We start from the raw sequence: 247,085 nt of genomic DNA, 5'->3' as shown, positions 1-247,085 counted from the left end.
GGGTGTTGTCCAGGATACTTAGCAGATATATTGCTGGTACAAGTGGAAAATGATCTGAGCACTTTAGTAAGCCATTTGGCAGTGCATGGTGAAGCTAAACTTATGCCTTCCCGGTGACTCAGTAATTTCGCTCTTAGCTATAAATCACAGAAATGAGCACACACATCTACCCAAAGACACGCACAACACTGTTCAGATCAGCTTATTCTTAACACCCAAATGTCCACCAACAGAAGAATAGGTAAATCAATTGTGGTACATTCATATAACACATATATATTTACTACACGATTCCAGTTACATGACTTTCTGGAACAGGGAAAGCTTATCTGTGCTGGTTACTTTTAAGGAGGTATTGACTGGAAGAGGGAACTTTCTGGAGTGCTGAAACTGTTCTCTTGGTTTGGGTAGTGTTTACAAGGTAGTGTTCATTTGTGAAACTTCATCAACTCATACCCTTGAAATTCATGCACTTCACTGTTTGTATAATTTTTGTTTTTAAAGTTAAAAAATTTTTTTACAGCTACCTGCCCCCCACTCACAAAAGCTCCTTCTTTTCCCTTTATGTGTGACAAATATTTTATTTTAAACGAAATCTTAGTACAGAACCTGTGCTGTTTTATGAATTTCCAAATGTTCAATCCCTGGGTCAGGAAGATTCCCCTGGAGGAGAGCATGGCAACCTACTCCAGTATTCTTGCCTGGGAAATCCCATGGACAGAGGAGCCTGGTCAGATATAGTACATAGGGTTGCAAAGAGTTGGACAGAACTGAACAAATCTCTGTATGTCTCTCTCTGTGGCTTATATAAGGTCTACTTACAATTTACGTATATATCAACCTGTGCATTGGGTCAAATGTAACAAATGACTCAAGAAAACTTGGTTACTCACAATTAGTAGATAATTGAGGGGATATTAGAGGCCTCCAATTATCAGACATAGGGTCAGGCTCTAAGTCTCCCTCCAAGAATCTCATGCTCAGGTGATCTCTTATATATCTGTTATATAATGGCAGGTCTCAGACAAGTCATATATTAAAAAATCTATTAGCAGGAAGACAAAAAAAACAGTCCTACAACCTATTCCCAAAGCTCAGAGACACACTGGATTTCTGGCTTTTAGGCATTCTGACATACATCTTACACACACAAAAAAACATAAAGGTCTAGCACAAGCCAAGCAGTCTCAGAGTGGGGCTCTTGGCCTGGAGCTTTGATTTATTAGAGTATTCTGCCACGTAGTGACAGATCTGTTGCCTAACTCAGATCTAAAATCTAGCAATCTACATTTTTGTGTCAATCTAGCAAAGATATATCTGCCTTTTAAAAATTTTTGATTAAATGGTAAATCCATTCTAGGAGGCCACCAGGGTTGGTTTCGCACTCTATGCTCTTAGGGACTTCAGTTCAGTTCAGTCGCTCAGTCATGTCTGACTTTGCGACCCCATGAACCACAGCACGCCAGGCCTCCCTGTCCATTATCAGCTCCCAGAGTTACCCAAACTTATGTCCATTGAGTCAGTGATGCCATCCAACCATCTCATCCTCTGTCGTCCCCTTTTCCTCCCACCCTCAATCTTTGCCAGCATCAGGGTCTTTTCAAATGAGTCAGCTCTTCGTATCAGGTGGCCAAAGTATTGGAGTTTCAGCTTCAACATCAGTCCTTCCAATGAACACCCAGGACTGATCTCCTTTAGGGTGGACTGGTTGGATCTCCTTGCAGTCCTAGGGACTCTCAAGAGTCTTCTCCAACACCACAGTTCAAAAGCATCAATTCTTTGGTGCTCAGCTTTCTTTATAGTCCAACTCCCACATCCATACATGACTACTGGAAAAACAATAGCCTTGACTAGACAGACCTTTGTGGACAAAGTAATGTCTCTGCTTTTTAATATGCTGTCTAGGTTGGTCATAACTTTCCTTCCAAGGAGTAAGCATCTTTTAATTTCATGGCTGCAGTCACCATCTGCAGTGATTTTGGAGCCCCCCAAAATAAAGTCTGACACTGTTTCCCCATCTATTTGCCATGAAGTGATGGGACCAGATGCCATGATCTGAGTTTTCTGAATGCTGTGCTTATTCTAGTTCATGTGTATGCTTCTCTTACTTTATCCAATATCCCAAAAGTTGGAATGCTAGAAGGTTCAGTCTTGGGCTCTTATGTTCACTGTCAATACTCTCTCTAGGAGAACTCATCTAATGTCATGACTTTAAATGTTTTCTTTATGTTAATAACTCCAAAATTTGTATCTCCAACCTTGCCTTCTCTCCTAAGTTTCAAACTCATCTATCAGCTTTCCACTTGACACCTCTACCTGGATGGCTAACAAATATTTCAAACTAAATGCCTAACTAAGCTAGAATAATGCCATTATCCTAGACTAATTGTTCTCAGTATTGGAGAAAAGGAAGGGGAAAAGCAATAACCATCTCTTAGTGTTTAGAAATGTAGAGGGATTTTTCATTGCCACAATGGCTAGGGGTGCTACTTATATTTCTTCTAAAAATTTTTTTTCTACTTAGCATGTTTGTGAATTTCATCAGTGTTAATGCATGCAGTTTGGTTTATGTGTTTTCATTACTGTGTAGTTTATTAGTTCATTGTTTAATTACACCACAATTTAGTTGCCCATTCTTTTTTTGGTGGATCTTTAGTGTATTTCCAGTTCTTTGCATTTATATATCATACACCTATGAATATTCTTGACCATACCTTCTTAAGCACATATGTAAAAATTTCCCTAGAATACACTTTTAGGAGTAGACTTTGGGGGCATCAACTATGCATATCATAAACTTTAGCACATATCATTACCAAGTTACTCTCTAGAATATTTTTACTAAGTCGACACTCAAAAAGATGGTCTTTAATATACTATCCTACACAGTTATGGTATGAGAGAAATGGATATCAGCATGAGAGAGTCTTTTTGGTTCTTCATCTAAAAAAACACTTTCCTCGTGTGCAGCCGGGAATCCATTTTCCCTGAAGGGTGGTAGCTGCATAGAGCTTGGCCCCTAGAAGAGAGAGACAAGGAAGAAGAAAGGGAGCGTAAAGGACCAGGGGCCTGATGGGAATAATAAATATATCTTCTGCAATGAGTGTGGTTTCTGGTAGTAGGCTGTATCTGTAGTTTACCCATACATTGTGGGGGCATAAAGGAGCAGGGACATTTGTTCAGGTGTCACTGTCTCTAGGCAGAGTCTGGGTCTTCTTTTTATTCCCATTGCCAAGCTCCATACCAGGACATTAGTAGGCATGGAGTAAACAATATTCAGAACCACTGAGTGGGGCTACCCTGACATGCATATGATTTGTCCTATTAAATACTTATATTCTAACTTGATCAAAAAGTGAATTGTTTTTATTTTGTCTGGCACAAAGTAGAGACTTGATAAATATTTGTTGAGTGGATAAAAGTGAACATGATTAATCTGAATTTAAATTACCTCAGCATAACTCAATTTTTTTCCGTTGGCTTGATGTAATGTCTGGATTCAATCTATAACTGAAATTTTTTTTTCCCCAGATAAATTAATTTGATCTATTTTGGAACTGCCAAAAAACTCTGAACTCACTTAACAGACTATTTCACCAGACGTTTTAAATTTTCAAGAAAACGCTGGAAAGATGTGCTTTACCACAAGAAAAAAATCCTTTAAGTGACTAAAATTATTGTGCAAAAAATATACTAATAGAAAGGGGCTCTTGGGAATTCCCTGGCAGTCCAGTGGTTAGGGTGCTGGACTTTCACTACTGAGGAACCAAGTTCAATCCCTGGTTGGGGAACTAAGGTCCCACAGTCTTTGCAGCTGGTTCCAAAAAAAGGCGCTCTAATAGATCTTCCCTGGTGGTTTAGACGGTAAAGCGTCTGCCTACAATGCAGGAGACCTGGGTTCAATCCCTGGGACCTGGGTTCAATCCCTGGGTCAGGAAGATATCCTGGAGAAGGAAATGGCAACCCACTCCAGGATTCTTGCCTGGAAAATCCCATGGATGAAAGAACCTGGTTAGGCTACAGTCCATGGGGTCGCAAAGAGTCGGACACGACTGAATGACTTCATTCAATAGAGCAGTAGGTTTCTGCACTATTATCGATGGCATTTCGGTCTCTTAAAAAGACGTTTTTTGTTTTAGATTAATATATGCTGCTCCTATTATTATATGCCAGGCACAGTTCCCGACAGAAGGTATATGTTGTACCATGTTTTATACTCACGACAGCTATATAAAGTGTAAGATAGTTATCACTGGCCCCATTTTATATATGAAGGATAGAGAGGTTGAGTAACTTTCCCAAAGTCACACAACCTGTAAACTGGAGAGTTACTATTTGACCGCAGGCAGTCTGATTTCAAGAGTTCCAGCTCCTAACTTTCTACTGTATTTTTTTTTCTCAACTTTAAGATTCCATGAATTTTTCACTTAAAAAGTGAAATGTTTTACTTGTCATTTAAAAAAAATGGGTTAACTATTACGGATAATCAAAACAATTTTTTTTTAAAGTACAGAAAAAAGTCAACCACTTCATGTGAATGGAGAGCCCAAGGAAGGGCTGGAAATACAAATGCTGTCCAGAAATACTTAAAAATAAATATTTATCCTAGCCCTTCCAAAGTGCTACTGAACATTGTAACCCAATCTCACCGAAACAAGGCGCAGGACTTCTCAGACCTTGGGCGCTTGCAGCCGAGGCGCATGCTCACAGGGCGGAGCCGGCTCGGGTGCGCCGGAAGCCCCGCCCACTTTGACCGCAAGGGTTGCCGGGACGGCCCCCATCTTCTTTACGCGCCGTGGGCAAGCCGGCGTCTTAGAGGAGTGCAGACGCTGCTGGTGACCCTGTGGCGCGTCTCTGTGGGGCCAGGAACTGAAAGGTGAGCAACTCTAGGTGGCTAAGGAGAAGAAAGTACAAAAGGGTCTGTTTTGCGTGTTGCGCGACGGCGCGTCCCTTTCATTGCTGCCTCACGCTGGGTGCGTCCGCTCCTCGCCTTCCTCGCGTTCCGGGCGAGCGCCGCGTGGGCCGCAGCCGGTCGTGGCAAGCTGCGCTGGGGGCTAAGGGACGCGGGCCGCTGCGAGGTGGGGAGCCGATCCTGCGTTCTTCGCGGGAGCTAGGATATCCTCGCACGTGGCTGGGGCCCAGGCGACCAATTGGTTGCTTTGGGATGGACTGTGGCGGATTATTTGGACGCAGGCTCCCTGCATTCCCCACTGCGTCTTTAAGGTTTCGTATTTTCTGTCGCCGAAAGCGAATGTTTGGTTGGGCTGTATAAGATTCTGGGGAGGTTGATGTGGGTTAAACGCAGAAGGGTTTCTTGGATCATACGAGACAGACTGGGGTCAGGGAATCGGGGCCGCAGATGCTCTCCTGGCGTCACTCTCTTGGGTTTTAACGGTCATTATTCACTCACATTAGGGCTTCTGAACGAAATTGAAAAACGTGGGTAATATTTCAGTTGTACATTCTAAGAGTGTATCTCATGAAACGAAGTTCCAGTTTTGAGTAGCCCAAAGAAGTGTTACAGGGACTAAATAGTTCTTTTATTTCACCTTTTTTTTTTTATAGAAGGCTCTGGAGTACAGTAGGGCTTCCCTGGTGTCTCAGTGGTAAAGAACTCGCCTGCCAGTGCAGGAGACGCTGGTTCGATCCCTGAGTCTGGAAGATCCCCTGGACAAGGAAATAGAAACCCACTCCAGTATTCTTGCCTGGGAATTTCCGTGGACAGAGGAGCCTGGTAGGCTGCAGTCCATGGGATCGCAAAAGAGTCGGACACGACTAAGCGACTAATCAACAACAGATCACGGTAATAACTTAGGAATTGTGGTGGAAAAACCACTGGGTAAGATTGACCAAATTTTGTCAGTAAGGTGTTGCACCATAGGAGAGCTTCCAGTGTGCATCCATGTTATTGCATAGTAATTACAAGTTATGAAGGGTTGCCTCCAAGAAGTGGATCACTAGAGTTAACCAATGGCAGATAGCCTTGATGAATTCTTATAAATATACTTTTATACAGTGTGTTTTGATGGCTTAATGGAGTACTAGAAGCAAATAATTTGAAGTCAGGAGACTGTTAGTCCTAGCAAACCAACTTCACAGACTTATGATTTTCTTGCAATGTTATTGTGAAGGATGTGAAACGGGAATGTGGCTGTTAGGTTAACCAGTGTTAGTAGGCATGTGTATGTGCATGCTCAGTCAGCTTCAGTCATGTCCGACTCTGCGACCCTATGGACAGTAGCCCAGAAAGCTGTTCTGTCCATGGGATTCTCTAGGCAAGAATACTGCAGTGGGTTGCCATGCCCTCCAGGGTTTCTTCCCCACCCAGGGATGGAACCCATCTCTGTCTTCTGCATTGGTTGGCGGGTTCTTTACCACTAGTGCTGCCTGAGAAGCCCAAATAGTAGGCATACTCCAGTTTAATGTTCTTTTAGTGTTCTCAGGTTCTCAAATGATCGTTTTCATATATTAATATTAGCATTTATTTAACGCTGTGTAACATTTTTAAAATTTTGTTTCACCCAAAAGTTTCTATAACATAATCTTGTTTTTGGTAAATCAACTGTGGCTGATTTTAAGAAATTCAGCTCACACCAAACAAGACTGAGATCCATGATATTGACAACTGATACGCTATACATGGAGTTTTTTCCCTCAGCTTTCTGGATCAGCTAAATGAAGATGACCCACTCACTTTGTTATAGAGGATAGAACAATGGCTGAAAGAAGTGAGGATCGTTGATAGTTTTTCGTCACTTATTTCAAAATTTTTCTTTTGTTGAAATTAGAAAATTGAGTAGAGAAATTGAACCTGTGAAATTGGTTTTTATTTAGGAAAATAGAGGGATATTGATAATTAAAACATTCTTTTAAATGTCTTGAGTTCTGTGTAAAAGGTAAATAACTTTTATGCCAATTTGTAAATTTTTGCAGAGAGCCAAAATGGCTGAAAATGGTGATAATGAAAAAATGGCTGCTCTGGAGGCCAAAATCTGTCATCAAATTGAGGTATGATTCTTGTGGTATTACAATGTGAAAACAGATTCTTTAAGAGGACATTTAGGACCTTAAAACAAAAAGCATTTAATTTTGATATACTGACCTATCGAACATTTTGGTTTGTTTTTGATTCTGGTGTTAAGGTAGATGTACAGTAGTGTACAGTTATATTGGTGGAGCCAGTTTCTAAAACCCAAGGACAAAGACATTTCAAAAGGTAACACTATAGACCAGCATAACTTTACTTCTTTACTGCTTTTGTTTCCTGGTCTATAAAATGAGGATAGAATTAGTACCCTCATAAGATGGTTGTGAGGTTTACAGTAGTTCATAAAATGTTAAACATTTTGGAATAATGCATAGCACATAGAAGGATAATTAAAAAATTCTTTGTGAAATACCTTCCCTGTTAAAAAGCACTGTATTCTTGAAGGTCCTGATAGTTTTTCTGCTCAATTAGGTCTTCTCAGTCATCGTAACTTTTAAGTGTCTGTTCTCAAAGTTCTCTTAAACTTTTTTTTAATTTAGGTATTGTAAAAAGTTGCACTTCTCTGTTATTTTAAATTTCCTGTGTTACAACTTTTTTTTTACTAATTTCTTTATAATTGTGAAGAAAAATTATAAATTATTCCATGTTCAGTATTTGGAATAATACAAAAATGTATGTGGAAAAGGTCAATAATGTCCCTTCCAACAACCTACCCCTTCTCAAATCTCATGCTGTTGAGGTAGTCAAGGTTAAAAGACTGATGACCCTTTGACACATTGGTCAGTACTCACGATAACATAATTTTTTTTCCCTTTCCCTCCCACCAAAAATAGGATGCATTTTGGGGTAGTAGTTTCATATCATCAATAATTTATACCATTTACTATTTGATATGTAGGACATTTCCAATTTTTTAACTGTAATAGTTCTGTGATGAGTATCTTTATAAATAAATACTATTAAACATGTTTACTGATTTCTGCCTCAAGGGTATGCACGATTTTTCTTAATAACTTGATATTTAATATCAAATTAATATCTGGTTAATATCTCTACCTGCATGACCATTTTTCTGTGTTCAAGCCAATACTAGGTATTCTTATTTTTAGAATTTTTGGCAAATTTGTTAGGTGAAAATGTTTTTCATTGCTTTCAATTATACATTTTGATAAACTTTTTGTATCTAAATATTGAACACAGAATAATTTGTAATTTTTCTTCACAATTGTAAAGAAACTAGAAAAGTTGTAACAGGGAATTTAAAATAACACTGGAAATTTAATAAACTTTTAGATTTTTCTAATTTAAAAAAAATTAGAGTGATTAACAAGTTTATTCCATTTTTTATAACAATCTCTTCTTTCCACACTGAAATGAGGCTTTTCATTTATTAAATCCTTAAATTTGTTTTAAGGATTTCTATTATATCTGCTAATTACATTGTTTCAATAGTCATTTTTAGTTTTAATTTGTACTATAAGTATTTTATTAAAGTGTATTTAAGGGAAAATGTTTATTGCCAGTTAACTTTTGACACATATTGCTACTTTTAAAGACTAGAATTTGGTGATGTAATGGTAATTTTTAAAACTCCACGATTAGAGTTGATATTCTACAGTGCTCTGCAGTATATTGTAATTATCTTGCAGTATTATTTTGGAGACTTCAATTTGCCACGGGACAAATTTTTAAAGGAACAGATCAAACTGGATGAAGGCTGGGTACCTTTGGAGATAATGATAAAGTTTAATAGGTAAAAACATTTTTAAGTTATTAGATTTTCTGTTAACAGCAAGGGCTTTTCCTAAATCTTACAATGCTTTTATATGTATTCGTTCAGGTTAAACCGTTTAACGACAGACTTTAATGTAATAGTAGAGGCCCTGAGCAAATCAAAGGCAGAACTCATGGAAATAAGTGAAGATAAAACTAAAATTAGAAGATCTCCAAGCAAACCTCTCCCTGAAGTGACTGATGAGTATAAAAATGACGTAAAAAACAGATCTGTTTATATTGTAAGTGGGCCTTTAATTGTGTCTTAAAAGTTATTTAGAAATAACATAGATTCTTATTGGATAAGAATAAGGACTCAGGAATCATAGCTTCACCACTTGCTGTATATTCCTGGGCAATGTTCTTAACCTTTCTAAGCCTTATCTTCCTACGTGGGGATAATATTTTTTACCTTATAGAACTGTTGTTAGAATTAAATGAAAAAAAAAACAAAACATATAACATTGGACAAAATCTTTGACGTACTGTAAGCACCCAGTGCATATCAGCTGTTATTTATCAACAGTTAAACTTGATAGCTATTTTAACATTAATTTTTAAGTAGATTTTTTTATACTGCAAAAATTAAGACATACAAAAGTAGACTGAATATATAATGTACCATTATCCAACAGTTATTAACGTGATTAATATTGCTTTATCTTTGCCCTACCTAGATTATTTTGAAGTGGATCCCAGATAAACGGGTCACTTCTATTGCACTGGTCAATACAGCTTTTAACTAGAGCTATTAAACATTTAAGAGACAGAAAGATAATATGTATATCCTGGCTTCATTTCAAGACACAGTAAATCAGAATTTCTGAGACATTGTTTCCTTGAGCTGCCATTTGTGTGTTTCTTCTTTTGGTAGAAAGGCTTCCCGACAGATGCAGCTCTTGATGACATAAAAGAATGGTTAGAAGATAAAGGTCAAGTACTAAATATTCAGATGAGAAGAACCTTGCACAAAGCATTTAAGGTATGCTTGTATGTTGTTACTTTTTCTGGTTGAAAATAACTGGTATGTAACTTTAAAAAATTCTTTTTCTTCCTTTTTTCAAAGGGTTCAATATTTGCTGTATTTGATAGTATTGAATCAGCTAAAAAGTTTGTTGAGACCCCTGGCCAGAAGTACAAAGACACAGACCTGTTAATACTTTTCAAGTAAGTCTGTTTGCTGACTTTTTTGAGGGGAGGGCACTTAGTTATCTAGAATTGAAACACTGGGATAAGACAGACCAGTATTTTTAGTATCCTTAGGCATTCTTTGAGAAATACTTAAGTTCTTTCAGTGGTACTATTAGTCCTTTGACTGTAAGGAAGGGTTTATTAGGAGCTTTTCACTGCTAGCAGTGAATAAACAAGGTTAAGTTTCAGTACTTGTTTTGTATGTGAAACTTATAATTAGGCTTGATGGTAAAATCTGAGCTTTTGGTGTGGTTAGAGAATAGATCACCATACAATTATTATCTATTTATATTTCTCATAGTCTATATGCCTGTGTGTTCATACAGTACAGAGGATTAATAAATAGAGATTTGAATCACATTCTTGTGTATCTCTCTTTGTGTCTAAAAACTAGCACAGACTGGACATTTTCATGATAAAGTGAATTGCAGGCCCATAATCTACTTCTGCATTGTACAGTCTTCTAAATAGGATAAACCTGACGGACCTAGAGATGCATAGTGATAAATCATGCTCTCAGTGTTATACTGAAAGCATTGAATTATTTACTTTAAAAGGGTGAATTTTATGGCATGTGAATTGTTAGTCACGCTGTTATTTTAAAAATAAGAGTAACTTCCTTATTGTATTTTGAATTTATAGGTAATTGTGTTGGTAGAAAATGTAACATTTATTCTTATGGGATATCTTATTCACTTTAACTGTCAGTCTTTGAAAGTTCTCATGAACTTAGCCTTTACATTTTTTGTCCTTAGGGAAGATTATTTCACCAAAAAAAATGAAGAAAGAAAGCAAAATAAAATGGAAGCTAAATTACGAGCTAAACAGTAAGTATGTTGAGCTAATCACATTTTAGTTCCTTAAAGCTTTGACAAAGGTTATTGGTTCTGGGATGTGAAGCTGATGATGAGCTCTGAAATATGAGTAGCAATAGACCTTTCTTCTGCTAATGAAATATTGAGGTCCTAAGCTGCCTTGATAAACCTAGGGCCACATTCTGTTGCACTCTAGCATCAGACAGTCAGAAAACCCAAGGACTGGCTTTTGTTACTAAGTAGTAACATGATTAGTAATCATGATTAAGGTTAACTTTATCAGGGTTTAATTTTCTTATGCATAAAGTAGATGGAAATGGTCTAATGATATTTTTATTTGTAGAGAGCAAGAAGAAAAACAAAAGCTAGCAGAAAATGCTGAAATGGTAAGTATATATTACTAGTCTCTTAAGAAATCTGTAATTCAAAGTTAGAATAAAAAGCTCTGGAGACTTTTTAAAGAAAATAATGTAAGCAAGTCTGCAGTTGTCAATGCACTGAAGTACTAGCCAAATATTGCCTAATATTACTACTTATCCAGAGCAATAAGATTTACATAATAACTAGTGATTACTTGCTGGAGAGGTTAAAATAAGTTAAAATCAGAAGCCATGTAGAATAAAGGATGATAAAAGAAAACACACCAACTACTTAAACTACTTCAAAACAGCATTTTAGCTTCTGGTTGTTCCTTATATATGTAGAGAGTGGTACATGCCATTTCTGGTTTGTGGTTGCTTTTCAGTTCAGTTGCTCAGTCGTGTCCGACTCTTTGCGACCCCATGAATCACAGCACGCCAGGCCTCCCTGTCCATCACCAACTTCTGGAGTTCACTCAGACTCACGTCCATCGAGTTGGTGATGCCATCCAGCCATCTCATCCTCTGTCGTCCCCTTCTCCTGCCCTCAATCCCTCCCAGCATCAGTCTTTTCCAATGAGTCAGCTCTTCACATGAGGTGGCCAAAGTACTAGAGTTTCAGCTTTAGCATGAGTCCTTCCAAAGAACACCCAGGGCTAATCTCCTTTAGAATGGACTGGTTGGATCTCCTTGCAGTCCAAGGGACTCTCAAGAGTCTTTTCCAACACCACAGTTCAAAAGCATCAATTCTTCGGCGCTCAGCTTTCTTCACAGTCCAACTCTCACATCCATACATGACCGCTGGAAAAACCATAGCCTTGACTAGACGGACCTTTTTGGCAAAGTAATGTCTTTTCAATATGCTACCTAGGTTGGTCATCACTTTTCTTCCAAGGAGTAAGCATCTTTTAATTTCATGGCTGCAGTCACCATCTGCAGTGATTTTGGAGCCCCCCAAAATAAAGTCTGACACCGTTTCCACTGTTTTCCCATCTATTTCCCATGAAGTGATGGGACCAGATGCCATGGTCTTTGTTTTCTGAATGTTGAGCTTTAAGCCAACTTTTTCACTCTTCTCTTTCACTTCCATCAAGAGGCCTTTTAGTTCCTCTTCACTTTCTGCGATAAGGGTGGTGTCATCTGCATATCTGAGGTTATTGATATTTCTCCCTGCAATCTTGATTCCAGCTTGTTTTTAAGAAACTTTATATTGCCTTGTATATTTTTACAGAAATCTCTAGAAGAAAAGATTGGCTGCTTGCTGAAATTTTCAGGAGACTTAGATGATCAGACGTGTAGAGAAGATTTGCACACCCTTTTCTCAAATCATGGTGAAATAAAATGGATACACTTTGTCAGAGGCGCCAAAGAGGTTTGGAAATATTCATATGTTTTTTACCAATCAATTTAAAAAACCCGTAGAAACTTTTATCTTAAGATGACATTAAAGAAGAAAGCAATTGTTTTATTACTGTTGTAACTGGACATAATGTCTGATTGATATTTTTGAGATTGTGTTGTGAATAACTATTGGAAATTACTGACGGCAAGTTTTTTAATAACTTCCTTCCTGATGTCCAATGTTCAGTAGAATTCCCTGGCTTTTGTTTTCTGTCTTTGGTGTAGGGAATAATTCTATTTAAAGAAAAAGCTAAGGAAGCACTGGATAAAGCAAAAGAGGCCAATAATGGTAACCTACAACTAAGGAACAAAGAAGTCACCTGGGAAGTACTAGAAGGAGATGTGGAAAAAGAAGCACTGAAAAAAATAATAGAAGATCAACAAGAATCTCTAAACAAATGGAAGTCAAAAGGTCATTAGTTCTGATTTTCTTTTACAATTTAACTCATTTACTTGGTTAAAAATTTATAATTGCTGTTAAAAGACATTGACAAGTGCTCGCTTCGGCAGCACATATACTAAAATTGGAACGATACAGAGAAGATTAGCATGGCCCCTGCGCAAGGATGACACGCAAATTCGTGAAGCGTTCCATATTTAAAAAAAAAAAAAATACATTGACAAGAGATTTAAAAGATTGATGATTTCTTAATTATGTCTCTACAGGTCGAAGATTTAAAGGAAAAGGAAAGGGAAATAAAGCTGCCCAGGCTGGGTCTGCTAAAGGAAAAGTACAGTTTCAGGGCAAGAAAACGAAATTTGATAGTGATGATGAACGTGATGAAAATGGTGCATCTCGTAAGTTTTTCTAATCCTTTGGTACTCTGATGAAAAATTATTTGGGCGAGAACAGCAGTGTGGTTTTGTTTAAGTGATATTCTCAGATTGTGATTGATCCTGGTTATGATGTTGTTACATATGGAAAACAAAAATACTTGGAAGCTAAATTTAGAGAGCAGGTCTGTACTAAAGGAAAAGCCTTTCCTCATTAGTGTAGGGAAGTTATTGCTAATCTTTTTAAACAAAATTATTTTTGATAATTATGCTCAAGATTAATGCTTTCAGTGCCCTTAATGAAAATTTTTATTGTATAGGAGCAGTAAAAAGAGCAAGAGAAGAAACAGACAAAGAACCTCCATCAAAACAACAGAAAACAGAAAATGGTGCCGGAGACCAGTAGTTTAATAAACAAATTTTTTATTCATTTAAATTAGATTTTAAGCTGCTTTTGTCTTTGGAGGCTGTTAAAAAGAAAACCGAATTAGATCCACTTCGATGTCTACCTGTAAGAAAAGAAGATTTTTTTGTTGTTGTTGTTGAACTTGTCTTTTGTTATCGAAATACGTTTTTTAATGTGCAGTTCTGTTTGTGTTCTTTCGGATTATTCAACTATCAAAAGAAACATTCTTCCATTAAGTTGCCTTTGTAATATGAGAATGTATTAGTACAAAGTAATAAAATGTATACTGCATAAAAATAAACTAAGTTTATTTTTTTTTAATTTACCAGCATATTGGCTGTTGTGATTATAGGCCCATTCTGTTTTAGTTAAATATTTATCTTCTATGCTGGCTTTCTGTATTTACTCAAGCAACTTGATAACATTAGAAATAATTATTGTGAAGTTTTTCAGTACTGAATGTGGATAAACCAGAATCAAGAGACTTACTGATTTTTTTTTATGAAACTTGTATGATGCTGGCAGGTCGTATCGCAGCTCTATAAAACAAAAGCCACCTAAGGATGAAAATTGTACTTCCACACATTTACCACCCTTGACTTAAATATGGTAGTACCTTCCTATTTGTAATTTCCTAAATAATCTATAGCTACCAATTTCGTAATAATCATGATTATCTTTCAGGTTTGGATTTTAGTAACGGTAGTAAGTAGCTAATTATCTTCCTACTAAGCACTCTCTAAATCACAGCTCTCAAATTTTAATGTGCAAACAAATCACCTTCAAATCTAATCCTGTTCAAATGCAGATTGTAATTCAGTTTGTCTGGGTGGAGCCTGAATCCTGCAAGTCTGACAAGCTCCCAAGGGATGTCAAGGCCGATGGTCCATACTTGACAACCACACTTGGAGTAGCAAGGCCCTGGCTTGGTATACTACTATTGGAACTCTTCTAAGGTCTCCATGTTGCATATTATATCTTAAACTAATAAGGAATGGCAGTACTGAATAGGAATACAGAAGGTGACAGTTCTAGTTATGTTGTTAAATCCAATCCAAAAAAAAAAAATTCCCCCTTATTGTATACTCTTATTTCAGACTTTTCAGAATTAATTGGGTTAGAGTCAGCTTCTAGTTATATGCTTTTCCCATTTTGATGTCTGTGAGTATTATTATGCAATTTACTAATAAAAATGTATCGAACATGATTTACATAGTGTGGATGATTATATTCTGTTCCCCACTAAAAGAAAAAGCTTCATGTTATTTGACTCCAGGAACAATTAGAAAATTGAAATAGAAAAGTAATTCAAGCATAGTCTGGTGGTATGTTTCAGGAATGGACTTCAAACGAAGACTTGACAAACTTTTAAGCCCAAGCTCTTAGATCACTTAAAAGTTCTCAGTAAAATGCATACATTGGGATAATCTTGAGCAAACACTGATACCCTCCCTTTACTCCATTTACAACCCATTACCAAACATAGATAATTATGGTTGAGATTTGTTTTGTGAGAAACTTAAAAATCGTCTTACCTGCAATAATATCTATCTTGACCTTCCACTCTGCAGCTTTCTTTTGAATATGCTGAACATAAACATGTTAATGTGAGTTGGTCTTAAAACAGTTTTCAAAAAATTGCTTCTTACTAATACTTGATTGTAAGTTTTCAAGCTTTTAAAGTTTCATTAGAATTTAGACCTTTAAAATTTTTTTCAACTGGATGGATAATATTTTAGTAAGAAGCCAAGCCGTTTAATAATCTTAACTATATAATTCAAGTAATAAAACTGTTACTTCAGAGTCCTTTGATGGACTTTGATGTGCATAAAAATATTAAAGATAAATACACAGCTCTCCCAGAAACCAGCAGAGATCTGTCCGTGGGCAATTCAGTGGCAGTATGGTATAGAGGTTAAGGACAGTTTCTGGAATCAGACACCCTGCATTTGAACTAAAGCTCTGTTAGCTGTGTAACTCTGAGAAAATTATGCTTTCTGTACCTCAGGTCCCTCATCTGTTAAATGAAGATAGTAATGGTATCTCATCAGATGGTTGTAGACTGAAAAGTGCTTTGAACTGTGGTGGCACACAAAACAAGTACTAAATGCTGGTTTTAGCTATTTAAATTTCCCTAAATTTAAGGTTCACATATTTAACTATGAGCCAAGAACTTAAGTTCTTATAATGCCTAATGAAAGATAAGGCAACAACTTTTAGAGTCATCTAGCTTATTGGAGTCACTGTGATGATATATAAGGTTCTGTCTGAGCCTGCAAAGAACAAATACTTGGCTTCCAGTGGAAGTTTTCAGTAAATTGTATAAGTCTGCCAGGACATGGCTTTTCTATCAAATTTTCTATCAAAAAGTTGTATCAAATGCACCTATATTATGAATAGAGGGCCAAGTACTTAAGAGAGACAAGGGTCTATAGTTAAGGGGTCTGTCTGAAATAAGCTTCAATGATAATGATACTAGTTACAATAGAATACTTAAGCAAAATTATCACAAGGCTTATAGCAGATATATCTACAGCATAATCTAAGGATGTTTAATACTAGAAGTTCATCATCACACCTCCTTCACAATATGCACAACACACACCAGATTAATTTCTCAAACTATTTAGTTACTCTGCTAATGGAAATACTTCTGCATTGCCAAAATATAAAACTGTATTTAAGTAAATATTTGCCTCAGTTCAGTTCACTCAGTCATGTCCAACTCTTCATGACCTGATGGACTGCAGCACGCCAGGGTTCCCTGTCCACATGTTCACATGTCCCAGAGATACTTGCTTAAAATTCTATTAAAGCAGCCAAGACAATGCTGATACTGCTGCCTCCTGGTGGTGGAACATGGCAATACCAAACAATGAAGACAGGCATTCCCTGGTAATGTGACTAGGAATTTATTCAAGTTATTAGACTTTGCTGCTTAGTTGCACTCTTTATTGGCATATTTTACTTGGTTTTCATGAACTATGTATGAGTAATATAAGACCTATGCCAGGCTGTGCAGAAGAATCCACAGCAGGCCTGACTGCTTATCCTTGGAAGGTCTACATATTAGTCACCTTTGGTTGGAGTATGGGAACTTAGATTTTTGAGAGTTTTCACTGCCCATTCCTTAATAACAGCGGCTTACTGTACTTAAACTCTTTATGCTGAATACCTGTTTTGCTTCTGGGAGTCTGGGATTTGGGTATATGCCAGGCAAGGGGGAGCATATGTGATCAGTCCCCAGTAAAAACCCTTGGCACCAGGTCTCCAGTGACCTTTCCCTGGTTAACAACATTTCACGTGCCTTGTCACAAAAATTCTTTGCCGGAAAAATTAAGTGCATCCCATATGACTCCACTTCGAGAGAACTCTGGAAGCTTGCACCTAGTTTCTCCTGGACTGTGACCTATACCAACCAACCAACCAAGTTGCTCAGTCATGTCTGATTCTTTGCAACCCCATGGACTGTAGCCTACCAGGCTCCGCCGTCCATGGGATTTTCCAGGCAATAGTACTGGAGTGGGTTGCCATTTCCTTCTCCAAGGGATCTTCCCGACCCAGGGATTGAACCTGCATCTCCCGCATTGTAGACAGATGCTTTACCATCTGAGCCACCCCTTTTTGCTGATTTTGCTCTGTAACTTTTAGCTGTAATAAATCACAGTCATGAGTATGACTATATGCTCAGTCCTGTTAGACTTCCCTGTGAATCATCAAACCTGAGGATGGTCTTGGGGACCTCCTCAATACAGGCTTTTTAGATATCAATAATTACTGCTGTTTGGTCTCACTGGGGATTTATTTACCAGTAAAGTTTTTCCAGTGGTCATGTATGGATGAGAGTTGGACTGTGAAGAAAGCTGAGTGCTGAAGAATTGATGCTTTTGAAGTGTGGTGTTGGAGAAGACTTGAGAGTCCCTTGGACTACAAGGAGATCCAACCAGTCCATTCTGAAGGAGATCAGCCCTGGGTGTTCTTTGGAAGGAATAATGCTAAAGCTCAAACTCCAGTACTTTGGCCACCTCATGCGAAGAGCTGACTCATTGGAAAAGACTCTGATGCTGGGAGGGATTGGGGGCAGGAGGAAAAGGGGATGACAGAGGATGAGATGGCTGGAGGGCATCACCAACTTGATGGACGTGAGTCTGAGTGAACTCCAGGAGATGGTGATGGACAGAGAGGCCTGGCATGCTGCGATTCATGGGGTCGCAGAGTTGGACATGACTGAGCGACTGAACTGAACTGAACTGAAAGTTATATTGTGTTCTGCTGCTTACCTAAATGTATCACTACTAATTGTTTAGCAGTATTCAGGCGTACCTCAGAGATATTACAGGCTTGGTAACAGACCAAAATAATAAAGTGAATATCACAAGACTAAGTAACCTGAATGCTTGTTTCCCATGCATATAAAAGTTCTGTTTCCACTATACTGTAGGCTTTTAAGTGTGCAATAGCATTATGTCTTTAAAAAGTACTTTTTTGGGGGCTGGAACTCACAGCATGTGGGACCTTAGTTACCCAACCATGGATCAAACTATGCCCCCTGAAGTGGAAGCACAGATTCTTAACCACTGGACCACCAGGGAAGTCCCCCAAAAGTATATATTTTAATTAAAAACTACTTTATTGCTAAACCAGAGAAGGCAATGGCACCCCACTCCAGTTCTCTTGCCTGGAAAATCCCATGGACAGAGGAGCCTGGTAGGCTGCAGTCCATGGGGTCGTGAAGAGTTGGACACGACTGAACGACTTCACTTTCACTTTTCACTTTCATGCATTGGAGAAGGAAATGGCAACCCACTCCAGTGTTCTTGCCTGGAGAATCCCAGGGACGGCGGAGCCTGGTGGGCTGCAGTCTATGGGGTCGCAGAGTCGGACACGACTGAAGCGACTTAGTAGTAGTAGTAGTTATTGCTAAACAATGCCAAAAACAACTATAACAGTAATATCAAAGAGCACCAACACCCAACAAATACAATAAAAAAGTTTGAAATATTGCAAGAATGACAGTAAAACGAGGTATGCCTATATATATTTTTAGCTATGTGCTGCTGCTAAATTGCTTCAGTCGTGTCAGACTCTGTGCAACCCCATAGATGGCAGCCCACCAGGCTCCCCTGTCCCTGGCATTCTCCAGACAAGAACACTGGAGTGGGTTGCCATTTCCTTCTCCAATGCATGAAAGTGAAAAGTGAAAGTGAAGTCACTCAGTCGTGTCTGACCCTCAGGGACCCCATGGACTGCAGCCTACCAGGCTCCTCCATCCATGGGATTTTCCAGGCAAGAGTACTGGAGTGGGGTGCCATTGCCTTCTTGCGGGGAGCTGCCCGTGAGAACGGGGTCCTTTGTCCGAAGGACACAGCTCTGGGAGCTGCCTCAGTCCTTGAGGGTTTGCTTGCAAACATAGCTCTCTGTCCCGCCACCCCAGAGATTAGGCGCTTATTTACTGCAGGCACCTGGAGTTCTGTGCAAACTTCTCACGCACAGAGAAATGTTATCTGGTGTAAGAAATAATAACAGGGAGCCATTCCCATGCTCTCAAGATTTCTTGTGACTGTTTGTAAGATGTATAGGCTAACCAAGAAAAAATGTCAACTTTCTTGTCTTTCTCACGCTTTTCTGTATAAATATGAGATGTTGAATAAAGTTGGTGTCAGACTGCGTCCCTTCGTGGTGACGTGTCTGAACCTCTAGACCCCATCTTTGTAGTCTCTTGCTTTAGTTTCTTTCTTAGCCCCGCCGTGCACGTTCTCGGGACCTGATCGACTTTGCCGGCTGGCTCCGGCACCTTCTCCCTTTTAGCTATGCGATTTTATGTATTTTAAAGATTATTAGATTACCATATAGTCATAATTTGTTTCCAACTGAATTCCAGTACACTGTATTTATACAAATATTTTTCCTACAAAATCTTAAAATCTCTTAATACATATATCACTTAAAAATAACCACTAACATAGCAATTGCCATACACTATTCTAAGTGCTTTGTAAACATTAACTCATTTAATCCTCACATCAACCCTACAAAGTATAAAGTACTCTTAGTTCCTTATGCTGTAAGAGTATAGGTAAGTACAGTGTAAGTGATGAAAGTGAACTCGAATGAACTCAAAATGAACCTTGACCAAGAGAAGACAGCTGTGAAGCAGCAGATTTGAACCTACCTAGGTAGTCTGGCTCTACAGTCTGTGTTCTTGATCACTGTGTTAAACTAACACTAAAAAACTGTGCCACCCCATCCCCAGTTTTCTAGAATATGTCTTATGCACCTTCATGTGTCATGTGTTGACAATAAAAAATAATGGAAGAAATGGGTTCTGAACTCAGCTTAGTTTAGCTTCCCAGTCTCAGTGTTCTTAAAAACCAGGCTGTCCTTGCCTCTCTTAAGTACACTAGGCCATACAGAGACACTGGGATTACAGGCATCAACCAGGACTTACCCAAGCAAACCAGGAGATATTGTAACCACAGTTACACCATACTTCTCTATTCCTGAATTATATAATCTCTTTCCTGTTAATTCCTGCCTGGACAAATCTTTGACAAATAAAGCTACTCATAAATGCTAGTTAAGGAGAAAATTCAGTTTCTAAGTGCCAGATGTTTAAAAATTTCAGGAGAATTAGATATCTTGGTATTTAGTACTGATAGTAAATCCTTCAAACACTGTCATGAATTTAAAAATAATGACACAGAATATTTTGATGATTTGAACTTACTTCTCTAGTTGAGGATTTGTGTAAAGAATATACTGCGGTTCTTGCCATTTCCAAAGCAGTCTTCAGAAATGCCATATCTGTCCCTGTTAAAAGTAGAAAAAATTGTTATCAAAATAGAAGATTAAAGGAATACTAGGGATTTGGAAACATTTTTTTTTGAACTCCAAAACAGCTGTTTCAGGTATACCTGTGGCGGATTCATTTCGATATTTGGCAAAACTAATACAATATTGTAAAGTTTAAAAATAAAATAAAATTAAAAAAAAAGTAGCTGTTTCAAATTCTTTCTGTAACAAGACAGGGTACAAATATCTAAGATGTCTAAATATCTTTTAAGGTTGATGGAATAAAATCAGAATTATACTGTCTCATTTAAATGAGGCTAAAGTAAAAATTTTAATATATTCCAAATTAACAATTTTCAAAGAGGGCAGAAGAGAACAGGTAAAGTAGTAATCAGAATGGTGGGGGCAGGTGGAGGGAGGGCTTTTAAAACTATGTATATCTTTTCCTCTTGTTACTCACTCCCTACCCTCCTTGCCCACAAAACAGATAAAATAAATAGCCACAGTAAGTCATTGTTACTGAAATCTTTGAATGTTGAGGCACTAAAAAGAGGTTTTAAAAGTATAAAACACTTTATAGGAAATCTTCAAAAGAGTTGGGTAAATCATTCTAGAAATCAGATGAAGAATAAATAATAAGTGAATAAATTTGTTCACTTAGCACAAATTTATGAAAACAAAGATTGAAAAATTCTCTAATCATGCATTAAACAAACTGAGATTGAAATTATAATAATTATACAGGTAAGAGACTGGTTTATTTAATGAACAGTGACAAAGTCACTTACCCAAACAATCCAAAGAGAAAATGGTTTTTAAAACGCTTTTTAACAAAGATACCAGCACAGCTGATTCTTATTACTAACCTTTATTATTTTTGGTCCCAAAGGGAGGATTCATAATTACTGTATCAAATGATTTGGACATTCTGTTAGATAATGAGCATACATCACATTGAACCACGTCTACATTTGTTAACTCAAACTCTTCTACATTCCTATTAAATATTTCCAGTGCATCTTCATCTATGTCAAATCCAACACACAACCTATAAATATAAAACACAAAGTAAATACTTATAGCTCCTAAATCAAAACAACAAAACCAAAACCATGCACCATTTTAACCCAACTGGCCAAGTGACAGTGAGTGATGCCTTTCAACAGCATGATTTCCCAAACTGTCAGGGGTTGGAAACTCAGGTTCATATAAAATATAGGCTTCTAATTGCTGCTGTTACCATTTTTTTTTTTAAGTTTGTTTTGACGTTCTGCCCATTCAAAATGTACTCAGTATTGGATTCTTCTCATCATGTACTGTAGAGTCTCATAAATATAATTCAGTTGATTTTATTTACTCTTATTAAAACTACCCCATACTAAAATAGAAATATAGTGGATCACATACCCTGCTCCTAGCATTGCAGTTCCAATGCTAAGCACTCCACAGCCACATCCTAGATCTGCAACCACTTTATTTTCAATGTCATCATATGTATTATGGATTGTATAGAGCATACATGCTGAAAGATCAAAAAATATATTAAAAAGTAGGCAAGTGGATGACCAAAATCCAATTTGTGCAAATGACCCTTTGTAAAACAATTTCTCCTCTTGCATTATTAAGCTCTCCCCCAAATTCGTGTTCCAGGTTTAAAAATAATAACGTATAATTAAATTTTCTTCACACAAATCCTCAACTGGAGAAGAAAGTTCAAGTCGTCATAATATTCTGTGTTATTAAGCTAGAATAGGAAAGGAAAAGACCTACATCCACAATATAGCCTTTAGACACAAATATTCACACACATATACTTATGATCTACAGAAACAATATCTACTAATGAAACCTGATAAGAGAACTATTGAGGAGCAGAACAGAGGCTGCTAGGATGGGAAAGGGATCTTTTAAATACATGAAAGTGGGGAATATATGGAGGTTAAGCATGAATAATATCCACTGATACCTCCCTGCCTATCTCTGAACCTACCAAAGGTTGCTGGCCATCACTGATGCCCCAGGATCCAGAGGTTTTATCAGAACACACAATTACAGGGATGTCAACTGTGCTGTTGATGACTGCTGCAGGTGTTAATGTCTTTGGAGATAGTATCTCAAAGAACTAGCACATCTATGTGTGTGTTACACACTGGGTTTGAAACAACTGATTGTTATCTGGGGGAAAAAAAAACCACAACGATTCCACTACAGCCAGAAGACATTAAAAAAATCATTATCTACAATGGGAAAACTGGTCTTACCCCAGACACAATTTTGTGCAACTTTTTATTGGAATTATGACAATATGCTGGAGTGAAGTGCGGGTACACACGTTTTTTCCCCTGACTTTCTTTAGCAGCTTAGAAACAGAACTATGTCGAAGTTAAGGGGATTCCTCCCTGCTGGTGTTTCCAGCAACTTAATCTTCCAAAGACTCGCTCAATGACTTTGGTAATATGTTTATTAAATATAATGGTTTTTCCTGTGTTCTTTTATTTCCAGTACCAATCCTTCTTCTTAAGCAACAGTGCTGATTCTCAGATCATTTGTTAAAACTGAAATACATCTGCATTTTTAATATTGCACCTATGCGGAATTTGTTAAAACTCAAGTCTTTCTACTACCAACTTTAGTATTCATTTATAGGGCAGAGTATAGCGCGTAGGACTCCTTGCACTGGCAAATTTGTTGCACTAGGAAATTGATCCTAATTTAGCAAATATTTACTGAGCTCCTAAGTAGTATAAGGAACTCTAGACACTGGGACTTGTGTGAACAAAACCAGCACATTTTTGCCTTCAGGGAGTTAACTGTGTAATGAGATTAACAAACACTTTAAAAAGATGTCTAACAGTATTAAGCGGTATGCAGAAAACCACACGGTAAAACAGTGTGTCCTGTGTGTGGGATGTTTTCAGCTGCAGTGTCAAGGAAGTCCTCTCCCACGCAACGTGAAATCTTAGAACGAAATTTCTCTAGACATTCTTGTATCCAAATAACTGTCATTTTCGTTATAAGAAAGAGTAGACAGGACTAACCCGCAAAACAAGGGCGGGATCAGCAGCCGCCCTACCTGCAATGTGCGGCCTGGTAGGATACTGTTCTAGAAGGACCTTGGGCTTTTCGAATCCATCCACTTGTTGCAGGCGACTCTCTAGTTCCTTAAGCTTTAATTTCTTCATTTTTAAAAAAGTGTGCGCAGGGTTTAAAGGCGCTGGATCTGTAAAGAAACCTACTTCACCTGCATCTCCTCACCAACCCCTATCCCCCGTATCTTTTTCAGCGCCGCTGGCTGAGGGCCAAGCTGAGGACATCCAGCCCAGGAGGTTCCCGCTCTTCTCCTAGCGCCAGCGACGGGTGGAGTCCGGGGCCAGGCTTCAACCCGCCTACAAGGTATCCCGCACGGTTACTCGACTGGAGTCGCCAAGGGATCCACACGCCACGTTCCTGCACTTCCAGAAGCTGCTCCTGCCTCTGCCCGGGCCGGAAGGGCCGCCACGCACGCGCACACGCGTCCGCCCCTCCTGCGGCCCCGCGCCGAGCTGCAACAGCGGCCTCGCGCACGGGTTCCGCCTTCTCCGGAGCGCCACCGCCGCCGCCAAGTCGGCGGAGGCCGCGCCACAAGGAGTGCCCGGCTCCTTCTCGCAGCCTAGGGGCCGGCCGCAGCTGTCTCTCGAGTGGTCATTACCCTGTAGTTTTTCCTTGAGTACCGTCAGGCCCTTAAAGGAGGAGGGGAGAAAGAGGATGAAGGTGATGGTGAAAGTCTCTCACTTTGTTTTAGCGCCCACGGTGGCCCTTTCTGCTTCCTGTGTCCCAAGCCCCCGCTCAAAAAGTAGCAACCTCCACTCACCTTTTCTTTCTTTGCCAGTCTCTTGTCCTCCTTTGTTTCCCTCTTTTTAGGTCAACTGTGTCACTTACTTCAGCTCTCACAGGGTGGTGATGTCAGAGAAGTCCAAACAAGAGAGGATTTAGATTAAGGAATGGGAAGTGGTGTCAACTGCTGGAAAGAAATTAGGCTTTCATGGGGTAGGAGCAGAAGCCAGTTTGTAGTGGATTAGGGACTAAAGTTAAGGAAGTAGGAAGAATACATAGGAACAGTTTTTAAGAAAAGTGGCTGCAAGAAGAGTGAGAATGGTTGATGTTTAGTTAGGTTGCGGGAAGCTTTTTATTTTTTAAATGATGGGAGTATTCGTGAACATATCTAAATTCAGAGTAGGAGTAGTTGAAAGCCAGGGGTTCAAAATGCAAGAACAAGGATATTGGATGGAGTCAGGATCCTGAGAGGGAAGCATACAGTGCTTAAGTGAAAAGTTTGCCCTTAGTTTGGGGAGTGGACCCTTCTTTTTATTTTCAATGGAAGAAAAAAAAAGGTCGTGGAGGCATGCAGATGAAGTAGAGAGAGTGGTGTCTGAGGTTGCTACTTAATATGAAAAATAGAATTCGAAGTTATCTGTTATGAGGATTAAATGAGTCAAGTTCTTAGCGGTAAAGGTAGTGCATAAGTTCCTGTCACATAACAAAGGCCTAATAAATATTTGTTGATGGTGGTATCTGTTGAGAGAGAGGAGATAGAGTAAGCAGTTTGAGCTAAATAGATGATCCAGATAGCCAGAAACCAGGAAGAACAGTCGTGTCCTACTCTTTTACGACCCTATGGACGGTAGCCCGCCAGGCTTCTCTGTCCATGAGATTCTCCAGGCAAGAATACTGGAGTGGGTTGCCATTTTCTTCTCCAGGAGATCTTCTGGACCTAGGGATTGAACCAGAGTCTCTTGTTTCCTTCATTGGCAGGAGGGTTTTTTACCTCTAGTGCCAGCTGAGATACTTCTTGTTGTTGTTCTATTTTTAAAAACTGAATTTAAAATTTTATTTTGAGGTAATTGTAGATTCATATATAATCATGAAAAACAGCACATGGAGATACTGTGTATCTTTTACTGTTTCCCCTTACAGTAACAGTTTGCAAAACTGCAAAAGTAGGTAGTCAGGAAACACCTGGAGTAACAGGCAAATTTGGCCTTGGAATACGGAATGAAGCAGGGCAAAGGCTAATAGAGTTTTGCCAAGAGAACGGACTGGTCATAGCAAACACCCTCTTCCAACAACACAAGAGAAGACTCTACACATGCATCACCAGATGGTCAACACCAAAATCAGATTGATTATATTCTTTGCAACCAAAGATGGAGAAGCTCTATATAGTCAACAAAAACAAGACCGGGAGCTGACTGTGGCTCAGATCATGAACTCCTTATTGCCAAATTCAGACTTAAATTGAAGAAAGTAGGGAAAACCACTAGACCATTCAGGTATGACCTAAATCAAATCCCTTATGATTATACAGTAGAAGTGAGAAATAGATTTAAGGGACTAGATCTGATAGATAGAGTGCCTGATGAACTATGGACGGAGATTCGTGACATTGTACAGGAGACAGGGATCAAGACCATCCCCATGGAAAAGAAATGCAAAAAAGCAAAATGGCTGTCTGGGGAGGCCTTACAAATAGCTGTGAAAAGAAGAGAAGTGAAAAGGAAAGGAGAAAAGGAAAGATACAAGCATCTGAATGCAGAGTTCCAAAGAATAGCAAGAAGAGATAAGAAAGCCTTCCTCAGTGATCAATGCAAAGAAATAGAGGAAAACAACAGACTGGGAAAGACTAGAGATCTCTTCCAGAAAATTAGAGATACCAAGGGAACATTTCATGCAAAGATGGGCTCAATAAAGGACAGAAATGGTATGGACCTAACAGAAGCAGAAGATATTAAGAGGTGGCAAGAATACACAGAAGAACTGTACAAAAAAGATCTTAATGACCAAGATAATCATGATGGTATGATCACTGACCTAGAGCCAGACATCCTGGAATGTGAAGTCAAGTGGGCCTTAGAAAGCATCACTATGAACAAAGCTAGTGGAGGTGATGGAATTCCAGCTGAGCTATTTCAAATCCTGAAAGATGATGCTGTGAAAGTGCTGCACTCAATATGCCAGCAAATTTGGAAAACTCAGCAGTGGCCACAGGACTGGAAAAGGTCAGTTTTCATTCCAATCCCACCGAAAGGCAATGCCAAAGAATGCTCAAACTACTGCACAATTGCACTCATCTCACATGCTAGTAAAGTAATGCTCAAAATTCTCCAAGCCAGGCTTAAGCAATACGTGAACGATGAACTTCCAGATGTTCAAGCTGGTTTTAGAAAAGGCAGAGGAACCAGAGATGAAATTGCCAACATCCACTGGATCATGGAAAAAGCAAGAGAGTTCCAGAAAAACATCTATTTCTGCTTTATTGACTATGCCAAAGCCTTTGACTGTGTGGATCACAATAAACTGTGGAAAATCCTGAAAGAGATGGGAATACCAGACCACCTGACCTGCCTCTTGAGAAACCTGTCAGGAAGCAATAGTTAGAACTGGACGTGGAACAATAGACTGGTTCCAAATTAGAAAAGGAGTCCTTCAAGGCTGTATATTGTCACCCTGCTTATTTAACTTCTATGCAGAGTACATCATGAGAAACGCTGGGCTGGAAGAAGCACAAGCTGGAATCAAGATTGCCGGGAGAAATATCAATAACCTCAGACATACAGATGACACCACCCTTATGGCAGAAAGTGAAGAGGAACTAAAAAGCATCTTGATGAAAGTGAAAGAGGAGAGTGAAAAAGTTGGCTTAAAGCTTAACATTCAGAAAACTAAGATCATGGCATCCGGTCCCATCACTTCATGGCAAATAGATGGGGAAACAGTGGAAACAGTGTCAGACTTTATTTTTTTGGGGGCTCCAAAATCACTGCAGATGGTGATTGCAGCCATGAAGTTAAAAGACGCTTACTCCTTGGAAGGAAAGTTATGACCAGCCTAGATAGCATATTCAAAAGCAGAGACGTTAGTTTGCCAGCAAAGGTCCATCTAGTCAAGGCTATGGTTTTTCCAGTGGTCATGTATGGATGTGAGAGTTGGACTGTGAAGAAAGCTGAGCACCGAAGAATTGATGCTTTTGAAGTGTGGTGTTGGAGAAGACTCTTTAGAGTCCCTTGGGCTGCAAGGAGATCCAACTAGTCCATTCTAAAGAAGATCAGTCCTGGGTGTTCATTGGAAGGAATGATGCTAAAGCTGAAACTCCAATACTTTGGCCACCTCATATGAAGAGTTGACTCATTGGAAAAGACTCTGATACTGAGAGGGATTGAGGGCGGGAGGAGAAGGGGGCGACAGAGGATGAGATGGCTGGATGGCATCACTGACTGGATGGACGTGAGTTTGAGTGAATTCCGGGAGTTGGTGATGGACAGGGAGGCCTGATGTGCTGTGGTTCGTGGGGTCCCAAAGAGTCGGACATGACTGAGGGACTGAACTGAACTGAACTGAGTACAGTATCACAACCAGGATTGACAGATACAGTCAAGACAGCATTTCCATGATTTCCAAAGTCCTTCCTGTTTCTCTTTTGTAGCCATACCCACTTCATTCCAGTCCCCACTAGTTTTTAACCCTTAGCAACTATTAATCTGTTTTCCATTTTTAGAATCTTGTCATTTCAAGAATTTTATGTAAATGGAGGTATAGATATACAGAATTTTGAGAATGGCTTTTTAGAATTTAGCATAATTTTCTGGAGATCTTTCTAAGTTGTGTGTATCAGTAGTTTGTACCTTTTTGCTGCTATGGTATGGATGTACCAATTTGTTTAAATGTTCGTTCATTGAAGAACATCTCAGTTGCCTCAAGTTTTCATTTATTACAAGTAAAATTGTAGAAACTTGTGTACAGAATCTCATGAACAGAGGAGCTTGGTGGGCTACAGTCCATAGCATTGCAAAGAGTTGGATGTGACTGAAGGTACTGAACACACACACATCGTGTTTAGTAAGAAGCTTAACCCCCTTCCCTAGGAATGTCCATTTGCTTCTGCACCATTTGTTTAAAAGCCTGTACTTTCTCCGGTATTATTTTTGCACCTTTATGAAAATTCAATTGAATGTATTTGTGTGGGTCAATTTCTGGATTTTCCTCATCTGTTCCATTGTTTTATGTGTCCATACATCCTCTAGTACCATGCAGTCCTGATTACTGAAGCTGTACAATGCACCTTGAAATTGGGTAGGCCAGTTCCTCCCACTTTATTCTTTTTATAAATTATTTTAGCTATTCTGTTTCCTTTGCCATTTCATATAGATTTTAGAGTAATATTGTCTATATTACAGAAAATGTTGGCTATTAAGCATAATATTAGCTATGTATATTCTTTTCCCTATAGATTGTTATATAATATTGAGTATAATTCCCTGTGCTCTACAGTAGGTCCTTGTTGGTTATCTATTTCATACATAGTAGTATATATATATGTTAATCCCAACCTTCTAATTTATCTCTCCTCCTTCCCCCTTTCCTCTTTGGTAACCGTAACTTTGTTTTCTGTGTCTGGGGGTGTCTTTCTGTTTTGGAAATAAGTTCATTTGTTGTTGTGTATAGTTTGTCACAATTTTTTTTTTTTTTACAGCTGCTAGTTCAGCTTACGACATTGCATATATGCTCTTTCCTTGAGACTACAAATATTTCAGTATACAATAAAAGTACTTTATGTGAAATCACTAAGTCATTGAGAATTTTAAGGTGTATCCTCATGGATCAAAATGTAATAAAATTAATGTTTTTTTGCTGCTTCATTGAGACCATTTTAGAGGGAATTGAGGTGATGGTTTTTCCAGTAGTCATGTATGGATGTGAGAGTTGGACTGTGAAGAAAGCTGAGCACTGAAGAATTGATGCTTTTGAACTGTGGTGTTGAAGAAGACTCTTGAGAGTCCCTTGGACTGCAAGGAGATCCAACCAGTCCACTCTGAAGGAGGTCAGTCCTGGGTGTTCATTGGAAGGACTGAAGTTGAAGCTGAAACTCCAATACTTTGGCCACCTGATTGGGATTAATATATATATATATACTACTATGTATGAAATAGATAACCAACAAGGACTGTATAGCACAGGGAATTACACTCAATATTATATAACAATCTATAGGTGATGCAAAGAGCTTCATTTGAAAAGACCCTGATGCTGGGAAAGATTGAAGGTGGGAGGAGAAGGGGATAACAGAGGATGAGATGGTTGGATGGCATCACCGACTCGATGGACTTGAGTCTGAGTGAACTCCGGGAGTTGGTGACGGACAGGGAGGCCTGGTGTGCTGCGATTCATGGGGTCACAAAGAGTCGGATACGACTGAGCAACTGAACTGAACTGCTTCCAATATTTCTAATATTAGAAAGTATATTTCCTAATATTTCAATTTAAGTGAATTCATAATCACATTTAACCTTCAAATCTGGAATGTTCCTTTTTCAGTGCTGAGAATCCATTTCAGTTCAGTCGCTCAGGTGTGTCCAACACTTTGCGACCCTATGAATCACAGCATGTCAGGCCTCCCTGTCCATCACCAACTCCCAGACTTTACCCAAACTCACGTCCATCGAGTCAGTGATGCCATCCAGCCATCTCATCCTCTGTCGTCCCCTTCTCCTCCCACCTTCAATCTTTCCCAGCATAGGGTCTTTTCCATGAGTCAACTCTTTGCATGAGGTGGCCAAAGTATTGGAGTTTCAGCTTCAACTTCAGTCCTTCCAATGAACACCCAGGACTGATCTCCTTTAGGATGGACTGGTTGGATCTCCTTGCAGCCCAAGGGACTCTCAAGAGTCTTCTCCAACACCACAGTTCAAAAGCATCAATTCTTTGGCACTCAGCTTTCTTCACAGTCCAACTCTCACATCCATACGTGACTACTGGAAAAACCATAGTCTTGACTAGATGGACCTTTGTTGGCAAAGTAATGTCTCTGGTTTTGAATATGCTGTCTAGGTTGGTCATAACTTTCCTTCCAGGGAGTAAGCGTCTTTTAATTTCATGGCTCCAATCACCATCTGCAGTGATTTTGGAGTCCCAAAGATAAAGTCTGACACTGTTTCCACTGTTAGCCCATCTATCCCATGAAGTGATGGGACCAGATGCTATGATCTTAGTTTTCTGAATGTTGAGGTTTAAGCCAACTTTGTCACTCTCCTCTTTCACTTTCACAAGAGGTTCTTTAGTTCCTCTTCACTTTCTGCTATAAGGGTGGTGTCATCTGCATATCTGAGGTTATTGATATTTCTCCCGGCAATCTTGATCCCAACTTGTGCTTCTTCCAGTCCAGCGTTTCTCATGATGCACTCTGCATAGAAGTTAAATAAGCAGGGTGACAATATACAACCTTGACGTAATCCTTTTCGTATTTGGAGCCAGTCTGTTGTTCCATGTCCCGTTCTAACTGTTGCTTCCTGACCTGCGTATAGGTTTCTCAAGAGGCAGGTCAGGTGGTCTGGTATTCCCATCTCTTGAAGAATTTTCCACAGTTTATTGTGATCCACACAGTCAAAGGCTTTGGCATAGTCAATAAAGCAGAAATAGATGTTTTTCTGGAACTCTCTTGCTTTTTCCATGATCCAGCAGATGTTGGCAATTTGATCTCTGGTTCCTTTGACTTTTCTAAAACCAGCTTGAACATCTGGAAGTTCATCGTTCACGTATTGCTAAAGCCTGGCTTGGAGAATTTTGAGCATTGCTTTGCTAGCGTGTGAGATGAGTGCAATTGTGCGGTAGTTTGAGCATTCTTTGGCATTGCCTTTCTTTGGGATTGGAATGAAAACTGACCTTTTCCAGTCCTGTGGCCACTGCTGAGTTTTCCAAATTTGAAGATCCATTTACTTATTCATAAATTATTAAGTGCAAAATATATGTCTCCCTTACAAGTGGTACTAATTTTTAAAAAATTGTTGACATGTAACATATATAGTTGAAAGACACTTACTCCTTGGAAGGAAAGTTATGACCAACCTAGACAGCATATTAAAAAGCAGAGACATTAGTTTGCCAGGAAAAATCTGTCTAGTCAAGGCTTTGGTTTTTCCAGTAGTCATGTATGGATGTGAGAGTTGGACTGTGAAGAAAGCTGAGTGCCAAAGAATTGATGCTTTTGAACTGTGGTGTTGGAAAAGACTTGAGAGTCCCTTGGACTGCAAGGAGATCCAACCAGTCCATCCTAAAGGAGATCAGTCCTGGGTGTTCATTGGAAGGACTGATGCTGAGGCTGAAACTCCAATATTTTGGCCACCTCATGCAAAGAGTTGATTCATTGGAAAAGACCCTCATATTGGGAGGGATTGGGGGCAGGAGGAGAAGGGGACGACAGAGGATGAGATGGCTGGATGGCATCACCAGCTCGATGCACATGAGTTTGGGTGAACTCATGGAGTTGGTGATAGACAGGGAGGCCTGGCGTGCTGTGATTCATTGGGTCACAAAGAGTTGGACACAACTGAGTGACTGAACCGAACATATATAGGCACAAATTATAAATGAACAGCTCACTGAACAAGTGAATACAGTGAACAAATCTGTTTAACCACCATCAAGATTAGAAAGGAAGAGATAGAATACTATCAACACCTGGAAAGCATCCTGCTTAGGCTCTCCTCCAATCAATCCCCTGCCCTCCTGTCCAAAAGTAATAATTCTCCTGACTTTTAAATCCATAGATTAATTTTACTATTTTTCTTTTACTTTATACAAGTATAATCATATCCACTATGTCATATTTATTTTGCTCAACAGCGTATATGCAAGTTTCATCCATGTCTGCTCATTTTCATTATTGCATGCAGGCTGAGTGCTAAGTCCCTTCAGTCGTGTTCGACTCTTCGTGACCCCATGAACTGTAGCCCACCAGTCTCCTCTGTCCATGGGATTTCCCAGGCAAGAATACTGGTGTAGGTTGCCATTTCCTTCTCCAGGGAATCTTCCTGATCCTGCATCCAATCCAAGTCTCCTGCATTGGCAGGCAGATTCTTTACTGCTGAGCCATCTGGGAAGCCATTATATGAATATATTATATTTATTTTACTTTAAAGAGCATTTAGTTTGTTTCCATTTTTAGAATTAAGATATAGTTCACACAAAATGTGCAAATCTTGTGTATAGTTTGATGAAATGTGAATAATATACAATGTAAACAATACCCCAATTAAGATATAGTTCCACTCATCCCAGTAATTTCCCTTCTGATCCTACCAATTACTGCCAGCCCACAGGCAACCACTGTTTTGATTTTGATCATCATAGGTTACTTTTGCCCGTTGTAAGACTTCATATAAATTGAATCATGCAAACATACTTTCTTTTGTTTTGTTTCACTTAGCATTAAGTTTTTGAGCTTCATACCTGATGTACATCAATCATTTCATCATTGAGTAGTATTGTACTGCATGAAATATACTACAATTTGTTTATGCATTTATTTATTTATTTTAGCCACTCTCTGTAGCATACAGGATCTTAGTTCCCTGACCAGGGTTCATACTCACATCCCTGTATTGGGAGTGAACCACCAGGGAAGTCCAGTATTTATACATTCATTGTTGATGTGCATTTGAATGAATAACATTACTATGAGTATTCTTGCATAGGTTTCTTCTGGATATGTATGTTTTTGTTTCTCTTAAGTGTAATTTTTGGATCATAGAGTAGATGTTTGTTTAACTTTATAAGAAACTGTGGAACTTTTTTCCCAAAGTCACTGAAGCATTTTGTACTCCTGCTGATGCTAGTTGATAGTTCTAGGTGCTCCACATCCTCACCCTTCTTAGTCTTTTAAATTGTAGCCATCCTGTTGAATGTATAGTAGTACACTTAATATGGTTTTAATTAGCAGTTCTCTGATTATTAATTTCACAAGTTTATTTGCCATTTGGGTATCTTCCTTTATGAAATGTGTATTGAAGTCTCTCGTTCAATTTTCTATTGGGATGATTCATTTCCTTTTTGATTGGTAGGAATTCAGTATATAGCCTAGAGGCACATCCTTTTTGGGTCAGACATGTTGCAAATATTGTCTCCTACTCTTTAGCTTGCCTTATTACTCTTAGTAGTCTCATTTTAATAACAGCTTTCTTGAGATGTAATTCACATGCCATATAATTCACCAATTTCAAGTGTACAGTTCTGTGGTTTTTGTTATATTATGCTATTACTTTTTAAAAATTATGCTAAGATACATATAACAATTTGCCATTTTAACCATTTTTTAGGGTAAAAATCAGTGGTAATAATTATGTTCATGATGTTCTTTAACCATCCATTTCCAATTTTTTTTTAATCATCCCAAACAGAAAATTCTAACTCTTAACAGTATCTTTAAAGAACAGAAAGTTAAAATTTTGTAACTCATTTTTTTCAGTCTTCTCTTTTGCTGTTAATACTTTTTGTGTCCATTACAAATGTTTTCTCATGTCAAGATCAGAAATAATAATTATAGCAACAGTAATAATGTATTTGTAGATTAGATAACAGTTCATAATACGCTTCCATCGGTCTATAAACTCTGTGGCAGGAGCACTGTGTTCTGTGTGAATGGTGCCCCCTGGAGTTGTGTCATGCCAGGCCATGCCATGGACCATGTCTGTTTTGTTCACAGTACTGTCCTCAACTCTTGCAGAGAGCAACTGGTAGTGTCTCAACAGATATGTGTTGAATATTTTGTTGCATGAATAATGCAATGAATTTGTTGCATGGGTGAAAATCTTACAGTCTTTAGTAGAGGTGCATGGAAGGAAACTTTTCTTTGTTTAAAAAAAGAGGAGGAGGGAATTAGGACAACTTGTAAAGGTAGTAAGTGAAGTGAAGTTGCTCAGTCGTGTCTGACTCTTTGTGACCCCATGGACTGTAGCCTACCAGGCTTCTCCGTCCATGGGATTTTCCAGGCAAGAATGCTGGAGTGAGTTGCCATTTCCTTCTCCAGGAGATCCTCCCGACCCAGGGATTGAACCCAGGTCTGTAATGGTAGTAAATAATAATAAAAAAGATCACAGAGAGTTGATAAGCATTTATAACCTTGGAAAGACCTGTCTGTAGAGGAGCTAATATAGGTCAAACCCTTTATGTACTGTCATTCTTTTTTCCCCAAAATATTTCTAAAGGATGAGTTGAGAAACTTGTTAAAAATGGCCTTATTTCAATACTAAGCAAATGAGAGAATCACAGTTACCTACAGTTGCAAAGTCTTCAAGGACTCAGTTTTGAAGGAAGAAAGGGACGAAGGGAGAGAGGAGAGGAAGGGGGGTAGAGTGGGTGAAAGAGGAGAAGGGAGAGACAGGCACATGTAGGAACAATGAATGGATGCTCTCCCAGGGTTCTTTTTTATGTCTTGAAAGCTATGAAATGAAGAGTATCATTGCTATTTATAAAATGGGGATAATGATAATTACTTCTCAGGGTTGTCATGAATCTTAAACGTGATCAGCTGGCAGAATTCCTCGTACATAGTTGGCACAGTGTTTCTTATGGTGTGAATTTCAATAATTGTCATTAAAGCTGGTGAACTTGCTGTGCATATATAGAGAAAGTTTGGTGTGTATTAAGATGCTAGGCAGAAATATAGCAGTTAATACAGTTGTAGGTATCTTGTACGTTTTAATTTCCCAGCAGGTATCTCCTCCTCTTACTTCTGGTGATAAGGGTGGCTTCAGCCTTGAGTGGGCCATGAGTTCTTTCCCAGGGTTTTAAGTGGATCTGGCAAAGAAGAGACCCTTTTTCTCTGTTGTGAGGTTGTGGAGATGTGACCTAGAGCTGGGGACAATGGAGCTAATGCTCACTGAAGCAAATGTGGAGATGCATCCAAATTCACTTTTCCCTTCCCTCCATTGTTTATATGATTTAATATGATGCTTTTTTTGGCTTAAGCTAATTCAAGTTTTTGTCTCTTGAAACCAAGAGAGTCTGGACAAATATGCAAATAACTTTGGAGGGCATTCCCTGGCAGGCCTGTGGTTAGGAGTCTGTGCTTCTACTGCAGGCAGTATGGGTTCTACCCCTGATCAGGGAACTAATATCTCGCATGTAGTGAGGCCAACAAACAAACAACAACAACAAGAACAAAAACCAACTTTGAGAGCCTACATTGATTTAAATTCTCTTTCAAGGGTCCCTAATTTTGGAAGCAACTGTTATTTGTTATTTATAGCCTTTACCTTATGTGTGTGTGGTTTATTTTGATTTGAAAAGCCAGTTTAGAAATATCATAAGATTCTTATTTGCACAAATTAAGATGGGATATATAAATACACATAGTTTTTAAGATATTATTTTGTGGCTTTTTGTAATGCAGTATGTTGCATTTTTATTCAATGTCTTCTGTAGAGTAACAGCATGATTCAATGTAATCTCATAAGGTATAGCCTTTAAATGTATTTAAATGAGCACAGAGTTTTCAGCTGAATTTCAATTGGCTTTCCCTCAAGGAAATATGATAGTTGTAGGAATTTCTCATGACACAGCACAGTGACTTGAGAGGTAATTTAGAAGAGTTTTTATTTTACACTAATGAGTTGAATAGCAAAGAATAGCAAGAAGAGATAAGAAAGCCTTCCTCAGTGATCAATGCAAAGAAATGGAGGAAAACAACAGAATGGGAAAGACTAGAGATCTCTTCAAGAAAATTAGAGATACCAAGGGAACATTTCATGCAAAGATGGGCTCAATAAAGAACAGAAATGGTATGGACCTAACAGAAGCAGAAGATATTAAGAAGAGGTGGCAAGAATACACAGAGGAACTGTACAAAAAAGATCTTCATGACCAAGATAATCACGATGGTGTGATCACTGACCTAGAGCCAGATATCCTGGAATGTGAAGTCAAGTGGGCCTTAGAAAGCATCACTACGAACAAAGCTAGTGGAGGTGATGGAATTCCATTTGAGCTATTTCAAATCCTGAAAGATGATGCTGTGAAAGTGCTGCACTCAATATGCCAGCAAATTTGGAAAACTTAGCAGTGGCCACAGGTCTGGAAAAGGTCAGTTTTCATTTCAATCCCAAAGAAAGGCAATGCCAAAGAATGCTCAAACTACCGCACAATTGCACTCATCTCACATGCTAGTAAAGTAATGCTCAAAATTCTCCAAGCCAGGCTTAAGCAATACGTGAACTGTGAACTTCCAGATGTTCAAGCTGGTTTTAGAAAAGGCAGAGGAACCAGAGATGAAATTGCCAACATCCACTGGATCATGGAAAAAGCAAGAGAGTTCCAGAACATCTATTTCTGCTTTATTGACTATGCCAAAGCCTTTGACTGTGTGGATCACAATAAACTGTGGAAAATCCTGAAAGAGATGGGAATACCAGACCACCTGACCTGCCTCTTGAGAAGCCTATATGCAGGTCAGGAAGCAACAGTTAGAATTGGACATGGAACAACAGACTGGTTCCAAATAGGAAAAGGAGTACATCAAGGTTGTATATTGTCACCCTGCTTATTTAACTTCTATGCAGAGTGCATCATGAGAAACCTGGACTGGAAGAAGCACAAGTTGGAATCAAGATTGCCGGGAGAAATATCAATAACCTCAGATATGCAGATGACACCACCTTTATGGCAGAAAGTGAAGAGGAACTAAAGAGCCTTTTGATGAAAGTGAAAGAGGAGAGTGAAAAAGTTGGCTTAAAGCTCAAGATTCAGAAAACTAAGATCATGGCATCTGGTCCCATCACTTCATGGCAAATAGATGAGGAAATAATGGAAACAGTGAGAGATACTATTTTGGGGGGCTCCAAAATGACTGCAGATGGTGACTGCAGCAATGAAATTAAAAGACACTTGCTCCTTGGAAGAAAAGTTATGACCAACCTAGATAGCATATTGAAAAGCAGAGACATTACTTTGCCAACAAAGGTCCATCTAGTCAAGGCTATGGTTTTTCCAGTGGTCATGTATGGATGTGAGAGTTGGACTGTGAAGAAAGCTGAGCACCGAAGAATTGATGCTTTTGAAGTGTGGTGTTGAAGAAGACTCTTGAGAGTCCCTTGGACTGCAAGGAGATCCAACCAGTCCATTCTGAAGGAGATCAGCCCTGGGATTTCTTTGGAAAGAATGATGCTGAAGCTGAAACTCCAGTACTTTGGCCACCTCATGTGAAGAGTTGACTCATTGGAAAAGACTCTGATGCTGGGAGGGATTGGGGGCAGGAGGAGAAGGGGACGACAGAGAATGCTGGATGGCATCACCGACTCGATGGACGTGAGTCTGAGTGAACTCCGGGAGTTGGTGATGGACAGGGAGGCCTGGCGTGCTGTGATTCATGGGGTTGCAAAGAGTTGGACACGACTGAGCGACTGAACTGAACTGAACTAAATGAGTTGAAAGAGAAAAATGGCAAACTTTCTGGATCCAAACAATCCAAACCCCAGACATCCTAGGAGAGGCAAAGATTTGAGAGCCTGTCACATTGATTTTGAAAGCTAAAGCAGCAATATAGTTTCCACCTGGACAGAAATTTTATTATTCATCTCAAATAAGAAGTAATATTAATTATATTATGAACTTTTATTGACGTATGATTTCATACCATAAAATCTACCTACTTTTAGAGTAGAAATAAATGATTTTTAGGAAATTCACATAGCTGTGCAACCATCAACATAATCCATCTTTAAAACATTCCTGTCATCCTACAAAGTTATCTTATGTTAACTTGTAATCACTCCGTTTTCTTAACTCCCAGCTTAAGACAACTGTTAGTCTATCTTGTGTCTCTATAAATGTACATTTCTGGACAGTTCAAATAAATGGGACAATACAGTACATATTTTTTGTGTGTCTGATTTCTTTCATTGACATAAGATTTTTGAAATTCATCCAGTATTGTAGCATGCACTTCGTTTCTTTGTATCGTTAAATAGTAACCATTATACAAAAATGTCACATTTGGTTTATCCATTTACAAATTGATAGAGCCTTGGATCTCTTTCAGGTTTTTTTTTTTCTTTCTTTCCAACTGTGAATAATACTGCTGTGAGTATTCATCTACAAGTTTTTGTTTGGATATATTTTAAATTCTCTTGGGTAGATTCCTAGAAGTGGAACTGTAGAGTTCTGTGGTAAAGTTATGTTTAACACTGTAAGTACATAACTGCCAAACTGTTTTCCCAAGAAGGTGTACCATTTTACATTCCCATCAGTGTTGTATGAGGAGTCCTATTTTTCTATATCCTTGTCAACATTTGTTATTGTCTCTCTTTCTGATTATTGCCAATTAGTGAGTGTGTGTAGTAATATCTCATAATTTTGACTTGCATTTTCTTAATGAATAATGATGCTTAGAACCTTTTATATGTCTATTTTTAATGTCTATATTTTTTATATGTTACATATATTTTTATATGTCTGTAATCCCATAACAAATAAATTCAAGGGATTATATCTGATTGTCCACTTATATATTTTCTTTGGTAAAATGTCTGTTCACCTTTTTAGCCCATTTTTCACTTGGGTTATTTCTATTTTTGTTATTACTAGTTATTCTTAATGGTTCTTTGATGTTGAACATATCTGCTATCCTCACAAAGTAGGTGGGAAATCTGGCAAATGTCCAGCTTTCTGTATATGCATGGCAATGTCTATATAACTAAAATAGGGGGTGATATTTAAACTTTTTTTCATTTGTTTTTGTTACAGAAAAAAAGGAGGCACTGATGACAAGTTCTGGAATTTTGTAGAAATTTCGCAGAGCATGTGGAGACCACTGAGGCATGAAAAGGCTTCATTTGCCAGCATGCATCATCATGGTCAAGCAGAACAGGTACCTTTGTTATTCTCCACAGGCAAGCCATCCTGGAGAAATACCAGCACACTTCCTCTACTGCCAGAAACCAAAAACACTGATTAGTGAATAGACACTAGTTCTACCTTCATTTGAAATGTTTTTGGATTTTATTTGGTTTACAATTTGGTGATTCATAAAGGGAATTATTGAATTATTTGTCACTGTTAAATGATTGTAAAACTGCTTTATTAATGTAGAGTCTGGTCCAGACGTGTGAAATAGTATGTTTTTGTTATGTGAGATTCATTTATATCTCTGTTTATGAATTGGAAATACTCATTCTACTTCTTTGGATTGCTTCTCCTAGAGTTTTATTCACTCTTGGTTGTCCTTTGTTATATATTTCTAAATTACTTTTAATAATACATCCAGTTCTCTGGAGATGAGCTATGGAAACTTAATAAGCTGTAGTTTTTTGTTCTGGAAGGACTGTTAATGACAATCTCTTTTAAGATTCAGATTTTGCTTGATAGGACAGTGTAGTTTCTGGAGATTTTGATACCTTGGGTCTGGGGTAGAGCCTGGGAATATATTTTGTGGGTAAGAACTTCAGGTGAGTCTTAGGATCAGGAAAGTTTAGGAAGCATTGATATGATAGATAAAGTAGGACTTTGGATTCAGATGAACTTGGTTTCTAGTCATATTTAATTGCCGGTTGTGTGTTTTTGGGACACATAAACTACCTCTGTAAGTTTAATTTCTTTATAGGATTATTGAGTTAGTTAAAATAAATAACATACATAAAGAATGGGGCACAATAATTATGCAACAAGTTATCTATTCTAATTATATTCTGTTTAATGACAATCAGATCAGATCAGATCAGTCGCTCAGTCGTGTCCGACTCTTTGCAACCCCGTGAATCGCAGCACGCCAGGCCTCCCTGTCCATCACCAACTCCCGGAGTTCACTCAGACTCACGTCCATCGAGTCAGTGATGCCATCCAGCCATCTCATCCTCTGTTGTCTCCTCCTCTTGCCCCCAATCCCTCCCAGCATCAGAGTCTTTTCCAATGAGTCAACTTCGCATGAGATGGCCAAAGTACTGGAGTTTCAGCTTTAGCATCATTCCTTCCAAAGAACACCCAGGGCTGATCTCCTTCAGAATGGACTGGTTGGATCTCCTTGCAGTCCAAGGGACTCTCAAGAGTCTTCTCCAACACCACACTTCAAAAGCATCAATTCTTCGGCGCTCAGCCTTCTTCACAGTCCAACTGTCACCAGCCAAATATTTGCACACTTATGGACAATGATGAAGACTCATTCTTTGCCCTCAAAAAACTTACCAATTAGTAGTGCGGTGGGGATGAGGTTTTTTTTTACAGTGAAAAGCAATGTTATATCATCAAATAAGTTCAAAACCATTTTCTTTGGAAGAAGGGAAATGAAACAGGCAGACATTGCTAGGAGTGTAGGGTGATTTTATGGGGTGGAGCTGGGTGGCACTAGGAGCAATCCAGGGCAGGGGCAGGAAATAAGAAAGCATCTTTCAGAAAACACTGAAGAGTCCCATTGGTTTCTTTCAAAGAGCAGAATTAGAGTAGCACCAGGAGATAATGATAGAAAGACAGGTTGGAGGTGGACTTTAACAGAAGATTCAAGTAGTGTTTGACTTTTGCTTCCACTAAAGATTTTGAACAGGAGAGATAGTAAGAATATATCCTAGACCTCTAAAAAATGTATTAGAAATTTAAACTGATAATAGTGTGAAGGTAGGAATTCATTCGGGGAGGAGGGGAGTTAGTTTTTTTTTTCAGTAATAATAGTAATTCAATAGTAATTAAGGGTTTGATAACAGTGGAAATCTGTATCTCAAAACGAAATAAAGATGCCTAAAATACACCTGTAAGATGCTGTCTTTTATAGTTCAGGTAAATAAAGGGAAAAAAGGTCCATATTAAAGGTTTTCCATATTACTCATATCAAATTTTTTAAAAATTCGTGTCCCTTCTTTTAGTGGCTTTCAACTACAAGAGAGCCAAAAGGTTGAAGAAAGAAACAAGAGGACTGTCCCAGACTAGAGGGTCGGGAAGCCGGCAACCTAACGGGAGGGGGCGTGTGCATGGGCGGGGATGCAGGCGGAGGTGCGCGGCAGCCCCGGGGTATCGCGAGAGTTGGGCGGACCGAGCAATCGCAGCAGTCAATTCCCCCACCCTCCCGGGAGGAGCCGCCGGCCCTGGACTCTCCAAATTCTGAGCTCTCATCATGGCGGCGGCGGCCGCTGCGGCCGTCGGGGGGCCGCAGCCACCCCAAGCCGAGGTGCCTGCTCCCGGGCTGGCCCTGGACAAAGCAGCCACCGCCGCGCACCTGAAAGCGGCCCTCAGCCGGCCGGACAACCGGGCAGGTGCTGAGGAGCTGCAGGCGCTGCTGGAGCGGGTGCTGAGCGCCGAGCGGCCGCTGGCAGCGGCTGCGGACGGCGAGGAGGCGGCGGCGGCCGGCGGCGGGGGCGGTCCGGGGGCGGCCGAGGAGGAGGCTCTGGAGTGGTGTAAGTGCCTTCTGGCGGGCGGCGGAGGCTACGACGAGTTCTGCGCGGCGGTACGGGCCTACGACCCCGCGGCGCTATGCGGCCTGGTCTGGACTGCCAACTTCGTGGCCTACCGCTGCCGGACGTGCGGCATCTCCCCCTGCATGTCGCTTTGCGCCGAGTGCTTCCACCAGGGTGACCACACCGGACACGACTTCAACATGTTCCGTAGCCAGGCCGGGGGTGCCTGCGACTGCGGAGACAGCAACGTGATGCGGGAGAGTGGGTGAGTGGAGTCTTTCCCGGGGGCGGGGGACACCGCGGGATTGTCCAGGCCGAGTCTGAAGAGGCCTCGGGGAGGGGAAGCTCAGAGCCGACTCCGAGCTGTCAGGAGAAAGAAGTGGGGGAAGGTGCAGCCACATGGGGATGGAAGTGACTGAGCTGTCAGCGGTGAAAAGGGGATGGGGAGGAGGGGAGAGCGGAGAGCGTATTTAGAGAACGAGGCTGGGAATTTCGGGGAAGCCGGGGCGAACGAGTGATTGCGAGAAAAGAGCCAGTGCCTAGAGTAGGAGCGGAGAGAAGAGGAAAGGATACTTGGGAAATCTGGTGTCGAGCTGTCAATTGTGTACTTGCTGGGGAAGGCTTTAAAGCCTCTCGTTTCTTGGGAAGAAACTGATGATGTGATTTGGATTATTTGGGAGAGCGATGATAATGGGGACTAAATTGGGTCGCGGGATGATGAGAGTGGGGGAAGTGGTCTTGCAGCTGCAGAGGAGGACAGCTTGTGGAAAGGGACTTCTGAACTGTCAGTGTGTCAGTGTGAGGGAAGGAGCTCCTGAGCTGATGGGGGTTGAGGGAGGAGGGAAGGGGAGGGGCCTGAATGAAAAGTGACTGTTGAGCTGTCAGTGGAGTATTTGGTGTGCTGGAATGACAGCTAGAATTGAGCTACTGAGCGAGCAGTCAGTTATAGAATACCCTCCATACCAGAACAAGCAAAACACTGAGCGAATTAGGAATCAAGTCCTAGGTCTTCTCTAGTTAAAAGGGCACTTTATTCATGGACTAATACGCGAACCTCTATCTAAAAGGAAACACTCAACAGATGCTTTTTCGATAGGAATGTTGTACCAGGATGTTGGGATTTGCCAAAAGACATTTCAGAGATTGCAGGGAGTTAAAGAGTTGGTACATGTTGTGTCTTGGCTTGGGATATGATGTCTAGGGAAGTCCTGTGAGAAGAAAAAAGCTTAGTCAAAGAGAGCTTTTTGGTTGGGTAGTATCTGAAAGAATGTTAGCAAATCCAGTTATTCAAGTTTTTCGATTTTCAGGTCTTATAATTAATGATAGAGTATTAGAAATGGTCTCTGTTTTCCTTGGAGTAGGTTACTGTTACCTGTAGGTTACTGTTACTGCAAAATGTTTGTATCTATTAGGTACATACATGACCTATGTCTTAAGCAGCTTATGCAAGAGTAGAAAATGGTAAGTTCCTTAAATAGTCTGGGAGTTAGAGGAGGCTTCTGTGCAGAGGGAGTAAGAAAAAGCTTCAGAAAGGAGCTTGCTAATAATGATAATACTTGTAATTCTGCTGCTGCTGACAACGACAATAGTAATAATTGCAGCTAACATTTGCTAACTTTAGAGTGTATGCCTGACACTTAAAAATACTTTCAAGATTGATAATTAAATAGGTAAAATTTTTTTAGCTAAAAAGCAAAAAAATAAAAATATACACAATTTAAAGTTTCCCTCTCATCCTGTCTCCTGTCTGTCCAGTTTCTTTCCACTGTTTTTAGTTTCTCTTAGTGTGAAAACAAGAGTGAATATATATTTTGATTTTTCAGTCTCTTTATATCATATACATTAGTCTATGCATTTGCATTTTTCACTTAAGAGGTCTGTCAGTAAATCAGTGTACTCTGTTAAAAAAATCTGCATAGTGTTTCATGTCATAAATTTGCTATTCTTAGTCATAACTTTTGATGGACATATTGGTTCCAATATGAAATTACAAGCTGATATACCTTCTTTTCACACCTGTGCAAGAATATCAATGGGATAAATAAAGTGAAATTTCCAGATTGCCCCCCCATAAGACTTAGTAGTAAGCAGAGCACGTGACTGTTCTACAACAGCCTCATCAACAGAGTGCTATTAAAATTTTGAATTTTTATCCACCTGTTTGGAAAATAATGATCAAATATTAAAACCTGCTTTACGTGATTAGCTCATTTAATCAATAACTCCAAGACTGTTACTCATTATCCCCATTGTACAGAAGAGGAAAGTGGGGCGCAGGGTTTAAGACACTTGCTCAGGATTATACAAGTAGTTGGCTATGCATCTTGATGCCAGAGCCTGACAGCTTCACCATTCTCTCTATTGCCTTTACAAATAACATTCTTATTGGTACTTCCATTTGTTACTATGTTCCTTTTTTTTTTAATATGCCATTCTTAGTTAGGCCTTTTTTTCTTTTTCTTTTTAAAATCTTACCTGTTAAAAACATTTAAGAGGGATTTCAAAACAGAGGAATTAGAACAGTGCCTTATTGATCCTTAGACATTTTTACTTCTTAGTCAATGTTAACATTTAAGAAACCCGCAGAGTACGTGAAAGTAGGAGATAATATTCTTTCCTGAATTTTAGAACCAAATGGCATAATTAATTATCAGGTTCATTTGGATGAGATGCATATCTGATATCTCATTGTGATGCTTCATTGTGGGAGCAGAAATATCTCAGTGAGTTTCTTTCAAGGTACTTGTACAGTTTTAGGGCATCTGGGCTGTAGCCGGTCCATATCTTAATCTCATAGCATTTGCCTTCACTGACATCTTGCAGATTCTTATTTTTCCCCTAATCAGGCAAGCCTCCCTTTATCAGATGATACATGCCTGCGTGCTCAGTCGCTTCAGTTGTGTCTGACTCTTTGTGACCCTATGGACTGTAGCCCACCAGGCTCCTCTGTCCATGGGGTTCTCCAGGCAAGAATATTGGATTGGGTTGTCCTGTTCTTCTCCAGGACGTCTATAGTACTTAAATAATTATTGTCTGTCTAAAATGCATAGCTATTGTCTGTACATGCCAGCAGTTGCCATGCTGTTTCACGATGGGCAAGAGTGAACAATAAACAATATTATGGCCATGTGATTATTCTGAAATTTTTACAACTCTTTGGGTTGGACAGGATAATTCTTCTGGGCTACGTACCTAATTACTGCTTTGAGAGACACAGGATGTTAGCCAGTGGTGCAGGTTGAAAGGCTGCCTCTGGAATCTTTTTAGAACTGGGAATCATTAAAAAATCCCTGGTGGGCAAAGCTGGACTACCCTCACATGGGTGGAATGTAACTTTTCTCAAGCTTTTGATGTTTCTTAAAACCTTTTTGGTTGCTAAAGATCGAAGATGTGTTGATTTTAGTGTTGTTTGTTATTTTAATTGTCATAGAAGTTTGTATATCCTATTCAGCAAATTTTAAAGGAAGGATTCTATTGTTCTCTGTATCTTGTTCTTAATAAAAGAGAAGAAACCCTGCTGTGCCTTAATCCTTTCCCCAAGTGTCTGACTGTTTTGGGTAGGATGTTGTATGATTGGAGATGGGAAGAATCAAATATTTGGTCCATCACAACCTGTATTACTGTTTAATTTTCAGATTTATAATTACAGAAATATGCAAGGAGGATTCAGTTTTCTTTGATTAGTAGTAATAAATGTGGCGTATTAACAGGTATACAAATCAAAGGAAGAAAACAGCTGAGAACTCATTTGTAGTAAGAGATTACAAAGCCTATAGAAACTGTGTATTAGTCATTGTGTGTTTGGACTTCCCTGGTGGTCCAGTGGTTAAGACTCAATGCTTCCAAATGCTAGAGGTGTGAGTTTAATCCCTGGTCAGGGAACTAAGATTCCGAGCTTTGCAGCATGTCCAAAAATAAATAAATAAAAATAAATTTAAGTAAAAATTTAAAAGATAAATTTTAAGAATAGTAATGGAAAATATAAAATAATGTTTGACTGGTTTGGGGTTCTGATGTTACAAACCAGAAATTGGAATTTTAAACATTTAGTTTTCAAATTTTGATGCAGAGGATGACCGTTTTCATATTCTATTCTGCATTACAGATTTTTTTTTGCTACCTTCCTTATTTTCCCTCACAGATTCTAAACTCTTTAAAAATTAGAAAATTCGTCTTGCTATTATTAATCAAAGGCTCTTGTACTTGCTTATTAGGTAGATAGTATGTGTTGAATTAAACTGGATAAACTAGTGACTGTTTTACCTTAAAATTTACCCTGAAGTCACATTGCTTTAGTTATTCAGGAGGTGGCATGGATTATTAAATCCAAAGCATCTTTTTTTTTTTTTTTTTAGGAGAAGAAATTTTATTTTCAAGGATTTGTGCAACAGTGGTGAATAAAATATTTTATTTCAGCTATAAAAAGCTGACTTCATTCTACCCTGGCATACAGGGTTTATGGTGTGCCAGTTTGAATCTGAGGCAGTACTACTATCTCCATTCTTCTACCCCTAACAGACTCTGTTAAAGGAACAACTTCCTACGATTTTCATTCAAAAATATGACATACCAACCAAAGCATCTTTTTTCGGTGTACTTCAGGAATTGTTATTATTTTTCAATTTCAAAAGTAATACTTACTGGTTATAACATAAAAATAGGTGGATAAAGTAAAAAGTAAAGTTTCCTCTTTTCTCCATCCCACTTCTCAGTGAGAGATTTCCCTTTCTTTTGAGCTTAATTTTAACTAAATTATAACTTAAATTATAATTTAACTTATAACTAAAAAGATTTTAGTTATAATTTATTCAGCGTTTCTAGATGTTTTGTTGTGGGAAGTTTTTAGGTTATTTGGTGTGTGGCAGTGCTAGAAATACTTTGGCCACCTGATGCAAAGAGCTGACTCATTTGAAAAGACCGTGATGCTGGGAAAGATTGAGGGCAGAGGAGAAGGGGCGACAGCGGATGAGATGGTAGGATGGCATGACCCAACTCAGTGGACATGGATTTGGTTAGACTCCGGCAGTTGATGATGGACAGGGAGGCCTGGTGTGTGGTTCATGGGGTCGCAAAGAGTCGGACATGACCGAGTAACTGAACTGAACTGAGTGCTAGAAATTGAAGCCGTAGATGTCTGGTTGAATAGTGTTACACTCTCTGTACCTTTCTTTTCCCCCTGAACATACTTATTGAGACTGTCTCTTATTAGTACATGGAGAACAATTTGATTTTCTGTTTAAATTGTATTCTATTGCATTTTGATATTTTTGTATTTTACTGTAATTTATTCAGTCAGTTCACTACTGATAGACATGTAAATTAAGTCTTAGGCTTAATATAAGCGTAACTGAAGTCAGTATTCTTGTATACACGTCTTTGTGTGTGTGTGTGAGTATATGTGTGAAGATAAACTCCCTGAAGTAATATCTTGGTTAATGGAGATGTGCATTTTAAACTTTTGATAGCTCCCTCCAAAGAAATTAATTTACACTCTTACCAATAATGTATAAAAGAGCATGTATCCCAACATCTTGGCCAGTGTATATAGTGTTAGCAGTTTTTCTGATCTTTGTTAATCTGATAAGTGAGAAATGATATCTTTTTCATCTGTTATCCCTTCCCCCACTCCCCTTTCCTCCCAGACTGGAGTATTTTGAAGCAAATCTCAGGTATCTTATAATTCAACTTATAAATATTTATGTATTTCAGTAAAGAGATATGAACCCTTAAAAATAAAATAGAACCCAAATGTCCATTGACAGATGAATGGATAAACAAAATGTGGTATATTCAGCCTTTACAAGGAATGACATTCAGACATGAGCTACAATATGGATGAACCTTGAAAATCTTAACGCTAAATGAATAAACCTGATGTAAAAACACAAATATTGTATGATCCTATTTATATGAAGTTCTTGCAATCGTTTAATTACCAAGAGAGAAAGTAGAATGGTGGTTGCCAGGGGCTTGGCAAGATGGAAGTGAGGACTTGTTTAATGGGTAGAGTTTCAGTTTGGGAAGATAAAAATGTTCTTGAGTTGTATGGTGGTAATGGTTGCATAACAATGTGAATATCCTTAATACCACTTAAAATGGTTAAAATGATAAATTTTATGTGTATTTTATCACAAAGGATTGTAGTACTGTTACCACAATTATAGTACCTAAAATATTCATAGTTATTTTTTGATATCTTCAACTATCCAGTGAGTGTTCAGATTTTCCCACTTGTCTCATAAATGATTTCTTAGGGTTGATTTAGGATTAGGATGCACAGTTCTACTATTGTACTTGGTTTTCATTTCTCTGAAGAATCTTAATTTATACTTTTTTCCACTCCTCCTCTTTTTTCCTTCTTTCAATGTATTAGTTGAAGAAATCAACGTTCTGGGATTTAATGATTGCAGCTCTGTGATATTTAACTTGTTCCTCTGCCCACTATTTCCTGTAAACTGGTAGTTGGATCTAGAGTCTTGATCAAATTTTAGGTTCTGTTTTTGGGGAGGTGGTGCAAGAAAACTTAATAATGGTGTCTTATACTTCCTGTTGAATTGTAGCAGGAGTCACAGAATATCTCCTTGTCCCTTCTTTAGTAAATGCTAGGTTGATCAGTGCGTTCAGGTTTGTCAGCCCAGTCCATACGTTGTAAAGTTCCATATCATGTCAAAGATTTTTGCAGCTATTGACTATCACTGTCTAGACCCATTATTTCATTACGGGCTGCAAAATGGTGATACTCTAATTGTATTATCCTTTCATATATTACTGAGTTCTTTCTAGAATACTCAAAGTTTCAAGGATCAGCTATACTTACTTATATCTGTATCTCTAGACATGTTTTACAGAGATCTTCTACTGAGGGGTGTACTGTCGTCAAACAAACTTGGGAAATACTACATGTTGTATATTCTTGGCTATCTGCAATGTATAACATTAAAAAAAAATCCTGTAGTAAAGAAATCTGTAAATTTGAACAATCACAGTTTCATTGATTAAATCTAGGAAGCTATTATTTTTGAGTCATACCAGTTTGGAAAATTTTGTCCACTTGACTACCCTTCCATTACCTTAATGTCAGCATGTCTAAAACTGAATCAGCTATATATATCTCTCCAAAAAAGATCTTCCTTTTCTTTCTTTCTGTTTAAATTAGTTTAATTTCCCCTCCTCGTCAGAAATCCTAGCTATTAGTGGCTTAAACTTTGAAGCATTTATTGTTTTGCATCTTGGGACTAGTTCAGTGTTACAGGGACACAGGCTTTTTATAAACTTTTGTTTCATCACTCAGTTTGTTTATATTTTGTCTTTGTTGTCTCATGGCTGGGGAAAAACGGAGGAATGGATTTTGGGTAGATATCTAACAGTGTCTGCTTGTATCATTATTGATTCTTTCCTTTTCTTCTCCTCACATGCTTGATACTAAGACCTGTTCTTTTGTTTTCTCTTAGATTTGTTCTTTTCATTCTCTGCTGTTACCTTAGGCCAAGCCTTCATGACGTAATAATCTATTCCATGATAATTACTATTTTCCTGCCTGTAATAATTTCACAGTTCAGTCTGACCTTCACTCATATAAAATTCTGCTTCACATATGTCACAACTTTGCTTAAAATAACTTCTCATATTTTATAGGCTAATGTCTGAAGCCTTTAGCCTGGCATCAGTGTTTTCCACAACATGGCCTCTAGGTACATTGCCAACTGTACGTCTCCATTGCAGTAGGATCCTCTCTGTTACTTTTTTAAAAATTTTAGTTCACTGTTTGTATTCCTGTCCTTGAAGTCTCAGTTGTATCCTGTGCTGCAGAGTCCGGTTGCAAGTTTTATTTTTACTGTCAAGCTCATGTGTAAGGGCAGCACTCCTATAGCATGTGTACAGTGTGAGACCATACTGCAGGATTTGATTTTCTGAATTACAGGTTTTTTTTTTTTTTCATTTTTAGTTTCTATCCCTACAGATAGCAAACTTTCAATAAAAATTTTATAATGAGGACCTTGCCATATATATCTCTTTTATTTGTGTTTTCTTTGCTCATATTCAAAGTTTTATTTATGTATTTACATGGATTTCTTGTGACATTTTCTTCCCTGTGAATCTGGAATTTTCTCCATAGCAGTATCCATCTAACTCAAGTCACACATTCAAACAGGAGCACAACATTCCTCCTGTACTGAGAGCTTGAAGGAAGAAGAGTTAAAGAAATCTTTGTTCTCTGTTCTGTGTTCATTGTACTTTTTGTCATTGCTAATTTACTAGAAATAATGTAGACAGATTCTGCTTAGTGGAGAAGATTCTACTTGAGCTGAGTGTAATTTCTAGTCATCTTTATTGTTATGAGTTTAACTACAACAGCATTGTGGAAGTCTGGTTAAATTGTAAATTTTTTCTAATTTGTATTTCATGTTAAAGTCTAAAACTATTTTCAACTCTGAAACATTTTCAATATATATCAAAGTATAAAAATATAACAAGTACTTTTGTACTCACCATTAAGATTAATAGAGGTCAACTTTGTTATAGTTGCCTTTTTTCAGTCAAAAAACTGAAGGTCATGCTCTTCTCCCTATATCTTTTCCTCCCTAAGAATCACCATTCTCCTGAAATTCCTGTGTCATATGCATGCATGTTTTACTTTTATATTTATTCAATATGTTTTACATTTGCTTAAATGTACTACATTTAAACTGTATATGTGTGTATAATTCTTTTAGTATGGAAAATTTACATGAATTATTTTATATTAATCCTTCTGCATCTTGCCTTTTTCATTTACCATGTTGCTAAAATAGACTAGTTCATTAATTTCTAATTACTATTATACATTCTATAGTATGCTTAAACCATGGTTGCTTATCTATTTCTTTGCTGAGGGGACAGTTAGATGCTTTACATTTTTCATTGTTTCCAAAAGGGCTTCAGTGAACATCTTTGTATGTATCTCCTTGTGTAGATATACCAGAATTTTTTTTAGGCCAGAGTCTGAGAAGAGGGATTGCTGGATCATAGGGTGTGCATTCTTCAGCACACCTTACTAGATAGCTGAGAATTGATTTCCATTGTTTTATCCAATTTACTTCCAATTACTCTTCCACCAGGAAATTGAGTTCCCGTTTTTCTGTTTATCAAGAGTTGCTGATATATTAAAAAAATAAAGAGTATATTTGAAAAATTTTGCCAATCTGTTGGTTATAAGCAAGCATGTTTTCACATGTTTTTAGGTCATTTAATTTCTTCTTTTGTGAACTGCAGGCTTTTCTCTAGCTGTGGAGAGCAGGGGCCTAGTTACGGTGTGTGAACTTCTCATCGTGGTGGCTTCTCTTGTTACTGAGCACGGATGGGCCCGCACAGCAGCAAGGACCCAGCACAGCTGAAAATAAATAAATAAATAAAATAAAATACAGTTACTATCAATTAGATTAAAAAAGAAAAGAAAATCTATAGGCATTTTTTAAAACAAAGGTAAAGAGGATTGCTTTAAAATACACAAATAATACAGACTAGAGTGGACATTTGTGTGGTTTTCTATTTTAAATATAACAGTGTGTTCCTGTTAGTCCCAAACTCCCAAAATGTACCCCCCCCCCCCACCCTGTCCCCCACTCTGGTAACCACAGGTTCATTCTCTAAGTCTGTGAATTTATTTTCCTTTTGTTAACAAGTTCATCTGTATTATTTTTCGTTTTCAGTTTGCACAGATAAGTGATATCATATGATATTTGTCTGTCTCTGTCTGACTGACGTCACTTAGTATGATAATGTCCAGGTCCATCTGCGTTGCTGCTGATGGCATTATTTCACTGTTTTCAGTGGCTGAGTAATACTCCATTGTGTGTGCCACATCTTCTTTATCTATTCGTTTGTCAATGGACATTTAGGTTACTTTCATGTCTTGACCACTGTAAATATCTGGCACCATTTATTAAACAATCATTTTTTTCTTCATTGATCTTACTGCCACTATATGACAGCTCTTGTATCAGTTTCCTGTATATGTCTTAAACTCTTGTATTGATATGTCTCTTGTAACAATATCATATGTTTTAATTATTACAACATTAGAATAAATCTCAATATGGTAAGATTTCCCTTATTGTTCTTCAAAAGAATTTTGGCTCTACTTGGTCTCAACTTTTTCATTTCAATATCAGGGTCATCTTGTCAAGTTCTGTGGAAAATTCTGTTAGTTATTTATTGGAATCACATTACATTTTAGGGCACTGCAGAAGGAGGCTCTTACAAGGATATTCATTATACTATTTGTAATAGGAAAAAAATAGACACAATGAGATTAGTAAACTGTGGTTTAATCATGCAGTGGAATTCTTTTCAGTAGAAAACACACTTTGTTAAAAGTAGTATTAAATCTGCCTAACCATGAGAGTAATCCAAATTGTTGTTTCTGTAAGTAAAGTATTCCTCCATAAATTGTGTAGCTTTTGTTATATTTATTCCTGGATAATTTATTTTTGTTTCTACTATAGATAATATCATTTTAAAAATTGCTTTTTCCAATTTCTTTTTTAATGCTTTTTCCTAATATTTTGTATTATAAAAGTATTCAAATGCTATTAATTTTTAAATATTGATCAAACCATCTTTGAAGTCTCTTCTAATAGCTAATCTGTGAATTACAATAATCTGTGTGTATATATATAAAATGTATTTAAGATTTCTTTATTTTTTGTGTGTGGTGGGTCTTCGTTGCTGCACATGGGCTTTCTCTAGCTGTGGTGAGTGGGGCTTCCCTGCAGTGGTGGGCTCCTTACTGCAGGGCTCCTCTGGCCGAGCACCGGCTCTAGGTGCGCACAGGTTTCAGTAGTTGCAGCTCCTGGACTCTGGAGTGGGATCAGTGGTGGTGGCACACAGGCTTAGTTGCTCCGTGGCACGTGGGATCTTCTCAGACCAGGGGTTGAACAGGTGTCCTTTGCATTGTAAAACGGATTCTTAACCACTGGACCACCAGGGAAGCCCCTCGAATAATATTTTAACTGCGTTGAGACTTTTAGTTGACATTTGTTTTCCCTTACACTTTGAATATACTTTTCTGTTGTCTTCTGGTCTCTGTTGCTGAGAGGTTATATTCCATCTGGTTGTTCTTTTGTAATCAATCTGCCTTTTTAATTGGTTGCTTTTAAGGTTTATTTTTTGGTAATCTGTAGTTTCACTGTGATGTGTCTATTTGTCGGGCTGGTTCTAGATGAGGATTTGTGCCTCATCAGTTCTGAAAATTCTCGACCATCACCTCCTTGAATTTTGAGTCTCTACTATCTTTATTTTCTGCTTTGGACACCATGTTATGGTATTTGTTGGATCTTCTCATTCTGTCTCCTAAAGAGAGCTCACTCACTTTCTATCCAGTAATCTTTTTTTTTTTCCCCTGAATTGAGGGTAATTTCCTCAGATCTATCTTCTTGGTAATTCCTTCTTCAGTTCTATGTGATCTGCTGTCCAGTGTGTCTATTAAGTTTTTAATTTGAATGAATGGAAATTTCATTTCTAGAAAAATCTTTAAGGAAAATTTTACAGAGAATTTGAGTTTTATCATTGGTCCAGTGTCGATTTTAAAAATTAATTTTTAGTTTGGGGGTTCCAAAGCCGCAAGAATAATATAAATCCCAGACTTGGCATGAAGCCTAGATTTGTGGTTTTGACTTCTTAAGGGAATTTTAAATCTTACCCATTGCTCAGGTAGAGATAATTCTGCTTGTAGGTGATTTTATTGGGAGAGTGGGGACAATTTAATGGAATATATTCTTTAAAGAATCTCGGGAAAATCTAACCTATGATAATGGAAAGAATTCCTGGAATGCTGGTTGGCATGAATATATTACTATATTTCTGATTTATTCACTACGATATTTTCATTATCACAAAACTCCAGTTAGCTTATCAGTCATCTCTGAAGAACCCTCATATTTTGACAGGGGACCTTTGATGTTGGTCTTGCTAATTTTCACTTTAGAATTTGTGAGAACATACCAGACTGTAAGGATGTGTTTTGGTTGCTCTTCCCAACGTTTTTTGTCTTTTTGGCCTTTGGTAAATCATTTAATTTTCCTAGGCTGTAGTTTTTATCACATGTAAAATAGGGATGGTAGACAGATCAAAACCTGCCTACTTCAATTTTTTTCTTTTAAACTAAATGTGACACTAAACACATAAAATAGAATGGTATTATTCCAATTGATTGCCCAGGACTATGAAACATTGGCGTGCTGTAATAATACTCTATTATGTTAGTGCTCTTATAGATAGAACTGTTAAGCATACCCTTTTATCAAACTGTTGGATTGGAATGCTTGACCAAGGCAGTTGCATATGATTTTGAGGGCATGTTTTTGGAATAGCTTGAATAAAGAATAATTGGCTCAGTGGTAAAGAGTCTGCCTACCAATGCCGGAGACTCAAGAGCCATGGATGGGTTCTATCCCTGTGTTGGTAAGATTCCCTGGAGAAGAAAATGGCAACCCTCTCCAGTATTCTTGTCTGGGAAATCCTGGGGACAAAGAGGAGCCTGGCAGGCTACAGTCTATGGGGTCCCAAAAAGTCAGACTCGACTTAGTGACTAAACAACAACGATAGCAATAAGTTGCACAATTTAAAGTACAATAAGTTTTCACATCAATTTTTTTATATGTACGCACACACATACCTGTAAAACTGTGATCTCAATCAGGATAGTAAACATAGCAACTGCCTGCAAGGTAATGCCTTCCTTCTGCCTTTTTCTGTGCCCCTTCCCTCAGCAACCACTGATCTAGCAACATTCTGTTGCTATAGATTAATTTCCTTTTCTAGAGCTTTATATAAGTGGAATGTGTGTGTGTGTGTGTGTGTGTATCTTGTGATGTTAAACCATATTTATAAGTATAAAAGATCATTCACCAATAATACTCATATGGTGGCTTTAAAAATTTTTTTCCCAAAACCTAATTCAGGGCACCATTTTTATTTAAAAATGAAAAAATTAAAAAAAAGTTATTTCATTTTTTGGACCCCTTCAAATAACTTTATTCATACAAACATCATTTAATTTACAAAGCCTCAGCAGGGCACCATTTTTAGATGGCCATTAGGAAAACAGCAATGCATAGAAATTGTAGCCTTTCTCAGTGATAACTTCACCATTTTATTTTTACCTTTTAACCTTGAATTATTCAAAAGCTGATACATTATTGCTTCAGTTATAGGAGAAAAACAGCTATTCTTTCCCCCTTTTCATTATTTTCTTACTTTGATTTCATGTTTATCAGAGCATCCAAAACACTCATTCTCTCTATTGTTAATTCAGCTTATAAGGCATCCTCAAAGACAGGGTAGATTAAGTCATCCTGGCATGGAAATATGTATATACATATATTTGATCTGGTGTTCTACACTCAGCATAACCATTTTAGGTTCATTCATCTTGTTGTATGTCACTAGTTCATTCTTTTATTGCTCAGTAGTATTTGACCATCAGGGTATGACACAATTTGTCTATCTGTTAATCTGTCAATGAACATTTGAGTAGTTTCCAGTTTTTGACTATTACAAATATAGCTGTTATGAAATATTCATATTCAAGTCTTTGTGTGAATATTAACCAGTTTTTATATGGATACTTCCCTTTGGTAAATACCTAGGTGTGTTATGAGTGAATCATATGATAGATGTGTGTTTAACTTAAAAAATTTTTTTAACATTTTTATTGTGGTTTTTTATGTATATATATAAAATAAACTTTGACATTTCAATTATTTAAAGTGTATAATTCAGTGGCATTAATTACATGATGTGTAGCTTTTAAAGAAACTTTCAAAATGTTTTCCTATGTGGGTATTCCATTCTGCATTCCTACCAGCAGTATGTGAGTTCCAATTCTTCTGCATCCTTGCAAATGATTGCTGTGGTTAGTCTTTTTAATTTTAGCTGTTCTAATAGTTGTGCATCACTATGAACAAAGCTAGTGGAGGTGATGGAATTCCAGTTGAGTTATTTCACATCCTAAAAGATGATGCTGTGAAAGTGCTGTAGTCAATATGTCAGCAAATTTGCAAAACTCAGCAGTGGCCACAGGACTGGAAAAGGTCAGTTTTCATTCCAGTCCCAAAGAAAGGCAATGCCAAAGAATGCTCAGACTACTGCACAATTGCACTCATCTCACATGCTAGTAAAGTAATGCTCTTCTTCAAGCCAGGCTACAGCACTACGTGAACCATGAACTTCCAGATGTTCAAGCTGGTTTTAGAAAAGGCAGAGGAACCAGAGATCAAATTGCCAACATCGGCTGGATCATCAAAAAAGCAAGAGAGTTCCAGAAAAACATCTATTTCTGCTTTATTGACTATGCCAAAGCCTTTGACTGTGTGGATCACAATAAACTGTGGAAAATTCTGAAAGAGATGGGAATACCAGACTACCTGACCTGCCTCTTGAGAAACTTATATGCAGATCAGGAAGCAACAGTTAGAACTGGACATGGAACAACAGACTGGTTCCAAATATGGAAAGGAGTATGTCAAGGCTGTATATTGTCACCCTGCTTATTTAACTTATATGCAGAGTACATCATGAGAAACGCTGGGCTGGAAGAAACACAAGCTGGAATCAAGATTGCTGGGAGAAATATCAGTAACCTCAGATATGCAGATGACACCACCCTTATGGCAGAAAGTGAAGAGGAACTAAAAAGCCTCTTGATGAAAGTGAAAGAGGAGAGTGAAAAAGTTGGCCTAAAGCTCGACATTCAGAAAACTAAGATCATGGCATCTGGTCCCATCACTTCATGGCAAATAGATGGGGAAACAGTGGAAACAGTGTCAGACTTTATTTTTTTGGGCTCCAAAATCACTGCAGATGGTGATTGCTGCCATGAAATTAAAAGACACTTACTCTTTGGAAGGAAAGTTATGACCAACCTAGATAGCATATTCAAAAGCAGAGACATTAGTTTGCCAAGAAAGGTCCGTCTAGTCAAGGCTATGGTTTTTCCAGTGGTCATGTATGGATGTGAGAGTTGGACTGTGAAGAAAGCTGAGCGCCGAAGAATTGATGCTTTTGAAGTGTGGTGTTGGAGAAGACTCTTGAGAGTCCCTTGGACTGCAAGGAGATCCAACCAGTCTATTCTGAAGGAGATCAGCCCTGGGATTTCTTTGGAAGGAATGATGCTAAAGCTGAAACTCTAATACTTGGGCCACCTCATGTGAAGAGTTGACTCATTGGAAAAGACTCTGATGCTGGAAGGGATTGGGGGCAGGAGGAGAAGGGGACGACAAAGGATGAGATGGCTGAGTGGCATCACCGACTTGATGGGCGTGAATTTGAGTGAACTCCAGGAGTTGGTGATGGACAGAGAAGCCTGGCGTGCTGCGATTCATGGTGTCGCGAAGAGTTGGACACGACTGAGCGACTGAACTAAGTTCTGGTAGTTCCTTATCTATTGTGGATATAAACCCTTTATCAGATACATGATTTAAAAATATTTTTTCCTGGTTTGTGGCTTTGTTGTTTAGTCACTAAGTCATGTCTGACTCTCATATCTATATTTATGAGTCTCCTAAGTGGACTTTTCCCCCTTTATAAAGGGACTTAGTTTCTTTGAAATCTGCATGAATTTGTGTGTGTTATTTGTGTATATATATATGCACACATATATATGTGTGTGTGTGTGTGTGTGTTTGTGGAGGAGAGAGTAAGGAAGAAAGAAAAAGAGAAATCTATTAAATGTGGTCAGAAGATCCCCTGAGATATAGTTTATTTTTTAAACAATAATAGAAAACCTATAAGATAGGTGTTCTTTATCTCTGAAATTATTAACTTAATGTGTTATAGTTTTGTTAATTATATTTCTCATCAGGTATTCAATTATCCATCTTGCAATTTGGTACTCTGAGAGAAAAGTTTATTTTGGTTTGTATAAAACTGAAATTTAACACTGACAGTTAAGGTTAAAAAGAAGGAAGTGATGCCATGGCTTAGATTTATTTGAAGTAATACTGAGTATTACTCAGTATTATGAGTATCTGTATCAGTAAGTCTTAGATTTTTTTATGTTATCAAATTTGCATACACAGGAACTTATATGTAAAGTGTATATATATAATATAAATAATTTTAATGGGAACATTCATGTGGCACTATCTTCATTAAGATATAGATCTTTAAGTATTGATAAATATTTTATATTACTGTAATTTTAATAGAAAATGAATTCAAGTTAGTATGAAATTAAGGTGATGAATTTTTTTTTTTTTAAGACTAAAAAAGGCTATAGAGAGTTATTAGGATATTAGGCATTGAGATTAGGAACAGGTTAGAGAGGATTAGCCTTAATCCTGATATTAAAATACTATATATAATAGATTCTTAAACCAATATAATTTCTTATTGTCATTTGATTAGAAGGACCATGAAGCCTGGTTTTTCCTCTCTAGCTTTATTGAGGTATAATTGACAAATAAAATTATATAAATTTAAAGTATATAACATGACAATTTGATACATGTATATATTACAAAATGATTATCACAATAAGGTTAGTTAACACATTCATCACCTCATAACCTTTTTTCGTGTGTTAAGAACTTTTAAGAACTACTTTCTTAGAACATTTCAAGTATATAATACAGTAATGTTAACTGTAGTCACCATGCTATGCATTAGATCCCCAGAACTTATTTATCTTATAAGTGGAAGTTTGTACCCCGTGACCAACAATCCGTTTCCCCCATACCAAACCCCTGACAACTACCGTTCTACTCTCTGTTTCTGAGTTCAGCTTTTTTAGATTCCACTTACAAGTGAGATCACACAGTATTTATCTTTCTCTGACTTATCTTCCTTAGCATAAAGCCCTCTAAGTTCATCCATATTTTCACAAATGGCAGGACTTCCCTCTTTTTATGGCAGAATAACTTTTCCCATTATATATAAATGTATATGTATATGTATGTGTGTATATGTATCTGTCTCACATTGTTTTTGTCTGTCATCTGTTGGCTGACACTTGTTTCCATGTCTTTGCTGTTGTGATAATGGTACGGTAAACATGGGGTGCAGATATCTCTCTGAGATAGTGACTTAATTTCCTTCAGATATATCCAGAAGTGAGGATTGCTGGATCATATGCTGCTGCTGCTAAGTTGCTTCAGTCGTGTCTGACTCTGTGCGACCCCATAGACGGTAACCCATCAGGCTTCCCCGTCCCTGGGATTCTCCAGGCAAGAACACTGGAGTGGGTTGCCATTTCCTTCTCCAGTGCATGAAAGTGAAAAGTGAAAGCGAAGTTGCTCAGTCGTGTCCGACTCTTAGCGACCCCATGGACTGCAGCCTACCAGGCTCCTCTGTCCATGGGATTTTCCAGGCAAGAGTACTGGAGTGGGGTGCCATTGCCTTCTCCGATCATATGCTAGTTCTGTTTTTAATTTTTGAGAAACCTCATACTGTTTTCCATAATGCTGTAACAGTTTACATTTCTGCCAGTGAATGAGTCCTCTTTTCTTCACATCTGTTTTAACGCTACTTCTCTCTTGTCTTTTTGATAAAAGTCATCCTAACAGATGTGAGGTGATAATCTCATTCTGGTTTTGATTTACAGTTCCCTCATGATTAGTGTCAAACCAGTTAGTCCTAAGGGAAATCAGTCCTGAATATTCACATTGGAAGGACTGATGCTGAAACTCCAATCCTTTGGCCACCTGATGCGAAGAACTGACTCACTGGAAAAGACCTTGATGCTGGGAAAGATTGAAGGCAGGAGGAGAAAGGGATGACAGAGGATGAGATTGTTGGATGGCATCACTGACTCGATGGACATGAGTTTGAACAAGTTTTGGGCATTGGTGATGGACAGGGAAGCCTGGTGTGCTGCAGTCCATGGGGTTGCAAAGAGTTGGACACGACTGAGCGACGGAACTGAGTAATTAATGATGTTTAGCACCTTTTAATGTACCTGTTTGTATGCCATCTTTGGAAAAACATGTATTCAAGTCCTCTGCTCATTTTAAAGTCAGAATTATTATCTGTTTTTTTGCTATTTAATTGTATGAGTTCTTTATATATTTTGAATATTAACCTTTAATTTGGTTTGCAAGTATTTTCTTCCATTCCTTATGTTGCCTTTTTGTTTTGTTGATTACTTTCTTTGCTGTGCAGAAGAAACTTTTTACTTTGAGATAGTTCCACTTGTTTGTTTTTGTTGCTATATTTTTGGTTTCATATAAAAAAAAATCATTTCCAAAGCCAATGTCAAGAAGTCCCCCCCCTCAAAGTTTATGATGGCCTACATTTAAGGGTATATAATTTATTTTGAGTTAATTTTTGTGAGTGTCTGCGTTAGGCATCCAGTTTTATTCCTTTGCATGTGAATATCCAGTTTTCCCAGCACCATTTATTGAAGAAATTATCCTTTACCCCTTTGTGTTCTTGGCTCCTGTGTCAGATTTTAGTTGACCAATATGCGTGAGTTTGTTTCTGGAGTTTCTGTTCTGTTTTATTGATCCATGTGTCTGTTTCTATGTCAGTATCATTCTGTTTTGATTACTATAACTGTATAGCACAGTTTGAAATCAGGAAGTGAGATGCCTCCACCTGCCTTTTTTTCTCAAGATTACTTTGGCTATTTGGAATCTTTTGTTGTTCTGAATGAATTTTAGGATTGTATTTCTGTGAAAAATGCCTTTGGAATTTTGATGAGGATTGCATTGAATCTGTAGATTGCTTTGGGTAGTATGGATGTTTTACTATTAATTTTCATCCATGAACTTGGAATATGTATTTATTTGAATTTTCTTCAGTTTCTTTCATTAGTATTTTGTAGCTTTTAGCACACAACTCTTTCATGTCCTTTGTTAAATTTATTCCTGTCTATTTTTTTATTGTTTTTGATGCTATTGTAAATGAGATTTCTTTCTTCATTTCTCTTTCAGGTAGTTTACTGTTAGTGGATAAAAATGCAGTTGATTTTTGTATGTCGATTTGTATCCAGTAACTAGTAGTAGTAGTTTTAACAGTTTTATTTTGGTGTAGTCTTTAGAGTTTTCTAAATATAATGGCATGTCATCTGTGTACAGAGTTTGTTTTATATCTTTCTGATTTGGACACCTTTCATTTCTTCCTGTTGTGCAGTTGCTCTCGTTAAGACTTCCAGTGCTATGTTGAATAGAAGTAATGAGACTGAGTATTCTTGTTCTTGGTCTCAGAGGAGGAACTTTCAGCTTTTCACTATTCAGTATTATGTTTCTGGACTTGTCATTTATGGCCTTATTTATGTTGAGGTGCATTCCAACTGTACCCAGTTTGTTGAGAATTTTTATCAATGTTTACTGAATTTCGTCAGATGCTGTTTTTGCATCTGTTGAGATTATCATGAATTTAATCCTTCATTTGTTAATGTGGTATATCACATTGACTGTTTTGTGTATATTGAATCATCCGTACATCCCAAGGATAAATCTCACTTGATTCTGGTGTCTAATCTTGTGGTGTACTGTTGAACTTGGTTTGCTAGCATTTTTTTGAGAATTTTTGCATTGCTATTAGGGTAATGCCTCATAAAATGAATTTGGAAGCATTCTTTCCTTAAATACTTGTAAGAATTTGAGAAGGATTGATATTAATTCTTCTTTAACTGGTTGGTAGAATTTGGTAAGAGAATCTTAATCTCTTCTGCTTTTGTTAGGTCCTTACCATTTCTGTCCTTCGTTGTGCTCGTCTTTGCTTGAAATGTTCCTTGGTATCTCCAGTTTACTTGAAGAGGTCTTGTCTTTCTCATTTTATTGTTTTCCTCTATTTCTTTGTCTTGTTCACTTAATGCTTTCTTATCTCTCCTTTCTATTCTCTGGAACTCTGCATTCAGTTGGGCATATCTTTCTCTTTTTCCCTTGCCTTTTTCTTCTCTTCTATTCTCAGCTATGTGTAAAGCCTCCTCAGACAACCGTTTTGCCTTCTTGCATGTCTTTTTCTTTGGGATAGTTTTGGTCACTGCCTTCTGTACAGTGTTACAAACCTGCATCCATAGTTACTCAGGCACTCTGTTTACCAGATCTAATCCCTTGAATCTATTCATAACCTCCTCTGTATAATCATAAGGGATTCAATTTAGATCATACCCAAATGATCTAGTGGTTTTCTCTACTTTCTTCAATTTAAGCCTGAAGTTTGCAATAAGGAGCTTATGATCTGAGCCACAGTCAGCTCCAGGTCTTGTTTTTGCTGACTATATAGATCTTCCCTGCAAAGAATATAATCAATCTGATTTTGATATTTTCCATCTGGTTAATAGTTACTAAAATTATGGTTATTTTTAATACACTCATTTTTTGAACTTTCATATGAGTTGAAAGTGATTTACACACCACTTTTGCAATATTAGAGAATATGACTTTGACTATATATTTACCTTAACTGGTGAATTTTACACATTTATAGGTTTTTTAGGTTATTAGCATCTTTTCATTCCAGTTTAAGAATTCCTTTTAGCATTTTTTTTGTAAGTTACATCTACTGATGATCTCCTTCAGGTTTTGTCTGTGTGTTTGGGAATATCTTTATCTCTCTTTAAATTCTGAAGGCAGTTTTGCTGGGCATAGTTTCTTGGTTGGCAGTTTTTTCTCTCAGTATTTTGAATATCTCACTCTACTTTTTCCTGGCTTGTGAGATTTCTGTTGAGAAATCCCCTTGCAGAAATGGGAACTCCTTTATGTGATGATTCACTTTTCTGTTGCAGCTTTCAGATTTCTCTCTTTGTCTTTGGGTAACTTAATTATAATGTGTCTCGATGTAGCCCTTTTTGGGCTTAACCTATTTAGGAGCTTTAGGTTCTCATGAATCTGAATGTCCATCTATTTCCCCAGCTTGGAAAGTTTTCAGCCATTGTATCTTTAAACTTTTGATCCCCTTCTCTCTCTCCTCTTTTTGTGATTCCCATAATCCATATATTTGTTCTTTGAATGTTGTCCCATTCCTCCTTTTGACTTTCTTCATTAGTTCTCATTTCTTTTTGCACTTCTGACTGGGTAATTTCAGGTGACTTTTCTTCAACTTCACTGATTTCTTTTGCTTCATTGAAGTCTTCTGTTGAAGTTTTGTCTTAATTTTTTTTAGTTCAGTCATATTGTTCAGCTCTAGGATTTCTGTTTATTTTAAAAAGTGGTTTCCACGTGTTTATTTGGTTGTGTCAGGTGTTAGTTGCAGCACGTGGGATCTTCGTTGCGTCATGCAGGATCTTTCATTGCAGCACACAGACTCTCTAGTTGTGGCACGTGGGCTCAGTAGGTGTCACATGTGTGGGCTCTCTGTCTGTGGGGCATGGGCAGTGGAGAATGTGGGTTTAGTAGTTATAGCACACAGGCTTAGTTGCTCTGTGGCATGTGGGATCTTGGTTTCTGGACCAGGGATCAAACTTATGTTATCTGCATTGCAAAGAAGATTCTTCACCATTGGACCATCAGTTATGGTTTCCATATCTTTTTTTTTTTAAGACTTCTTTCTTTCTTTCTTTTTATTTTTGGTTGCCCTGAGTTTGTTGTGCACAGACTTTCTCTAGTTGTAGTGAGTAGGGGCTACTCTTTCTTGGGGTGCACTGGCTCCTCATTGCCATGGCTTCTCTTGTGGCGGAACGTGGGCTCTGGGCATGTGGGCTTCAGTAGTTGTGGCTCATGGGCTCCTGCATGCTGGCTCAGTAGTTGTGGTGCACAGGCTTAGTTGTCCTGTGGCATGTGGGATCTTCCTGGACCAGGGATTGAACCCATGACCCCTGCAGGTAGATTCTTTACGTTTGGTCCACAGGGATGCCTTCCGTATCTTTTTGAACTCATTTTATTCATGTATTTCTCCTCTGTTTTCACGTAATTGTTTATTTGTATTTTCTATAGTTCACAAAACTTCTTTAAGAGTATTATTTTGAATTTCTTATCATTCAGTTCATAGATCTCCGTTTCTTCAGGGTCCATTATTGGAGCTTTATTAATTTCCTTCAGTGGCATCAGATTTATTTGATTTCTTTGTGATCCTTCTGTCCTTGTGTTGGCATCTGTGCATTTGAGGACGTGGTCTCCGCCTCTAGTCAACCCAGTTTGGGATTCTGGATGGGCCGATTGGTAGTGTATACTAGCAGGCAGCATTTGCTTTCAGCATGTCTAGTGAGGTAGGACCGCAGTCCTTACTTTGAGGTTGGGAGGGGCCTGCTGGTTCGGTCCTGTGGTTGGATGAATTTACTAGCTAGGCTCCCTGGGTGGGTGGGGCTGCTGGCTGGGATTCACGGTCTAGCCAGGATCACTGTCTGGGCTCCATAATTGCTTCTAGTTGGGCAGGGTCACAGACTGTTCCCTGGCTGGAAGGTGCAACTGTTTGGTCACTGATTAGGTAGGGTCACAGGCTGGATTGTTAATCACCCCTGATTAAGTGGGTCCCAAGGCTGTGCTCCCTGGCCAGTTGCCAGTCTAGACTTCCTGTTGGATCAGACTTTTTGAATTAGCCCTGCTTTTGATATTCTCTTTGTTTCTTAAAACCATTGAAAGCTAAGGGAATTACAGTATTTTATTATTTTGGCTGGCTTACATCTTCCAGTTTATCTCTTTTACTTGGACAGCATACGAGAATTCTTTTAACTGTGGTTTGAGAAAATGTCTTCACAGGTATGGTGGATAAGAGCTCCAGATTAGAAATTAGACTGTCCTGATTCTAACCTGTGGATTACTGGGTCAAATGGTTGTGTGTTTATACCTTTAATAGTCCTCATATATGGTGTGTTACTTCACACCTTTCCCAACAGTACAGTGAGGATGTCTGTCGCTTTACCACCTGACCAGGGCAGTATATTATCAAATATTTGGTCTTTGCAAATACTATAAGTTTGAAAAAATTGTCCCAGTGTAGTTTTATTTCTTTTTTGGTCCATGTGTTATTTACAGGTGTGTTATTTAATTTCCAGATTTGGGGGACTTTTTTAGATATGTCTGTTACTGATTTCTAGTTTAATGTGTGGCCCGAGAGCATACTTTACATGGTATAAGTTTAAAATGCTTCAATTCCACATAGTTGGTAGGACCCATATATTCTTTTTTGATATTTTCTGCTTGTCAGTATTGCCATGAGTCTTTGGTCTGGACTAATTTCAGTGCTGGCAGTAAGCCTGGCTCCATTGTGTGTTCAGGGAATCATGTCTTAATGAGGGTGTGTAGTAGTCTCACTGCTGTAACATGTTACCACAGACTAGGGGGCTTAGATAACAGAAATTTATTTCTTGAGGCTGGATCAAGATGCTGGCAGGTTTGGGTTTGATTTCACCTGAAGCCTCTCTCTTTGGCTTGCAGATGCCCGCTTTCTCTCTGTGTCTTCATATGGTTTTTCTTCTGTGTACCTGTATTACTGGTGTCTCTTTTTCTTCTTATAAGGACACCAGTCTTATTGGACTAGGGCCCCACCCTATGACTTCATTTAACTTTAATTACCTAGCCAAAGGTCCTATTTCCAAATACAGTCACACTGGAAATTAAGCCTTCAATGTATGAATGTTAGGTGACCTCATTTCAGTTCATAACAGAAGGGGCATGGAGAGTGGGTATATGCATTAGAAATATATGTCTTGTGCTAATTCTGTGCAATGTAGTCAATGTATATGTTGATAAATATACATGATTATTTAAAAATACTATCTGATGTTTAAGTTGGTTTCTGTGATCTGTTGGATCATAGGAAAAGCAAGAGAGTTCCAGAAAAACATCTATTTCTGCTTTATTGACTATGCCAAAGCCTTTGACTGTGTGGATCACAACAAACTGGAAAATTCTGAAAGAGATGGGAATACCAGACCACCTTACCTGCCTCCTGAAAAATCTGTATATAAGTCAAGAAACAACAGTTAGAACCGGACATGGAACAATGGACTGGTTCCAAATTGGGAAAGGAGTACGTCAGGGCTGTCTATTGTCACCCTGTTTATTTAACTTCTATGCAGAGTACATTGTGAGAAATGCTGGGCTGGATGAAGCATAAGCTGGAATCAAGACTGCCGGGAGAAATATCAATAACCACAGATATGCAGATGAAACCACCCTTATGGCAGAAAGCAAAGAAGAACTAAAAAGTGTCTTGATGAAAGTGAAAGAGGAGAGTGAAAAGACTGGCTTAAAACTCAACATTCAAAAAAGTAAGATCATGGCATCCAGTCCCATTACTTCTTGGCAAATAGATGGGGAAGCAGTGGAAACAATGGGAGACTTGATGTCCTTGGGCTCCAAAATCACTGTGGACAGTGACTGAAGGCATGAAATTAAAAGACACTTGCTCCTTGGAAGAAAAGTTATGACCAACTTAGACAGCATATTAAAAAGCAGAGACATTACTTTGCCGAGAAAGGTCCGTTTAGTCAAAGCTATGGTTTTTCCAGTAGTCATTCATATATAAATATGAGAGTTGAACCTCAAAGAACGCTGAGCGCTGAAGAATTGATGCTTTTGAACTGTGGTATTGGAGAAGACTCTTGAGAGTCCCTTGGACTGCAAGGAGATTAAGTCAGACAATCCTAAAGGAAATCAGTCCTGAATATTCATTGAAAGGACTGGTGTTGAAGCTGAAACTCCAGTACTTGGGCCACCTGTTGCAAGCAGCCGACTCATTGGAAAAGACTCTGATGCTGGGAAAGATTGAAGGCAGGAGGAAAAGGGGACAACAGAGGATGAAATGGTTGGATGGTATCACCGACTCAATGGACATGAGTTGAGCAAGTTCTGGGAGTTGGTGAAGGACAGGGAAGCCTGGTGTGCTGCAGTCTATGGGGTCGCAAAGAGTCGGACACGACTGAGTGCCTGAACTGAACTGAAGTTGGTTATATAATTCTGTGAGTTAATAATATCCATTTGCTTCTTAAAAATCTAAAAAGAAATTTTTGAGACACATTTTATGAGCGGTGAGATGAATGTCCAGCTGCTGTAGGGTGTAGTGTTCTGTTAGGTGTAATTGATTGATAGTATTTTAATAGTTATCTACTGCTCTGTAAGAAATCACTTATAAACTGAGCAGTTTAAAATGACAAACATTTATTATCTTATACTTTTTGTGTACTGAGGATTCTGAAGTGGCCTAGGTGTGTGGTTATGGCATTGTATGTATAGTATCTCTCAAGAGGTTGTAGTTAAGATTGTGACTAGGGTTATAGTCTTCTGAAGGCTTCTTGGGACTGAAGGGTCTACTTCCAAGATGAGTCACTCACATGCCTGTTGATGGGAGGGTAGGTTTTTCAAAATATGGGCTTATCATAGGACTGCTTGTAAAATTTAATTAATTTTATAATGACAATGAATTCTCCTAGACTTTGTCTGAAAAGTTTTTATTTCTCAGTTTTGAAAGTTATTTTATGTTAAGAATTCTGGATTTGCAGGGCTATTTTGTTTTAGCACTTTAAATGTGTCTGTCCATTGTGTTCTAGATTCTGTGATTTCTGATGAAAAGTCTGCTTTTATATACTGGTTGCTTTGTGAGTTCTTAGATCTGTAATATTATGATTTTCAATACATTTGGAAAAAATTTGACCATTCTTCACATATTTGTTCTGTTTCTCTTTCTTCTCTTTTTGGGATTCCAGTGTAAGGCAATATTGCTTGTTTTTAATCCCACTCCTCACTGAGATGCTCTTTTTTCTCAGTCTTCATGAATTATTTTGCATAATTTCTTATTGCTTTGCCAGTAAATTATTAATCTTCTCTTTCTAGTGTCTAATATACTATTATCCCATCAGGTGTATTTCTTTGCTACTAACGTTATTTTTCATCTGTAGAAGTTTGATATGGGTCTTATTTATTATCATGGTGTAAGATTTTAGGAGATGCTGTTTCCTGCCCCTAAACTGTCTGGTTATTCAATTATCTCAATACCATTTCTCTGAGTGAGCCAAGTTTTTCTCATAGATTTGAAATCTACCTATGTCATGAATTAAATTCCACATATATTTGATTCCGGAGAAGGCAGTGGCAACCCACTCCAGTACTCTTGCCTGGAAAATCCCATGGACGGAGGAGCCTGGTAGGCTGCAGTACATGGGGTTGCTGAGGGTCGGACACGACTGAGCGACTTCACTTTCACTTTTCACTTTCATGCATTGGAGAAGGAAATGGCAACCCACTCCAGTGTTCTTGCCTGGAGAATCCCAGGGACAGGGGAGCCTGGTGGGCTGCTGTCTATGGGGTCGCACAGAGTTGGACACGATTGAAGCAACTTAGCAGCAGCAGCATATTTGATCCATTTTGGGAGTCACAGTAATTAATATGCCCATTGATAATATCTTTTCATGTGCCAGTGCTGCATTGTTTTCTTTCTGCCTTCAGGCATTCAATTTATAATTTATTTGCTATCTTAAAAGTTAAATATGTGTACATCTTTAATTTTACCTTCAAATCTTCTAATCTTATATGCCTTCTTTAAGTAAATTAGAACTTTTTTGTTGCTCAGGCACTCAGTCCTGTCCGATTCTGTGACCCCATGGAATGCAGCATGCCAGGCTTCCCTGTCCTTCACTATCTCCTGGAGCTTGTTCAAACTCATGTCCATTGAGTCAGTGATGTCATCCAACCATCTCATCCTCTGTCGTCCCCTTCTCCTCCTGCCTTCAGTCTTTCCCAGTCTCAGGGTCTTTTCCACTGAGTCAGCTCTTCACATCAGGTGGCCAGAGTATTGGAGCTTCAGCTTGCATCAGTCCTTCCAATGAATATTTAGGGTTGATTTCGTTTAGGATTGACTGATTTGATCTCCTTTCAGTACAAGGGGCTGTCAAGAGTCTTCTCTAGCATCAGTTCTTTGGTGCTCAGCGTTTTTTATTGTCCAGCTCTCACATCTGTACATGACTCCCAGAAAAACCATAGCCTTGACTAGATGGACCTTTGTTGGCAAAGTAATGTCTCTGCTTTTTAATAGCTGTCTAGGTTGGTCATAACTTTTCTTTAAAGGAGCGTCTTTTAGTTGCATGCCTTCAGTCACTGTCCACAGTGGAGTCCAACAAAATAAAGTCTCTCACTGTTTTCCATTGTTTCCCCATCTATTTGCCGTGAAGTTATGGGACTGGATGCCATGATCTTAGTTTTCTGAATGTTGAGCTTTAAGTCAACTTTTTCACTCTCCTCTTTCACTTTCATCAAGAGGCTCTTTAGTTCTTCTTTGCTTTCTGCCATAAGGGTGGTGTCATCTGCATATCTGAGGTTATTGATATTTTTCCCGATAATTTTTTTTTTAATTTAATTTTTAATTTTTTAAAGTTTATTTTTTATTGAAGGATAATTGCTTTACTGATACCAGTAATCTTGATTCTGGCTTATGCTTCATCCAGCCAAGCATTTCATATGATGTACTCTGCTTATTTATAAATTAAATAAGCAGGGTGACAATATACAACCTTGATGTATTTCTTTCCCAATTAGAACTTATAATTTTCATTAATCTTTTGCTTTTTTAGTACTTTAGGCCCCAGTAAATAATATTAAACCTATCTAGATGGAATTTAAAATGTTTCCTTTTATTTCTTAACTATTCATGTAATGTAACAGTTTTAGACATGAGGTTAATCTGTTCTTTACTGAAGCCACGCCTGTGAAAGATGTAGAAATATAGAGATACAAGATACGAACGCATATAGGTGAATTTCTGTCCCAACTCTCTCTTTGTTTATTTTATAGTTTACTTAATTGCATTTATCATTAATGTCTACTCTCTAGAATGTAAACTGCCTAAAGGCTGGACAGCAACACTGTTTGGATTATTCTAACCTTAAAATAAATTAGTACCTGATAAAACTACTCTACTCTCATTACATTTGTTTTACAGAAGATTCTTAGCTTTTAATTTTCCATTGGAACTTTAGAATCACCTTGTTTATTCTTTATTGATATTTTTACTGAGGTCATATTATGTATGTAGATTTGTTGCATACCATATATATCTTTATGATATGACTTTTGTGATCTTCAGGAATCTTTTAGCAGTTTTATTAGATAGGTCATTTAGTGTTTCTGTTATTTCGCGATCTGTAAAATGAAATTATTTCAGGGGCTTTTAATTTGGGATGCATGTCTTTCTAGGGATCTCTATAAATTGTCATTGTTTAGTTGCTAAGTTTAGTTGCTAAGTTGTGTCTCTATTTTGTGACCCCATTTATTGTAGCCTGCCAGGCTACTCTGTCTATGTGATTTTCCAGGCAAGAATACTGGAGTGGGTTGCTGTTTCCTTCTCTAGGAGATATTCCCTCCTTCTCTAGGAGATAGTCCCGGTCCAGGAATTCAGTCTGGCATCTCCTGCATTGTCAGGCGGATTCTTTACCACTGAGCTACCAAGAAAGCCCTCTCTATGAATTACCTTAGATTATATGTGAAATTATTCTTTGTATGTGATTTGTGCTGAGTTAGGAATGTAATGTACATGCCACAGTCTAATTTTTAGGGAGCTTATCTCAGATGCTTTTCTAATTTTTGAAATATGTGGTTGAGTTATTTGAGCTGGCTTCTCTTTGGCCTTCTTCCCCCCAGCCAAATCTTAGTAATTTGCAAATGGATGACCAAAATCCTCTGGTCCTTTTCCTTTCTTGCCATCCTATCCCTTTCCCTCTTGTCCTGTTCTGCCCCCTCTCTTTTTTTCAGCATATAGGAACTCTGTTTTCAGTCATTTAAATTTGGTATTAGGGGAATCAGACGGAGGGTTTCTGGGATGCTGATAATATTTTGTTGCTTGATCTGATTGCTGCTAGCATGAATGTGTTCAGTTAGTGATACTTCATTGAGCTGAACACTTTGCTTTTGGGCAATTTTCTGTCAGTTCAATGAAGATTTTTTAAAAAGTTGAGGTAAAATAAAATTTGGAGATGCTATTTTATCAACTGTTTCCACAGTTCTATTTGACTATCCTATTTATTGCCATAACATCCTGCTTCACTAAGAAATATTTAACCTTTTTACTCATTCAGAACTGTTGGGTTCCTTGAAGAAAAAAATCTGTGACCTGTGAATTGCAAATGCAAACACATTACTTCCTGCCATTTTTCCTTTGGAGCCATACCGATTGTCTAAAAGCCCTCTCTCTATTCACCTGGGGAGAGATCTTTAGAACCTGATTGTATGTAGTCTCATTTGTCATACCTCTTGACAATACGCCCAACCCACAGAGCTTTGTATGCCTAGCCTAGCTCCTTCATTTCATTTGGTCTGTAGCCCAGATGTCAAGTCTTCAGAAAGGCCTTCCCTGACAAACCCAATTTAAAGGTGCCTAATGGACCCGTTCTATAAATCAGGCTGTGGTATTATTTTGTAGAGCTTATTTTTCATATTAATTTGTTTTTCTATCCTCTGCCTCAACCTGCTTCTCCCCTCGAAAGAAAGTTAGCTGCATGAGAGCAAGGCCTCTATTCCTAAGGCGTAAGTGCCAGGCATATAGTGGTTCTTAAAAACATGTTTGAAAACTGGAATTATTAAATGAATTCTGTTTTTTCTTTAATTGGATGCCCTTGAAATGATTTTTGGAATTCTACTATTAGATTAAATCTTTGTTTCACCAAACCTTTATTGAGCACTTGCTGTGTAATATGTAAGATGCTTTAGTTCCCCATATTATTTCTCAGACTAAAATGCAAAAACCAATTTTGTTTGTCAATCTCATAGTGTCTTATTGGAGAAGGAAATGGCAACCCACTCTAGTATTCTTGCCTGGAGAATTCCGTGGACCGAGGAGCCTGGTGGGCTACCGTCCATGGGGTTGCAAAGTCGGACACGACTGAAGTGACTTAGCACACACTCATAGTATCTTATAGTTATTTTTGTAACCTCAGTTTCCAAGTTGCTTAGACCATTCTTGCTGTTCCTTCACCTTTGTTCCAGGTTGAAATGTTATTCCTCAATTGACACTGACCTGACCTGCCTATTGAGAAACCTGTATGCAGGTCAGGAAGCAACAGTTAGAACTGGACATGGAACAACAGACTGGTTCCAAATAGGAAAAGGAGTACGTCAAGGCTGTATATTGTCACCTTGCTTATTTAACTTCTATGCAGAGTGCATCATGAGAAACGCTGGGCTGGAAGAAGCACAAGCTGGGATCAAGATTGCCGGGAGAAATATCAATAACCTCAGATACATAGATGACACCACCCTTATGGCAGAAAGCGAAGAAGAACTAAAGAGCCTCTTGATGAAAGTGAAAGAGGAGAGTGAAAAAGTTGGCTTAAAGCTCAACATTCAGAAAACGAAGATCATGGCATCTGGTCCCATAACTTCATAGCAGATAGATGGGGAAACAGTGGAAACAGTGGCTGACTTTATTTTCCTGGGCTCCAAAATCACTGCAGATGGTGATTGTAGCAATGAAATTAAAAGATGCTTACTCCTTGGAAGGAAAGTTATGACCAACCTAGACAGCATATTAAAAAGCAGAGACATTACTTTGCCAACAAAGGTCCATCCAGGCAAGGCTGTGGTTTTTCCAGTGGTCATGTATGGATGTGAGATTTGGACTGAAGAAAGCTGAGCGCCAAAGAATTGATGCTTTTGAGCTGTGGTGTTGGAGAAGACTCTTGAGAGTCCGTTGGACTGCAAGGAGATCCAACCAGTCCATTCTAAAGGAGATCAGTCCTGGGTATTCTTTGGAAGGACTGATGTTGAAGCTGAAACTGCAATTCTTGGGCCACCAGATGCAAAGAGCTGACTCATTTGAAAAGACCCTGATGCTGGGAGGGATTGGGGGCAGGAGGAGAAGGGGCCGACAGAGGATGAGATGGTTGGCTGGCATTACCGACTCAATGAACATGGGTTTGGGGGAACTCTTGGAGTTGGTGATGTACAGGGAGGCCTGGCGTGCTGCGATTCATGGGTTCGCAAAGAGTCGGACACGACTGAGGGACTGAACTGAACTGAAGTGTTCTTCACTGTCTGTTCAGTAGCTCTTTTGAATTACTTTCTTTTGTAAACAGAAAGCTTTCTGTTTATACATTCATGCTTATAAGCACTTCAGTTAAATTATATTAAGTTTAGGGGAGAATTTTAAGTTTCTTTGATTTTACTTAGATTTTGTGTACCCCATCTGAAAGAAGTTCTTAAGTTCCTGCTGCTGCTAAGTCACTTAAGTCGTGTCCGACTCCGTGCGACCCCATAGACGGCAGCCCACCAGGCTGCTCTGTCCCTGGGATTCTCCAGGCAAGAACACTGGAGTGGGTTGCCATTTCCTTCTCCAATGGATGAAAGTGAAAAGTGAAAGTGAAGTTGCTCAGTCGTGTCTGACCCTTAGCGACCCCATGGACTGCAGCCTACCAGGCTCCTCCGTCCATGGGATTTTCCAGGCAAGAGTACTGGAGTGGGGTGCCATTGCTTTCCCCGTCTTAAGTTCCTATTTCCCTTTAAATAAAGATTTAGACTTTTAGGTGTAATGAACAGTGAAAGTGAAAAGTGAAAGTTGCTCAGCCCTGTCTGACTCTGCGACCCTACGGACTATCCGGTCCATGAAATTCTCCAGGCCAGAGTACTGGACCAAGTAGCCATTCCCTTCTCCAGGGATCTTCCCAACCCAGGGATTGAACCCAGGTCTCCCATATTGCAGGAGGATTCTTTACCAGCTGTGCTACCAGGGAAGCCCTTAGGGTGTAACTTAATTTTTTTTTCCCAACTTTTTTCATTCTATGATAAATATGGAAATGATATTTGGATGGGAAACAAAAGCAGCTGAGGAGGCTGTTCAGACCCTGCCTACCTATCTGTGTGAGGACTGAGGTAGTCTACCTGTCTCTACACTATAATCTGTTGGCCTGATGTTTTTAAGCTCTGCTTTAAGGGTAGATAAACTTAAGTAGTATGTGAACACTTTGTTTTATTTTTGTATGTTTGTGTATTTTTTTTCTTAAGAAAGAGTTATAACTTTCATTAGATTCTGAAAAGGGTCTATTAGCCAAAAAAGGTTAAGAATGAATGTTCAAATTGTGGAACTAAAGCCAAATGAATGACATAACTTATTGTTCATTTTGGGGGTAGGTTTTTTCCTTTTGATTATACAGTTATACATATATTTATCTTACAGAATTTAAACATTGTAGGTACAATTAATGTAGACAGTAAAAGTATGCTGTATCCCATTTTCAGTTAATTTCTACCAAGTTTGGTGTACATTTCTCTAAGTATTTTTCTTCCTACAGATGTCATTTTCTTTTCTATTCTTTTTCCAAAATTTTATTTATAAAAGAGGTTATTATATATATATGTACATATATATGTATGGTATGCAATTCTTTTCTCACTTATTTTAGATATAATTCCACTTCAGTACTTGTTGATCTGCCTCATTCTTTATAACAAATTCAGTGTTTTTTATTGATCTACAAAATTTTGGTTAATCTTTATTCTATTACATGAGTAATTCCTAACTTTTTTGCATTGCAAACTGTGGTACAGTGAATATATCTGTAGATATATTTTTGCAAATTTAGAATTATTTCTATCTAATTACAAGAAAGAGAGATGCTCAGCTAAAGTTATGAATACCTAAAGTGTTAATGCTGTGCTGTGCTTATTTGTTACTCATTTGTTGCTCATTTGTGTCTCTTTGCCACCCATAGAATGTAGTTTGCCAGTCTCCTCTGTCCATGGGATTCTGCAGGCAAGATTATTGGAGTGGGTTGACATGCTCTCCTCCAGGGGACCATCCCAACCCAGGGCTTGAACCCAGGTCTCCTGCATTGCAGGCAGATTCTTTACCTTCTGAGCCACCAGGGAAGCCTAAAGTATTAATTGCTATTGCTATTGCTAAGTCACTTCAGTCGTGTCTGACTCTGTGCGACCCCATAGACGGCAGCCCACCAGGCTCCCCGGTCCCTGGGATTCTCCAGGCAAGAACACTGGAGTGGGTTGCCATTTCCTTCTCCAGTGCATGAAAGTGAAAAGTGAAAGTGAAGTTGCTCAGTTGTGTCTGACCCTCAACGACCCCATGGACTGCAGCCTTCCAGGCTCTTCTGTCCATGGGATTTTCCAGGCAAGAGTACTGGAGTGGGATGCCATTGCCTTCTATTGTTAAAATGTCATCCAAAACTGGATCTATTTACCCTTCCACGTGTATGATAACAAATTTCTGAACATGCTTTCCAACGAGTTAATAAAGTGAATTTTCCCTAATCTGCAAGATGAAAAAACATTTTTATGTTATCAAAAATTTCAACCATACACAAAGTTAAAGATAGAACTTTGAACCTCCATAACCCATCATTGGAGAAGGCAATGGCACCCCACTCCAGTGTTCTTGCCTGGAGAATCCCAGGGACGGAGGAGCCTGATGGGCTGCTGTCTATGGGGTGGCACAGAGTCGGACACGACTGAAGCGACTTAGCAGCAGCAGCAGCAGCAGCAGCAACCCATCATTGGACTCAATGTTTATCAAGATTTTTGACTCGTTTGCCTCCTTTGCCTTTTTTCTGTTTGCCAAAGTGTTTTGAAACAAATCCCAAACATATTTGATCACCCCCCAGTATGCTTCAGTATTCATCTTTTAAAAAATGCATTTTCTTTCTTAAAAAATTTTTTTAGCCTTTTAGTGGAGAAAATTTCATACAGGTCTAAAAGCAGTGAGTGTCACTTAATTGATACAATATTTTATTAGGAAAAAACTCCTTTGGTGATGTTTTGTTAAGGACCAATTAAAACTACATTCTTTTTTCTTGATGTCTTAAAAATCTGAAAGTGGTGGTACTTTATTGGCTTTGACATTGGCCCACATTCTGCTTAATAAGTATAATATAACAAAACCCCTTATCAGTCTCCCAGTTTCTACAGTTAACAGCTCAAGCTGGGCTTTGTATACTCCTACTTATTTTCCTTTACACAATCAAATTATTTTGAAGCTAATCTCATACATTGTAGCATTTTATTCATAAACATTTATATAGAGGTATGTAAAAGATAGGACTGTTCTATTCAGTGATAACCACAATGCTGTTGTCATACCTAAACAAAGTCAATTCCTTATTACTGTTAAATATCCATCAACATTTACTTACATAACCACAATGCCATTTATGTTACCTAATAAAATTATTTAACAAACTAGTACTCAGTTCTTAATTGGACTTCTGTTTTCTAAAAAATGCCTTTTTCAAGTTGGTTTAGGTTAGAATCCGTTCACATGTTACATTTGGCTACTGGGCCTTTCACGCTCTTTAACTGGTGCTCCTTCTACCTCCTTTTCCTCTCAGCCACTGACAGGTTGCTGTGATCAGTTGCAGTGGAGTCAGTTGTCCTATATAATGTTCTACTTTCATGATTTTTCTATTTGCTTTCTTATGGTGTCATTTAACTTATTTCTTTATCTCTTAGCTCTAGAGACTTCACTACTTAGCTCTAGTGTCATTTAGGTTTAACTTGTTTGGTAAAAACTCTTTGTAAATGGCACTGTGTACTTCAGAAGCATCACAGCATCTGATTTTTTTTTTCCTCTCCTGTGGTGATACTAAGATTGATATGGATGTAACAGTCTGTTCTCTAAGTGGTAAATTTTTCTTTAAGCCTTTCTTTAATGACTCCATTCCATGGGTCAATTATTTTATAGGTATCACAAAATGGAGATTTTCTAATTGCTCATTTTTTGTTTTAATAAACTTAATTCATTTGATTACTGCAGAACTTGAACATCTTTTCATATGTTTGTTGGTCATTCACTTTTGTGAATTGCCCATGACCTTGGATGATTTTTTTATGAATTACTTTCTTTTTAACCCATTTTTCAAGAGTTTAAAGATCATAGATATTAATCTTGTATATGTTATAAATGTTTTTTCCAGTTTGTAATTGTTTTCTGCATAGAAACTTTTAATTTGTGTAGCCAATTTTTATCTTTCTTCTATGACTTTTGTTTTTAAATCTTACTTTGACTTTTGTTCTTTGAGATAATATAAGTGATAGTTTATTTTCTTTCCGGTAAATTTTTTTCCTGCTTGATTTTTCATCTATGTGGAATATAGTTTGTATATGGTATAAGATAAGGATCAAATTTATTTCCTGCATGTAATCAATTAGTCCTTTAGCAATTTATTGAAAATCTTCTACCCCCCCACATTAATTGACTTAGGCATTACATAGTCTGTTTCTGGAATCCATTGTGGTTTATTGATAACATAATATCACAGATTTTATTTTGTTTTTATTAAAAAATTCTTTTATTGGAGTATAGTTAACAGCAAAGTGAATCAGTTATATATATATGCATATATCCACTCTTTTTGATTCTTTTCTCATATGGGTCAATATAGAGACATTACACATATTTTAAATTATATTGGATTTGTCCTATGTTTTAAAGTGTAGGTCACTGTCATTAATCATTTTGTAAGACGTTTTACTTATTTTCTTTCACACATATGATTTTCCATTTGAACTTTAGAATTAGTTTGTGATTAGTCCCATTGAAATTTAAATCTAATGTCATTGCGTTTGGTGGGAGAGACTTTTTTTTTTTTTTTTAAGGTTTTTCCATTTGGGAATGTGGTTTTTCTCTATTCAGATTTTTTATGTTTTTCAGCTAAAATAGTTTCTCCATCTGTTGTAATAAGTTTCTTTCTAGGTATGTTTTATGTTTAGTGTGTTTATTTTGTGTTTGGTCACAAAATAGCTTATTTATGACTACTCAGATTATAAATATAGTTTACTTCAGTTTTGCTCAAATGTACCAGTCATACTTTAAAATTAGTGTAAGATCAGAAGAAATGTGCATACTTAAGTGTATATACTTTTCAAATAAACTTTAAGTATTTGTATCACTTATCTACTCATTAATGCAATAAGTTCAAAATAGTTAAGGAATGAAAAATGCAAGTTTTTAAAATAATTCCAAGTTTATAATTCCCAAGTTTGGGAAATAATCAATTTGTATTTAATGATTTATAAAGAGTGAAAGTAATAAATTAATCCTTGAAACTAATAAATTGCAGTTAAAATGTATCAAGTCAGTAACAAGATTTACTTTTTGTATTCTAGTTGAAATGTAACTGGTATGATGTTTTATTAGGAAGAAATCTTCCTCAGTGCCAATTTTTATTTAAAGACCAGTTAAAACTATATTCTTTTAACTTTGTGCCTTAAAATCATAAAAAGAGTAATACGTTCCTTTTGATATTGGCCCACATTCTTTTTATGGATATTGTAAATAGAATTAATATATTCTTAGCAGATTTGACAGCACCATTAATTTTTTTTTCTTTTTCCTATTACAGGTTTTGCAAAAGGCATCAAATTAAATCAAGTTCAAATATTCCTTGTGTCCCCAAAGACTTACTGATGATGTCTGAATTTGTTCTTCCAAGATTTATTTTTTGTCTTATTCAGTATTTAAGAGAAGGCTATAATGAACCAGGTATGTTTAATCCACTTTTTGTTAGTACTCTTTTTAAGTTCTTAATTAACAAAGTTTAGCACTAACAATGAGGTGAATTTTTTCAGATACCTTTTTTTTTGGCTTAATGTTTTTTATGTGATAACTATGATATACTAAATAAAAGCACACTAAATATCAATTATATGACTTCATAGATACCTTGTAGTAGGCAGAATGTGGCAATCTCTTTTGCTCGGTTGTAAATGTCTCTGATCAAACTTATTTGGCCTTCTGGAGAAGAGGAAATAATTATTTTATGGGATTGAAGTGATTTAATTTGTGATTATATTGTGATAGAGCAGAATTAAGAAGTCCTGAAAGTGTTTGACTTTAACTTAGATTTTTAGGAGATAAACTATTTCACCAATCTCTTTCCCTCCTCCTTTTTTGTAGAGGTATATATATTTATTCCCCTCTGTATATAACAACTTAGGGAACAAATTGCTTATTCCCATATTGTTGGTAGAATGTATATCTGTGAGCATCCTGATTGTATTGAAAAGAGAAAAGAAACATGCAAATTACCAATATTATTCTTACTTTTTAAGATGTAGTCACAATCTTGATTAATATGCTTTAGTTAAATGTCTCGATTTAGATATCATTTATTAAAGTTCTTAATCTGACATTGTGAATTACAGGTATCAATTAGTGGTATGAACCAAACATTAACTTTTTATGATGTCTTTTGCCTTTCTAGAGATACTTGCATTTTTATCATTTAAAGGACTCCATTTGCATTACTTTTAGAGCTTTTAGATTATTTAATACTGTAAGTAATCTTAAATCCAATTTGAAACTATGGCACACATGTTTATCTTCTCTCTTGCATCTAGAAGTGTGAAGAATTATAGTATCGTCAGCATTTCTAAAACTATTATGTTATTTGCATTGTGAGCAAATGCTTATAGTTCCTCACTTCTACATTTTAAGCAGAATATACAGTCTTTTGTCAAATACTTCTGGTATGCATTAAAATAGAGAAAGGAATATTGTTTTGATTTAGTCCCAAACCGCTTTCTCTTTGGAATGAAGGAACTGGAGACCAGCAGGGTTATTGAAATTTCTTTCCATTTTATTTCACATATGTTAGTTAACAGATTTTTTTGGATATTCACATTTTATGCTGCAAGTGTCCTATTTTAGAAAAATAATAGGTAGAAATCACATTATGCAAATCTTAAAGCTTACCATTAGTTTAATCAAAGAGTAATTAATATGAGTGTATATTATATTTATATTTTCCTTGGTGACACTTAGCAGTTACAAGAGGTGGATGACATGGGTACATAGCTTTGATAATTATGTTACCATTACCCGAAAACATAAAGGAATGAATGGAAGCACTTTTTTTGTTTTAAGATGAATTTTGTGAACTTAGGTTCATGAAGTTTTCCTCTCTGTATTACTGCTTGTACTCAGCATTAATTTCTTATGTCTGTGCAAAAGTAAACTACTGCATTCATTTGTGTATAGATCACTGTTTGAAATTAAAGAGAAAAAAAAAAGATAAAAGAGAGTACTTGAAATCATCTAATGTGAGATAATGGAAGCTGAGATAATTTCATGGTTGGATAGTTACCTGGAGTTCTATTTTCCATTTCACCCTACCATCCTTTCTGTCAGAGCCTGTGTTAGAGCCCCTGGAAATAAAAAACAAATGTTAATTAAATTTCTACTAATAAGTCATTGGGGAGAACAGAAAGAAGAATAATACACAGTATGGTTTTCCACTGAGAAAGTAAGGTTTTTGGCTTGGATTCCATGACTCAGAGTTATCTGGAATTTTATTCACAGATTATCTTTTAACTAGGTTGAGGGTTCCTTGGGGTTAGGAACTACGTCTTACTTAGTTTTGCTTCTCAGTGCTGGTCATAAAGTAGATACTCGATAAATGTTTAAAGAACTTGATGTCTCCTTTTTTGGGCACAGAAGCCCCCTGTTAGCTCCCTTATATGCATTCTTCTTTTAACCAGTTATGATTAAGCTCTAAATCTCTCTCTTCATGTCTTTCTTTTAGACCTCAGTTTTTCTAAGATATCTTTTTTTTCTTTTCCTCTTAACTATTTTTTTTAAGTTGCTAGATTTCTAGATTTCTTCTCTTCCCCTCTTACCAGCGTATCTTGCCTGGTATTTTAAAATTGTTTTAGTAAAAACATTCATATTTTTCTAATTAGTTGCTTTGACCTTTAGCTAACATGAGTCTGTATTTTTGGAATATGATAAAGGATGGGTTATTTGCTACACAGATTTTAATTTAGAACTGACATATTTTTGTCCTAATATTCTTATACTATCTGAATATATTTGATTTCTGTCTTGTTTTGTTTTAGAGAGTAATCTTAACTTTTTCTTGAACTCTGTTCATCTAATTTTGAGATGGTCTTTTGATTACATGTATATATCTGTTAAGTACAGAACCCTAAGTTGAATGCATTTTACACAGATTAAGTGATTAATACTTTGTGAGTGAGTGAGTGAGAAAGTCTCTTAGTCATTTCTAACTCTTTGTGACCCCATGGACTGTGGCCCACCAGGCTCCTCTCTCCATGGAATTCTTTAGGCAAGAATACTGGAGTAGGTTGCCATTTCCTTCTCTAGGGGATCTTCCTGACCCAGGGATTGAACCCATGTCTCCTGCATTGTAGACAGATTCTCTACTGTCTGAGCTACTTGGGACATCTAGTACCTTATGAAGTCATCTCTTTTCTCCATCAGTCTTTTCTTAGAGGACTGAATTCCTAAACAAGTCTGCCCTAGCTAGGTGCTGAGTAGGTGCCTGCTTTCTGAAGAGTTCTTAAATTAACTTTTTGATTATAAAATGCTGTTATCTAAGTTACTGTGTTTTTAAGGGAATAAAATATTATTCTTAGCAAAATATTTTAAAGAAAATTGATTGCTTTTTTTTTTTTTTTTTTTAGCAGCTGATGTTCCATCAGAGAAAGACCTTAATAAAGTCCTTCAGCTTTTGGAACCTCAAATTTCCTTTTTAGAAGATCTAACTAAAATGGGAGGAGCAATGCGATCTGTTCTTACTCAGGTTTTAACAAACCAACAAAACTACAAAGATCTGACTTCTGGTGAGTAAAATTTCAAAGGGAAGAAAGTTAAAATTTACTTACATTATTATAATAATGAAAAATTATGTATTTTAAAACTTAAAATGTAGATTATTTTAGTAGAATGCTAAAGCTAAAAGTTATTAAGAATACTTCTTATATTATGGATAAAGAAACTGAACCCCAGAAAAATTAAATGACCAATTCAAGACATCACAATTAACTGATTTTGGGGTTGGGACTAGAACCCAGACTTCCCAAGTTTGGTGTGACATATTTGTAATTATACTTTACCTCCCTTTCTCCAAACAATAACAGCCATCATTCTTGTGTCTTCATGTTCGGTATCCCTAAACTTTTGTGTGGGATTTTATAGTGATGTAGAAAAACCCCGGAGTTTATAGTGATGTAGAATTTAAATTATGAAACTTAAAGTTGTTAAATATGTTTGTACTGTAATATAAAATAGTTTTTACATCTTGGTAACTTAGCTCAAATTTGTCGTTTGGTAAATATATCAATTATTTTAAAACCTTATGAATATTTTAAATAATGTTCTTTGTGCTTTTAAATAATGTTCTTTATGAACAGCATGTTTTGAAAATTGAAATTTATCTTCCTTCTTTAGAGTGGTGAAGTTTTTATGTGTATTGTTAATTACATGTTATTTATAGATAGTCTCATCTGATTGGCTTTGGGCTATATATTAGAGCTTGGGTGGGAAAGGTACATAGTAAACCAAATATTCCTATCCCTGCCCTTACAAAACTTATGGTCTAGTGAGGGGAGGTGACATTAACAAAACCTCCATACCAAAAAATTGCTAGCCCTTATGTCATAACATAAAACTGGAAAAAAAATGTGAGGCAGTTGTTTTCAGACATTAGACAACAGGAAACACAAGACTGTAAACCTTTGAGAGAAACAAAAAGCAAGAGGTGGGCCTCACAATTCTCTGAATCTCTCTCTGGGGAAAACTTTCTGACTAACGGGGAGGGCTGGCATTGAAGCAGAGTGTGGTGGTCCAGCTGAGTTAAGGGGGCAGAGGTCACAGTTTAGGGCAGCTGAAGCAGTTGGAGCCTGTGGAATCTTTGGTGCAAAATAGCAAAAATTTGTGGGTCAGATGTATGAGGAACCTGAAAGTGCTTGGCTGAGAACTGAGATACACATATACAGGATGAGACTACCTAAGACTTACTAAAGAGGGCTGTGGGGTTAATGGCAGATAGTGAAGATAAATATAATAGAGATAATGGAAATTAGGCAGTGTTGGGAGACACTGGAGTATCAGCTCAACCGAACTGGAGAGACCTTATTAATAAGCTAGGCATCAAGTTGACACACCAGAAGGCCATATACCTTAGAGTAAGTTCTACTCCAGGTCAGTCTTAATGAAGCCTAGAACCCTGACAGAGTTTGGAGATTATTCCTGCCAATTTACAGGGCTTTTAAAGAATCTTGAAAGTGAAAGTGTGAGTTGTTCTGTTGTGTCCGACTCTTTGTGACCTCATGGACTGTAGTCTGCCAGACTACTCTGTCTATGGAATTTTCCAGGCAAGAATACTTGGGAAAGAAAGGGATTGGGTTGCCATTCCCTTCTCCAGAGAATCTTCTCAACCCAGGGATCAAACCCGGGTCTCCTGCATTATAGGCAGATTTTTTACCATCTGAGCTACCAGGGAAGCCCAAAGAATCTTGGGCTTTCCATAAATTTGCCCCTTCAGTTCAGTTCAGTCCAGTCCAGTCACTCAGTCATGTCCGATTCTTTGCGACCCTATGGACTGCAGCACTTCAGGCTTCCCTGTCCATCACCAACTCCTGGATCCTACTCAAACTCATGTCCATCACTTCGGTTTTGCCATCCAACCATCTCATCCTCTGTCGTCCCGTTCTCCTCCTACCTTCAGTCTTTCCCAGCATCAGAGCCTTTTCCAGTGAGTCAGTTCTTCTCATCAGGTGGCCAAAGTATTGGAGTTTCAACTTCAACATTAGTTCTTCCAATAAATATTCAGGACTGATTTCCTTTAGGATGGACTGGTTTGATCTTTTTGCAGTCCAAGGGATTTTCAAGAATCTTCTCCAACACCACATTTCAAAAGCATTAGTTCTCCGGTGCTCAGTATTCTTTATAGTCCAACTCTCATTCCGTACATGACTACTGGAAGAACCATAGCTTTGACTAGATGGGCCTTTGTTGGTAAAGTAATGTCTCTGCTTTTTAATATGCTGTCTAGGTTGGTCATAGCTTTTCTTCCAAGGAGCAAAGCATCTTTTAATTTCATGGCTGCAATCACCATCTGCAGTGATTTTGGAGCCCTCCAAAATAAAGTCTGTCACTGTTTCCACTGTTTCTCCATCTATTTGCCATGAATTGATGGGACTGGATGCCACGATCTTAGTTTTCTGAATGTTGAGTTTTAAGCCAACTTTTCCACTCTTCTCTTTCACTTTCATTGGGAGGCTCTTTAGTTCTTCTTCACTTTCTGCCATAAGGGTGGTTTCATCTGCATATCTGAGGTTATTGATATTTCTCCTGGCAATCTTGATTTCAGCTTGTGCTTCATCCAGGCTGGCATTTTGCATGATATACTCTGCATATAAGTTAAATAAGCAGGATGACAGTATATAGCCTTGACGTACTCTTTTCCTGATTTGGAACCAATCTGTTGTTCCATGTCCAGTTCTAACTGTTGCTTCTTGACCTGCATGCAGATTTCTCAGGAGGCAAGTAAGGTGGTCTGGTATTCCCATCTCTTTAAGAATTTTCCACAGTTTGTTTTGATCCACACAGCCAAAGGCTTTGGCATAATCAGTAAAACAAAAGTAGATGTTTTTCTGGAACTCTTTTGCTTTTTTAATGATCTTGGCAATTTGATCTCTGGTTCCTCTGCCTTTTCTAAATCCAGCTTGACTATCTGGAAGTTCTCGGTTCATGTACTGTTGAAGCCTGGCTTTATGAGTTTTGAGCATTACTTTGCTAGCGTGTGAGATGAGTGTAATTGTGCAGTAGTTTGAGCATTCTTTGACATTACCTGTCTTAAGGATTGGAATGAAAACTGACCTTTTCCAGTCCTGTGGCCACTGCTGAGTTTTCCAAATTTGCTAGCATACTGAGTGTAGCACTTTCACAGCATCATCTTTAAGGGTTTGAAATAGCTCAACTGGAATTCCATCACCTCCACTAGCTTTGTTCATAGTGATGCTTCCTAAGGCCCACTTGACTTCACATTCCAGGATGTCTGGCTCTAGGGGAGTGATCACACCATTGTGGTTATCTGGGTCATGAAAATCTTTTTTGTATGGTTCTTCTGTGTATTCTTGCCACCTCTTCTTAATATCTTCTGCTTCTGTTAGGTCCATGCCATTTCTGTCCTTTATTGTGCTCATCTTTGCATGAAATGTTCCATAGGTTATCTCTAATTTTCTTGAAGAGATCTCTAGTTTTTTTCCATTCTATTGTTTTCCTCTACTTCTTTGCATTGATCACTGAGGAAGGCTTTCTTATCTCTCCTTGCTGTTGTTTGGAACTCTGCATTCAAATGGGTATATCTTTCCTTTTCTCCTTTGCCTTTCTCTTCTCTTATCAGCTCTTTGTAAAGCCTCATCAGACAACCTTTTTGCCTTTTTGCATTTCTTTTTCTTGGGGATGGTCTTGATTGCTGCCTCCTGTACAGTGTCACGAACCTCCGTCCATAGTTCTTCAGGCACTCTGTCTCTCAGATCTAATCTGTTGAATCTGTTTGTTACTTCCACTGTATAATAGTAAGAGATTTGCCCCTTACAAACTAAAACTGAGTCTTCAGAAATTCTATGTGATCAAGCTGTAAGTCTTGCAGAATTAAAATTAACACTCTTCAAAGGAAGATAGCAGAACCCAGAATCTTTGATAATGTGTCATCAGAATGTCCAATATACAATAAAAACTGTTAGACATACAAAAAAATAAGAAATTGTGCAGTGTAACTAAGAAAAAGGACACTAATAGAAATTGACCTTGAAGTGGCCTAGATGTTGGATTTAGTAGATAAAGAGATTAAAAAACTATTACATATATGTTCAAGAAGTTAAAGGAAAATATGTTCAACTTAATTAAGAAATAATTAAAGGAAAGTTTGTGTTCTTTTGGCCACACTGCATGGGATGCGGAATCTTAGTTCCATGACCAGAGAGTGAACCTGCACCCCCTGCAGTGGAAGCAGGGATTCGTAACCACTGGACCACTAGGGAAGTCTCTGAAATATATTTTGTTAATTAAAAGTATTGCAAAAATTTCATTTATTGTTACTGAGATAAACACATGATTTTTATTATTCAGAAGATATTTAGTCATTTCTTATGTAGGACCCTTGAAGTCCTTTATTTTTTATAAACTGTGGTTGTTTTTAATTTTGGACTTGAATTGAAGGATAGATGTATTCCTGTCTAATCTGTGCTGAAAGTTTTATTTTCATTTTTGTTTTTTTTTTTAAATTAGACCAGAGATTGGGCAGAGATTTAAATAAACAAAGCTATTCTAAGTATTGAGAGTAGCAGAGAGAGGAAATTGAGGAAAGCTCAGCAAATATTAAACAAACTCATTTACTATATATTTTTATAATCAGAGAGATTGAAACCTTAAAGATGTATAGTCTCCGTGTGTGTGTGTGTGTGTGTGTATGTTTGCTTAGTCACTCAATTGTGTCTTGACTCTTTGTCACCCTATAGACAGTAGCCCGCCAGGCTTCTCAAATTAAGAGGTGGCAAATGACATGGTAACTTGGCTTTCAGAAAATAATTTTTTCTTTTAAAGAACTTTTAAATGTCAGTATTTTTCTTTTATTATTCTTCTATTCTCCATAATATATTAGGAATCAAAATAGAAGACAAACTTGGCATTAATATGATCAAATGCTAAGTGAAATGTCTAGGATTGTTAATTCTAGAACCTAAACTTCTCAAAATTTTGGAATAAATTTGTTTTAAGTGATACTTCTGTACAAGTTATGCTTTTAATTACTTCAGTGTCATTATAAAAACATTTTATGCTTGGCAAAACAGAAATTAAGAATAGTCTCAGTTATAATATTTGAAAATTCCACTCTTTTTCCCTAGGAAGCCTTTCCAAAAACTTTGCTTTGGGTCTGGTTGCATGGTATTATAAGAGCACAGATTGTGAAACCAAATGGTGAAGTCTACTGCAGATTTGTCACTTAACCATATTATCTGCCTTTCTGTACAATAAAAGTTCCTTGAAGATAGGAATCATGTTTTATCAATCTTTGAACCCCCTGTGTTTTGTATATAATCTCTGGCGTCTTTAAGATGCTCAATTGCTTACTGGATTTCATTATTTGCCATAAACATGCTGTACATTATTAATGCCAAACATGAGCACAGAAATGTCTGATAGCTATTTTATATTATTCATTCTAGGGTTTCCCCTCCAATTAGAATAGTCATCTATTTTATATGTGTATACATTATTTATTGAGGTGGCTGTATTTATGTTTTGAATGGAATATTTTTTTTTCTGATTTTTAAATGTACTTTAAATATTAGGTCTTGGAGAAAATGCTTGTGCAAGGAAAAGTCATGAAAAATACCTTATAGCTTTGAAGAGCTCTGGACTTACATATCCTGAGGATAAACTTGTATACGGTATACAAGAGCCATCTGCTGGCGCTAGCACTCTGGCAGTTCAAGGTTTGTTTAAATATTTAATTTGAACAATGGTAACTTTTCTGTATTAAAACAAGAAACCCCTCAAGCTTTACTCATTGAAAAAATTTAAGCGCTGTGTCATTCTTTGTAAGGAAAGTAATAAAAGTAGTAAAAATTTGTAAGCAAGAAAGGATAGATTAGTCAAAGAAGATACTTTGTTTTTCTTCAAAGGGATTCAGTTAGTTTATCAAAGGTTCTAGTTTGAACTCATGAAAAATATAGCACTTGCTATTTAGGAGTTGCCCAAAACTTTAGTAGTTCAATATTTTAGTAAACCATGGTTTAAAAAGAAAAGAAAGCAATCCTTCTGAAACATTATTTGTGAATATTAAATCTGTGTTTTCACTGGAGGTTTCCTGTTGAAATATAAACTGATTGGGCCCAGATTTAAAGATAAATGTTAAATTCCGCCAAGATAACTATTAGAATGAGTTGTCTTAACAAAACTTTAGCTTTTGATATTGTTATGTTTTAAAGTAATTTTAAGGTTAAAGCAATATGTAACAGTTATGAAGGGAAACTTTTTTCTCCTGTCCAAAGGTTTTGCAAGTGCAGCAGGAACATTGGGACAACTAGATTCTTCAGATGAGGTGAGTTAACATTTGAAACATTTAAAAAGTAGTATTTAAAAGTTTTAGAACTACCATACAAATTTGTGGATATTTTGTAGTTGAAATTCTTCATTTTGTAGACATGGACACTGAAGCCCAGAGTGGAATAACTTAGTCAAGGTCACAGCATTACTTAGTGACAGGATGAGGACTGCAGCTAGATTTTTACTTCTTATTTGTAAATTCATTTCTATTTTTATAGTTTAGAAATGAGAGCTAGAAAGGCATAGATATTTCTCCTATGAAAATATCCTCAGATTTATCCAAAAATTAGCTAAGTCTAGAATAATTTGCTAGAAGAATATGAAATGTGCTTCTTTTCTAATCTCATAATAAAGTTATATCTTCTATCTCAAGAGTTATTAAAAAAAGCAAAGTACTGAGAAATAGACTGTCAGTTTGAAATGTCAATTTTTATAGTTTATTAATAATATTTCTAATAAATTACATATAACATTCCTGTAGTTTGTTAGTATGTGATTTATAAAGAAAAATTCCTTTTTGATCTATATTTGTTTATAATCTTGGTTTTTATAAAACTTAATTTTCATATGTTTATTAATTTATACATTTAATGTTGGACATTTTAAAAACTAAATTGTTTTTAAGCATTTACATTTTTTTCCTTTGAAAAAACCCATTTTGATGTGGTAATGTCATATGAACTAAGCCAAATATCCTTCGTTTGAAAGCACGATTTCTTTTATGGATATGTTACAATTGATCTGATGCCTTATAATTTAAAGTTTTTAGTAGCATATTTCCCCTGTAAGAAGGCTTCCACAAAATGTAGTATTTTGTGGAATCTCATTTAATTAACAATTAACAGGAACTTGTTAATTTTCAACAAACTGGAATAGCCAGAGGTGCCTTAATTGTACATAAGTACATTGTAGCAACACCGTATTTTATGGTAGGGTGCTGGAAGGAGATCCTTCTGTGTGAGTGTGCACCCAGGGTTGGGGGGTGGTGCTTTTGAATTTCTTCTAGAAGTAACTTTGTGAGGGGTATCAGAGGATTTGAAATAGGGCCTTTCTTTGTTCATTACCATTGCTTTTACTCTGTTCTTCTTTAGGCCCTCTCTGTGTTCCTTCTGTTCATTTCTCTTGGATTCTTTGTTTCAGCAACTTCTATGTGTAATATAATTTATATAATCATTTACTCCTTAATTATGATTATATTTCAGTAAATACTTGTTGATGGTGACAACTTCAAAATACTTCATTTTAGTTTGCATTCTCATAAAATGCTATTTTTGTGATAGTAGCTGAGACCACCTAGAGTTTGTGAAGTATACTTAATATTTATATTTAAAGACAGTAAGATTTTTTGATCTTTAAATTGTATTTTATAATTAAACTCTTAGTTTATTTAAAAGTACTTTTTAACTAGCAATAAAACCTATGACCCAACAGTCCCGCTACTGGGCATATACCCTGAGAAAACCATAATTCAGAAAGACACATGCATCTCAATATTCACAGCAGCGCTATTTGCAATTGCCAGGACATGGAAATGACCTAGATGCCCATCGACTCATCAATGGATAAAGAAGTTGTGGTACATGTATACAATGGACTATTACTTAGCCATAAAAGGGATGAGTGTGAGTCAGTTGAACTGAGGGGGATGAACATAGATCCTGTTATACAAAATGGAGTAAGTCAGAAAGAGGGAAAACAAATATAGTATATGAACACATATATGGAATTTAGAAAAATGGTACTGATGATCCTGTTTGTAGGGCAGGAATAGAGATGCAGACAGAGAGAATGGACTTGTGGACGCAGCAGGGGAAGGAGAGGGAGGGATGAATGGAGAGAGTAGCACTGACATATATATACTACCATTTAGTAAAACAGATAAGCTGCTGTATGACACAGGGAGCCCAGCCCGGGGCTCTGCGATCACCTAGTGGGGTGGCATGTGACTGGGGTGGGAGGGGTATATATATGTGTGTATATACACTTAACGGCTGATTCACTTTGTGTGGCAGAAACCAACACAACATTGTAAAACAGTTACCCTCCAATTAAAAAAACAGTACTTTTTATACTTTATGTATTTATCATATTCTTTAAATGGGATGAAAATGGGGTCATTTGGACATCTGAAAACTTAAGAATTTGAAGTAGAGTTTTTCAGCTGGATATAAGTTGAAGGGATACCCACTTTGGTTTTTCTTTAAAAGGAACTTGAGCTTTTCTTAGACAGATCTGAGTTTGAATATTGCCTCATAGTATCGCAATGCTTTCTGCCAGGTTTTAAGCTTCTTAATATGAATTTTCTCATGAAAAAATGGTGATTATTCTAGTGTTAGGATTAAAGGGAATAACATATGTATTACCGCTCATGAACCAGATACAAATTACACTCTTGATAAATGTTTTTTGTCCTAGTGCTTTGTATGTAGAAGGTATTGAAATACTGAAATTTTCAGCTACCATGGGTCATATGATAGACATTTTTGCTTGTCTTTCCAGAGAAAATAAGTTTATTAAAGCATGGATTAAGAGTAATGAAGTTTATCTTTAAACTTTTAAATTGAAAGTTTACTCAAATATTATACACTGTGGTTGTTTTACCAGTATTCTGAAATATGAATAAGCTACAGTTTATCCAGTAATTTTTATAATTTCCAATTTTTTATTATAAGATACAGTGCTTGTATTTCTTTTCGAACAGTTAACTCTCTAAGATACGGAATTGCTTGACTACAGGGTGAAAAGTAAAAGTGTTAGTTGTTCAGTTGTGTCTGACTCTTTGGGACTCCATGGACTGTAGTCTGCCAGGTTCCTCTGTCTGTGGGATTTTCCAGGCAAGAATACTGGAGTGTATTGCTTTTTCCAGGGATCTTCCTGACCTGGAGATCAAACCTGGGTCTCTTCCATCTCCTGCATTGGGAGGCAGATTCTTTACCACTAGTGGCATCTGGAAAGCTCCAGACTATAGGGTTGCTGCTGCTGTTAAGTCACTTCAGTCATGTCCAACTCTGTGCGACCCCATAGACAGCAGCCCATCAGGGTCCACCGTCCCTGGGATTTTCCAGACAAGAACACTGGAGCGGGTTGCCATTTCCTTCTCCAGTGCATGAAAGTGAAAAGTGAAAGTGAAATCCATGGGATTTTCCAGGCAAGAGTACTGGAGTGGGGTGCCATTACCTTCTCCAGACTATAGGGTAGGCATATCTTAAATTGTATTAGGTTATATTTTTCTGTTAAAAAAAGGCACACACACTTATTTAAGATGACAAGTATGGAAAACTACAAAGATAAGACCATTACCCAGGGCCAGACATAGAAAGGTTTTAGTGATAGGAAATTTTCTATTTTAAGACTGCAATCATAATTTTTTTAATCAAAAAATTTCATATATGTTTTATTGACTTACATACTAACAAAGTCAAATCTTGAGCTAGAAATAGAAAAGTTGTGTAATATAACAAGACAAAAATGAGAATCAGAAGGAGGCAATTTGAAGGTTTAAAAAATTATGAATTCTGGAGCATTCCTCTTGCCTAACTTTCTTATAGATGAGGAAGCTGAATTTCAAATAATAAACTGATCCACTGGACAAGTGAATTCCATCTTGTCAGTAGTAGAGTTGCAAATGGATGCTAGGTCTCCTCTCTGCTGGTCTAGAGTTTTTAGTGTAAGGTGGATAAACCCAACCGTTCTTACTATTTCTGTGCAGCAAATTTGTCTTAAACTTTGTTGCTTACAATTACCATTTTTTGTTTTGCTAACAATTTTATGACTCAGAAATTTGGGAATGGCAGCTGGGCAGTTCTCACTTAGGTTATCTCACGAGATTCCTGTTATTTGTTGGCTGAGAAACTGCAGTCATCTGAAGGGTCAGCTGAATTGGAGATATAAGATGCTTGGACGGGGCTACCAGTTGATGCTGGCTCTGCACAGGGAGCTCACCCTGCTGGAGACCATCCAGCAGGGTGGTCTCAAGTTGTTGGGCTTCTCATATAGTTGTGGCTTTTCCCAATGTGAGTAACTCAAGAGCAGCAGCTGTGGAGCCTTTTCTGTGTTAGTCTTGGAATTTTACATACTATTACTTCTACTGCATTCTGTTCCTTATGAGTTGCTAAGGTGGGTTCAATGCAGAAGGAGGTAAATTCCACCTCTCAGAAGGTAGGGATGTCAAAGAATTTATAAACATGTTTCAAAATTTCCACAACCAGGATGTGAAATTTGCCATTCTTTTTCCTGGATTCTCTTGGTAGCCTAGAAATGACTGGTGATTATAGCTAAATACAATACAGTAATTGATTATGTATTTTCCTGTCTATTTAAGTAGTACTTGTCTGTTGGGAAAAACTATAACATGATAATGAAATACCACTTTAGCCAGAAATGGCAACTGTAGTGTTTTAAAGAAGATCAAAGTTTTCTTTAGTATAATAGTTATATTACTACATCTCAAGAGAATGAAAGCTTATATTTAAAGTTATGAGAGTTTTAAAAGAATTGATCTTTACCTTGGTAGAATGAAAAGGGACATATTAAAATTTTACTAGGATTCATTGCAGCTTAAGGAACAGAATATAGTTTTGAATCTGATTAAAATGGAAGCTAACATTATCATAACTTTTCTGCTAATCTCTACTTGGGATCTCTATTGTGCTTTTATTTCTTAATGATAAACATTATTTTATTAGGACCAGTGATTTGGATGGAAAAAGCTTCCTTTTGTGCCTAGGTAATTATAAATAATAAGTAAGTTAATTGAGTTTTAATGTGATATATTTAGAGGGAAAATATAAGAATTTCCACCCTCTTTCTTTCTTTTTTTTCCACCCTCTTTCTTAAAAACTTTATTGTAGTATATTGCTTTACAATTTTATATTATTTTCTGCTGTACAGCAAAGTGAGTCAGCCATGTGTATATGTTATCCCCTCTTTTGGGGATTTACTTCCCATTTAAGGCACCACAGAGCGTTAAGTAGAGTTCCCTGTGCTGTACAACGTGTGCTCAGTTGCTCAGTCATGTCTGACTCTTTGCAACCCCATGGAATGCAGCTTTCCAGGCTTTTGGAAATTTCCAGGCCATGAAATTCTCCAGGCAAGAATACTGGAGTGGGTTCCCATTTCCTACTCCAGGGGATCTTCCCGACCTAGAGATCAAATCCATGTCTCTTGCATTGTAGGCAGATTGTTTGTCTATTGTGCCACCTGCAAAGCCTAATGATGTTTGAAAAAACTGATTTAAAACTATTTTAAATTTGTGTTATAGTTCTTTTCAAAGCATTTTTACATATATAAATGATGAAAATGCAAGCAGTAATTTAATAAGGATGGAATAAATAAAGGAGAAAGTAGATGAAAGGATAAGGAGATGGAAAATGTTAATAGAAGTGTACCAGAATTGATGCTTTTTAACTGTGGTGTTAGAGAAGACTCTTGAGAGTCTCTTGGACTGCAATGAGATCCAATCAGTCCATTCTAAAGGAGATCAGTCCTGAATATTCATTGGAAGAACTGTTGCTGAAGCTGAAACTCCAATACTTTGGCCACCTGATATTCTGAAGAACTGACTCATTAGAAAAGTCCCTGATTCTGGGAAAGATTGAAGGCTGGAGGAAAAGGGGACGATGGAGGATAAGATGGTTAGATGGCATCACCAAATCAATGGACATGAGTTTGAGCAAGTTCTGGGAGTTGCTGATGGAAAGGGAAGCCTGGTGTGCTGCAGTCCATGGGGTCACAGAGTCAGACATGACTGAGTCACTGAACTGAACTGAGATACAGATGTTCTTGAACAAATATCTATTTTATGCCATTTAAAAATTTCGTTAAAGCTTTTAAAGCCATATTGCATTTTATTTTGCAACTGCAGTCACAAATTATATGTTTGCTTTTAGCATTTATATTTGAAATTTAGTGAAGAGCTGAATATGGCTTAAGGATTGGAATTTCTGCACCCTTACTCTACAGGCCCATAGGGTTATTGAACAAACCCCTTTTGTGATTTCATTCTTACAATTTAGCGAAGTGTATGAAAAAGGAGACAGGATGAGAAGAGGGCAATGACATCTCAAAAACTGCTATAGAGAGGGAGTTATAACAATTAAGAAAATGTTGTAAGTTAGAATTGGAAGAGATCCTAGGCGTAGTCTAATTCTGCCAATTTGAAAAATGAAGAAACAAGTTTGAAGCTCTTTAACAGCAGCAAGATTTTTCCTGTTTAAAGATTTACTTGATGAGCATACTGCTGTCTACTTAATTTTATTCATACAAGTTGTGTCAGATATTTGTCCCTGCTGTCCCTAGAGTAACAGAACATTATGTACTCAGCAGGGCTATTTATACACATGACATTCTTCATACTACTACTTCTTACTTTTTTTTTTTTTTGGTGTGTGTAGCTAATATGTAATAGGAGTTTAAAATGTTCTTTGTCTTGAATGAAGCTGAAATAAAATAGAAACACATTTTAACTTTATGAAGTACTTTAAAATGTGAATTTATGTTTATTCATTTTTTGTTTAGATTTGTTCAGTCATCAGATAATTCAGTTCAAAAGAAAATTATCTCCAGTATTATATGTACATGGATGTAATAGAGAGTTTCTTAGAGAAACTAGGACTGTTTAAATCAAGATAACTTTTCAAGGAAAGATTATTTTCACTGAGGCTATTACCATAAGCAGTGTCCATTTATCTATGTGTATTTACCAGATCATTAATCTTTGTGACTTTGATACATTCTAGCTGTTAATACTAATTTAATAAATAAATAAACACATTTTTCCCCCTGTGTAACCATAAAATTTGAATGTCCATTGTTGAAAAATTGACAAATAGAAAAAAGAAAACACTTACCTCCAGCTGTGCTCTCCAGAGATTACCACTATTTATTAATTTGTTTGTTTGCCTCTAGTCTTCTGTATTTCATATTCTTACATAAGAGAAATGATCACTTAACAAAGTAAGTTACTATGTACTTTGTTTGATAGCTCTAATTATTAGGAATCTCTTCTTAATACCATGTTAAATATTATAATTTTCCCACCTTTCTTCTTGTTTCTCCCTATGGAAACATTTTAATTTTACTTCATTAGGTACCCCTTTAACTTTTTAGCTTTAGTTACACAGTATTCTCTGGTATTCATAGCTCTTTCACCTGTTCATTCCTTTTTAAAATTATGATCTGATTTTGGTACAGAGTCACAAGGATAGCTTATCGTGAAGCATGTTATGGCTTCCTTTAGGCCTAAGGTTTTTTGTTAGCATTTTAGCAGCAGTGCTAAACTGCGGTAGAAGCTCCAGTGGTCAAATGAAACACTCAGGTCCCTCACTCACTTACCCCTTCAGATTTACAGCTGACAAGTTTGAGAGCTCCCTCTCTGCTTTGTATTTGTAAAATTGATTTAAAGCAAACAGTATCATGTTACAGTGGCTTACATAAATGTTTTCATTTTATTCTAGTTTCCCAAGATCTCCTTTGGATTTTATTTTTATAATCTGCTGTGTTAAATGTTTTAGCCTTGTGTATTTTGTATTAACATTGAATATTGTTTTAACCAACTGTGAATTTAAACTTGACTTCTTTTTATGGAGCTCATATTTTTTCATCTGTCCAGTAAATCCATCAAAGAAAGAAAGGTTAATTTGGGTTGAAAAACTACCTGTAAATTTTGCAGGCTAGGAGTTTGAATCTGTTTTCTGGGGAGTTGGCAGGGGGCAAGGTGGGGTAAAGGTCTTCTCTGATATTGGACATAGATATCAAACTCAGCTAGGAAGGGAGTCTCCCTGTGTGGGAAACACACATGCAGTGTTGTCTACTTCTCTACTCAGGAACCTAGTTAACAGTTTCTGAGAGTGTTTCTGAGAGCTGTATGAATGCTGTCTCAGTTGAGGTTGTTTATTTCCTCTCTTGTTCACTGGACCCATTATTTTCCCCCAGGGTTCTATACTGTTTTCTCGTGGATAAAAGGGGAAGAACTCTAACTCTCCATCTTGAGTTTGGGGTGGGGTCTTGTTGTCATGATAACTAAATTGTTTTCGTTTTCCTTAATGCCTGAATGTCCCAGCACTGGAAGTTATTCCTGTTTGTTGAAACTTTTGTTCTTGGTATTTGCCTGGTGGTCCAGTAGTTAAGACGCCATGCTTCCACAGCACGGGCGGGTATTCCATCACTGGTTGGCGAACTAAGATCCTACATGCTTCGAGGAGCGGCCCAAAAAAATAGAACTTGAAATAGATACACACTCATCCATTATCTTGAGTAGATTGTTGTATTTAGGATTGAAAATCATAATTAGTATTAAAAACATTCATTAGCTTAAAGCTATAATTCATTGTCATCATTGAATAAATAGAAAATTAATATTAGCAAAAAGATGATGAAATTACCTATTACTCTATCACTTAGAGGTGACTTACTCTAATCATATATATTCTAACAGATTTTATATATGGTATATTTTAGAGATTCCATGCTATATATGCTATTCTGTAACCTGCTTTCCTTACTAATGGTAGTTTTAAACATCTGTAACAAAGAGTATATTTTAACATATTTTATTTGTGTGTGGTATCACTACTTAAATGGTTTCATACTCCATATGCTATCCTTCATAACATGCTTTTTTTTTTTTTCTAATTTATAGTAATAGTTTTTGAACATTTACCTGGTCATAATGAATATGGAACTCTAGTCTTGCTTTTCTTTAAAGAGTATATTTGTGGTATAATTTATTTCCCTAATTCCCTGCTCTGCTGTTGGAAACCAAAGGTTTTTTTTTTGCCATTATAAATAACATTGTGATGAGTGTTATGCAGATAGTCCCTATTCACTTGTCTGATTATTTCTTTAAGATAAATTCTTAGAACTGGAATTTCTGTTCCAGTGATAGATAAACTTAAACGACTTTCCATATGTGTATTGACAAATTGCCATTCAGAAAAATGGTTCTGTTATGTACTCTCTCAAGTGTAGTACAAGACTACCCGTTATCCCACCTGTTTAAATGGAGGTAGACTCCCTTCCTAGCTGAGTTTGCTATCTATGATGATGTCAGGCTAATCTTTGTTTCTAGACTTTTGTCTTTGTGCCTTCTTGGAATGACTTTCCTCTCCCTAGCTTGACTAATTTTACTTGTCCTTTAAAGTGTAAGTTTGGAAAATTTTTAAAACTTTGTATTGTCATGGCCATTGCTTGACCAAGGATACACTTTTCATAGGAAGTTTTTATTTGAAATTATGAAATAATCCTAACCTGGAATATAATATTAAAAGTTTTTTTTTTTGTCTTCTGCCAGGAGAACAGTTTCATAAATGACTATTAGCTAAAATCTCAAATTTTACAATCTTCTGGGTCTTGTGGCATGGTTTACATTCGTATATCTGTCTTTTATGGCTCCAAATTTCATACTGGCTGAGTTTCTCTTTGGACAAGGTGAGGGTGGCAAAGAAAGAGGGAGTATAGTTTGTTTGACTGTCACTATTGCTGCCGAGTAGATGACCATAGAGGCCTGGCTTTGGTGGGGCTTAACAGAGGGCATATAGAAGTGCTTAGTAAATGCTGAATGACTGAGCTATGAAGTATCTTTCAGAACCTCCAGACTGGTCTTTAGGGCTGATGCTGGACTTGTCAGAAACTTGCAGTTAAGTCTTGGTATGTAGGCCAAGAATACTACAACCAGTGGGTTGAGCCATAGCATAAAGCTGAGGCTTTTCTGCTTTGGAGGTTTGATTTAATTGAGAAAGTGTCTGGGAGTTTGTACCATGGTTCTATCCTGCCATCAGCATAATTGGTTAGCATAACAGACAGTATGCCAAATACTACCACACATAGCTTTATAAAACTAGTTGGCTCATACATGTTTGGAAAATAGGAAAAAGATGTCAGTATAACATGGAAGTTTTGGTTTCCTATGCAATCTTTCCTGAACTGTGCAATAGTTCAGGAGATCTGGGATAATGGGGTACAGTCATGTCCTTTTTCTGGAGAGAAACACACCCTCATCTGCAAAGGGAACAGGAACCTTTTCAGCAACATTTGAAGAAAATTAGAACTGAACACCTGCACCCATGGCTTCCTGCTTTAGAGGCACATTCCTAGCTTCACTACTAGCAGGCTGCTTCCTTTGCTCCTCTTCCCTTTATGTTGTCTCAGTCAGCTAGCTTCCCACTCTGTTGTGGTGGTATGTTGTTAACATCCCATGAGACATGCTCAAATCACTCCAAGATGTTTGCCTGGGCATCCAAATGATCTCCCCAGGTACCAGTTATTGCTTTTGTTATTTCTTTGGTTATACACTTTCTTGGTTACAGAATAGGTTGTGAATGGTCTGTCCCTCACTCTTCTATTCCCTATAAGCCTTGTTATTTTTAATGTGAGGATTTTTTTTCAGGAATGGATATATCACATGTGAGCAGAAATACATATATTTTCTTCTTGGATTTTTTTTCCTAGTGAAAGTGAAAGTGAAGTCACTCAGTCATGTCCGACTCTTTGTGACCCCATGGACTGTAGCCTACCAGGCTCCTCAGTCCATGGAATTTTCCAGGCAAGAGTACTAGAGTGGGTTGCCATTTCCTTCTCCAGGGATCTTCCCAACCCAGAGATCAAACCCCAGTCTCCCGCATTGCGGGCAGATGCTTTACCATCTGAGCCACATAATAATTTGTTTTATTAACATTTTTTTGACCATCAACTCCAGCTTCTAACATGCTGTGCTTATTTTTCAGAACTTGATCTCTTGAACTCATTTGTTTGTATTAGACTCTTCAAAACTTTTCTGCTATTCATTGCTTTAACCCCCTTCTCCTTTTCCTCTTCCTTCCTGTGCTAATCTTTTCCCTCCTCCCCTTTAGCTTCTTTGTGCATTTAATATTTTGTTTATAAGTTAGGAAGACTTTTATTTTGGGATTTTGGGGCATTTGAGAGTCTTTCATTAGAGGCACAGATTAAGTTTAAGAACTCTTGCATTTTAATCCTAAGAATTTTCATGATATATTTAATTATAATGCTAATTTTAAATTTAATTTTAAATTAAAAGTTATCAGTATTAAAATACATTTTATTATAGCAAATACATGAGTAAAATTATTGATTAATAATATGTAAGCACACCTGTATTTTATATTTAATATAATTTATGAGCATATTTAAATTTACATAAAACATATAAATTCATGACTAGGACTACAGATAATGCTAATTTTGTTTTTCTCCAGGAGGATCAGGATGGGAGTCAAGGTCTGGGCAAGAGAAAGAGGGTCAAACTAAGCAGTAACACCAAAGGTATTTATATTTTGTTTTTTTTTTCTTGTGTTAAAAAATGCTTAATTACTAAGAGCACTTGGTTGGGTGGCCATCAAAGCTCTTTGAAGAGAGAGTTATGTTATTAGATGTGTTCAATATGGAGAAAGAGTTGTTAGGGGATGATTGTGGGAGACCTCAATAGCAAGCGAAACCCTTACTGTTGGAATTTTTATTGATAGTTTTCTTCATAAAATGAGCGATATTATATTTGAGCCAGAAAAATAGTCTTTTCATTGAATCTTTTAATTTGGATCCAGCGTTTTTGGTATAAAGCTTAAATTTGATTTGTATCTTTTTGTAATCCGGGGTATGCAATTTCTAGAATGAAAAAGGATGAGCAGCATGGAAGTGGTGTGGATATGTATCAGAAAAAGTAACAAGAGTGAAAGAAAATGAGAATGAATGGCACTTAACAAATATTAAGGGCTCAGTAAGGACTCAATATATATTGATGCAAAGGAGAAGTAGATATGCCTGTAGTGAGGGAATAGATTAGTAATATTTATCGAACTTTTGTACATGCTAGACATAGTGCTAATCACAGCATGTGCATTCTGTCATTTAATTCTCACAGTAACCATATGTAGTAGGTTTTATTGTTACTACTGTTTTATGAATGAGGAATGAAGGCATGTTAGGCATAACAGCTAATGAGAGGTAGGTCTTTAATTCAAATTCCAGAGTTTAAATGCTTTATCACTATATTTTCTTGACCCTCCCTAAAAGCTTTTCAAGAGTACTTGTTATTAGTTGGTAGCCTGTGCTCCATTTTTGAAATGGATTTCTAAATCTTAGCATAGTCTTATTTTCTGGGTTAGTATGATCTGTTAGAAAGTCTTCAGAGGTTAAAATATTTTCATGAAAAGATTCTTTTTTCTACTGCCAAGTGTGTCTTTTGGAAAGTTTAAGACTGCTTGGAAAGGTGGAGCAAGCAGACAGTTTTCGTTGAGGCTCATTTTGTAAGTCTGTTCTTAGTTACTCACGTTGCTGCATTCAACTTATGGACTGTTAGCAGAGGGCATGAAATTTGATTTGCTGTCCAGGACTCACGCCTGCAACATGTTCCCCTTTTTCTTAGCCCTGCAGAAAATCTGTAATGCCTGAAAGAAATTAGAAACCCATTTGGCTACCTGGCTCTTTGACTTAACCAGAATTATGCATGTGCTTACCTGAGTCCTTGAGATACATCTGAGTTGGAGGAGATTGTTAGGCATATACTTGAGTTTAAGCTTCAGGGATGTTCAGAAAATACCTCAGAAAACAATGTTAAGAGGTAATTGTTTTCCTTCAGCCTGGTCAGACTCTGGCTTAAGACATTTTTTATGCAGACTTCATGTTGAAGTTTCTTTTATACCTGAATTTTTTTGCATTTGAGATAGATTGTTGTCTCTTCCTTCCTTTACTGTAAGAAGTAGTAAAGAGATTTAAGACTTGATTAGTTATCATGTTTGGTTTGAGTATGTACATTGAAGAAATGGCTTTTTCAGTTAGTAGAAACTCTTTTCAAGAAGTGATTGTTGCTTTTGAAAATGTCTGAAGTCCAGAGTGGTTTAGTTTTTGTAAGAATTTGATTCAACAGTTTGAAAGCGAGCTGAAAATAAAATATGTAATGATGGACAAGAGGAGAGGCACTGTGCTAACACATCACTGCCTATTTCAAAAGTTCAGTTTTAAGGATGAAAAAGCTTAGGCCTAGAGGACTTCAGCTAACATGGCCAAGATGAGCTGGTGAGTTGCAGAGCCTGGACTCTGCTGCCTAAATTAAAAGCTATCATTCATTTATACCACATACTAATTCAGAAATTTTGTTTTACAATTTTGCTTGAAGTGGTTTTAGGTGTTGTGAAGCTCATGATAGTTTAATCAAGATTTTAAAGGTAATAATCATACGTAACTAATGAAAGCGTTTCTAACCAGATTTCTATAACATAACATATATAACACATAGCACATGCTTTAAATATCTTGGGAAACTGGTGTATTTTAAGAATAACAGTGAAGACATTGTGGTTCACCCCCCACCCCCACTTTTATGTCTGAAGATAGAAAAATTGGATTGTACATAACAGCAGCTATTTTCATTTTAATAGAAGGCACAGCTTTTCTGGGGTATTCGATTATTTTATTTATTAAAACAAAGTTAATATATCTTCAATTTTTAATGCTTGATATACAATTATGGTAGCTTCAGGCTTTTCTTTGGCTAATACAAACTTGCAGAGAGTTATAAGTATGAATTTAAGAATAAATACTACTAGTTTAAAAAAAAGAATACTACTAGTTTTGTTCAGCTTTGTAATTATTTTCAGAAGCACTTACCTGGCAGGGGTATTTTTTTGGTAGTCCGTGAAATTCTCAGTCATGTTGGTACCAAGTGAATTTTGAGAATTAAATTGGCTTCAGCAATCTGTGCTGTAAGTTATATTCTGATTTTTAATTATAATCCTTTTATTCCTGTCACCTAATTCATTTGGCCCCTAATTTTGTTACTTTTTGACTTTGAATCTGTCAGTGTGACCTTTGAATATATTTTACCTCATTTCTTGCAAAACTGGTCATTTCTCTTTTAAATCATTGCTATATCCTGGAAGTGGCAGGAGGAAGAGATTTCTGTTTTACAAGTAGAAAATTGTGTGATTTGAAAAATAAAGAATTTTTATTTCCAAATAAGAGCTGTATATTATAATTGTATTTCTATTTTTAGTCCTTCTGCATATGGCTTATACTGAAGGCTCCACTGAAACGGAGTTAGATGGGGGGATTAGCAGATATTTTTGTCTCTGTATAGTTTAAATTATAGTGTTTCTAGATTAATGAAGTTGTTATTCTGAAAATAGTGGTTGTTAATTATTAATGGAAAATTGGATTAAGGTTATATCTGATTTAAGTCTTATTAAACTCAGTGTTTTATGAAAAAATCAAGAGAGTGATTAAATACTGAGGTTACTCTTTTAGACTCATTACCTGAGGAGATAATGATGTTACTGTTTAGTCACTAAGTTGTGTCTGGCTTTTTTGCCACCCCCTGGACTGTAGCCCATCAGGCTCCTCTGTCTATGGGGTTTTCCAGGTAAGAATACTGGAGTGGGTTGCCACTTCCTCCTCCAGAGGATCTTCCTGACCCTGGGATCAAACTTGCCTCTCTTGAGTCTCCTGCATTGGCAGGAGGTTCTTTACCACTGAGCCACCTATGATATGAACGTATTACTCAATAATAGAAGAACTGTAGCACGGGGATAGGATTGGGATAGGGTTAATTAAAAATTCTGCAAGATTACCCTGGAAGACTACTTGACATGTAATTAGTTAGGGCTATACCTGAGTATTTTGATTCATGTGATACTGGTTTTTCAGATCTCTCCTCTAACTCTAGTTCTTGCTTAAGCACTGAACCAGTCCATAGTTGACACTTAATGCCCTTATATAGAGTTGATGATTCAGAGCAGTATCACAGGATAGTTTGCTCTAGTAAAGATTAATAGAATTTTCTAGTTCATTTTGAGGGGTAAAAGAGAACTAAAGTATTAAAAACATTCAATTCAACTTTGCTGTACACCTTGAAACTAACACAGCATTGGTAATCAAATATACTCCAGTGTAAAATTAAAAAAAATTCAGTTCCTCATGTACCAGTTGAGACCTTTCTGTTGATTCAGCAAGGCAAGGAGGCAGAGATAAGCGGGAAAGAGCCTAACCCTCAAGAAGTGGCACTTGGCTTTAGAAATAGGCTTTCCAGGAGATAATTCATTCCCCCTTCGAATACCTTTTAATTCAAAACAGACATCCATTTCCTGTTTCCTCTATGTATGAAGAGGGCATCTTGAGTCCAGTGCAAGTAAACATAGCTAACATTCTATATGTTTCCTGGTATGTTCCTACCAGAAGAGAGTAGATGCTTTTGTATATTAGAGTAAGCAGTGCACTAATGATTATTTTCTCTAGTGAAGTTAACATTTCATTTATGAAGGATAATTTTAAAGAAATAGATAAATTATCCTATAAAGACTTTTCAAAACAAAATTGGAGTTAGTCCTTAGTAGTATGTTTTTAGTTTAAAATTACTACTATTTAAATTATGTGCCATGAATATTGTTCTTGTAAGATAATTATTTTAAATCATAGTAGAAGTTTTAGATAAAGGGCTTATGCTTCAGTTCAGTCAGTCAGTCGTGTCTGACTCTTTGTGACCCCATGGACTGCAGCACTCCAGGCGTCCCTGTCCATCACCAACTCCTGGACCTTGCTCAAACTCATGTCCATCGAGTCGGTGATGCCATCCAACTTTCTCATCCTCTGTCATCCCCTTCTCCTCCTGCCTTCAATCTTTCCCAGTATCAGGGTCTTTTCAAATGAGTCAGCTCTTCGCATCAGGTGGCCAAAGTATTGGAGCTTCAGCTTCAGCATCAGTTCTTCCAATGAATATTCTAAAGGACTGATTTCCTTTAGGATTGACTGGTTGGATCTCCTTGCAGTCCAAGGGACTCTCAAGAGTCTTCTCCAACACCACAGTTCAAAAGCATCAATTCTTCGGCTCTCAGCTTTCTTTATGGTCCAACTCTCATATCCATACATGACTACTGGAAAAACCGTAGCTTTGACTAGATGGACCTTTGTTGGCAAAGTAATATCTCTGCTTTTTAATATGCTGTCTAGGTTGGTCTTAGCTTTTCTTCCAAGGAGCAAGTGTCTTTTAATTTCATGGCTGCAGTCACCATCTGCAGTCATTTTGGAGCCCAAGAAAAAAAAAGTCTGTCACTGTTTCCATTGTTTCCCCATCTATTTGCCATTAAGTGATGGGACCGGATGCCATGATCTTAGTTTTTGAATGTTGATTTTTAACCCAGCTTTTTCACTTTCTTCTCTTTCACTTTCATCAAGAGGCTCTTGTTCCTATTCATTTTCTGCCATAAAGGTGGTGTCATCTGCATATCTGAGGTTATTGATATTTCTGCCAGCTTGTGCTTCATCCAGCCTGGCATATTTGATTCCAGCTTGTGCTTCATCCAGCCTGGCATTTTGCATGATGTACTCTGCATATAAGTTAAAATAGCAGGGTGACAATATACAGCTTTGACATACTCCTTTCGCAATTTGGAACCAGTTCATTGTTTTATGTCTGGTTCTTATGTTTAAGGACAAGTAATTATTTTTCTAGTAACTACTTTATGTTGAATTATAAGGACTAAGTAAGTATTTTATTGTACTGTGGATATTATAGAAACAACTTGATATTGTTAGTATTATCATTTCAATTATTGAAAGGATAGCCTTGATTTTTAGGCATATTCAGATGTTTGAGGTTGCTGGGTTGTTATAGTAAGGTTTAAATGAGATGAGCAACTTAAATCATTAGGGTGATAAATTTTATTTTTCTTATGTAGATCAATCCATAATGGATGTTTTGAAACATAAAAGTTTCTTAGAAGAGCTATTGTTTTGGACAATAAAGTATGAATTTCCGCAGAAGATGGTGACTTTCTTACTCAACATGCTTCCAGATCAAGAGTATAAGGTATTTACATTTTTTCCTTCTTTTCTGAACTTTGGTCACCTTTCTTTGCCTTGTCAACATTAAATCTTTTTGATGTATTTCTCAGCTCAGTTGCCAAAAGAGGGCCTACATAAAGCACAGTATTTTAGATCTGAATCAAAGCACTTTTACAGAGTGGGATCCTTAGGGTTACCGTTCTGCATGAGACTTGGTCCAGAGAAATTGCTGGGGAACAAACAAAAGCACAATTACACAAATAAATATGTAGTTAAAAATTATAGTAAATTCTCTAAAGGAGAAAGATGCAACATGCTTTGAGAAAATGTTTAATGGGGACAACTGAATTTAGATTGTGAGATTCAGCATGGGAAAAGCACAGAGTTAGTAGCTTCTGGCCATAACTGTTAAGACACAATAGTATTGACTCATGTACACATGTAGATGAGTGAAGTCTCTAGTCTCAGAGGGTGTGGACCCACCAGTTACTCTTGTATGGTTATGGCAAAGTTATACAGCCTTGTATCTGAAAAGACAGTGAATCATGGGTTAGCTCTTCTTATGGTTTAAAAAGTAAAGCCTCTTTAGGAGTGACACTTTAATAATGCTGTTTTGTGTGTTTATGTCTCCTTAAGAAAATAATAGATGAAGTGTATATGGTACACAAAAAAGAAAACTTAAATATTGGTTGGCTTTCAGATCAAATAGGAAAAAATATCATTACTTTTGGAGTAGTCACATTGACTCACTTATTGTTTAGTTGTGTAAACAACTCGATGATTTTCAAATGAGACTTCAGATTTTATTGCTAAAGTAGTTAGCACAGGACAAAGACATACTTTGACATTAGTGAATTGATACCTTTGTGCAAAGTGAAGATTTGTGTTTTTAAACCATCTTTGTAATTGCTTTAAAACATTAATAATTTAAAATGCATATTGAATATTTTTTTAGCTATCAAACTATTTTGCAGATTTTCAAAAAAGGGACAAATTTACATTTGTACAGTGACTACCGTCATTGAAATTACTTTTCCAATTGTCTTGGACATTGTCATAAGCTAATCATAGCTTAGCTTTATAAATTTTATACTTTATAATTTATACTTTTTACTTTATACCATTTTATACTTTAAAATGCTAATAATATAATACGTTGAAAATGTGCCAGCAAAATTAAACTGTGTTTTTTTCTTCCTGTTTAAAACATTTTACAGGTTGCTTTTACAAAAACTTTTGTTCAGCATTATGCTTTCATTATGAAGACACTGAAGAAAAGTCATGAATCGGACACTATGTCTAACAGAATTGTGCATATTAGTGTTCAGTTGTTCAGCAATGAAGAGCTAGCCAGACAGGTAACAGAAGAATGTCAGCTGCTGGATATTATGGTCACTGTGCTGTTATACATGATGGAAAGTTGCCTTATTAAAAGTGAGCTACAAGGTAAACTCAGAATTATTTTCACTGGTTTTATAAGTACACTTTGCATAACTAGCCTTAAAAACTCTTTTTATGCTTAAAAGTAGTTTTTAAAAATATTATAAAATAATACATATTTGTTAAAGCTTGAAAAATTTTAGCAAAATTTAAAGAAAAAACTTTAAATACAGTTCTGTTATTCACAAATAACTTGTTAACATCTTGAGATGTTTCATTTCTTTTTGTGAGCTGAGTATTTTTATAGATAAGAATATGTGCTTTAAAATATTCTGTCAAGTATACACATTAAGAACATGATTTTTAATGATTGCAGATAGTAATATCATATGACTTTACTGTAACTTATTTAACCATTTTCTTATTAGGTATATTTCTATTTTTGCAGTCATGAATTTATTATTGTCAGCTTTAGACATTTTATATGTATATACTTTTATAATTTAAAAGTTGAAGTAAATCTTGCCTTTTATATGTTCCTTTAGTGTGATCTGTAATTTTCTTCCTTTATGCCTTTTCATATTGCCATAACATTTCTAGGAATTCCTCCCATTCTTATTTCTTTGTGGTCTTTCATCTTGACTTTACCTTCTCATAATAATTTATATTATTTGAGTATTTGCTATGTACTAGGCACTGTGTTAATATTATTTATACATTGTTTCAATTAAATTTCTGAACAACTCTCTGTGTATGCTCAGTCTTTCAGTCGTGTCCAACTCTGTGACCCCATGGACTGCATTCTGCCAGGCTCCTCTGTCCATGGGATTTTCCAGGCAATATACTGGAGTGGGTTGCCATTTCCTATTCCAGGAACAGCTCTCTAGATTGGTGTTATTATTTTTTCCACTTGAAAGATGAGTAAATTGAGGCTTAGAGAAATTGAGTCATTTGTTGTAGAATATATAGTTAGTAGATGACAGAACCAAGAAGGACTTTGTATCTCCTGATGTCAGAATCTTTGTTCTTAGTCACAGTATAGCCTGGCCAATTTTAATAGGACTTTGTCTTCACTTGTCGGCACTTGGAGCTAAATTTAAAAAATAATAACAAACAATGCATCAAATTTAATCTTAGGACCTTTCCATTCTCTGTGAATGGGAGATCTTACGCTTGAAACCTGCCTTCTACTGTTGTCTCCTTTTGCATACCAACTCCTGTTTTCTCTTTATACTGAAAGTCTGCCTATTCTCAGGTGCAGTACCATAGCCTGAAAATTTGTATAGGGATCAGTGCAGGCATGGTGCCTTCTATGTAATAATAACTACTACTAATAATGATAGCTCCCATCTTTTGAGCACTCACTGTATACCATGGTTTCTTTCCAAGTGCTTTAATAGGTTTTATCTAATTTAACCATCAGCAATTCTGGGGAGTAGATACTGTTTTTTCCATTTTATAGGTGGGGCAACGATGAGGCAACTGTGGCTTACGAGTTGAGAAGTCAGTGATCTATGGTTTAGCTGTGAGTGTAAGTCTAGGTGTCTGACTTCAAAACTCATACTCCGCCTCACTATGTACAATAACTCTGACTTCCCATTGTAAGTATAATGGGAGAATAATATATTATTTACATAAAGCAGTATACTTGCTTACCTTTTTAATGGAAATATTAAAAACTGCTTTGCATTATTTTTCTATCTTTGTGTAGGATGCCCTTTTCTTTATTAGATACTTAGCTGTGTATATTCAGTTCAGTTCGGTCGCTCAGTTGTGTCCAACTCTTTGCAACCCCATGGACTGCAGCACGCCAGCTCCCTGTCCATTAGCTGTGTATATTACTCTTTTTCTTTTTTGAAGTAGTATCTGTCATCATTGAACTGTATCAATGATATTTTTATACATAGAATTATATAATTAGAAAAGGACTTTTCACAAATATAGCATTTTTAATTTATAAACTGACAAACTTGGAAAAATGAACAGTATCTACTCTTTTCGAAAGAATTGAACCTTTTTTCTTGACTAAGTGGTTTAGCTATGCTTATTATGTACGGCTTGCGTCTTAGAGAAGAATGTTTGGGAAGAGGCTGTATATGAGTCTGCCTCCATTTCTTTTTCTAGCCAGCTTTCCTGAGAGAGCTTTTGTATTTGTTTCCTTAACTTTTAGTCACTCGTTAACCCACCTCCATTAGTGTTTGTTTCCGTTGTTCTGTTGCTTCTCCAGAATTGTCCAGGACTCCATTAGCCACATGTCCTACTTTTCCTAGAACTGCTCCAGGTTATGCCTATTATTTTGACATTAATTTTAATACAGTCTTTTTTACTCTCAAAAGTGTTCCAGTTTATAAAATTAATTATATGGTCACCCTTTCTATGACTACATGATAAGGCAGCTAGTGATAAAATGCTGGACCTTATCTTGCTTGATTTTCATTAGCATTTCACACTGTTGATTCTCTGTTGTTTGTGTGGTGTGAAATTATTTTCTGCTTATTCTGTCAATGTTGGTGTTTCTTGGCACTTGGTCTTGCTATCTCTGTGTTTTTTACTTTTCCCGTATTTTCTGAAATTGTATTACGTAGTCTTCATTGCTTTCTATGTATACTTTCTTCTATTAGTCTGTCCTGAAAATTCTTATGCAGATTGAATATTCCAAAAGCTAAATAGCTACAAGTAGCATTGCTAAGATCTTTAAATATAAATGTATTTTTTCTAGCAACAAACTACATAATTTCTAAGCCAAGTCTAACACTATCTTTAGCTCCAATGCTGTTTTTGTTTCCTCTTTCTAAAGTATGTAACATTTCATGGTACATATTTACTGGTTTTCTAAGAACACCATATGTTTTTCTTGTTTTTACATGAAGAGTATTGGAATGAGCTTTAAATATATTGAATTAGCTAGAGATATTACCCAAGTTCTCTATGCTTTTTAGTTTGTAACAGCCTCTGTCTAGCTTTTGTATGCATTGTCATTAGACAGTGTTTGAAAATTTTGTCTATACTGTTAGTAAATGTAGGAGCTGATACAATGAGTATTCACATGGCCACAGCAATAACTGAAGATTAAAAGGAAAAAGCCTCTAGTAGTACTTGACCCCTTCCTTATACTTTTACTTTCTTATACTTTTCCATATCCCTGAAATTTTACAGTTTGTCCTGTGAAATTGTCTGTGTAGAATGGAACTTTAAACCGTGTGTTGCATAACTGTAGTAATGTCTGTAGTTGCTCATAATGCCAGATTGATCATCCTTCCTGAATATTATATTATTTATTGAACTATATTCTTTGGATGTCCGCAGGCACCTCACACACACAATGTCAACACCAAAAACTCATTCTCTGTCTATGAAGTTCTGCTTCTTTCCTATTACCTGTGTGTGTGTGTCTATAAGTTTGTGTGTGTTAGTGCTCAGGTTGCTGTTTTGGCACCACACTAACCATCTACAGAGCTGCCCAACCTAAAACCTAGGAGTCAGTTTTGACTTCTTACTCTTTGTAGATATAGTGACCATCACCAGGTCTGTCATTTAAATCCTTTAAATATATTAGAATAACCAGTTCTTTTCATCTCTGCTCTTTATGCCAGTACCGTAGTTCAAGCCATTGCCATCTCTAGGCCTTATATTACTAGTCATCAGCACTCTTCTATAATCACTCTCCACACTAAACATCTATTCATGTCCTCTCTTGCTTAAAACCCCCTCTGTGGCTTGCCATTCTCGTCTCATGAACTGCAAACTGCTAAGGCTGATTTATAAGGCCATCTAGACTCACTGGTGCCACTTAACCTCTGCATTCTTTGTCCAGTAGTTCCAATCTTTTTTATACGGCTTCCTCTACCTAGAATACCTTTTCCTCCTCATGTCTAGTTTGTTTGGCTAATCACAATTTCTACATCATTCTGTAGAATGATGTATAATCTCAGTATAAACATCATTTCATCAGGAAACTCTTTTTCCTAAATTGTAGACCAGCTTTATTTGTTCTTAGAACTTCTTGTACTCTTTCTCTTACAGCCCTACCATGCTGTATCTTCTTATATTAATCTCAGCAGAGAAAGAGACTGTATAAAATCTTGATTTACTTTCCACTTTATTTTCAGAGCTTACTAGAATGCTGGACTCTTGGTAGGAACTCAGTAAATATTTGTTGCTGAGTGACTGCAAGGAGATCCAACCAGTCCATTCTAAAGATCAGTCCTGGGTGTTCTTTGGAAGGAATGATGCTGAAGCTGAAACTCCAGTCCTTTGGCCACCTCATGCGAAGAATTGACACTCTGATGCTGGGAGGGATTGGGGGCAGGAGGAGAAGGGGATGACAGAGGATGAGATGGCTGGATGGCATCACTGACTCGATGGACGTGAGTCTGAGTGAACTCCGGGAGTTGGTGATGGACAGGGAGGCCTGGTGTGCTGCGATTCATGGGGTCGCAAAGAGTCAGACACGACTGAGTGACTGAACTGAATATCATCTAACACCGAATCACTGCTGTCCCTGTATCTATATTTGGAAAAGTATCAGTTGGATAAAAATAGAAGTTCTAGTCATTTTGTTTCATTATAGATTCCAAGGTATTTTTCACAAGGACAGTAGTGTATTTAAAGCAGTGTCAGGAAAATAGTGATTTTGATTAATTGTATTTTGCTTGTTCATCCTCTGATTTCAATTAAACAGTGATTCTCAATGTTTATAAAAGTTAAAAAAATCTCGGCATCCCTAAGCACTGTCCCATCAAAATCAACTGCTCACTCACTCATAATGGCTGTAGCTGTCAGAGAACATTTCCAAATCTTCAGTTCAGTCGCTCAGTCGTGTCCGATTCTTTGTGATCCCATGAACTGCAGCATGCCAGGCCTCCCTGTCCATCACCAACTCCTGGAGTTTACTCAAACTCATGTCCATTGAGTCGGTGGTGCCCTCCAGCCGTCTCATCCTCCATCGTCCCCTTCTCTTTCAGCCCTCAATCTTTTCCAGCATCAGGGTCTTTTCAAATGAGTCAGCTCTTCGCATGAGGTGGCCAAAGTACTGGAGTTTCAGCTTCAACATTAGTCCTTCCAAAGAACACCCAGGACTGATCTCCTTTAGGATGGATGAGTTGGATCTCCTTGCAGTCCAGGGGACTCTCAAGAGTCTTCTCCATCACCACAATTCAAAAGCATCAATTCTTTGGCGCTCAGCTTTCTTTATAGTCCAACTCTCATATCCATACATGACCACTGGAAAAACCATAGCCTTGACTAGACGGACCTTTGTTGGCAAAGTAATGTCTCTGCTTTTTAATATGCTGTCTAGGTTGGTTATAACTTTCCTTCCAAGGAGTAAGCGTCTTTTAATTTCATGGCTGCAGTCACCATCTGCAGTGATTTTGGAGCCCCCCAAAATAAAGTCTGTCACTGTTTCCAAATCTTAGGTGTAGGTAATTTGTAAAACCTCCCTTATCTCCATTTCCTCATTCAGCTATACCCTCTATCATTCTATTGTGGGTCCTGTTTCATATGTTGTTAAGTTTGAGTTCGGTAAAATAATTTCACGGAATGAAACCTAAATTTAATTTATAGAAATATGGAGTCCAGTAGAAGCCCTCTTCACTGATGAGTTTGACAATAGGGTGGTTAGTTAGAAAGTTGATTAGAGTGAGGAATTGTTTAAAAATGATACATAGATATCTGAAACAGAGGATTTTAACTTAAATCATAAGAATGGTTGTTTGTTCTCCAGTTTTTTCATTTTGGGCAAAGCATTTGTAAGTTATTGTATTCTTTACTGGAATTCTCTTTTATCCTTCTTGTATATACTACATTTGTAAAGCAGAACCTGTGATTTCCATTTTCAGTTTCTTTAAAGTAGAATAAGAACATAAAAATTTTTATGAAACAGTCTGAGTTTTGAAAGTCTTCTGTACTCTTATGATTTTTCTCCTCCAAGATTTTCTTAAGCACTTTTATTGTCTTTCAAAAGCTTATGATCCAGCTTTTATAATAGCTCTATTTATGCATTCGCGTTTTATCAGATTATATACTTGTGATTTAAATTTTATGATTATAATACAAAGAACAATTAGTATGAACAGAAACAAAACAGACTCTGGATAAGCATATACCTTGGGTCTTGTGTAGTCTGGAATAGGCTCAACTTTGAGCATTCTTTGTATTATGGGTATTAATGTGTTTTACAGTAGGAACGGGGGGCTTGTTTGTCCAGTGAATCAGTTAAGGTGGAATAGGGAAATAGGTCAAGAGAGCTAATACATACATGCTATAACTTCTAATAGTAAAGATTTTATACAAGCCTAATCCTCCCCATCGCTTCCTTCCAATGATGTGTTTAAACTTTGAGGCTTTTTTTTTTTTTTAAGGCTTAAGAAGTTTATGTATGTATTTTATAGTTTCATAACTCAATATTGTGTAATATGTTTGACAGGTAGTAATAATAATTGTAATGATGTGCTAAGTGTTATGTTAATGTTTCATTTAATTGCCTTAATATATGTGTTTTTTCCCCATTTTTATAGGTGAGGAAATTGATTCAGAGTTATGTAATATACCTGAAGCCATATAGGTATTAAATGTCAGGTTGGGGTTTGACTTTAGGTGACTCTGATTCTAAAATATATAATCTTTATCATTGATAATCAGGCTATTTTTTTTAAGCTGATTTTTTTTGGGTGTATGTGTTTGTGTCTGTTTTAGATGAAGAAAATAGTTTACACGTTGTAGTGAATTGTGGAGAAGCATTGCTGAAGAATAACACTTATTGGCCTCTTGTCAGTGATTTTATTAATATCCTTTCTCATCAAAGTGTGGCTAAGAGATTTTTGGAGGACCATGGTTTGTTAGTGACATGGATGAACTTTGTATCTTTCTTTCAAGGTATGAATTTCAGTTTTTTTCTTATTTATTTATTTTTAGTTTGCAAAATTACTAATAGTAAACTATCAGACACTAATTAAAAGATAATAAATAGCACATCATTCAGTTACACGTGAAATGTCTCATTTTAATTGATATTTGTAAGTATTAATAAAGTGCTCATGAAACATATCAGAGTTATGAAAAAAGTCAAACTATTATATAGGAAATAGCAGTGTAATTTTAAAAAGCATTTTAAAGCATTAATCTAGAAATTTTCTTATAAGAAAGATTGTTAACACTTCCATAAAAAGTTCAACCAGTGCCAATTAAAATAGTTTTGAGTTTATTTAATATATTCAATTATATTATATAAGAAAGAGATAATTCACAAAATGTTTTTAAGAAAGTCTAGTTTATAAAGAATTCCGAAAGGACCAGACTATTTTATTTTTAATAATTTATTAATTTCTGTACATATTTTGTCATTTATGCCATTTGTGAACATTAAAATCTGTTTGGTATGAGGAAGTATTTTACTTAATTTTGAGTGTAGGTGTTTGTTTCCATTCAGCATGGTTTATATCTGTTTTAATTTTTGTAAGGTATGAACTTAAATAAGCGAGAACTAAATGAGCATGTGGAGTTTGAATCTCAGACCTACTATGCTGCCTTTGCTGCTGAACTTGAAGCCTGTGCACAGCCAATGTGGGGACTCTTATCACACTGTAAAGTTAGGGTATGTTGAAAATATTTTTGTTAATTTCTGTATTTACCTTTAAAATAATTTTAAGAAGAAGATTTGTGGAAACGTTGACTTGTTTACTTGTATGTAATAATATGCAGTGTTTAATTTTGAATTCAGCTCTGTGAAAGTTGACCTAAGACAGTAATTATTATTCTTAGGTAGGTTGGACTTGATTTATGTAAATGAATTATCAGATCTTTCTAGCCTTCCCTTACTGTAAATAGTCTTTGTAGCTTCACATTCATCTTTATTGTTTCATTTTATCCATTATCAGTTGGTTACCTAATGTTTCTTATCTTTCAAGGGATGAGGATAAACTGCAGTAAAGTTTACACTTTTAAGATTCCAAGAACAAAATCAATATACATTTCATGCAATTCCTGTTTGTTTGTGAAAAGAACCTAAGAGTATATAACAACAACATAAATTCTTATAATTGATTAAGAAACGTGAAGTCCCATCTGACTCTTTGAGACCCCATAGACTATAGCCTACTAGGCTTCTCAGTCCATGAAATTTTCCAGGCAAGAGTACCGGAGTGGGTTGCCATTTCCTTCTCCAGGGGATCTTCCCAACCTAGGGATCAAACCCCGGTATCCCGCACTGCAGGCAGGCGCTTTACCGTCTGAGCCACCAGAGAAGCCCGGCTCACTTATAATTGCATGTGTTTTTGTCTTTCTATAAAAATACATATATTTACCTTTGCATTTTAAAGTATTGGTTTGATGGGTCTCCAGAATCCTTGAATAGTTCAGAAAAATGTTATCTCCTGGCCCTATGAAACTAAGGACTTAAGATTTTGCTGTATGGATCGCGTGAAGTCCTACCTGCTAGCCTGTACCAGTAAGCATGCTGCAAAAGATTGTATAGTGCTTTTGGTTCTGCCTCTTTCAACTTAGGTGACTTGGTCAACTCATTTAAAACTATTTGAACTTCTCAGACTTTTTCTTTTAAAAACCTAAAGGGAACAAAACAGAAATGGGACAGCAAAGCCTGCTCTTACTCACAGGGTTATTATGAGACTCTTCTACATATATTCTTTAAATGTATGTGTTTCTTTAAGTGGCTTTCTATTTTCTCTCATGACTCCAGCTTTCTCTTAATACAGATGACTCACAACTTTGTTACAGGCTAGCCAGGTTCAAATTTCCAATAGCTCTGGTTATTCAGTGTAGAATGTCAGAATATTCTGGTATTCTCCTTATAGGTACATGAGTTTTCTCAGGTTCCTAACTAACTTTTTAAAAACATGTGTCTATACTGTGTCCTTTATGTCATTTTATGTATGGTGTTATAAATGATGCAGCTTTCCAATATAGAAACCTCCCCAGCTGTGTTCAAACTATAATCAGATACCATGAATTCTCTTTTGTCCAGAAATGTCTCTCTCTACCACTTCTTTCCTCTGTTTTATTTATGTCAGTATTTAAAAAATCTGGGTTGTTAAGGTAACTTCTTAACTGATTTTTCTGCCTCTAGAGTCTTCCTACTCTAGTCTTTCCTAATATCTAAGTTACTTCTGAGCTCTGTGCTTATTTCTCCTTTGCTTAAAAATCATTCACATTCCTTTCTGTCTACAGGATAGTGTCCATATTTCCTATAGAGGGATTTAAGAACTTCCATAATTTGTCTTCAATGTATTTGTCATAATTTGCCTTCCTATACCCCATCTACCTCCATGCCTTCATTGGCTTGATTACTATTCCTCAGCATGCAGTTCCTTTCTTGATTTCAGTGCTTTTGTTCAAATTAGTCCTTTTTTTTTTTGACATATGCGCTCATTCTTTCTGCTTAGTCCAGTGCTTCTCTTACATGAGAATCATCTGGGAAGCTTAAAAAATATATGTGCTTAAGTGTCACTGCTACAGATTTTGACTTGTTTGGTGTACAGCAGGATCTTAGCAGCAGTTCTAACTGGAATGAAAAGCCATTAGTATTAGCTTTTCAGAGGTTGTATTCAAAGACTCAGCTGACATGTAATCTGCTCATTTTAACTTCTTTCAGATTTATGATTCTAGTCTCTGTTTTTGTAGTACCTCCTTTAATCTCCATTGTAGCATTTATTAAAAAAAAAACCCTGTCATCTAATATGAGATTTGTTTGTTCATTTATTTGAAAAAAAAAAAGTCTGTTGAACGCTGTTCTATGCCAGATGCTATCTAGATGTTTGGGTTTGGGTGTCAGACAAATCAAATAGATGTGGTTCTTGCTCTATGGAGCAGTCTAGTAGTGGAGATAGACATTAAGTAAGTAAGCACGTAGACTTGTTTTGTAAGCGTTTGTAAATATTCTACAGGAAAATATCAGGTTACTGTGAGAATGACGAGTGTGGAGACTGATGGATTTGAGGATCAGGGAAGGCCTTTTTGAAGAAAAAATATGAAGAAGCCAGCTATATGAATAAAAGTGGGATTAGGGCTGGTAGTAGGGGAGATGGTATGAAATAACCTACCCCCAATAAGAAAGTAATTGGTCTTTTTAAGGAGTTTGTGGCTGGAGCCAGAGAATAAGATGGGATTGGAGAGATAGGCAGAGAGTAGATTATTAATGCAGGTTCTTATAGATCGTGTTAATAAGCCTTGGCTTTAATTTTAAGGAGAAGCCAGTGAATATTTTAAAGTAGGGGTTTGATGTGATCAGACTTGTATTTAAAAGTTCCTTCTGTTTGTTTGGAAAGACTGGATTGAGGAGAGTATGGGGAGCATCAAGACTAGTAGCAAATAGACCAGTTAAGATGCTGTGGTAATATTCTAGAAATTTCAGGTTTGAAATTCAAGATGTATTAAAGGTGCATTTTGAATGTTAAAGATGTATTTTCAAGGTAGAACCAAAAGGGCTGGTGATGGAGTGTATGTTATTGATGAGTTAGATAAATTTTTGAGTAGCTATATATGGAGATAATTTTACAGAGGTGAAAAAGATAATAGAAAAGTAGGTTTAAAGTTTTCAGAGTTAGATATGTTAAGTTTGAGATGCCTCTGAAACATCCAAGTGGAAATAGTAAATAAGCAGTTGGATATATGAGTTTTGTACTCAAAGAAGTCTGGGCTGGGGTATAACTTTTAGACCCTTGGGAATAAAAATGGCATTTACTGCCAGGGGATGGAATGCAGTCAAGTTGGGAGAAAAGGGAAATGGACTTTGAAGAAAAAGTTAACATTTAAATGTCAGGAAGGGAAAGGAGAAAAAAACAGAAGAGTGCAGCATCATATAAGCCAACAGAAAAGATGCTGCCTTTGGAGAGAGGATTGATCTGATGTTGATATGAAAAGATCAGTATTTTAGGAAGATTATTCTGACAACTGTTTAGGATGCATTTGGATTATAAGACTGAAGCTATGTTTCTGTGATGAAGAGAAATCATTATTTTCAGGCAGTAGTAATTTTTCATTTTTGAAGGCCAGGATTTCATTGTATTTTGGGTCCCTTAATCTAAGAAGTGAAGACGACAGAGAGAAAAATGAGCTCATGTTATCTTGTAATACTTAAGAGAGGAGTTTGTCAGCTAAAGGGACATCTGGGTCCTAGATAAGATGTTCTCTTGTTGAAAGCCTATACTATGCCAGACTTTATTCTTATACTATATTCCTTATGTTATGTTCTTATCTAATCTTCATAGCATCTGTTAAAAGTAGGTAGTATCATCCCTTTTTTTTCAGAGGTTGAACAACTCGTCCACATTTACACAACTACAAGTAGAAGCTTGAGTTTGAAAACAAATCCATCTGATTTCAGAACCAGTGCTTTTTATCACTTTGCTATAATTGTCTCTTAAAGAGGAATGTCTAGAGTTTTTAGCAGCAGTGTTGTGAGGTTTTAGAACTGTAAACTGGAAAAAAAAGTATTTGAAAAGCTGTTTCTTTATATTTTTTAATTATAAAATGTAAAACTAAAGGATTAGCAATAAAAAAGGGAACTTCACCTGATAGCTTACTTTCTTTGTATGATTGCCTTGTATGCTATTTGGTTCTTAAAAGTGCTAAGGGATCATTGAACAAGTTATACTAAATTAATAATAGATAGCTTGGATAAAGGGATGGCACACTTCTAGAATGTCACTAGTTTTTGCTTTCTAAACAGGAACAAATAAGCTGTGAAATTTCCATCTAGTGGCAAGCTTTAGATTACTGCAAGCTAGACACAAGTTGAGTCTGGCCATGACTCTTTGGAGCACTTAACCAGCACTTGTCACCAGTGCTAGAGCGTGACGTAGAGCGTTGTAAGCACATTGTTTTCATTTGCTTCTTCACAACAGTGACCTGTTTGACAGTGATGGTACCTTTTGTTGACATTGATGCCCTAAAATGTTTTTCTAAAAAACTTTTTATTGAGATAAAATTCTCATAACATGAAGTTCCCCATTTTAATCTTCTTAAACTATACAGTTAAGTAGTTTATAGTATATTCACAAAGTTGTGCTGCTGTCACCACTAATTCCAGAACATTTTTAACCCTGTGCCCCTACCCCCTGCCAAAAAAGAAAACTCAGCCTCTCAGTTCCAACCTTGTCTCATTTCCTGGAAGCCACTAATCTCCTAAATAGTATTCCATAGCATAGGAATATCACACTAATTTGTCCATTCATGGGTTGATTTCAGTTTTTGGCTGCTGTCAGTAATGTTGCTGTGAACATTTGTATAGGTTTTTGTGTAAATACATGTTTTCAACTCTCTTGGATATATGAGAGTAGACTTGCTTGGTCATGTGGTAACTCTGTGGGCTTCCCTGGTGACTCAGCTGGTAAAGAATCCACTTGCAGTGCAAGAGACCTGGGTTCTATCCCTGGGTTGGGAAGATGCGCTGGAGAAGGGAATGGCTCCCCACTCCAGTATTCTGGCCTGGGGAATTCCATGGACCATATAGTCCATGGGGTCGCAAAGAGTCGGACATGACTGAGCACCTTTCATTTTCACTTTCATGGTAACTCTGTTTAACTTAAAAACGGCTGCACCATTTTATATTTCTACCAGCTATGTATGAGAGTTTGTTGCTCTATATTCTTGCCAACACTTATTTTACATTTAAAAAATTATAACCATCCAAGTAGGTATAAAGTGGTATCTCATTGTGACTTTGATTTGCATTTTCCTAATGACTGATAGTGTTGGCATCTTTTCCTGTGCTTATTCGTCATTTGTAGATCCTCTTTGGAGAAATGTCTATTCAAATCCTTTGCCTACTTTTTTAAAGAGAGGCTATCATGATTTAATTTTCTGTGTAACTTAATACTTTCCCATTTCACTGAATCAATTTCTCCATAAAACATTACAATATTCTTTCGTGTGTGTGTGCTAAGTCACTTCAGTCATGTCCGACTCTTTGCGACCCTATGAACTGTAGCCCGCCAGGCTCCTTTGTCCTAGGGATTCTGTAGGGAAGAATACTGGAACGGGTTGCCATGCCCTCCCCCAAGGGATTTTCCCGACCCTGAGTCGAACTTGAGTCTTTACATTTCTTGCATTGGCAGGCAGGTTCTTTACCACTAGCTCCACCCAGGAAGCCCACAATATTCTTCCACAGTACCCTTATTTTAAGGGGAACATAGTCGTTTGCAAGCTAAGATATTCACAGGCTGTTTATAGAACTCATATGTTCTGCCCTCTTTTTTTTATTGTGGCAAAATATGCATAACATAATTTTTCTTTTTTACTGCTTTAACCCATTTTTAGGTATGCAATTCAGTGACATTAAATACATACATTCTTAGTGTTGTGCAACCATCTATTTCTGGAACTTTTATTTTTATCATTCCAAAAGAAACTCCACCCAATAATAACAGTAGGGAACTTACATTTTTAGGATCTCTTGAAATGGAATCCAATTTACATCACATAAATTTATTTCAGCTTTGATTCATTTTCAGGAATATATTATATAGAGGGTGATATATTGTGTTCTTTAATTTTTATGACTATCACTAATTGTTACTATTAGTTTGTGAAATGATGATTTCTTGAAATGGCAAAGGTGGTTATTTTGAAAATATGTATATTTTATTATTTTACATATATATAATACACATAACCATTTTTATACATTGCATATACTTTGAAGTTGAGCATATATATATTTATATACTGTAAATTTATAAAGCTTATTATTTTAGGAAACTCAAGAATATACCCGAAATGTTGTTAGATATTGCCTTGAAGCTCTTCAAGACTGGTTTGATGCTATTAACTTCGTAGATGAGGTATGTATATTTTTGATTATGTAAAAGCATTTAAGAAAAGTGTTAGATCTCATTTAACCTTGAAAATAATGACTGTCTTTTCATGGGATAAGGGAAAGATGTCAGAATAAGCATAAAATCACTAGGCTTTACAAAAGTGGGAAGTAAGAGACCAATCATTTGTTATTTAGGGGATTCTACAGTACATTAACTATTTGCTTATTTCCTAGAGAAGGATATATTTTTAATGTTATTAAATGTATATTTCTCAGGAGTGAATATCAGTTTCTTTCAGGGAGGAAAAAGTGACAGTGCAAATGTGAATAGAATAGAGGAGATTGATGGGAAAGGTACCACAACTTTATTAATTGGTCAGTGTTCTGTGGGCATGAATAAAAGTAATTGTTATTGATAATGAACTGAGAAGAATTAAGAATTAAAGAAAAAAGAATAAAAGATTAAATAGAATTTGGGAATCAAACAATATGTCTTTTACGATGTTTAAAAGTTTCTTGTTTCTTAAAGTGCTTTGACATACTTGTTTCTGAAAACAACCCTGGTTAAGTAGGGAAGATGTTATTATCCTTTCCTTTTTCATAGATGCAAAATGGAGATACAGAGATATTAAATGACTTGCCTGTAGTTGTATGGCAAACTACTAATAATTCTGGGTCCAGAGCCTACATCTCTCAACTGCTTGTCTGGTAGTATTTCAGCTATACTAGCTGTTGGCAATGGAAAGAGCTTTAGAGTTAGGCATACCTGAGTAAAAATTGTTGCTCTGTCACAAATCAAATAGCTGTGTCTTCTGACAGTGTTTTTGTTTGTTTTAAAGCATTACCGAGTCTCTCTACTCATTTTTTTAAGATAATACTATTAGCCAATGAGGATTGACTAAGAGGCATGGATTTCATATGTGATAAATATTTGTTCTGTCAGCCTGAGAATGGAGGTCAGAAGTTACTGCAATAATCCAGCACAGATGAAGTAAATAATAATTTTTGAACTGAATTAAGACAAATCAAACAATCACTTAGAACACAGGATGGAATAAATTTTTCCAAAAGTGTAGGCCATTTAAGAATCCTGAAATTCTAAATATCATTTATGAGTGTATAGCAGAGGAACATTTATGAGTATATAGCAGAGTAGTTAGAGTCTTCTCTCATGAGAGGAAAGTAGAACATGTGTTCACCCAGCAAATATTTATTGAATGTTTACTATGTTCTAAACACTGGGGATACAGTGATGAAAGGGTTCCTAATTTGAGGAAATAGAAGACAAGTAAATGGCTAATTTGATCAGAACGCTTCTGTATAAAATTCTGACCAGGGTGCTATAGGGGAGAATAGAGTGGAGCATCTCATTTACCCTGAGGGACTCAGGAAAAACTTCCTAGTAGAAATGTCATTTCAGCAAAGTCTTATGGTACGTTAATCCAGTGGGAGCAAGTATATATAGCATTTGAGGCAAAGGGAAAAGCATATACAAAGGCTCTACTTACAGTGTATGAGTTTATATGACAATAGATAAAGCCAAAGAGTCCTATCAAGAGTTGGACAGTTAAAGGAGGTTAAAACTATAGGGAGCCATTAAAAGATGATAAATGGATAAATGATAAATAGGGTTAAAGTAATGTTTCAATAAGACTACCTCCTGGCAGTATGAAGATTTAATATGCATTTAAAAACAGATTTAAGTAGATGTATTAATTAAGCTTCTTTTCAAAACACTTTTAAGGCAGTCTGATTTAAAGGAGGGATACTTTATTATGAGTACAGAGAGATCGTTCAGGGATCTTATGGCATTCTGGACTTCAGGAACTGAGTGGAAAGCTGAACAAGAGCTCTTGTCTCTTGCTTTTCCTTGCTCTTTCTCCCTCATTCTTTTCTTCTCTTTCTGTAGATTGGTTTTTCTGTGCTTTTTTTTGCCTGTGTTGAACATTATCTTCCTATAATTGCCTTATATTGCAGTTTCAGCCATACTCCAAGAATCTCCACAGATGTCTTTAAATCCCAGTTCAGTTTTCAAGTGGGAGAGAACCTCATTGTCCATGATGGGATAGGGATCCCCTGCCCTGATCTAATCAGATGTGACTACTCTAAACTTGACTGTCAGGCTCCAATTCCTGTGTGTATGTATTTGGAAAGTGGGGAGGAAGGGACATTCTGGGAATAAGAGGGAGGTTTGTGAGCTAGGCAGATACCACAAAAAGCTTCTTATAGAGGGTAAGGATAGAAGCAAAGGTTAGCACTGAAATCTGGGCACTAAATGTTGAGAGCCTGAGCTAAGGTTGGTTAGAGGCAATGTGGAAAGAGAGGAAAAAGTAGAGTTAAGAGGTACTTAGAAAATCAAACACACTTTGACGCCTTATCAAGTGGAGGAGATTCGAGGGAATCTACATTTCAGATTTGTATTACTGGGAATTTGCAGAAGAAACACTGAGAAAGATTGAGTTATAGGGCAAAGATGCTGAGTTTGGTCTGGACACAGTGTATTTGTGGTCCCCACAGGTTGTTAATTAAGTGTTGATGTTCAGTAGATACTTGAATGTAGGGTTTGGAGTTCAGGAGTGAGATTTCTGCTGAGATTTAGTAGTCATCTTGTGTTGGCAGCCAAAGCTATAAACTGAACAAAGTGTCTCAAATGAGAAGAGTAGAAAGCTGAGAATGGAATCTGAGGAACACCTCAGTATATTTGGAAGGAGTGTTAAAAGAGTTTTTCAAGTAGCTTATTTGTGACATTGGACAAAGGGAGATTATGGAGTGTAGAACTGCAGAAGAATGTGTGTTTAGCATATGCTCAAGCCTTAAAAGACAAGATAGAGCCTATGGCTTAGCAGTTAATAGAAATGTGTGTTGGGTACTGTGTTCTTTTACTTGATCCTCACAGTTGTCCATCTGCTTATTATCTTCACTTTATGGATGAGGCAGCTTAGGCATAGTGAAGTAACTTGTTCTCAGTTTTATAGCTATAGGTGGCAGAGTCAGGATTTGAATGCATGCAAACCCAGCTTTTAAGAGCCTGCTCTTCACCACTGTTCTTGATGCCTTCAAAGAAAATTGAAGGAGATTCTGATTTAGCTAGTTGGTATATGTTATGTTACTCAAAAGATGATAGTAATATAGGGCAAACTTGTTTGATTTTTATTTTTGATTATGGTGAAATGCACATAAAATTTACCACCTTTTAAACCTTTTTTAAAGTATACAGTTATTCACATTGTTGTGCAACCAACCTCCAGAACTTTGTTTAGTAAAACTGAAACTCTGTTCCTAAGAAACCCAATAATCTCATTTTCCCTTACCCCCAGCCTCTGGCAGCCATCATTGTACTTTGTGTCTCTATGATATTGACTGCTCGGCATACCTAAGTGAAATCATACAGTACATGTATTTTTGTGACTGGTTTATTTCACTTAGCATAATGTCTCGAAGGTTCATCCACATTGCAGCATGTGTCAGAAATTCCTTCCTTTTTCTGGAAGTCAAACATTTATTAGAACAACTTTCTGTAGATGTTTATTCACATGTTAAAGAGGATTTTATTCTCATACTGGTTTTGGAAAAAACTCTTTCATAGATGGTGACATATTTCAAATCTTTATGACTCAATATGATACTATATTAGCATAATTATGAGAATGTTTTGGCTAGATTTTTTTTAACAGGAGAAAACTTTACTAAAAATTTATAGAAGCATTAAAAACAAATGATACCTTTTAATGTTTCATTTTTCTTGTTTAAGAAAGACAACTATTTGTGTTTGCCCTTTAGCAATAGTGTGACCCATGGGAGTCATAGATTTAAAATACACTTTTTATAATATCCACAAGGATATCAAAGATCTTTGACATGTACTGTACTAAGCTTTCCTATAGAGACTGTGTGTTCACCACTGATACGGGGAGCATCTCATCCAGCTAGGTAAGCCGTTTAACTGCACTTCAGGATAGGGCTGTAGTCAGACCCTCAGATAATTCTGAATATAGCAGACTAGCTTCTCAGTTCACTACCTGTTAGCTTTAGGAAGTTATTTAAGTTTTTTAAAATTGAATTTCCCTGTTCATAAAATTGAAATATTCAGACCCCATAGAGGTCTCCTAGGATTAAATTAAATATGAATAAAGTGCTTATCAGCACAGTGACCGGCACACTCAGTGAATGTTAGCTGTGATTATTGTTTTTGTTATTATCATCACGTTTGTTGTGTATGCATTTGAAGATTCTGAAATGGCCGACTGTAAAGGGAAACATCTTCCATCCCTTGTTCTGTACGAGATGTGTCAGAGGATTGAGTATGTAGTTTGAGTATATAGTTTCTGTCTTTAAGGAACTTGCATTTGGGTCTTTAAATTGGAATAATTTTTTCTACAGTGGGTTTTTAAACTATAACTTCTAGTGGGATCCAGCAATCCCACTGCTGGGCATACACACTGAGGAAACCAGAAGGGAAAGAGACACGTGTACCCCAATGTTCATCGCAGCACTGTTTATAATAGCCAGGACATGGAAGCAACCTAGATGTCCATTAGCAGATGAATGGATAAGAAAGCTGTGGTACATATACACAATGGAGTATTACTCAGCCATTAAAAAGAATACATTTGAATCAGTTCTAATGAGGTGGATGAAACTGGAGCCTATTATACAGAGTGAAGTAAGCCAGAAGGAAAAACATCAATACAGTATACTAACGCATATATATGGAATTTAGAAAGATGGTAACAATAACCTGGTGTACGAGACAGCAAAAGAGACACTGATGTATAGAACAGTCTTTTGGACTCTGTGGGAGAGGGAGAGGGTGGGAAGATTTGGGAGAATGACATTGAAACACGTAAAATATCATGTATGAAACGAGATGCCAGTCCAGGTTCGATGCACGATACTGGATGCTTGGGGCTAGTGCACTGGGACGACCCAGAGGGATGGTATGGGGAGGGAGGAGGGAGGAGGGGAAAAAAAAAAAAAGAAACTGTAACTTCTAAAATGTTACTTTTTGATAAAAAAAAGTGTAGGCCAGTAAATCAAGGTGAAAGTGTTGTTTTAGCATTTCAAAACCTTCTTTGAATTTGATAAAGTATTATTTGACTTTGGATTTTCTTTCTTTCCAGCCAGCACCTAACCAAGTTACTTTTCATCTGCCACTACATCGTTATTATGCTATGTTTTTGAGTAAGGTAAAAGTTTTCATTAAATACTCTGTTCATCTGTTTTTGAACATTGGGAAATATGTATTCAATTAGTAACTTTTTTTATAACAATTTTTAGGCTGTGAAATGTCAAGAACTAGATTTGGATTCTGTTTTACCAGATCAGGAAATGTTAATGAAACTAATGATTCACCCACTCCAAATTCAGGTATGTATTTAGGCTTTTGGGCTGGCTGGAGTCCCTAGTGGCTCAGACGGTAAAGAATCTGTCTGCAATGCAGGAGATTTCATTTAAGGGTTCAGTGAATATTATTATAAATGTACCCAGGAGTCATCATGGAAACTTAGCTCATATATAAGCTCCAAAAGAAGAAATATATAAAATATAGTGATTATTTTAAAATTATATATTTGAGCTGAATATCCTAAATACTGGACAGAAGATCAGGCTTATGCTATGATTAAGCTGTAAAATATTTTGAAATGATTGTTTATCATAACATGATTTTATAAAGGTTGACTTTAGATGACTTCTTTGTTCAATTAATTTTTGTTTTACTAGGCAAGTCTTGCTGAAATCCATAGCAATATGTGGGTAAGAAATGGTCTGCAGATCAAAGGACAAGCCATGACCTATGTCCAGTCTCATTTCTGTAATTCCATGATTGATCCTGACATTTACCTGTTACAGGTAAGCCAATCTAGTGATGCAGATACTGAACTTAAGAAGTATCTCATTTGTACCTGTGGGATTTTAATTTATAGAGGTGACTAAATGAGGACACAGAGGTCAGTGCTATTGAAAGAAGAATTTTATTACTTAACATTTCCCAAAGGAAGAGAGGCATGCCATGCCACGCAGGACCAAAGGGGAAGCATTAGACTTTTGTCAGGAGACAGAAGGAATGAGGGGCAATCCTAGATCAGAAGCTTTACTGGGGTTTCCATAGGAAAGGCAAGGCAGGGCTATGGAAGTAGTTTAGCATTGGCTGGTTTGAATCATCTTGGTGAGCTTTAGGGCATAAAGGCTATCCCCAGCTATCTGGTACCTGCCCTGGCCAAGGGGCCTGGGGGTATATTGGCTTGGTCTGTGAGTTAAATAAAGGGCAAGTGTGACTTGCATATAAAAGACTTGCTTCCAGGTAAGCTGTTGAACAAATGCGATATAGAAAATAAGAGGAATGATAAACACAAGAAATAAAACTGGGGAATTCCCTCATAGTCCAGTGTTTAGGACTTGGTGCTTTCACTGTCAAGGGCCCAGGCTCAATCCCTAGTTGGGGAACTAAGATCCTGCAAGCCATGTGCATACCCAGAGGGGAAAAAAGGAAGAAAAAAAGAAAAAGAATACTGAATAAATAAATACTGACTACTGAGAAATAAACTTTGTGGGTTTTATTTTTATTTATTTATTTATTGATCTTTTAAAGGTTTGTGCATCTAGACTTGATCCAGATTATTTTATTTCATCTGTCTTTGAAAGGTAAGCATAGTTTTATTAATACAGGTATTAGGAAGTATTTGGAATTTAAGTTAATTTTGTCTTAACTTTAAAAAAATCTGTCTCAAATATTTTTTTAATAGATTTAAGGTAGTGGATTTGTTGACAATGGCTTCACAACATCAAAACACAGTACTTGATGCAGAGCATGAGAGATCCATGTTAGAAGGCGCTCTTACATTTCTTGTGATTCTTTTGAGTCTTCGTTTACATTTAGGTAAAAAGCACTAATACAAATACTTGGGTACCTCCCTTTCCTCCCCTTACCCTGTGGTAGTAACTGGTTTATGGAAAAAAAGGAAAGGATGCATTTCAAACTCTTGACACGATATGTTTTACCATTAATACTCCTTTTAGAATATTCTTTGAACCCTTACTTAAGGGAACTGCAAATACCAGGGTAGTTAAACTGCAGTTATATTGGGGCATTGTTTTCTTTGCCCTATGATTTTTGAAGCATCTCATTTTGGTAAAATAACTTAATTGTGTGGTAAGTTGTTTCTTTATAATATATAAATATTCAGATATATTAATTCTGTTTTTAATTTTAGGAATGTCTGATGATGAGATTCTGAGAGCAGAGATGGTAGCCCAGCTGTGTATGAATGACAGAACACACAGTTCTTTGCTGGACCTCATATCCTTTCAAGAGTTTAATTTTCTTTTAGTTGCAGGATCTAAATTACAAGTAATATTTATGGATTAAAGATATATCACTTTCTGATTAAAACTTTTTTTTTTGAGGTTGGAAAATAATGTGGAAAAAAACTCCCAATTTTTTGTTCAATTCTGTGTTCAAGACTAGTGGCGGATTTGCCTCTAATCATCATCTCTCAGGGTGCTCTTGTTAGACTTTGCTTAAGCATCAGGACTGTTTGCTCTGGGCACCCTGGAACCTGACCTTCTAGGATAGCAGTAGTAAAAGGGAGCTGGACACTTGGTAAAAGGCAGCTAGATCTACTGTATTTGTATAACCAGGCTGGAATTCATCATTAAAATTTAGAGTTATGTCTTATAATTATCAGAGTTTTAAACATTCTGAGTATTTTTTCCTGAGAATTCAGTTTTAAACCAAGAGGCTTTGAAGGGCAAAGGCTATTGTCTACAGACTTTAAAACCTTAAGGTTCTCTGTATAGGACTGAGGATTCAGTGAACACTTTATTATTTTTTTAAGGTATTAATAAAGTTTTAGACAAAGGTTATCATGTTATTTAGTGGTAAAATTTGCTTTGTGAATTTTTGACTAAATTTACTTTGTACATTATGATTTTGTTTGAAATAATTGACTAAACTTTTATGAACTGGCTCCTGTTAGAAAGTCTGTTTGATAACCTTGAAGATTTTCTTAAGCAGACAACAACTTGATACTGTTTGATGATTTCATTCAGCCTTTATGTACTGTGTATCAGTGCTGTAAAAGAGCAAAAGAATTCTCCGTAACTTTGAATTTAGAAAATATTATATAGCTTTAATGTGAAACCAATAGGAAAGAATCTAGGATTTTCTGGTTTTCTTCTTTTTGAAACATTTGCTTAGTATTTTTTCATTCTTATTTTGAGGAGAACATTTTGCATCTTTTATGAAATAATCTTTGCTCATAAAAATCTGGGCTGATATTTAGTATACTGTCTTTGATTTTCGAAGACGAAGTATATAACATTATTTGCAAATTGTTGAAAATGGAGATTAATTTTAAAAGGTTTTTTTTTTCATTTCCTGAAACCGTATTCATTTTTGGGGGGAAATATACATCAGAACTTCTTCAGCATATAATTTATTAGTAGGCTATTAATTAAGCTATCTTAAAAATAAGCTATTTTAAAAATTAAGCTGCCTTAAGCTATTTTAAAAAATTACAGTTAATTATTGAAGTTACTATTGAACTGTTGTGTTATGTAGCCCTCTTGTGGCCAGCTTTATATATTACAGCCGATTCAGTTCAGTTGAGTTCAGTCTCAGTCGTGTCAGATTCTGCGACCCCATGGACTGCAGCACACCAGGCTTCCCTGTCCATCACCAACTCACGGAGATTGCTCTCAAACTCATGTCAATCGAGTCAATGATGCCATCCTACCATCTCATCCTCTGTCATCCCCTTCTCCTCCTGCCTTCCATCTTTCCTGGCATCAGGGTCTTTTCCATTGAGTCAGTTCTTAGCATCAGGTGGCCAAAGTATTGGAGCTTCAGCTTCAGCATCAGTTCTTCCAGTGAATACTTAGGACTGATTTCTTTTAGGATTGACTTTTTAGATCTCCTTGCAGTCCAAGGGACTCTCAAGAGTCTTCTCCAACTCCACAGTTCAAAAGCATCAATTTTTCCATGCTCAGCTTTCTTTATGGTCCAACTCTCATATCCATACATGACTACTGGGAAAATCATATCTTTGACTAGATGGACCTTTGTTGGCAAAGTAATGTCTCTTTTTTTTAATATACTGTCTAGGTTGGTCATGGCTTTCCTTCCAAGGAGTAAGCGTCTTTTAATTTCATGGCTGCAGTCACTATCTGCAGTTATTTTGGAGCCCCCCAAAAATAAAGTCTGTCACTGTTTCCATTGTTTCCCTGTCTGTTTGCCATGAAGTAATGGGACTGGATGCCATGATCATAGTTTTCTGAATGTTGAGCTTTAAGCCAACTTTTTCACTCTCCTCTTTCACTTTCATCAAGAGGTTCTTTAGTTCTTCTTTGCTTTCTGCCATAAGGATGGTGTCATCTGCATATCTGAGGTTATTGATATTTCTCCCACCAATCTTGATTCCAGCTTGTGCTTCATCCAGCCTGGCATGTTGCATGATATTCTCTACATATAAGTTAAATAAGCAGGGTGACAATATACAGCCTTGACGTACTCCTTTCCCTATTTGGAACCAGTCTGTTGTTCCCTGTACTGTTCTGACTTTTGCTTCTTGACCTGCATACCGGTTTCTCAGGAGGCAGTAAGGTGGTCTGGTATTCCCGTCTCTTTAAGAATTTTCCACAATTTATTGTGATCCACACAGTCAAAGGCTTTGGTGTAGTCAGTAAAACAGAAATAAATGTTTTTCTGGAACTCTCTTGCTTTTTCCATGATCCAGCGGATGTTGGCAGTTTGATCTCTGGTTCCACTGCCTTTTCTAAATCCAGCTTGACCCTCTGGAAGTTCACTGTTCACATACTGTTGAAGCCTGGCTTGGAGAATTTTGAGCATTACTTTGCTAGCTTGTGAGATGAATGCAATTGTGTGGTAGTTCGAACGTTCTTTGGCATTGCCTTTCTTGGGGGTTGTTTGGAAAGAAAACTGAGCTTTTCCAGTCCTGTGGCCACTGCTGAGTTTTCCAAATTTGCTGGCGTATTGAGTGCAGCACTTTCACAGCATCATCATTTAGGATTTGAAATAGTTCACCTGGAATTCCATCACCTCCACTAGCTTTGTTCGTAGTGATGCTTCCTAAGGCCCACTTGACTTTGCTTTCCAGGATGTCTGGTTCTAGTCCAGTGATCACACCATCGTGGTTATCTGGGTCATGAAGATCTTTTTTATATAGTTCTTCTGTGTATTCTTGCCACCTCTTCCTAATCTCTTCTGCTTCTGTTAGGTCCATCCCATTTCTGTCCTTTATCGAGCCCATCTTTGCATGAAGTGTTCCCTTGGTATCTCTAATTTTCTTGAAGAGATCTCTAGTCTTTCCTATTCTGTTGTTTTCCTCTATTTCTTTGCATCGATTGCTGAGGAAGGCTTTCTTATCTCTCCTTGCTATTTGGAACTCTGTGTTCAAATGAGTATATCTTTCCTTTTCTCCTTTGCCTTTCGCTTCTCTTCGTTTCACAGCAATTTGTAAGGCCTCCTCAGACAACCATTTTGCCTTTTTGCATTTCTTTTTCTTGGAGATGGTTTTGATCACTGCCTCCTGTACAGTGTCACGAACCTCCATCCCTTGTTCTTCAGGCACTCTATCAGATCTAATCCCTTGAATCTATTTGTCACTTCCACTGTATAATCGTAAGGGATTTGATTTAGGTCATACCTGAATGGTCTAGTAGTTTCCCCCTCTTTCTTCAATTTAAGTCTGAATTTGGCAATAAGGAGTTCATGATCTGAGTCACAGTCAGCTCCTGGTCTTGTTTTTGCTGGCTGTATAGAACTTCTCCATCTTTGGCTGCAAAGGATATAGTCAATCTGATTTTGGTATTGACCATCTGGTGATGTCCATCTATAGAGTTTTCTCTTGTGTTGTAGGAAGAGGGTGTTTGCTGTGACCAGTGTATTCTTTGGGCAAAACTCTGTTAGCCCTTGCCCTGCTTCATTTTGTACTCCAAGGCCAAACTTGCCTGTTACTCCAGTTATCTCTTGACTTCCTACTTTTGCATTCCAGTCCCCTGTGATGAAAAGGACATCTTTTTTGGGTGTTAGTTCTAAAAGGTCTTGTAGGTCTTCACTGAACCGTTCAACTTCAGCTTCTTCAGCATTACTGGTTGGGGCATAGACTTGGATTACTGTGATATTGAATGGTTTGCCTTGGAAACGAACAGGGATCATTCTGTCATTTTTGAGATTGCACCCAAGTACTGCATTACAGACTCTTTTGTTGACTATGAGGGCTACTCCACTTCTTCTAAGGGATTCTTGCCCGCAGTAGTAGATACAATGGTCGTCTGAGTTAAATTCACCCATTCCAGTCCTTTTAAGTTCATTGATTCCTTGAGATGTCCACATTCACTCTTGCCATCTCCTGTTTGACCACTTGTAATTTACCTTGATTCATGGACTTAACATTCCAGGTTCGTAGGCAATACTATTCTTTACAGCATTGGACTTTACTTTCATCACCAATCACGTCCACAGTTGAGTGTTGTTTTTGCTTTGGCTCCGTCTCTTCATTCTTTCTCCACTGATCTCCAGTAGCATATTGGGCACCTTCTGACCTGGGGCGTTCATCTTTCAGTGTCCTACCTTTTTGCCTTTTCATACTGTTCTTGGGGTTCTCAAGACAAGAATATTTTAGCAAAGAAAGTTGGAAACTAATACCTTAATAAGATTATAAATCTTAGTTATTAATTTTTTTTCTTGACACATGCATCATATTCCAGAAAATCCAAATCCTAAAAGTGGTATTATTCCTGGAAGTTATAGCTTTGAATCAGTTTTATCAGCGGTAGCTGATTTTAAGGCTCCTGTTTTTGAACCTGGAGGTTCTATGCAACAAGGCATGTATACTCCTAAAGGTACGTTTATATCTATGAATGTATTTTTTCAAATATCAGGTTTTTTTGAAGGTTTGTTGTGTATACTGAAACAAAATGTTTGCCTTTTATTTCCTTAGCTTTGGTTTTCCCCTTCAACTTTCTTAAACATGTATGTTTGTCTTTTTCAGTATACTGTGATACTGGTTCCTTTTATTTAAAAATCTATGATTTATGTTATAGTAAGACTTCTGAGATGAGTCCAAATTATAAAGGAACTTTATCTATGAACACCAGTTTATGTTTGTAAGTGAATGAACTTGAAATTATGACGTAAAATATATACTTAAAAACACTCTGAGTGTATTTGCCCTTTAAATTTGATTTTGAAATAGTTGTCACTACCCTAAGTTTAATTTGAAACAGTTAAAAATCTATATGGAATACTGATAATGTTCTCATATGTTTTAAACCTTTGTAAATACATAGAAACCTTTTCCTTAAATGATTGGTTTTCTAAGGTTTTCCCCCTGGATTTGTAGAGACATGCTTGACAAAAGCCAGAAGCAGGTGAAATTTTGATCCATGATCTTTTCTTCTTCACTTTCACATATTCATTAAATTAAAATTTTGGAGAAAGTAGAGGTTACAGGTTTCTTGCACCCCTGACCCCTGACGCTTGTTGTCTAAGTGAAAAAATAATGTCTACTTTGAAGTTGTAAATAACATGTACTGTGTTTGATAAAAGGCACCAAAATAAGCCTTATCATGTGGGAATTTTCAGAGAGTTCACAAAGGTAGCAAGAACAATCCAGAATCTCTGGTTGGAATGTATTCCATTGGAAAAGCACAATATTTCTTTATTGTAGAGAACACTTTGTATCTAAAATTTAGATGAGCTTAGAAGTATAATGATGTTCTTGTATAGTGCTATGCTTATTAATAACGTGTGATGTGAGCGTTGCCTTTGTCAGACTTATTCATGTTGGGGTCCTTATTAAAATGTAATTTTCTATGCCTAAACCCCAATCTGCTCTCGTCTAGATTTCTGGGAATAGATTCTGGAAATCTGCTTTTTTACCAATCTCTATAGGATGATTGTTACATACAGTACATTTTGAGACTCTGAGGCAGAGCACTGGACATTTGAAATTAGAATCAAGAAATTGAGTGTCACATTCATATAATACTGAATTGTATCAGCTAGTTGTGTGATGTTGAGAAAGTCAGTTTTTTATCTTTGGATTTGACTTCTTCTTTGTAAAATAAGAGTTGGAATGGATGAGTTGTTTTTAACCTTTTTTTAAAAAAAGTGTTTAAAATAAATTTGTAGTTTTGGGGAATTAAGCCTTAAATGAATTTATTATACAAAAGCAATAAAAGCAGACCTACTCTTGTTAAAATGAGTGTGGGTAGTGGACATAGCTTCTCATTTGTTTTACCATTTCCTTGCTCCAAAAGTTGTTGTTTGGTTGCTAAGTTGTGTCCTACTCCATTATGATCCCATGAACTGTAGCCTGCCAAACTCCTCTGTTCATGGGATTTCCAAGGCAAGAATACTGGAGTGGGTTGCAGTTTCCTTCTGTAAGAGAACTTCTCAATCCAGGGATTGAACCTGTGTCTCCTGCATTGGCAGGCAGATTCTTCACCCTTGAGCCACCAGGGAAGTTCAGTCAAATTAAACTTTACCATCTTTTAAATTTAAGATATACTGAAATGTAATTAGTTATTAGAGACTCAATGGTAAAGAATCACCTGCCATGCAGGAGACATGGGTTCGATCTCTGGGGAGATCCCCTAGAGGAGGAAGTGGCAACCCACTCCAGTATTCTTGCCTGGAAAATTCCACGGACAAAGAAGCCTGGCGGGCTACAGTCCATGGGGCTGCAGAAAAGTCACATACGACTGAGCGACTGAACATGCACGCAGTTAGTCATTAGAGATTGACTTGATTCCTAAGAAGTCATCAGTGTTTTCTTTCTTCTCTCTTGTGAATGATAGCTGAAGTCTGGGATCATGAATTTGACCCCGTCATGGTCATTCTTCGAACAGTTTACCGTAGAGACGTGCAGTCTGCAATGGACAGATACACAGCATTGTAAGTCTGTTATATTGATTAGTATAATAATGAATGTCTTCTGTTTATAAAAAAAATTCAGTTATAGCACAAATGTGATAAAGCTCTCATTAAAGTATACTTAAAATCTTTAGAGGAAAGAAATATTTTAAGATTAAAAAAGAATATGGCTGAGATTTATGTTCTCTAGATCTTGATCCAAAATCTGACATTAATCTGATAAAAATAAATTATAGAAAATATTAATAAGCATGAAAAATAAGAAACTTATTTACTTGCTATTTGACCAGTGGATTGCAAAGCTTGATTTTGTGTTGTTCTACTTTTAAACCAGTAGAGGAGGCACAAGTTAAAAGAATAAAATGGTCTCATATCAGAGATGATGGGTAACTACAAAAAGTGTGGTAACATTGCTGTGTTCTTAACAACTGGGAAAATAGCCACAGTAAAAAGAATTTTCTATGTAAATGTTTAACAAAATAGTTAAAATGTTGATAATTGCAGAAAAGTTTTGAGGATATCTTTTTAATGGACAATTCAGTTTTATATATTATTGTTGTAGATTGCTTTTTAATGTATTATTGTATTGGCCAAAAAGTTCATACGAGGGCTTTGCTGCTGATCACTAGTTGAGAATCTGTCTCCAGTGCAGGAGATGTGGAGATGTAGGTTCGATCCCTAAGTCAGGAAGATCCCCTGGAGGAGGAAATGGCATCCCCCTATAGTATTCTTGCCTGGGTAATCCCATGGACAGAGGAGCCTGGTAGGCTACGGTGCATGGGTTGGCAGAGTTGGACACGACTGAACAACTAAACAACAGCAACAACAAAAAGTTTGTGCAGGTTCTTCCATAAGAGTTTACAGAAAGACCGAATCAGTGTTTTGGCCAACCCAGTATTTCCTCCTGTTTTTATTTTTTATTTTTCCTCCTGTTTTTAAACATTAAATGGTTAATGTATTGTTGAGCATTATAGAATATCATCTTTTATTTGTGCTAAGTTCATTTGTGCGCAAACATTTTGAAAACAAGTTTAAAATGATTTAAATGTATTTGAACTTGAGAAAATATTTGTTCATATAACTATTAAAGTGTAAATATAGATATTGGGTATAATTGAAACTTCTCTTTGCCAAGACTTTGCAGTAATAGATATATGTTGAATTTAAGAACCATCATAGATACATCTGAAGAAAGTTTATAGTGTAGAATTTTAGCATGCTCTTCACTCCCCTACCCCCACCCCAAGAAAGACAAAAACAAAAAACAGAACTTAGTTTGGCATTTCTCTCTACTTTTCTCTAAAACTCTTGGGGAGATAGCCTTAGATTCTCCTTTCTTAGCAACCTCTTTATATAGTTTTTGTATAGTTGTGTAACTATTTGTTTGCTTTTTACAACTATTGTTTTTTTTGCTTTTTTTGTTATTACTTGAAGGAAGTTACTTTTGTCTCTCTCTCTTTTATATCTTCAGAATGTATCTCAGTGCTGGCACATAATAGACATTCACAGTATTGTTCATTGAGTAAATAAATTTGAAATTGTTCATGCTGAAAATGAAAGATGGGTGGGAGGAAGCATTTCCATGGAAAACCTAGTCTGGCCTTCATAAATACTGTTTGTTGTCTTAAGTGGGTCTGCCTTTTTTCAGGGGGAGTGCATGGTAGCTTGTCATTGAATATACAAGAATTAAATATATAGTTAATTTTATTATTCTGCTTTACTTTATAATACATAGCAATTTGGACTAGGATTGGCCTGAAGCTTTCCAGGCCTTGAAAGAGTCATTAAATACTTAATGTAATCAGTTTTAAAAGTGAAATTCAATTTGACAATGCACATTTATTGAGTAAGGGCTTCCCAGGTGGCTCTGTGGTAAGGAATCCATATACCAGTGCAGGAGACACAGGGCATGTGCATTTGAATCTGGGGTTGGGAAGATCCTGTGAAGGAAGACATGGCTACCTATTCCAGTACTCTTGCCTAGAAAATTCCATGGACACAGGATCCTGGCAGGCTACAGCTACGGGGTCACAAAGAGTCAGACGTGACTGAACGCACACACATGCATTTACTGAGTGCATTATTATATACCAGGTACTCTGTAAAGCAAAGAGAACTGTGGTCTTTTATTTTTCAAATAGAAGATTTTTACTTGAGCTTTGAGAAGTTAATTTCCTTCATTTAGACCAGTGGTTCCCAGTCAGAATGAATTTTGTCCTTCAGGGGACATTTGCCATTGTCTACAGACTTCAGAGGGTTAAAACTGACATGTAGCGTAGGCTAAGTCTGGTCCCCACAACTAAGAATTTCTGGCCTCGAATGTCATTAGTGTCAAGGTTGAGAAAGCTGGTTTAAACCTATACTGACATACAGGTAACCTTTTCTGTTTGTAGGTACCTTGTATTTTTGACTTATTTTGTGTTATTAGTTGTTTAGAACCATGTCATATTTTGGCTTATAACTGATTTGCATAGAGAAAACCATATTCTTAGAACTGTTTTTATTAAATTTCCTCTCTCCTATTTTGCTTTATATTTTTTCTCATTCTCTCATTCTCCTCATTTTGCTTTTGAATTCCTGTACAATGCCTTTATAGTTTCTTAGAAATATTTCTGAAATGTTGTGATGTTTCTTGACAGTTTGAAAATCTTTGTTTTAAAGAAGTTTGTCTTAAAGAAGTTTTAAAGAAGTATTCTTTCATTTAAAATGAAAGAATAATAACAGAAATACACGTTAGCTTCATATTAAAATCATTTTCATGTAAATCTGTGAAATTTTATGCACAAACTATAGTAACCCAATAATATTTTGTATATTTAAAATAAGTATGGATATGAAGAATATGTTTGTTTCTATGTAAAACTTAATTGTTTTGAAATTTATTTTGTATATGAAATATAACATCTCTTTCTTTTATTGATATGTCTTATATGATGGCATAATTGACTGGTTCACTTCTTATTATAACACAACTGGGAAAAGTGTGGGGCTTATTGGCTATTGGTCATTTTCATCTTCTTTTAGTTTTAAGGAACAAAAGTGGTGAAACTGATTTTACTTAGTGTGATCTTTTTTTATTTCAAGAAGGTAATAGAAAGGTGTTTTGAAGAATTATGGCGAAAATGAGTAGGTAAATTAAGGCTGCTGTGTCTTCAGAATTTACCTGGATATTAGGCACTTTGTAGACAATCAGTAATTGCTAAATGAATGAAAAGTAAGTTTCTTAAATTTTTTTGTGCAGAGAGTTTTAAGTGAAAATAAGCCATTTTCTTTGTGTGATGCTTAGATCTTTGCTGAAAAATTTCTGGAAAAGCCCTTTAAGATCTTCTCTCCAGCTTCTGTAGAAATGTCTTGGGGGCCATCACTAAAAGAGGGAGCTGGGCAATAGCAAGAGGAGGGCTAAAAAAGTGAAGGTGGCTCATCTCACTTTCCTTCAGTTCAGTTCAGTCGCTCAGTCGTGTCCGACTCTTTGCGACCCCATGAATCGCAGCACGCCAGGCCTCCCTGTCTATCACCAACTCCCAGAATTCACTCAGACTCACGTCCATCGAGTCAGTGATGCCATCAAGCCATCTCATCCTCTGTCGTCCCCTTCTCCTCCTGCCCCCAATCCCTCCCAGCATCAGAGTCTTTTCCAATGAGTCAGCTCTTTACATGAGGTGGCCAAAGTACTGGAGTTTCAGCTTTAGCATCATTCCTTCCAAAGAACACCCAGGGCTGATCTCCTTCAGAATGGACTGGTTAGATCTCCTTGCAGTCCAAGGGACTCTCAAGAGTCTTCTCCAACACCACAGTTCAAAAGCATCAATTCTTCGGCACTCAGCTTTCTTCACAGTCCAACTCTCACATCCATACATGACCACAGGAAAAACCATAGCCTTGACTAGATGGACCTTTGTTGGCAAAGTAATGTCTCTGCTTTTGAATATGCTATCTAAATTGGTCATAACTTTCCTTCCAAAGAGTAAGTGTATTTTAATTTCATGGCTGCAGTCACCATCTGCAGTGATTTTGGAGCCCAGAAAAATAAAGTCTGACACTGTTTCCACTGTTTCCCCATCTATTTCCCATGAAGTGATGGGACCGGATGCCATGATCTTCATTTTCTGAATGTTGAGCTTTAAGCCAACTTTTTCACTCTCCTCTTTCACTTTCATCAAGAGGCTTTTTAGTTCCTCTTCACTTTCTGCCATAAGGGTGGTGTCATCTGCATATCTGAGGTTATTGATATTTCTCCTGGCAGTCTTGATTCCAGCTTGTGTTTCTTCCAGTCCAGTGTTTCTCATGATGTACTCTGCATATAAGTTAAATAAGCAGGGCGACAATATACAGCCTTGACGTACTCCTTTTCCTTGTTCCATGTCCAGTTCTAACTGTTGCTTCCTGACCTACATATTTCCTGGCATACAGATTTCTCAAGAGGCAGGTCAGGTGATCTGGTATTCCCATCTCTTTCAGAATTTTCCACAGTTTATTGTGATCCACACAGTCAAAGGCTTTGGCATAGTCAATAAAGCAGAAATAGATGTTTTTCTGGAATTCTCTTGCTTTTTCCATGATCCAGCAGATGTTGGCAATTTGATCTCTGGTTCCTCTGCCTTTTCTAAAACCAGCTTGAACATCAGGAAGTTCATGGTTCATGTATTGCTGAAGTCTGGCTTGGAGAATTTTGAGCATGACTTTACTAGCTTGTGAGATGAGTGCAATTGTGCAGTAGTCTGAGCATTCTTTGGCATTGCCTTTCTTTGGGATTGGAATGAAAACTGACCTTTTCCAGTCCTGTGGCCACTGCTGAGTTTTCCAAATTTGCTAGCATATTGAGTGCAGCACTTTCACAGCATCATCTTTCAGGATTTGAAATAGCTCAACTGGAATTCACTAGCTTTGTTCGTAGTGATGCTTTCTAAGGCCCACTTGACTTCACATTCCAGGATGTCTGGTTCTAGATGAGTGATCACACCATCGTGATTATCTGGGTCATGAAGATCTTTTTTGTACAGTGATTCTTGCCACCTCTTCTTAATATCTTCTGCTTCTGTTAGGTCCATACCATTTCTGTCCTTTATTGAGCCCATCTTTGCATGAAATGTTCCCTTGGTATCTCTAATTTTCTTGAAGAGATCTCTAGTCTTTCCCATTCTGTTGTTTTCCTCCATTTCTTTGCATTGATCGCTGAGGAAGGCTTTCTTATCTCTTCTTGCTATTCTTTGGAACTCTGCATTCAGATGCTTGTATCTTTCCTTTTCTCCTTTCCTTTTCACTTCTCTTCTTTTCACAGCTATTTGTAAGGCCTCCCCAGACAGCCATTTTGCTGTTTTGCATTTCTTTTCCATGGGGATGGTCTTGATCCCTGTCTCCTGTACAATGTCACAAACCTCATTCCATAGTTCATTAGGCATTGTATCTATCAGATCTAGTCCCTTAAATCTATTTCTCACTTCCACTGTATAATCATAAGGGATTTGATTTAGGTCATACCTGAATGGTCTAGTGGTTTTCCCTACTTTCTTCAATTTAAGTCTGAATTTGGTAATAAGGAGTTCATGATCTGAGCCACAGTCAGCTCCTGGTCTTGTTTTTGTTGACTGTGTAGAGCTTCTCCATCTTTGGCTGCAAAGAATATAATCAATCTGATTTCAGTGTTGACCATCTGGTGATGTCCAAGTGTAGAGTCTTCTCTTGTGTTGTTGGAAGAGGGTGTTTGCTATGACCAGTGCATTTTCTTGGCAAAACTCTATTAGTCTTTGCCCTGCTTCATTCCATACTCCAAGGCCAAATTTGCCTGTTACTCCAGGTGTTTCTTGACTTCCTACTTTTGCATTCTAGTCCCCTATAATGCAAAGGACATCTTTTTTGGGTGTTAGTTCTAAAAGGTCTTGTAGGTCTTCATAGAACCGTTCAACTTCAGCTTCTTCAGCGTTACTGGTTGGGGCATAGACTTGGATTACTGTGATATTGAATGGTTTGCCTTGGAAATGAACAGATCATTCTGTCGTTTTTGAAATTGCATCCAAGTACTGCATTTCGAACTCTTTTGTTGACCATGATGGCTACTCCATTTCTTCTGAGGGATTCCTGCCCGCAGTAGTAGATATAATGGTCATCTGAGTTAAATTCACCCATTCTAGTCCATTTTAGTTCACTGATTTCTAGAATGTTGACATTCACTCTTGCCATCTCTTGTTTGACCACTTCCAATTTGCCTTGATTCATGGACCTGACATCCCAGTTCCTATGCAATATTGCTCTTTACAGCATTGGACCTTGCTTCTATCACCAGTCACATCCACAGCTGGGTATTGTTTTTGCTTTGGCTCCATCCCTTCATTCTTTCTGGAGTTATTTCTCCACTGATCTCCAATAGCATATTGGGCACCTACTGACCTGAGGAGTTCCTCTTTCAGTATCCTATCATTTTGTCTTTTCATACTGTTCATGGGGTTCTCAAGGCAAGAATACTGAAGTGGTTTGCCATTCCTTTCTCCAATAGACCACATTCTGTCAGATCTCTCCACCATGACCTGCCCGTCTTGGGTTGCCCCATGGGCATGGCTTAGTTTCATTGAGTTAGACAAGGCTGTGGTCCTAGTGTGATTAGATTGACTAGTTTTCTGTGAGTATAGTTTCAGTGTGTCTGCCCTCTGATGCCCTCTTGCAACACCTACCATCTTACTTGGGATTCTCTTACCTTGGGCGTGGGGTATCTCTTCTTGGCTGCTCCAGCAAAGCACAGCCGCTGCTCCTTACCTTGGACAAGGGTATCTCCTCACTGCCGCCCCTTCTGACCTTGAACATGGAATAGCTCCTCTAGGCCCTCTTGCACCCGCACAGCCACTGCTCCTTGGACGTGGGGTTGGTCCTCCCGGCCGCCACCCCCTGGCCTCGGTCGTGGGGTTGGTCCTCCTGGCCGCCACCCCTGACCTCGGACGCGGGGTATCTCCTCTCGGCCGCCGCCCCTGGGCTCAGGGGGTGGGTAGCTTCTCCAGGCTGCCGCCCCTGGCCTTGGGCGTGGAGGCATGGGGTAGCTCTTCCTGGCTGCCGCCCCTGACCTCGGACGTGGGGTAGCTCCACCCGGCCGCCGCCCCTGACCTCAGACTTGGGTAGCTCTTCTCGGCCATTCCTGTGTCCTTGCAGCCTGGCACTCTCAGCCGCTGCCCCTGACCTCGGATGTGGGGTAACTCCTCTTGGCCACCGCCCTTTGGGCATGGGGTCCTCCCGGCTTCTGCCCCTGACCTCGGACGTGGGGTAGCTCCTCTTGGCCGCGCTTAGTGCGCCGGTCGCTTTCCTTACTCCCTTCCAAAATACCCTTTCATGGACAATTCAGCTTTTAAAGTAAAAAATAAAACCCAATAAGAACAAACCAACAGTTGGAAAACCATTTATTCAATTTAGTATTATATTTTATATATGAGGACATTGTGATCCAGAGAAGTTCAGTGAAATATGTTTGTTAATGGCAGTGTTGGAACTATTATCTAGGCCATTTCCAAAAGACAAATGTGGTTTTTATATAGTGGTTATTTTAAATTCAGCTGGAAAGCAAATTTTTTTGAACTCTTAATTTCTGATACTTATGTTGCTTCCCACCTTGAAGGTTAATGGTTGTTGGCCTATGTTTTAAAGTACATTGTATGAGTTTATATGTGTCATTTTTGTCTCAAACTAGTCAGTAATTTGGAGAAGGAAATGGCGACCCACTCCAGTATTCTTGCCTGGAGAATCCCAGGGATGGGGGAGCCTGGTGGGCTGCCGTCTGTGGGGTCGCACAGAGTCGGACATGACTGAAGCGATTTAGCAGCAGCAGCAGTCAGTAATTAGGTGTTGGTTTGAGTCACTTAAAATTCTTTTTTCTGTCATGTAGCTTTTTGTTTACATTATTCCATTAATGATTTTGAAAAGAGCAGTCAAATGATGTTACCTGCTGCCTTAAACAAATATATAACCTTTATGTCAGAACACTTTATTAATCTAAACATTGCATATTTAGGGGCCTAGTACTTAAAGCAAACAAAAGCTAAAAATTGCTTTTCTATGCTAAATGAAATATAATAATTAAAACATTTTATTATATACTATTGGAATTATTTTAAAAATTATGCTTATATGTAGCCACTATAGTATTATATAGAAACCAGTTTTTTTCTTTTTTTTTTAAGCAATGTAATGACACCCTCTTCTTGAATCATAGATGCAACTTATTTCTCTGGTATGTTAATGGTAATTTTTTTTTTTAAGCAGAGAAGGGTTTATTGCAGGACCAAGCAAAAAGAACAAGAGGCTTCTACTCTAAAAAACCCCAAATCCCCGTATGGTTTTTAGGGAGAAGGTTTTATAGGCAAAATTTGGGGAGAGGGCTACAGGGTATGTGACTTTTTTCTGATTGGTTGGTGGTAAGGTAATAGGGTGGTACCCCAGAAATCTTGAGCTCATCCCAAAGTCACCATTCTCCACTTGGGTGGTGGCCCCAGTTCCTGGATGTATGGCTGTTGTCTCCATTTCCTTCACGTCCCAGGGATCCTTCTTTTGCTCCATAAAGCAAAAGAACCATGTAACCATGTCTGGCTTACAGACAGGACCGAGGGAGACCAAGTATAGTTCCCGTTGCGTGATGCCCATAAATTCCCACTCATCCTGAGTAAATTCTATGGCTACATCCTGGAATTTCAGCAGTTTCCTGAGAAGCTGCCATTTCCTCTTCTTTCTCTTGTCTGTATTGTTTTGTCTCATCAATGTTATGTTGAGGAATCACATCAGCATCTTAAGAGTGTCCCTTTGCACTCAACATACCCATAGACAGAAGGATCTTGAAATGCCTAAAGCGCCAGCTTAGCCTATCCTTGTCTCAGAAGATATTCAGGAAAAATCAACTCCTGTATGGAGACCAGACTATGAATTAGTTCTTTCCTTTTTATAGTGTTCTTGTCTCATTCAGATGTCAGGAAATTCTGCTAATATGGGTATGTGGGCTGCACCAATTTTGCCCTTCGAAACCTACATTATATAGGTTTAACAGGAAACCATTTTGCCTCTTCTTGTAATTTTTTATTTTTATTTTTAAGATTTTCTTTCCCCTACTTACATAATATCCTTTTCCCTTTAGATGAGTCTTCTACTGTTAAGTCTCTAGCTTTCATGTTAGAGGCATTCTTAGGATATCTATAGTTCTGGCTGCTTGTGATGAAGAGCTAGCTCTCAGTGCCTTGGTGGATGTTGTGGATCCTGAGCTTTACTCTGGGGTGATTTGAGCAAGCAGGTTTGTTGCGAAGCCCCTATGTTAGTCTCTTTGAAACTTTTTTGGTTTGTAAGATTTCTCAAAGAAGTATTTTCAAATATTGCCCAGAATATAGTGGTCTGACTGCCGTTATTCTGTAAATGAAATGGAGTCAAAGCCTAAGTATTCTGAATCAAAATGCATTTGATGACTTTAACCGCATGTCCTCCTACCCTAAACCGTGCTTGTGTTTTACCTTCTTCAGAGATGAATTCTCCAGCTAGAATTCTATTGGGATGGGGTGAAGCAGTTTCATCCAGTCCTCATTTTAGCCTCCTATCTCCTCAACTCCAGCTTCCTAGGGGCTCAGTGGTAAAGAATCCACCTGCCAGAGCAGGAGACAGAGGAGATGCGGGTTTGATCCCTGTGTTGGGAATATCCCCTGGAGGAGGAAACAGCAACCCCCTCCAGTATTCTTGCTGGGATAATCCCATGGACAGAGAAGCCTGTCGGGCTACATACAATCCGTGGGGTCGCAAAGAGTCAGACGTGACTGAGCACGCAAGCACACGCTCACCTCCCAATTATTGAGGTACCAGGTGCTTCCAGTTTCTGAGCTTTTTAAGGATTCTGCAGAGTAATTGGGGTTGATTTTCAGCCTTCCCCCTTACCTTCTTGTGATTTGGCTTTCTTAGGTTTACTAGAATCATCCACATAGCCATTTGCTTTCCGATTAACAAAATTTTCGTTCTCTTTCCCTTTTTGGATTTTCCTCATCCTGTGCTTTTCATTAAAAGAAAAATACTGTTACTATTATTGTCATTGGAGTTTTGAGTGAAAGTAAAATTAAATATTTATGTTCATTATGTCATTTTAACTTTGAATGCTGAATGTATGACTTACATTCTCTGGATTACTGGGTGAAATTGAACCTTTAAAAAAAAACTTAATTTCCCTTCATGATTCTTGCATTGAAAGTGGTGTATGGATTATCTTTGATGGCTTTTTGGTTAGATTGTCTAAATTTTATTAGTTCTCAAGTTTTATTTTTTTATATTTGGATCTCTAATCCACCTGGAGTTGATTTTTATAGAGTGAAGTAGTGATTTATTTATTTTTTTCCCCCTGCAGAAAACCACCTCCAAGACTATTTACTGAAGAATCCATGCTTTTCTCACTGATTTGTAATGCTAATTCTGTCATATACAATTGATCCTCATTATTTTCAAATTCTATATTTTCTAATTTGACTACTTGGTAAATTTATTTGTAAACCTTGAATCAATACTCAGAGCACCTTACTGGTTATTTACAGATTTGTGTGGATGTGCAGAGGGCACCTAGATTCAAGTGGGAAAAAGCAAAACTCTGCCCTCTTGTTTCAGCTCATACTATAGACAAGGGTCCTCTTCATGGTCAGTTCAGTGCTGTGTTTTTGAATTTTTGTCCTTTGGTGATTTTGCTGATTTTGCTGTTTAGAATGTCTCCCACATGGAGTACCAGAGCACCATGTAGTGTTGCTGAGGGCAAGAAGGCTTTGATGTGCCTTACAGAGAAGATTTGTTGTTAGATAAGCTTTGTTCAGGCTGTTACAGTGCTCTTGGCTGTGAGTTCAATAGTAATGAATCAATAGTATGGTATATCCAGAAAAAGGTTGAGGAAATTTACTGGTCTGTACATAAAGTTATTACAAAAAGTGCTAAAGTAGCATGTATCGTATGTGATTGAAGCTATGGAATCACCATTTAAATCACAGTTTAATCTTGTGTCTATCATCTAATTTTGGTTTTATTTTATTTTTATAGTTTAAAACAGAGTGGAAAATTCCCTGGAAATCCTTGGCCACCCTATAAGAAAAGGACACCACTCCATCCCAGCTATAAAGGTCTCATGAGACTTTTGCACTGTAAAACTTTACACATTGTGCTATTCACTCTGCTTTACAAGGTACAGTAGTAATTTGACTAAGAAGACTAGATTAGAGTTTATTACCATAATTCTTAAATAAAAATGCCAAAAGATAATATGAACATAAAAGTACCATTTATAAAGCAAAGTGTATTTATATATTTAAGATGTGTGAGGATATGTCATAATCACATGTATGTGAGTTGTATTCTTGTAATTTCAAATCTAAGTTGGAAAATAACAGAGCTACACCATTTGTTATGGGAAACTATTCATCCTATCAGTTTCAGACAGGAATTATTATACAATTAGATACAAAGAAAAAAAAAACTATTGTTTCTTCTAATTAGAATTTGAAAAATTAAAAATTAATTTAAAAGTAAAAAGTATGCCTATCTGTTAACAAATTTCCAACCACTACATATATATTATTTAAATTATTTAAGAAAAATAATATATTAAATTTAGTTAGCAGACATTTTTGTTTTTTTTCTTAATGTTTGAGATACAAACAAATACAGCTTTTAGATTTCTATACCTTCTATTCTTTTTAACTCTACCCCATGATCAGTTTTTCATTTTACTTGCAAAAATTACTCCTGTTAAAATTTTAGACATGGGCCTCAAAAAAAACCAATTGAATGGTTTATTTTCATTCATTTCTAAGAAAATTATTCAGTAAAATAATTTAAAATGTTCTTTTTTTTAATTAAAATAGAATATTTTTATTATTAAAAGGATATTTATAGTTTTGATCTTTTATAGACATTTTTCAATGTTTACTTAGTGCCAGATTTTGTTTCAGATGCTTTGTGTACACATATATACATTATTTTAATTCTAGTAGAAATCCCTATGAGTGACAGTTCTATTTTTATTCTCATCTCTCAGATATGTTTTTTTAAACATTTTATTATGTAGTTTTGGTTGCACTGGGTCTTCATTGCTGCATGTGGGCTCTCTCTAGTTGGGGCAAGTGGGGACTGTTGACTGTGGTGTGGGGGCTTCTCATTGTGGGGGCTTCTCTTGTTGCAGAGCACAGGCTCAGTAGTTGTGGCTCATGGGCCTAGCTGCTCCACAGCATGTGGAATCCTCCTGGACCAGGGATCGAACCTGTGCCCCCTGCATTGGCAGGCAGATTCCCATCCACTATACTACCAGGGAAGACCTCAGATATGTTTTTTGAGTTTTAGAGGTTAAATAACTGAATAAGGTTAAATAAGTGAATAAGTCAGTAAATCTTGATTTAAAAATTAAAGAAGACTACTGCAAATGATTTGTGTCCTTTCAAGTTATATTTTTTCAACATTTTCGTTTGCTTACCATAAGAATAATATTTCCTCAAAAATAGAAAGGCAGTATTTAGTTGTTACAAGATTACTATGACCGAGTTTTTAAAAATCTCAATTTTGTAATATCATTCCTGACTTTATGATAATAGAAGAACCTTTAATTGACACTGCATTGGCAGGTCAGCTTTCTAAAAATCAGTGTCAGTAAACCATTTCATCTCCTGCCATGTTTAATATTAAAAAACTTTAATATAGAACATGTTAATAAAACTCTCCTGAAACCATCCTCTCTTTTATTGTAGTACCTAAAAAAGTTTTTTTTGCTTCCTTAACCTTAAAGTTATACATTTGAAGCTGTAAGATGTAATACCATAGGTTTTCAAGCTAGAATTTATTTGATTTTAGCTAATAATAAAGGAGGCAGAGTTGTAACGGTATGCAGTCATTGGAAGTCTAAAATCTGTGTTCTGGTGTTGCTTACGCTAGCTGAGTGTGTGGCTGAACCTTGGTTTCCTCCCTGTAGAGTCTTGGGTTAGAAGGATTACCTCTGTTGCCTGTCAACCTTCAGTCCCGCCTTACTGCTCTCCTGTTCTTCCCACCACCCGTCTACGCCACCTCCCTACTATTTGTTGAACACCAGTTGCTAGATATTATTTGAAGCAGATTAAAGATGTTAATTGTATAATCCTCACAATAATTCTGGGCTATTATTCCAGTTTTAAAGATGAGGAAACTTAAGACCAGGTGTTGTTCAAGATCAAATAACTTCAGTATATACAAAATGTGTATAAAAAATCAGGTTTTTAAAAGGTTCTGAAAGTCTGTTCTTCTCTCCATTGTGCCACACAAAATATGAATGGAAAAGTCTTCTCAGTAGTCAGATGGAACATTAGAAAATCAGTGAACTGGAAGTCTTAATTTTTTAGTCACAGTAGATTAGCTCCTAAGTGACTAAGGCTTTTCCAAGCCCTCTCTGCTGTTTGGGCAGTTTCTAGGAGGCTCAGCCTAGACTGGCCTCTCTTTGTTCTCCCTAGTCTCCCCTGCAGCGGACAGTGCCACTCCCCACAGAATCTCTCGTTTGCTGGCTGGCTTTTTTTTTTTTTTTTCTTTTTAATAATGAAGACAACAAGATGGCTACTAGGCTGTTTTTTCCTTACGGTATTTTATGTGTCTTCTGGTTAGTAGTTTGTTGCATTATACTGAATGAGTGATTGGTATAGGTTAGCCCACCGAGTCCTGCATAAAATGTGTAAGGCTTGCATAATCCATTTATAAGGTCAGATTTGTCAGTATTTCCTCAGCGCAACCTGTCTCCTAACCACTTTATTCTTTTTTCCTTTCTTGTATAAACCACACAGTGCATACACATGTACACAGTGTGTGCACAGAACTGAACACTGAACACTGAGTGCAGAGCACTCAAGCTCAGGACTATAATTTTAGAGACAGATTTTAATAATATTAATGTTCCATAAACAATTATTTTTCTCCCAATTATATACCAGGTGCTGTGCTAAACACATTTGCATGAACTATCCTATGTAACAAACATTTATCTGATATCCTTGTAATCCAGAGAAAAGTGTCAATAACTTAGGATGTAAAATATTCCTGTTAAATTACTTTATTAGATACTGGTATTTCTATAATAATTGTTTTAGTGGATTATTTAATGTGTTAAACTTTAGGTGATCAGTGAACTAATGATTCTGAATATTGCCTAAAATACTGTGTAATCCTGGGAGGGGAACCTGTTCTTTTGGTTTGAGTTTGTCTTTTCACCAAGGTATATGTTTACTTACTTACATATCTGATTATGATATGTATAACACACATATGTATATATGATATGTATAACATATATATATTATAACATATGTATAAATAACACATATATATTATGTTACATTGGTCTATAAGGTTAAAATACTTTTTGATATTTAAGTGAAATATGTTTTATGGAAAAAAGTAATATGGGACATTTTTTTCCCTTTTTAAAGATTTTGATGGATCATCAAAATCTTTCAGAACATGTACTCTGTATGGTTTTATATCTGATTGAATTAGGACTTGAAAATTCAGCTGAAGAGGAATCAGATGAAGAGGTAAGTAGTTTATTATATTTTTAAATGTTAAAGTTGTGGTATGCCTTAATAAAAGGTTGCATGTCATCTTGAAGGTATTTATTTTGTCTGAGTATCAAACTTAGAAAAAAATCTTCTTAGGAACTTGGAAAGGCCCTTTTAAATCTTCAACTACATATGTTCTTTTAGAGATTTCACTAATATATAAAACTCCCATTTCGAGAATTATTGAATTTGAAATTTGTAATTCGTAATATGTAGATCTAAGAAAAGTTGTTAGTGCATTTTTGTGCTGTGCTCAGATGCTCAATTATGTCCAACTCTTTGTGACCCTATGGGCTGTAGTGTGCCAGGCTCCTCTCTGCTTGGGATTCTCCCAGCAAGAATACTGGCGTGGCATTTCCTCCTCTAGGTGATCTTCCCAACCCAGAGATCGAACCTGCATATCCTGTGTTGGCAGGCAGGTTCTTTACCACTAGTGCCATTTTTGTAGTTACTGGTCAGGAAGATCCCCTGAAGAAGGAAATGGAAACCCATTCCAATATGCTTGCCTGGAAAATCACATGAACAGAGGAGTCTGGCGGCTACAGTCCATGAGGTCAGAAAGAGTGGGACATGACTGAGCAATTGAACTACACACACACACAGACACTGGTAAATAATTATGTTAGGACTTCAGTCTAGAATTCTAATAATTTCATTAGGGATTTTATTTTTGAATAGCAAATTCTTTCTGTAAAGATTTTAAGTTAATGGAGAAAGATTTGTTGTAAAGAAGAATGTTTACTTGAGAATATAAGTTGTTAATGTGTTTCAGGACTGTATAAGTATCATTTCCTTGAAAGTAATTGTTAGTTACTACAAATTGATTTTACAGTTAATTGATATTTTTCTCATTCCCTCCATACAAAAAGACAACAGCAATAGACAGACAAGTGAAAAGGCTAGGCAGTACTTGGTAGTCTTAAGCTGAGTCAACCTATATTCTTTCATAGATATTAAAAAGATCATTAATATTCCTCTAAGAATAAGTCAGACTTTTGATAGATTTTTCAGACTTCCTTCCACAGTTAGTCCAAATTAGTGTTATTTGACTGTATTATGAGTTATTTTTAATGGGTGATGAAAAGTATCCTGTACTGCGTATTTCCAAATTGAAAAATGTATTTTCTTCTGGAGAAGTTTAGCTGACTTCCATATTAGCATCAAGCAGTTTGTTTTTAAATTTTGTGTTTGCATTTGGTTTTATTCGCACTTCGTAGTTGGTAAATGTGACTTTAAGGGATTAAAGGATATAACAGGCAGTGAACCATTATTTGGGCTTGTTACATCTCCATTGTATCTTGGACCTCACTGACAAGATTTGTATTCATTATGTTTATGTTTCAGGCATCAGCATGTGGACCTGAACGTTGTCATGACAGTTGGTTTCCTGGTAGTAACTTAGTATCGAATATGCGACACTTTATAAATTATGTTAGAGTGAGAGTTCCAGAGACTGCTCCAGAAGTGAAGAGAGACTCACTTGCAAGTACCAGCTCTGATAGCTTGGGATCTTTACAAGTAAGTGTAAAAGTGAGAACAAAAAAGGGAAAGACTTCATTATATTAGGATGTGTCATTTAGATCATCTTATCATATCCTAGGACTTCCCTGGTGGCTCAGTGGTAAAGAATCTGCCTGCAATGCAGGAGACGTGGGTTTAACCCCTGGGTTGGGAAGATCCCCTGAAAAAGGAAATGGCAACCACTCCAGTATGCTTGCCTGGGAAATCCCATGGACAGAGGAGCCTGGCAGGCTGTGGCCTATAGGGTTGAAAAGAGTTGAACATGATTTAGCAACAAAACAACAACAAAAACAGTCATATCCAAAAGAAACATAAATGTGATTATAGATAACTTTAAATTGTCCTTTATATCTAAGCAACTCTGATATATCTAAGCAACTTCTTCCTCACGCATCTTTTTCCTTTAATCTGCCAGAGTTCACGTCGGCCTAAAGTTCTTCAAAGAGAGGTAGATGTATGTGATACTTGCATTAACTAGCAATGTGGCTTTAACTGGAAATGGGGACAAATGCTGAAGTATTGTGTGTATATGTGTGTGTTTAATTAATATGGTTACAATAAAAAAAAACATTTAATGTATGTGTGCATTCTTTTTAAAATGCAGTAATTTAGGCTTTATTTTTAAAGAAAATCCACATTATTGAACTTAAAAAATAATACTGCATATTTAATAGTGAGCTTTTCTTAGTAGTGTTGGTATTTTGGGCCAATTATAAGACACACATTTTGTTCTGTTTACATTTAGCATTGTTACTAACATCTTAAAAATGAATGTTTCTGAAATCAAAATAAATTTTATCTTTAGTTGCTGGTGGCATGCCATTCACAACCCCCCTCTTTTTTTTTTGCTTATATGATAGTTAATTAACTGATAAAATAAGCCCACAAAAAGCTTAAACTTCTTATGTTGTGTATTTGGACTCATTTTAAAAATAAGCTCTCTTATTGCATGTAGCTTAATTAATTTATAAAAAGCAGAAATTAAAAGTCTTGAAATGACATGGCAAACAACTAAACCTAAATACTTCTAATTCCTACAATCTAGATTTTTGCAAGTAAAGAACATTGAATCGTACATTTCTTATTGAAACGAGTTCATTTGTAGGAACTTTATCTTTGACAGTATGCTTTTTCTGTGAACACCATAAAGAATTTTGAATAAAATATTGCAGTCTGTAAGAGGCAGCTTTTGCCTCTAGTGCTGGTAGAGGGAACTTGACAAACAGCTTGGACATTTAAAAAAAAAATGTATATTAAGCTCATAAAAGCTCAGCTGATTGAAACATTGTTTCTATGCTTGCTTTAAAAAATTTAGTGAAATCTATTAAACTGACTTGTATCTTAATTAAAAGATGATTTCTAAGAGCCCTAATGTAGTTTGACTGCTTTAGCAAAAAGGCTATTTTGAAGATAAATTATTGAGAAAAATAGTTTTAAAAAATCTGTTCAAATAAATATAGTTATATTAAATATGAAAGATTAATTTTTCATCTTTTATTTCACTTTAGTAACTTAAAGCATTTATGTTAGAAGTAATTTTCAAACTTTTAAAGTTCTTTAAAAATGAAATTAATTAGCAGTTGAGATTCATTAACTTGGAAAAAATTAATTTATAATTTTCTTAAGTGGATGATATCGTGGTCTTCTAGAATTTAGTCAGGAGTGTAGTATTCTTGATGAATGTCGGATAGCTTTGATTCCTTTAAACTGATGAAAGACTTAGTTTATGATTCCTTTTGAATATGGCTGTAGATACTACTGAAGCTTTGTCTATTTTCCCTGATAGGCTTAGGGGGCTTGCAAAAGAAGTGTTACTGTGGATAATCTCCTTTTTCCTCATTGTTGTTTCCCGATTGAGTGGGACTAAGTATATTTGAGAGAAGTTAAGGGACAAATTTACTTAACAAATCTATTAAATAAGTCTTTGGATGAAACTTTGAACATATCCTTTGGAAAATGTAATTAATGCTAATATGTTTTAAAACTGACCCTGAATAACCTTCTCTTGATTTTTCTTTCTTTCTCATTTGAATGGTAGAATTCTGGTACAGCTCAGGTTTTCAGCTTAGTAGCAGAGCGCAGAAAGAAGTTTCAAGAGATCATCAATCGCAGTAACAGTGAAGCAAATCAAGTGGTTCGTCCTAAAACTTCAAGTAAATGGTCTGCACCTGGTTCAGCTCCACAGTTAACTACAGCCATTTTGGAAATTAAAGAAAGTATATTGTCTTTGTTAATTAAACTTCACCACAAACTCTCAGGAAAACAAAATTCCTACTATCCTCCTTGGCTTGATGACATAGAAATTTTAATCCAACCAGAAATTCCTAAATATAGTCATGGAGATGGTATAACTGCAGTAGAAAGAATTTTACTAAAAGCTGCATTGCAAAGCAGAATGAACAAACGCATCATTGAAGAGATATGTAGAAAAGTGACCCCTCCTGTACCACCCAAAAAGATTACTGCAGCAGAGAAGAAAACACTGGACAAAGAAGAAAGGTAATTTTTATTTTTAGTGCTTTAAACTAAAGTATGATGCAGTTGAAGATTTTATATTACCACCCCCACCCCCACTTTTGGTCATCTGAGGCTAGCTGTAATCATAACTGAATAGTTTGTAAGAAGAGGGGAATCAAAGATAGTCAGTGCTTGTACGTTTAGCATGCTTGAACTGGTTGAGTTTCTGTTCAGTGGCTCAGTTGTGTCCGACTGTTTGTGACCCCATGGACTGCAGCAGCGCGCCAGGCTTCCCTATTCATTGTCAGCTCCCGGAGCTTGCTCAGACTCACGTCCATTCAGTCGGTGATGCCATCCAACCATCTCATCCTCTTGTCCCCTTCTCCTCCTGCCCTCAATCTTTCCCAGCATCAGGGTCTTTTCCAGTGAGTCAGTTCTTCACATCAGGTGGCCAAAATATTGAAGTTTCAACTTCAGCATCAGCCCTTCCAATGAATATTTCCTTTAAAAAATATTTAGGAAATAAAAAAATTTAGAAGAGGACTGATTTCCTTTAGGATTGACTGGTTTGATCTCCTTGCAGTCCAAGGGAATCTCAGGAGTCTTCTCCAACTTCACAGTTCAAAAGCATCAATTCTTCAGCTCTCAGCTTTCTTTATAATCCCATCTCTTACATCCATACATGACTACTGGAAAAACCATAGCTTTGACTAGATGGACCTTTGTCAGCAAAGTAATGTCTCTGCTTTTTAATATGCTGTCTAGGTTGGTCATAACTTTTCTTCCAAGGAGCAAGCGTCTTTGTATTTCATGGCTGCAGTCACCATCTGCAGTCATTTTGGAGCCCTCCCAAATAATATCTCTCACTGTTTCCATTATTTCCCCATCTATTTGCCATGAAGTGATGGGACCGGATGCCATGATCTTAGTTTTCTGAATGTTGAGTTTTAAACCAACTTTTTCACTCTCCTCTTTTACTTTCTTCAAGAGGCTCTTTAGTTCTTCTTCACTTTCTGCCATAAGGGTGGTGTCATCTGGGTATCTGGGGTTATTGATAATTCTCCTGACAATCTTGATTCCAGCTTGTGCTTCATCCAGCCTGGGACTGACCCTGACATTAAATTACTACTCTAAACCTGTAGACCCCTTTGGAAAAGTTGCTGTTTTTTTCTGTGGGAACCTAATAATTCTCTTGCTTTCTTTTTTTTTTTTTTTAAAGTATTAATTCAACTTTAAGATCTTCCCTGGTAGCTCAGACAGTAAAGTATCTGCCTGCAGTGCAGGAGACCCAGGTTCGATCTCTGGGTTGGGAAGATCCCCTGGAGAAGGGAATAGCAACCCACTCCAGTATTCTTGCTTGGAGAATCCCATGGACAGAGGAGCCTGGCGGGCTATAGTTCATGGGGTCACGAAAAGTCAGGTACAAGTGAGCAACTAAGCATGCATACGTAAACCTGTAGACCCCTTTGGAAAAGTTGCTGTCTGTTACTACTGTGGGAAATCTAATAATTTTCTTGTTATTAAAAAAAAATATTAATTCAACTTTAAATGATAGTAGAAAATAAAAGAAAAATTTTAATAACCTTACTTTAACTATGGACATAATGTGATTTTTAATTTTGATTCTGATTGTTTTGTTTTTGCTGTTTGCTCCCTGCATCTGTAATTGTATAACTGGATTTGTTTCTAGCCGCATGAAAGCTTTTAAGTTACAAATGGTTGCTTAAACTCCTGCTACTGCTGTAGCTTCCTCCAGCTACTATTTGGGGCCCCTGGATCATATATCCTCAATATGAGGATTAGGAGAATATGTTGCCTCACCAATTTAGGGACAGCGCCCCTTGTCAGCTCGAAAGTAGTTATGGAATGAGAACGACGCCCCTTTTCCCTAGGCAACATAATTCTCCTAAAAGAAAAGGGGGGAATGAGAGAGTCAGTTCCTAGGCAGGTTGATAGGGAGTCTAGGGGTCCCCAAGGAGAGAGGGGTCTGGAATTCTCAAGGAGGAAGAAAGGACAAACTTTTTTTCTTTCTCCACATTCTTTAGGATTATATACCAATAATGTATCCTGCCTAAGGACAGTCTTTGGATTCAACCTTCTGTTATCTTAAAATGTTAATTATGGGAGTAGACCTGGTCTTTACAAGGATGTATCTTGCCTGAGGACAGTGTTATCTTAAAATGTAAATTATGGGAGTAGGTCTGATGAGGTCTTTACAACCTCCAGATATTCTTTGGATTATATAACTTCATTGTTAACACTAGCAAGCGGGTACTCTTTTTGCTCCCTTCTGATGCCTATGTCAGAAGCTTTCTCTGTCTCCTTTATACTTTAATAAAACTTTATTACACACACACACACACACACACACAAAATTTGTTTTGGTTTCTTCTAGTGCTTTCCAGTCTTTCCTATATATGATCACAAATTGTTAAACAAGCAGTGTTTTAAAACTTTGATGGTTTTAGCTTTTGAAGATTTAGGTTGCTTTTAATTTGTTGTTGAATCATATTTATAAAACCTCTCCATTTTTCTTTAGACAGTGTTCTGTTTACCAAGATAAAGGAGGATAGGTGGCTCAGGATTAGCGGTAAAATTGACTTGCTCAGTTTTGTATGTTACTGAGTTTAAGGAAGGCATCCAGGTGAAGATGTTCAGTTGGATACAGGGTTAGAGACTTAGGTGAGAATTCTGAGTTAGAGCTACAGATTTAGGCATATAGGTAATAGAGCCTTGTATATGGAAGAATATGGACAATAAAAAGATGAGAACACTTAGTATAAAACTCAAGGGAAAAACATAAAAGAGATTAACTGAGGAAGGAGCACCTATAAAGGTGACTCAAAACGGGATGGTTAGAGTGAAATAAGAGGAAAACTGCAGAGAATGGCATTAGAGAGGCATAAGAGGAGGAGATTCAGAAAGGAAGAAAGATTGTTAAATGTTACAAAAGTTTAGTTAAGATTGGCAGTCCCATTTGATTAGTTAGGAGGTCATCCTTTGGTAACTGTAACAGAAGCAGATTTAATCATACATAGGTGTTCTTCATTTTTGCCGTAATTTTGTTACAGATAATTTACAATAAAAGTATACACAAAACTTTTATTACATTAAAAATTTAGGAGAGTTCTTATTTCTCACAGTACTTTATAAATAGAAGTTGTTATATAATAACATAATTTAGGTGAAAGTCCATTAACTTTGAATTGGTAGACACCTAGAATTTAATAGATAAAATTGGAAAGTTAAAAATGAGGCACATTTTTTTTGTTGTTAACTAAGATTAGTCCTCTTCTAAATTGGTCACCTTTTGTTTTGGTTATAGAATAATGTCTATCTATTTTTTCAGGAAGATAAAAACATTCAGTGAATCAAAATTTATTCTATTTGGTTAAAGGCATTTTGTGATTATTATTCATAACATATAGATACTAGAGGACATAGTTCAGATGCTTTTTTTTTTTTTTTAACAAAGGCTCTAATGCTTTTGTAATAAATAGTGACCTAAAAATTTAAGGCTTTTTTTGTTATGGGCTTGTTTCCTTTGAGCGATGGTAGTATTGACAAGGACTTGAAACTAATTCTGTAGCAGATAGGTAACGATTAAAATGAATCAGTTTGAATCTCGCTATGTGGCTCACATTTTTTTCTCAATTTATTTTGGGTTTGGGCTTAAATGTCACAATAAAGGCAGAATAGTTTATGTACACATAATGATCTATTCCCAGGTACCTCAGCTGTAGACAAACCTGACATGACTTTCATAATAGATTGATGATAGTTTAATCCCTAAGTCATGTCCCATGGACTATAGCCCACCAGGCTCCTCTGCCCGTGGGATTTCCCAGGCAAGAATACTGGAATGGGTTGCCATTTCCTCCTCCAGGGGATCTTCCCAACCCAGGGATCGAACTCGAGTCTCTTCCATCTCTTGCACTGGCAAACGGATTCTTTACCACTGCACTGCCTGGGAAGCCCTCATAACCGATTAACTCCATAGAAAACTAGGTACAGATAGAAAACTCTGGAAGGTTGTAACCGTATGCAACCTTAGTATGTCCACTTCTTAGGTCATAATGGAAAATTGCTGAGTTGTATGAATGTGCTAGAACTTGTGTCTTTTTGTTAATGGTCTTTATGCACATTTATGTCCAAGTTTAGAAAGGAATAACCTAAATTATGAAAAAATTCACAAGGGAAAAATAACAACACTCCTTTTCTAGAAATCATAGACAACTACTACAGAAATGCATTGTTAAGAACACAATTTAGCCGGTCAGAATGGCTGCGATCCAAAAGTCTACAAGCAATACATGCTGGAGAGGGTGTGGAGAAAAGGGAACCCTCTTACACTCTTGGTGGGAATGCAAACTAGTACAGCCACTATGCAGAACAGTGTGGAGATTCCTTAAAAAACTGGAAATAGAACTGCCTTATGATCCAGCAATCCCCCTTCTGGGCATACACACTGAGGAAACCAAAATTGAAAGAGACACGTGTACCCCAATGTTCATCGCAGCACTGTTTATAATAGCCAGGACATGGAAGCAACCTAGATATCCATCAGCAGACGAATGTATAAGAAAGCTGTGGTACATATACACAATGGAGTATTACTCAGCCATTAAAAAGAATACATTTGAATCAGTTCTAATGAGGTGGATGAAACTGGAGCCTATTATACAGAGTGAAGTAAGCCAGAAGGAAAAACACCAATACAGTATACTAACGCATATATATGGAATTTAGAAAGATGGTAACAATAACCCTGTATACAAGACAGCAAAAGAGACACTGATGTATAAAACAGTCTTTTGGACTCTGTGGGAGAGGGAGAGGGTGAGATGATTTGGGAGAATGGCATTGAAACATGTATAATATCATACATGAAATGAGTCGCCATTCCAGGTTCGATGCATGATACTGGATGCTTGGGGCTGGTGCACTGGGACGACCCAGAGGGATGGTATGGGGAGGGAGGAGGGAGGAGGGTTCAGGATGGGGAACATGTGTATGCCTGTGGCGGATTCATTTCGATATATGGCAGAACCAATACAATATTGTAAAGTTTAAAAATAAAATTAAAAAAAAAAACAATTTAAAACGATAGCCATTTAATTTTCTTATTTCTGTTGAAGTCACCTGGTGTGTCTGAGTCTCTGCTCAGAGTCTCACAGACTAAAGTGACAGACATAAGTATCTATAATTTACAGTAATTCCAGAACAGAAATGAATTTTATTAAAAAAATTTATTTATTTATTTTTTTTGGTTGTGCTGGGTCTTTCATTGCTTTTCTAGTCCGGAGGGTAGGGGCTGCTCTCTCGTTGTGGGTCATGGACTTCACATTGTGGTGGCTCCTCTCGTTGTGGAGCACAGGCTCTGGTGCATGGCCTTTAATAGCTGTGACTCGCAGGCCCTGGAGCGAGGGCTCAGTGGCTGTGGCACAGGGGCTTAGTTGCTCTGCGGCATGTGTACTCTTCCAGGACCAGGGATCAAACTCGTGTCACCTGCATTGGCAGGCAGAATCTTATCCACTGTGCCACCAAGGATATCCTCGAAATGAATTTTAATACCAGTGCCAATCAATTTTCTTAGGAAAACCTCAAATATAATTGATGGGCACTGGTATTAAAATTTATTTCTAGGACTTCCGTGGTGTCACAGTGGATAAGATTCTGCTTGCCAGTGCAGGTGAGATGAGTTTGGTATTCAGATTTGTTACTTGAAACAGTATTTTGTGAACTTGTATATTCTAAATGTAAATGTACATGTACATATTTAAAGGTCAACTGTAGAGTGCGTAACTCATTGTTTTAATTAAAGAAACGGTGAAACTTACTAGTTTATAAAGGAGTAGTATGAAGACCAAACACATATTCTATCACTGCTGCTGCTGCTGCTGCTTCTGCTATGTCACTTCAGTCGTGTCCGACTCTGTGGGACCCCATAGATGGCAGCCCACCAGGCTCCACCGTCTCTGGGATTCTCTAGGCAAGAACACTGGAGTGGGTTGTCATTTCCTTCTCCAATGCATGAAAGTGAAAGTGAAGTCACTCAGTAAGTGTCCGACTCCTAGCGACCCCATGGACTGCAGCCTACCAGGCTCCTTTGTCCATGGGATTTTCCAGGCAAAGAGTACTGGAGTGGGGTGCCACTGCCTTCTATCACTGCTATTATTATTTAAATGTTTTTGGAGGTCTCCTAGGTCTTTGAGCATCTATAGTACATTTTTGTTTGTTTCTGTTTTTTCCTTAGTGACAAATTTTAGTCCTTTGATAATGGGTTTAATTTTTAAAACCTTTTTATTTTGAAGAAATCTTAAACTTAAGCAATGTTTCAAGGATAATACAAAGAACTTTCTGGATCATTTCAGAGTAAGTTGTTTTACAGTGGAATGTTTTAGTAATACTTTAGTGCATAGTTTTTAGAAATAAGGGCATTTTCTTATATAATCACAATATACCTTTCAAAATAAAGGAATTAGCATTTTACTTAGTATGATAAAATCCTTAGATCCCAAGTTTTGACAGTTGTTCCAGTAATGTTGGTTATAGCAGAAAGATTCTGTCCAGAATCACTCATCATATTTTGTTGTTGTATCTCTTTGATTTCCTTCAGTATGGAATAGTCTTCCCCTTTTCCTTTATTTTCTTGACCTTGGCACTTTTGAAAGTTACAGAGCAGTAAGCACTGTAGAATATCCCTCAATTTGGGCTTGTCTACTTTTCCATTATGCTTGGATTTGGATGATACATCTTTGAGAACAATATCAAAAAAGTGTTGCTGGGGAGTTCCCTGGTGGTTTAGTGGTTAGGATTCTCGGCTTTCATTGCTGTGGCCCAGGTTCAGTTCCTGGTTAGGGAACTAAGATAACACAGCCCATGTGGCCCAGCCGAAAAAAAAAAAAAAAGGCAGAGGGGGAATGTTGCTGTTTTGTTTTTACTGCATGGCATCAAGTTGTCACATGATTTTAATTTGTTTCATGACTACTGATTAACTTTGATCACTTGATTATGGGGGTATCTATTAGACGTCACTGTCAAGTTACTCTTTGTAAATATCCTCCCCTTCCTCACCTTTGTAATTAGTGTGTGTTAATAATTTGTGGAGAGATACTTTGAGATGCTGCAGTATTCTATTCTTCATCATTTCAGTTCATTCATTTATCTGCTTGTATCAGTTTAGAGTTACAGATTTCTATTTTACTTTATGAGCTATAATCTGCTCATTACTCATTTTGATGCTCAGATTGTTTTAGATTTGACCAGTGGGAGTCCCTTCAAGCTGGTTTCTGTATTCTTTGTATTTCTCTCCCCATCATTCTTTGAGCATTTTCTTATTTTCTGGTCTAAGAAGATAGCCCAGGTTCATCTTGCATTTTATATTAGACATTTGTCCAAAGAGTCTTGGTTACTTGTAGTAGATAATGTTACTTAGAAACCAGTCTATGCACTCATTCTAATGAGCTCATTCACAGACTCTCTTAGTGGGCAAAAAGTGTGTGCACAAGAGTGGGATATAGTGAGGGGAGAGAGAGGTATTAAAAACTATGACTGTGAGTTCTACCTGATAATCCCAATTCTAATCCAACACCATAGGATTTATTCATCTTTTCTCTCTTTTCATAATTACAATCTCTAATCCCACAGTGAGAAACCTGACCACTATAATCCTTTAATAGTATTAATTTTTTTATTAGTTCCCTCATATGTAACCAATTTCTTATAACTTTTCCCTGCATGAATGCCCTCCTTTGCCAGGCTGTTGGGTCTTGACACCCTGTCCTAGGCCACAGGCTTCCTGGGGAAGCCTATCTCCTGTCTTTATTAGTTTACTTTTTTTTTTTTATACCTAGGTTACACTCTTTTTTTTTTTTTTTTTGCAGTTAACCTCAGATTAAAATGCTCTTTGGAAGTAGATAAGGGATAATTAATAAATAGAATAAAAATTTATTGATTTTCTTTTACTTCAAACAAAATAAGCCAAATTTGTACTATTGTGTAGTAGAAACTAGAAAACTTCCTGGCTTTTTGTTAATCCTCTTTTAGGAGAGACCTTTTCTTAAGGTAACAGTAAATCTGACTATTTTTACCTTTTAGATTCTATTCATAGCTTAACATAAAAGTTTCTTCTAGCAATGAGCTTGCTATTATTTGTACCTGGGGTTAAATTATGAGTTTTAGCTAAAGCTCTTCTTGGTCTTGCAATGAACTGACATATACTTAGGAAATTGTGTAGTTGGAAAATTTTTTGTCTACTTAAATTATTATTTCACATTTTAAAGTAAATTTTTTCTTTAATTTTTACCTGTTTACACCTAGTGGTTTTCAGACCATTTTAAAGCAGCAGAATCCTTAAAGGACAATAAAACTTTACATGAAATTTAAAACATGGTACAAAAATTTGGTTGTTCTTAACTGTGTGTCAGGGACCCTTTCATACATTATATACTCCTGAAAGATAGTAGATACGTCTTAAGTGTGTCTGGTACTTAATACTTTATTTCTGTTTAATCTAGGCGACAAAAAGCTAGAGAAAGACAGCAGAAATTGCTTGCAGAGTTTGCATCACGACAGAAAAGCTTCATGGAAACTGCCATGGATGTTGGTAAGTCAAAATTTATTCGTTTAGAACACTCATACTTACAGTTATTACCATAGTACTTATCCAGTCCAATCATCCATCAGTTTTTAACATTATAGACAGATGATTTCTGGTCTTTATTTGAACAGTGGAGTAATGGAAGATCAGACCAAGGTGGTCCATTCTGTTGTTGAGTTAGCTGCAGTTGTTAGAAAGTTCTTGATAGCAAGTGGCCGAAATAGCTCAGTTGGGAGAGCGTTAGACTGAAGAAAGTTCTTGATGGTGGTAATACAGTAGTATTCTGCTGCTCTCTTCTCTTAAACTGCCTTTTAGATTTATAAGGTTCATCAATATGAACTTACTTATTCTGATTTTTTCCTATGAAATTCTTCTAAGATCCTTAAAATAGTTTTCAGATACTTTGAGTTTCTCTTGCTGTTTATACGTTCATTGTTTCTTAAAATCAGGTGCACCTCTCATTTCCATTAGGATTAGTATTAGCCTTTTACAATGAGAGAGGATGCCATTTTCCTGTGTGATAGTAGATTGCTATGAGTAATCTTTTACAGACGTAGGAGATATAGATTAACTCTCGATTAATCTGTCTTCAGTTAACAGTATACTCCTTTCCCTGATTACTTCTTGCATTTCAGTGATTTCCCTCTCTCTTTTTTTCGATTTTAGACAAAAATGCTGAAATAAAATACAAGAATGTATGTTCAAACATGCAAATACATTCTCATGCACATAAGCACACATAACTGATGTTCAGAAGAGGAGGGTCAGTCCAGATTAAGCATAATGTGTTCTAAACCATCAACAGTGGAGTTTATGTACTTTGATGTAAAGTATACTAAATTCTGTTTGTTGGATTAACCAATAGCAAATCGGTTGACTTTCTTGTATGAAAGATGACAATTTAGTTCATGATACTGCTTTTCCTTTTTCTATGTTTTCTCTTCCTCCTTCTTTCCAAAAATGGATACTTAAAATTTTTTGGTTTTTACACATTAAAGATAATGTCTATTAAGTGTTCTATCTATAGCCAGTTTCTTCATATCTCTTCATATAAAATTAACTAATAAGCACCCCTATCTTTCATTTTTCTTTTCATCATCACTACCTTCTGCTTTTTAGAAGTTACATGTTTTCTTTTTCAACATATCTTTTTATTTATTTATTATTTTCCTTGTGCTGGGGCTTTGTTGCTGTGTGCTGGCTTTTCTCTAGTTGCAGTGAGTGGGGTCTGCATTATGATGCCTAGGCTTTTCAGTGTGGTGGCTTATCTTGTGAAGCGTGGGCTGTAGGCACACGGACTTCCGCAGGCAGCCTCAGCAGTTGCGACCTGGCAGGCTCCAGAGCGTGGACTCTGTAGTTCCGTTCACAGACTTAGTTGCTCTGCGGCATGTGGAATCTTCCTGGACCAGGGATCAAACCTAAGTGCCCTGCATTAGCAGGTGGATTCTTATCCACTCTACCACCAGGGAAGTCAACTTGTTTTCTTTTAAATTAACATTGCCAACATTTTATTTTGCAGTTGCAGTCAAATCTTCCATTCAAAGATTTATTCTAAATGTTGAAAAACATTCAAGATAACTTTTTGAATGCTGTTGACTTCAGGGCTAAATAATAGCCTGCTGCTGCTAAGTCACATCAGTCATGTCCGACTCTGTGTGACCCCATAGACGGCAGCCCACCAGGCTCCCATCCCTTGGATTCTCCAGGCAAGAACACTGGAGTGGGTTGCCATTTTCTTCTCCAATGCATGAAAGTGAAAAGTGAAAGTCAAGTCACTCAGTTGTGTCTGACTCTTCACTACCCTATGGACTGTAGTCTACCAGGCTTCTCCATCCGTGGGATTTCCCAGGCATGAGTACTGGAGTGGGGTGCCATTGCCTTCGAATAAATAATAGCCTAGTATTCATTTATTTTTTTTGACTCCAGTGACCTGACTCCTAGACCGCATTAAGGAGATTGTATTTAGTAAATAGCCTCTTTTCTTACAGTCTTGGAATTGCTTAAACTATATCACCCTTTACTCATTTCTATTTGTTATATTGTCTTTTGTTTTTCCTGAAGTTTCCAACTACCTTTTTTTCTAACTGATATGCCTTTATGATATCCCTGTTATTCTGCCCACTTAATCATACTGTCCTTTGCATAGAATTCTGTTCCAGTCTGGTCCATTTGCTCCGTAGGCATGCTGTACAGCTATTACCTTGGAATTTTCCTCTTACAGGGTTCATCTGGTGTTTCCTGCATCTTATCTCTTTTTGGAGGTCTTGTTTTATTGGAGTGCAAGTATATTGCCAGAAATGCTTGTGCTGGAAGTTAAACTTTCTGATTCTTTTTATTTCCAGATGGGACCCTGGTTTGCTCTCATGCTTGATTGTTCGTTTGGATGAATGTGATACACCTGTTAATACACATTTTTTTTACACCTGATAAAGGACTACTCCCTTGTCTTTTACCATTAATTTGATAAGAAGTGTGATGGTAATTCGGAGAAGGCAACGGCAACCCACTCCAGTACTCTTGCCTGGAAAATCCCATAGATGGAGGAGTCTGGTAGGCTGCAGTCCATGGGGTTGCTAAGAGTTGGACACGACTGAGCAACTTGACTTTCACTTTTCACTTTCATGCATTGGAGAAGGAAATGGCAACCCACTCCAGTGTTCTTGTCTGGAGAATCCCAGGGATGGCGGATCTTGGTGGGCTGCTGTCTATGGGGTCTCACAGAGTCTGACATGACTGAAGCGACTTAACGGCAGCAGCAGTAGCAGTGGTGGTAATTTGATTCTTATTTCTTTGTGAGTTAACATTTTTTTCCCTTTCCTGTGACACTTTTATAACTGTTTGATTCTTAGAGATATGAAGTTTTATGATATGTATCTAGGTGGATCTTTTTCATTCTCCTTAGTACTTTTAATGGACCTTTTCAGGCTGAAAACTCGTGTATCAGAAGCTCTGAGAAAAATATTTCCTATGATTTTCTTGACAACTAGTATAGCCACCTTCCAAGATGACCCTCCATGATCCATACTGCCTAGTTTTTATGCCCTGCGTGCTCTCCTCTGATGTTGTGTCAGAATTGGTATTCATGATCACTGGGGCATGGCAGAAGTCATTTCTGAGATTAGGTTATGAAAGATATGGTGCCTTCTATCTTGACTGCTTTTCTGTCTCTCAAATTACGTATTCTGGGGAAAGCCAGCTGCCATGTTGTTAGCAGTCCAGTGGAGAAGCCTATGTGGGTAGGGACTGAGGCCTCTGGCCAACAGTCCTATAAATGAGCCTGGATGTGAATCTGCCAGCCCCATTCAAATTTTTAGATGGTACTGTCCAGCTGTTTGTTTAATAGCAGTCTCAGGAGAAATCCTGAGCCAGAACCATCAAGCTAAATTGCTTGCAGATTCCTGACCCTCAGAAAACTATTGTTTTAGGCCACTGAATTTTGGGTAATTTGTTAAACAGCAGTAGAAAACTATTGCAATACTTTTCTCCATATATTTTCTTTATTCTCTTTGATGGGACTCTGATTATTTGGATATTGGATCTCTTAGATTGATGTTTTAATCTTCTCTGTCTTTTTTATATCTTTTTGCTTTACATGCTTAGAGGTTTCTTCTCTTTAGTATCTTGGTCTTTGTCAGAAGAATTTGTTCTAAAATCTTTCTGAATGTGTTAGCACTCTCTCAATTATCCTTTATCCTTCTGAACTGCTTAGAAATTTAAGTTACTCTTTTATGTTGTTAGTTTCCTTCGTTTGCCTGATAATTCTTGATTCCTCTGGAAAGATCGTCTGTTACCCTGCTGAGGCCTAAATAGGTTTGATCCTAGTAATCCTTTTTAGCCAATGTATGGATGAGGCGGGTTGACTCTCAGACTTAGATCTGGGTGGGAGGATTGCCACCTACTGTGTTTGGGCCCCCAGACGTTAACACTCAATTAGAAAACCCTCTTACTCTCCAAGCAGCATGTTCAGTTTGTTTGGAGAAAGACAGTCATTTTTTTTTCTCCTTAGGGTAAATGCCAAATTACCTGAGTGCTCTATCAGTCAAAGTTGGGGAGGGAATGGGGTGCTGAGTAGTGAAGTTTTGTACATAGACTTCTGATTATTTTGCTTTCAGAATCACTTAATACTTAACTTAAGACTCCTATCCTCTGCCTCACTGACTGATTCTGAGCCCAGATTTGACATTCTTCTAACGGACCTATCAGTTCTTCCTTTCTATAACTTTCTCATAATACATACATGGTTGTAGCTATTATGATTTTCTTGCATTGTCAGCGTGTCTCCATCTCCTCTAATCTTTTAGAAATTTTACTGACATCTCTTATTTGTTGGTTGGTGAAACTCTTTCATGACACCATCATTTTTCTGTATTCTTATGGGAATATTTCTTTATGTATATCTTTGCTTTTATTTCAGTGATTTTTTTAAAAGGAGTGGAGATAAAAGTATGTGCTCAGTCTTCAGTCTTGATTAGCCACTCACTAATATTTGCTATTATAATGTATAAAGTTAAAATTTCTGTTATTATAAAAGCATTAAATTTTTATTATGGAAACTTAGAAAACACATATAATCAAAAATAAAATAATACTATATTTTTACTATCAGATTTCCTAATCTAGGCTATATCCTTACAAATCTTTTTCTGAGTATATTTGTGTGTAAAGGTATTTTTTAGCCAAAATGAATTAATTTCATACATGCTGTTTATTCTTATGAAAAATTTCAAATATACAGAAAAACTGAAGGAATAGTATTACAAATTACCATGTACCATGTCACCTAGTTAACACTTTTCTTAATTTGTTCTTTCACTCACTCTCTTCCTCTACTAGATGAAGTAAGTTATAGACATCATGATACTTTACTCCTAAATACTTCAACATACATGTCCTAGGATTTAGAATATTCTCCTACTCAAGCACAATACACCATATGTAAGCAAATTACTTTTTCTTTCCAAGTAAAGAAAATAGCTTCAAAATACCAACCTGGGTATTATATTAAACAATGAAATTGTTGAATTAAAATTTAAAAAATTTAAAATTGTTTACAGACCATTTTATCCTTTGGTAATTCTACTAAGGGTAATAGTCAAAAGCTCTGTGTTCTGAAGTCACTTGAGAGCAGCATTTTTGGGGGAGTTAATATAACGGTTTGATAAACAGTTTGATTTGTTTCTTTGCAACCTTAGGAGCTAAGACAAAAAGCTTAGTGAATACTGTTTTTAGAAATTGTTTTTATCTGTTGCCTCCCACTCCCAAATGAGATAAAAACAATTTTCTGAGGAATTGATTAAGCAAAGTATCCAGAAGAGGTTAGGTAGTAGTGTCTTGAATAGGAGAATGGCCACCTCATTCCCTGAGCAGACTCGAGAGGAGAGGGAAAGCGTGGATGGAGATAGAGGTAAGTTCCTTTAGGGGTAGGGAAAGTGGGAACTTCAGGTGATCACTCAGTTGCTTCAGTTCACAGGGCCAAGTAAAAGGTGAGTCTTGCTGAGTGAAAAGAATACCATCTGAAGTTTGGAGAAGTTGCTAATGAAAGTGGGAGATGTTGCTCATCCAGGCTAAGTATAAAAATTGATAGGCAATGCTTAGGGTCCAGTTACGTTCAAGATCATAAATTCGAATGTCATTAGTCTGCAAAGTTATTGACTTGCTGTCCTAAATCTTACTACTTTTTGGAAGGTTTGATCTTTTTTTGGCAGTAGCCAGGGCACAGGAACAACAATTGAGGGATCAGGCAGACATGATTGCTAGCAAACAGAGGCAATTCACAGAAGCCATCAGGATAAAGGGCTCTGCTCTCTCCTAGTCCCGGTTCTTGCATGCTGCAGTGGTGACAGGTGAGGTAATAGAGATTCATGAGCATTTGGTTTATTTATGTTGATTATGGCCATGCCAGTGGGATTCTGGACCATTCAGATTTGTATATTCCTTTTATTTATAATTCATTCCCTTCCCAGAGAGATCTCTTTGACCCCCTAAAACCTGTTTGAGATCTCATTTTCATACTTTGCTCAAGATAAAAATTGCAGTTATACGTCTCACTGCCTCTGATTACTCTCCCCATTTACATGTGACATATATATTATTATTAACACATGAAGCAGGGTCCACACCTGAGGTAATATTTATCTTTAATATAGACACAATTTAATCTCAGTCCAGTCTTCTGCTTTGTCAGATGCCTTTTGTCTTTTTGCCTTATTTCCCATCTGTGTTACTAATGTAAGCATTCTGTAGTTGTTTCTTTCTTATTTTGGCTTTATTTTTGTGTGTGAGAGATCTTCTCCTAAGATTTCTAGTCTTGTAACTTAGTATTTAAAGTATTTCAAACTTATAACATGCAGTACTTTATAAATCCTCAAATCAGTATTGTACATTAGTAGGTAAAAAATTTAAGGACACTTTTCTCTCTGAATGCAACAGATTTCTACTTTGTGATTAGTATTCTTACTTCTCTGTTGATAATTCCTTTTTGCAGTTATCAAGTTTCCTATATGAAAAGACTCAACCTCTGCAGTTCCTTCTCTCCTGATCACTGTCCCCCATTGTTTATTTTTACTCGCCATCTAGGTATAGACGTCATGGGCTTCCCAGGTGGCACAGTAGTAAAGAATCTGCCTGCCAGTGCAGGAGGTGCAAGAGACATGGGTTCAGTCCCTGAGTTGGGAGGATCCTCTGGAGCATGAAGTGGCAACCCACTCCAGTGTTTGTGCCTGGAAAATTCCATGGACAGAGGAACCTGGGGGGTGGTCTATAGTCCATGGAATCACAAAGAGTCGGACATGACCTGAGCACCATTACCACCACATATGTAGAAGTCAGGATGTTAGACCTTGATTTCATTAAGGTTTATCAGACAGATACGGCCAAAATCCAACATAGTTGTTCAAGGGAGTTTAGATGCTTAATATAGAGTAAGAATGTATTTTGGAAGTTATTTTCTGATCTTGAAGTGAAAGTTGGTCAGTCATGTCTGACTCTTTGCAACCCCATGGACTATACAGTCCATGGAATTCTCCAGGCCAGAACACCGGAGTGGGTAGCCTTTCCTTTCTCCAGGAGATCTTCCCGAGCCAGGAATCGAACTAGCATAGCCAGCAGTTTCTTTACCAACTGAGCTGTGAGGGATCTTAAACATACAACATTTAATCGTACAAACTATATGGTACAGAAAAACATGAAGAAGGATGAATTTTATCCCTAATCTCACCATCTGGAAGACATATGTATTACAGATAATACTGTGTAATACAATTTTTTATCATGTCTTTTTGCTCAACATTTTAGCATAAACATGTTCCTATATTATTATTAAAATTCCTAGTAACTGGTTTTACTTCATTGGAGAGGTAGCATGTAGTGGTTATGATCATGGACTCTGGAGTATTACTGCCAAGTTCATATCACAGCCATTCCATTATCTGGAGTAATTTACTCTCTGCATTGGTTTCCACATAGTTAAAAAGAGATCATTATACTACCTACCTCATAGGGTTGTGGTGAAGATTGAATGTAATGGTATACATTTCAAACATTTAAAACAGAGTGCTTGGTGCATAAGTGTTTTTAAGCATTGGTTATTACTATTATTACTTTTATTCTATAATTTATTTAATCATTCCATCATAATTGAGCTTTAGTTTTTTAAAAAATGTAATTATTATAAACATTGTGTACACAAAACCTTTTCTGTATTTGAGTCTGGGTCTAATAGTATGAATTTGGGGGGATGATGATGAGATATATATATATATATATATATATTTGTATGTTAACTATGTAACCAGCACTGTGCTAAACACATTCTGTGTATTGACTTATTTGTCTTGATAGACACGAGATAGATGGCAGTATTCCATACCTAAATTTAAGTTAAGAAATTTGTCTGAGGTTATACAGTAGTAAATGGTGGAGTCTGGGCTATTGATCAACAAGCTTTGCTTACTCTTTACTATTTCTCATATGTGAAGCAAACTGAGGAGAGTGAAGTCTCTCCCCTACTTACTCCCCCAAGTTGGTAGCCTGGGGACAGAAAGGGACAGTTATGAAAATAGTTGCAAAGTGAAAATTAATAGACTGACGATTGATTGAGGCTTAAGGTATAAGATAGAAGGATAATCATTGTGTTTGGCAAGTTTTATTTATTTTTAAATTAGAATGAAAAGAATACTTCTTTTCAAATAACTGAAACAAAAATCCTTGGTGTGACTCTATTAGTCTAGCCTGATTATAAGGTTAGCTCCACTCCAGTCATATGAATCAAAAGTGGTAATGGTATGATTCTCTAAGCAAAAATTTAGTCCTGCTGTTAACAGATGAGATAATAAATACCAAGTAGATAGGCTTCCCTGGTGGCTCAGATGGTAAAGAATCTGCCTGCAGTGCAGGAGACCCAGGTTCTATCCATTCAGTCCCTGGGTTGGGAAGATACCCTGGAGAAGAGAGTGGCTACCCACTCCAATATTCTTGCCTGGGAAATCACATGGACAGAGGAGCCTGGCAGGTTAGAATCCTTGGGGTAGTCACAAGGAGTCCCACATGGCTGAGTGACTAACACTTTCACTTCAGATAGAAATAGTAACTGTCTACAGTACCCATCCTTTAATTGGAAAGTGGGGTAGTCCAAGCTTGAGCTGGCGTGTGTCAGGATTTGGTTGACTTTTATTGTTGTTAGTTATGGAAGGAGCTGTTTGTTTCATTATTTAATAATACAGTTTAATTTGAGGTTTATCCTTTCATTTTTTTTAACAATTTACATAAGAAAAATAGAGGGTTGGGGATATAAATATATATATTGAAATATAAAAATATTTGCATCCCTAGTGTCCCCTTCTTAGGTAGATGATAACATACTATGTACACTTCTTCTGCCTTGCTTTCTTCACTCAACGTTATATCCTGGAGATCCTATCATGTAGCGTATAGAGATATTCTTTATTCTTTTTTCTACCTGTATGGTAGATTCCCACCCCCACCTCCCCCATCAATAGTTTATTCAAATGGTCTTCTATTATTGGACATTTGGGTTATTTCCAGTTTTTTGCAATATAAGTTGTACTGCAGTAAATATTTTGTGGCATGTATCTTTATATATTTTGGTAATATATATGTAAGATACATTTCTATATGTGGGATTGCTGGGTCAGGGTAAACACACATGTAATTTTGCTGCTGCGTTGCTTCAGTCGTGTCCGACTCTGTGCAGCCCCATAGACAGCAGCCCACCAGGCTCCCCGTCCCTGGGATTCTCCAGGCAAGAACACTGGAGTGCGTTGCTATTTCCTTCTCCAATGCATGAAAGTGAAAAGTGAAAGTGAAGTCGCTCAGTCGTATCCGACTCTTAGCGACCCCATGGACTGCAGCCTACCAGGCTCCTCTGTCCATGGGATTTTCCAGGCAAGAGTACTGGGGTGGGGTGCCATGGCCTTGCTACATATTGCCAAATTACCCTTTTAAGGGTTATACCATTTAGTATTCCCATCAACAGTGTGTCAGAACAGCAATTTACCTACATTCTTGTCATTAGAATATGTTGTCAAACTTTTGTATTTTTGCTAATCTTGTTGGTGAAAAGAAATGGTATCTGGTCTAGTTTTAATTAGCATTTCTCTTATTATGAAAAAGGATGCTCTTTACATCTTTAACTGCTTCTTTTTCCCTGACACTTTTTTTTTTTTTTGCTAGTTTAGAGTTTGGTTGTATCATAAACTAGCCTCTTTTATATTCTTATATTTTCTTGGAATCAGGCACGGTTGTAGACTTGCTTTCTTTTAGGTAAGACCAATCTGCTTGTGGCATTGGAATGCGTATAGTGCACTAGTCCTATGTATCTATTGCTGTTGCATCTATGTTATTATTTTATAAATTACTATAAACTGCCGTGTCACCTTGTGAAATTCTTATTCTCTCAACTGAATAGAAACGAATTGAATTTATTTTCACTTAAATTAGAAGGCGGATCTTGTGGATAGAATACTTTTCTATGTTGGTTGTTCTGATCATAAATTTGTTCACTTTTGAGGGATAGTGCTGTATCTGTCATTTTAAGTCAGTCATCTGTGATGTGGTGTATTAAAAAATACAACCCACAAATATAAATTATGTTTTGGTTATTTGTTCCATAAATAAAACACACACTGATATCAAGCCAAAACATTTAAAAATGTATATGCTTAACATATACAAAGCTGTACGAAAGCAAGGCTGATCATTTCTTCCTGCCTTCTCTTTTAAAACTCAACCGTTTGGGATAAACCATTATAAATAGGCTTTCTTGCTTCATATGAATACATATAAAAATTATAGAAATGGATTTTGTTTCTATTTGTCTTTCCTGAAATAAAATTTTACTATATATAATGCTATGCAGTTTGCTCTCCCCAGCCCCCTCCTTTTTTTCTCCAAGAGGCACAGCATGTGGGATCTTGGTTCCCTAACCACAGATTGAATTGCCACCTGCATCAGAAGCAAGGAGTTTTAACCACTGGATCACCAAGGAAGTCCCATGTTTCCTTTTTAAAATAATTGGAATATAGTTGGTGTACAGAAGCATATTAGTTTCACGTCTGTGTATGTGTGTGCATGCTCAGTCGCTCAGTCATGTCCAGCTCTTTGTGACCCAGTGGACTGTAGCCCGCCAGCTTCCTTTGTCAATGGGATTTTCCAGACAAGAATACCTGAGTGGGTTGCCGTTTCCTCCGCCAGGGGATCTTTCTGGCCCAGAGATTGAACCCACATCTCCTGTGTCTCCTGCATTAGCAGGGAGATTCTTTACCACTGAGCCACCTGGGAAGCTCAGTTTCAGGTGTACTACTTAGTAATTTGGTAATTGCATACATTATGAAATGATCATAATGCTACCCAAATGAGACGGTCAACGTCCATATAAGCAGTAATTGATCATATTAATATTATATACCATTGATACAATGTTGATGAAAATGGCACTTTACCTTAGTGGTCCTCCTCACTTACAACCATAACCTCAGACTAATCTTGAGAAACGTATCAGACAAGTTACAGTTGAAAAATGTTATACAGAATACCTGATCAGTACTCCTCAAAACAGTTTCTTGAGAAACTGCCACAGCTAAGAGTAGACTAAGGAGACATGACAACTAAATGTAATACGCTGTTCTGGATGGGATCCTCAAAAAAAAAAGGGCATTAGGTAGAAACTAAGGAAATCTGAAGAAAATATGGATTTTAATTTATCAGTATTATATCAATAAAATTGCTCAATAATATATCAATATTAGTTCATTGTGACAGTCATATCATGCTAATGTAAGATTTAAGGGGAAACTGGCTGTGAGGTTTATGAAAACTCTTTGTAGTGGCTTCAAAACTTTTCTGCAAAACTAAAATTATATTTAAATGATACATTTTTTAAAAGGAATGAGAAGTCCCTCTCTATACCAAGTTAAAAAAAAAAAAAAACAGAGGAAAGCAAGAATGTTAGTAGTAAAAATGATGACCAGGTCAGGACAGTACTGTACATCTTTACCAGAATTAATGATATTGCTCTGCAGGAGTTTTGCAATTGTGGCCATTGTCACAGGCTTCTTAGCGGAAAGCAGTAGTGCCAATAGCATGTTTAGTTTATGAGTAGTAATTCACCTAGTAGGATCCGAGCAAATACTCAGTTGTAAAAAATTAAAGTGTATTATATGTTCTTAAAACCAAGGATCAATTTATGCAGTAAAGAAGATTTTCTGTGCCTACTCCTAGGCTGCAGACCACACTTTGCCCTATGATACTTTTTTTTTTTAATTGGAAGATAATTGCTTTACAATATTGTGTTCGTCTCTACTGTACATCAACATGAATCAGCCATAGGTATACGTATGTCCCCCTCCCTCTTGAATCTCCCTCCCACTTCCCATCCCATCCTACCCCTCTGTGTTGTCACAGAGCACCTGGTTGTAGTTCCCTGCGTCATACAACAAATTTCCACTGGCTAGCTATTTTACATATGGTAATGTATAAGTTTCCATGCTGCTGTCAGTTCATCCCAGCTTCTCCTTCACCCACTGTGTCCACAAGTCTGTTCTGTCTGCATCTCCATTGCTGTCCTGCAAATAGATTCCGTATATATGCGTTAATGTACAATATTTGTTTTTCTCTTTGTGACTTAATTCACTCTGTCTAACAGGCTCTAGGTTCATCAACTTCATTAGGACTGACTCAAATGTGGTCTTTTTATAGCTGAGTAATATTCCATCGTATATATGTACTATAGCTTCTTTATGCATGAACATGGGTTGTTTCCATGTCCTAGCTACAGGGAACATGCGTCTCTTTCAGTTATGGTTTTCTCAATGTCTGTGCCCTGTAGTGGGATTGTTGGGGCATATGGTAGTTTTATGTTTAGTTTTTTAAAGAATCTCCATACTGTTCTTCATAGTGGCTGCATCAGTTTACATTCCCACCAACAGTGCAAGAGATTTCCCTTTTCTCCAGATACTTGTGTTTGGCAGTTGTCTGTTCCCAGCGTAGGCATAATGTTTCCAAGCAAAAACATATTTCCCATGGTTCTGAGGGCACTAAATATATCATCCCTACATCATTTTCCCATTCTTTTCTCCTTTCATCCACAAAACTCCATAAACACAAAAACAAAGCATGTTCCAAGAATGATCTGATAGTTGGTTGGTTGGGACTGGCCTGAGCTGGTAGGACAACTGGGCTCTGTTCCAGGTGGGCTGTCTCCTTCTCTAGTAGGCAATCCCAGACTTATTCTCAAATAAGTGGTATGATTGAGAGGGAGAGATAGATACTAGGGGAGAGCAACTGAGGGAGAATATACAAGACCACTTTAAGCTTTAGATCTCTTCATTGGCTTATTTAAAATTTCCATTAATTTTGAGCATTATCCAAAGTTCTATTTTAGGTTTCACCCCTTTTCCTCTCAGTCTTAATAAATATCTGATATATGTTTATCTGCATGAAATCTTATTAAAACATATATAAACTTGACACCTTTCTTTTTCTATTTCTGTCTTTTTTTTTTTACATATTTATTTAGATATGCCTCCATCTCTTAAACATGCCGTAAATCATTTCTGCTTCTTTGATCTTCCCAGTCTCCTCTACTCCTTTCTTTTGCCACTATGGATGCCTCTATGAATTTTTATCTGAAATGGTTATTGACTCAGTATTTTATTTCTTGCTGTTAATGACATATCACCAAAGGATTGCTGTTATTTTCTATTATAGTTTTGTTTTATTATATGTATGGTCATATAGAAATGTTTATCCTACATAAATACATATTGATAATTATTATTACTAAAATATAATCACTACAATTAAAAGAAAAAAGAAAAAATTTTTTACCCTTTTATCTCCTAGTAAATATTGCCATTTCTTTCCAAGAGCTGCCATGTTATTATAAATTTTCCCTCTGAAGTGCTTCAAAGAAAACTAAAGCAAATGACCTCCCCCTTATTTCCTTAAATTATAATATTAAAACAATATTTTTAGATACAAATACCTTTGCATCTGTGTTTTTTGTTTTAATTTTACGTATGATACAACATTAGAAGAGTTGTTTTAGTCGCTAAGTCACATCCAACTCTTTGTGACCCCATGGACTGTAGCACACCAGGCTTCTCTATCCATGGGATTTCCCAGTCAAGAATACTGGAGTAGGTTACCATTTCCTCTTCAAGGAGGTCTTCCCAACCCAGGAATTGGAAGTCTTTCATAACATCCATTCTTTGTAATTTTGTCTTTTATGAGAAAACATTTTATTTTGGTGAGATAATTTTCCCATAGTTTTATTACTATATAATTTATTGATACTGAAGTTCCAAATTATTTGAGCTTGATTTTTTTTCATAATTTTATTAAAGAGAGATTTTCTTTTCAGGAATTAAGATTGCAACTTTTTCTCCTCAGATTCTCCAGAGAGTGATATTCCTATGGAGATCACCACAGCAGAACCTCAAGTTTCTGAGGCAGTATATGATTGTGTTATTTGTGGACAGAGTGGGCCCTCCTCTGAAGACAGACCTACGGGATTGGTTGTCCTGTTACAAGCATCCTCAGGTAAAAATCAAAGTAATTTTTAGTGGGAACATTTTTAGAGGTGAAGTATTTGCAGCAGATTAGTAAATCCCTCAAATAGAAGCTAGATTTTTGTTTAGGTATAACTGCAGATCTGTATAGCAAGGATCTTTATAGGTTTTTTTTTAGCAAAGATTCTTAATCTGGTTTATCTCACTTTCTTGGAGTGTTGAAAGAAACATTTAAGAGACATCTCTCTGTATGTTACATAGTCTTTTTCTTTAGAGTGTGATGGAATCTTACCAATGCTGGGTGGCCAAAAACTGAGTTCATCTTTCTTGGCAACTTGATTGTTCTAATATCTAGAAACATTTAAGTCCAAAAATAGTCAGTTTAAATATTTTAATTATATAAGACATATTCAGGTTGTTTTGCCCTTGTTTCTTGAGCATAGAAGCAGTCATTCTTGTAACAGCCTGCCAATTGACGTTTGCAAATCTTAGAGTTAAAATAATGTTTTTAAAAATTTGAAGGATTTGTCTGAATATTCTCTATTCTCTGCCATACTGAAGTATTTTGAGGTAGTGATAAATATTACACTCCAGTTCCAATGAATGTATCCTTTTTCAATAAGAGTATGTGTGAAGTGAAGTAAATAAAAGACTTACATATTTCTCCAGGGCATTTTTTTTCTAGGGTGTTTACTCTGAATTAGTAGAGTAGAAAGAGTTAGATACAAGAAATTCCTCAGAATTCAGATACAGGTTCAGTTCAGTTCAGTTCAGTTCAGTCGCTCAGTCATGTCTGGCTCTTTGCAACCCTGTGGACCAGAGCACGCCAGGCCTCCTTGTCCATCACCAACTCCCAGAGTTTACCCAAACTTCATGTCCATTGAGTCAGTGATGCCATCCAACCATCTAATCCTCTGTCATCCACTTCAGTCTTTCCCAGCATCAGGGTCTTTTCAAATCAGTCACCTCTTCACATCAGGTAGCTAAAGGATTAGAGTTTCAGTTTCAACATCAGTCCTTCCAATGAACACTCAGGACTGATTTCCTTTAGGATGGACTGGTTGGATCTCCTTGCAGTCCAAGGGACTCTCAAGAGTCTTCTCCAACACCACAGTTCAAAAGCATCAATTCTTTGGTGCTCAGCTTTCTTTATGGTCCAACTCTCACATCCCTACATGACTACTGGAAAAACCATAGGTTTGACTAGATGGACCTTTTGTTGGCAAAGTAATATCTCTGCTTTTTAATAAGCTGTCTAAGTTGGTCATAACTTTCCTCTCAAGGAGTAAGCGTCTTTTAATTTCATGGCTGCAGTCACCATCTGCAATGATCTTGGAGCCCAAAAATATAAAGTCTGTCACTGTTTCCCCATCTGTTTGACATGAAGTGATGGGACCGGATGCCATGATCTTCGTTTTCTGAATGTTGAGCTTTAAGCCAACTTTTTCACTCTCCTCTTTCACTTTCATCAGGAGGCTCTTTAGTTCTTCTTCACTTTCTGCCATAAGGGTGGTGGTATCTGCATATCTGAGGTTATTGATACTTCGTCTGGCAATCTTGATTCTAGCTTGTGCTTCATCCAGCTGAGCATTTCTCATGATGTCCTCTGCATAGAAGTTAAATAAGCATGGTGACAGTACACAGCCTTGACGTACTCCTTTTCCTATTTGGAACCAGTCTGTTGCTCAATGTCCAGTTCTAACTGGTGCTTCCTGACCTGCATACAGATTTCTCAAGAGGCAGGTCAGGTAGTCTGGTATTCCCATCTTTTTCAGAATTTTCCAGAGTTTATTGTGATCCACACAGTCAAAGCCTTTGGCATAGTCAATAAAGCAGAAATAGATGTTTTTCTAGACCATTCAGGTATGACCTAAATCAAATCCCTTACAATTACACAGTGGAAGTAAGAAATAGATTTAAGGGACTAGATGTGATAGACAGAGTGCCTGATGAACTATGGACGGAGGTTCATGACATTTTACAGGAGACAGGGATCAAGACCATCCCCGAGAAAAAGAAATGCAAAAAAGCAAAGTGGCTGTCTGAGGAGGCCTTACAAATAGCTGTGAAGAGAAGAGAAGCCAAAAGCAAAGGAGAAAAGGAAAGATATACCCATTTGAATGCAGAGTTCCAAAAAACAGCAAGGAGAGATAAGAAGGCCTTCCTCAGTGATCAGTGCAAAGAAATAGAGGAAAACAATAGAATGGGAAAGACTAGAGATCTCTTCAAGAAAATTAGATACCAAGGGAACATTTCATGCAAAGATGGGCTCAATAAAGGACAGAAATGATATGGACCTAACAGAAGCAGAAGATATTAAGAAGAGGTGGCAAGAATATGCAGAAGAACTGTACAAAACAGATCTTCACGACCCAAATAGTCACAATGGTGTGATCACTCACCTAGAGCCAGACATCATGGAATGTGAAGTCAAGTGGGACTTAGGAAGCATCACTACAAACAAAGCTAGTGAATTCCAGTTGAGCTATTTCAGATCCTGAAAGATGATGCTGTGAAAGTGCTGCACTCAATACGCCAGCAAATTTGGAAAACTCAGCAGTGGCCACAGGACTGGAAAAGGTCAGTCAGTATTCATTACAATCCCAAAGAAAGGCAATACCAAAGAATGCTCAAACTACCGCACAATTGCACTCATCTCACAGGCTAGCAAAGTAATGCTCAAAATTCTCCAAGCCAGGCTTCAGCAATAGGTGAACTGTGAACTTCCTGATGTTCAAGCTGGTTTTAGAAAAGGCAGAGGAACCAGAGATCAAATTGCCAACATCCACTGGATCATCAAAAAAGCAAGAGAGTTCCAGAAAAACATCTACTGCTTGACTTAATCTGGCCAAGTTTGTTGCTTTCTTTTAAAAAAAAAGATAATAGTGACTTTTGAGGATTGTCATGTTGGTTAAGTAATGTAATATAGGTAAAAGGGTCTAATATGGTGCCTGGTACATTAGTTTTTTTGTCTTATTACTCTTGTTAAAATTTGAAATTGATCTGTGAAACCCTCACTGAATAAGACAATAGAGCCGTCTAGATGAGAAGTAACTACTATAATTAAAAGGAAATGTGTTGGAGTACTGACCCAATTTCGCAGCTGCTTATCTTTTTCTGCTCTTTTAAGGAATTCAGTTTATTAGATTTTTGCCTCTTACTTGTCCCTCTATAACTTCTTCACCAAGTACTGTATAATCATCAACTTAATGTTTTATTTTATTTATGCATTCATTTCACATGTATTTATTGATCATCGCTATTACAATAAGAAGCCAAACAAAATAATATCTCTGCCCCAGTGAAGCTTATGTTATTATTTTGGACTGTTATTTGTTCATTGTTTTATATTTTTAAAGTTGCTTTGACTTGTTACTTCATTTAATTCCCTTATAGCAATTTTTTACACTAAACTAGTTAATATTAGATAATCCCACTGTTCCAGAGCTCTTTTGTCATTTCAAGATAGGAGGAAAAATATAAGAAACTAGTATTAAAAGCTATTAAATCTCAAGAGTGATTTTAATTAGGAATTGTAGCAGGGAAAATCTCTGGCTGTTTCCTTTCTTTCTGAGCCTCACCACCCTCTGACATCCTCTCACCTTTTACCCCTCTTTACTTTTTTCTTCTGAATTCTTTATTTACTTTTTCTCTTCTCTCTTTCTTTTATCTTTGAATATGGAAAATTTTAACTATGTGGTGATGTAAAGAGACTAGTAAAATGTACCTCCATGTCCCCATCAATTTCTAATGTCTCCGTCAATCTCTAACAGTGATTAACTTGTGACTAATTTTTTCTCCTAGAATTATTTGGAAGCAGATTCCAGGCATCATTTTATTTCATCTATAAGTATTTCACCATATCTGCTGAATAGAAAAGACTTATTTTTTTAAAGACTTATTTTTTAAAACCACAGTCACTCCTGAATAACTTAATTCCTCAATATCATCAACTATCTAGTCAGAGTTCAAAATTCCCCAATTGTTTCTTATTTATTTTATTTTATTTATTTATTTATTTATAGTTGTAGAGACTCCTTATAGTCTTAATTAATAGAGTCCCATCTTATCTTTTCCTGTGCCTGTCATTTCCACCCCGCCGCACACCCCAAATGCACTTTGCTATTTGAAGAAATTGGGTCAATGAACATTTTTTTATTAGTATCTTTAATTGAAGTATAGTTGATTTACAATGTTATGTTAATCTCTGTTGTACAGCAAAATGGTTCAGTTATACACGCACACACACATATATATACACACACACACATTCTTTTTTAAAAAATATTCTTTCTGTTATGCTTTATCATGGGATATTGAATATATAGTTCTTTGTGCTATACAGTAGGACCTTGTTGTTTATCCATTCTATATATGAAAGCTCGTATCTGCTAACCCCAGCCTCCCACTGCAACCCTCCTCAGCTCTCTCTGTTGGCAACCACCAGTCTGTTCTGTTTCTCTTTCATAGATAGGTTCATTTGTGTCATACTTTAGATTCCACATATAAGTAATATATGGTTTTGTCTTTGTCTTTCTGACATGCTTTACTTAGCACAATAATCTCTGATTGCGTCCATAGTGCTGTAAATGGCATTATTTTGTTCTTTTCTATGACTGAGTAGTATTCCTTTGTATATATGTACCACATCTTATTATCCATTCCTCTGGCGATGAGCATGTAGGTTGCTCCCACATCTTGGCTGTTGTGAACACTGCTGCTGTGAACACAGGGGTGCATGTATCTTTTTGAATGATAGTTTCGTCTGGGTATATGCCCAGAAGTGGGATTGCTGGGTCATATTGTAATTCTACTTTTAGTTTTCTGAGGACCTTCATAATGTTTTCCACAGTGGTTATAGCAGTATAACTATACTATGTATAGCAGTATACCAGTAACTATATATAGCACTATATCACCACCTTGTAGGAGAGATCCTTTTCTCCACACCCTTTCCAGCATTTGTTATTTGTAGACTTTTTAATGATGGCCATTCTGACTGGTTTGAGATGGTACCTCACTGCAATTTTGATTTGGATTTCTCTAATAGTTAGGGATCTTGAGCATCTTTTCATGTGCCTGTTGGCCTGTCTTTGAATAAATGTCTCTTTTGGTCTTCTGCCATTTAAAGAATTAAGACTCTTCCTCCTTAGATTTGTCCAAAAGAAAAAAAAAATGAAAAGAGAGAAGGGAACACTTCTTACCTCATTCTCTGAGGTCAGCACTACCTTGATACCAAAGCCAGATAAGGATTTCAAAAGAAAAGAAAATGATAGACGTGTATCCCTTATGAATAGAGATGTAAAAGTCCTTAACAAAATCCTAGCTAACCAAGTTTGGCAGTTTATTAAAAGGATTATACATCATGGCTAATTATATTTTAGTTTCTAGCATCTACTTGCTTTTGTCTATTCTTTCTGCTGCTGCTGCTGGTGTTACAAATCTCCCCAGAACTTGGGGCCCACAGCTCTGTGTCTGATATTTCCTTCTCTAAGAATGACTTATTGAGTCTTAGAGTAATGTGTGGCACTTTATGCCTATACCCCCACTTCCTTTTTGTGTGGTATGTGTTTTACAATTATAAAAATACCTCTTTTCCTACCTTTTCATTTCGACTGACTTTTACATCTACAGAAAAGTTGAAAAGCCTTCACCTATACTCGCTGATGGCTAGCATATTTCCATGTTTATGTTTTCTTTCCCATACTTATCTATACACAGACACACACACACTTGTCAGAGGTAGACATCTTGGACATTTTTATCCCTAAATACTTCAGGATATATCACCTAAGAATAAAGATATTCTTTTATACAAGCTTAGTACCAATCATACTGAATAAATTTAATAAGAATAAAATCAAATATTCTGTGTTCAAAGTCTCCCAATAATATTTTATATACCAGATATATATTTTTCTTGTTCCAAGAGACAAGTGAAGATCATGTGTTGCAGTTAGTTGTCATTTCTTGTTAGTCTCCTTTAATCCGAAACAGTTTCTCCAGGCATTTTAAAAAATTTTGAAGAGTTCAAGTTTATTCTGTAGACTGTCTCTTTTTCTGGATTTATGTGATTGTTTCCCTGTTATTGGGCTTCCCTTGTGGCTTAACTGGTAAAGAATCTGCCTGCAGTGCGGGAGACCTGGGTTTGATCCCTGGGTTGGAGAGATCCCCTGGAGAAGGGAATGGCTATCATCCACTCCAGTATTTCTTGCCTGGAGAATTCCATGGATTGTATAGTCCATGTGGTTGCAGAGAGTCAGACATGACTGAGCGACTTTCACTTTTGCTTTCCCTGTTATTAGATTAAAGTTAAACATTTTTGGCAATGGTAGTATTATGATGCTGTTCCTTCCCGTTGCATCACATCAAGAGACTCATAGTGATAGTTTGTTCCATTATTGGTGATGTTAACCAAGTTTAATCACTTGGTTGGTATTCTGACAGTCTAACATTATACCCTTTTACTTCATGTTCCCTGCCTGAATCAATGAACATGTTACCTGTTATTGTCATTATTCTTGAATTTGGCTAGTCAGAATTCCTTTAGGTCCCCGCTCAGTGCTTGAATGCCTCTTTCCTCTTTACACACAATTCCAGGCTTACTTTGCCCGTCTCGCCAACCCTGATGTTATTTTAAAAAATAAACATTCACATATTAAAAGTTTATTTACTCTGCAGAAGAAAATTAGGATATCACTTTTTGTAGGTCTTTAAAAATATTGTAATAGTGAAAAAATTAAGAAGCTTATGGTAAATAACTCTGCTTTTCTTGGTGAATAAAGTCCACATGTTAGTTTTTTTTAACAGGCTCTTATCTCTGTTGTTAATATAGTTTTGGGGCAGTGCCGTGACAACATTGAGCCAAAAAAGTTGCCTATCTCTGAAGAGGAGCAGATATACCCCTGGGATACATGTGCAGCAGTTCATGACGTGAGGCTTTCATTATTACAACGTTATTTTAAGGATGTAAGTGTTCTTTTTATTAAATGTTATTTTTGTCTGTAAAATTGATAAGATATTTCTCTCCAGAGTTTTATATTTTTCTTCAACCAAATATCTTTCTGACTTGGAATTTGGAACTTTATTAGAAAAAAATTAGTATGTGGATAGTAATAAATAGAAGTCAGTTAACACATAAAAATTTCAGGTTTCAAATATTATGCCTTTGTTTTAAATGTTGTTTATTATAAGATATACAAATTCAGTTCAGTGGAATGATAAGTTTATATTATCATTTTAAACACTTTTATATATTATTTTATATACATTATAAAAACTTTTAGATGTGGCACTTATGTTTTATGAAGATTTTTGCTTCTGTCTTTTTCATTTAAAGATACACAATAAAGTCTCATGATGCTTTGATATGTAAAGTAGGGGCAGATTTATCATGGCTTCTATGATTTCTTGTTGTGAACTTGGTAGATTTTTTCCCTGGCTCTTCGTACTTTGTGGCTCTAACTCTCAGGTATTCATAAGACTTAGATCAACTCAGTTTATTTAGTAGCGGCAACATTGTTAACTTCTTTGTAAAATTTTGATACCGTTTTTTAAGTTTCCTGAGGGGTTATCATGGAGAAGGCAATGACACCCCACTCCAGTACTCTTGCCTGGAAAATCCCATGGACGGAGGAGCCTGTTAGGCTGCAGGTCCATGGGGCCGCTAAGAGTAGGACACGACTGAGCGACTTCACTTTCACTTTTTACTTTCATGCACTGGAGAAGGAAATGGCAACCCACTCCAGTGTTCTTGCCTGGAGAATCCCAGGGACGGGGCAGCCTAGTGGGCTGCCGTCTATGGGGTCACACAGAGTCGGACACGACTGAGGTAACTTAGCAGCAGAGGGGTTATCAAATGGGGATTCCTTTCACCTGTTGTTATTTGACTCTGCTGTATTTTGAGTTAAGTAACATCTGTTAATAACTTAAAATAGTTAAAATATAAAATGAAGCATTATTTTTAGTTATATATATATAAACACACACACACACATATAAAAATGTATATTAGTAGATTTCCAAATATAATTCCTTCATGTACATAATGTACTAAGTTAAATGGAAGCAGCTAGTAGGATATGTGGCAGACAGAATAAACAGTAACTGATCTAACGTGGTAAGAGTCAGAGTAGAGTGTGATTCAGTAGTCTGGATAAGGATGTTTCCAGTGGATTCTGGAGGAGATGGAAACCCTAGATAGGGAGGTGTTATGTGGAGTAGAAAGAATTTCAGATGAGGAAAACTGGGGTTTGGTTCTGATTCTGCTGTTTCTTAGCAATGTGAGCGTGACCAAACACTCTAAGTCTCAGTTACCTCATCTGTAAAATAGGGCTCGTAATGGTCTTTCATGCAGTAACCCAAAAGATCATTTTACATGTTATAAAGGTCAGTATAAATGTAAAGTGGTATTTTTAATTTTCAAGTTACCTATTTAGGAGGGCTCGTTAGGCCTTATTAAGCAGTTTGGGTTAGGTAATGAGGATAATGCTTCCATATATTTTCAGAGACTTTAAAATGAAATCATTATTTGGAAATAAGACGTCTTTATGTTTGTATATGTACATGCATACATATATGTATACACAGACACACTTTCATACTTTTTCTTTATTGTTTCTTCAGGTTTTCTGCAGCATGTGTATATATGTATATAGTTTTACTAATTGGAGACCAATTAATATCTTCATTTTGGAGAAAATTGTGCTGAATTCTACTTTTGCAGAAATTTACTGCCAACTTTTTTTAGTTTTTTTTTTTCCTGATGTAATCCTGGTTTTAATGTCAGCATTTTGAATCACTTTAGAGTAAATGAGTAAAGATGAATCCTAAGGCCAAATAGAAAATAAAAATAACTTAGTCAAAATACAACTCAGACCTGAGGACATAATAATTTGAGGGAAGAGGAGATCTAATAAAGGAGAGAAAAAGTAGAGTATCTCTTCTTGCAGTCAGAATAGCTATTCATTTCTAAGAAAGAAAACAAAAAACTTTTTTTTAAAAAAAGCTCTGAACTGATACTTGAACTGGGCTGAATCTGTTTTGTTTTTGTGAGTGATTGTGAGGTTTTATTTCTACATAAGTACTTTTATATACTTCATAATGGCTATTTTACTTATAAATAGTGTGTTCCCTGGATCTCTGGAGGTCTAGGGCCATTTTTTCTATTGGTTTTATAGTCCCTTCAGGGCTTCCCAGATGGCTCAGTGATAAAGAATCCTCCTGTCAATGCAGGAGATGTGGGTTTGATCCCTGGATCAGAAAGATCCCCTGGAGAAAGAAATGGCAACCCACTCCAGTATTCTTGCCTGGGAAATCCCACAGACAGAGGAGCCTGAAGGGCTACAGTCCATGGGGTCGTAAGAGAATCATATGTGATTTAGTGACCAAACAACAACAGGTGTGAAGGTGTGGAAGTTGCTCAGTCGTGTCCAACGCTTTGTGACCCCATGGACTGTGTAGCCCGCCAGGCTCCTCTGTCCATGGAATTCTCCAGGCAGGAATACTGGAGTGGGTTGCCATTCCCTTCTCCAGGGCATCTAACACATGCTTGGGTATTGTGGATGCTTACTGGATTTCAGTTTTGTAGCCAGACCATGTAAAGAAGAAGAGTTGTTATCAGTAGACACTGTTAGTGATTATAGAATTAAACTGCATAGATTCTGCTCTCTTCGTATCAAATGCATGCTTTTTATAAAGTTGACCTGTAGAATTTCAGTCATACAAGATAGTGTGTTTACTAGTGAAGTTGGAAGTGTTATATATGAGAGCTATGACACTCATATATAAATAGAGAAGGAGGGAACCTGAGCTTTGGAGTCAGATAGATCCGGGTTGAACTTGGGCTTTACCACTTTTAACTGAGTGCTCTTGGTCAGCTTGCAGTCCCTTTTTATTGAAAGAAATAAGACTGCTTACTGCATAAAGTTTTAATAAATATTGAGGTGAAGGTTCAATGTTAAACAGTACAGAAGTGGGCACATTGTTGAATGTAGGTCTTTCTGAAATGTAGGTCTCATATTAGTAAATGATCTCTTGCTTTTTTTGACTCTAGCAAATTAAAAAGACATCTAACAGTTACATAGGCAAATGACATACTATTTTCAGTTTTAAAACTAACAGCTTATGTATTAAAAGGAAAGATTAATTACATTTTATAGTACATTGTCAAAGAGAATAGCTTATTAGCTGCCTACCAGCCATTCTAAAATGATCTAATACCCAAATCTGCTTCTATTTAAAGTGGCTCCAAAACATAAAACAGAGATGAGCAGGTCTCCTGTTGTTTTTCTGATGTGTAACAGTAGAAACCAGCTCACCTGCTGTGAGAATTTGATTTGTGCTGTTGCACATCTTCAAATCGGCTAGAAAGGCATTTCATACTGTGTGATGCTTTTAACTTTCAGATGCTTGTGAAGAGTCTTGATTTAATATTGGAATTCTGTTTACTGTTATTTAAGATGGTTTGGTCATCTAATAGGCTACTTTGCAACATAAAAGTAAAATTTAGTAGTTTGCTTTGTTTTGATGGCTCTCAAATTTTTCATCATGTGCTGTCACTCATGTTAGACCTCGTACCAGTATTGCCCTGACTTGGCCATGTATTTGCTGTAGACTCTAGAGGGTTTCCCTGGTGGCTCAGATGGTAAAAAATCCACCTGCAATCCCTGGGTCAGGAAAATCTCCTGGAAAAGGGAATGGCTACCCACTCCAGTCTTCTGGCCTGGAGAATTCCCTGGACAGAGGAGCCTGGCAGTCTGCAGTCCACGGGGTCGCAAAAAGTTGGACACAACTGAATGACTTTCACTTTCACTAGAGGGTAAACTCAGGGTCAGGCTGAAATGCTGTTTGGCAGAGGCCAAATGAAAATTTAAAGAAACTTACTTTAGGAGGAAAAGTCTAGACTGTTTATAGGTTGAAAAGAAGGAATTAGCAGAGAAGTTTAAAGAGAAAGAGAAGATGAATTAACTTTCAAAATGCATTTCCAAAGTGTATGTAGTTTGTTTATATAATCTGGGTTCCTTTTTGTGTTGTTTATTATATTAGACCCATATAAATGTTTAGGCACTTTTAAAATTCTCATGAGCAGATTTGTACTTTAGAAGGATGTATGCAAGATGCATCATGGAGACCAGTTAAAATTTATTTAAGAACTCTCTCCCCCACAACAGATCACATAGGCTTGACTGTTACAGTGGGAATAAAGAGAGAGAGGCCAAAATCATGAATTATACAGGAGATAGATTTCATATAGTTTGGGAACTAATTCTGTGGTGTGAAGGAAAGGGTGTGATGTAAATAACTTTTAGCTTTCTGATTTGGTGACTAAACAGATGTAGAGTTTTTAAGCCAAGAGGAAGAGAAAGATTCATAGAGAAAATGAACATTTTTGACACATTGGTTTTATTTTATCTGAGGGACCTCAAATTGGAGATTTCTGGTTGTCAACTGAGTATTTGTATCTGGCATTCAGGCAAGAGACCCAACTTGAAGAATCATTGAATATACTGATTAAGTTCACTCAGGGAGAATAGTTTTAATAAGAGAAAAGCTTTAAGAATTGAACCTTGAGGAATTTAAATATTGAAGGGGCAGACGAAGGGGAAAAAAAAGTCTTAAAAGGAGGCTTAAACCAAATGGTTAAAGAGACAGGAGAGAAACCAAAAGAGAGTGGCATTAGGAGGGAAGAGGGAAATAGGCATTTGAAGAAGGCAGATGTTAAGGTTAGATGTCACAGAGAAATCCAATACCATGTAGAACAGGTAAAATAATCAGTAGCAGTATACTTTATTATATTTTATGAGGTAGAGAAAGGCTAATTCACAGTTTTTCTCTTTTATTACAAGTATAATTATTTGGAAGCTAAAACTATCTTCCAGATTTAAAGATATTGCCTCGGGGTTATCAAGTCAGGTGTTTCTTTATATCACAGAAATACAAAGCCCACATAGGTATAACAATATGAAATGATTGAGAGGTTTATGTAGATTTGTTTAGGTATGTTTCTGCTTCTTTAAAATTAATTATATTTTGTCTTTTTTTTTTTTTAAGAGTTCTTGTCTCTTGGCAGTATCAATTGGCTGGGAAGGAGGTGTTTATGTACAAACCTGTGGCCACACATTACATATCGATTGCCATAAATCTTATATGGAATCATTACGGGTAAGTTGATTGAAACATGTTAAATAAAGATGTTTGTGTCTTTCAAGGTATTAAATATTTTTTTACAGCGTATACATCCTAATTCATCTTGGGTGATTATGATTGCCATTTGAACTATTCAGCTTCACAGTTCCTTGACCTCTTCAACTTTAGGGATTTCATTTTTTTACTTCACATTGGCAACTGACTTCCATAACTGTAATTTTAGATTTTGCTACTTTAGCTCTAAAGTAGTAAGCTTTAATATCCTACCATACCATTATGGTATAACACTTGTCAAAGTCTCTATCTTTACTCTTATTGGTGTGTTTTGCTTCTGACCTCAACATCTCTAGTCCTTTGTTGTTCTGTTGCTAAGCTGTGTCCAACTCTTTGCGACCCCATGTACTGCAGCCTACCTAGTCCTTCCCTGTCCTTCACTATCTCCTGGAGTTTGTCCTTCTCTCCTTCCCTGTCCTTCACTGTCTCCCGGAGTTTGTCCTTCTCTCCTTCCCTGTCCTTCACTATCTCCCAGAGTTTGCTCAGATTCATGTCCACTGAGTTGGTGATACTATTTAACCACCTCATCCTCTGCTGCCCTCTTCTTTATGCTTTCAGTCTTTCCCAGCATCAGGGTCTTTTCCAGTGAGGGGGTCTCTTCACATCAGATGGCCAAAATACTGGAGCTTCAGCTTCAGCATCAGTCCTTCCCATGAATATTCAGAGTTGATTTCCTTTAGGATTGACTTGGTTTGATCTCTTTGCAGTCCAAGGGACTCGCAAGAGTCTTCTCCAGTACCACAATTTGAAAGCATCTATTCTTTCCGCCCCTTGCATTTGCCTAGTACACTAGCGCTTTCCTCACCTCATTTTCTTGTACTATGTCCATTGTGCTCTTAATACTAGTCATTTAATCCACCTCCTTTGACTTCATACCCAGGTAGCTGGCACTGTTAGAAAAATTGTAAAACTAAGCAGACTAGTACATATACACATCTGTGATTTCTTAAAATAGTGGCTCAGTTAGGGTCATGGACTGTGGATATTACTAATCAACTAATTTACCTGTCTTTGATCAGTTCCCTCTCCTAGTCTCCTTAGCAACTATTCCAAATCTTTGCCTCCTCTATCCCAGACTCTTTGCCTAAATCCCAGGATGCCTTTCCCCTCATCAGAGTCTGTTTCTTCCTGACTTGAGAATTTTTTAAATGATAGCTCATGGTGTGTGGTAGGATAGGAAAGGCCATATAAACTGAGGGAAAAGGGAGGGACTAAAAGAGATAGGAGTTGACAGTCAAAATGTAAGGTGTTTGAATTTACTGTTTTCTGATATGGACAGTTGTTTGTCCTTACAAGATAAGGGTGTGTCATGGTAACAGGTGCTAGGATAGAGTAGAGGTCAGAGCCATTGGAGTTGCTGACGTCAAGTAGCTGATGAGGTCATTGAATTATGTAAGATTGGCTGTCTACATGCACATTGAAATTGTATAAGAGGATGGCAAAAGTTGGAGTGAGGAAGAACACGAATCTAGTTACTGAAGTCTTTGGATATTAAGGGCAATGAATGGCAGTAAAAAGGAAGGAAAAGGGGTGATTTCTTTAAATGACCTGAACCACACAGGGAATGCAAGAATAATGATCTTGAGCCAGCACTGGAGGTGAGAAGGGTACTGATGTTTGAGGGATGTGAGAAAATGAGCAGTGCCTTTTTGAGAGGTCTTCTGGGGGTGCTTTAGGAAGGAACCTAGTTTCAGTCAAGACTAGGATGAAGACCTAGCAGTTTAAAAAATTATAGCGACAGAAAAGCTTATCAAAGAATGTCCTTCAATTACTAGTACCTTGTCCCAAACCTTTTAGTACACTCTTCTTGTATATCTTTAAAACTCACCTCACAAGTCTCCTTCTCTGGGAAGCCTTGTTTGTTGGATTTATCACACTGTTGTTGTTTCTATTTGCTTTTACGTTGTCAGTACCTTAAATGAAGATGTCTCTTAACTCTTTTTGCAGTAACATGGTATAGCATTTGACACATGATAGCAGTTTAGTATGTGTTTCTAGAATTGGATTTAAGAAGACATAGTGTTAGATTTTTAAGGTCTTGAAGAAATGAATGTCACAAAGTAAAAAAGGTGGAATTCAGTTTTTTGGCCTAAGTATTTGAGATCCAAGATACAGTGAAATGAATAATACGTTAAACAGTTGGGAAACCTAAGTTCATTTGGACATTGTCATTAACTATCTTTGTGAAAGTCTTTCAGTTGTGTCCAATTCATTGCGACCCCGTGGACTATACAGTCATGGAATTCTCCAGGCCAGAATATTGGAGTGGGTAGCCTATCCCTTCTCCAGGTGTTCTTCCCGACCCAGGAATCAAACTGGGGTCTCTTGCATTGCAGGCAGATTCTTTTACCAGCTGAGCTACCAGGGAAGCCCAAATATCTTTGTAACCGTGGGCAAATAAATTCATTTTTTTCTTTTTTGTATCCTTTTTTCTCATTATTTTTGTCTTGTTAGTAATAATGTTTATATTGTAGCATTCATGCATTTACTTTAGTACCTTAAAAACATTTTAAGATTAAATCATTAGGTTAGTGGCAAAACAAGAGAGACTACTGGAAAAAAGAGTAAGATAGTGGTTAGAACTACAGGATAGCAATGGCCTAAAAGAGCAGAATAGATGAGGGTGGTATCAGTCAAAAGAAGGAAACAAATGTAGCAGCCTGGATTCCTTCCTTAAATTCTGGTTGGCTAGCATATGTTGTAATCTCTCATGAGCAAGAGTTTCCTCCAAGGCATATTTGCATTATGTATGTTTGTTTCAACTAATTTTTCTTCCCCCTCCTATCAGAAACATCTGAAGGATGCTGAATTAATTGCCCTTCTTATCACTTTTCTGAGTAGTCTAACTAAATCTTTTCCCTACCTGTTAAACCTAAATAAACCTAATGCATCAAGACCAGTCAGTTTTGTTCAACTGTTAGACACGTTAGAAGGTGTATCACATTTTTTTTTAGACTTGAGTCAGTTCAGTCTCTCAGTCGTATCCAACTCTTTGCAACCCCATGGATTGCAGCACACCTGGCTTCCCTGTCCATCACCAACTCCTGAAGCCTGCTCAAGCTCATGTCTATCAAGTCGGTGATGCCATCCAACCATCTCATCCTCTGTGGTCCCCTTCTCCTCCCAACTTCAGTCTTTCCCAGCATCAGGGTCTTTTCTAATGAGTCAGTTCTTTGCATCAGGTGGCCCAAGTTCTGGAGGTTCAGCTTCAGCATCAGTCCTTCCAATGAATATTCAGGACTGATTTCCTTTAGGATTGACTGGTTTGATCTCCTTGCAGTTCAAGGGACTCTCAAGAGTCTTCTTCAACACCACATTTCAAAAGCATCAATTTTTTGGCACTCAGTCTTCTTTATGGTCCAACTCTCACATCCATAAATGACTGCTGGGAAAACCATAGGTTTGACTAGATGGACCTTTGTTGGCAAAGTAATATCTCTGCTTTTTAATATGCTGTCTAGGTTGATCATAGCTTTTCTTCAAAGGAGCAGGCGTCTTTTAATTTCATGGCTGCGGTCACCATCTGCAGTGATTTTGCAGCCCAAAAAATAAAGTCTGTCACTGTTTCCATTATTTCCCCATCTATTTGCCATGAAGTGATAGGACCAGATTCCATGATCTTCGTTTTCTGAATGTTGAGCTTTACGCCAACTTTTTCACTCTCCTCTTTCACTTTCATCAAGAGGCTCTTTAGTTCTTCTTCACTTTCTGCAATAAGGGTGGTGTCGTCTGCATATCTGAGGTTATTGATATTTCTCCTGGCAGTCTTGATTCCAGCTTGTGCTTCATCCAACCTGGCATTTTTAGGCTTCAGATCAGATCAGATCAGATCAGTTGCTCAGTCGTGTCCGATTCTTTGCGACCCCATGAATCGCAGCACGCCAGGCCTCCCTGTCCATCACCAACTCCCGGAGTTCACTCAGACTCACGTCCATCGAGTCAGTGATGCCATCCAGCCATCTCATCCTCTGTCTTCCCCTTCTCCTCATGCCCCCAATCCCTCCCAGCATCAGAGTCTTTTCCAGTGAGTCAACTCTTCGCATGAGGTGGCCAAAGTACTGGAGTTTCAGCTTTAGCATCATTCCTTCCAAAGAACACCCAGGGCTGATCTCCTTCAGAATGGACTGGTTGGATCTCCTTGCAGTCCAAGGGACTCTGAAGAGTCTTCTCCAACACCACAGTTCAAAAGCATCAATTGTTCAGCGCTCAGCCTTCTTCACAACCCAACTCTCACATCCATACATGACCACAGGAAAAACCATAGCCTTGACTAGACGGACCTTTGTTGGCAAAGTAATGTCCCTGCTTTTGAATATGCTATCTAGGTTGGTCATAACTTTCCTTCCAAGGAGTAAGCGTCTTTTAATTTCATGGCTGCAGTCACCATCTGTAGTGATTTTGGAGCCCAGAAAAATAAAGTCTGACACTGTTTCCCCATCTATTTGCCATGAAGTGATAGGACCGGATGCCATGATCTTCGTTTTCTGAATGTTGAGCTTTAAGCCAACTTTTTCACTCTCCACTTTCACTTTCATCAAGAGGCTTTTTAGTTCCTCTTCACTTTCTGCCATAAGGGTGGTGTCATCTGCATATCTGAGGTTATTGAGATTTCTCCCGGCAATCTTGATTCCACCTTGTGCTTCTTCCAGTCCAGCGTTTTTCATGATGTACTCTGCATGTAAGTTAAATAAACAGGGTGACAATATACAGCCTTGACGTACTCCTTTTCCTATTTGGAACCAGTCTGTTGTTCCATGTTCAGTTCTAACTGTTACTTCCTGACCTGCATGCAGATTTCTCAAGAAGGGGATCAGGTGGTCTGGTATTCCCATCTCTTTCAGAATTTTCCACAGTTTATTGTGATCCACACAGTCACAAGCTTTGGCATAGTCAATAAAGCAGAAATAGATGCTTTTTGGAACTCTCTTGCTTTTTCCATGATCCAGCAAATGTTGACAATTTGATCTCTGGTTCCTCTGCCTTTTCTAAAACCAGCTTGAACATCAGGAAGTTCATGGTTCACGTATTGCTGAAGCCTGGCTTGGAGAATTTTGAGCATCACTTTACTAGTGTGTGGGATGAGTGCAATTGTGTGGTAGTTTGACCATTCTCTGGCATTGCCTTTCTTTGGGATTGGGATGAAAACTGACCTTTTCCAGTCTTGTGGCCACTGCTGAGTTTTCCAAATTTGCTGGCATATTGAGTGCAGCACTTTCACAGCATCATCTTTCAGGATTTGGAATAGCTCAACTGGAATTCCATCACCTCCACTAGCTTTGTTTGTAGTGATGCTTTCCAAGGCCCACTTGACTTCACATTCCAGGATATCTGGCTCTAGGTCAGTGATCACACCATCGTGATTATCTGGGTCATGATGATCTTTTTTGTACAGTTCTTCTGTGTATTCTTGCCACCTCTTCTTAATATCTTCTGCTTCTGTTAGGTCCATACCATTTCTGTCCTTTGTCGAGCCCATCTTTGCATGAAATGTTCCTTTGGTATCTCTGATTTTTTTTGAAGAGATCCCTAGTCTTTCCCATTCTGTTGTTTTCCTCTATTTCTTTGCATTGATCGCTGAAGAAGGCTTTCTTATCTCTTCTTGATTTTCTTTGGAACTCTGCATTCAGATGTTTATATCTTTCCTTTTCTCCTTTGCTTTTTGCTTCTCTTCTTTTCACAGCTATTTGTAAGGCCTCCCCAGACAGCCATTTTGCTTTTTTGCATTTCTTTTCCATGGGAATGGTCTTGATCCCTGTCTTCCTGTACAATGTCACGAACCTCACTCTATAGTTCAAAAGGCACTCTTATCTATCAGATCTAGGCCCTTAAATCTATTTCTCACTTCCACTGTATAATCATAAGGGATTTGATTTATATCATACCTGAATGGTCTAGTGGTTTTCCCTACTTTCTTCAATGTAAGTCTGAATTTGGCAATAAGGAGTTCATGGTATGAGCCACAGTCAGCTCCTGGTCTTGTTTTTGCTGACTGTATAGAGCTTCTCTATCTTTGGCTGCAAAGAATATAATCAGTCTGATTTCGGTGTTGACCATCTGGTGATGTCCATGTGTAGAGTCTTCTCTCGTGTTGTTGGAAGAGGGTGTTTGTTATGACAAGTGCATTTTCTTGGCAAAACTATTAGTCTTTGCCCTGCTTCATTCCGTACTCCAAGGCCAAATTTGCGTGTTACTCCAGGTGTCCCACTCCAGTACTCTTGCCTGGAAAATCCCATGGACGGGGGAACTGGTGGGCTGTGGTCCATGGGGTCGCTAAGAGTCGGACACGACTGAGCGACTTCACTTTCACTTTTCACTTTCATGCATTGGAGAAGGAAATGGCAACCCACTCCAGTGTTCTTGCCTGGAGAATCCCAGGGAAGGAGGAGCCTGGTGGACTGCCGTCTATGGGGTCGCACAGAGTCGGACACGACTGAAGCGACTTAGCAGCAGCAGCAGCAGCCAGGTGTTTCTTGACTTCCTACTTTTGCATTCCAGTCCCCTATAATGAAAAGGACATCTTTTTGGGGTGTTAGTTCTAAAAGGTCTTGTAGGTCTTCATAGAACTGTTCAACTTCAGCTTCTTCAGCGTTACTGGTTGGGGCATAGACTTGGATTACTGTGGTATTGAATGATTTGCCATGGAAACGAACAGAGATCATTCTGTCGTTTTTGAGATTGCATCCAAGTACTGCATTTCGGACTCTTTTGTTGGCCATAGTGGCCACTCCATTTCTTCTGAGGGATTCCTGCCCGCAGTAGTAGATATAATGGTCATCTGAGTTAATTCACCCATTCCAGTCCATTTCAGTTCGCTGATTCCTAGAATATCGACATTCACTCTTGCCATCTCTTGTTTGACCACTTCCAATTTGCCTTGATTCATGGACCTGACATTCCAGGTTCCTATGCAATATTGCTCTTTACAGCATCAGACCTTGCTTCTATCACCAGTCACATCCACAGCTGGGTATTGTTTTTGCTTTGGCTCCATCCCTTCATTCTTTCTGGAGGTATTTCTGCACTGATCTCCAGTAGCATATTGGGCACCTACTGACCTGGGGAGTTTCTCTTTCAGTATCCTATCATTTTGCCTTTTCATACTGTTCATGGGGTTCTCAAGGCAAGAATACTGAAGTGGTTTGCCATTCCCTTCTCCAGTGGACCACATTCTGTCAGATCTCTCCACCATGACCTGCCCGTCTTGGGTTGCCCCACGGGCATGGCTTAGTTTCATTGAGTTAGACAAGGCTGTGGTCCTAGTGTGATTAGATTGACTAGTTTTCTGTGAGTATGGTTTCAGTGTGTCTGCCCTCTGATGCCCTCTTGCAACACCTACCATCTTACTTGGGTTTCTCTTACCTTGGGCGTGGGGTATCTCTTCACGGCTGCTCCAGCAAAGCTCAGCCATTGCTCCTTACCTTGGACCAGGGGTATCTCCTCAGTGCCGCCCTTCCTGAACTTCAATGTGGGATAGCTCCTCTTTTTTTTTTTTTTTCTTTTTGGGCTTATATACTCTCAGAAGCTTGTCTGTTCTGCTCCAGTGACATGAGCACTGGGCTAATCTTTCCAATAGTCACTTATAGATGATGAAAACAGGGCATGGTGTAAGTGGAAGGTGATTCACTCTAATGTGACCTGCTTTTGAGTTATCCTTTATCTTAAATTCACATTTCACATTGATTGGATCATTATTTGAATGTTTCCTCCTGAGAGAAAAGTAGGATACTTGAGCAGTTCATTGGTGATGGCAAGTGTTGCGTGATTGCTATGACTGTAAAGAAATGATTTGATAAGCTCAAGAGTTAAGTGACTTTGTTTTTATGACATGCAGTAGAGATCTTTTTTGTATGGTTTATTTATTTACTCTAAAATGTAGAGATGTTAATTTTGTTTTCTGTAAAAGTATGCATCATATAACTGTATGTTTGTTTCATCTTTTAGAATGACCAGGTTCTTCAGGGCTTCTCAGTGGACAAAGGAGAATTCACATGTCCTCTCTGTAGGCAGTTTGCTAACAGTGTTCTTCCTTGTTATCCTGGAAGCAATGTTGAAAACCACCTTTGGCAGCGTCCTAGTAACAAAAGCATACAAGATCTCATAAAGGAAGTGGAGGAGCTGCAAGGACGTCCGGGAGCTTTCCCAGTAAGCATCAGTGTAAGGCAGAAATATCCTGCTTAACTTAGCTCTGCTTTTCAGCTGTAATTTTTGTTCCATTTCTGTTACTCTGGACCTTCATACATTTAGTAGAAATTGCTTTTAGAGTGTTTCTTTTCCGTTGGTGGTTATTAAAAACAAAAATCCGAGTAATAGAACAAATTATTGCTAAAGGCTATACTTTTCCTTAATATCAGTTGTTATAATTTTAGTATATGCCTTCCAAATCATGAAATTCTATAAGCTTAGATATGGTTATGTTGAAATATTTAAAAATGAAATTAAACGTTATCTATATCTTGCAATGTAAAGCACAGTCTAATCTTTTAAAAATATGTCCATTAGGTATATTAGAATTAAGGTGATATATTTATACACACACACACACACTTTGTAAGTATGGATTTACACACATATTTCTGTGCATTAGAGAGGTCAAATATTGTGTATATGATCGAAGCATCTACCATAAGTCAGTTTTACTGTGAAATTTGATATGAGTGAGCCCATCTTTTATCTCTTTCAGTAGGATTTATTTTTTTGATTTATATTCTTGACTATTTCATTTTTATCACAGATTTATGTTGTGATACCTGAGAGAAGTGAGAGGTATGCACAGTAAATGCAGTAAATTTGTGAAACCTGTGCATATCTGACTTTTTAAACAAATTCATATTTCAAAGCTACTCCCTTTTCTCAATTGAAGACTAAGATTTGCGTCTCTGTGGTTTTTTCTTTTGCAAATCCAAATTTTTATGTGTTTAAAATATGCTTAAAGTAAGGCACATTAGTATTAGTCCTGAAAAAAATGTGCTTAAATGAAAGATTTTTTATAAGCATGGAAACTTCTATGGTTCAGTTCAGTTGCTCAGTCATGTCCGACTCTTTGCAACCCCATGGACTGCAGCACACCAGGCCTCCTGTCCTTCACCAACTCCCAGAGTTTACTCAAACTTATGTCCATTGAGTTGGTTATGCTATCCAATCATCTCATCTTCTGTTGTCCCCTTCTCCTCCCACCTTCAGTCTTTCCCAGCATCAGCGTCTTTTCAAGTGAGTCAGTTCTTCACATCAGGTGGCCAAAGGATTGGAATTTCAGCATCAGTCCTTCCAATGAATATTCAGGACTGATTTCCTTTAGGATGTGTTGGTTGAATCTCCTTGCAGTCCAAGGGACTCTCAAGAGTCTTCTCCAACACCACAGTTCAAAAGCATCAATTCTTTGGCGCTCAGCTTTCTTTATAGTCAACTCTCATATCCATACATGACTACTGGAAAAACCATAGCCTTGACTAGATGGACCTTTGTTGGCAAAGTAATGTCTCTGCTTTTTATTAAGCTAGCTAATTGGTCATAACTTTTCTCTCAAAGAGTAAGCATCTTTTAATTTCATGGGTGTGGTCACCATCTGCAGTGATTTTGGAGCCCCCCAAAATAAAGTCAGTCACTGTTTCCCCATCTGTTTGCCATGAAGTGATGGGACCAGATGCCATGATCTTAGTTTTCTGAATGTTGAGCTTTAAGCCAACTTTTTCACTCTCCTCTTTCACTTTCATCAAGAGGCTCTTTAAAATGTCTCTAAGATAAGAGAAAATATTTCTTGATCTGTTTTATTTTGGTATACTAAATATATTTTTAGCTGATAGCCTATATTTATCTGTTTTGATTTTTAAACCTTAATTTCATAGTGTGCTTAAACGATAAACACTGTAGTGTTAGACTATTATTAGAGAAAATGAATATACATAAACTTTTTATATATGTTTGTGTTTTTTTTACAGTCAGAAACCAACTTAAGTAAAGAAATGGAATCTGTAATGAAAGATATAAAAAATACCACTCAGAAGAAATACAGAGATTATAGCAAGACTCCAGGCTCACCAGATAATGATTTTCTCTTTATGTATTCTGTTGCTAGGTAGGTATATATAGTATATACTTTTATATTTACTTAGTAATAATAGTTGATTTTATTGTTTTGTCATTCATATTTATATGAAGAAAGATTGCATATTTTTAATGTGGTTGGCATTATGACTAGTTTTAGAACCTCCGAGGAAGTCTATAAAAGTACAGTTTTCATTTCCTTAGGTGTTTTTATTTTAATAATATATTGGTTTAAGTGTTATTAATCATCATAGGGTATGTGAGGAAAAGTATATTATTCACATCTGGGGACAGATACATACCTCAAAGCATGTGACTATTATATATGAAATATGTTGTTAAGAAATCACTGTTCAAGTCCTGTCAAAAAGCAATAATACTAATAACTGAAGAATTATAATATGTTAAGTATTTTTAATTTCTAAAAAAAGAAGTAAGAACAGTAAGAAAAACTTATTTGGTTTGTTTTAAGCTTGTGAAAGATCTAGTAATATTCTGAAAGACTATAGGTTGTTTAGAAAGTCAGATAAAGGAGAAGAAACTCTTGTTTCCTGATCTCTTGATCAGGCATGTTTTAAACCTTTATGAGTAGCTACCAGAGACTCAAGGAAATGGAGGCAAATACTTATCTTTCAGATTAGGTAGAAATAGTCTAATTGACTGAGTAGGTGTTCAGTACCTAAAAAGTAATTCTAAATAGGAACTTTAGAAAACTTAGTTGAATGAAAATAGAGACACATTAAAAAAAAAAAAATAGGAGAGCTGCAAGTACAGTTAAGAACTTGTAAGCATATTCTGCTGGATCTGATATCGTCGACCCTTGAATATCTCTAGAAGCATACTTGGTATTTTGCCGAAGTAATATTGTAATAGGTAAATTTAGAGAAGTAATATGACTTGAGTCATGCAACAAATTAGTGGTAGAGTAGGACTAGAACTCAGGGATAGCGTTCTTTGTTCAGCTTCTATAAGTCATATATACATGCTGTTCATCATGGCCATTCTCTGCTCCACTCCTGAGTAGAGGGTAAGGAAAGAGTGAATGGTCTCTGTACTCTTTTGAACCTAGGAAAAATGGAACCAGATTTAAGAAAATTGCAACGAGTTAGACCTCAAGATAAGAAAACAAAAATAAGAAAATTTTTGGTCTAAGAATGCAAATATTGGACAGAGATTGATATAAAGGGATCTGATGGTTGGGAAAGTAACTTTCTAGTCTGCCATTCTTAAGCTGTTGTTGATATTTATCCTGAATGCTTTCAGGAGAGATATAACAATTAATCTAACATTTTGTCTCTGAAGGGTTACCAATTGCATACTTGCAGTAAAGTATACTTTATGTGAAAACTAAATTGAATGTAATTTAATTTTGCCTGTTTCAAGGTTTTATAAAACTTCTGTATGATATTGTGGTAATAATGTTGTAGAAGACTGGGATGGATGTAGACTTTATGCTCTCTCTATATCTATATATGTATACATATAAACATACACACACATTTATGTTACTTGTATATTCATGCCTTTGATTTTATTAGGACTGATCTTAAAAGAAAATCCTGGTTCAGTGGGAATGATCTGTATGTGGAATTTTGCCATATTATGATAAATCAAATAATTTGATTTAAATTAATTTGGTAGAAATTTTGGAATTCCTATTTCTTGGTTTTAAATATATAAAGTATTTATAGAATATATTTATATAATTTGTAATAGAAATATTTAGAAAGCTTACTGTGATAATGGGAGACTTTTGGAATCAACATATTTTTGTTTTTCTTTTTTATATAGAAGCAGGGACAGATAGCAAATGTTTCCTAAGGCTGCATGTAGAGAAATGTAGAAAATATACTCTCCTATCTTCCCTTCCTTCTCTGATCCTTAGTGATAAACTCTAAAGCAACAATATAGTGATTCCAAAAGTGAAAGTATATAACCTTTAAAAACTTTATCCTTTGGTTAAAATTACCCAGGCCGTTGTAGTGTTCTTACAGTGAGATTGCATGCCTTCTCTAAGTTTTACTTAATCATTAAAAAGAAACACATAAAACGAAGTGACTGAAAAATTAACAAATACATGAAGGAACAAAGCATGTTGTATTCTATTTGAATAAGATGTAACTTTTTCAAGGTAGTAAACCAGATCTTTACAGTTATCTTCTGCCTACTGTATAATCTTGGTTCATTAAATACTTATGATTATAGATTATGATCATTTTTATGCGTAAAAGGTAAGCATTGAAATATTTAGCAGATTTAAAATAGTTTAAAAAATGTTTAGAAATAAAATTAATTTCAGTTATTTAACTTTTGAATTAAATGTTGTGATTCTTAAATGTATAGTCATTCTATAGTGTCTGCTACTGCTGCTGCTGCTAAATCGCTTCAGTCGTGTCCGACTCTGTGCGACCCCATAGACGGCAGCCCACCAGGCTCCCCCATCCCTGTGATTCTCCAGGCAAGAACACTGGAGTGGGTTGCCATTTCCTTCTCCAATGCATGAAAGTGAAAAGTGAAAGTGAAGTCGCTCAGTCGTATCCGACTCTTAGCGACCCCATGGACTGCAGCCCACCAGGCTCCTCCGTCCATGGGATTTTCCAGGCAAGAGTACTGGAGTGGGGTGCCATTGCCTTCTCCTCTATAGTGTCTAGTGTGAATGTATTTGTTTTTGACATTTGTAATTTGAATGAGATACAGCCCTAGTTTCCCAGAACTCAATTTCTTCTATCTATATAAGTAATTTTGTTTGCTCTTTGGGGAGCTTAAAGTTTTTGATGTTTAGAAACAAAATATTTCTAGTAGGTAACTAGCATGTAAAGCTTTTTCTTTTAATAATTGTTTTCAAGCTTTTTTTTTTTTGGTAGGACAATATGTTTCTCTTTGTTTTAAATTTTATTTGTATGGTAAAGCTGTGGAGGATTTTCTGAGGGCAGCAGAGAAGAAATTGTTGGAATGGTCTCTTTTTGTCACATTGAAATTAGTCAAAATTACTGTATTCAAATTTTAATGTATTTCTAAGAAGCATTTTGTTGCAGTTATCAGTCATTCAGATGGATTATGGAAAGTTAATTTTGGGGAACAAAGCTTTCTCCATTTCAATGTCAATTTATTATTTCATTATTGAAATAATGAATCACACTAATTCGAGTAATTGATTTTTCTAAAGATTTTGGACCCAAAGTTATATTTAGCTTAGAATTATTAGTGAGTAGTACTTAGCCTGTATATAGTGAGAAACATGGAAAGAAGGTGATATATGAGTAATTGAATGTAGATGGAGAGGTATCTATAAGATCTGAGTGGATGAACTGTTCAGTAGAGTGAATGCACCTTGCTTTATACATTGGTTGTGTTGTAAGTTTAAACTTTATAAACTAATTATATTTGAAATAAAAAGAATGATTACTAAAACCCAAATTGTGAATGCTTTTTATTTTTAATTAGTTTGTTTTTAATTGGAAGTATTTAAAAATTTTTATTTTTCTTGGAGTATAGTTGCTTTACAGTGTTGTTAGTTTCTGCTATGTAGCAAAGTGAATCAGCTATATGTTTACATATAAATCCTTTTAAAACAAAAGGAAGGATCAACAAGATAGAGAATAAATTACAGAGACTAGAGAATATTATCATTGGTTACATATCAAAACAAAGTGAGGGTCAGTTCCTGGGAATTTTTTGAACACTTTCCTAGGTACCATCAGGGATTTAGAAGCTGTATTTGAAATGGCTCCTGCTCTCCAGGAATTTACAGTTTAGTTGGAGAGACAACTGTTTAAAATGGAATATATTTTGTTTAAAAATATATATCATATTGAGAAAGTGCTACAAAACTTCAAAAGGGAAGATGAGCTGACTGAAATATAAAGTATGTAGAAATGCTTCCTTCCTGTTCCAAGAAAAGGGAGTAGTTCTCCCTAACTCCTGCATAAGTTAGAGCTTGAGCTGAGTATTTGATAATATAGGCCATGCCATGGTATGGATGAAGATGTTTTCTTCTCTGAGAAACGAAATTACCTGGTCAACTAGTAGGGGCAGGCCCAGGCCTTGAACCCACATTATATGAGTATGTATTTCAGTGTCCCTCTGTGTGTATGTGTTCATACACACATTTATTTTTCAAATTATAGCTCCAAAAATATGTTAGTGCCAAAAACGGGGTAAAAGGGAAAGCATACTTGGAGAAGCAAAAAAAACTGGAGCATAGTTGGAGTTTTTGTATGGGTATGTCTAGGTGGCCACCATGATAGGCTTTAAGCAGTCTTTCTCATTTTTCTTTTAAATACAGAGATTTTCTCTTTTTTTTTTTTTCTCCCTTCCAAACTAATTTGAATGTGTTTGTGTTAGGAAATATAGAAAGTTGTGTCTGCTTCTCTCCAGGAGCAAAAAGGCTTGAAAAACTTCTGCATCCAATACATCTTTATTTTTATATCATCCATTCAGGATGGCAGAAACAGAATACTATTTTGATTTTCAGCAGTGAGGGAAGGGCAGACGTGGGGCATGTGACACATTTGTGTATTCTTTTGTCTAGCAAGACTTAAGGGGCCAATTTTGTTATAAATTAGATAAGGAAAAGCTGATTGCTAGGACTTCTGACATAGTGATTTTTTAAAATTCTACATACTATTCTAACACTTTGGATAGGTATTTTTTGTTTTTTAACTCAGAAGAAATGTTGTACAGGAGATCTTACAACCATAATCTGAAGTTAACTAATTACATTTGGCAGTTTTCTTTCAAGTATCCTTTAAAAATAAAATTTCTGGTAACATGTTTATCATCCTTTAAAATATCTTATTTGATGATAGAATAAATAGACTTGTTCTTGTACTTATTTTTTAATGAATACTTTTGCAAATTATGCTGAAATAAAAGTTGACATTCTGGTTCTGACTTTCATTTGTAAGAATTAATTGTGTTTCTGGTTAGCTCTGTTAAAAGTACTAACTAGGAAATCTTAGTTTTTATAAGAGAATATAGCCATTAATTTTTTTCTACAGATTAGGCAACTGAAGATTTGTGAAAACAAAATGTATTGATCTCATTTATATTCCCTTGATGAAGGAACACATGCTGGTCTCCGCTCGCTTTCTGTCCACTAATATGAAATCCTTGTCCCTGCTTCCTTGCTGGTAGGTTTTTAGAAGTTCAGTGAGCAATGCAAATCGCCTGAAGGGTGGAAAATTCCCTTGTCACACAGATGCCCTTATCAGCAGCAACCAGATGGAGCTCTGAGCAGGAACATTATCAATGTTAAATTGCTTTTTCTCCCCCCTGAGTAGAAAGGATTAAAGCATTTCTTTAGAAATGGGTGGCAAATATACAGATTTAGAAATATTAATATTTTTAACAGTTTGCATTTATAAGTTAATACATGAAAATAATGTTTCAAAACACGCTATGTTCAAGATACAGCCAACCATCTCAAAGTGTTTTGTTTTAAATAAAACAGGGTACTGTTCTTTCCTGAATTCACTTGTAAAGAGTAAGCTTGAAATGTTGCCTTTTTTTTTTTTTTTTTAAGATAAAGGATATCTCACTATTAGTGTCATATACATATCTTGGATATAAACTTGGTTTATTCAGTTTTAGTTGTGGCAAGTAAAGGTGTGTTTAAGTTTGTTAATAATGTAGAAGTAAAAATACACACAATCACTCAATTTTCATTTATTATCAAAATTAATTGGCTATTTTACTGTTACTGCTTTTGAGTAAATCTTTAGATTCTGCATCAGTTTGATTTTTGAAATGTCAATCTACTAATTATTGGTATTCTTTAAGCTAATAGTTGCTAAATATATTGTAATTCCAGATCTATATGAACAATACTATTGTTTAGCAGTGTCAGTAGTTATATATTTTAATAAAACTATAATTTTAGAAGTCTATAAAAGAAACTGCTGTTAATTATATGTGTTGTTCATATCCACTTTGATGTTAGTGATTTTGTTTCTTAATATTGGTTTCTATATGCCATCTAAGCTCCAATGAGTGATAACCATTTCTCTGATAGAAAAAATTGGTATGCCCTTGTGTTTTATATGCCAGTAACCACCTAATCAGAGGCTGACAGAGTACAGATTCTTCAGATTCATATGCAGGTTTTTGAAATGTGTTGCAGTTTTTTTCCTTAAGGCATAGTTTTTAGTATTTGCCAGCAGCTGGGATTTTGCAACAATTACACTCTGACGTGTGCAGTTTTGCAGGTATAAATATGAACATATGAGTAAGGGTAGATAAATTGTTCCCCTTTTTTATTTCTAAGAATCAGATAAAATATGATTGTTACTGATATTGCATAAACCATAATTTTGCAAATAAAGTTGAAGAACTTTATTTAGGTTAATTCAGACATGTCAATAAGACAAAAGTATTGCTTTAACCTAATGACCGAGATGCATTTTAATGCTTTGCTTACAGAACCAACTTGGAACTTGAATTAATTCATCGAGGAGGGAATTTATGTTCAGGTGGTGCAAGTACAGCTGGTAAAAGGTCGTGTTTAAGTAAGTATTAAGCAGTGCTAACTTTAAAAAAAATTCTAATTATGTCATGAAAGCACATGCAGGCAAAGTGGTCTTTTAGTGTATTTTCAGATTCTTTTTATGTTTTGTATAATCACTTTTAATAGTGATTCTATGCTTTAAATCATTAATCTTGTACTTAGAAGAATCATGAATATTTAGTTCTTTATATACTGTGATTACTCAGTAAGTAAATGTAATTAATCAGAATTACATTGGTTCAAAATTAAAAATACATTATTCTCAACTATAAATTGTCCTCAAACTTAAATTCTTTTAAAGAATTTTTATGTTGTGTGGACTTAAGAAAAACTTTTTATAGACAATTTGTGTCGCCTATGGATTGTAGCTGCTATTAATCAGTAAACAGATTTGTACTGTATTTTGATGTATACAAATATATTAAAATGGTAGATGTTTGCTCTTATTTATGAATATGTTAAAATACTAGTAATTATTTAAAAACCAATATAAGTTTTAAAAAATATGTATATTATTTTAGAAAGATACATATGTAATTTTGGAATTATTTCAAAGCAAAGTACTGATCAAAAATACCTTGCAATTTCTAATAAAAAGATACTAACTTGTGTGAAATTTAAACCAAGTTAATTTTGAAATTCTTACTAGTTGTATTAGATTTTTGTGTTATCACTTTGTACTTAGAAGTTTAAGGTTTTAAAAATTATTGTTTACTAAGTATTTAATCTTTATTAACCCCTTGACATAGGCACTTAAACACTACTTATACCCAGTGATTTAATATGTTTTATAGGGGAAGCTGTTGATAAATCTGAGTACTAGCTTCTAGTCTATTTGAATTTGTAGAAACTATAATTTCGCTTTCATTCTTTCTTGTTAATTTGTTGTTTGGTAGTGGTTGACTTAATAGTTCAGAAACTGTTATATTAGAAAGTGTTTAGTAAAGGAATTTTAGTTTTATGTTCAAAATCTACTTTTTTTCCCCTGAGGTACTTAAATTTATACAGAGGCTTGTAAATGGTGAATTTATCCAGAGTGCTAAAATTAGCACTACTAAAATTAGTAGTAAAATTACTACTAAAATTAGTAGTAAAAGTCTAACAGCATCCACTTCAGTAATCACTGTCCATTTTGTTTTGAATTATTAAGTTGATAGTTACTTCCAGGCTTCTGTTCTTTTTATTTTCTAATTTAGTGAATATGAAATTTCAATGTGACCGTATAGAAGCGGTCATGATGAAGCTTATCCTAAATACAAGTTAATACTGTTTTTAGTTTTCTTCTTTTCCTTATCAATTGTGTTAGCTTCCCTCCCAACTTTATTAAGATATGATTGACAAATAAAACAATTTATGTATTTAGGTTGTACAACATGATGGTTTTGATTTTAGTTTTCATATGACTTATTATTGTGCAGCTACTTATGCATTACTTATCCTATTTATTTGTAAAAGCAGCTCTGTGAATCATGTGTGCAGAAAGTTATATGTTCTATAAAATCACACTATATTGCAAGTATATAAACTTAATGTATTTATTATTTACTCAAGCCTTACTCATACCTAATTTAACACAAGAACATACTGATGGTATTTCATAGATTCCTATGAAATAGTAGATCAAATATCTCATTTTTTCTTCTTCTAGTAGTTCTCTAATGGTATTAGTAAATAAAAATTCTCATTTCTCTGGAGTCTGCTCATAAGTCGATATTTTCCTTTTCCCATTCATTAGTTTCTATCCCATTCATTAGTTTCCCTCTTAAATATATCATTTAAAAAAGTCTTGTCTTTTTTTCATAATATTCTGGTGAAAGAGAAAATGCTCTACTAATTAAGCAAATGATAAAGAAAGTTACACTTTTGGAATAATGTTCCATCACAAATTCCTGATGAAATTGAAGTTTAGTTTAGTCAAAAAAATATTTAATAAATGTTATGTGGAATGGTTTGTGTAATGCCTGATATATAATTGGGCTTCCCTGGTGACTCAGATGGTAAAGAATCTTGCCTGTAATATGAGAGACCGGGGTTCAATTCGTGGGTCAGGACAATCCCCTGGAGAAGGGAATGGCTACCCATTCCAGTATTCTTGCTGGAGAAACCCATGGACAGAGGAGCCCGGCAGATTACAGTCCATGGGGTTGCAGAGTTGGACACAAGAAAGCAACTAACACAGTGAGAGATAAATATGAATGGAGACACACACACACACACCACACACACACCACACAGTGAGGGTAGGTGGAGAAGGAGATTGTTCTGTTAACCACAATGAAAGCAGAAAATATTATCAGCAAAATTTATACTGAAAAATCAAATTTTCTTGGAATAAGGCTTTCAGCACTTTCATATTCAAATAAGTTTTTTAGTATTGAGCTAAAATGACCAGTACCCAATCAGAGTAAAGGTTCCTAAATACGTATCTGGGAAATTTTCCACAGTAAAAAATGAGCATTATTAATTCACATAGCAATGTACTATGGTATTTTAATAATACTTTACATTTGTACTTTTAAAGTTTATAAAGTACTTTCACATAAATTATTGTCTTTAGAATAATAATGTGAAATAGATGTTATCTCTTTTTCATAGAAAAGGAAACTGAACTTCAGAGTGATTGCATTGCCAAGTCATACAGCGGAAAATGTCAAAGCTTGCAGTTGAACTCAGCTCTCTGACATTAAATTCAATTATGTAAGACATATCTCTTACCCTTAAGTGTCCCAAAGGATGCAGTACCTTTACAAACATTCATCCATGGGCTTAGTCACTGCACACTATTACTGCACACTGTTGCCTTGGGATCTTTTCAGGCTCTGCCATGCCATCTGTCCTGCTATCTTGCTTATCTTTGCCAGCCTTTCACTCTGAATCTTATTTTGTGTTGGACCACTCCTTTAGACATTTTCTCAAATCCTTATTCCTTCTTTGTATACCATGGGTTCTCCTTTATTTTTCACCAGTTTGCTGGCTGGTTCCCTCTTACTCCTTCCCCCTTGATCCGTGTGGATCACCTCGCACATACAGCTCTGCTCCTGATTCTTAGGTCAGAACTCTGGACCGCCTCTTTATCCACTGGAAGCTCAGGCATTAAGGACCTTGTATTCAACAGATAAAACTGGTTCTAGATAATGTAAGATATAAAGTGTTAAGTTCTAAAGTAGAGTATGGAAAAAGTTCTAGAAAATTTGGAAGTTTGGGATCATATCTAGCTTGTAAAAATTAGTGAAGCTTTTGATGTTTCTGAACAAGATTTTGAAAAATAAGTGAATTTGGAGTTTTTGTTACAAATTAGTGTATCTACAGATAAGTACCACCAATTTGGTTAGCAGTAGATGTAGGACAAAGCAGATGTAAAATTGAAGGCATAACTTTCTTATTAAGAATAATGTTTTATTAAAATTACGAGGTTAATTTATTCATTCAGGTGATTGGAAAAGAGACATGAAACTCCATAGATTCCAGTGAAGTTCACAGGCTTTCAATACTTTTGTGCCATGATATTCTTAGTGTATTTCTCAAGTAGAAATTGTTAGAACAGTGACTGTGGTGGGGGGTGGGAGGAAGCGACATCATTGATAAATTGTTAATATTGGATAATTTTTTTAAATTATCTTTAGTTAGATCAACATTTTCCATATCTTTGGGTTTTAGCTTTCTGCTTATTACTGTAGTTTAAGCTACAGTTCATATCACAAATGGATTTCATGATTTAATAGAAATAAAAATTAAACTTCAGTCAAGAAAGCTTAAGACAAACCCTTGCTTTGACATTTTCATTTGAGGAGCTTTAACTTAATTTTGACATAATATATAATCTTTTCAAGAAATGATGCATACTGTGGGGGACTGCCCCCTGTGTTTGTTATTCCTAGGAAGGAATCCAGCTTGACGGTGTGCATGCAGCATGCAGCTCAAAATAGTTGCTCAAAGATAAATTTTTGGTGAATTCAGAGTTAAAATTATTTTGATGTTAATTTCACCCTGCAGTAATACTCCATAAGGATATTTTTAAATACTATCACAAAATTGCTATTCAGTAGTCTCATCTTATTTTTTAACAGTGGTAAAACCTTGATATCTATGGCTTAGTAAGGTCTTTTTCAGATTGAAAAACTATGAATTCTACAAATAGGTTGAATCACAACTTTTGTTCTATTCTTTTTTGTTACCTCGTAACAAGAAGAAAATTTGGCCACCAGATTATTATAATGGTCAAAATGCATAAATGAATGTAAAAATGTAGAAATTGCCTTCAGAATCCATTCTTCATGAGTAGGCAGATAGTTTAATGGCAGCCTCATTTAATCTCATGGATTCTGTTCCTCATAGTATCCAACCAGAGAATTGTTGTAAGAACTTAGTTTTACCATAGACTATAAATCTCAACACTACTGTTTCTACTACTTCAATACTACCATTATCAAATTGGGGATGGGGGTGGTTAAGGAGACCGGAAGCAAGATAAAAGTTAATTTTCAGCCTAGTCTTTTCTTTTTTAAGCACCTAATTTATTCTCTTGGCCTGTTAAAAGGTGGGGTTAGAAGGAGAAAATGGGATTTATTCCCAAAGATTGATACAACTTCTTTATTGAAAACTAAATACATTATTAATGTGGGGAGGCCTGGTTAGAGATGTGGTTTAAGATTTTGAGCTAAGAGCCTTAGAGTGATTTCAGCTGTTCTTTAAAGTCTTTCTGCAGGTCCTGTACTTTGTGGTGCAGGTACTAGGCCTTTCTGTGTTAATGGTATGGTTATTTCAGGAACTAAGTACCGCAGATAATCATTTCCACTATCAGGCCATAGGAGTCCTAAGATCTTGCTTGGCTTAGGGCAGGGCAGTTCCTCTTCAGCAGTGCAATTAGAACCCTCTCCCCTGTCCCTCGGGAGAAGACAATGGCACCCCACTCCAGTACTGTTGCCCGGAAAATCCCATGGATGGAGGAGCCTGGTAGGCTGCAGTCATGGGGTCGCTAAGAGTCAGACACGACTGAGTGACTTCACTTTCACTTTCCACTTTCATGCATTGGAGAAGGAAATGGCAACCCACTCCAGGGTTCTTGCCTGGAGAATCCCATGGACAGAGAAGCCTGGTAGGCTGCAGTCCATGGGGTCGCACAGAGTTGGACACGACTGAAGCAACTTGGCAGCAGCCCCTGTCCCTCATCTTAAATGGGATGCTTAAATTAGACGTGGATTCATGGAGTATGTCTTCTTTGGTAAGGAAGAGATTAGGAGTCCTAAGAACTGACCTTTTTCTTTACCCTTCATAGGACTACCCATGTGTGGAGGCAGAATTGTGCACCTCTTCATATTGTCCTATGCCATGCTGTAGAGGTGAAGGGGGAGGCTGGTCACCTAAACCTGAAAGTAGGAGAAGAAAATTTCATGAAACTAATGCTATGATGCTTGAGGTAACCAGAGAACAATGGCATAATATGCCTGGGAGTGGAGGCATAGTAACTGCAGGAGAAGAACCCAGCATGAAAAGTCGAAGTACTAAACACAGCCTTTTCTTTTGGTATTTTTGAATTTTCACAAGGGATAATTAAAGCAAAGCTCATCTACTTTAACTTGTAATTGTATATCCCTTTATTAACTAGGAGCAATAGAGATAGAAATAAAGAGGTGGGGGTGGAAAGGAGCAACATAGAATACAGTGTTGGAAGAAACACTGGGTTGGAATTAGAAGATCTGAATTCTAGTCCTGTTTGTTATCTGTTGGACTACAGGAAACTTGCCTGACTTTTTACCTTGCAGTAGAAATGGGGATTATGACACCTGTGCCGACCATCTACCATATCTGTCATGATTAATGACAGATGATATTAAATGCCAAATGTTATTAGATACGTGAGCTAAAGTATTTTATATATGTGTTTGTGTATAATACATACACACATATATATAATTTTATTATTATTGATTTTTTTCTCAATCCTTTAAAATTCCTAACATAACTGCCACTTTATTCCCTGTCTGCCTTGGCTGAATTGCTGAGCGGTGGGGCAGGAAAAGCTGAGTCAGCTCCTGTTACTCAATGGCATGAATTGCCTGTTTCTAAGGAATCAGAGCTACAGATCTTCATCTTCAAGTTGTTCCCAGACCTCACCTGCAAGTTCTCTCAAATTTTCATGGGTAATTTCTCAGGCCTGTGTAAAGGAACCAGGGGAATCTGATTCTTGTTTGAAACATATACCCACACCAATTACATTCATCCCAGGATAAATGGGTCAGAACCATTTCCTCACTTTGATTATTCAGTTACAGAGAAACTGAGATTTATTTTTCATGGTAATATAGAGTCATTTGGCTAGTTAAAATTTTTTTCATTCAGTTCAGTTCAGTTGCTCAGTCGTGTCTGACTCTTTGTGTCCCATGAACTGCAGCGTGGCAGGCCTCCCTGTCCATCACCAACTCCTGGAGTTCACCCAAACCCATGTCCGTTGAGTCGGTGATGCCATCCAACCATCTCGTCCTCTGTCGTCCCCTTCTCCTCCCACCCTCAATCTTTCCCAGCATCAGGGTCTTTTCAAATGAGTCAGCTCTTCGCATCAGGTGGCCAAAGGATTGGAGTTTCAGCTACAGCATCAGTACTTCCAGTGAATATTCAGGACTGATTTCCTTTAGGATGGACTGGTTGGATCTCCTTGCAGTCCAAGGGACTCTCAAGAGTCTTCTCCAACACCATAGTTCAAAAGCATCAATTCTTTGATGCTCAGTGTTCTTTATAGTCCAACTCTCATATCCATACATGACTACTGGAAAACCATAGCCTTAACTAGACAGACCTTTGTTCACAAAGTAATTAATGTCTCTGCTTTTTAATATGCTGTCAAGGTTGGTCATAACTTTCCTTCCAAGGAGTAAGTGTCTTTTAATTTCATGGTTGCAGTCACCATCCACAGTGATTTTGGAGCCCAGAAAAATAAAGTCAGCCACTGTTTCCACTGTTTCCCCATCTATTTGCCATGAAATGATGGGACTGGATGCCATGATCTTCGTTTTCTGAATGTTGAGCTTTAAGCCAACTTTTTCACTCTCCTCTCTAACCTTCATCAAGAGGCTCTTTAGTTCTTCTTCAGTTTCTGCCATAAGGGTGGTGTCATCTACATATCTGAGGTTATTGATATTTCTCTCGGCAATCTTTATTCCAGCCTGTGCTTCCTCCAGCCCAGCGTTTCTCATGATGTACTCTGCATAGAAGTTAAATAAGTAGGGACACAATACACAGCCTTGACGTACTCCTTTTCCTATTTGGAACCAGTCTGTTGTTTCATGTCCAGTTCTAACTGTTGCTTCCTGACCTGCATACAAATTTCTCAAGAGGCAGGTCAGGTGGTCTGGTATTCCCATCTCTTTCAGAATTTTCCAGTTTATTGTGATCCACACAGTCAAAGGCTTTGGCATAGTGAATAAAGCAGAAATAGATGCTTTTTTTTTTCTTGACAAGTATTTAAACAGTGATAACTGCAGTGATAGAATGAAAATCTTGAATGATCTAGAAATGCAGGCAGTTAAGTTTACCTTAAGTAAATTTTATCAGTGGTACAATTTTAAACAGAAGCAGTTTATAAAAGTCATTAGGATAACTCTTCCCTTTAATATGTATTTCCATCTTAATTCAGACTTAAATTGAAGAAAGTAGGGAAATCCACTAGACCATTCAGATATGACCTAAATCAATCACTAATACAGTGGAAGTGAGAAATATATTTAAGGAACTAGATCTGATAGATAGAGTACCTGATGAACTATGGATGGAGGTTCATGACATTGTACAGGAGTCAGGGAGCAAGACCATTCTCAAGAAAAAGAAATGCAAAAGAGCAAAATGGCTGTCGGAGGAGGCCTTACAAATAGCTGTGAAAAGAAGAGAGGCGAAAAGGAAAGATATACCCATTTGAATGCAGAGTTCCAAAGAATAGCAAGGAGAGATAAGAAAGCCTTCCTCGGTGATCAATGCAGAGAAATAGAGGAAACAACAGAATGGGGAACACTGAGATCTCTTCTAGAAAATTAGAGATACCAAAGGAACATTTCATGCAAAATGGGCTCAATAAAGGACAGAAAAAGTATGGACCCAACAGAAGCAGAAGAGATTAAAGAGAGGTGGCAAGAATACACAGAAGAACTGTACAAAAAAGAACTTCATGACCCAGATAATCACAATGGTGTGATCACTCATCTAGAGCCAGACATCCTGGAAAGTGAAGTCAAGTAGGCCTTAGAAAGCATCACTACGAATAAAGCTAGTGTAGGTGAAGGAATTCTAATTGAGCTATTTTAAATCCTAAAAGATGATGCTGTGAAAGTACTGCACTCAATATGCCAGCAAATTTGGAAAACTCAGCAGTGGCCACAGGATGAGAAAAGATCAGTTTTCATTCTAATCCCTAAGAAAGGCAATGCCAAAGAATGTTCAAACTACTGTACAATTGCACTCATCTCACACGCTAGTAAAGTAATGCTCAATATTCTCCAAGCCAGGCTTCAGCAATACGTGAACCATGAACTTCCAGATGTTACAGCTGGCTTTAGAAAAGGCAGAGGAACCAGAGATCAAATTGTCAGCAAATGCTGGATCATCGAAAAAGCAAGAGAGTTCCAGAAAAACATCTACTTCTGCTTTATTAACTATGCCAAAGCCTTTGACTATGTGGATCAGAATAAACTGTGGAAAATTCTGAAAGAGATGGGAATACCAGACTACCTGACCTGCCTCTTGAGAAATCTGTATGCAGGTCAGGAAGCAACAGTTAGAACTGGACATGGAACAACAGACTGGTTCCAAATAGGAAAAGGAGTATGTCAAGGCTGTATATTGTGACCCTGCTTATTTAACTTATATGCAGAGTACATCATGAGAAACGCTGGGCTGGAGGAAGCACAAGCTAGAATCAAGATTGCCGAGAGAAATATCAATAACCTCAGATATGCAGACGACACCATTCTTATGGCAGAAAGTGGAGAACTAAAGAGCCTCTTGATGAAAGTGAAAGAGGAGAATGAAAAGTTGGCTTAAAGCTCAACATTTAGAAAACAAAGATGATGGCATCCAGTCCCATCACTTCATGGCAAATAGATGGAGAAACAGTGGAAAACAGTGAGAGACTTTATTTTGGGGGGCTCCAAAATGACTGCAGATGGTGACTGCAGCCATGAAATTAAAAGATGCTTGCTCCTTGGAAGAAAATTTATGACCAACTTAGACAGCATATTAAAAAGCAGAGACATTACTTTGCCAACAAAGGTCCGTCTAGTCAAGGCTGTGGTTTTTCCAGTGGTCATGTATGGATGTGAGAGTTGGACTGTGAAGAAAGCTGAGTGCCGAAGAATTGATGCTTTTGAACTGTGGTGTTGGAGAAGACTCTTGAGAGTCCCTCGGACTGCAAGGAGAGCCAACCAGTTAATCCTAAAGGAAATCAGTCTTGAATATTCATTGGAAGGACTGATGCTGAAGCTGAAACTCCAATGCTTTGGCCACCTGATGCAAAGAGCTGACTCATTTGAAAAGACCCTCATGCTTGGAAAGATTGAAATGGGAGGAGAAGGGGACGACAGAGGATGAGATGGTTGGATGGCATCACCAACCTAATGGACATGAGTTTGAGTAAACTCTGTCAGTTGGTCATGGACTGGGAGGCCTGGTGTGCTGCAGTCCATGGGGTTGCAAAGAGTTGGACAGGACTGAGCGACTGAACTGAAGTTAACTGTCTTAATGACTAGTATGAGTTATACTAAGAAATAATCTTCCAGTTTAGAATTCTTAGGTGTTTAGAAATAACTCACTGAGACACAGAATTTCCAAGCTGGTGCTGAGCTCTTTGTGTTCAGTTTCCTTAACTGGATACTTCTCAAGTCATAAAAATTGTTTATGGTGTCTTGTGTATATGTATGGTATTCTTAGCCATACATGTGAAGCTCTAATTTTACAGTAAAGTGGAGTTATATTTTTAATTTGTAGATTTTTTTGGTATTATAATCTTACTTTTAATATTGTTAAAGATAGAATAGATTGCTAAATCTTATCTTTTGTTCCAGCTGAGAGTTCTTATAATTAAATCTTTGGTTTTTTCCAAGGACAAACTAGTCTTTCAGTGGTGTTTCCTGTTTTAGTAATGATATGTTTCTCTTGTGATTAAACACATTTCAATACCTTAGACTTGTCTCAGTTGTAAAGAATTTGATTAGGTGTTGCAGAAAATAGAGTTCATTTTCCCAGATGAGTTGTCACAGCAACCAGCATTGTGAAGGAAATAGTGGGAACAAGTAAGTCAACCACTGCTTTAGTAGTCAGAGTTGAGAGGTCACTTCTTTGGGGAAGTGAAATTAGGGCTGATGAATTGGCCTCCTTCTTGCTTAGTAAGCCAGTGTGTCATTACAGCAGAAAAGGGCGTAAGTCCATCATGAATATTATGCTTATATTGTATGATTTTTAAAAACAAAGATTATTGACATATCATGAAATATTCAGTGTACTTAAAAAATCCTGTTAAATGTCAAACACTGTGCTAGCGTGGGAAGTACAAAGAGGAAAAAAAGCAGTTATCTTTTTAGGGAGATTTTACTGTCTAATAGGAGACGAAAATGTGAAAAAATAATTACAAGGCTGTATTAGAAGTGCTAAAATAGAGGTAACTCAAGTGTAGAGAATGCTTAAAGCAAGGGATGATCACATCTGTCTCAGGTATGTATTAGAGAAGACTTTGCAGAGGAGCCCTTGAACCTGGAAAGATGAATCAGGTTTGCTTGGAGAATAGGAAGATGCCATTCTAGGCTGAGAGGACACCTTGTGAAGACACGTGGGGGAATACTTGCTAAAGGAAGGGAGGAAGGAAGTTTAATAAACCTGAAAAAGAAGATAGGGGTTCTCTCTCTTGCAGAGACTTTTAAGGGCTTTCTATGACTCTTCTTTCAGTGGTTCACCAACCAATTACGAGACAATATGAATAGATTTATTGTTTATAGGAATTGGAAGTGGTTGAAACAAAAGACTTGAAGCTAAATGAAGACTTTGTTGAGTTATCTACTTGAGAAATGATACAGGGGGTAGAGTGGAGTAAAAGAGGATGGGTCATAGGAGGCAGAAACAATAGGATTAATTGGTTTATCAATTAAACCAATAGGCCAAGTTTTTCCTTGGATGTTTGCATGGGCAGTAATGTCATTCACTCAAATGGAATTGTAAGAGGAAATGAATATCAGAGCTAGGCTGGGCTATATAATCAGTTTAGTTTTGCATGTATAGATTTTTGTGGTGCCTGTCAAACACTGGAAGTGCTAGAGAAATCTGTGAATTGTAAACTTGCAGGTAGAAGTGGAAGTTGAGCTTAAATGAAGTAGTGTATGGAGAATGAGAGGGAAAGAAGGCTAAGAAGAGATCCTTTTCCTTTCTTATGGAGAATGCCCCCTTTTAGGGCTCAGCAGAGGGAGAACACTTACAGGTGACTGAGAAGAAGCTGGGCGAGAACCAAGGAAGCATAGTACCAAAAGCTCAGGGGAGGAGAGAGATGAAGGTTACAAATATATGTTAATATTTGTGTAGAGTGGTGGTTTATGTGGAGACCTAATGTTTCTTATGTAGTTGTAATCACTAATTTTGGCTGTATTATCTCGTTTATAAATATTAAATTTATTATTTGGAATTCATCCATAGAAACCATATGTGTATGTATGTGTATTTAAGCACACTATCTGCACACTACAGATATGTGTTCCTACTATAACTACTCATCACGTAAAACAGCCCAGAGAGTTGGAATTATCCTCAGTTTACAGATAATAAAACTAGGATAATTTGCCCAAGGACACATGGCCAGTACAGAGCTTGAATTCAAATCTAGGACTTCCTTAGTCCTACTGGACAGTGTTGCCTGTTTATTGAAATCACAGTTCACTTCAGTTCAGTTCAGTCGCTCAGTCATGTCTGACTCTTTGCGACCCCATGAATCACAGCACACCAGACCTCCCTGTCCATCACCAACTCCCGGAGTTCACCCAAACTCATGTGCATCGAGTCGGTGATGCCATCCAGCCATCTTATCCTCTTTTGTCCCCTTCTCCTCCTGTCCTCAGTCCCTCCCAGCATCAGGGTCTTTTCCAATGAGTCAACTCTTTGCATGAGGTGGCCAAAGTATTGGAGTTTCGGCCTCAGCATCAGTCCTTCCAATGAACACGCAGGACTGGTCTCCTTTAGGATGGACTGGTTGGATCTCCTTGCAGTCCAAGGGACTCGCAAGAGTCTTCTCCAGCACCACAGTTCAAAAGCATCAATTCTTTGGCACTCAGCTTTCTTCACAGTCCAACTCTCACATCCATACATGACCACTGGGAAAACCATAGCCTTGAGTAGGCTGGAAGAAGCACAAGCTGGAATCAAGATTGTCGGGAGAAATGTCAGTAACCTCAGATATGCAGATAACACCACCCTTATGGCAGAAAGTGAAGAGGAACTAAAAAGCCTCTTGATGAAAGAGGAGAGTGAAAAAGTTGACTTAAAGCTCAACATTCAGAAAACGGAGGTCATGGCATCTGGTCCATCACATCATGGGAAATAGATGGGGAAACAGTGGAAATAGTGTCAGACTTTATTTTTCTGGGCTCCAAAATGACTGCAGATGGTGATTTCAGCCATGCAATTAAAAGACGCTTACTCCTTGGAAGGAAAGTTATGACCAACCTAGATAACATATTAAAAAGCAGAGATATTACTTTGCCAACAAAGGTCCGTCTAGTCAAGGCTATGGTTTTTCCAGTGGTCAGCACACCTATAAATGAGTGATTTTCTCATTTCTCCACCCTTTTATAAATGTAGGTGTAACTTTAGAACTTTAAAATGTGTCATTCCAGAAAAAATTGTCTATTCCTTTTGCTGCTGTTATTCAAAATTTTAATAATATTCTTTCTTGGTATAATTGCTTTTCAACTTTTAAAATCTCATGCACATGTGTGTGCGTGCTCAGTCACTTCAGTCGTGTCTGACTCTGTGACCCCAGAGGTAACCCGCCAGGCTCCTCTGTCTATGGGATTTTCCAGGCAAGATTACTGGAGTGGTTGTCATGCCCTTCTCCAGGGATCTTCCTGACCCAGGGATCAGACGCTTGTCTCCTGCATCTCCTGCATCGCAGGTGGATTCTTTACCACTTGGCTACCAGGGAAGCCTGTCATGAGCATATTTGGTGTTTATTACATTTTTCCATTATTTTTTGGTTTTTAACTTTTTGATATGATCAAAAGTTCTCCTCATCCTACATCTACTAATGTCAATATTTGCTCCCTTGGCAGTGAAGAGCATGGTCTCCTAACCAGTGGACCACCAGGGAATTCTCAAAGATATTTTTATTGCTAAATAAATTTTAGAGTTTACTCTTATTGATATATCTCAGACTGAATTTTGCAAACACAGTGAATTAAATAAACATAGTGAAAAGTATTGATTGGTATTGGCTTGTTCTGCTTCCTATTGAAGTTATCTGCAATTTCCAGGATTGTTTCTGAAAGATAGATGCACCTCCTTAGATATGTTATCATCCTTTAGTTCTCATTAAAGCTAATACCAAAGACTCTTGTCATATATTAATACCTTTAGAAGATGCAACAGGGTTATAATCTCAGTTCTTCATAGGAATGGAAAAGGGATTTGTGTTACAAAAGGAATTTTATACTTTTCTTTTAATCATTAAAACCTCAAGGAGAACTGAAGTGGTAGAAAAAACTAAGAAGTAGGAAATTTTGAAGTTGGATTCCCTGGTGGCTCATATGGTAAAGAATCTGCCGGCGTTGTGGGAAACCCAGGTTTGATCCCTGGGTTGGGAAGATCCCCTGAAGAAGAGAATGGCAACCCACTCCAGTATTCTTGCCTGGGGAATCCCATGGACAGAAGAGCCTATCAGGCTACAAATCCCCTGGATAGAGGAGGGCTACTCCATGGGGTGGCAAAGACGTGTGGCAAAGTCACACGACTGAGTGACTGTCAGTGTCATCGGGAATCTTGAATTCTGTTCTTAGCTTTGCTAATAAATATTTAGGGTGACCTGGCAAGGTACTTCCTTTCTCTGGGCCTACTTCCTCATCTGTAGAATAAGGGACTATGAGAAAATGAAAAGTTTTCTTCTAACGTTTGTGTTTCTTTAATTATGATAAAGTCTAGGAAATTAGACATTTGCAACATTACTTTTATGCTGGCCATGGTTTCAGTGTAAAGCAGGTTAGTAAAATTGCCATGTCTATGCTTTTGATTAAATCAAAGCTTCAAGTTAATTGACTTTTGTCTTGAAAAGAGATAGTAAAAAGAGACCTTTTATTCACTTAAAAACTTAGATAAGAATGCAAAACTCCCCACTTGGCAGCTTGAGTTAATATTTCTGCTAGAGGATTGTTTTTTTAAACACTTCTTGGTTTTAGACACTTTTTAAAAAAATGATGAATTATATATATACTTCATAAAAATCTTATGTAAAATTGAGTTGAAATAAAATAAGAATAACCAGTATATCGTTATCATATTATTTCACTGCTAAAAATGTCTCTAGTTCTTATTGTTATCAATGGAACCAGGTTACTAGAAAAACTGAAAATTTGGGAAACTTGTCTCAAAACAGTGGATAACTATATTATCTACCTTACAGTTTTTATGAAAATAAATTGGGATAAATCTATGTAGGTGATTTAAATAGTGCTTGGCACTAATAAATACTCAGCTAATCTTAACCATTAATAGGATGAAGAAATTTTAAGAGAAGATTTAGACTACACATTGACTTATAGGCAGAAGATGAATAAGAATAAGGTGTTTAAATTCTTGTTTGTTATACAGAGATTAGATTGAAACAGTTGTAGGTACAGTGTTCAGCTCCTCCCCAGCCTCCCATTTCTTCTGCAGTGCCCCACAGAGTGGAACATTTATTTTGTTCGTCTTATAGCTTCATGTCTTACAGATGATTTCTTCAAACTACTACCCCCACTAATATTACTAATACTTACATGGATGGATCTCAAGTTATTCTAAAGTATAGCTAATTTCTAAGTCACTTGCTCAGAGATACAAAATGTTGTTTAGTTTTGAGTATTTTAATTTAGAGAGTCAGTGACAACAGTATGTTTATGCCATTTGGCTTTTTTCTTTCTCTCTTTAGGAATTAATTCTAATCACATGTCAAAAAGTATTATCTGACTTTCTAGAAAGGGACTGTTGATTTATTTTAATTCAAATATTTTGAGTATTTAAGAGAGTAATTTAGTTCCAGTCCTTGTCATTTATACCAGAAAAAGGACATGTGATATGAAAGCAAAATTTAAAAATTTTTTCCCAAATAATTAAAAAATTGTAAACAATTCTTTTTCTAAATGTTGTAGCAGAATTTTGTCAAAAGTTGAGACTGATAGATTATTGTCATGGTATCTGTCATAGATCATTGTCAGAAGAAATGAAAATAGCAGAATAATTTTTCTAAATATTATTCTCATTTCCATTATTTTTTTCTTCATGTTGAGTCTAAAGATGAAATCACAATTAAATCTAAAGAATATTTAGGAGAAAAAAATTAGGTAAAGGAAGAACTTCACCTAACAGTGGTTTATATGGATGTTATTCTCCATATTACTCAGAGTAGGGTATTGAAGATAGTGAATTTTGGTTAGGAGATCACAGCAGAGAAAACTACAGGTTACCAAGATCAAGGCATAAAGCCAAGGAAAGGTAGATCTCTGACAGAAGATGAGGAAAACAAACCACTTTTGTATTAAGACTGAACATAAAAGAACAGTCCAAGTTCTGAATTTATTTGGATATGTATCTCAGTGAAAGTGAAAGTTGTGTCTGACTCTTTGTGACTCTATACAGCCCATGGAATTCTCCAGGCCAGAATACTGGAATGGGTAGCCTTTCCTTTCTCCAGGGTCTTCCCAACCCAGGGATCGAACCCAATTCCCCTGCATTGCAGGATTCTTTGCCAGCTGAGCCACAAGGGAAGCCCAAGAATACTGGAGTGGGTAGCGTATCCCCTCTCCAGGGGATCTTCCTGACCCAGAAATTGAACCAGGGTCTCCTGCATTGCAGGTGGATTTTTTACCAACTGAGCAATCAGGGAAGCCCTCAGAGTTTACCTTAAAAGAAAGCATGAAGTTGTTGGTACGTACACTTGGTGAATTATAAGGAAAGGAAACATTTTTTTAAAAATTACTAGAAAATTTGCCTGAATATTGTTCTGGACAAATTGTGTGAACTTTCTAATTACTTTTCCTTCAATTTATTTAGATCAGCTGTTCCATGTATTAGCCTTGCACATGCGACTTTATAGCATTGATTCTGAGTATAATCCTTGGAGAAAGCTCACACAGTTACTAGAAGAGATGAGTTCGCAGTAAGTATTATTGAAAGATTAAATTCAGTTAAAACTTTTTTGAAAATGATTAAGTATAAAAATAAGATTGAAGTTCATTTTAATATGTGAATTTTCCTTATGAGACAAAAATACATGATAAAAATTGAAAACAGTTTATTATATTTTTATACCATTTATGTACTAATTATTATTATTACTATTTATACTATTATACTTTATGTTAAATTTGCATAAAAATTCCTACTAAGTGAGAAAATCTTTTAAAGAATTTCATTGGTTTTTATATAGACAAAACATTCAGAGGCACATGATGGCCGGTTGTTCTTTTCATGTCATAATTGATCAAAGGGTTCAAGTAACCTTAGACTTATTCCTTCATTGTAAAGTTCCCCACAGCCTTTCGCCTTACGATGTTTGAAACCTATGATCAGTCTTGCCTTCATTAGGTACTACAGAATAGTGGTTTAAAAAAAGACACAAAAACCTGCTTTATGATTTATTAGCTAGAAACACACTAGTTTTAGAATCTGCTTTTTAAAAATAACACATGACAACCAAATTCCCACATCATTAAAATTTTTGAAATGATACACCTAATTTATTTACTCCTTATTTACAGAAATACAGAATCTGTACTTTATGCTACCACTTGTGTAATCAGTGGTAAACCATTTCTGAGGGAATTTGAATAATAGGTGAGGAAGTGGTGACCCCTAAATTTTTTTCTTCTTAAGAACTTTGAGCTTGTAAAGAAGAGATGCCAGGGAGACTTAAGAGGCAATAATAGGATTCATAGCATTAATGGAAGTTTATCTTTGGAGAGAAAGACAAGTATTAAAGAGATACTTGTAGAGAATGGAGATATTCAAAGAGCTGTCTTCCTTTGGCAGTCCCATAAGCATCATAGAAGCAGGGATTGTTTACTCACATGTATCCAATGCCTAGCCAACAGTTAAGTAATCGCCATTTTGCTGAATGACGAAGCCTTATAAAAGATTTCAGCAGTTTTTATTTATCCCAAATCTAGTCTGACATGTAGCTTCAGAATTTAGCTGATTCTGAATGCTTAAGATTTACTTTTGTTCTCTGACATGAAAAATTAAACCTGTGATCAAAAAATTTAAGTTTCTAAAGGAGTTTTAATTCTTTTAGAATGAAAAGAGCTACTCTATAATATATTCTGTGTATTTTATTGTATTATACATACCTTCAGTTCAGTTCAGTTGCTCAGTCGTGTCCGACTCTTTGCAACCCCATGAATTGCAGCATGCCAGGCCACCCTGTCCATCACCAACTCCCGGAGTTCACCCAGACTCACGTCCATCAAGTCAGTGATGCCATCCAGCCATCTCATCCTCTGTCATCCCCTTCTCCTCCTGCCTCCAATCCCTCCCAGCATCAGAGTCTTTTCCAATGAGTCAGTTCTTCACATGAGGTGGCCAAAGTATTGGAGTTTCAGCTTTAGCATCAGTCCTTCCAGAGAACACCCTGGACTGATCTTCTTTAGAATGGACTGGTTGGACCTCCTTGCAGTCCAAGGGACTCTCAAGAGTCTTCTCCAACACTTAGGTTTACTGTTTTGTCTTTTATAGTATATTTTAAGTTCTGCTTTGGTTATTATATCTTTTTTTTTAAACTTTGAAAATGTTAAAGCTTTTCTTTGAATTTTATATTAGTCCTAAAGTTGAAACTGGAGAGAGAAGGCAATGGCACCCCACTCCAGTACTCTTGCCTGGAAAATCCCATGGACAGAGGAACTTGGAAGGCTGCAGTCCATGGGGTCGCTGAGGGTCAGACACGACTGAGCGACTTCACTTTCACTTTTCACTTTCATACATTGGAGAAGGAAATGGCAACCCACTCCAGTGTTCTTGCCTGGAGAATCCCAGGGACTGGGGAGCCTGGTGGGCTGCCGTCTATGGGGTCGCACAGAGTCGGACACGACTGAAGCGACTTAGCAGCAGCAGCAGCAAAGTTGAAACAACTTTTAACAAGAGATATTAACCATGCCTTTTCAATTTAACTTGTTTGTGAATTGATTTTTTTATAACACGAATATTTATTCTTTAATATGAATTTTGTGATAGCGAGTATCCTAAGTGCCACCCCATTTGTAGTGAAGCTAATTCTCTTAAATTCTATTTAATATTTTGTTTGATTTCTGTAATTTGAGAGATCAGAAAGATTCACAATCAAGTTAATATGTCCCAATTGTTTAAGTTAGTAAGACCTAGTAAATTTTCTAGGTAATTTTTTCCTATTAGGCAGAATCAAAGAAATATGTGCCTAGAATATTATATTTTTAGGCAAAAATGTGGTCCTAACTTTTCTTTTTGAGATTTTTTAGTTGCTTACGAAAGTTTGATTTGTGTTTCACATATATGTGAAATATAAAGTGAGTTAGAAAGAAAATACAATACTGTCTAAAGTGATTATGCATTTTTCTTTTAGACTGGGAAATGAGGAACAACAGCCTGAGGTTCCAATTCTTTATCATGATGTTACATCCCTTTTGCTCATCCAGATCTTAATGATGCCTCAACCCTTACACAAAGGTATGTCTTTACAATTTAATCTTAGATTATATTGTATATATAATGAATATTCTAAAAATTACAGGCATAAATATAACATTCAGTCTGATGGAAATATTCTGAGATAAATAACATTGTAATCATGTATTTCTAAAGATGAGTGAAATAAAGAATTTTTCTTCCTTGTGGGTCTGTTTTTAGCTCTTTAGTCAATATTTAGGTAAAGATATGGGGGTTTGTGAAAAATAGAGCAAACTGTCAGCTTTAATGCCTTTACCTATCTACATGCATAGATATTTTCATATAGGAGTATCATAGAGTTATTAAAAATGTGATGACCCATTATTTTTAATTAGTGTTAATATCATACTATTAATTTTTACGTACTAATTTTTACTAGTATGATATTGATAGCATTCATAATTATTGCTCCCTAGTTGTATGAGTTTTAAGAGTTTTTAATATTTTTTGGATATTAAACCTGTCTGGATATATTATCTTCTTTCATTCAGTAGGCTACCTTTTTTGTTTTATTGGTAATTTCTTTGCTGTGCAAAAGCTTTTTAGTTTGATGGAGTCCCATTTATTTTTGCTTTTGTTTCCCTTGCCCGAGGAGACATATCCAAAAAAATATTGCTAAGAGTAATATCAAAGAATGTACTTGCCTTTGTTTTCTTCTAGAAGTTTTATGGTTTCAGGTCTTACATTTAAATCTTTAATCCATTTTCAAGTTTATTTTTGTATATGGTCTGAGAAGGTGGTCCACTTTAATACTTTGGCATGTAGCTTATTTTCAGTTTTCCCAGCACTGTTTGTTAAAAGAAGCTGTCTTTTCCCCAGTCTTATATTCTTGCCTCCTTTGTCATAAGTTAATTAACCATATACATGTGGGTTTATTTCTGGGCAGGGAAGTCAGTTTGTTTACCAGTTTTCAGAAAAATAAGTAGGTTTTTTTTTTTCTTTCTTAGCATCCTCCAAAGGTGATTGCTTTTCTGTTTTTTATAATTATTATGAACTAATGAATTTTAGCAAATGAGATGTCTTTTAGTTCTTGTGTAGACTAATAACTGTTTAAACACTTGTGTTTGGTTTTAGTTGGCTTGTGTCCTGATAATATGACCCAAGCAATCTTTGGTAGCTTCTTCAAACTAAGGCATTTTAATCTGTGGTTTAGGTGTTCATTGGAAAAAACACATATTTAAATAAAACACTCACACCATTAGGTGATGTGCACAATTACTGAAAGTATGAAAAAACTCCTTGTAAGTTCAGAATGCTTTTATCCTAGACAAATAGAGTTGAAATTTAATTTTTATTAAAATAGGCTAATATTTGATTAAATAGAATCTCTATACTTGATTGAAAATTAATTCTATCTCATATTAGGAAAGTATTTTGAGCTCCAGAGTATTGGAGAATGTTTATTGAAGTGCTGAAATTAGTTGTGTTCCTAGACTTCCTGGAAACCATTCTAGTAAAGATTATTAAGGTAGCCTTTTGTTTTGATCATAGACTTCCATAGTGACTCAGAATATTACATTCACATGATCTTTCTACTTCTGTTATTCCTTGAACATACCATACTGAAGAGGCAACTTTATCATTGCTACACATACCTTAAAAACATACTTGACATTGTCTTTAAGCAGTTAATCTATAGTTTGCACACAGAAATAAAGATTTCTTTCAGGTAATTTCACTGTTTTTGAAATGTCCCTTTTCCTCATTTCAAAAGTCTCAAAATAGCTTTGGTGGCCTAAAATGTTTAAGAAGTGTTTTTTGAATGGATTCAAGACAAAGACTGTTGGAGCTTTTATTCGTTTCTCCACATCCTTCCTTACATTATTAAAAGAGCTTAATTTGGAACTCCCTGCTGCCTAGTGGGCTTTCCTGGTAGCTCAGATGGTAAAGAATCCGCCTGCGATGTGGGAGACCTGGGTTGATCCCTGGGTTGAGAAGATCCCCTGGAGGAGGAAATGGCAACCCTCTCCAGTATTCTTGCCTGGAGAATCCCCATGGGCAGAGGAGCCTGGCGGGTTACAGTCCATGGGGTTGCAAAGAGTCAGACACGACTGAGTGACTAAGCACAGCACAGTGGCCTTCAAGGAATTCATGAATCTCTGAATGATGTAAAAAAATTTCTATGTATATGTACATTTTTTATGAGAAGTTCCATAGCTCCTACCATATTTTCAAATGAATCTTGACCTCTAAAACTGAGCTATTTATAAATTCTCCTGAGAACACTTGGTCATAAAGCAAATAAATAGTTCTGTAATAAGGAATGGCAGTAAGAAAATTACTTTTGAGTAGTTGTAGAATCAGATACAGATTTTAATGGGGTGAGAAATGAGAGGGAGATGAGAGAACAGACATAGTGAGCAGAGAGTGATCAAGAGTGAATGTAGGGAGAGAATAGAGGCTGTATGTGGATATAATTCAGAGTTTTTTTTCTTTTTTTTTTTGAGCATGTTTAAATGTTTGCCATTTCTCCCTTATTCACTTGATAACACCTGGTGCTCCTTTACTGGGAAGCCATTTTCTTGGCTGTCTCTTTTCCCCTTTCTCAAGTAGCTTGTTCATAGTTCTATTTCAATACTTGTCTCTTTGTCATAATAGTAGATTTTCTTTAATATTACTCTCTCGAGACTATCGATTCCTCCAGGACTTGCACCGTTTTGTGTGTCCCTTGTGCCTGCCTGGTACGTAAGGTACTCAGTAATGTGCAGTGAAGGTGCTAAACCTCCAGTTATCTTATTTTCTGGTAAATTGCTTATTTTCTCTTGAAATTCAAGAAAGCGGTTACTTTACTTGAAATCTTTGTATCTTAAATTGTGATCACTTCTGTATAATGTTCTTTAGTAATGTTGGCAGTTTATTAAACCTAAACCTCAATTGCCCTGAAGTATACCCAAGGGAACAGCATTAACTACCTTATTCATTGTTAGATGGATGTGGGATCTTTTCCCAGTTCTGTGTTGATTAAGGCAAAGAAAGTCTTATTAAGCTGTTTGTGTTCATTACTCGTCAGAGGCAAAATAGGCTGAAGCTTATCACACGGAAAACCACATCACAAATTGTTTTTTGTTGTAGACTAGACATTTGAAGAGGATCAGAGCACAATAGTAACTCAGATCATAAAATGGAAGACTAAGAAGATTTGATATTTTCATGGATATGTGCAAAATGCTTTATGGAAGAGTATAATTTTTTTACCAAAAATATTCATGATAATTTTAGGAAAAGACTAAGTGTCTGATACTGTCTTCATTACATCATGTTTATTCTATGGTTTTTCACGTTTGGGTTTTATTATTTTATATATACTCTATCTTGTCCTTAAAGAAACTTGGAGCATTTGGTATCACCTTAACTCTAAAACAGTTTATGGAAAGAAACTTTTGCAAACACTGCAGTCCTCTTTGTCTTCTTGTTTATCATCTACCCTAAGCCTGGTACTTGTAGGCAAGCCAGTAAATAAATGGGTGTTAGGTGAATAACTGTACCTTTCCAGGAGAGTATAATTTCCCTGGATTACTTTTGCAAAACACAGCGCAAATACCGTTGGATAGAGTGCATACTCACTAAGTACTTAGTTGTCAGATTTTTAAAAGTTTCTTGTGTATTTTTGCCTTACCCACTGAAGAAAATCTGATGTACTCATATTTTGTTGTATCATTCCAGAGTCAAGCTGTCGTTTCAGCCTAATGTCCGTATTCTTTGAACTGTATTACTGTTTCAGGATCTTTATCTTGATGAAAACAATCAGAAATATGAATAAAGATTTACACGTGATGTCTATTTAAAAAGTTGCTTCATTGCCTTCCCTGACGGCACAATGGTTAAGAGACTCGTGCTTCCATGCAGGAGGCATGGGTTTGATTCCTGGCTGGGACGCTAGGACCCCACATGCCACACGGTGTAGCCAAAAGAAAAAAATAAAATTGTATGTTTCAGTTGTTTTTTTTTTTTCAACAATGATGAATTGCATTCTGATAACAAAATGATGGCTTCATCTTCTGAAATAGTGTGATGAAATAGATGTGGCAGCTACTTAGTAGTTCAGTTCTCACACCAATTTAAATAAAGAATTCATTTTCATTTGTGATTCTAAGGAAAAATTCACTTTTTAAAGAGTTTCAGGCTTACATTTCTACCTTACCAAACTTATCTCAATGTGATCAGTAGGGGCAACTTTAATTATTGAACCCTTGAAAGTGCCTTGTCTCCCCAACCCCTTCCCTTTTTCCTGTCATGCACTATAAAACTTAAAATATGTACCGTTGTTTAAAGTCTGTTTGCATCTAACACATTTTAAATTAATATCAATCTTCCTTTGTTTACTCTCAGGTGGTTTGATAGTGGATTTTTGTTTTTTCTAAAAAAAAACATTGAGAATGGATGTCCAGTTCTTTTTTCCTCCATTTTAAATTTTGGTTATTATATTTGAAGGGCTTTGCTCTCTTATTTTCAGAGAGGGCAGTGGCACCCCACTCCAGTACTCTTGCCTGGAGAATCCCATGGACGGAGGAGCCTGGTGGGCTGCAGTCCATGGGGTCTCGAAGGGTCGGACACGACTGAGCGACTTCATGTTCACTTTTCACTTTCCTACATTGGAGAAGGAAATGGCAACCCTCTCCAGTATTCTTGCCTGGAGAATCCCAGGGACGGTGGAGCCTGGTGGGCTGCCGTCTATGGCGTCGCACAGAGTCGGACACGACTGAAGTGACTTAGCAGCAGCAGCAGCAGCTCTCTATTTTAACTTTGGAAGATAATAACCTGTTGACTTAATATACACCTCAAATGAGCGATTCCTTTGTTTTTTCCCTAAGTCTCTAAAAGACGTTGATTTCACACATGGCAAGTATTCAGTAAATAAATATTTCTTAAATGAATGAGTGAACATGAGAACTTAAGTTTAATCTGTAACTTTAAATTGCCAGTTTAAATATTTTAGATATGATGATAATCAAGGTAGACAAAATAACATAAAAAATGGTACTTTCCTATAACAAGAAGCTAAAATTATGCTGAAAGTGGCTGTTGTTTCTTTAAGTACATTTCTTTTAAATTAAAAATTAATTTCTGTAGTTTATAATGAGAAAAAACTATATGTGAGTAGTGTTTCTAGGCAGTATACTTGACTTCCTGGTTAAAATCATTTTGTTTGTGCTTAGTAGACAAATTCTGTTATTAAACATTTAATCATTATGAATTTTTAAAATTTTGATGATACCATCCTTTCCTATTCTTTGATGATTCCAAATATCTCCTGCCAGTCTACAGCTCCCTGGTGAGCTGCACTTGTACACATAATGTTACATATTCCTCAAACATATGTTTGAGGAATGTGTACATATTATACACTTGTATACATATTACACATGTATGTTACATGTGTACATATTCCTCATGTTACATATTACACATGTTACACACATTACACATGTTACATATTCCTCAAACATATTATATGTTTGAGGAATGTGTACATATTATACACTTGTACACATAGTGTTACATATTCCTCAAACTCAACATATATATTAATTCATCTTCTTCCCATCCATGCTTGCTCTCTTCCTCCATTTTCTATTTTAGTCAATACTACTACTGTTGATATTTACCCTTTGTAGAATGAGAGACTATCATTATTTTCTACTTTGAAAGCTGTACTAAATTCTATAATTTCTGTCATTTAAATATTTCTCTAATTCAGCCCATTCTTTTCAACAGCGCCTCTAATTTGACATGTGCTAGAGTGCTTTTGCTATCTGCTAATAGGTATTCTTGCCTCTAGTCTTGTTTTAGTGCCTTTCTCCTAAGAAGCAGCAGTATTTTAAAATTCAAATCTAATATTATCATTGTACTGCTTAAAATTACTTCTCATTGCCCAGTCTAAGTTCTGTAAATAAAAAACTTACAGATACGAAACAAGTAACATAGATAGTAATAATAATAACAGATATTTACTTATTGCCACTGCCAATCCACTGTTTTAAGCTGAACCATCATTTCACTTAACCCCTTTAAAGTAGGTGTTATTATCCACCTACTTTAACAGATGAAAAAGCAGAGTGTTTAACTAACTTGCCTAAGATCAGAAGAGTCAGAATTTAAACCTAAACAATTTAGGCTTCATAGCCGAAATCCATTGTTAACAATGATGTCTTTGGTTTGATATAATTGGGGATTGGGGACTGTGGCAAGTATGCTTGGCCCAAGAGGGCAGTTACTATTTAGCTCCAGATAATTGTCAGCATGTAAGAATGTGGGCCCAGTACTGTCAGATCTTCCTATAAGTGGAAATCTGGACTTTTACAAGAAGTGTCCAATGTGTCCAATTTTTAAATGTCAGTAACTAAAAACAAAGCAAGATAAACATCTCTCCAGGTTGCATTCAGACAAGTAGCCTTCAGTTTACAACCTTTGGTCTTCAGCATACAGGTTACATTTCTAGCTTCATCTCTCATGGATCACTACTTACAGTCTAGTTACACTGGGCAGTTTACAGTACTCTTCCTATTGCTCACATCACACGCTGAACATACATATAGCCGTCTGTTTCTCTCACTATCCAGACCCTAAGTTCTCATTGTCTGTAACCTGGCATGTGTTAGCTACCTAGGCATTGGGATGTTTAGAAATCTATTTAGAGGTAGCTTATAAGCACAAAGAGCATGAATGGACTCACATAACCATACTATAGGAATTGGAGTCCTAAGGATGATCAGAACCAGGGCTTCAGATGCTGGCAGAGTTCTTGCCATCTTGGATCTATCCTTCTAACTCTGTGGCTCTGCTTCATTCACTTTGGCCTTAGACAGTCTCTGCCGTAGACTAGGAACATGACGCCTGATATTTCCAGACTCACATCTTTACACCTTCCCTTTACCTCCAGTTTAAAAATCCCAAATAAGTACTCTGGCTCAGCTTACATCAAGTTCCCACCCCAACCCATCAGTATTGGTAAGAGACAGCATGTGTGTGTATGTATGCATATGTTTGCAGGCACACTGCACACATACACAGAAACACACACAAATTTCAAATCAGGCAAGATTCTTCCTTAGGGCATGATTTTAAGGTGTCATCTGACTAACTGAAGGCTCCAAAGAGGAAATGTTTTCATTTGTACAGAGACCCAGTGGAAGGATGCTGAATACTTCTTTTTAAAAGATCCGTCTTGCTATAATAAACAAACAAAAAAGATTGCAGGGGGCAGGTCATGCAGATAAACTGCTGTGCAGAAAAGAGTTCAGAAAGGAGAAGGCCTGACTGCTATCCTTTGAAAGACCTGCTTCCAAGGTCAGCCCTTGACTGGTATCTGGGATCTTTGATTTCAGGAGGGTTTCCATCATCCCACTGATAAAACTGGCTCTCTATGCCCAAACTGTACAGACAGTGTAGTTTATGATGAATGTACTTGTTTTCTTCCTGGGAGGTATGTGCCAGGCCGTGGGTACCTCTGTGTGATCAGCTCCCAATAAAAACCTTGGGCAGAGCCTCTTAATGAATTCGCGGGTTTGTATTTCAGACATACTGTCCCAGCACCTTGATGGACACATCCTGTGTTACTCTGCAGGAAGAGGACTCCTGAAAGTTTCCTCTGAACTTCACCCAATATGCCTTTTTCTTTTCCTTTGTATTTTTTGCTGTAATAAATCATAAGACTATCTGCTGTCTTGTGAGTCTTCCTAGTGAATCGTCAAGTCTCAAAGTGGTCTTAGGAATCCCTGACACAACTATTTAGGCTGAAATTAATAGGTGTGGGCAAGAAATGATGGACGCATGGTCCACGGTGTTGGGACTCATTTGAAAGATATTTAAAAAGAATTGATGGGATTTGGTGATTGTTTTACTGTGGGGAGAAAGACATAGGAAAGTATCAGGGATGTCTACAAGTTTCTTAATTTAACAACTGATTAAGTGGTAGGAGCCGTTTACTAGGGTAGTAGCATAATATAATAGGAATAACTGAAGGATTCAAGTTCAGATGTGAGTGGTTATTAGCTTTGTTATCACAAGCACATCTTCTGAAGCTCAGTTATCCAGCTGAGACTGTTACGAAGATTGAAAGGAGACATTTGAAAAAAATTTTTATGTTATTAGGTGTATATAAATGTTCGTTATGATGGTTAAGTTACCATTTTTTTAAGTACCTAATGTGTGCCAGGCATTTTGTGTATTGTTACCACTATTTTTGCATTATAACAGTTTTCATTGTTTTAAAATTCAGAGTAGTTAAAATATTGGGATTTTATTCTTTTCTTTTTTACTTTAGAAGGTCTGTATTGTACTACTCATCATATGATATTGGAAGCAGGTAAATTGTTGGTTTTTAGACTCCCAGGCCTGGTTATTAAGCACACGATGTGCAGTAAGGAGATTTGCCAAGATTACAGCATTATTCTGAGGTTGAGACAGAGCACACTTCCCACTGTGCTAAAAGCCTCTTATTTGTATATTATGTAGATGAATAAAGGAAATTTGATTCCATAATTTCAGGTCTGTTGGGTCACAAATACAATACCACATTTTATTGTTGAACAACAGCCAGTTACACATGCAAGGAAAGGCATGTATTTGTGAGGTTATCTTGAGTATAAGATGTCTAGATTTCAAAGAAATAATGATCTTCTCTTTCTCTCATAGACCACTTCACCTGCATTGTGAAGGTGCTTTTTACCCTACTGTATACACAAGGTCTTGTGGCACTTTCAGTTAAATGCAATGAGGAAGATAGGTCAGCCTGGAAACACACAGGAGCCCTCAAAAAGGTTAGTGTCTTGTCTAAATTTATCATTTAGTAGTTTGGTGAACTCATTTAAATTGGTGGTATGAATGAATGAGATTAGGTGTTTGAAAAGCAAAGTGAATTGTTAACAGTATTTTAATTGGAGATGGAGCACCGTCAGGTTAAAAAAGTTAAAAATGTTTTCCTTGCAGAGTGAGGTCTTTTTTGTCTATCTATAAACCTTGGCCTTTCCCTTTTTGTATCTGGACAGTTTTGTTTTGCTTTTGCTGCCAGCCTTAAACTTCCAGAAGTTATAAAACGTACATCATCATAGTTGGCAAGTAATAAAATGTATGTAGGCTTAACTGTTTTACTTATCTGTCATCTTTTCTTCTCCTTGCCTCATTCCCAGTCACAATCCAAAGATCACTTTTGACTCACTACTTGTAGATTTAAAAATCCTTCCCTTTTCTTGGGGCTTCCCCTCGGGCTCAGAGGGTAAAGAATCCACCTGCAATGCAGAAGACACAGGAGATGCAAGTTCTGTCCCTGGGTCTGGAAGATCCTCTGGAGTTCAGTTCAGTCCAGTCACTCAGTCGTGTCCCACTCTTTGCGACCCCATGGATTCTAGCACGCCAGGCCTCCCTGTCCATCGCCAGCTCCCAGAGTTTACTCAAACTCATGTCCATTGAGTCAGTGATGCCATCCAACCATCTTATCCTCTGGCATCCCCTTCTCCTCCTGCCTTCAGTCTTTCCCAGCATCTGGGTCTTTTCCACTGAGTCAGTTCTTTGCATCAGGTAGCCAAAGGATTGGAGTTTCAGTTTCAGCTTTAGCATCAGTCCTTTCAATGAATATTCAGGACTGATTTCCTTTAGGATGTACTGGTTGGATCTCCTTGCAGTCTGAGGACTTTCAAGAGTCTTCTCCAACACCACAGTTCAGAAGCATCAATTCTTCGGCACTCAGCTTTCTTTTAGTCCAACTCTCACATCCATACATGACTACTAGAAAAACCATAGCTTTGACTAGATGGACCTTTGTTGGCAAAGTAATGTCTCTGCTTTTTAAATGCTGTCTAGGTTGGTCATAACTTTTGTTCCAAGGAGCAAGCATCTTTTAATTTCATGGCTGCAGTGACCACCTGCAATCATTTTGGAGCCCCCCAAAATAAAGTCTCTTACTGTTTCTACTGTTTTCCCATCTATTTCCCATGAAGTGATGGGACTGGATGCCATGATCTTAGTTTTCTGAATGTTGAGCTTTAAGCCAACTTTTTCACTCTCCACTTTCACTTTCATCAAGGGGCTTTTTAGTTCCTCTTCACTTTCTGTCATAAGGGTGGTGTCATCTGCATATCTGAGGTGATTGATATTTCTCTTGGCAATCTTGATTCCAGCTTGTGCTACATCCAACCTGGCATTTCTCGTTTTGAACTCTGCATATAAGTTAAATAAGCAGGGTGACAATATACAGCCTTGATGTACTCCTTTGCTGATTTAGAACCAGTCTGTTGTTCTATGTCCAGTTCTAACCATTGCTTCCTTACTTGCATACAGATTTCTCAGGAGGCAGGTCAGGTGGTCTGGTATTCCCATCTCTTTAAGAATTTCCACAGTTTATTGTGATCCACATAGTCAAAGGCTTTGGCATAGTCAATAAAGCAGAAGTAGATGTTTTTCTGGAACTCTCTTGCTTTTTCGATGATCCAGCGGATGTTGGCAATTTGAACTCTGGCTCCTTTGCCTTTTCTAAATCCAGCTTGAATATCTGGAAGTTCACGGTTCACGTACTGTTGAAGCCTGGCTTGAGGAATTTTGAGCATTAGTTTACTAGTGTGTGAGATGAATGCAGTTGTGCAGTAGTTTGAGCATTCTTTGGCATTGCCTTTGTTTGGGATCCCTCTCCTGGAGTTATACCTTTTTAAAAACTACTTTTTCCCCATGTTTAAGAATTATGTGAACAATTTAGAAAAATTGTGCAAGTTTAGTTAAATGTAAGTATTTTCAATGGCTTGAAGACAAATGAGATGTGTACTGTTGAACCAAAAAACTGAGTGAGTAGTTTGACTTAGACACAGGTGAAATAAGAAGAATGCATGCTCAGTCACTAAGTTCTGTCTCACTCCTGCAACCTACTTCCTTGTTTATTTGGGAAAGTTGGCAGGAAAAAATAATAAGTGTAGTAAAAATTGAAACTTTTCTTTGTTCTGTAGACTCTTTTTTTAAAAAGAAGTATTTTTGGTTGGTTTATAGACGTTTTAGAGAAGTTTTAAATCACATTGAAAAGTTTCTGTTAAAATCATATCTACTGGTATTAAAGAAGAGAAAACCAGTTTTAGATACATGAAATATATTCAGTATAACCTTCACTTTTATCACTAGTCTTCCTAAATCATGATGATATATCCAGAAATTTACTGTAGTATCATCATGAAGTTTGTTATATCTTAATTTAGAAATACTGGTTGTTGGACATTGAACCTGAGTATGAGGCTAAGCTTCTGCCACTGAATAGAGATACTACTTTTTTGTTCAAGACATAAAACTCTGAGAACCTCAACCTTCTCATAGGTAAATGAGACGTTTATAACATATGCTATATAAGGGCCCCTCTGTTTCTAAAATTCTCTTTAAAATTCCTAAATAACAAAATGAGTTTTTGTCTTGTCCTTCAGTGGTTTTTCCTTCTTGCTTCTAGCTGATTCTTGGATAATTTGCCTCCTACAGTTCTTTCTTTCTTCTAAATATTTTTGTTTCCCTAAATGTACTCTAATCTGATATTTTGAATTATTTATATTCAAATCAGATATAACTGGTTTCTATGCTGTGCCATTGTTGAAATTTTTTTCAGTAAGTTTTCTAATCATGAAAAAGTATAAATTTAAACATTTTCTCATATAATTTGGTTCTAAATCTGTTCATCTGACTTTTCTCTAAAATGAGACCTGCTGCTGCTGCTAAGTCACTTCAGTCGTGTCCGATTCTGTGCAACCCCAGAGACGGCAGCCCACCAGGCTCCCCTGTCCCTGGGATTCTCCAGGCAAGAACACTGGAGTGGGTTGCCATTTCCTTCTCCAATGCATGAAAGTGAAAAGTCAAAGTGAAGTCGCTCAGTCATGTCCGACTCTTAGCGACCCCATGGACTGCAGCCTACCAGGCTCCTCCATCCATGGGATTTTCCAGGCAAGAGTACTGGAGTGGGATGCCATTGCCTTCTCCAAAAATGAGACGTACTGACAGAAAATTAGACAATTGTAAATCTATGATGAAAGGAACATGAAGTAATTTAGGTAACTGTTCTGTCAGTTTTCTCACTTTGATCATTGTTAACTGTTTTTAAAAATGCTTAATAAAACATTTAATATGAAGCAGATTCTTATCAGAACATAAATTAGAAATTTATAGCTATATAAATTGCTTTTGGTTTGCCACATTATTGGCTTTTCCTACCATAGATCTAAGCATAAATGTACTTTTTAGGTACATAAACATATATCCACAGTGCTTGCTCAGTTCTTATATTTTACTATTTTAAAAAAATGTACATTTATGCATTTATGCTTAGATCAATGGTAGGAAAAGCCAATAATCCTGTATATCTACAGGATTGTAAATTACAGCAGCAGTAATATTTATGAATAATGAGATATCACTGTGATTTCTGTAATTATTTTGTATTGTTCATTCCTCCTTTAAAAAATTTCCTTCTTTCTTTAGCTCTTCTTTCCTCTTTTAGTCTCTTCTTTCCTTTCTTCATTGAATCTCATTTATTCATCTCATCCTTGTAATTCCTTATCGTCAGGTGTGATAATTCCAATGAAAAACAGACCTAATTTGGTAAATAAAATACATAGCTCCTATGTATTTTTCAAAGAGATTTTAGAGTTAATTTGATAATGAGGTTTAGTTGGGGAAAAAATGATTATTAAAATCTGTATAAATTGTGTTGTTTTGGTTAGTGGAATTTCTGTTAAGAGTATTTATACCAGGATTTCTTAGTCTGGGCTTCTTTCCCTTTGATTTGCTTTTGGGTTTGGGACCATGGCTTCCCTGGTGGCTCAGAGGTTAACGTGTTTGCCCACAATGCGGGAGACTTGGGTTCAATCCCTGGATCAGGAAGAGCCCCTGGAGAAGGAAATGGCAACCCACTCCAGTATTCTTGCCTGGAGAATCCCATGGACAGAGGAGCCTGGTGGGCTACAGTCCATGGGATCGCAAAGAGTCGGACACGACTGAGCGACTTAACTTCACTTTAGGACCATAGCATCTAGCATATATTCAAAGGGCCTGTCACCCCCAAAAGTTAAGAAGCACTGTAATTTAGACAAAGCATCTACCCAGAAAAGCATCTGTTGCATCTCTCAACCCTTAAATTCTCTTCTTAAGTCACATACATTTGCCACTTCTCCCACAGGATTCTTCTTATCATGATCCTAGGTCTTTTATTCATGGTCTCAGAAATCTTCTTCTTAAGCTTTACTTCTTAAAAAATTAAAGCTTTACTTATTAAAGCTTATCTTCTTAGCTTTACCAAAGAGCCTACTCTTTGCTTTATTCAGATATTGCTGATGTAAAATATGATTTCCTAAGACTTCTTATGCATGAAATAAAGTTATTTTCTTACCTAATACTCTTCTAGTGAGAGAGTTTTCAATACAAAACAATGACTACTACATTATATTTGACTTTCTGATCTGATATAGTATTTCTTGTTTGTAAAAAAAATACTTAAAATGATTTTGATAATAATTTAAAAGCTAGTTACCACTCAATAACTTGCTTGGGTGATATGAGTATCATTGTGGGGGAATATTTTCCCCCTAAGTAGGAAAGTATTTTACTTGAAAAACATTTCTGTTGTTAGGCTCTATAAATCTTTTACTCAAAGGAGTGTGTTTTGAATTAGACTTTTAGGCTGTCTTGTATATATTCACAACATTAAATATGTCACATTAATTAACAAAACGCAAAATTGTGGTAATATTTTTTTTTTAGTTGCTTATTCAAGAGCTACTCTTATTAAATCAATTCTAAAAACATAATATGTTGCTGTTTTGATATCCAGTGGGATATGGATTCTTGCAAATTATATGTAAACTACAAATCACATATTTGGCAAGTGATCAATAATCCTGCTGATTAATTAGGCAAGGGTGAAGTAGGTCACATGATATCAGGATAGCAGTTGCTGCATCAGAGACTTTATAGTTTATCAAGACATGATCATACTACATGGCTGCAACATGGCAGAAAGCAGAGGGGTAATTAAAGATAATGCAAATAATTGATTAAAAAAAGAGAGACATCCAGTCAAGTTCCAAGGTCAAAAACTCCACTACCAAAATCCAAAATAAATCCTATCAGTTAGCCAGCAAGTGTTTATTACTCAGATTTTTGTTATGTAAACGGTGACATAGAAGATATAAAGTATAGTTTCTGACATTTTGGAATTTACAGTCTAATTGAAGAGAGCACAGTAACATGTGAGAAAGGATGTATCGTCAAATGATAAATTCTGTGGTCCTATCAGCGCCTTAAAAATTCAGGTTAAACGTGTATCCCACAGTGCTTGCTGAGTTCTTATATTTTACTATTTTTAAAATGTAGTTAATGAACAGAATAAACAACATCACAACCAAGTTATTACTTTTATTGTAATTTATACTTTACAGTAATTTGCAACACCTTTTAATACTTCAGTGAATGTAAAAAGTACATTTCTTTATGTGAAAAGCATTATTGAAATAAACTTAAATTTATTAATAGCCATTATTTTTCCTTTCTTATAAAAAGTATAGTCATTAAGCTTATTTAATTTGTAGACTGTTATTTAATGTCATTTGTAATTTTGTAATAAACATATGGTCCTGTTTATTTTTATATTAAATTGTTTTAACAAGTTCTACTCGAGGAATTTGAGAGAACTTGTAAAAGAAAATAATTTGGGGTCCATATTATATTTCGTGCATATATGATTTGTATAATTATAACAATTGTATCATTATAACGATAACTTCTGTTAGCTTTTTTCATATCACACCATAAACACTTTTTTATGTAGCTCAAATTTGTTATATTTGCTGCCTATAAAATAGTCTGATATGTCATAGTTTAGGTAACTGCTTCCTTTTGTTAGTCATTTCTAATTTTCTACTGTTACAATGCTTTGGTGATTGTCATGGGCATAAAGTTATTTTTTTCCTTTGAGATTATTTCCTTAGGAAAGAATTTCCAGGAATGAGAATTACTGGGACAAAAGATATGACTTAGATATGTTCATTTACACATATATTATGTAACTTATATTCCAAGGAAGTATTAGAATAGCTTTAATACCCTTCCTGATTTCATTGTGCATCCAGAGGTGTGCTGTTGTACACAGATTTTGAGAAAGTGAACTTTACATGCTTGAGAAAAAGTATTCTTTCTAATGTAAATGTTTTTGTAATTTTCAGTGACTAATGAAATTACTTTTTAATTTTTCCAGAATACTTGTGATGCAGAAAAGTCTTATGAAGTGTTATTGAGCTTTGTGATAAGTGAACTGTCTAAAGGAAAGTTATACCATGAAGAAGGAACTCAGGAGTGTGCAACGGTATGCTCTAAGACCAGATGTAGTGGTTATTTAAAAATTTAGATTTTCTTGACATTATGAACATGACTTTTTAAGCTATGTCTATTACATTAATAGAATGAATTGTTCTGATTTTCTTTTTTAACTTTAGATTATCCCTGTTGCTTGGTCTCCTGAATCCATGGAAAAATACTTACAGGACTTCTGCTTACCATTTCTCAGAATCACCAGCCTTCTTCAGCACCACCTTTTTGGGGAAGATTTACCTAGCTGCCAGGTATAAGTTTGGATAGAGAGTAGGGAACCTTTTTTTTAAAATAATTAACTAATTTAAAAAAATATACCGATACAATATTATGCTTATATCAATATCCAGAACTGCCATACAAAGATGAAGGTGAAAGCGTTAGGTCGCTCAGCTGTGTCTAACTCTTTGTGACCCTGTGATCTGTAGCCTGCAGGCTCCTCTGTCCATGGAATTCTCCAGTCAAGAAAACTGTAGTGGGTAACCATTCCCTTCTCCAGGGGATCTTCCCCACTCAGGGATCAAACCCAGGTCTCTTGCATTCCAGGCAGATTTCTTTACTGTCGAGCCACCAGGGAAACTCCCCATACAAGAATATGTTACTCCAACTCAAAGGAGTAGATATTTAGAATATTTACTATTATTGTTACTTTTTTATTTGTTAGTATCCATCCATTTTTATGGTAATATTACTAATATTTTATGTTAGAGGAGTTTTTGATTAGATCTGTGATAATAAATCCCAGTACTTGAACAAATGATAGTATTCATATTGATATATTTTTCATATCGATATATTTTTCATATTGATATATTTATTACTAATCATCACTGGCTTTTAATATCCTTTTTGAAGGATATTATGTTGATCAGCAAGCTGGTTGTTTAAAGATCTGATGGCATTTATATAATTTTAGAATTTAAAAATATTCAATTTGTAGCCAATTAAAACTTGAATGAATGATCACTGATTTAATCTAGTTTATAAAACTGTGGGTCAGTATGAGTAGGCAAAAAAGTGGAAAAGAAAGTAGGAAACCAGAAGGTAAGTAAATCAAGCTGTGTTTATAGGATTATGACCCTGTCATTATTTGTCATTCATTTTCAGGGAATTTTCTGTGAGAGTTAAATTACTTATCATATTTATGGTCTTTGAAGCCTGCATGCAGTATAGCAGAATTAAGCCGTTGATTATTCCTTCTCTCTTAAATAATTGACTATTGCATTAAATAGTTTAGATTCATTTTTTTTTATCAATAGAGCAGGAAGATATAACAGTTATAAATATATATGCATGAAACAACAGAACCTCAAATTACATAAAAATTGACAGAATTGAAAGAAGAAATAGACAATCCACAATTACAGCTGCAAGCTTCAATGTTCTTTCTTAGTAATCAATAACAAATAGAAAATCAACTGGGATAAATGAGACTTGAACTATACTATTATTCAACTTGATATAACTGACATCTATAGGATATTTCACCAGACAGTAATAACAGAATGCATATTTTTAAAAATGCACATGGCCCATTCACCTAGAATATACCATATGCCAACCCATAAAGCAAGTAACAACAAATTTAAAAGAATTGAAATCACAAAACAGTTTTCTTACCACACAGAATTAAATTAGAAAATCAATAACAAAGAAATACACAAATCCCCAAGTATGTGAGAATTAAGTAGTATAGTTCTAAATAACTTAAGTATCAAAGTAGAAATCACATGGAAACCAGAGAACATTTAAACTGAGTGAAAATGAAAATGCAGCATAGAAAAATTGTGAAATGCCACTAAAATATTTCTTGGAGAGATACAGCTTCAAATGCTTATATTTGAAAAGAAGAAAGGTCTAAAATCATTTATCTAAATTTTTACTTCATGAAAAAAGGGATAGAGCAAATTAAATCCAAAGCAAGTTTAAAAAAATTACAAAAATCAAAGCAGAAATCAATGACATAGTAGTGAAACAGTAGAGAAAATCAGTGAGTTCAGACAAGATCAGGCACGTTCAGGGTGATATGGCCGTAGACCATCCATGAGTTCAAAATCTGGTTCTTTGCAAAAATCAATAAAATGGATACACATAAATGTCAGGAGCTCAGCTAAGCTGGGAGAGAGAACTGAGTTGTTAGGTACTGGACTGGATGATTAAAGCTGCAAGCCACAGATGAAAGAGTTAAGCCTTTAAATCAGTTACCATTGATAGTATATGCAAGAGGCTAAAACCAGGGAAAATGCTGATTCCTCATTCATCACCTCATAGAATGAAATGGTGTACCAGTTGAGGGTCAAATGGATCAGCACAGATGTTAAGGGAGTCTCAAACAGAAGGCTCTTTCAGTGTTATGTACTCTGAGGTGGAGAGTGGGTGAGGGGGTCGGGACAGGAGTGGAAAAGTGCTGGGTACTGAGTCAGAGTGGGGAACTGGGGTACTGAGTCAGAGTCAGGGTTTCACCTTTTTCCCTTCATAAGGTGCCCTTGGCAGAAGTGTCAAAGTGACCCCTGCCTGAGGCCTCAGATAAAGAAGCCTAGGAATAAAGGCACCAGGGCTAGGAATGTAACTATGTGAAAGAGCATGACTCACGGGGGGCCTGAGACCATGCCTGCACATCCCTTCAGAGACTGCAGAGCACTATGTATTGTGAATTCCGTGTTTTCACTGTTCTTTTTTATCCACACTGACAGTCTATGTCTTTTTAACCAAAAGTCACTGTCCTTTTGCTCCGTATTAACATTTGACTTCCTAGTGTAGCTAGATTCTATAGACTACCAGAGAGTCTATAGATAACTGACAGTGCTATTTTTAAAATATGTAAATATATAAATGAAGCAGATGCTATGGTACTTAGGAGTTAAATTTCAAAGAGAAATATTATGGGAATATTGGCTATAACAGCTTGGAGCCTTTTTCTTTCTTTGCTCCTCTTACTCCCTTTATTTAGTTGAATCAGTTAAGAAAGTTTTCATACTATCCAAAAGTAATTGATGAGAATGACAGAGTATCTGTAGTGGGAAATGCTTATGAGAAATGTCTTGAGAATTTTCTGTTTTATATCTAAAAGGAAGAAGAAGAATTTTCAGTTCTTTCCAGCTGCCTGGGACTTCTGCCAACATTCTACCAAACAGAACATCCATTCATCAGTGCCTCCTGTCTGGATTGGCCAGTTCCGGCATTTGATATTATATCTCAGTGGTGTTTTGAGATAAATTCATTTACTGAAAGACATGCTGAACAAGGAAAGGTATGTAAAAAGAGATACACTCACTATAGTGGTGATATGCCAATAGGTAAGAGAATACTTAATTCATACTTCCTAATGGTCTAGGGAACCTAGAATGGTCAAAGACATTTAGTTTTTAATTCAGTAGAACTGTTAAGATGTCCCTTGATGGAGGATAGGACACGGTTTCCTTATGACAGTACTAAAACCACAGAAGAATCCAGAATATCAGGGAAACAAAAATTAAAGACCAAAATCTTAGGTCTAATTATGAGAGATGGCACTCCCTGGTTCCCAAATCTGTGTATTCCATCTATAAGGGAGCAGTCACCCTTATGTACTGGTGCTTGTTTAGCTCATATACCTCATTCTGTAGGACCATATACCTCATTCTATAGGTGTTTTCTTCTAGTTGGTACCATCTAAAAATTCATCAGCAAAGAAGTTGATTATTTAAAAGACCAGTGAGTTTTTCAGATGATTGACTACCAGTTAAGATCGATTAATTCATAGACATCCACCTCTTGCCTTACATCTTTCTGTATGAAGAAAATCCTTTGACTAGAGACCATGTGGTGTATGCTGCTGGGCAGTTTACAACCTAATCTAGGTAAGTATCAAGGTCAGTGAGGACAAACTGCTGTTCTTTCCACTGATGCAAGGGTTCCATATTTAATCAGCTCATCACAGAATATGCAGTCTTTGGAGTCAAGAGCTGGGCACTGAGTATGACAAATGCATATTGTAAACACATATGTTGTCCTTATCCTTGCTTCCATGGCCACTTTATCCATGAACTTACTGATAAACACCAAGCTGGATAATTGGTTATTGCATTGATTAAGATGTATTGTGGCTGTTAGTACTGTGAGAAGATCACCAGGTAAACTGCCAACCTGTATACAGTTTCTTAAAATATAGATTCATACTACATTTTATGTGTTTTAAGTATTAAGGAAGTAGCATTTAGAGAAAACATAAATGCTATTTCCAGTATTTTTATATAAGTACAAGAACAAAATATCCTATAGGGAAATTTAACTGATTTTTTTTTTCATACTTCCTGACAACATTTATGAAAAGAATTGTAGCCCTAGCACTGACAGATACAAAAGCTCTCAACAGCTTGAGGTTTAAGATTTTTCATCTTCTAGAAAAGAAACTCCAGATGATAAAGTACTGAAATAGAAATGTAAATTATAACCATGATCTTCCCCAAAAGAAAAAGCCAATGAATTGTTTGATCACACTCGGGTCTCCTGCACGGCAGGCGGATTCTTTACCATTTGAGCCACCAAGTGTCCTTTTGCTTATCTAAGAAAGGTCCAAAACTTAGTTTTGAAAAACGTGTAACTGTTTAAAATTATGCATCAAGAATATTAAAAAAAAATACATCTGCATATATTTTCCTTGCATCCTTAGTTATATTTCATATTTTTCTTTTAAAGTAATAAGAAATTTAAATGTTTGAGGGTGCTTAATCTAAAATTTACATCATGTAGTAATTGAAAAAGCGTGAAAGTTTTAGTTGCTCAGTCGTGTCTCACTCTTTGCGACACATGGACTGTAGCCCGCCAGGCTCCTCTGTCCATGGGATTCTCCAGGCAAGAATACTGGAGTGGGTAGCCATTCACTCTCTTCTCCAGGGTATCTTTCCGACCCAGGGATCAAACCCACATCTCTTTATGTCTCCTGCATTGGCAGACGGGTTCTTTACCCCTGGTGCCACAAAGGGACTTAAATTAAAATAGAATATATTAAAATAGAGAATGATAATTTTTTTTTTTGAGAATGGTAATTCTTGAAGGACTATTTTAGTCTTTTGTAAAATGGAAATGGCAAGAGTGTTTATAAAGAAAGAAAAAGCCACATTCTTGGAGACAGATTTCTTAAAAAAAAAAAAAAAGAAAGAAAACAGCCTTTAAAAAACAAATATTTTGTATAAGTAACTTAAATGCATAGGACTAATGAATATTTTTGAATAATGTTTTAGGCGTTGCTTATCCAAGAGTCAAAATGGAAATTGCCACACCTTCTACAGTTGCCTGAAAATTATAACACCATTTTCCAGTACTACCACAGAAAAACCTGTAGTGTCTGCACCAAGGTTCCTAAAGACCCTGCCGTTTGCCTTGTTTGTGGTACTTTTGTATGCCTGAAAGGACTTTGCTGCAAGCAACAAAGTTACTGTGAATGTGTATTGGTAAGCAAGAGTAAATAGTCTAAAATTTATGGAAACTCAAATCTCATATCACATGGAAATGTGGTTTGTTTTACATACAATGCAGTGTGTATTACATACAAAAATATGGTCAAACCAACTTCAGATTTAACTATTCTTTGAGTTAAATACATGATACATATAAGGATCTTGATTTTGTTGTTGTTTTACATCCAGTAGAAGGGTAAAAACAAAACAACAACAACAAAAAAACCCACTTAAGGTTTTTTATGAGTAAAACCTTTCATAAGTGCAGCTCCAGTTCCTCTCCCTACCCCCCTGTCCTGCCCTTTAATGAAATATATGTTTAGATGTTATGCTGTGGAACAACCATTAGATATGCTGTTCTAGACACTAGCTTCTGAATTAGATTTAGGTTAGCTCTTAATTGATTTCCTAGATAATCCTTATCCAAATTCTTCCAATGTATTGTTAATAAAGGATTAAGAATGAGATTATAAGTTTAACTTAGATGAAATCTGATTTTAAAAAATTTAAATATTTCTGTATTATTTAGAAGACAATTAGGGCATTATTCATTTTCTTTTCTTGTGAAGTCTATTTACATTTTTTTATTTTTTAGCATTCTCAGAACTGTGGTGCTGGAACAGGGATTTTCCTTTTGATCAATGCATCAGTGATTATCATCATTCGAGGCCACCGCTTCTGCCTCTGGGGTTCTGTGTATTTGGATGCTCATGGAGAGGAAGACCGAGATCTTAGGTTAGATGTTCATGGATATATTCTCGTGTTTTATTCAGCTTTGGCCAGTAAGAATAATGTGCCATTCCTGGCTTTGTAATTGTGTTGATAATAATAATTATTCTTTATTTTAAGAAATTCTGGCAGTCATTAATTTAGAGCTGTTTCTAATTGGGGGGATATTTTCCCCATATGGTGTTAAGGAAATACAAATAAACCAATTCCCTAGGTGAGATTTTTGCCATAGAGTTTTTAAAATGTGTGTGAAAGCTTCATTGTATTATATTATTTTAATGCTTTTTTTTTTTCTTTTCATTCTAGGCGAGGCAAGCCTCTCTACATTTGTAAAGAAAGATACAAAGTTCTTGAACAACAGTGGATTTCTCATACTTTTGATCACATCAATAAAAGATGGGGTCCACATTACAATGGGCTGTGACTCACCACCTTGGCATTGCATTATATCATTTTCATTAAGAATTTATCAACAATAAGCTTTAACTTAATTTGGGGGATTAACGCTTTTGCTGAGGGAAAAAAGAAAACATACATTATAAAGCCTTTCCAAAATTAGGTGCTTGGTAATCACATTAATGGTATAATAATTTTTTTTTTAATATCTGGAGAGCATAACAAGTAACAAGTTAAACCATTCTTTAGTGGTCCTTTTTTTGTTTAAGTCCACAATTGATAAGAAGCACAACTTGTTGACAAAATCATTTTAAAATGATTCTCCCAACAGTGCATATCTGCTTTTCATTGATATTTAGAGTGGGTGTGATTTATTTAAAGTTTTACTGCTTCTTTATATCTGTGTGTTTTAATTTGCATCTGCTAAACATAATGCATCCTTTCCCTCTGCCATTCTTGTGTTGATTTGAGATTTTTGCTGTATGTAATTAGAAAAAAATGTAAAACATGATTTATGTGAAATATTGTATAGTAAAAGTTGGTCTAATAGTAGAACTTTACAATTTTTTCTTATTGTGAGGAATCTGTTAAAAGTTTAAGGCTTTGCTGAAAACTTAATTCATTCTCAGGAATTTCATAAATATTCTCCCCAGGTAAATAATTGAAATAGTTGTAAAATAAGTAGATAGCTGCTGTTAATATAATACAGTACATTTAGGGGGGCATTTGTGTGGTTGGGGGAGTCCCTAAAAATCAAAATTTGCCATTTCACTTGGATAAATTACTTGCGGTAATAGCAAATAGATTTTATTATAAAATCAGAAGTTTTAAGAACATACACATGGCAGATTTTGATTCTGTGCATGCCCACCTTTTATTACCAACCAAGTTTTTGTTTAAATGATTGGATTGGAAAAAAGCTCTGACTTCCCCACAAATGGAGCATAGTTTTGGAACTTTCCTTCTCAGCTCCAGAGGTTCATCTGTATTGTATTTGTGCAGTGTAATCATTGTTATTTCTGCTTGGATTCCTAAAAGGGAAAAAAAAAAAGGCTCAATGGTGATGATCCTCATGAGTGAGCTGTACACCTGCATTCTTGTTTGAGGCTGCTGGGAAAAGCAGTTTATGTTTGTAGGATTTTTAAGTCAGTAAGAATGGAAATGATTGAGCTAAAACCCACTCTGTACTTACAGAAGGAAGATTACAGAAAAGCATGTTATATATTGCTGCCACAATTTTTCTTCCAAATGATTCAATAATTTGATGATTATTTAATATATATAGTACTATCAAGCAATTCCTGGTACTTTGGACTTCCATGGCTTGTTATATAAAATTACATTTTTATGTGTAAAAATAAACTAAAAAACATCTAATGGTAAAATAAAATCACAGATCTGTGTTCTAAAAATTGTTGAATGACATGATATTACAGGATATAAAAATGGACTTTAAATGATGGCCTTGCATTAAAATAGAACAGTAAATATTCAAGTATGTTCAAAAAATCAAAAGATTACCTATGAACCTACAATAAAACACATGGAAATAGCTTGCTATTTTTATATACATTTCCAAAATATTAAGATGACTTTCTGAAAGACTAGAATGATTCTGTTTAATTAAGTAGCTGTCCTTTCCAACACATTGCTACTTTTTAAAATACTGTATCATAAGTTCAGCCTGTCATATTTTTTGCATTGGTCATTATGGATACCAGACCATTTGTAAGTGTGATTGAAGAGCAAAATGCTAATTTACATCTCTAGGAAATACTGTTACAGGATTCATGAACTTGGATAATTCTACAGTTTGAAACTCTGATGCTATATATACATGGTATAATGTATTCAGACTTTGATTACTACATATTTAAAATGGAATGTTTTATGGTTGTGCATATGGATGTGAAGTGAAAATATTAGCCTTAACATTAAATTTTGGGTATTTGATAGTGTTTATTTTGATATTGGTGAATTAGTCACCAGTAAAATTTTAAAAAGCACTTGGTTGAAAATTGTACTTGAATTACATACATGCATGCTGCTAAACTAGAACTTTAATTTTTCCCCCATAACTTTTATAAGTCCCATTTATAAACCTACTTTTAAAAATAACAGGTCCAAGGTAGAGTGATGTGTGTATATTATTCAAGAAAATGTCCTGGTGTGATATCTTGTATGAATGATCATTTAAATACAGTACATTACTGTAGAAGCTAAATCAATCTTTATAATTAAGCAGAAATTATAAAACTAGGAATAATCAACATTGTAAGATATGTTAATAAAAACCTACTGTCACTTGGTTTGTGAAAGGTCCTTAACATGCTTATTCTTACATGTTTTTATTTTTTCAAAGATATTGACAATAATATATGTGAGTGAGCATAAATGAAAAGATCAAAGCATAACATAACTAATAGTTGCTGTAAGGTGGAGTTAATATAAAGCGTTTGCGTTTCCATTAACCTTTTATTTACAGAGCTAGTTCCTGTTCCTTCTTTGTCTCATAACTAATATAAAACCTTTGCTAGGTGCAGTATGTGTTTTTAGAAGCAGGAAATGGGTGAAAGAAGAGGAAATGGATTTTTGGAGAAGCAAATGGATGTGCTGATCTGAAGAACACTGCTGTGGTCCCTTTTGCTCCCTGATAATTCCCAACTAGACTTTAGGAATCTCAAGTGCTTTAGTTCAGTTTAGTCGCTCAGGCATGTCCGTCTCTTTGCGACCCCATTGACGGCAACATGCAAGGCCTCCCTGTCCATCACTGTCTCCCAGAGTTTACTCAAACTCATCTCCTTGAGTCTGTGATGCCATCCAACCATCTCATCCTCTGTTGTCCCCTTCTCCTCCAGCCCTCAATCTTTCCCAGCATCAGGGTCTTTTCCAATGAGTCAGCTCTTATCATCAAGTAGCCAAAGGATTGGAGTTTCAGCTTCAACATCAGTCCTTCCAATGAGTACTCAGGACTGATTTCCTTTAGGAAGAACTGGTTTGATCTCCCAGCAGTCCAAGGGACTCTCAAGAGTCTTCTCCAACACCACAGTTCAAAAGCATCAGTTCTTCGGCACTCAGCTTTATTTATAGTCCAACTCTCACATGCATACATGACTACTGGAAAAACCATAGCTTTGGCTAGACAGACCTTTGTTGGCAAAGTAATATCTCTGCTTTTTAATATGCTT

The 247,085-nt window shown here is 36.7% G+C and overlaps 3 protein-coding genes and 1 non-coding gene across 11 annotated transcripts; 3 read left to right on the top strand and 1 right to left on the bottom strand.

The window, feature by feature from the left end:
• The first annotated feature begins 4,747 nt into the window (after positions 1 to 4,747).
• Positions 4,748 to 14,914, top strand: SSB (small RNA binding exonuclease protection factor La). Its single transcript, XM_061435836.1, has 12 exons — positions 4,748 to 4,876; positions 6,934 to 7,008; positions 8,638 to 8,741; positions 8,829 to 9,003; positions 9,636 to 9,743; positions 9,828 to 9,928; positions 10,708 to 10,779; positions 11,111 to 11,153; positions 12,358 to 12,498; positions 12,753 to 12,939; positions 13,194 to 13,325; positions 13,622 to 14,914. Exons 2-12 carry the CDS (start codon positions 6,943 to 6,945, stop codon positions 13,705 to 13,707), a joined length of 1,215 nt encoding a protein of 404 aa, XP_061291820.1. The 5' UTR covers positions 4,748 to 4,876; positions 6,934 to 6,942; the 3' UTR covers positions 13,708 to 14,914.
• Positions 13,022 to 13,128, top strand: LOC133236407 (U6 spliceosomal RNA). Its single transcript, XR_009732880.1, has one exon. It is a non-coding gene; the product is annotated as a U6 spliceosomal RNA (small nuclear RNA).
• On the bottom strand, positions 13,708 to 24,011 carry METTL5 (methyltransferase 5, N6-adenosine). Of its 3 annotated transcripts, XM_061435888.1 has the most exons (7): positions 23,573 to 24,011; positions 21,907 to 22,021; positions 21,366 to 21,547; positions 20,435 to 20,517; positions 15,243 to 15,294; positions 14,197 to 14,246; positions 13,708 to 13,810 (listed from the first exon to the last, which is right to left on the bottom strand). In XM_061435888.1, the coding sequence occupies exons 1-7, from the start codon at positions 23,679 to 23,681 to the stop codon at positions 13,772 to 13,774; spliced, it is 630 nt and encodes a 209-aa protein (XP_061291872.1). In that variant the 5' UTR covers positions 23,682 to 24,011; the 3' UTR covers positions 13,708 to 13,771. The 3 variants fall into 3 exon arrangements, with proteins under 3 accessions (XP_061291872.1, XP_061291862.1, XP_061291881.1); XM_061435878.1 differs by having other exon boundaries at positions 13,708 to 14,246; positions 23,573 to 24,006; XM_061435897.1 differs by having other exon boundaries at positions 13,708 to 14,246; positions 23,538 to 23,627.
• Positions 24,012 to 41,343: 17,332 nt separating this feature from the next.
• UBR3 (ubiquitin protein ligase E3 component n-recognin 3) lies at positions 41,344 to 246,215 on the top strand. 6 transcript variants are annotated; one of them, XM_061435616.1, is made up of 40 exons: positions 41,344 to 41,943; positions 77,872 to 78,011; positions 80,957 to 81,112; positions 86,630 to 86,773; positions 87,332 to 87,381; positions 98,597 to 98,663; positions 104,066 to 104,196; positions 105,389 to 105,617; positions 112,248 to 112,427; positions 113,012 to 113,145; positions 119,261 to 119,347; positions 124,443 to 124,508; positions 124,600 to 124,689; positions 125,044 to 125,172; positions 125,912 to 125,964; positions 126,066 to 126,199; positions 126,534 to 126,610; positions 131,034 to 131,184; positions 133,144 to 133,240; positions 144,236 to 144,377; positions 147,631 to 147,735; positions 149,104 to 149,277; positions 149,696 to 149,728; positions 151,319 to 151,779; positions 160,257 to 160,345; positions 174,248 to 174,397; positions 181,202 to 181,335; positions 186,418 to 186,528; positions 194,509 to 194,721; positions 196,503 to 196,639; positions 203,029 to 203,114; positions 219,374 to 219,479; positions 221,913 to 222,016; positions 230,651 to 230,775; positions 237,222 to 237,329; positions 237,460 to 237,585; positions 240,405 to 240,584; positions 242,557 to 242,766; positions 243,368 to 243,507; positions 243,808 to 246,215. In XM_061435616.1, exons 1-40 carry the CDS (start codon positions 41,399 to 41,401, stop codon positions 243,923 to 243,925), a joined length of 5,712 nt encoding a protein of 1,903 aa, XP_061291600.1. In that variant the 5' UTR covers positions 41,344 to 41,398; the 3' UTR covers positions 243,926 to 246,215. The 6 variants fall into 6 exon arrangements, with proteins under 6 accessions (XP_061291600.1, XP_061291592.1, XP_061291632.1 ...); XM_061435608.1 differs by having other exon boundaries at positions 80,954 to 81,112; XM_061435624.1 differs by having other exon boundaries at positions 41,345 to 41,943; positions 80,954 to 81,112; positions 194,509 to 194,709.
• Positions 246,216 to 247,085: the final 870 nt, after the last annotated feature.

This window comes from Bos javanicus, chromosome 2 (genome assembly GCF_032452875.1).
Source record: "Bos javanicus breed banteng chromosome 2, ARS-OSU_banteng_1.0, whole genome shotgun sequence".
Classification (NCBI taxonomy): Eukaryota; Metazoa; Chordata; class Mammalia; order Artiodactyla; family Bovidae; genus Bos; species Bos javanicus.
This window is presented reverse-complemented; position numbering and strand designations above follow the sequence as displayed.

Coding starts and splice junctions, on each gene's coding strand:
- SSB (XM_061435836.1), top strand. CDS start 6,943: ATGGCTGAAAATGGTGATAATGAAAAAATGGCTGCTCTGGAGGCCAAA. Junction 12,940..13,193: donor AAACAAATGGAAGTCAAAAG/GTCATTAGTTCT, acceptor ATGTCTCTACAG/GTCGAAGATTTAAAGGAAAA. Junction 13,326..13,621: donor TGATGAAAATGGTGCATCTC/GTAAGTTTTTCT, acceptor TTTATTGTATAG/GAGCAGTAAAAAGAGCAAGA.
- METTL5 (XM_061435878.1), bottom strand. CDS start 23,681: ATGAAGAAATTAAAGCTTAAGGAACTAGAGAGTCGCCTGCAACAAGTG. Junction 15,295..20,434: donor ACAAATCCTCAACTAGAGAA/GTAAGTTCAAAT, acceptor GTTTATGTTCAG/CATATTCAAAAGAAAGCTGC. Junction 14,247..15,242: donor CAAGATAGATATTATTGCAG/GTAAGACGATTT, acceptor TTTGTTTTATAG/AGCTGCGATACGACCTGCCA.
- UBR3 (XM_061435608.1), top strand. CDS start 41,399: ATGGCGGCGGCGGCCGCTGCGGCCGTCGGGGGGCCGCAGCCACCCCAA. Junction 196,640..203,028: donor TTTATGTATTCTGTTGCTAG/GTAGGTATATAT, acceptor CTTTGCTTACAG/AACCAACTTGGAACTTGAAT. Junction 237,586..240,404: donor AAGATTTACCTAGCTGCCAG/GTATAAGTTTGG, acceptor TATATCTAAAAG/GAAGAAGAAGAATTTTCAGT.